This window comes from Mytilus californianus, unplaced genomic scaffold (genome assembly GCF_021869535.1).
Source record: "Mytilus californianus isolate M0D057914Y unplaced genomic scaffold, xbMytCali1.0.p SCAF_5, whole genome shotgun sequence".
NCBI lineage: Eukaryota > Metazoa > Mollusca > Bivalvia > Mytilida > Mytilidae > Mytilus > Mytilus californianus.
In genome coordinates, this window is record NW_026262701.1 from 43,208,432 (window position 1) to 43,496,789 (window position 288,358).

At 32.0% G+C, this 288,358-nt stretch overlaps 4 protein-coding genes and 2 long non-coding RNA genes across 8 annotated transcripts; 3 read left to right on the forward strand and 3 right to left on the reverse strand.

Annotated features, from left to right (window-relative positions):
* Window positions 1-16,984: 16,984 nt before the first annotated feature.
* On the reverse strand, window positions 16,985-44,840 carry LOC127702226 (uncharacterized). 2 transcript variants are annotated; one of them, XM_052206334.1, is made up of 10 exons: window positions 44,729-44,840; window positions 33,682-33,872; window positions 32,479-32,528; window positions 31,456-31,523; window positions 30,882-31,112; window positions 29,272-29,337; window positions 24,714-24,878; window positions 23,222-23,296; window positions 21,681-21,807; window positions 16,985-21,038 (listed from the first exon to the last, which is right to left on the reverse strand). In XM_052206334.1, the coding sequence occupies exons 2-10, from the start codon at window positions 33,852-33,854 to the stop codon at window positions 20,605-20,607; spliced, it is 1,389 nt and encodes a 462-aa protein (XP_052062294.1). In that variant the 5' UTR covers window positions 33,855-33,872; window positions 44,729-44,840; the 3' UTR covers window positions 16,985-20,604. The 2 variants fall into 2 exon arrangements, with proteins under 2 accessions (XP_052062294.1, XP_052062295.1); XM_052206335.1 differs by lacking the exon at window positions 29,272-29,337.
* On the forward strand, window positions 39,494-41,276 carry LOC127702238 (uncharacterized). Its single transcript, XR_007982336.1, has 3 exons — window positions 39,494-39,623; window positions 40,122-40,209; window positions 41,148-41,276. It is a non-coding gene; the product is annotated as an uncharacterized LOC127702238 (long non-coding RNA).
* A 106-nt stretch (window positions 44,841-44,946) lies between the features above and the next one.
* Window positions 44,947-60,220, forward strand: LOC127702231 (programmed cell death protein 6-like). 2 transcript variants are annotated; one of them, XM_052206342.1, is made up of 6 exons: window positions 44,947-45,125; window positions 50,002-50,063; window positions 52,043-52,087; window positions 52,498-52,656; window positions 53,841-53,950; window positions 58,103-60,220. In XM_052206342.1, the coding sequence occupies exons 1-6, from the start codon at window positions 45,019-45,021 to the stop codon at window positions 58,202-58,204; spliced, it is 585 nt and encodes a 194-aa protein (XP_052062302.1). In that variant the 5' UTR covers window positions 44,947-45,018; the 3' UTR covers window positions 58,205-60,220. The 2 variants fall into 2 exon arrangements, with proteins under 2 accessions (XP_052062302.1, XP_052062303.1); XM_052206343.1 differs by lacking the exon at window positions 50,002-50,063 and adding an exon at window positions 50,825-50,886.
* Window positions 60,221-64,383: 4,163 nt separating this feature from the next.
* Window positions 64,384-73,578, forward strand: LOC127702227 (uncharacterized). Its single transcript, XM_052206336.1, has 3 exons — window positions 64,384-64,472; window positions 70,384-71,331; window positions 72,902-73,578. The coding sequence occupies exons 2-3, from the start codon at window positions 70,419-70,421 to the stop codon at window positions 73,120-73,122; spliced, it is 1,134 nt and encodes a 377-aa protein (XP_052062296.1). The 5' UTR covers window positions 64,384-64,472; window positions 70,384-70,418; the 3' UTR covers window positions 73,123-73,578.
* Window positions 73,579-75,391: 1,813 nt separating this feature from the next.
* LOC127702243 (uncharacterized) lies at window positions 75,392-84,280 on the reverse strand. Its single transcript, XR_007982342.1, has 3 exons — window positions 83,950-84,280; window positions 83,009-83,185; window positions 75,392-77,116 (listed from the first exon to the last, which is right to left on the reverse strand). It is a non-coding gene; the product is annotated as an uncharacterized LOC127702243 (long non-coding RNA).
* Window positions 84,281-94,676: 10,396 nt separating this feature from the next.
* LOC127701985 (cell death protein 3-like) lies at window positions 94,677-144,516 on the reverse strand. Its single transcript, XM_052205957.1, has 14 exons — window positions 144,495-144,516; window positions 143,241-143,312; window positions 140,149-140,316; window positions 127,893-128,060; window positions 123,702-123,869; window positions 121,673-121,846; window positions 120,764-120,826; window positions 119,691-119,745; window positions 111,282-111,328; window positions 111,036-111,051; window positions 108,021-108,244; window positions 97,244-97,416; window positions 95,909-96,032; window positions 94,677-94,918 (listed from the first exon to the last, which is right to left on the reverse strand). Exons 2-14 carry the CDS (start codon window positions 143,302-143,304, stop codon window positions 94,677-94,679), a joined length of 1,686 nt encoding a protein of 561 aa, XP_052061917.1. The 5' UTR covers window positions 143,305-143,312; window positions 144,495-144,516.
* Window positions 144,517-288,358: the final 143,842 nt, after the last annotated feature.

Below are 288,358 nucleotides of genomic sequence, written 5' to 3' on the forward strand. Positions count from 1 at the left end.
CAATTCGCAAAATACCATGTGCGACTAAACTGTCACAAAAATAGCGCGTTCTACTATGATGATGAAATTGACATGAAATAACAAATTTATGAAACTCCAGTTCAAGCAGAGAGGCTCAGGAATCTTATTTTGAAATGCATTATGGTTTATGTTCAATGAAAATATTAGGAAAAAAACGATAGTTTCTTCGTCACACGTCGAAACCGAAATTGAAAACGAGACCGATATCAAAACCGAAATCATGAATAATTGAGTGTGTTGAAATCCCCCTCTGTCTGTGTCTGTAAATATCAGTGTTAACTCAATTCTTCTATTCATTAATAGTGTTCTAAATTCGAAAGTATTACATCGATGATAACTTGACACACCAATGCACATGGGTTTTTTAAATAGTAAAAATAAATTAAAACTACATGTATACTGAATACACTAGTATAAGTTATATACAATATAAGAAGTCTTTATGACTTTAGCTATTATATACATTAATCATTAAGCAATGTCGAAGTGTCTATGCGGAATATGGTAAGCTTTTCATTCTTCTAAAGGGATGGTCTACATAAACTCTTCTTGCTCGATTATTTTCGCTGACGTTGTTAAGCTGATCGTAGATTATCCAATTTCGATAGCTTTACCGTCTTGAAGTATATATGGTGTCACAATGGGGTGTACAGATAGATATAGGTTGAAAAGCAATTGTAAACCACGACAAAACGGTCATGTCACCTTTGGTCCAATGACGTCCATCAATTTGTTAGCCATCGCGTCATTTTTTGCATAAGAAGTTAGATTTTAGATAATTTACATTATTTTAGGTATATATTATTACCAAAGTATGAATGCAATTTATAGAAACGATGTCCACTTAAAATCTTTTCGCTACTTAAATGTTGAGTAAAAAAGAAGAAAATGGAATGGGAAGTTCTAAAGTTTTGATTTTAGGGACAAATAAATCCTTTCATGTGGTCTAGTTGGGTTTTTCCAACCTGATCAGATTGCTTACTCTTATCAAGGAAACATCTTAGCACATTACAAAAGAGGGACGAAAGATACCAGAGGGACAGTCAAACTCATAGATCGAAAATAAACTGACAACGCCATGGCCAAAAATAAAAAGACAAACAGACAAATAATAGTACAGATGACAAAACATAGAAAACTAAAGACTAAGCAACACGAACCCAATCAAAAACTGGGGATGATCTCAGATGCTCCGGAAGGGTAAGCAGATCCTGTTCCACATGTGGGACCCGTCGTGTTGCTTATGATATTACAAATCCGGTAAATAGTCTTATTCGGTTGGTCACATTCGTGAAAAGGGAAGGGTATTGTAGTAACGACATAAGGAACATATCCGATATCATCTGTGAAACGGTTATTCCATAACGGTCAAACAACTCGTGATGGCGTCCGTAAAATTTACAACGGGGTGATTTCAACTTCACCATTTGGAACTCTTGGTTTAATAGCTTCCTTGTGAGCAGCAATCCTCTATCAAGGAAATCATGATAGGAAATGCAAGCCCGGGAATATCGTATCAATTGGGAGAAATATATCATCTATATAGCGGAACGAAAAATTAAAGGATATTGCTAACTTCTTATCATCCTTCCTAAGAAGTTCCTGTATGAAGTCAGCCTCATAGTAATAAAGAAACAAGTCGGCAAGAAGACGGGCACAATTGGTTCCCATTGGAATTCCCACAGTCTGTTGAAAAACAAGTCCTCCAAACGTAACAAATATGTTGTCAATCAAGAAATCAAGCATCTTGATAATATCAGTTTCAGAGAATTTTTTGTTTGAATCAGAGTGATTCTTTACAAAGTAGGATGTATCCCTCCCCAGGAGAAGACACTTGTATCTACGTTCGCCATTCTTTTTATGTGTTGTGTTCTTACGCTTTTCTTTTTATGTGTTGTGTTCAAACGCTTTTCTTAATCTGCCTTTATCAGGAATGCTCACACTTAAACAGGGGGAAGCAAAAGATATATACGTACATGAATACGAGAGAAGTTGAAGGGATATACATGTATCAACAAAAGGGACATGAAAGAAACGGTTAAACAACCATCTGTGATGTTTAATGGTTAACAGCACTTTAGTGCATAAAGCATGTAAAGCTATCCATCAAATTTGGCCAATTCTTCATATGGCTTTAAACAGATTATTACATCGTACATTGCTCTCAACCGACGAAAGATAAAGCAAAACAGTTGATTGGTAGGAATTAGAAGTAACATTTAAATATATTAATTGCAATAAAAATACACAAATCCAGGCTTTATGTTATAGTGGACATCATAATATACATCATTCATACTCAAGTTATGATAGATACATGTACCTAAATAAAAATAAAGATACTGCTATCTGAAATCTGGCTTCCTAGGTTACAACAATGACGCGATAACTTACATGACATCACAATTTCCTCGTAATTGTCATTTGCTTGGCGACATATAGCTATCTGAACACCCCATTGTTACACAATATACACATATACTTCAAAAAGATTACGCTATCAAGATGTGATAATCACATTCAATGCAAACCTGTCAACGAAAAGATTCGAGACAGAAGAGTCAACGTAGAAACCTTATTAGACAAACGAAAATTTATAAAAGCATAGGTTCTCTTTCTAGACACAGTCGAATCGATATTGCACCAAATATTTAACTATGTGCACTACTGTCCCTGTACAAAATCTTCATTATTTATGTGCAACATAAAGAAAGTTGTACCGAAAAAAACTGAATAAAATATTACTTGATTAGTGTATCAAGTAAATTAGTAATCTTCACCAATTAATTATATTCATGTGAATTGATTTTTCATGTAATAATCGATGTGATATGTGTAGCTTTAGAACAATATAAATGAATATACGGACTGAGTTTACTTTAACTTGAAAACATTAAAGTTTAAACACGAAATTTTAACTTACTCATCTGTAATGATTTATTTAGAAGTTCACAATGTGTTTTCATTGTATCGAGTTCTGTTTTTAATTTAGCCCACATTTGTGGTACCTTCCCTTTTATCCGTTCTGTAATCACCATATTAAATTTAACTGTTAATTTACGTTCAAATGTATTTTCAATATCACTTTTACTTATCATATTTATCAAGATATTGTCTTTACGTAACAAAAATACCGAGCTCCTACATGTGTCCTAGGAAAGTTCAAAACGGAAAGTCCCTTATCAAATGGCAAAATCAAAAGCAAAAACACATTAAACGGATGGAAAACAACTGTCACATTCCTGACTTGGTACAGGTATTTCCTTATGTATAAAATGGTGGATTAAACCTGGTTGTACAGCTAGCTAAACCTCTCACTTGTATGACAGTTGCATAGAATTCCATTAAATTGACAACAATGTGTAAGCAAAACAAACAGTCATAAAAATGTCAAAAATTGGGGTACAGCAGTCAACATTGTGTTATAATCGTATTCATAATAAAAACAAACAACTATGTCAACAAAGACAAACAAAATGGCATGAAAACACTCTATAGACAAAGCACACAAACAAAAATAAAAGACAAGAATACAAAAATTGACCATAGTACAACAACACAACGGCGAGATGTATAAATATCGAGCGATACCAAAAGGATATAACCATAAATGGACTAAAACGTAAAGATTAAAAATATACAAAGACAAATAGAAAGAACACTATAACATGTAATTAAGATGATAAACAACGTCAGTACCTTGAATCTATACTTCAACACCATCATGTATTATTTGTGAAGTTGATATAGAATATTTATCAACAAGGTCTTGGTATCTTCGATTCCGATGAATCTTTTTAGAAAAAGGACGAGACGTAAAGAGGTGTTCAATTTCGCCTTTACTATTTAGGCTTGTGAGGCTCATTCGTCATCGGATTTAGAAAACTAACGTTTCTTGGATTTCTAAGAGGTGTACTGTGTTGCTTTATGATAGCATCAGTTCTTACCAAATGTTTAGAGTTCCACCTTTCATCGACAGGTAACAGGGTTTACCACAGATCATATATTGTTGATCATGCTTTCGACTCTAATAATAAATCGTCTGGTAGTTTCGGTCATATTGGCATCTTTGTATCGGACTTGAACTAAAGGATACAACATATACAGTTAAGTCTGCCTCATATCTCGAATTACATCTAAAAATTGACAATGATGGTAGGTTGAAAACAAAATTTTAGGACAAAAGAGATGATTTCAATTTCCCAATAGTAAACTTTTCATTTCTATGTAGCAACATTCCAGATACACGGAGTATATATCTCCCAGTTGATATATTCCAGGGCTTGTATTTCCTATCATGATTTCCTTGATAGAAGGTTGCTGCTCACAAGGAAGCTATTAAACCAAGAGTTCCAAGTGTGAAGTTGAAATCATCCCTTCGTAGATTTTACGGACGACATCACGAGTTGGTTGACCGTTATGGAATATCTGTTTCACAGATGACGACGAATATGATCCAATTGTCTCAACTACAATCCCGTCCCCTTTCCCCCGAATGTGACAAACCGAATTAGACTTATCACCGGGTTCGTACTAGCATGGGCAACACGACGGGTGCCACATGAAGAGCAGAATATGCTTACCCTTCCGGAGGACCTGAGATCATACCCCATTTTTTGTTGGGGTTCGTGTTGTTCAGTCATTATTTTTTCTATTAAATGTTCAATGTACCGTTGTTTGTCTGTTTGCCTTTTTCTTATATCTTATCTGTTTGTTTTGCTCACACATTGTTGTCAATATAATGGAATTCTATGCGACTGTCATACAAGTGAGAGGTTTAGCTAGCTGTAAAACCAGGTTTAATCCACCATATACATAAGGAAATTCCTGTACCAAGTCAGGAATGTGACAGTTGTTTTCCATTCGTTTAATGTGTTTTTGCTTTTGATTTTGCCATTTGATAAGGGACTTTCCGTTTTGAACTTTCCTAGGAGTTCGGTATTTTTGTTACGCAAAGACAATATCTTGATAAATATGATAAGTAAACTGTCTTAAAATCTTTATACTATGGCGGACAATCTAGAAGCAAGGACAAGTGATATTGAAAGTACATTCGGACGTAAATTAACAGTTAAATTTAATATGGTGATTACAGTACGGATAAAAGGGAAGGTACCACAAATGTGAGCTGAATTAAAAACAAAATTCGATACAATGAAAACAAATTGTGAACTTCTTAATAAATCATTACAGATGAGTAAGTTAAAATTCTCGTGTTTAAACTTTAATGTTATCAAGTTAAAGTGAACTCAACCCGTATATTTATTTATATTGTTCTAAAGCTACACATGTCACATCGATTATTACATGAAACATCAATTCACAAGAGTCTAATTAAATGGTGAAGATTTTTAATTTGCTAAATACAAATGTACACTAATCAAGTAATACATTTTTCAGTTTTCTCGGTACAACTTTTTTTTTGTTGCACATACATAATGAACATTTTGTCGAAGGACAGTAGTGCACATAGTTAAACATTTGGTGCAATATCGATTCGACTGTGTCTAGAAAGAGAACCTATGATTTTATAAATTTTCGTTCGTCTAATTAGGTTTCTACTTTGATTCTTCTGTCTCCAATCTTTTCGTTGACAGGTTTGCATAGAATGTGATTATCACATGTTGATAACGTTATCTTTTTGAAGTATATTTGAATATTGTGTAACAATGGGGTGTTCAGATAGTTATATGATTTCGCCAAGCAAATGACAATTACGAGGAAATAGTTATGTCATGTACGTTATCCCTTCATTTTTGTAACCTATAGCTAGGAAGCCAGATTTCAGATAGCAGTATCTTTGTTTTTATTTAGGTACATGTATTTATCATAACTTAAGTATGAATAATGTATATGATAATGTCCACTGTAACATAAACCTGGATTTATGTATTTTCTATGGCAATAAATAAATTTAAATGTTTCTTCCAATTCCTGCCACTCAACTTTTTTTGCTTTATCTTTCGTCAGTTGAGAGCAATGTAATAATCTATTTTAAAGTCATATGAAAAATTGGACAAATTCGATGGATAGCTTTATGCACTAAAGTTCTGTTAACCATCAAACATTCAAGATGGTTTTTTAACCGTTTCTTTTATCTCCCTTTTGTCGATACATGTATATACTCTCAACTTCTCTCGTATTCGGGGTCTTATATATCACTGGCTTCCCCCTGTTTAAGTGTGAACGTTTCTGATAAAGGCAGATCAAGAAAAGAGTTTCGAACACAACACATTTGTAAAGTGCTATTTACCTGATAGAGTAAGCAATCTGACCAGGTTGGAAAAACCCCACTAAACCACATGACATGACATATTTTCCCCTAAAATCAAAACTTTAGAACGTGCCTTTCCATTTTCCTCTCTTTTACTCAACATTTAAAGAAGCAAACAGATTTTAAGTGGACATCGTTTCTATGAATTGCGTGCATACTTAGGTTAAACCTATAATAATGTAAAACATCTAAAATCTAGCTTTGTATGCAAAAAATGACGCGATGGCTTACAAATTGATGGACGTCATTGGATCAGAGGTGACATGACTGTTTCGTCGTGGTTTACAATTGCTTTTCACCCTATATATCTATCTGAACACCCCATTGTGACACCATATATACTTCAAGACGGTAAAGCTATCGAAATTGGATAATCTGCAATCAAAACAAACTTAACAACGTAAGCGAAAATAATCAAGCAAGAAGAGTTTATGTTGACCATCCCATTATAAGAATGAAAAGCTTACTATATTCCGCATATTAGTCACTTCGACATTGCTTAATAGCTAATGTAACTAATAGCTAACGTCATAAAGACTTCTTATATTGTATATAACTTATACTATAAATATAGTTTGAATTAAATTTTACTATTCAAAAATTCATTGGTGTGTCAAGTTATCATCGATGTATAACTTTCGAATTTAGAACACTATTAATGACTAGACGGATTGAGTTTACACTGATATTTACAGACACTGACAGAGGGTGATTCAACACACTCATCTATTCATGATTCGGTTTTGATATCGGTCTCGTTTTCAATTTCGGTTTCGACTTGTGACGAAGAAACTATTTTTTTTTTCCTAAAGTTTTCATTGAACATACACCATATTACATATCAAAATAAGATTCCTGAGCCTCTCTGCTTGAACTAGAATTTAATAAATTTGTTGTTTCATGTCAATTTCATTATCATAGTAGAACCCGCTATTTTTGTGACAATTAAGAAATTTTTCTATTTTAGAAATTAAAGCTTCATCTTTTTAAAATCATTTTAAATTCTAGACTGCATCTATCGGAATGTAAAATACTGAGAGAACAAATTTACCGGATTTTCAGAAAACTCGAGGATCAAACTGAAAGAGATATAGCTTAGATCTTGCTAGTTGTTCTCGAACTAGCATATAAATTATTACGAGCATAAACCTTTTTTGCGTTTATTTACAAATGCATTTTGTGTGCACATTTGAAACTAAATTCTCCCAAAACTAGAATATTCAATAAAATCCGTCTGATGCCACAAATATTCCTACTAGATACTTAGTTGAATAGATGTATCTAGGTAAGTGTTACCATTGTTAAGTCTTTAAACTAGACCCATCCAGATCTATGCTTAGTAAATCACTACTGGCGATTAACAAAGTCTGGTGTTTTCAGATACAAAATTCCAGTAATATAATTTATCAATGGTCTTTGATAAACGCTAAAGATGGTTGCTTGAATCATAAAAGTATTTTATATACTGGCGTATGCATTTCAACTAAAACTTAAAACAAATAAGGAATGACACGGCTGTAATTATCAATATATATATTTAAAGTGTCTTTTGCTTGTTACTTCTAGTGTTCAATAATAATAGAAAAAAGAATCTTTTATTTATGGCTATTCCCCTTTGTACAGTAGATTTATTTCAGGATTGTATTTCAGTTTTGCGAGACGAACATTTGAAATATATAGGCGGAAACTTTGGACATCATGTAGATTGCCGGATTTGATTGACCAGCTACTTTTTATTTGCTGCATTTAATAAGTACTTTACACACTTGATACATGTCAATTCTCTGACTGTTTGAAAGTTTATCATACATATACCAGGAGTATAAGATTTTTTCCAAAGTCAACATTCTGCAAAACTCATTCTGTATCATATATAAAGCTCCATTATTTAGTGGCATTATCTTTTATAATTTCTATTGTGTCTGAATGTTGCAGAGGTCGGGTATCAGATAGTAATATAACTAAAGAATCTGATATGTTAAAATCATTTGGTAAGACTTATATCTGATAGAAAATTGTACAAAGCTGCAAAAACCCATAGAATAATTATGTTGATTAAAACTGTCCTTCCTCGTCAATACTTTGATAAATACTCCGAATTTGCTTTATACTGTCTATCAAATTATAGTTCTTGGTCATCTTTTGGTATTTATATTTTGATCACAACATCGGAAAAACACGCCAAATTTTTTTCAAAACCTTTTCACCAATTTTAATGAAGCATGAAGTGCATGCCAATACTGTGCCGTTCGAAATAAATTCAGGAGAAACGGTCCTTACCTGTTGTTGGTTGATCACCGATCTCTCCTTTCCTTTTTTTTAAAAGATATTCTAAAATTTACCTCTGCAAAAGAACACAAAAAAATTATTAGATTATATCAAATAAAACATAAATGTTAAGAAGGGGGCAGACCAATCGAACATCCTTTTTCGAAAGTTAATGGAGTAGATTCACTAAGGTTTCAATATTTGCCATAAAATTTAATGAAATTTAACTGCAATGAAATCCAAGAATTACTTCTGACAATATTTAATGTCAAAATGTTAGTTTTAAAAATGGTGCAAACGTGGAACAAAAAAATTACCTTGAACTCAACTCTTCCAGACCTGGAGAGAATATAATAAAACTTTTGTTAATTTTCAAAAGACATTATTTTTCCAGACGTATTTTCTATTATAATTACTGATAAACTGCAGGAGAGTAGCTACATGTTTAACAGTATTCCACAATTCATTACTATATTATGTACTTAACGTTGCGCCCCATCCTTTTTTAATCATATTTAAAAAAAATCATTTATAGATTTTACGCATGTATATAAAACAACCTTAACATTGACGGAAATTGCAGATACCATATCGATATAAGTATTATATAAAGTCCATGAGTCACTGTACTTTTATACTTTACTGAACATAAACGTCAAGGATCATTATTGAATATTTTTCATTTGCAACAAATTTTTAACACGGAATGTTCTTTACAAATCAAACGCTTAAAAATCTGAGCTGCAAGAAAAAATGGATGAAATGCATTAACCTTTTTTCTGACAACTGGGCTTTTCACAACACAGCAATCGGAACACATATGAAAAAAAGGCCGTAAAATTCATACTAGATTATATGATAGATTCTTTAATATTCAATTTTCAGCATTATTTCAATACTTTAAGATTTATACCCTGTGGTTAAAAAAGGAAAGGGTAAGTTGTCCCTACCTCTTTGCAAAGAAATACTGTAAATAACAGGATGTACCAAACACACTCGAATTAATAAACTGGGGATTCTTCGGTAATTTTTGTCGTTGTGTTGCTGTCTTATTGATGTATACCCACATTTTTTTTTCCACATTAATCATAACTTATTTTGAACATATCAACAACTTAACAGCTAGTGTCAATATCTTCTTTAAAATTGTAATTGATTGCTTCATGTGTTTTTTTTTTAGATTAGGGGTTTGGCGAATTAGCACTCTAGACATTAGGCAAACAACAGCCAAGTTGATTTACTAACAGTAACAACGATAACGGATCAAGTAGATAGGTTTTACAAAATTGGGATCCATGGTGTAGGGAGGACACTTGAAAATTCAACAGTATGTTGGAGTGGAGCAGAAACTTTGCCTTGCAACAGGTCCTCTGCAGATCCATCGAAGAGTTGTTGCAAATGTTCTTTAACATTTACTGTTCCTACAAGGGGATACGGATCTAAAGTCTCAATTCCGGCTGGGTGTTGTTGTGTATTGTTTTGTTTTCGGATATTGATCATTTAATTTGTTCACTTATTTTTTTTAACGCAAACTGTATATGCGGAACCCTCCTCACACGAAAAAAAAATCTATTCTCTGCACTGCAACTGCATGTACACATTCAGTATATTCAGTTTCTTAATGTATATAACAAATCTTAAACTAATTAAGCAAATACTTCGTTTGTGATGAGAATATTATAAAAACACCTGCTTCACGTTTTGACGTTGTATTGTACAGATGGAACTGGTGTATAATTATCCTTTCAGAAACAAACGAAGAATTCTATTCGGTTTTTGATTAAGCGCATAGAAAGAAATTACATTGCTGCTGTGAATTGAAATCGTTACAGATCGACAAATCCTAGTTCCAAAATAAGATTATTTCATCAAATTTTGGTGTCGTTCAGTGTATTTGATAAATTTTAAAGTAATTTCAACCATACATGTTTGGTAATTATTTAGATCACTATAGGGAGAGAGTGATGCTTATATATTTTCAAAATGATATAACTTTTTATCAAAACGGCAATATGTACTTTTTTGAGAAAAGGGCCTTTTTATAATATGTTATATATGTATCAGGCGAAAGAAACAGAGTAACTCAGGTAATTCGTGATCTTGGAAAGGACTGTTGAAACAGAAGCTTATATCATTATATCTGATTAAATTCATTAATCCGAGATAAAAATAAATAGCTTTACAAATTAAAGCTGTCTTTAAACTGAAAACAGCACTTTTAAATTTGGTGTGTCCCAAGCTCTTTTCCTAATTTATCTTCATCAGAAACGTTAAAACCCTAAATTGTTAACAGTTTAAAAGACAAATTAAATTCTGAATATACTTTAGAAAATGTCGAGAAGTACTATATGTTACTGTTATCTACGATCATTGTTCAGTTACTCTGCATGCATTTAACAGAGATAATAAAAAAAAGAGAACTGGTATGATTATTAATGAAACCATCAAGAACATAGGACAAAAGGTGAACAATTAAAGATCTCCGCACGCCCTTCAACGATGAGCAAAAGTTATACTGTATTATAAGCTATAAAAGTCCAGGAAGGACGAAATTTGAAACAATTCAAAACAGGTATCTGTACCTAAAAAAAATACAAGACAAACATCTGTCCACAAAACTCATCACATAAGACTACAGATTGCGCAGTAAAATTCTGATCAAAAGTAATAACCCTTTGGTATCTTTCGCCTCTCTTTTTCAGGAGGACTGTTTTCCATTCATTGGTGTTACTTAACAAAACACTCAACATCAACATGATCAAGATCTACTCCCAACGTCATTACAAGTACACATGCCAATGCATACAATATATAATTTTACTACTCCAACTAAATATCTTGTCGCAAGAAATAGGGTTATAAAAGTACTATTTTTCTTTGTTGATATTTATATAGGCCAACTTTCAGGTATTAACAAAAAAATATATATATATACACAAATAATAAGCTATTTCTGTGAGACTTAATCGTTTATGGTCGCTTCTTTCTTGTGATGTCTCAACAATATAATCAGAGGAGGACAAGAAAATTGGAATTCATTATTGAATTCATCAAAAATTTTTGAAAAAATATATGAAATCCCGTAAACAATTACAATGATTAAGATTGATAAAAAATCGTATTTAAAGTAAAAAATGGAACGGAGAATTTGTTTTCAACTGCTTGTCATCGGTTTTCATGACTTTTTGTAATCTTGTTAAATTTGATGTCAAGGGTAAAGATAATTTATTTTTTATGTTATCTTTAATGAAATAATGAATGTATTAAGGAGATAAACAATTGCTCTTGTTTGCATCGTGGGTCTTATCTTCTACGTTTCAAAACGTCAACTGAAAATTAGACACGAAATTCCGATGTCAACAACGTTTTCAGCGGAAAACACAATTAATCTTAAATATTCTAGTATAAGTGAGAGATGTTTTTCAATTTGCATAGCTTGTTTTTTTTTTATCATTTTAGCAAACATTTATTTGAACAAGTTTTGGGATCTTCACAACAACAAAAGAACCTAAATTCAATTAAGATAAACATTTCAAATATTTTAAACAAACAGGAAATTCCGTCTGGACTTCGTTACTTTTTTTTAGTAATTGTGGACTTCTCCAGTTCTTAGATGCGTACATATAACCGAACTCTCTTATCTTTCTTTGTTGAACTATTCATCACAGTCGAACAGTACAATATGGTCATTAAGAAAAAGCTAGCACTATTAGAATTGCAAACACTATTATCTCATTTCATTTCAGTCCGCTTGCTCCTACAGTTCAAACACCTGTATCCACAACCAAATAAAATATACAAAGACAACTGATCTAATGCCATTAATCGCCTGCAGAAGAGTACATTCCTTTGATCATCTTCTTTCAATAAGCAAAATGTAAGAAAATTAAACAATTAAAAATCATCATTTACCTCCTGGTCGTTCAAAAAGTTCCCGAAATGACATCAACGCTTATTGTGACGTAACACATTTCGCACGATTACCAGTCACATTTTTTCCACCGGAAGTAGATCTACCTGAATCTATATAACGTGGCACGGTTTATACAGATTCGATAAATAAGCAGAAAACAAAACCAACCTATTTACAATGTAATTGAGCACCAAAATTTGCAAAGAAAGATAATGGTAGCACGTCTACTATGCATGGTCGTGTTGTGGCACCTGTCATGTGCGGTTACACAACAGTGAAAAGACAATCAGGGATACCAGGATTGAAATATTGACGCTCGAATCAACAAAATTAAAAAGGTCAAATAAAGTACGAAGTTGAAGAACATTGAGGACCCAAAATTCCTAAAAGTTTTGCCAAATACAGCTAAGGTAAACTGTTCCTGGGGTAAACAATCCTTAGTATTTCGAAAAATTCAAAATTTGGTAAACATTTAATTTATAATCATGACCATATCGATGACAATGTGTGTCAACACAGTAGTGCTAACTATTAAGCTAGTTATTTCCTCGAGAGACCAACTCCACCAGCAGTGGCATATAGAACATATATAAAAGTAACCCTACTGTGACTAAACTAGTGTTTTTGATGTTGTTGTTTAAATCAGCTATTCACCTATACATAAACTTGCACTCAATAGTATTTAAATGAAGACTATTAGTAACCCAACATGCTATTTTTAGTGATAGGGGACTTCCCAAACATCAAGTGTCATTATAAGACTTTTAACATTCAGTTTGGATGAAAATAAGCATTTAGAGGGTTGATACATGTATAATCTGGATATTCATGGTTTTTATTAAGTTACTTAAGGTAAGCTATTTAGAAGCTGTGGAAATTTGGTTGAATGGAATGTATAGGGATTTTGAATTGGTGTTCTGAATGGAAAATAAGCAATTGTCATTTTAGAAATGTAATTACGTTTTTTTACTTAGACATGTTAAGTTTTAGGATTAAATCTTGTGTTACAGGTATATTGTATTATCTGGCAAATTGAAGTTTGCTTTGGCACAATATGGTGATAATAAAATATTCTACCAAGCAGATGAAAGGCTTATTTTTGATGTTAAAATTTACCATACACAACTTTGGTTAAGAATTCATGATTATGAGGATGTGAATAAATATATTTATTCCAAAATGAAAATACACTTGTATTTATTACTTGGAGTGTTAATATGTTTGGAATTCTTGCACGTTCCAAGAATTTGCAACGATCATAAAGTGTGTATTTTTTTAATTTTTAACGTCGGTTGATTGCATTCGTAAATTCAAAGGGTAAAATTATATTTGATTGTTCAAATTCAATTAATAATTGATAAATATTCATTTTTTAATAGATCATCTCGAGGAATCTCCACATGTAGTTGAGTATTGCTATGATGTATTAATGGTCTGTATGAAAAAAAAAGTTGCGTTATTTTCTTTCTCAGCAATTACAAATAATTCTTAATATTTTCTTTTAAGCTTCATTTAGAAAGCAACATGTAAACTGTGGATCTCCATTTCCGATTTGTCACTTATCTTCTTCAGTTGTTCTTTCCGTTTTCTGCATACATGTATTTGTGTTTCTCCTTTGATGCACGTTTAAGAAATGCTCTTTATATTTTTTAAAGATTCTTCATATTAGGTTGCAATCTTCATATTTTTAAGCTATACCATGTGATACATTTTCAGATCCATGACACATCCTGCTTATGATTCCTGATATGTTTACTGGATACGTGCATTTTCTATACATTGATGCATGTAGAAATTTTTGTTATATTATATTTTCTGCTGCCTGGTTTAACATTGTTTTTAAATCAATCCTTTCACTCAACAGAAATATAAGGTTCATAAATCAGAGAGCAGTAGCTAAAACTGTATTTTGTTATTAATGGTTATAGCAAGATTAAAATGTAAACAATAGTTAAAATAAATGTGGTATGCCCAACCACATCTACCCAAGACTTGAACAAGCCACTAGGTTTTCGGGCTACAAAAGCCACACAACATAATAGATTATTCTGATGAAGTAACTAACCATACATATAACTTAATATATGTATGTGACAAACCCTTTATTGATTTGTAATACACAACTAAAAATCTAAACCTTTAGTAGGGTATTAGCTGTCAAATTCATGTTCGCGGATTCCATTCAAATGCTCATATTTGATCTATAACATACTAAAACGTTTATCCAACTTACAAAACTTCCAAAAGAAACAATAAACAGTTCATGAACTGGTTACCGGTATAATGTTTCAGAATTTTATGTGTATTTTAGACTAGACACAATCAAAATGACAAATTAACCATCAAGATGACCTCTGAAGTATGTAAATGGTATACGACCCAGCATAAACAAAAATATAAATAACAAGAATGTGTCCATAGTACACGGATGCCCCACTCGCACTATCATTTTCTATGTTCAGTGGACCTTGAAATTGGGGTCAAAACTCTAATTCGGCATTAAGATTAGAAAGATCATATCATAGGGAACATATGTACTAAGTTTCAAGTTGATTGGACTTCAACTTCATTAATAACTACCTTACCAAAAACTTTAACCTGAAGCGGGACAGATGGACGATCGGACGGACGAACGAACGAACGTATGCACATACCGAAAAACATAATGCCCCTCTATTATCGTAGGTGGGGCATAAAAATAAACAGACAATCACGTGTAATTGTTTAATGACAATTTTTTGAGACTGTTTGATTTCATGTCATAGATTTTTAAAAATATAAATCATTTTACCTGTATAAGAATGATTTTTGTGCGCAGATTCAGTCAATAAAATGATTTTCCTGGTGGCTCCCTTGATTTACTTTTCATTGTTGACATTCTTTTCTTTTTTAATATTAACATTCTAAGCAAATGCATAACCCATCTCCAGCTAGAGTCAAATAAAAGGTCACATGAATAAGAATTCAAATTACGCTGAATTATTGACTTGCAAGCCAATAATAAATCAGAAATGTTTTGGGCTTATTTTGACCAAATTGAACCAAACTGACTAATAATAGCGAAAAATGTTTCAATATTCCGCCTTTATAAATGTTTGAATAAAAAAAATACACATTTAAAGTTTTTTTGTGTCTAAACCTTTAAAGGTACTGCTGTTACCAGAAAAACAAGAATGTGTCCATAGTACACGGATGCCCCACTCGCACTATCATTTTCTATGCTCAGTGGACCGTGAAATTGGGGTCAAAACTCTAATTTGGCATTAAAATAAGAAAGATCATATCATAGGGAACATGAGTACTAAGTTTCAAGTTGATTGGACTTCAACTTCATCAATAACTACCTTGACCAAAAACATTAACCAAAAACTTTAACTGGAAGCGGGACTGATGGACGAACGAACGAATGGACGCACAGACCGAAAAACATAATGCCACTAAGTTGGGCATAAAAACCTGTTTTCATGCTAACTATGTTGTTTTGGAATTCACTAATGAAACAATGTTAAAAACAATACTATAAATAATATATACAGACAAATATTTATTGAATTTTATTTTTAACTTTTTAACCCATTATTTTTCAACAAAGTCAAATCTTTCACTCAGTCACTGTAAACATAAACATTTTAACCCTGATAACCACTTACATTCAAAAACAAACAAAGCTAGAAGTTTCTATTTTAAATTTGTCATTCCAAAATAATCACATTTTCACATAACTGTTCAAAATACTTATCTAATTATTAGTACTATATTACAATTATTAATAACCATAAGCAATTTAATCTTTTCTAAACCTAAAATATAAATGCTCAATAAATGTTGAAGGTCTTACTGCGACCTATACTTACCTACATCTTCTTCATTTAGATTGATTTGATTGATTTTTGGTGTTTTAACGCCACTTTAAAGCACCGCTTTTAGGCTATTTCGTGGCGGCCAGGTTTTATTGATGGAGGAACCCAGAGTGGCTGGAGAAAACCACAGACCTTCGATAGGAAAACTGACAATCCTAGTCAATTAAGATTGGAGTCAAGTGCACCCGCACGAGCGGGCTTCGAACACACAACCTCAGTGTTGACTGGCTAGTGATTACAGTAGTAACTACTTAGACCACTCGGCCACTGAGGCCCCTCTTCTTCATTTAGTCTCTGGTGGCTAGTTGTCTCATTGACAACCATACCATATCTTCTTTATTCTTGTATTTACTAGGTTGACATGTGTTGCCACTTGTGTATGATTATCAGGACAATTTTACGTATGTGTATTCAGTTAACGAATGACTAAAACAAGATGTAAACAATGATTTTTCAACCCAAGCCATATCATGAAAAAAAATGTGTTTCTAATAATCCTTGTATCTATTGGATTTGAGTACTATGGTTAGTTTTATTAAATTACAAAACGTTACTGTTGCCTGTAGTTCAAGTTGATGTATTATAAATGAGAATAATGTTGTTTCTAGCATTGAATACGCAAAATAATAACTTCTGTTAAAGACAAAGTACCTTAAAATTCTTTTATTCATGAGAAAACCACATTATATCACTTTATCCCAACAAATTAACTATTTATCAACTACAGATAACTACATTTTCTGGTTTTGAAGTTGTTATTACATTGAATATCCAATGGTCTGAAAACAATACAGTTAAAGCAAACTTTGTATGATTGACCATATCATATATACTTTTTTACATAAAAAAATATGCTGCAAATCAGAAATGCAAAATGGCATAATGTGACATAAAGCAAATTTGAGGTACATCCACTTCTTTTTTGCAAATACAATGTTGTACATTGCAATCAAGCAAGAATGTTGTACCATGCCATCAACCACTTTTGCATTATGTCATGAGAAAAACAATTTGGCAAGTTTTTGTTTATGTTTGAGATTCTGATTGATAATCTATGTGTGTGTATTCTATGTAAAAAAAATTAACAGCTTGATAGTATAAACTATAAATGTTGTGTCAATTGCATATAAATTATCAGGTCCATTTACTCAATATTGAAACTATTAATTATTTTTTTAGCGAAAACGAAATAAACTTTCAAAATTATGATAAAAATCATTATCTGTCAAAATAAATCCTCAAAATGAAGTTTGAAAATATTCAAATATTTACATGATATTTTATTGAGGCAAAATTGAGTTTGTTTGGAATGTTGTAAAATACACTAATTTTCCCTCAAAAAGTTCCAAAACTCTACAATGTACTTCTTGTTGAATGGTACTAGGGAAAGATAATATTAACTGATTTCTACCAATTAGAAAATCTAAGCAAAACATCCAAAATTGCTACAAAGTATGTGTACTTTCATTGAGAATGATGCTTAAAATTACTTAAATTGTATCATCATTATGAAATCAAATTGAGGAGCCCATATTCAATGAATATGAATATTTAAATTGCTTTATAAAAATAAGGAGATGTGGTATGAGACAACTACCCACCAAAGTTCAAATGAAGTGGATTTAAGCAATTATAGGCAACTGTACGGCCTTCAACAATGAGAAAAAACCATACCATATAGTCGGCTATATAAAATTTGTAAGGGTTCCGCGGAACCCAGTGTCTCGCCTACTTTGTTGTTAATCACAGGCTCAACAAAAATGAGAAAAAAATTAATAAAAATATTCCTCTTTATACTATCTTTTGATTGTAAGTAGCTTCTGTCCAAGTATGGTAAAAATCCAGGATAGTTTATGAATCTAATAAATGTTTTAAAAACTTAAACTGCAGACTGTATGTAATGTTAACTGGAAGAAAAACTAGGTCCATTTATAAGTAAAATACGGAAAAAATGGAACAAAATTTTAACAAAATTTCTTTCTAGATACTAGCTTTTAATCATAAACAAGCTTCAAGTTTGGTACAAATACAGGATAGTTTAAGAAAGTTGTTAGAATTTTAAAAACATTAACCACAGAGTGAATGTAATGTTAACTGGCAGAAAAACTAAGTCCATTTATAAGTAAAATACGGAAAAAATGGAATATTTTTTTTACAAAATTTACTTCTGGATACTATCTTATGATCATAAACAAGCTTCTTTCCAAGTTTGGTAGAAATCCAGGATAGTTTGAGAAAGTTATTAAAATTTCAAAAACTTTAACCACAGAGTAAATGTAATGTTTCTTGGCAGAAAAACTAAGTCCATTTATAAGTAAAATACGGAAAAAATGGAATATTTTTTTTACAAAATTTACTTTTGAATATTATCTTATGATCATGTATGATCATAAACAAGCTTCTGTCCAAGTTTGGTAGAAATCCAGTATAGTTTAAGAAAGTTATTAAAATTTCAAAAACTTTAACTGCCGCCGACGGAATGTAGGATCGCTATGTATCGCTTTTTCGACAAAAGTCGAAGGCTCGACAAAAAGGCCCCAACATGTTTAAATTGGTATCCTTTATCGAAAATATAGCAGAATTGACTTAATTACACCATTAAGAAAATTTGCAATTTCTCTCCTAATGTGTACACAAAGTGACGAGCATATCTTCAATGTACCAACATGCATTCTCCTAGATTTAAAGGCTTAAAATTTATTAAAGGATGAGTTAATTATGGAAAATTGTAGCCTTCATTGAGAATGCTGCTGACAATTTTACTGAGCTTGAAATGTGAAAACATTCACCATATATTCAAAATAAAAGTGCATATCTTCTTTGTTTTTTCAACATTCTACAAAGTTTGAAAGCTCTTGATCATGTTTCATGTAACTGTAGGCTTTGATTACATGAAACAGGCGGGTACCCTTCTCTCTCATGTTTCCACCTTTACTGCTTGTCCACCCACCTACCAAACATTCATCATACTAGAAACTGTATTGCATTTTGTTCACATCAGCAAATTATTTGTCAAAACCATAATGTAGCTTACTCTTATCTAACTTAAGCTTTAATGATAACTGTATGAGTTTCTAATCTATCAAATACAAATTTCAGTTATCATAGGAAATATGCAGATGGGCAGTTGAACAGATTGATAAACAATGATAATTATAACCTTTGTTGCAAGGAGTATACAAATAAAATGCAAGATATCAACATTTATGATTTAATTATGCAATACAAAATATGTGTAAAGCTCCCTTTTGAATAAGCTATTACAATATTTACAAAATGACTATCATCTAATAGGACTAGCACTAAAAACATAAAATTACATAATCATTTAACAAAAAAAAAAAAAAAAAAACCTTCTTGAAGAAAAGAAAACATTTACAAATTTTCATTGTAAAATATGTAACAGATGAAGTATCTGAATTTCATTGAATTTCATTGTTGTCCTATGCTAAAAAGAAATACTGGAAAAGCTACAAAAAGAATCTAATAGATAATTCACCATAAGTCTCCAAATCTAAAGGATACCACAGAACTAACTGTATTTTGGGTTTTGACTTAAAAAATTGTACATAGCTTAATTTACTAAGAATAACATGTAGATCATATCAATCCAACTGTTGCAAAAGTGTATTTATTGACAGACTAAGTTAAATCTATATGCCAAATTATAGTCATACCTGTGTTCAAAAAGAATTTTGTTATTTTGTCATTATTCATATAATTATATATAAAGAGATGTCAGATATACATAATTAAGACAGCAACCCAACAAAGCTAGCTGAAAGGCAAATAGAGAACAACATAGTTTTCAACAATGGACAGTTGGTTATAAAATATACATAGCAATGAAATATTTGCCATGAATTCTCAACGGATCACCAACCGGTTAGGCAGTTATAATGTTCAGTTTCCAATTTCTTAATCTAACATGGTGATTTCAAAGAAAAGGATGTTCAAATAGATTATAGATAACAATGATAATAGGTCAGACTTTGAAAATATGTCCAGACTACCTGCATAAGATGAGTGATACCCATGACATGTTATCAGATACTGAATAGGTTTAATTTCATTTAAGATATTTGAATAAAACAACCTCAAATAGTAAACATTACACTACTGTAAACAAATTTTCAGGCTAATTTTGTAAAATGCTAATACAACATGTGGACAGTTTCCTTGGAAATTGCAGAAAATAGTACAATATATATATGTATACAATTGTTCATCTATTTTCTAACGTACAGATATATGTATGATATTGTACATTATGACACCAAACCATTTGAATCTATGCCCAACTTCTTTTGAAGGTGTATTGCATTTTTCTTAAAATCTCGTTCCATTTCTTCCATAGTTTGAAGTTCTTTAACAAATTTATCAACATGTGCTGGTCTCTTTGCTGGTGCAGACTCAACCCTAACTTTTATTGGTGGATTTCTGTATTCTTCAATATCAAAATCAGATGAATCATCATCAGAATTTTCACAAGCATTGTCATTTATATCAATGTGTTTCTCATCTTCAATATCTTGATTACTGGTATTGACTTGGAATGTGGGAAATGGTTCTAAAGTCTTTCTGCCCATATTTGGTTCACTAGCAGATTTTAAGGTTGAACTTTTCTTTCCTGGAGTCTTTGCTGACACTGGTCTTGTCGTTTCAAATTTCATTGGCCTTTCTGACTTCTGGGTCATAAATGCTGCAATAAATAAAGAAAAAACAATTATCAATTGTTATCTGATAAAAGAATGTATTATATTCAATATGTCAATTGCAGCATTGATACTATAGAAAAATTCCTAAAGTAGTTCAATAATAGCAAGTACATTACTTCAATCCTATGTGAAATATTCTGAACAATTTTTTAAGGATCTAGGTAGATTTCTGTTGGAGGAGATAATTACACAAAATAAGTACCATTAACCATTCGTAAAATTTTCTGAAAAAAAATTCCAAAATCCAGAAAAAATGAAAAAACAATTACATTATAAAAAGTGTAAACGTCAATGTGTGATCAATCTTTCCGTGATATATTTAGGACCTACAGGCAGGCTGAAAATAATAGAAGCTGATTACGTAAAATACTAAATAGGTATGACATCACCATATGTTTTTATTTCAGTCCTGATTGACGATAAACAGAATAAGATAATATATATGTTCAGCTTTTAAACTTTTAAAATCAAATTCGTTTTGGCTGTTACAACTTACTGCATATTGAAAATTTAAAGAATATAAAGTTACACATGTTTCTCAACTCTCTTTGTTGGAGTCTCCAAACAAATTTTTACAAAGCAGAATGCTTTCACGGAATTATGAGAATACAATGACAGAAACTTACTTCCATGTCCACTTTGTGGTCTGGACTTTGATTGCTGACCTCTAGGTATAAATGCACTAGCTGGTCTCTGAGGTTTTCTGTTTTCATTATCTGGTCCAAACACAGCATCAAGGTCAAATAAACTTTTCTGTAAAATTGAAAGCATATATAGTCAATTTTATACACATTCAGAATGGCATAGTCAAATATGGAAGACAGTGAAAGCTATCTTTGATGTACTATAGTCTTAGTTTGGTGGTCATGCAATGAAATTAATATGATTACTCTTCCATTGCAAGTGATAAAGTGGAGAAGACGTTGAAAAACTTGTGTCTAATCTGTTTGTCCTTTTTGAACAATAAAATATGTTTAAACTAAGTGATAACAATTATATCTTTTACAAGTGCTCAAATCATCTTTACTTTATAGTAATTTCATCTTTATGTATCAGACTTTCATTTTAATCATTTAATCACATGATAATCACATTTTTTATTTGGATTTGATATACATCACAAGTAGATATCCAATATGATAGAATGATTATGTGCTGGGCAAACACAATCTCACCAGATTAATAAGTTCAAAGAATCATAACAAAAGTAAACTGATAACAATTTCTTGTGGATATGCACATCTACATATTATGTCCTTATTAACTACAAAGTTTCATGAAATTCTGTTGTGTGTTTAAAGAGGAGTTTCACTGACAAACTGTTGCAGTAGTATATTCAGGTCAAAATTCTAAGTTCAAAGGGGCATAATTCCTAGGAAGAAAACATTGAATCATAATTTCCTGTCAATATGCACATCTACATAGTATGTCCTTATTACCTTCAAAGTTTCATAAAATTCTGTAGTGTGGCTTCAGAGAAGTTGCTATGACAAGAACAGGACTGACGAATAGACTGACAGAAGGTCAGGTCAAAAACATTATTCCCCGAAGCAATTTTGTTGCATGGGGTTAGTATTTCTTGAGATTGAATCAATTTAAGAAAAGAGATATCTTATGATGTCTGACATATGGACAGACATTAATGGTAGAACATTATACATTTATTTCCCATGCCTGAGGGAGATATGAAGATTTGTTCACCCAAGAAAATTCATATTTCAAGAGGGCATCAGTACCGATCAAAATTTAATTATTTATTCTTTTTGTTTTATTTTTTAATCTGAAATAATTTTAAAAATGAAATTACTATACTATCTCTAAAATAAACCGATTCAAAAAGTTATAAACATTAACCGCACATAACACCGCACACTGAAGTCCCGACATTCAGAGGGGAATATGAAGTTTTGTTCTACGTCACATGGAATAGTCTCAACCAATCAAATGTTGATTTCGATATCAATATAAACATGCAGTGGAATAAAATACATCATACCTAAGAAGGAAATATAAAAAGGAACCGATATATGATTAATCTACAACAGTTAATGTATACTTTTTTATTTTCAATAGTGTAAATCAATGTAAACTTTCTAATAATATTGTTGGTTTAACAGTGTAAAAAGAATTGAATTTCTTCCACAATATTACAAGTTTATTTACCAACCTGACCATATCTTTGTGGATCATCATAATCTAATCTATTCTTTCCATAAGGTGTTCCACTATTTTGAACATTCATCTACAAGTATATAACAGTCAGATTTTTGAAAAGTTCAATCGTAATATCCTACATCCAAGCTAACTTTACATTTTTATTCTAAAAACAAATCCATAGAGGATCAACTTTCAATTTCTTTTATTTTGTTGATGGTGCATTCACAAAATATGGCAATATCAGACAATAACTGAGTGAAATTAAGCTGCACATAATTATACAGTCAATCATTCCAAAATACAAGGATCTGATTTGTCCATAACCTACTGCTTTCAATATGTCCTAAGTTTGTATGATCTCCAAGAATTCTTATTTTCACTTCCCATATTCATTTTGGTTTGGTTTCCTGTACCTGTTTCATTTTTAATCATTTTTTATTCAAATTCTGTGATCATTTAATTTACATCAAGTTTTTTTAAAATCATCTTTTATCTAATTATTCTGTTAACCAAGGGCTAGCATAGCTTACTATACAGTATGAATTTGGTTCATTATTCAAGGCCTTACAGAACCTTATAGATGATTCATCCTCATACTTAAGTCTCTGGTTGACAGTGGTCTCATTGGCAATCACACCACATCTCCTTAATTATATTCATATGAATGTGTTTAAAATCATACAAAATACATTGAGATAAAAGAACAGAGTTCCGATGTCCCCATATTGCACAGATCTTATCTATCCAAGGGCAATAACTAAAAAAAAAAACGTTTTTTGTTGTTCTTAAAAACTTTATAAATATCTTAAGAGAAATAAAGGCTTGAGAGCAAATACAATGCAATTTCAAATAGAATTAATATTTCAAAGGGGCAAAACTCTTTCAAAAATATTTGATCTGCACTGATTTTCGAACTCATCTGAGACATTGCTTATATAAACCTTTGATTTAAATTTGATAAAATTCTGGCAAAAATAGTGTGAGAGCGCTTACAATGCAATTTTCCATATAATTAATATTTCAAAGAGGCATAACTCTTTTAAAAATATTTAATCGTCACTAATTTTCGAACTTGTCCCCAAGACATTGCTAATACTAACCTTTGATATAAGTTTTATAAAAATTATGACAAGAACTGTACACGTGAGAGCACTATAAGAAGACCTGACAGACAGAAGGACAGATGGACACCCGATATTTCTATGTCGCCCGCAACACGTCATGCTGGGAGAAAAACATTAATACTAGTCCTAGATTAATTATTAAATCATATTTTTATGAATTTTCTTTAACATAAACTATTGAAGTGTACACCTTCATTGAACATCTAAGTACATCAAATTCACAACTTTTTCACAATTTGTTTGATAATAGAAAGTGACTACCACAGTTGAAAATAGGTCATAACAGGTCAATTCCTTTCTTAGTATAACATTGTAATGATCATTAATCTTAAGAGGTTATTTTAAACAAATGTCTGAGATATTGAAAAGAACACTCACAGATTTTGTATTTGTATCTGTAAAAGGAATCTGTGGCTCTCCACTTCTATTTGACACAAACAGGTCTTTCATTTTGACATTTGCCCCATTTACCATATCTTTGGCAGTTCTAGGTCTTGCTGGTGCAGATTTGACCCTCTGTTTTAAGCCTCCTGTCTGTTTAGTCTACAAACGGTAGAGAATATCAAAATAATAATCTTTAAACTTCTTGTAAGGTTGCACTCTTCTCCAAGTGTAGGAGTTTTTAAAAAATGCTTTCCTCGTTCATTTTTTATATCAAACACAGTGTATCCATTAATTTTCTTTGGTACCAATTTTTGTGGATTAAGGAAAAATTATAATTTCATGAATATTTGATTTCATAGTTTTAACAAAGTCAGCATACACTCCTTAAGAAAAATTACTGGGTTGAACATTCAAATTAAATTTTTTGGTTGACCTATATCAATGGAAATTGATTACTTACGAAAAATAACGAATCCACAGTACAATGATAACAAATGATGCCACCCTTACTCATCTCTTTAAAAAAATATGACCTGAGAAACGAACAATACATTTTGTGCCGTTTTAGGTTTGAACAGTCAGGGGCATTACTTAAACAAGTAATATTTTTTAGTTACTTATATAGGTAATATTTGTTTTTGAAAATTATTAAATTACTCAATACAGTTATTTTATATTTCAATAAAAGCATGGACTAAATGTAGTTTTCATAAATTTTTAAAAATAATGACAAAAATATTACTTGAATAAGTTATTTTATACATCTTTGAAAGAATTAGTAATTATAATTATTCAAGGAACATATTATGTAATTGTTTTGGGTTACAAATTATAAATAATTTTAAGTCTTAATTAAAGCACAAGTTTCTTTCTATTTATATCTGTCTACCTTCAAGATATTCAAGGAAAATGGTATTTTAATAGTCCCATGAGACCAATCTTTGACCAAGAAGCGTGTAAGTGCGTTGGAAAGGCAATTAGTGTTTCAGGAGGATTTATTTTTATATTTCATGGGAAAAATAACCAGATGACTGTGAAAATTTGTTTAAGCTAGTATAATCTGTATTAATGGACTCCTATGAAAATAATATTTAGAAAAGTTACTTATATAAGTAATATTTAATATAGCCTCGTTTTCAACATTACTTGTATAGGTTATTTTAAAGTTACTTGTTTAGGTAATGCCCCTAACTGTTGAAGCTAATGTTAATGACATTTGATAATAAGTATATTTGAAGCAGAAAGGTGAACATATAAAGTTCCCAAAATTAAGCTAAACATTTTAATTAGATGCAAAAAAATTCAAGCAATTCTTAAATATTTAAGATACATAGTGTTGATATATAATTGATTCAGTTTTAAACCCCTTGAATCTTCAATGTTTTAAATCAGTATAATTGTAATGGAATTTAAATTACTTACTTCAAAAACAGGATTCAAGATTAAAAAATTAGTTTTTGGAATGGTCTAGTGTAATAATTGCTGCAAACATCGACAGATTTTCTTAAAGACTATTCCATTTATACAAAAATTATATCAAATAATGACACAATAAAATAGGTTTCAACATCAAACATGCATGCCCAATCTACATGATCTAATAGTAGTAAATCTTTTAAAAGATTTATCCAATATTCCTAATAATATCCTTGGATGCCATGTATGTTTAAATTGAACAGTACTATCTATCACTTTTATTAAAGATACAATTTCAAAAGAACAAGTAAAAAAAAACAATCTGTGATTTTCTTGTTGGCATTCTAAATATATTTACATAAAATAAGTTGACAAAAATCAGCAAATCATTATTCAATATTGCAAAGAAACATAAAAATTGAAGTATCTTTTTTTATAATAAGTGATCCTTGACTAACAATGCATGTGGGAAGTGCTTCCTGTTTAACTCTATCGTGTTTATATCTTTTTCAGTCTTTCAGTGCTCATACCCTTTAAATGTTATCAAATATATCATATCATGCAAAATGTTTATATTTTTATCTCTTTTCATGTGAAAAAGCAAAAATACTTATATCATAGTGAGAGAATAAAATTGAGAATGGAAATGGGGAATGTGTCAAAGAGACAACAACCAGACCATAGAACAGACAACAGCAGAAGGTCACTAACAGGTCTTCAATGTAGCGAGAAATTCCCGCACCCGGAGGCGTCCTTCAGCTGGCCCCTAAACAAATATATATACTAGTTCAGTGATAATGAACGCCATACTAAACTCCAAATTGTACACAAGAAACTAAAATTAAAAATAATACAAGACTAACAAAGGCTAGAGGCTCCTGACTTGGGACAGGCGCAAAAATGCGGCGGGGTTAAACATGTTTATGAGATCTCAACCCTCCCCTATACCTCTAGCCAATGTAGAAAAGTAAACGCATAACAATATGCACATTAAAATTCAGTTCAAGAGAAGTCCAAGTCTGATGTCAGAAGATGTAACCAAAGAAAATAAACAAAATGACAATAATACATAAATAACAACAGACTACTAGCAGTTAACTGACATGCCAGCTCCAGACTTCAATTAAACTGATTGAAAGGTTATGTCTTCATCATATGAATATCAGGTACAATCCTTCCCGTTAGGGGTTTAGTATCATACCATCATAACATATATGAGAAGAACATAACCCTTGTCATGCCAACAACTGGTTTTTAAATAAATGTGTTTAGTGCCGATGCAAAGACCCATTAAGTGAATCAATATTAACGCCAAAATATGCAATCTTTAATGACCTGACAACAGTATCATAACTATATCCCTTCTTAATAAGTCTATTTAAAGGTTTTGTTAGCTTCAGAGGTGAATACTGACATTTTTGTGCTTTATAAAGAATATTTCCATAAAAAATTGGATGTGAACTACCTGAACGTGTAAGAAGTCTGCATGTTGAGCTATATTTACGAATGATGTCCTTATACCGATAATAAAATTTAGTAAATGTTATCTTTTACTTTGGCCTTGTTGTGAACCGAACATGTTGCAACTACAAATTCTGCTCACCTGGACACAAAGGTGCATTTAGGAGCAAATTGATAAATTGGAGAAATATATTTTTCTTGTTTGTTTTGAACATTTAAAGCATAATAAGGGATTTATTCATTGTTTTGCATTACTTGTAGTATGTTTAATTACAATACATGTTAAGAAATAACTTAGGAACAATTACTTATGATTGTTTATTTTTTTGTAGCTTTTTACCTTCTCCTGGGAAGTTTGTAGTGAAATAAAGAATTACAAGAAACATTTTGTTAGTCATTAGGCATTACAGTAAAAAGTACATATAAAAAAAAAGTTTTTGTAAAAAAAAATAACAATACCACTATAAAATGTCGACTCTACTCTTTAGGCTGAAAATTATACCAATATAATAAGGGATAAAATTTAATCAAAATGCTAGTGAGCACTTAGGGTAAAGATTGCATTCATTTTACAGTGTAATCTAAAAGTTAAACATTGCATTGTATTAGCTATGGAAAGTTATATTTTTAATCGGAGATTTCTTCCTTTATTCATAGCTAGGTTCAACTACATTTATGAACAAAAGTTCATATTACCTTTAATGGCTTTTTTTTGAACAGATAGATTCCTTTTTGAAATTTTCAATCAAATAGTTTTCTTGATATGTAAAGTTGTACTCATGCATATCATTTTGTAACTTAAATATCTGAGTATATATTTCATTGATAAATTGCTTGAAATGTACTCAGATAATTTAAAAGGTAAAAAATGTTCACCTCAATGTTTTTGTACTCTCAAACGTAGTGATGAGGTCTTGAAAATATAGTTATCAAGCCAGTTCAGAATGCAATCTTTACCCCAAAAACAAAAATATAAATCTATTAGCACTATATATACTAATATTACATTTGTATTAAAAAAAGGGTTTACATGTAGTTTGGAAGGAGTGCTTCAAACTTCCTACAAAGCTGTACAATACCATAACTTTATGCAAAACCTCTAGACGACCTTTTATGAAATATCTAAAATTAAGTCAGGCCAAGAAAAATGTCTACGTCTTACAGCTTAAGCGATGTCAACCTGCCCACAATAGGCCATATACTCCTGCCCACTCAAATTTAGCCTCAGTTTTTGAAAAAAAATTTTAGCACAGAAGCTTTGGTCATCGTTTAAGGCATTGAACATTTAAGTCTGCAGATGAAAGAAAAAAATTACATGTCCATTCATTGAGTTTGGCACTGCAGACCATCTATAAATTTTGTTCATCCTGTACCCATTCCCATTGTGGACTGTTGGAACTGATAAAGTCCAAATAAGCTGTATTGTATCTGTTTAAGGTTTTTCTGTCAAGCCTAATTTTAAGGCCTTCTTTTTTAATCCATTTAATTGAACATTTTGGCCAACACTGTACATCCATTCTTTACATAAAACATTTTAGAATATTTTTTTTTATTAAATTCTAACCTTTACTCTTTTTTGAATTTATAAAACCTTAAACAGATATGTGTATTTTTCTTTGGCCTTTTAATATTATATATCAATAATCTACCTAACCTCAGTGTACAAAAGACTTACTCGAGGTGTTGATCTATTGCCTCTATTATCTTTTTTACTCCTGTCTGTCGTTACAACTTTTGGAAACTAAATAACATGTTAGGAAATCTAAAGTCAAAAGTTTTTTGTTTCCTTGTACGTAAATTTGTTCATTTGTTTTTAGTTTAGTATACAAATTTACAAATATCGCATTTCAAACTGAATTATTAACATATCAGACTTTCTACAAATCTTAACTTTTTCATATACTCAGGAGAGGACCAAAGATTTAAAGTTAAGGAGGGCATAGTCCTATCAATTTGACAGAGCAGAGCAAAATGCATGAGTAAATTATTTTAACATTTCTATGCCAGAAAATTATATTTAACCCTTTTTAGGGGGTGCACTCCCAGCACAACCCTGCCCCTGATACTGCGTATTTTCACTTTAAATTAATTGCATTTAAATATTTAAACACTATCCTTTGCAAAAGACCTCATATATACAATTAAAGTTGAGTATAATACAGTTATTGAAATAAGTTTCAATAATTATAGTTCAATAATCAAATAAATTAGAATATTACAACTATAAACCTCCTTTAATAAGGATTCAGTTTTGATATATATCATAAACAATTCAATATTCAGAGATAAACTTTGTATCTGCAAAACATTTACAGAACTAAATTTTCTCAAAGGCTAGATAAGGGAGATAATTCATTGTATTCATCTTTATGTGTAAAAGCACTGTCGAACAGAAATGATTCTATATCCCTATTTGCAATTGATTAATTCATTCACTAGCATTTAAAACTTAAAACAATTTTTTCTTCAACATTATATTTTTTTGTAACTTTAGGACATTAATATGCAAATAGTATACTCAACTTTTTGCCCAGTTTTATTTAAGATTTTTTATACATGCTCCTTGTCTGAGGGTTGCATTTCACCAAAATGTCCTTATATTCCATAGAATTCCATGCAAAGTGCAAATTAATTTGTTAAAATAAAATGCTCTTTATCTTAGATTGTTTTGTGTGTTTAGCTCCTGTCTCCTCATTATGACAATCTAATACTTACAACAAAGCCAAATCATTTACAAATACAAAAACCCCTAAGACCTATTTAAAAAAGTGCACCTCATTTTCAATAGACTGACACTAAATTAAGTATATTAGAAACTTGCACAAGTCATTGAATTGTTATTGACAACCTAAACTTACAAACTGTAGGAAATTCATTCGTTTACCAGAAATTATATATATATATAAGGTTTAATTAACATCAGTTACGATAAAAGCTTTATACAATATTCATGTAACAGCAGCCTATAAACACTTATGCATATAAGCTATGAGCCTCCTAATGGGGTTTTTGATTATGTGATTACTTGACCATTTTTATAGTGATTATTTGATTACCAGACCAAATATTTCATGATTATTTGATTATTTGAAAATCTCGGACTGTATTTTTGATTATTTGATTATCTTGTTTAAAAAAATAATTAATGATTATGTGATTATATTGGCAAAAAATTTGTGATTATGTGATTACTTGGACACCCCAATAAGGGGCCTCAGCTATTGACAGATTACAATCTCATTGATTAATATTTAGCAAAAAGATTATAATAATCAATTCCCATACCTTGCTGTATGCATTAATAAACCTTCTGTCAACTTCTTCATAAGTTTTTGAATTTTTTCTGACCGGTGTTTTCCCCATATCTATTTGATGATGATGTAATATTTCATCCATGTACAGTTGACGATTCTGCATATACAGCATCTGTCTTTGTCTGATTTCTTCCTGGATCTCAGCATAGTTTCTGTCCAATAACTTTATACTTAATCTTTCCCAAAGCATTGCCGCTCTTGCCTGCAACCATAAAAGTATCCATACATAGAAACATGTCTAATCTTTTTTTATGTACAACCTACCTTTTCTCCGCCTCAATATACATGAAATATTTGTCACTGGACATTAGACAAATAACAATAAATCTATATATTTTTCAAAATTCTTTTTGCTAAACATTAAAATAATTACTGTTCTATGTGAGAAAATAACCAACAGTGTAAACTGATGGTTCAATATAAGATGATCTATCCCTGTGCATATTTTTTTTCATTAGTACATGTACCATTCATGCCATTATAACTAGCTATATGATATCTTACATTTATTTTGCTTTTTTTATATATACAATAAATAAACATACAGATTTGTCAGGAACTGGTGTATTTGTTAGATGAGTGGCTCTATAATCAAACTCTGGAGGAGGTAGTCCTACAATTGTAAGATATAAATGATAAATTATTGAATAATTTTGGAAGTGAGGACCACTTCATCCACACACAAAAAAGAGGAATATTGTAAAATTAATAACTTCCATAGTGTACTAATATTTCAATTTTTAATAAAAAAATACCCTCAAAATGCATTATATATGTTAAATGTAAAACAAATGCAGAATATTATCCTTATTAAATTAAACCACAAAAATTAATACACATCAACACCATGCAACAAAATAATCTGGGTCCACAAAAACTATTATCATTATACATAATAGTTTTATGAATATCATCTTTTATATCTTTATATATTATACAATGTATAACTTGATCTTTAGACTTTATCAAATCTTGTTTTCATAGTTATCTCCCTTATAGCTTAACTGGTGCTAAATATTTGTATATTTTGAAACTTCTGAATAACAAGTACAGTCATATGATTCACATGGTTATATTTTATGAGTTGATTAACAAATGAACGTCAGCAAAGTTCGTGGTTAAACGTAAACTTCTAATTTAAATGTTCAACATAGTCATAGAAATTTTTTATAAGCTAAATGTATACAAATTTCAGCAAAACATGAAATCAAATATCCACAAAAATACAAATTTCACTCAATCCAAAACAAAATGGTACCCAAGAAAAATAAACATGATAAATGAATCCACAGCTGTATATCATGTACATGTGGCAGAAATTTAATAAAATCTATAAATGTCAAATTATTTGTTTAAATTTTCAAAACTAAATGGAGAATGTGTCCATGGGACACAGATGATGCCCCTACTGACAAAATGGTCATATAATGTTATAAGGGACATAACTCAAGAACGGTAGAAGTCATGCCACCAAAATTCGAACTTGATCTGAGTTTTGTGGTAATAAAAATGAATGATATTTTTTAAGATGATAGCATAATTTAGGATGTAATATATAATAAACTCACCCACTATATTGGCTAAGTGTAAGGATGCATTGTAATCTCCAGTCCATGACCTTTAAAAGCAGAATCATAAATATATTATAATCTTTTATAACAGACTTAAAATCATGATACAATTTTTTAGAAGGCATTCAATTTCTTAGATTATATTCACCAGATAATAATTATAATTAGAAATCACTGTATAACTTTTACTGTCACAATTAATGAAGAAGTGTCAGTTCAGTCTATAAATTTCAATGAAACCAAATAAAAATTAAAAAAAGAGATAAGCATATGATAAGGGGACAATCAAGAATATTAAGTTCAATAAAAACAACAAAAGACAAATAACATAATCAGACAATTGAAAGAACATCATGAAAAATTTTATGTCATAATTTAACTATTGATCAATGGAAAGTCGCTTAAAACAAATGGACCTTTAATGACTCCAATTGCAAAAAAACAGGTCTGAAATAAAATAAAAAAGTGGATATTGGATAAAAAATGGCACTCAAAGGCATGGCAGTTTAAAGAGATATAAAATACAAATTTTGGTATACCGGTAAGTGAATTATTCGGGAGCCTGTTGTTTAGTGGTTGTCCTTTGTTGGTGTGGTTCATAGATGTTTCTCATTTCTCGTTTTTTATATAGATTAGACTGCTTGTTTTTCTGTTTGAATTGTTTTACACTATCATTTTGGAGCCCTTTATAGATTGCTGTTCGGTGTGAGCCAATTGCAAGGCTCTGTGTTGAAGGCCGTACTTTGACCTATAATTGTTAACTTTCTATACATTGTGACTTGGATGGAGAGTTGTCTCATTGGCACTCATACCACATCTTCTTATTTATATATACATTGTATTTAGCAAGCTGTTATTTTTTCCCTATTTCAATGCATAAGCTCAGGATGAAAATAGCATTTACTTATAACCATTTTCACATCAGCATGAGCATTGTTTTGCTTTCTACTGTTTATTCCCTTCTTGGGATATTACTGCGCATTTCACGTGATTGTGATATAAGCCTAAACGACCCCTGCACAAACATTTTCATATTCACTATGTACCTAATTATATTGGTGGAAATGTCTACAATTTTAAGGGTCACTAAATAAATATTATGTGTCTTCCCTTGATAAGTCTAAATAGACAGGTTCAACATATTGACACTAATATGTCTTTTCTTGATAACTCTTTATAGGCAGGACAAACAGTAATTACCTCTTTATTAGTGATATCAAACAATTCAGCTGCTCTATGGCTGCATTCTTTTCGTGTTGACAAAGTTTTACATCCTGTTTGAGTTTAGTAATGGTATCAAGCAATGCTGTTGTATTGTGTGGATTTCCAGGAGAACTAAAAAGAGGCTCCACATGGATTCCTTTGGCTTGCATTATTTTCTTTTTAAAATCCTATAATTAAAAAAAGATTGCATTACAATGAAAGCATTTTTTTCATTTGCAGTATAAATCATTTATGCATGTGAACCAACTTACTTCAAAGTAGTCAAATATATTTAGAGCTATACTTAAAAGGTCATCCATGATTCATTGAAACAAAGACAGCTCTTAAGTATAACAAAGGTTGATCTTTGGGAAAAATACATGATTCAGGTAGTATCTACTGAGTAATAGTGGGATTATTTCCTTATTTTTTTGGGGTGTTTACAGAAACAGAACATTTACTTAATACCCATTTTAATTGACAAGACACAATTCTTTACATCTTCTTACATGGTAATTACATCATTGAAATTACTACAGTACTGTAATATTGTTTATTTGAAATTTTTTTATTGTGAAAAAAAAGAAAATTATTTTGTATATTAACATTCAAGTAATAATTACATTGTATGTGATTATAATCCAAAACATTTACAAAACCACAATCAAAATGTTTTAAATATTTAGGAATTTATAAAATTTGACCATTTTTTTTGGTGATATTTCTTTAAGGTTATAATTTGTCACATATATGGTTACTGATCATATAAGTTAAGACCTGTACAAAATATACACGTAATTTTCTTGTTGGGAAGTAAAAAATAATGCTGAAGTTTTCATCTTGTTAATATTGGTTCAGATAGGGATAACAAAGATCATGATCAAATGCCATTTATCAATAAGCACACATACATGTGTATTATAAGGATCATACATTTGTAGATATTTGATCCTACAAAGGACACCTTGGATGAATTGTTGAAGAAAGAGTCAGGTTAATGGTAAAAACTATTCTTGCTTTGCTTTTAGTACATGTTATTTTTTTTCTATGATTTTGCTCAGTATCATATTCATCAATTTTTTTATTAGAAAATTTATTAAATCAAATTATTACATATTAAACTGTAGACAAAGAGATATGTCTCGCCTATAGGCGTAAAATTCAGAAAAAGACAATCTGATGGACAGCAACATTGCTTGTTAATTCAGTCACTGGACCATGATCTATAGTGGGCATGCAGGGTCTGAAAATGGTTGACAAACTGAAATGTACAGACAGCAGGGATGGGGTAATCGTAATCTGTAATCGTAATCGATTGTAATTGATTACATTTTTTCCAGTAATCGACAGTAATCTGTAATCGAAGATATTTTCGATTACATGTAATCGTAATTTAATCGATTACAGCAAATATTATGATGTAATCATCGATTACTTTTCGATTACATTTCGATTACTTTGGTTAAATAATCTATTTTATATGAAAGTATGTATGTATTCATCACTTTATAGTACAGATAAAAATAAAATGTATTGATATGACTTAAGAGTTTATCAAATGCCTTGTATCTATCTATTGGCTCCAGCTGCTTCAACCAGATCTATCAAATTATACTGTATATCTAGCTTTTGAAACAAATGACTTTTCTTGCTGGTCAATAATTTAAGACCTTTTATATAAAAATAAGAAAATAGATTTAAATAAGAAATAAGTCTTCAGTTAAAATCTGTACTATATTGCAGTAGTAAGCTTATTTGTATTAAAATTCCTTAAAGCATAATTTTCAATAATAGTTGGAATTTTAGCTTAGAATAGATAAACATTTGATTCATTATAATGTTATGACATAAAAATTACAAAGTACACGAAATCCTTTTGACAATGAACAAATGGCTATGCATTAAAATTCTTGTTCAGAAATAGAGATACATGTATCCAATTTTTGCACAAAAAATATAAATTGTTTATAATTTTGAAATGAGAATACAAAATTCTCAACAAACTTCTTGTCTTTACTAATCAGATGAACAAAGACTTCTAATCAATAAGATGAAGACTTTGTTTTGATTTCAATTATGTCTAATTAAGAGGAGATTTACATTATATTGCCCCAGGTTATAATTGTACTCCATTGGCAGTATTATAGCCTGTAATTAGGGAGGTTGTCAAAACAAAAGGATTTATTCATGCATGTAATTACAAATCATAAATTTTCATCTCTAAAATTAGCTGAACTAATTAATTATTCTACTTTTTTATAGTTTTTTTTTAGAGTAAACTTTCAACATTGTAATGAACTATATTCAAATATAGCTGTTAATAATGAGTAAAAACAAAAAACTTAACTTTAGTCAGTATGACAGCAAAAATTTGCAAAAATATGGAGATAATAACCTAAAATATAAAGAAGTGATTGATGCATTGTGATGCCATTGCAAGAACTTTATCACCAATCATTCATATTGAAAACCAAAATTTCTAGAATTTTTGAATATTTCGGATCCTTAGACAGTAAAAGCTTCCATCTAGAAAACAACTGTCAACATAAAATTTGGAAACATTGCTTTAAATGCTATTTTTGTAAAGTTCAAAATTTCCACTATACATACATTGAACAACATAATTGACTTTGGGTTTAACTTACTTTATTTAATTTGTAATTTTGTAGCATGTAATTGACAGTAATCGAAAAGTAATGTAATTACTTTTGCTAAAGTAATCGATTGCAATCGATTACATACAAAAATCAGAGTAATCGATTATTAATCGATTACACAAAAATCCTTCAAGTAATCGATTATTAATCGATTACATTTGTCAGTAATCATGCCCATCCCTGTCAGACAGTAATGTAACTTTATAGAAAATATCGTTGTTTATTGAAAGTAGTTCCTACCAATATAACTAAAGCAGAAAAACTTAACATTGAAAATTGCTAATTAATCTAAAGTCATTGGACCATGTCCCATGGGCAAAAATGATGTGGCAGGGCCTCAAAAATAGTCGTCAAACTTCAAACTGATATTTACTGATAGTAATGCAACTTCCTACAAAATATTATTGATCTATCACAAGTAGATCCTATCAAACTAACTTAAGCAGAAAACTTAACATTGAAAATTGCTAACTATTAATTCAAAGTCACTGGACCATGTCCTAGGGGGCAGGGCCTCAAAATAATCGTCAAACTGATATGTACTGATAGTAATGTGACTTCATACAAAATATCATTGATCTATCACAAGTAGTTCTTATCAAATTGACTTCAGCAAAAAACTTTACATTGAAAATTGATAACTGATTCAAAGTCACTGGACCATGTCCTAAGGGGCAGGGCCTCAAAATAGTCGTCAAACTGATATGTACTGATAGTAATGCAACTTCCTACAAAATATAATTGATCTATCACAAGTAGATCCTATCAAACTATCTTAAGCAGAAAACTTAACAATGAAAATTGCTAATTAACTCAAAGTCACTGGACCATGTCCAAGGGGGCAGGGCCTCAAAATAATTTTCAAACTGATATGTACTGTTAGTAATGCAGCTTCATATTAAATATCAATGATCTATCACAAGTAGTTCCTATCAAACTTACTTAACCAGAAAACTAAACAATTGTTGACGCCGTTGCCACAGCCGTCGCTGGAAAAGCAATCCCTATGTCTCGCTTTCCACGACTTTCGTCGCAGGCAAGACAAAAAGCTTTCTTTGACTGTATGCAGCTAGAGTTAAAATTGTGGAAATGTGAAACATATCAAAAGAATATCAAGGTACATGTATTCCATTAATCATGTTCAATCATATACAGTACATTGTACCAATTCATAACTAGAGGCTCTCAAGAGCCTGTGTCGCTCACCTGTATTTACTGATGCTTTGGAAATCATGTAAAATAAGGTTAAAATCATCATTAATAGTATTAGATATAAGATATTATAATGATATCTAAGATAATAACAAAAAACTGCAAAATTTTTGTAAAATCACTAACTCAGGGGCAACACCCAACATCGGGTTGTCAGATTCGTCTGAAAATTTCAGGGCAGATAAATCTAAATCTGATGAACATTTTTGCCACCTGTCAGATTGCTCTAAATGCTTTAGTTTCAGAGATATAAACCAAAAACTGCATTTTACCCCTATGTTCTATTTTTAACCAAGTTGGCCATGATGGTTGGAAGGTGGGGTCATCAGACAAATTTTTTAAACTAGATACCCTAATAATGATTATGGCCAAGTATGGTTAAATTTGTCTCAGTAGTTTCAGAGAAGACGATTTTTGTAAAAGATTACAAAAATTTGTTAAAAATTGACTATTAAGGGCAATAACTCCTAAAGGGGTCGACTGACAATTTTGGTCATGACAACTTATTTGTAGATCTTACTTTGCTGAACATTATTGCTGTTTACAGTTTATCTCTATCTATAATAATATTCAAGATAATAACCAAAAACTGCAAAATTTCCTTAAAATTACCAATTCAGGGGCAACAACCCAACAACAGGTTGTCAGATTTGTCTGAAAATTTCAAGGCAGATAGATCTTGACCTGATAATCAGTTTTACCCTATGTCAGATTTACTCTAAATGCTTTGGTTTCAGAGATATAAGCCAAATCGTACATTTTACCCCTATGTTCTATTTTTAGCCATTGCGGCCATCTTGGTTGGTTGGCGGGGTCATCGGACATATTTTTTAAACTAGATACCCTAATGATGATTGTGGCCAAGTTTGGTTAAATTTGGCCCAGTGGTTTCAGAGAAGATTTTTGTAAATAGCTAACGACGACGACAACGACGGACGCCAAGTTTTGAGAAAAGCTCACTTGGCCCTTCGGGACAGGTGAGCTAAAAAAGTCATTAATGTAGTACACAAATCCCTGTTGCAGAAAAATTCTGTGACAAAACAAGAAAATGTATTCCATTATAGTTGACCAAAAGTTGGTGGGGTTTCTAAGGATCTAAGGATCATGAATGACTTCTGTGCTACCTGATCATGAGTAACAAACCCTTGGTTCAATATCTTTCTTCTACGTGTTGTACGCAGCAACCCTCTATCAAAGAATTCATAATAGGAAACACAAGCACTGGAATATAATATAATCTGGGAGATACATACTGTAGTGTAGATGTGGCAATTTGATGTGATACATTTTGTACTTCATGGATCTTTAAAGGACCAGTTACCATCTCTTATTACATTTTACTAACCATCCCACCCGGCACGCAACGTCATTTCAACGTTGAAATGTGGTTGATATTTCGTCATGACGTTGCTTCAACGTTGTTTCAACGTTGTAACAGCAACGTCAAAGTTATGTTGCAGAAAGTAAGTTGATTCAACGTTGAATTTTAGTTGAATTTTAAATGTTGAAGTTAGGTTGAAATAAATATGTTGTTTCAACGTTAAATGTTGGTTGACATGTCGACGATGGAGGTTCGTCCAGAAAAAAAATTGTATGCATCGGTATAAAAAATTATCCACCATCAGCGTTAAAGGCGAATCATTATAGTTGTACATCCTTTGTTATTGTATCAACAAAAGTTCATAAATAAGGATTTTGTTATGAAAAATTGTAATCAATGTTTCCTTTCATTTTTTTGTACAATATCTAGTAAAATTAGGAATATTCAAAACCGGGACGTTTATCAAAATCATAAAAGTGTACAAATTCGAAATATGCTACTAACTAATTTGTTATTATCCGGAAATATTTTAATCAAAGATAAGACACAGCATGTGAAAGTGCGGCATCTACACAACTGATACACGTAGATTAGCACTCCCAATAATCAATTGATAAAATTATCACGTGACATGATGCTGATTAATGTATGACCACACGTGTGTGACCGCCTTTTTCAAACGCGGAAATTGTATAATTTTCCTGGACAATATTTAGGACCATTTTCAGCAAAGAAGAATTCATAGAAATGTAAGTGTTTCTTTAAATTATTATCCGTTGCTGTATTAATTGTCTTTTAATGATTGTGTGATGTTAACATTGCATGGGAGATTATAAATGCACAAACGTACGTGTATATTTTGAAAATCTCGCCATAGTGTATGTTGTAAAGATAACATTACTGACTTCAGTGTGTACATCATTTTTTTGTTGTACGTTCAAATTTATGACTGCACTTCTATATAAATATGTACTACAATCTGGAAACACCATACTCAGCCTACACACAGCTCATTTTAGTTATTTACTGCTGATTTGTTAAAGAAAAGGAACTTTTGCGAAGTAAGATTATCATCTCCCCCTTTTTTATCTAAAATTTTAACCCGTCATCCATAATCACACTATTTTAATTATTGTCAACTATGCTCTGAAATTTTTAATAATTTCTTTTTACTCTTCAATCGAATTTTACAAATTTAAAATATTGCTTGGCGATGATGATCGATGTTATTCTTATTTTTTGCACAGGTATTAGAGACAGAACAGTAACGTAAGAAAGGGACAGATCAGTAACTTAGGAAAGAAAGATTTAAGGATAAAAGTAATAGCTGTCAAGGTATGTATTTTTTTTTAAATTTTAACAATTTTGATTATCAATAATCAGTATGTATGTTGGATTGCCTGTGTTGTTTGTGTGAACTTTGTGATTTGAATTGATTTATATGCTCTATATGGGACCTTTAATTAGGAATACTAGTAAAGACATTTGATTTGATTTGATTTGATTTGGATTAATATTTTTTTAATGCATATCAAATTTAAAACATAACCTCTGCAATCAATAAGACAGGTGGTATTGTTACAATAGATCCTGGTGTTCGAGATGGGTGGCATTGTTACAATAGATCTTGGTAATCAAGATGGGTGGCATTGTTACAATAGATCCTGGTGCTCGAAATAGGTGGCATTTTAACAGTAGATCCTAGCGCTTGAGATGGGTGGCATTGTTACAATAGATCCTGGTGCTCGAGATGGGTGGCATTGTTACAATAGATCCTGGTACTTGAGATGGGTGGCATTTTAACAATAGATCCTGGTGCTCGAGATGGGTGGCATTGTTACAATAGATCCTGGTGCTCGAGATGGGTGGCATTGTTACAATAGATCCTGGTGCTCGAGATAGGTGGCATTTTAACAATAGATCCTGGTGCTCGAGATGGGTGACATTGTTACAATGGATCCTGGTGCTCGAGATGGGTGGCATTGTTACAACAGGTCCTGATGCTTGAGATGGGTGGCATTGTTACAATAGATCGTGGTGGCCAAAATAGGTGGCATTTGAACAATAGATCGTGGTGCTCGAGATAGGCGGCATTGCTACATTGTACATGTACAGGAGCGAAAAAAATGGTAAAAACGGATCCGCTATTATATAAACCAGTAAATGTTTTAAAATAAAACCTGGCCTATATAACATTTTATTCCCTGCCATTGACGTTCTACGTAATTGCTTAAGTCGTGTTTACAAAATAGTATTTGTGTTTGTTTTTTCAGGAAGAGTAATGGAGGCCTACACAAAGATAACAGAAGCTGAATTAAAGAAGGATTGTGCACCAGAAATGGTTGGATGAGTTTAGAGACTACAATTCATTTGCACGAAAATAATAAAAATTGATTAAGAGATTATTTGTATTCATTTACCAGATCACCTTTTGGCTATATTTAATTTAGCTTTTGTCATAACTTGACATCTGTTGTACTGGTTTTTTTTCAAATCTTGCTGATGTCCTCTGTAGAGTCATGTGGCTTCAATATCTTGTGTGGTTACTAACTATTATAGATATAAGAAGATGTGGTATGATTTCCAATGAGACAAATATCCACCAGAGTCCAATTGACGTGGAGGTCACTAAACGGACTTCAACAATAAGCACACACCACACCGTATAGACCGCAATAGAAGACCCGGACACAATACACCCTTCAACAATCAATTCAAACGAGAAAAACAAACTTCCTAAATTTGTAACGACAAACACATGTGACAGATGAACCAACAACACGCAACGCATTGCTTATTTCAACATGAAAGAATGTTGTTGCAATATTAGGGTGACGTTGTTTCAATGTTAAGTTTCAACCTATATTCAATCAAAAATCAACGTTGATACAATGTTGAAAATATAACGTTGTTTCAACGTCAGACATTCAACGTTGTGTCAACTTTCAAAACCAACCGTTATTTCAACGTCTTTTCAACGTTACATATCAACGTTGATTCAACGTTGTTTCAACGTTGAAATGCCTGCTGGGATATCAATATTAACTCTGTTACATATTTCTGTTCTGTTACTTGCATAGAAAAGAAATGTGCTTGCATATATATGTAACTTCAAACAAAACATTAAAAAAAAATCTGTCATTTCAATGTACTTAATTAAAACAATCAATACTTCTATAGATAACAACATGGCATTTTCAATATCAGCCCTGGTATTATTCCATATTTCCACTATATAAATGATTTAGTCAAATATTATGTGCTGAGAAATGCCATCAACCATGGGAAGATTAAGAAAATGACATGTAACATGTGTAATGATCTATTCATCTGACACCAAGGCTTTCAAAACGGTCATATATTCCGGACATTGGTATAATGTCCAGTAAATTGTGGCTGGGCAAAGCATGAAACGGTCATCTTCTTTTTAGTTTTCAAGGCTTTCTTAAGAGACGGTAATTTTAACATAATTCACGATCTTTTTGACCCAACCTTTTGCCTTTAACAGCCACACATTTCCGGTCATAAAAGTGACATGATCATTAAGTACTATCAAAACAACCCCTACTTTAATACCTTCTCATTTTAATCAAGGCTAATTAGTTGTCAAACAGCTGAAATTTACCTGTTCAGGTGACAGGTAAACTATTTTGAACCGGACATTGATTGGTCTACTCAAAGTTATTTTCTTACATTTCAGCGGTTTGCATCTAATTAATTTAGTCAAAAAGATTTAAATTATCAGAAATACGTTTACAAATATGATTTGATGAAAAAATTAAAAAGGTGAAAATGAACAGTCGTCATAACCACGTTGTTTGAACCAGAGACATGTCTCTGTTTGAACTAGTACACGTGTGCGCATGTGCGCAGGTGTGAAATTTAATTATGCATCCTAATTTCTTCAAAAAATGCTTAAATTGTCATTGATACCTTTATCTCACGTTTATTTCGAATATTTTCTTGAAGAAATAACGTAGAAAGAGCTACTTACACTCATTCATGCTTTGCAAACGTACACGGAATTTACGTATCCGTCTCTGGTCCATGTTTTACCATTGTCAAGATAACATCCGGTATTAGATTTAAAAACAAAAGTAAAGTTTTTGACAACGTTATTTTGCACAAATAAAGAGTCTAAGGCAGATATAAGTATGCTGATGTTGCACACTTTGAATGATGCACTGCCAATTTCACAGTTTACGTCAGAACTTCGAATTTGAATCAAAGAAAGTTTAATATAGTTGGTTTTTTTAATGTCAATCATTGGGATTGCCGACTCGGCAACTGATTACCATAATTGCCTTTTGTTTATCTAGTCTTAAGGGATTAAAATTGGTATAATATATAAAATGTCCGGCTGGCTAAAAATAATTTTGGAAGCCCTGTCTGACACATACATATATTTAGCCTATGAAATTGGAAAGAGAAATTAATATAAACGATTGCAGTCAATTTATTTCCTCAAATTGTTCGTTTATGGGGAATTTTTGTTTTGCATTGATAAATGTTTCCCAAATGATTGCTGCATCCACAACTGGTCTTCTCCGACTTTTAAGAAAGCATTGCTTCTAGTAATGAAGTCACAATGTCCATGATGTCGGAAGTAGTCTTAAACTAGATGTGTCAGAACAACATGAATGGCCCCACTCACAAAAAAGCTAGTAGCCATTTTTAGGAGTTGAAATCTGAGATTGAATGTCCATATAACTTTTATTTTCACGAAATTATTAAAGTCCAAAGCCTGTAATTTCGGAACAAATCAGTGGAGAAGAATCAAACATGAACTCGATCTCTAACTCACCATAGTAGACTCACATTCTATAAATCAGCTCAATATGTGAAGTTGTTTAGAAAAAGGTCTGTATAACTTATTTTCAAAAAAATTTCAAAGTCCAAAGCCTTTATTTTTTGCAAAAAATCTGTTAGAATTGCTAAAACCTGGAACAAACTACCAGATAAATCACTAAAGCCCCATCCATAAATACCTTTAAAAACCGATTAGATAAATGCTGGTCTGACAAAGAGCTATATTACAATGACTACAGAGCAGAAATATCGGGAAGTCACGGATAAAACAATATTAGAAATAACTTAAATTATGAGTCTGGTTCCTGTACTGGAAATCAACTATAAGTAACTTTAAGTAAGATTCGATTTAAAAATTGTAATTTCCCATACAGTTGGAGGTAAAACCTGAGAATCTCTCCTCCTTAAAATTTGATATATTCATGAATATGTATTATTTACAGAAACATGAGAAATAGAGTACCACCAGTTAAGATGCAACAAGACAAGTTTTGACCTTAGCCTTAGGATAAAGATCAAGTTACATATACAAATTCGTATTTCTTTTTTTGTAAAAATTTCTTCAAAACTTTATTTTTTTGTTTCACTTTGCTTGTTTTTTCTCGGCAAGTATAAGCCAGTATGGAGTCTATGGACCCACTCCTTCATTTGGCAACACTGAAGATACATCATATCAAGGAAATATGGTACTGTTAAAGTGTTAGGAATGGTACATTCGTAAAATAAGAGGGGTAGGGTTATTTAATTTTTGTCCCTTGCAAAGATGCCAAAGTGCACATGTATTTTTGAAAACTGTCTAATTAAAATTTTACATGTTGTGTATACCCTTAAAAACACTGTTCTTGATGAACCAAATATACACAGTCCAGACATTTTCGAGCGGGTTAAATTCTAGTACAGATAGTTCACAGTAAGAATCACATGATTCCAAGCACATGTAAAAAGTGCACTGCACGAATCAGAAGGAAATTTGTACCTTTTTCAAAATTTCAAGGCATATGAATTACCCTTATACATTTGTCCAATAAAATAAATGCTTTATTACACTCTCTGATTCTTCGACTTTATCTGTTTAAGTGGTATGTTGCTAGTCCAGACAGTTCACATATTTCTACATAGATTAGACGCCATGTTGTTTACATCAGCGCTATGCATTCGGTTTTCTCCAGGTTTTTAATAACATATAAAAAAGATCTCCAAAAAGCTCGAAGTTTTATTATTAGCGTCAATGATGTGTTTATCAAAATAAAATATTAGTTAACTTTTAGGAAAAATATTTCGACACTGACCAAAATCACAATACGGAACAAGAAAAAATTGTAAAATATTTTGGGAATGGCTTATTACGGTCAACAACAGCAGCCTCCTGCAGGATATTATAATCAACCGGGTGCTCAACCTTCACAGAATGATCCTAATTTTCTATGGGGCGTCTTTCAAAGGTTATTTTAAATCTAACTGATAGTAATAACTTACAAATCACACTGCACTGTCACATAATTTTACGTGACTCAACCTTATTATTTCGAAATCCCTTTACCCTCCATTAACTCATACTTATTCATTATTCTGGTATGCGTTGAAGTCTTTGTTAAAACCACTTCATATTGCTAGTCCTTACTATTTTTTTGGACTTTGAGTCCAGAGTGTTTTCTGTCAATCTGATATCATGGATATGGCTCTCTACTCTAGGTGTGGGTCTCATTGGGGTCTAAGCGTGACGCGGGATTGCCGATTTATTGTAAGCGTGACGCAGGATTGCTGATTTTTTGTAAGCGTGACACGTGAAAGTCAAATTATTGTGCCGTGAAAACAGGGAATGAAGTGTAGCGGGACACGGGAGATTACAAAAAAATGAGAACTGCTTACGTACATAGCAGGGAAGCAAGTTAACTCGTACCATTGTAAACTCGTACCACGTAAACTCGTACCAAAAAAGTTAACTTGTACCAACGTGAACTCGTACCACTGGGAAGTCGTACAAATCAGAACTCGTACCATTAAAAATATATTCAAAAATACGAATGTTTTATGATTTTTTTTTTTGGTAAACTTAATAAAAAAAGTTGAATTACTTGAATTTTATACTAGATTTTATTTTATGATTATTTTTTTTTAAGCTTTATACAAAAAATTAAAATATCTTTGAATTTTATACCAGATTTTAATGAAAACTTAGACAAAAATCAACTTGTTTAATCATATTATTAAATTTTGATTGTTGTTATATTATTTAACAGCTTGGAATTAAATGTATAATGTTTATTATTAAATGAAATTCCTGATTATCAAAACATAAGCTGACATGAGTTGTCTCAAAGCTCACTTTCCTCATAAAATGGGGCATGTTTGTGAGGTTTCTCATAACCACAATGGAAGACGACAATTGTATATGGTGCCACTCTCTGGTTAGACCCCGACAAGAAGCAATAGAGTGTGATGTATGTTCTAAATGGCAACAAATTGGTCATTGTAATTTCAAATTATATACATTTTACAGACTTAAGAGGTATCGAGTGAAATTAAAGTATATATTCATCATTAAACACCATTTGAATGCATTTAAATAAGTTGGTACGAGTTTACAATGGTATGAATTTACCGTGGTACGAGTTTGCATTGGTACGAGTTCTTTTTTAGTGGTACGAGTTGACATTGGTACGAGTTTACAATGGTACGAGATAACTATAATTCCATAGCAGTTAACTGCCAAGTTTTCATGAAGCAAATGCGTGAGATTTGGCCAAAATTGTAAAGATTAAAGAGAAAAAACAATAGATCAAAGGAAAATGCCGCCAAATATGCACGAAAATGCGTGAGTCTCATGCTAATTGCGTGAGACTTGGCAGCCCTGACATACATGACATATCGTAAGCAGGATACAGGAATCTGACAAAACAGGAAGTGGGATCCGGGATCAGTACCCCCCAATGAAACCCTCCTACATGTCCTAGGTTTGGGTACAAACAAGCCAAATTGGTACCTGGTCAATTCAGCACGGTGAAAGGCTAATTAAAGTCATTTCTGCATTTGGTTAGTCAATTTTGCACCAAATATTTTATTTTACATTGGGAGATATTTATTTGAGATATCCTCGATGATTTGAAGTTCGTTACCCTAAGAAGATAAAATCACAACCTTGGAGCAAATATTATCCACTGTGAATGTAAATATCAAAATGTCACTGTTCTGGGGTGTTGAAATTAGTGGGGGTAATTAAAATAATAATACTTAAAGAAGTGATTTTTTGGAAGAAAAAAGAGGTAATTTGATACTCAGAGAAGTGATTTTTTGGAAGAAAATAGAAGTATGATACTTAAACAAGTGATTTTCATGTCATTATCCCAGATTCAGTACAAGGTAATCACCTGACATGACCAGTCATCCTATAAACACAGATGTTGATTCTGATAATTTTTGCACCATAATTAGTCCCTGGATCATTAGTAATGTATATTAAAAGCTACAATAAAATTAAATCACTTAGTCTAGTGATTTATTTGTACTACTTAAATAGGTGATTATTAAAGAAAGACAACTCTTACTTCTAACATTTGTGAACAAATATTACTTGAATCAGTGATTTAGAAATCATTCATTTAATTATATATAAGTAATTCGCCTGACTGATGAATATCTCGATACAAAGAGAAATTGGGACATACTAACTTTTTTATTCTCCCTACAACAATTATTCTAATTTTTACACGTGACTTTCAATGGTCAATTGGAAAATCCAGAATTAAACACCTTAAACACGTTTAAGATAACTGTAACGATGTCATAATGTCATTAATGCTTTAAAGTATTTTTTCATTCAATTTGCATTCATTGGCTCAGGATTAAATCACTTTTACGAGCCAATAATCGGCATGTCTTGTTGTTGTCTCATTGGCACTCATACCACATCTTCTTATATCAATTATCATTGATTCATGTGATTATCAAAACACATCAAATCATTTTCTGATCTTAAAAAATCTGCTCACATACAGAATTTAAAAAATAACACTCTTGGCCTTAAAAAAAGGAAAATGAGTGCCACATAACCTAAAGATAGATGGTGACTCATTGTTTATTGAGATGTCAACAACATTGCTGAAAGGATTTTCCCAAGAATTCAACGAAATTCTAGACATGCTAGGAGAGGAATAAAACAGTAATATTGTAGTTTTCATGGTTTTAATCAAAAACAACAAATTTGCGGGAAACAATATGATGCTCCTCCCTATATTTTACTCAATGTCCTGTGACAAACGAGACCGGAAGAGAGAACAATACAGAAAAGATTTCTGAGCAAATGTGGGAAACTGAAAAAGTTAGAAAAAGTTAACGATTTTGAGAACTTTCATAAGTTTTTTTTTTTTTTCTTATTTGATTGTTTTTCTTAGTCCCCATATAATGCTATCATTTCAGGAGGCAATATTGTTTTCTCTCTCACCTGTGATATTTCTCAACCTACTGAAAGTTTGATAAGGAAACCTGAATTTGCCTGATGGTGCTTCCAATTGTATATGGCACTGTAAAATCAGAATAGAACCCTAAAAAATGTGTTTTTCTGGTTACCAAACTGACCCCAATTTTTGTCGAGCCTGCGACTTCTGTCGCAGAAACCTTGACATAGGGATAGTTATCCGGCAGCGGAGTTATAGGATAACTATATTTGGTATGTGTGTACCTTGCAAGGTCCTCATGCCAGTCAGACAGTTTTCTCTTGACCTTTATAACCTCATTTCTTGGATCAATGAAAAAGGTTAAGTTTTCATGGAAAAGTCCATATCTCAGATACTATAGGCAATAGGTCTACTATATTTGGTGTATGGAATGATTGTAAGGTGTATATGTCCAACTGGCAGGTGTCATCTGACCTTGACCTCATTTTCATGGTTTAGTGCACATGGTTAAAGTTAAGTTTTTGTGTTTTGGTCTGTTTTTCTAATACTGTATGCAATAGGTCAACTTTATTTGGTATATGAATATATTTTATGATGTACATGTCTGTCTGGCATGTTTTATTTGACCTTGACCTCATTTTTACGGTTCATTGCTCAATGTTAATTTTTTGTTTTTTGGTCTGTTTTTCTAATACTATAAGCAATAGGTCAACTACATTTGGTGTATGGAATGATTGTAAGGTGTATATGCCTGTCTGGCAATTATCATCCTACCTTGACCTCATTTTCATGGTTCATTGGTCAATCTTTAGTTTTCCTGGTTTAGTTTGTTTCTTAGATACTACATGCAATAGGTCGACTATATTTAAAGCATGTTATGATTGTAAGGTGTACATGTCTGTCTGCCATGGTTCATCTGACCTTGACCTCATTTTCTTGGATCATGTTAAGTTTATGTGATAGTTTTAGTAAAGCTTTAAATTTAGGACTATCAACATAAAATCAATGATCAGTAAAGAAGGCGATATATTTCAGCGTGTGCACTCTTGTTTAGAATTATACGTTAAATGTACAGTGCATATGTATTTTAATAAAACAATGCTGTTTTGGGTTAAGATATACCCTTTTCATGAGTTAAGCATGTTATAGGTTGCACTTCTGTAAATATAGTGAATGCAATTTCCCATAGGAACACCTATTATGGCTAAAACTGTGCCAATTTTACCATGAAGTTTCGTAAAAAATTATATCTTAGAATGGAAAGGTCACATGCACTACTAATTTTTGCAAAGGTCAAAACTTAGGTCTGTGCATGTGGCATATTTTCCACATTTCTATGCCTCAAACTTCTAAGAGTTTAAACTTAAATCGAAATTCTGTACTACCCCTCGCTTTACTTTGAGTCTTCCTGAGAACTCAATTTGACCGCTATTTAACATGGAGATCATATCTGAGAAACAGTCATGACACTATTTTAATATAACTGCCTGCCGGTAAATAAAACAAAATATATGAATATTAAGTGTCTCCCCAAAAGAGGCTTGGTTTGTGAAACAGCTGTATTTACAAAGTACAACCTACATTTATATAGTATGTAATACAGATGAAATGACAGTAAATTCAGGAAACATAGTCATGATAGTAAAATGGCAAAATTATTCAAAATCTTGACTGACTAGTGAACATGTTTAAAAACAATATAGAACACAACTGGTGCCCAAGAAAGTAATTACACAGTAAATGTGTTTTGTGTTTATCTTCTATCAACATTAAATCTCAGGTGATAGAACGATGAAATTATTATGTATGAAAAAAATGATTACAGAATACAAAGGTAAGAAAACTATTAAAATGCATGTTATGGCCAGTGCAGATTGTGATATTAGCATTTTAAAATGTTAAATGAATATTTTATTTGTTTTAGAGTCGATAAAGACAAAAGTGGTCAAATAAGTGCTAATGAACTAAGCTCTGCTCTGTCCAATGGTAAGTGGTTGGTATTTCCAACCTTGTGATTGCACTAGCTGCCCTAATGTAGCCCAGTGAAGTCTTTTTCATAATTTACAGTTTAACAGGTCATAGAAAAGTTGTCAGAAGTCATTCTCATATACTAGTCAATTATCTCCCCTGTCAAAATATATTTAAATCTATTAAATGAATGAATAAGTCAATAAAAATCCTTTGAATAGGAGCAGTTGTAAAATAATTTCTGATGTTTTTTTTTCCAGTTCCTGAATTAAATATTCAAGATATTGTACAGAAACGTAAAGCTAGTTACTTTGCTCCAAATTGTTTACTGAGAATTAATCCACTGACAGCTTTAGATATATGCATGTAGTAAACTGGAAGTTATGAATTTTTGCATGTAAAATGTACATGTAGCTTTCTTATGTCTGTGGACAGGTTTTTCATGGAAGTTAGATTTCATCTTTCAAATTGCTGTGTTTAATCTATAAATATTTTTGTTACACATTTTTATTTTTATTTTATTTACTGGTATCATGTCTACCAAAAATTTATCTTGTTTTTTGTTGAATTTTTGGAATAAGAAATATTGGCTTTTTTTCGAAATATTGTGCATGATTTTCACAGATCCGTTTGAACATTTGATTATTTCCAAATGAATTTTACTTGTAATGCAAAAACTGTCCACCTCGTGTAATATGTATAAACATGATAAACCTGGGCGTAATTCAGTTTCTGAATAGGAAGATATTAAATAGGATTTTTTTTTATCCTTTTATTAGGATAGATAAAGACAGAAGTGGCTCAATATCAGGAAATGAGCTTCAACAAGCTCTCTCTAATGGTAAGATCTGTGTGACAGGAAATATAGGAAAATATTATAAATTCATAATTATAGTTTTTAAAAATTAATCATAAATTCTTTAAATGATTATTTAGAACTTTTTATTATTGACAAGGATTCAAAATTAATATATAAATCTAGGCACATTGAATACATCTTGCATGAGTACACAACCACTACACTTGTGCCTCTGTTTTTATTTTCTATTCAGTTTTTATTGGCTTGTGTCTATGCCTTTAAGCTTATTTTAGTGCTATGGTCATGATGGTACTTCAAACTTATTTAAGTTTAGCTTTTTTCCAATTTCTTTCAAAATTAAATTTTAATCAGATTGGCTCCTTTCTAATAGACGATTGATACATATGTACTTTTTTATTATGAATCTTATAATTTTCTAAATGAACTTCATCAGCTTATATATTTTTTTATTATATAAAAATATCACAGGTAAGCACAGCTACAAAATGTAGATAGTGAACATGGTGAACAAAACTAGAAACACATCAACTAACCAACACATTTTTCTTTCCATTTTAGGACACGATTGTTTTAACTTAATTTGTATTTAAGATTGAGATGGAAAAAAGTCCAGAAATAATTCTTTCAATCATGCTCTATGCTCAATTGAACATGGGTTGGCATAATATTTGTCAATTTCTTTATATGAAGAACATTTGTGAGGTGTTAAGAGTTGACATATATAATGCCTGCCAATGTTAAAATGAGCATAGAGCATGACACAAGAGAATTATTTCGTCTTGTCAGAAAAGTCAGTACTTTTTTTACGTTAAAGCGAAGATACAAGACACATTTAGAAAGGCAGCCATTTTTATTTGTTGAAGCAAAATCATTATATCAAAAACCAACAGTTTATAAATTATAAAGTGTACAAATACTTGAAACTTACTTTTAAAATTATTTTAGTTAATTCTCTAGCGAGCAAGGCCAACAGAAATCATATTGTGCCTTTCTTTTGTTGTTCACTATGTATACCAGATCATTGTTGATATTAAAATGTAACAAGAAAAATTTACAGTAATACAAACATGACAAATCAATCTGTTTATTGTGTAAAACATTGACTTTTGGTGCATTACTCAATGACAATTTTAATGTTAAATATACATGTATCATATTATTAACATTTATTTTTTAGGAACATGGACACCATTTAATCCAGAAACAGTTCGTCTAATGATAGGTAAAAGACTGTTTACAACCATGAAAGCCAGAAACCAAATTTAACCTGCTTAAACAAGGAACTGTTTTAAAATTGTTTTTTATTTATTCAAAATGTGTCTACCCATGCTAAATCCTGGATCTGCACCTGAGTATATAGAATTTAATGTTGTATAATTGAAGAATACAATGTAAACAAAAAGCATCATTTAACTCAAAAAATCTATCTACCTTCTAATGTTCTCAGGGAAATATGTGGCATTGGGCTTCTATGTATGAACATGATGAAACTTAAAATAGTTGAGATTCTTCATTTTTTGTGACTTCAATATTTTCTGAGGGAAAAACTGATATAGGATCGAATAAGAAACAAAACACTTAGTTATTGAGATACGTGCTCTTTGTAGTCATAACTCTGTTAATTTTTTCTAGGAATGTTTGACAGAGATCGTTCTGGAACCATAAGCTTCCAGGAGTTCCAACAATTATGGAAGTTTGTAACAGATTGGCAGAATTGCTTCCGTACTTATGACAGGGATAACTCTGGAACTATTGATAAAAATGAATTAAAAACAGCTCTTACTGGATTTGGTAAGACTTCAGATATTGATTTAGTTCTTAAATTAAACATAAATCTATTTATACATGTTTATGAACATCGACAATTCACATTGCTCCTGTTACTGTTAACCAAGTGGTAAATCTCACCATCTTTCCATCAAAAATGAATTTATAAGCATAGTAGAATGGGCAAAACTATGGGTGTTGGTACCACATATAGATAATTAGATTACTGTTAACAGGAGGAATGATAATGCAACTTTTTGGCCACTACAAAATCTATGAAACACATGCATCAGATGTTCACAAGACATTAGTCTGTCCTGTATTAGTACAAAAGACTCCACCTAATCAGATATTGGCTAAACAAATATTTAGGCTATAGTAATAAATTATTTCAAAACAGTGAGACCTTTCCTACATCATGTACATGTTTAATGTACATTTTTTGTGTATATGAATATTGGATACAAGAATATACCGGCAAATCAGATAGGAATATTCATGAAAATTTTGTCAAAACCATGCACAATTAGATATTTTCAATGTTCTTCTGACAGGAAATGAATCTGGAAGTACAGGCACTTGTCTCTGAAAAAAACCCTACATACCTTAATATAACACAAGGTACCCAACTTGCTTTCGTTATATTTCAATTCCCGTTTGTTTATCCCACTGAAACTTATTATAATGGTAAATCTACATTAAATTATCTACAAAATAATAGATAACTGATTATTTCAATTTATCAATCATCTTATTTATATGTAGAACAAACAAAGTTTTTGAAGGATTTGAAATTTTTGCAATTTCAGAGACAAAATAATGGCTTTTATCTTATTTATTTGTCTTAAGAAACTACTCTGTATACATGTTAAGGGGGAAATACATTTTTATAATATAATGCGAGGAAAGCATATAGATGAGGAAGTATAATATCAAATCCAAACCTGGAGTTAGCTGCCATAATGAAATCAAACATGTTCAACATTCCAGTTTTGGAAATGCTGCCAGCATCAATTGGAGATTTAATGGTAGAAGACATCTGTTTACCTTCTCCAGTCCCCATCTGGTCAAAATTTATTCACAAGTCCTGCAAATGACTTTATCATGTTTATGAATTTCCAGTCCAAAGTATAAATGTCATCAAAGTTCATAGACAGTCTTGTGATAACACTTGTAACATGTTATCATTGCTTTATATATTTTTGTAGGGTATAGATTATCAGACAGATTTTTTGATATATTGGTAGTGAAGTTTGACAGACAGGGTAGAGGAACAATAGCATTTGATGATTTTGTACAATGCTGTGTAGTCATGCAGGTAAGGGTTTTAAATTAAAAAGTGGCAAAACCTGGAAAGACATTGATCAGTAAAGCAGATTTTTTTCATAACATCCAATGTATACCAAATTTCAACCAGGATGTAGCAATCATATTATGTACTGTTAACTCAGAAATTATTGTCAGGTTTTATTAATGCGAAATTGCAACTGGGTGGGTATCGCAATAATAAGAACTAGCATTCTGATATTTGATACATTTATCTGTATGCAGATTTTCCTGACATCGCAATAATTAATTTCTCATTTTTGTCCATTCTTCAATAAATGCAAGCAATAATAAGGGAATTTACAGTACTCATCAATTACTGTATATAAATTTTTTAAAAAGTAAATTTTTTAATTTATTCTGTAGTTAAACCCCATGTAAACAAAAAAATTTGAGAGGTTTATAGCGATCTCCCAGTATGTTGGTATATCCATCCATCTGTCCATGTGCCTTGTAAGTGCAACTCCTCCTAATCGGCTTAACAGATATTGATAAAGGAATATAATCCTGGTCCTATATTTTTAAGGGGAGGTAAAACTATTACATACTTCAATATTGCAATATGGAGTAATAGACTCTCTTAAGCGAATCATCTCAACAGCTGGTAAGATATTGATGAAACTTTACACAATTGTAAAACACCACTTGGGGATGTGCATAAAGGAACACCATCACAGTACTACTTGTGTAAAGGGAGGTGACATGTTGTAGGTTAATTCACAGTTCTGTTTTAACTTACATATTTTTCTCTTTATATGCAACTTTAAGTTATTTGGAAAGCAACAATGTTAAGGTTTAAGGTTATGATGGTTATAATAAGAAAATTGAAAAATTTACAGAATTTGGTTTTGCCCTTTGATAACTACCCTTAAAAGTTATGTTTTAGTATAACATTTTAATATTTGTTATGATGTTTTATGTATCAGTTTGGGTACTAGATTCATTAATATGATTTAGGTCTACATCCTTGAAATAATTTTCTTAATCTTTACAAATACCATATACAACAAAATGTATTGAAATGTTTTATGTAAACATTTTTTCTATGATTGTTACTTCACAACTGTATCATTATATATTGTATTTTTATACGACCGCAAAAAAATTTTTGTATATTGGTAAGACGTTGGCGTTGTCGTCGTCGTCGTCCGGCGTCGTCGTCCGAAGACACATTAGTTTTCGCACTCTAACTTTAGTTTAAGTGAATGGATCTCAATGAAATTTTACCATAAGGTTCAATACCACAAAAGGAAGGTGGGGATTGATTTTGGAGGTTATGGTACTAACAGTTAAGGAATAAGGGGCCAAAAGGGGCCAAAAATAAGCATTTTTGTAACTTCCAGACATAACTTGTGTGTAAGTGTATGGATCTCTCTGACATTGTACCACAAGGTTCCATATCACAAAGGGAATGCTGGGATTGATTTTGGGGGTAATTGCCTCCAAATTTTAGGAATTAGGGGCCAAAAAGGGGCAAAAAACAAGCATTTTTCTAGTTTCATGACAATAACTTGTTTGTAAGTTTATGGATCTTTATGAAATTGTACTACAAGGTTCCATATCACAAAGGGAAAGCTGGAATTGAGTTTGGGGGTAATTGCCCAAAAAGTTTAGGAATAAGGGGCCAAAAAGGGGCAAAAAATAAGCATTTTTCTAGTTTCCAGACAATAACTTGTGTTCAAGTGTATGGATCTCTCTGAAATTGTACTGCAAGGTACCATACCACAAAGGGAAGGCTGGGATTGATTTTGAGGGTTTTTCCCTCAAAATTTTAGTAATTAGGGGCCATAAAAGGGCAAAAAAAACATTCATTTTTCTAGTTTCAGGACAATAACTTGTGTGTAAGTGTATGGATCTTTATGAAATTATACTGCAAGGTTCCATATCACAAAGGGAAAGCTGGAATTGAGTTTGGGGGTAATTGCCGTAAACGGTTAGGAATTTGGGGCCAAAAAGGGGCCAAAAAACAAGCATTTTTCTAGTTTCCAGACAATAACTTGTGTTCAAGTGTATGAATCTCTCTGAAATTGTACTGCAAGGTACCATACCACAAAGGGAAAGCTGGGATTGAGTTTGGGGGTGATGAATCATAAGGGGGTTCAAAAAATTGGGGGGGGGGGATTTTTTTTTTCCTTTTTTTTCTTTAACATTTTCCATTTTAAATTGGTTATTTCTGATTTATATATAAACAGTCAGGGGTGCTACTTAAACAAGTGATTTCATCATCACTTATTTCAGTGATTTGATAAATTCAGTTATCACCTATTTAAGTGATTTTAGTGTTTTCTTTGATCTTCAAATGCTAATTTCATTGATTTTCCATATTTTCACAATCTTTTCTATAATTTTCCTACATAAATCAATTATCCCCTTTTCTTTGTATATTAATTTCACCAGTGCGCTTGGGCAGTAAGTTAGTGCGCTAAAGCTTTTACAAGTACCCTTGGGAATTTTTCTATAATCAAAAATTCATTAACTACTCTTACTATCAGACAAAGATCAACAATATTAGGTAACCTGATTGGTTTTCTTTAGAGTTAGAATGATCTACTTCAAGGTTATGACCTGATCTACAAACTATTCCAGTTTTTGCATATTTAAAAAAAACTGTAAAAGTGTCAGGCTTATCAAGCAAACAACAATTTCTGCATATACATAGTTGTTTTTTCAATGAAATTGTTGTCTTTTTACCAATAAAAAAATCAAGCTTGTGGGAAAAATATCAAGAAAATGTTATAAACACTTAGTAAAGTGATTACATTTTAACTTCTAAAATTACTAGTTTCAGTGATTTTAAAAAGTCTGTGTGAAAATTTTTAATATTTCACAGCCAAAATCACTCGAGGGAGTGATTCTGAAATCACTTGTTTAAGTAGTACCCCTGACTGATAAAAGCAAATAATAATGATATGGTTTGAATAGGCATACATGTGAACCTCCCGACGGGAGAACAATAATCCCGTTTTCAGGGGTCTCCTCCCGACCTCCCGTTGAAGAGGAAAAAACCCCGTGTATCAGTATGAAATTTTTCATGAATGAAAAATTTCTGCCCAACATATCATCTCAGGCATCTGGTGTAACTGACATTACCTGAAGTTATATTTTACCTGTAAATCAATTAACATGCATAATTATATGGCTTCACTTGTCAGCTTGGGTGTCAAACATACTGGTAATCAACGATTTTTACCTCAGGCTAACTGCCGTTGTGTAACAAAAACTGTGTATTTATTGGGTTACTTCCCTTGATTTATCCTGTTTTAAGTTACTTTCCTTTTAATAATGAAAATTTTTAAAAGAATATAAATAAAATATAAATTGAACAAATAATCATAAAAGGATGGTAATTAAATGATTTTAAATGTCTTAGGACAAATAAAAAAATAATAATTTGAAAATTATTTGAGGATTCTATACTTCCTTTCAAGGCTTAAATTGAAATTTATATAATAACTATGACCCTTATTTTACAGACAGAATGAATTTCTGAGTTTGCAAATGAAAACTATTTGCAAGAGAAAAAAAAAACAAAAAAAAAAACTATTTGCAGATAGTTAAACAAATGTTCTGGTTGCAATGATTGTTTTATAGAATATGAAGTAAAAAATTTAAAGAACATACTGAAAAAAAACAATGTTAGATTGAACATGTAGAATATAAAGATGGAGAAACTTTATAAGTACAAGGGTACTATAAACATAATAAATTGGATGGAAAGTTGAAGAAAACACACTTTAAAAGACCATTTTTACAGCACAAGGTTACATTTACAACAAAATTAATGTCGATTAAAAACCTCCTGATCTGAGTCCTAATCTCCTGACCAAAATTTCCCAATCTCCTGATCTGAGTTTCACAGTCCATCACATGTATGAATAGGTAAATTGAAAATTTTTAAGTTCTTAGACCACTTTCATTCTGTGTCAGAAACCTATGCTGTGTCAAATATTTAATTACAATCCAAATTCAGTGCTGTATCAAGCTTGAATGTTGTGTCCATACTTGCCCCAACTGTTCAGGGTTCGACCTCTGCGGTCGTATCAAGCTGCGCCCCAGCGGAGCATTTTATTCTGTATACCTTTATATTGTTATTAGAGTCAGCATGGTCAGTTGTTTTTAATAATGTATTGCTTGTCTATTTCAGACTTTAACAAGTGCTTTCCGTGCCTATGATACAGACCAAGATGGCTGGATCCAGATTGGCTACGAACAATTTCTTACACTTGTGTTCAACCTCAAATCATAGTTATAACCTATGTCTGAAACATATACAAAGACATTGTCTTGTGTAATACTGCGGTATATAAGCACATTTTTTTTAGGAAACTGTTTAATTTTTATATATTTCTGTGTAATTGTGTCTTTAACTGACTGTCATCATTGGTGCAGTTGTGTAGTTTTGTGTAATTTGTTTACTTGCAAGTTATTTAATTTTTATTGACACTACACAATTATTTAGTGTAATCCTTCTAGTTTAAAGGACTGCTTTCATTTACAATATTTATTATTTCATATGAGTAACAAAATATTATTCTAAGATTAATTATTTTATTAATTTTTCAAATATCTTGTAAGAGATGAAATTCAAGAAATGTTTGTCTATTTGATAAAAAGGACACTTTTCTATGACATGTATCAATATCTAAAACATGAAAAATGTATTTTAAAATAGAGATCTAACTTTGTTTGAAGAATAAATATGTATGCTATAAATTATTCATTTGATGTCATAAAAGACGTAATTTTCAACCTTTGTCCTTATAGATAAAAGCATTAAAATGAAAATGTGATTGATTATACTTACTAATTATATTAATATTTTTATACAAACTCAATATGAATTTAATGAAGACTATTGTAGCAATAATTTTCTTATATATTTTTTTTTGATAGTCATTACAAATCAATTAGGATGCTGGTGTAAAGAAATTAATGTTCAAAGCTATAGCTAACAGTGTTTGATGTAGAAAATAACATTATTGGAAACTCTTCAAATCCCACAATTGGAAACCTGAACACATATCCCTAGTGTCTGTAGTACTGTATAGTATATATCTTCCACCCCTCTTTGTCAAATCCACTTCCTTCCTTGGAAAATAAATGTAGATTATTCATGACCAAATTTGGTAGTTCTTTTATTTCACTACAGCAAGGCAATAATTACTGCAGAATCAAAAATAAATTAGAGTTAATTTTCAAATACACCAAAATTGATTTCTTATTTATACTCGGACAACTTTTTTTTCATAAAGTTTCTAAAACCTTGTGCCCTAAAAAGATTAATGATGAAATGTACACATGGTTTTTAATTAATTGATTTCTCAGTTTTCAGAGTTATCATATGGAATATTGCATCCTCACTATTAAAGGGGCACCTTTTAGCCAAATTTCGTTGTTGTGTATACTGGTAGCTGGAGCAGATTGTAACTATTGGCTTTAATCGTGTGTGTAAATAATTGCAAATTTACAGCAATTATGTTTTATATTATTATGCCCATTTATACTGCTGTTCAAGAATATAAATTTTGTGGAGTAAAACATATTTTGATTATTATAAATATTTTAAAAAAGAATACGTGCTAGGGATCTTACCTTACTTTTAAGCCCTTCATATTGAAGATTATACCTAATTATTCTGCTAGAGGCACATAATAAGCAGTACTAGATGGTTAAATTTTGGAGACTAAATAGGGGTAGTAAAACTGTGTTTAACTAAACAATCTGTAAGGACCTTGATTTTGGAAATGTAGCTTGTTAAAAAGTTAGTAAGTTTTTTTGTTTTTTTAACATTGTAAACATAGACAAAACTGAGAATTCACTATTTCATGCTTAGAAATACACTTGCTTTAATGTTTTTTTCTTATTACTAAAAATATTTAAGTAGATCATAATGTTGGGGACCTGTGTTGTTTTTCAAAAGCAATATTTTCAAAATTGAGAGTTCATTTGAAAACGCAAAATAGTTTGTCACAATGGAAAATATCTTAAAGGACTTAACACTACAGAACCAAGTATATTAGAAAGATTTTCCCTAAGTATATTATTATATGAAATTAATAAATAAATCCATGCACTGAATGTTTGAAAATAATTGTGTAAAAGAGTGTCATTTAGTGCTAGAATTTAAATCAGAAAACTGTTTCTGATATGAGAACTGAGTGCTGTGTAATCAAGAATAAGAATAGTACTACTACTACGGTATATCCTTAAATTATTGCAAAACATTTTTGTATATCTAACTTAATAAATCATCTTACTGCTATGTGTATTTTTCTTATAAACAGAGGTAGAAGATATCAAAGGTGAAATCAAAAACCATTAGTCCAATAAAAACTAGACAAAATTGTGGCAAAAAATAAAACAAAAAACAAACAAAAATGGTTGTCTTAAAAAAATTGTACAAAATACTAAATATAGAGCAAAACAACCCCACTGTAAGGGAGCAACCATTTAACTTCAAGTGGGGGGGTTATGGTTTTATGTCTGAGTCAGATATTTTTTTTTTAGTTTTTCGACGCTATCAAATCAAATTATTATTTTTGTCATCTGCTTGACCACAATATTTTTATCATCAAATTGGGGATCAGAATATTTTTTTAGGAAAAAACTGAAACCCCTCCTTGAAGTTAAATGGTCGACTCGTTCCCTAAACTGATGATGAATTAAGGTGCTCTGGTAGGGTAAATAGTTCCTGCTCCAATGGTAGCACTGGTAGTGGTACTTATTGCAAGTTAAATTTTCTATGCTAAATTGTATTTGGTGATTTCACAATCATTGAAAAGAAGACAGAATTGTGAATATAACAAATGGAACATATCCTTGGTCATTTGTGAGACAGATATCCTATAAGGGTTAACCAGAGCATGATGGCATCTGTTAAAGTTAACTTTTGAAGAGATTACCTCTACTTTGCAATTGGTTCAATAGCTTCCTTGTAAATTGTAATCTGCTATCAAGGAAATCGTCATATATCCTAGGAGATATATACTCTATATGCTGAAATACTGTAACATTGAAATGGAAAGCTGAAATCACCTAGTCTTAAGTTCTAAGACCTTAATTGTCGTAATGTTTGTTATCAACCAGCCTTCAATGTTAATTTATAGATATGAGTCAAGATATGAAACAGATTTATCTGTATGCAGTATCCTTTATTTACATTTTAATGAACCAGTTGCAATCAACATAGTCACAAAACATTGAATTATTGAGTGGAAGGACCGGACCTCATCTAAATAGCGGGATGTAAAGTCAAGGTTGAATCATATTTTTCAAGGGAAGCTCCTGTATGAAGTACAACTCATTTGAATGAAAGAAGTTTGCAGAAGAGGAGCACAGTTGGTTCCCATTAGAATGTCAATTGTCTGCTGAAACATAATTTGTCCTGTATAAAAAAGCTATTTAATTGTATTATAATTCCAAATTAAAAAAAAAAAAAACTATTTAATGGATACAAGGATTTTTTTTCAAACCAGATTTTCAGTGCACACTATTTCATCAATTTCATATTTATTTCTAAACTGGTTGAAATGCTCTTTTGAGAGTTGAAAGTGCAATTGAGGAGATTCTTCAAGCTAGGAAATCAAGCTAGGCGTGTTACAAAACTTCACAGTATCTCGTCGTGACTAGACAGCATCTATGGCACAATTTTAAAAAATATAATTTTTACATCTTTCTGTATTTTACAGTAAACATATAGATACAATCTAGATTTAACCTTTTTTTTTTAGATATCCATATCTTTATTAAACCTTATTAGAATTTTACAAAACTTGGACAGAAGCTTCTTTAAAAACAATAGATGGCTCCATGTACAAAATTTGATGATTTTTCTTCTACGTTTTTCTGTAATGTACTGATCAAGGGATTACGTATTTTTACGTGTCAACATTACACTTTTAACACTGGTAGGCAAGACACTGGATTTCCGCCTTTGTGTAAACAGTTGCTTTAGGGTCTGAAGTATCTGCCTGGCATGTGTCTATTGTTCTTGTGTTTAATTTGATGGTCTTAGTCTATATATTAAGTAGCAGCAGAGACATATAATACATATATGTCTCTGGTAGCAGACATGACTGCATTTTGTCTATTAGATATCACTGTATAAGGTGTACATCTCTAGCTGTCTGACATGATTCGCCTGACCATGACTTCAATTACATTGTTAATTGATTAATGTAATTTAAATAAAACATGAAAACCAAAAGCTTTCATCATCAGTTAAACCGACATTTCAGTGTGGCTACTCCTATAATATTTTACTAAATCTTGAATTCACCAGAATTTGTGATTTTGCTTTTATGCATAACTCAACATAAACGCCATAGTAAAAATATGTTGATTGACTGACTCTTCAATTAAGGATCTTTTTGTGATCAGATTTAATTGAATAATTAAATCGTATATGCTATAAAACGTCCTTAACTATAAATAAAACCTTGTTATTTTCTTCGAATAAACTACCAAAGCAAACTTAGTTTTACATTCATCTAGAAACATGCATATAAGCAGGAAATTGACATCAGTTTTCAATATTGCTTGATTCTTTACCTCCAACGTGTAGTGGGTGGGTTTTTGTTTTCTTCAATAGGCAAGTTGTTCCTTCATTCGTACGTTTTAGAATCCCAGTTAATCAGTGACTTTTGAGAATAACGAAAAGAAGCTATATCTGTAGAAGTGAGACGGGATATATTAAAGGTATATTCACACTCATATAAGTCGAAAACGAACTGACAATACCATTACCGGAAAAAACGAAAAACGACCAAAAACCAATCAACAGGCTGCATAACACAACATAGACAACTAATGACTTACAATGTAGCAAAACGAACCCCATTAAAAAACCGGTCAGTTTTGGTTTCAGGTGCTCCAGAAGGGTTAAAATATCCTGCTCCACATATGACACCCGTCGTGTTACTTCTATAATATATGTTCATTGATAAGTTGTAGGTATATTCTTTCTAAAAAGGTGATGCTGTATCACTATCTCATTAAAATTTGGTGACTATGTTGATCATATCGATCCCAATTCAAACTCTATATATTATTTAATGATATTACAGACACACTAATGTCTGATTAATATCTTCATTTACATCAGTATAACGGTTACAGAATGAGTCGCTTTAGAACTTAACTTTATGACAATCAAGATATTTCAGTTTACCCATTTTGATTGTGAACATGCAATTTCTATCTTGCAACATTCCAGTCGCTGTTCTACTGGTCCAGGAATAAATCTCAAATAAAATGCCATGACTTCCGTTTCCTAGTATTATGCTGATTTCCTAGATGGATGGTTGATGCTTACTAGTCACAAGGACGCTTATGTTGAACGAAGGATTCTTGATTGTAAGTTACCGTTACCGAATATCCAGCCGGGTAAGCGGGTCTACAGCAGGTGTCAGACTGATCTAGACCCATCTCAGAATATCAGGCACCAGATGCCTGACAAAGGATCGGTATGTTCTTCTTGTCACTGTCACGAATCAATCCTCTTTTCCTCGTTAATAGCAAGCATGAGGTGTTTGTGACCTTTTGTTTTTGTTGTTGCATAAATTTCTGTACAGATTTATTATGAACTTGACAAGATCGTTTCTTTTTGTACTTTTCAATACGCTGCTTTGTAAAATGATCTACTCTATCAAAAAGTAAAATAACAAAAATACCGAAGTCAAAGGAAAAGTACAGCTACAGATATTAAAGTGCAGGTTGATTTTTTTTATCTGCAAGTTTGATATTATCTGATTTGTAAAATCAACACAGTTTCGTAAGAAAAGTTTGGGAATTCCAGCTGCTACTTGGCCATACCAATTCGGTGTTGAAACATGTGAAATTAGTTGGGTTTGTTTCCCAACTCTAAAGCCTTTTTTCAATCTTGGAATGGAACCGAATAAGCTTAATATTTAAAAAAAAAAAACCACTTAAGTTATAGTGCTGTTCATTTCAACATAAGTATATGCTTAATTTTATGGTACATGTATGCTTTTACATTTATTTGTGCTTTACATTCGTTTTGTTTAATTTATAGTTGTGCTTTAATCTTAGTTGTGCTTCAGTTTTAGCATGTATTGATCTTAAGTTGGGCTTAAAAAAAATAGTGCTTTGCGTATAATTCCATGTGCCTTGCTGTAGAGATGCCTTTTAATATAATTATAGTCCTTTAATTTTTATCTGTATGCTTTCTGTTTTTATGTTATGTAGCATAAAGCCCTCAAGAGCTTAATAATATGTTTGCATTATTTTATCAAACCAAATCAAAATAAAACTTTCTTATTCGTATAATAGAGTGAAATTTGTATATTATTACTTAATGATTGAATATTTAATTTAGTTTGCATTCTCATTTTGTTGCGGGACCAGTAAGACCTAAAGTAGATATAGTTTTAAATCGAAAGTACAACTGGTTTCTTGGGAGCAAAATGAAAGTAGAAGACTGACTGGTATGGTGGTGAAGGCCAAGTGTAAAACAGTTAAAACTTTTTGAATTTTAGCGATTTTTTCCATTACTGGTCAGTGAAACATTTTTATTCAGCTGGAAACATGTACAGTGAAATACATTTGTTGTCCTCGGTACGAGAATCGAGCCTATCTAATCTCAAAAATAGTCTTTAATTTATGTCCAAGGTTTTTATTGCTTTAATATACATTAAAATTTCCTCCCAAAGACAGTTTTTATCATAGATCGTGAGAATTTCCTGTCTTTGGTTTACTTGTCAATATATGTAATTGGACAGCATTTTGTAGATGGAATTTTAATATCAAAGGTTGAAGAATGTGGCAGTCCGACCTGCAATCTACTTATTTATATGATATGGAGTTTGGTGAAGAATATTGTGACCTGATGTCATTTAAAATGACCTATGACCTGTAAAAGTGTTTAAAATCGTTTCCTTTGGTAAAAAGTTACCTTGCGTCTGGAAACAATTTTTAAACGTGACCTTTTGACCTACATTAAAAAGGGGTACTGTACTGGTGAAAAGTAAACAGTTGTTCCTTTCAAATTCATATTTTGTCTCATGGAATAATACCCCTGTATCTCAACTGTTAACATTACTGGTAGAGAGGATTTGGCCTGTGCTTTCGCTCGAGGTCTTCGGAAAACATACTGACAATCCTCAGAACCAACATGATACATGTACCGGTAGTTACAAATGACAGGTGTCAGAAACCTAGAAATGGCAAGAGGGGACGATTGCGCTAAGCAATGTACATGTATTCACTCATATAACAAATAAGCAAATGCACATGGATATCCAAAAATATTTCAGTGCAATGCCAGAAAATGACAAACCTGATCTAGATTATCTTCTGATAATACTGTATCCCAAGTCAGGAGCCTGTAATTCAGTGGTTGTCGTTTGGTTATGTGTTACTTATTTGTTTTTCTTTCATTTTTTGTACATAAATTAGGCCGTTAGTTTTCTCGTTTGAATTGTTTTACATTGTCATTTCGCGGCCTTTTATAGCTGACTGTGCGGTATGGGCTTTGCTCATTGTTGAAGGCCATACGGTGACCTATAATTGTTAATTTCTGTGTCATTTGGTCTCTTGTGGAGAGCTGTCTCATTGGCAATCATACCACATCTTCTTTTTTTATAAGATCAATAAAACAGTTTCATATTTGATAGGCAAAGACAATAAAACACAAACATCGCAGTATCTCCTTCATTTTGTCCTTATGAAATGTAATCCTTTAATGTTTAATACATTTTCATACTCGAACTTAAAAAAAAAAACGTAATAAATTAACCAAGTTAAATGAAAGTGTTTGGCCTTCAAGTGCTATAAGGAGATAAGTTTTGTTAAAATACTAATTTCATTCATTACCAATTTAGATGTGATGCGCTATATACATGTAAATATCAAGAACTGTACACTAGTCATTCTAACTTCAATCAATCAAGCTCATGACGTTACACGATAAAAAAAAATATACCAACTGGTTCCAACCGACTTTGTTAGACTCGAACATGAACCTCTTAATTTGATGTACCAGGGACCTAAGTCAGTCCAGTAAAAAAAAATTGCATCAGATCAATTCCTATTTAAATCCTGGCCCAACCAGAGCAATGTCTGAAACTTGATCATCATTCTGTAGTATAGCATTGACTAGTTTAAGACCTTAAAGACCATGACATAATACAAAATTTACCAAAGTAAGGCTTGAACACTTCAGAAGATTGATGACCGTTACTCTAAAATATCCCTCTCAGATTAACCATCTTCTTTAATATCGCTATCAAAATGAACCTCTTCTCTTTTTTATACCCCTGCTTTAAAAAAGTGGGGGTATACTGTTTTACCTTTGTCTGTCCATCCATCCGTCCATCCGTCAGTTCGTCCGTCCATCCCATGAATATTTATCAATGCATTTTTCTCAGGAATTGCATTACGAGGATTTCTGAAATTTGGTTTCAGGGTTTATATAAGTCAGCTATACCGTGTGATGCTTTTTCAGATTCATCACTTAACAACTTCCTGTTTATCGTCAAGTATTTGGGCGGGGGTATCATTAGTGAGCAGTAGCTTGCAGTTTCACTTGTTTTTTTCTATTTTTCTAAAAAGGAAACGTAAACTATGAATATAGAAAAGTTCGACTCTTAAACCGAAACATAAACAATTGTCATGATTGTAAACATGGTAAAGAAAAAGATATTTAAGTCAAACATTGAAACTGAATAAAATAAACTAGATATCATTGAGATGGGAGCCATCTCTGTGGGCCACGCTGTGAATAATGTGTGGTAAAAAATTTGTATCTTTATCATTGGACATGGGGTTGTCAAATGAAACCAAAGTTTTAGACCTTGACCTTTGACCTAGGAAGTTGTACATAAATTATGACACACCCTCTGGTGTTGGTTTATATACATATCAAGTATAAACTTTGAAATAATAATGGTTCTCAAGATATAGAGCGGACACGATCTTTACCATAGGACATGGGGTTGTCAACTAAAACCAAAGTTTTTGACCTTGACCTTTGACCTAGGAAGTTGTACATACATTATGACACACCCTCTGGTGTTGGTTAATATACATATCAAGTATAAACTTTGAAATCATAACGGTTCTCAAGATATAGAGCGGACACGATCTTTACCATAGGACATGGGGTTGTCAACTAAAACCAAAGTTTTTGACCTTGACCTTTGATCTAGGAAGTTGAACATACATTATGACACACCCTCTGGTGTTGGTTAATATACATGTCAAGTATAAACTTTGAAATCATAACGGTTCTCTAGATATAGAGCGGACACGATTTGTTACGGACGGATGGACGGATGGACAAACAGACGGACAGACGGACAGACAGACTGATCACTATAGGGCGGCCGCCATTCGGCGGCGCCCTAATTAAAGTCCAACTTGCCTGTAAAAAAGTTTTCCCCAATCTAAAGAAATATTTTCCAGACCAGGTTTAAATATTGAAGACTGGACATTGAGTCTCAGCACAAGAAAAATCATCCCAGTGAAAACTCTAAGGACAAACCCAGGTTAAATATAACAACCAAAAATAGAAAAATGGGATTTACATGACTCATAAACATCACACTGGAGCCAAAGCATTTAAGTGAATCCAGCCGGTGCATCATATTAGTGTACTATATGACATTACATGTGAAGGTGGAGAATGGTGACATTCAATTTTTAAATTTCAGTGTACTATGTGTACTCAGTCATAGATATACCTCTATAGGGTTATTACAGAAAATATCTTGCATGTGTTATTACAGATACTTTGATGAGTTGTCTACTCTTTAATCCTTAAATTTTTGAAATCTGTAATAACACGTTTGTTATTTGTAAAATAAATCATAAATGTTTGAATTTTTAGCTGGCTCTATGGAACTCTTGAAACTTTGCGCAGAAACTAAATGCATAGCCTTGATAACTAATTTTTTAATTAGATTAATACATTTTTCATTTACCATGGTAAATCAATGAGACAAGGCTTTTAAGGGATAAACTCAGCTGTAATAACAAGGCTTAGTTATTAAAGGCATGTAACTTATTATATGAGACACTTATAGAATTACTAGGAAACTTGCACAGAACCTCATTACATGCTCTGATCATAATTTCTTACAATGAATTAAAATACATTGTAATTAAGCATGATGTATGTCTGAGCAAATGCTTTGGAGTGATGTAGAGAAGCTGTAATAACACCCTTTAGTTATTACAGGCATATTTTTTCTGTAATAACATAGGTTTACTATGCATGATTGACAAACTATGAACTGTTATATTTTTCTATAGTTTAGAATACATAAAGAGTTTTAAAGACAATAGTAATATCAATAGCACTTATACTACATTTTAACAAAACTAATGATGTATATTGTCCCTTTGAAACATGTAACATACATATGTTATCACAGTTCTTTGATTTTTTAGTCCTCAATAACAAATGTATGTTATTTTTCTCTAATAACCCTATAGAGTTATATCCTTGACGTACTAATTCATGGAAAAAATATATAACCTTAAACAAAAAGATTACATATATATACTGATATTTATAACCCTGGAAATAAACTAATCATGGATACCAGGATTAAAATTTTGTACGCCAGACGTGTGTTTCATCTTCAATAGACTCATCAGTGAAGCTCGAATAAAAAAAAGTTTAAAAAGCCAAATAAAGTCATGAAAGAAATAGGTTGAAGAGCATTGAGGACCTAAATTTCCGAAAGGTGTCCCAAATACAGCTAAGGTTATCTATTCCTGAGGTAGAAAATCCTTAGTATTTCAAAGTTTTATAAACAGTTAATTTATAACTATGACCATGATGACCATATCAATGATAATTCATGTCAACACAGAAGTGCTGACTACTGGGCTATTGATACCCATGATACCCTCGGGGAGGAAATCTCAAACAGAAGTGGTATCTACCCAGTGGTTGTAAATAAACTCATCATAGATTGAAAATTGAGAAGTTTAGTGATTCTATCATCACACACAATAACTCAAAACCTTTAGTATATCACAATTGTCAACAGCAGGGCATAATAACCCATTATAAACATAGTATCTAAAATACGATATAAAGGAGTAGGAACATTTTCAAATTTGCAAATAATGATTGGAAATGCATAAGCTCAAGACATGTAAATAGAGTACACAAGGTCTTTGATGTTATGACATCACAATTACATATGAAAACTTAGAGAATTTATATAGTTACTGACATTATCCCACCAAATAAAAATTATTTCTTGAGTGCGCACATACTTTTCCTATCTTAAATATACCTAAAATTTTATGTTAAACAAGGAAAATCAAGAAATATTACAAAATATACACATTTGATCATTTTGTGTTGCCATGGTACATCATTTAATGTGAAAAAGTTTTTAAAGCTGAAAACCCTGTTGTGTAATTTGTTTTGTTTTCAACGCAAGAAAATAATTATAATTTGCTACTTTCGTTTTATTGTAATGCTGCAAGGATAATAAACTATGCAACTTGTTTTTTGATTCCAGAAAACATTGACAATTTACTTCTTATAAAAATAAGGAGATGTGCTAAGATTGCCAATGATGCAACTTTCAACCAGAGATGTGCTAAGATTGCCAATGATGCAACTTTCAACCAGAGATGTGCTACGATTGCCAATGATGCAACTTTCAACCAGAGATGTGCTACGATTGCCAATGATGCAACTTTCAACCAGAGATGTGCTAAGATTGCCAATGATGCAACTTTCAACCAGAGATGTGCTACGATTGCCTATGAAGCAACTTTCAACCAGAGATGTGCTAAGATTGCCAATGATGCAACTTTCAACCAGAGATGTGCTACGATTGCCAATGATGCAACTTTCAACCAGAGATGTGCTACGATTGCCAATGATGCAACTTTCAACCAGAGATGTGCTACGATTGCCAATGATACAACTTTCAACCAGAGATGTGCTACGATTGCCAATGATGCAACTTTCAACCAGAGATGTGCTACGATTGCCAATGATGCCACTTTCAACCAGAGTCCAAATGATGTGGATATAAACAACTATAATGGTTCACTGTACAGCCTTCAACAGTGAACAAAACCCATACAGTATAATCAGCTATTATGAAAGGCCCTGACCTGACAAAACGAAAACAATTCAAACAGAAAATCCAAAATTCTGGTTTATGACAAAACCATTAATGAAAAAAAAAAAGAATGACAGACAACAACCAACAACAACCACTGAAATAATGACTCCTGACTTGGGACTGGAACATTGAGAATATGGCAGGTCAAACATGTTGATGCTCAACCCTCCCACTAACCTAGAACAGTGCTGTCACAGCACTGACTATATAATATATATTAGCAATGGGAGATAATTTTAGTTTATTAAAACATATATGCCCTTCAGTTTAATTTTGTGATGTGTAATTTTATTCTTTATATTTTTAGAATACCTTAAAAACAGCTCTGGAGATTTAAAAGCAATGCTTTTGGCACGAAGACTTCCAATGCAATATGTTGGCACTGCATCGTCTTGTGAAGGAAAAACTAAACAAATTTGCAGGTCAATTTTTATGGCTAGAAATGTTTCAAATTTTATCCAGAAACCATTAATACACTTAAATGCTTTAAAACCTAAATGCATGGGATGGAGAATTGAACATGGTCAATCATTCTCTAAAAATATGATTCATTTCAAAGAAGGGTCTCCAGGTAAAAAAAGAAAAACTATTGAACAGGAACTAACTGCTTTAATGGACAAATGGGAGATGAAAAAAGCTGTTAATTTATTCCGTGAGAGTGTTGAGAATGGTGTTTTCCCTGATTTGAGTATAGTTTTAAATTTGTTACAACAACTTGGTAACCTTGGTGATTATGAATGTTTGTTGTCACTCAGAGAATTACTTATGGACAACAAGTTGTGTTCCATAGACACTTTTTTCGGTTGTTTACAGGAAGCATATTACTATAGCGGTAGATTGGATGAGGCAGTTCTATTGCTGCGAATTCTTTATCATGATTTGAGAAATTACGATGATGTTGATATTTTTTTTACCTTGATTGGTGTTATGCTTCTACAACACTTCCCACACCGATTTGAACTTATTGAAAGTTTTGCCAAAGACTGTCGTGAAAAAGAATGGCCAGACCTTTTGCCAACAGCAGGCTTGTGGAAGTGTTTTGTTCTAACTGAAAATTTTGAAAAGGCTGAACAATTATTGACTACACACAGTGGAATTAAACAGAATATAGCACAAATGGCGAATCATATAGTGGAAAAGAAGAACAAAGTTGAGGTTGACAGACTTAGTGTGCTCAACTATTTGAAAGAGTCTTCCATAATTACAAAAGAAAATCTCAGAATCTCAATCTATCTCCATTTGCTAAGAGATTTAGGTAAGTATTTAATGTAGTTTTAAATAAAATAAATATAGTTCTTTAAGCTTGTATATAACATGTATAAAGATTGAAAGTATTGAACAAAACATGGTAAAGGGGGTATCTTTAAAATACATAAGCAAGACACAATCAAAAGCAATGACATGAATGAGGTAGATGTTTGGACAACCAAAAACTGACTAATATCAGGTGATTCAGAAAGATGAGCATAATGATTGCTTGATCCACTATAAATGTGATAAATACTTTTCAAATTGATCTCAAATATATATATTAGAAAACTGGTTATTTATTGTAGTTTAGGGATGTCAAACTATGGATGTTATGAGAAGGAAATTTTGAAAGGACTCTTTGTTGATAATATTGTTAAATCAATCTGTCAACAATTCAATGAAAAGTAAAATTAAAATCAACTTGTCAACAATTTGATGGATTGTAAATTTGTTTTAATTAGTGTGTCATATTAATCCAACACTGTTACGATTTTTCATATTCCTGGCTATGGTGTTGACACTTACATGTAGTATTCCCGTTGAAAAACAATTACCAACAATGCTTATCTTTTTCGGGGCATGTACCTATATATTTTATAAAGTTGTACATCTACATGAAAATGTACACATTATGCCTTTCACATACATGTACACTCTTTTGCCAATAAAAATTGTGAATGAGAGCCTTAAAAATTGGAGTCATTCGAAATGAACTTTTTTGATGCAATTATGTTTTTGACTTTGTGTACAATTAAAGTGTATTTGAATTGAGATCGACTTGCAGGTCTTTCACATGACCCTGACTTCACTGCTCATGTTTAGCAATTTGATATGTACTTTGTAGGATTTTTTTTTCTATATAAATGTATGCTGTTGATGTTGAAGTAAAATAAATGTCATTTTCATGCATAATGCAGACTGCTTATAAGTTGTTTATCCAGCATAGATTGAAATAAACTGATAAAACAAATGTTTGTCCATCTTTGTTTAACTCAAAGGCTTCTTAAAAATAACAAAGACCTGTACCATATGCATGTGTACTATACTGTATTTTAAAAAAAGTCCCCATGCATATAAACCAGTGAATTTTTTAGCGCACCTAAATATTGGTACACTTTTCATCTTTTTCTGAAAAAATATACTGTCACATGGGTGATACTATGGATAAAAGGAGATGGTTAGTATATGCTGTTGAGACAGCAACCCAACAAGCAACATATAAAATCAACAGGCATCACTCAGTCAACAATTGGCCTTGAATCATCAATACACCATAACACTTTTGTTCACCATTACTGGATATCAGAAAGGTTCCTGTCAAATTTTGACGTCACAAAAGAAAATGTCTGAATCCACAGAGGAAATTTGATTGTTTTATGACGTCAGTAGTTAAAATGCTGCAAATTCTCAGGTCAAGTGTCACAGATTCCCAAATAGCGACAAGTGCCTTTAAAATATGTAAAGCACAAAATCAAGGTTAGATTTTCTGTTTGCGGAACAATTTACAACTGTTTCATAAATTCATGGCATATAATTTAGAGATTATAGTTACATGTATCAATCTTTATTTTTAGTTCATGAGAGGAAGTGGAGTGCAGTTCTTGATTGCCTTAAAGAAGCAAAGGAAAGGCAGATGGTTTTACCTGTGGATGAGGTGAAAATGATAAGAGCTAAAGCAGAACAAGTCTTATTTAATGATGATTTTGATAATTTTACCCTTATGCAGTGCATAGACAAACTAAAAAAGTACAATTATTCTATAAAATCAGGCAAAAAAAAACCTGATAAATACTGAATATGAAGGTATCAGTCATTGTCAGTATCCAGATGGACTGACAAGTGAGTGCTTAGAAAAAAGTGACATATTTTTCTACATTCACAACTTTGTCTATTGTTAAGTGATTTAAAGCTATATAATTTATTCAGCATAAATGAAAATAATCTAGTTACTTCTGTCCAGCAATGTCTTTCTTAGTGTATTCTTAAAGTAGAAGATGCTTTTTGTAATATTCCCGACTTTTTCTGTTCACTTTATTTTTTCTACTTGTGGAAATCATGAAAATAAATGGCTTGTGAATTCGAACATTAATATGCATGTCAGTATGACATTGTTTTCATTTTTATAATTCCAACTTAACACAAAGTTTAGAATAACTATTCAGGTATACAATATGAAATCAAAATAGCACTTTATGAATTTGATGGTTCATAAGGGTTTTTCTGGATACGTAGTAATATAATACTATAAGACTTTAAGGTAGATGGGGTGTCTAAATTATAATCCATAGAATTTTTTAATAATTTGCCAAAATGTAGTTTATATCAAGCTTTTTTAAAAAAAATGATTAAAAGAATGGGTCACGGGGCTTATTTTCACGCTACAGGTTGTTCAAAATTAACAGATTTTGTATGGATTATGCATGGAAAACCCAATTTTCTGCCATAAAACGAAAACTACACCATAGAATTTTGAGATAAAATATGAGAAGATAGCTTTAATAGTATGCTTTCAGATAAGAAAAAGAAAAAATGGGGTCACCGGACCCGTTTTCTTGCTACATAATAAAATAGGTAAATTCCTAACACATTCTATTGTAAAAGTACCTTTATCTGAATTATCTGCCCTTACATTTGAGTTGCCTCCCCTTATGTGGCAAAGTTGGAAAAAATTGAATCAAACAAAAAGTTTTCTGTTTTTTGTAAAATACAACCATAAATATGATAAAACATGTCATTTTCTATATTGAAATGAAAATTCTTACACTTGAATTACCTACTACTCTCAAAATTTGCACATTCTATTAAAGATCTAGACCGATTGTTTTCAGGTATTACAAAATCCAAGATGGAGGAAGACACCCTATCTACCTTAAATAGACTTAAAATTGTCTTAAAGGACATGCTTAACGTACTTCAAAGTTTTAATTAGTACAATGAAAGTATATTTCACATGATGCTAAAAGTTTAATCTGTCAGAATGAAATACAGACCTAGTGTCAATGCTTTGCTTACAACAATATGTCAGCATTCTGCTTTTCTTTTTGTGTTATAATTATCACATCAACCAACAAATTCGTGACTTCATATTTTAATAGCAAAAATAGTGTATGTATCATTTTAGCCTATCTTGTAAAGGTCATTAGAAGAGAAAGTAAAAGAGAGAATGTGAGATCCTTGTATGTGATGAGAGGGGGTTGGAGGGGTCCTGATCCCGAAATCCTGGGCTTAAAAACATGAAATCCCGAGGTCCCGAATTTAAAGAAATTTAAATCCTGACATCCCGAAATTCGAAAAAAGAATTCCCGGATCCCGAAAGGATCAATCCCAAAATCCCGAGCTAAAAAACACCCAATCCCGGAGTCCCGATAAAGGTCCTAATCCCACCCTGTGATGTGTGAGCACAGGATCTGTATTTGAATCATTTCTTTGCAACATCATAAACTAAACAGAAGACTAAATGCAATAGACAACTTTCGAGTTGCATTTCCGTCAAAAACTTTGGTTTTAGTGAACATCGTTCATGTGTTTAGGGGCATCGTCACTTCCGTTACTATGCTGAGCGAGTGGTTGAAAAAATATGATACTATATTGCACGAATTATTCTGCAAATTAAATTCTTATAATTGCTCATCAGCACTGCTGTCATTAGGGAATTGTGATTAAGTACCTACGGAATATACATTATTTCTAGTTTATCCTGCATAATGACGATCACGAAGACGCTTGATGAACTTTAATAGTGCAGGGATACAGGCGATCCCCTCTATCTTGTAAATGACGTCATAAAGGCGTGCAAAATTGATGAAATTTTCCGTTGAAGGACATAACTCGAAAGTGGTCTATTTAGTTTTTATTATGATTTGTTTATAATTGTAAGTCATTTTGTGATGGTTTTATATCTATTCGTAATTGTCAGCACTTTTTTGGGAATTCTTTATTAGCTACAGTGTAGTAAGATATTTATACTGATAATGTTTGAAACATACCTGTGGGTTGGCATGTTAAAAAGAGCAGCATTGAATATATTATACATACATTTGTAATAAAGATTTAGTAATAAAAACTATTTATTTACTTATTTTATTGTGTGTTGAAATGCGAGTGCAGTTGTATTGAACAACATGAATTTGCATATACATATGTAACTTTACAAATACAAAAGGAATTCGGATTTATATAGATATATGTAGTATGATATTTTATGCCATAAAATTCCAAATTTACCTGTTTATTTTGAACAGGCAGATAAAATACAATGCAGCTGTACTTTAACCTTGAAATTTAAATTCCCTTGTTACTTTGTTTCTGGAAATAAACTCTATTAAATTCCAGAAAAGACTTCACTGTTTTCATTCAGAGTTGTTTTTATTTGACAACAAATGGCTATTTTTTTTAAAAGATGCTTGGCATAAATTTGAATAAATCTAAGGCTATATTCATGAAAAAATGTGTTAAGCACATGTTCTTGTAATTTCTGGGGATAGTTCCAAAATCAGTGCCAATTTACTATTTTTTAAAAAGTTATTCCCTTGAAAATATAAATTATACAGAAAATTTCATTGTACAATGTAAGTGCTCTCTAGCTAGAATTTCTTGTAGGTTTTTATGCAATTTATATCAAAGGTTAATATACCAACAATGTCTTGGACAAGTTTGAAACGCCAGTGCTAATCAACTGTTTTTAAAAGAGTTTATCTCTTGGAAAAGTAAATTCTATTTGGAAATAGCATTATGAATACTCTTTAACTAAGTAAACAATATTACGTGTCAGATTTTTATGAAAATTAAATCAAAGCTTTACATCAGGAATGTCTTGGATGAGTTCAAAAATCAGTTCAGAGCAACTATTTTTACATGAATTACATAGATATTAGAAGATGTGGTATGAGTGCCAATGAGACAACTCTCCATCCAAGTCACAATTAGTAAAAGTAAACCATTATAGGTCAAAGTATGGCCTTGAACACAGAGCCTTGGCTCACACCGAACAGCAAGCTATAAAGGGCTCCAAAAATGACTAGTGTAAAACCATTCAAACAGGAAAACCAATGGTCTAATCTATATAAACAATGAGAAACGAGAAACACTTATGAACCACATCAACAAACGACCACCACTGAACATCAGGTTCCTGACTTGGGACAGGTGCAAGCAAGCGGGTTGAAATGTTCTTTGAAATATAAATATAATTTATATAGAAAATTTCATTGTAAACACTATCACACCTACATTTCTTGAAATTTATATGAATGGTTTATATTATCAAGGTCTTGGACGTATTCGATATTCAGCGCTATTCAACTATTTTTACAGGAATAATGCCCCTTGGAAATAACAATTATATTGAAAATTGCATTGAGAGTGTTCTCATACCTACGTTTTTTGTAAGATATTTATCAAAAAATTAAGAACCTACAAAGATAATATTAGATTTATTGCTTTTCGACAATTAAAATATATGCTTCAACAAGGGGCATAAGAATACTTTTCTAGTATGATGTTATTCTTTTTAGTCACTTATTTTTCTAAACAAAATATTAGCTCTGTCACAAGTATGTACACAAATTAATATTCACACACAAATGAACAACTCTTTGAATATGCACATGAGGCATCCATCCACATGTCACCAAGTGATGTAGCTTTGATGACAATACACCCCTGATTTCCTGATTCTGGTTGTCCAGGGTACCAGTTGAAATATGACATAGTGGTGCCATCTTCTAATGCCCAACTCCCATCTTGTTGCTCTTCTCCTGCTATACAAACCCTTATGTGGGGTCTTTCATCTGAAAGTGCATTATTGTGAAAAAAAATGAAATATGATAATATTTTATAGCTCAATTTGAGAAAACAGGAAATTTCCACCTGATTAAAATGAAAAAATTACTATATATGTAACGTCACGGTACCCAAATTGCACTGAGTACCCAAATTGCACCTATTCAGCAAAAATAGCAGCGGAAATCTTACAAGTTTTCTTCGAAACTAAACAATTTGTATTTATATGATTTGACATTATACACGTCTTTCAACATAGGTAAATATATCTAAGTATACACGAATCGTTCACAGTATATATCAACAGATGAAGTATTCAATGGAAAATGTAAAATCTACGGAAATGTCGCCATGCGACGTCCACAAAAAGTCATCTTTTAAAAATGAGCAAATAAAATATGTTACAAGCATCTATTTCTTAAAAAAATGAATAGTAAGCATGGACTTGTGTCAAATTGTTCTAAATATTTAAAGAAATAAAACAAAACATCTGTTATTCGATTTTTAAGGATGTGAATTTAGCATGGATGCAATTTGGGTACTCCTCATTACAGAATCATGAGTCGTTTTGAGATCGGTTCAAACCCATTTTTGTATGATACAATATGGATTCAAAATTGTATTGGTGTAACTTTATAATAAATAAGGATACATCTACAAAATCAACACGGAATGGAAACTTTTGTCTGGATCAGGAAACTTTTGCCTGGATCATAAAAAACGTAGGTGAAAAAACTGTCAAAATTGGTGCAATTTGGGTACCCTCACGTTAGTCATTTAGAAAAATAGATTCAATGACATAATTTATCTTCATTTTAAAATGTTTAATTTGAATATATAATGTTATTTTGCTGTCCTGATAAGACCATTTTGGTTTCATTGGTTTTGCAAGACAGGTGCCACATGTGGAGCAGGATCTGCTTACCCTGCCGGAGCACATGAGATCACCTTGGTGTTTGGTGGGGTTCATATTGTCTAGTCTTTAGTTTTCTATGTTGTGTTTTGTGTACACTTGTTAATTTGTATTTTCGTCATTTTTCGTATTTTGCCATGGCATTGTCAGTTTGTTTTCGACTTATGAGTTTGAGTATCCCTGTTGTATCTTTCGCCTCTTTTTTATACGACCGCAAATTTTTTTGCGGTCATATATTGGTATCACGTCGTCGGCGGCGTCAGCGTTAGCCGAAGACATTTGGTTTCCGGACAATAACTTTAGTTTAAGTGTATGGATCTCTATGAAATTTAACCAAAAGGTTCAATACCACAAAAGGAAGGTTGGGATTGTTTTTTGGGGTGATGGTCCCAACCGTTTAGGAATAAAGGGCCAAAAAGGGGACAAAACAAGCATTTTTATACGACCGCAAAAAAATTTTTGTGGTCGTATATTGGTATGACGTTGGCGTCGTCGTCGTTGTCGTCGTCGTCGTCGTCTGGCGTCGTCCGGCGTCGTCCGAAGACACATTGGTTTTCGCACTTTAACTTTAGTTTAAGTGAATGGATCTCTATGAAATTTTACCACAAGGTTCAATACCACAAAAGGAAGGTTGGGATTGATTTTAAGGGGTTATGGTACCAACAGTAAAGGAATAAGGGGCCAAAAAGGGGCCAAAAATAAGCATTTTTGTATCTTCCAGATATAACTTGTGTGTTAGTGTATGGATCTCTCTGACATTGTACCACAAGGTTCCATATCACATTAGGAAAGCTGGGATTGATTTTGGGGGTAATTGCCTCAAAATTTTAGGAATTAGGGGCCAAAAAAGGGGCAATAAACAAGCATTTTTTTAGTTTCATGACAATAACTTGTGTGTAAGTGTATGGATCTTTCTGAAATTGTACTAGAAGGTTCCATATCACAAAGGGAAAACTGGAATTGAGTTTGGGGGTAATTGCCGAAACGTTTAGGAATTGGGGGCCGAAAAGGGGCCAAAAATAAGCATTTTTCTAGTTTCCAGACAATAACTTGTGTTCAAGTGTATGGATCTCTCTGAAATTGTACTGCAAGGTACCATACCACAAAGGGAAGGCTGGGATTGATGATGGGGGCAATTGCCTCAATATTTTAGGAATAAGGGGCCAAAAAAGGAGCAAAAAACAAGCATTTTTCTAGTGTCAGGACAATAACTTGTGTGTACGTGTATGGATCTTTCTGAAATTGTACTACAAGGTTCCATATCACAAAGGGAAAGCTGGGTTTGAGTTTGGGGGTAATTGCCTTAAACGTTTAGGAATTTGGGACCAAAAAGGGGCCAAAAAACACATTTTTCTAGTTTCCAGACAATAACTTGTGTTCAAGTGTATGGATCTCTCTGAAATTGTACTGCAAGGTACCATACCACAAAGGGAAGGCTGGGATTGAGTTTGGGGGTGATGAATCATAAGGGGGTTCAAAAAATTTGGGGGGGGGGATTTTTTTTTTTTTCCTTTTTTTTCTTTTTTTCCTTTTTTTTTTCTTTTAAAATTTTCCATTTTAAGTTGGTTATTTCTGATTTATATTTAAAAGCAAATAATAATGATATGGTAGGAGATACACACCAAACAGGATGTGTAAATTATTATATAATAAGTATTGTGCAATAGCAAGAAATTTTCAATTGCACAGTATTGCACAATAGCAAGAAATCTTCAATTGCACAGTATTGCGCAATAGCAAGAAATCTTCAATTGCACAGTATTGCGCAATAGCAAGACATATCCAATAGCACAATATTGCGCAATAGCAAGAAATTGTCAATTGTACAGTATTGCGCAATAGCAAGAAATATTTAATTGCACAGTATTGTGCAAAAGAAGATACTTCGTATAAATTGCTTATTTCTTGACCAATTTCAATGGGGTTTTATTCTTGAATTCTTGGGGTTCTTTAATATGCTGAATCTAACCGTGTATTTAGTTTTTGGATTTTGGGCCCCGTTTTTAAATTGGTCCACATTGAGATCCAAAGGGTCCAAAATTAAACTTTGTTTGATTTCATCAAAAATTGAATTATTGGGGTTCTTTGATATGCCGAATCTAACCGTGTATTTAGATTCTTAATTTTTGGTTCCGTTTTCAAATTGGTCTACATTAAGGTCCAAAGGGTCCAAAATTAAATTTAGTTTGATTTTAACAAAAAATGAATTCTTAGGGTTCTTTGATATGCTGAATCTAAACATGTATTTAGATTTTTTTCAAGTTGGTCCAAATCGGGGTCCAAAATTAAACTTTGTTTGATTTCAACAAAAATTGAATATATGGGGTTCTTTGATATGCTGAATCTTACCATGTATTTAGATTTTTGATTTTTGGGCCCCGTTATCAACTTTGTCCACATTGAGGTCAAAAGGGTCCAAAATTAAACTTTGTTTGATTTCATCAAAAATTGAATTCTTGGGGTTCTTTGATATGCTGAATCTAACCATGTATTTAGATTTTGGATATTAGACCATAATAGGTGAATGTCCAATTTAAAATTTTTAAGTTCTTAGACCACATTCATTCTGTGTCAGAAACCTATGCTGTGTCAAATATTTAATCACAATCCAAATGCAAAGCTGTATCAAGCTTGAATGTTGTGTCCATACTTGCCCCAACTGTTCAGGGTTCGACCTCTGCGGTCGTATCAAGCTGCGCCCTGCGGAGCATTTTATTCTAGTTTCAGACAATAACTTGTGTATAAGTATTTTGATTGCTCTGAAATTGTACCACAAGGGTCAATACCACAAGTAGAAGGCTGGGATTCATTTTGGGGGTAATTGCCTAAACCGTTCATGAATTAGGGGCCAATAAGGGTTTAAAACCAGCATTTTTCTAGTTTACAGACAATAACTTGTGTTTAAGTGTATGGATGTCTTATAATTTGTACCACATTTTACAAAAAGAAAATTTCTTCAAAATTAATTTTTTTGGAAGGGTGAAAGGGGGGGGGGGTGGGGTGGGGGGGGGGGGTAAAAAAAATTTGGTGGGGGGGGGGGGGGGCAATTTCTTTCCTGAAAAGAAAATTCTCTTCAAATATTATTTTTTTTGGGGGGGGGGGGTAAATTTTTTTCCCCTGAAGATTTAAGAAATTGTCAATTTTCCAAAGATAAATTTCTAATTGGGGGTCACAATTTATTTTGCTAATTCTTTGTATATAGTCTAATAACAGATTTACTAACTAGTATTGCACAACAGCACAGTGTATTGCACAACAGCACAGTGTATTGCACAACAGCAAGAAATCTTCAATTGAATATAATTAAATTCAAATCATACATTTGGATTCCGAACAATAACTTTAGTTTAAGTGTATGGATCTCTATGAAAATTTATCAAAAGGTTCAATACCACAAAAGGAAGGTTGGGATTATTTTTGGGGGTGATGGTCCCAACCGTTTAGGAATTAGGGGCCAAAAAGGGGCCAAAACAAGCATTTATTTTTACTTTCAGGACAATAACTTGTGTATAAGTATTTTGATTGCTCCTCTGAAATTGTACCACAATGTTCAATACCACAAGTAGAAGGGATGGGATTCATTTTGGGGGTAATTGCTCAAAAACGTTCAGGAATTAGGGGCCAAAAAGGGCCTAAAACAAGAATTTTTTAGATTTCAGATAATAACTTGTGTTTAAGTGTATGGATGTCTCTTAATTTGTACCATATTTTACAAAAAGAAAATTTCTTCAAAATTAATTTTTTTTGGAAAAAAGGGGGGGGGGGGAAGGGGATTAAATTTTTTTTTGGGGGGGGGGGGGTAATTTTTTTTTCTCAAAAGAAATTTCTCTTCAAATATTCTTTTTTGTTAAGGGGGGGTAAAAAAAAAATTTTTTCCCCAAGATTTAAGAAATTGTCAATTTTCCAAAGAAAAAAATTGGGGGTCACAATTTATTTTGCTAATTCTGAAAACAGATTTACTAAGTTTTGCGCAATAGCACAGTGTATTGCACAACAGCAAGAAATCTTCAATTGAATATAAATTCAAATCATACAACCAATTTCAAGTTCTTTGACTACATTTCTTCTGTGTCAGAAACCTATAATGTGTCAATTATTTAATTACAATCCAAATTCAGACCTGTATCAAGCTTGAATAGTGTGTCCATACTTGCCCCAACTGTTCAGGGTTGGACCTCTGCGGTCGTATCCAGCTGCGCTCGGCGAAGCAGTTTATTTATAAGTTCTATGCATATATCTTTCCATACTATTTTGCATAGCATAACAGTTTCTATGAATGTTATTTTGTAAATGTGTTGTGTATTTATATTAACCAGGGACATAGTTGCAATAATATTTTTAATTAACCAATACAAGTAAGACTATCAAGTCACATTTACTTTCAGTTACCACGTTAGAAAGTTTCCAATAGGCTTGATAGACACAACGGTCTTGCCTTAGTTTTAGGGGTTATTTAAAAAGATTGCATTGATGCAATCAAAGCACTCAGGGACTGGCTTGATAGATATATTTCCCATGCAGACCTCATCCTACCGTTGAGAGAACAAAAACATACTGCACTCTTTACGTCATATACATGTACATGTCAAGCAATTTATTAATGAAATATTCAAGTTAAAAATGATGTGAAGATGTATAAGCATTCTTTCCAAGAATTCTTTTTTTATTGAAAATTCCAGAAAGTTTGCATGGTGCATCTAAATGTTTTAAAAATAGCAATGAAATGTAATGTAATTTTAGAATGGTAGATATTTTCCTTGTCCATAATTGTGGTTGATTCAACTACAATTATTGAAAAAGGAAGATTTTCCAATTCAGAATATGCCCTTTATTTTTAAATACAATGCAATGTTTAATCTTAAGTTCCTACTGCAAAATAAATGCAATGTTACCCTACAGTGCTCACAAGCACTTTGATTACTAAATTATGCTGAGCAATAATGTTAGCTGGGAGATTTCTTGACACATGCATTGCACTTATGCTCACCTAGAAATTCTTTGAAGTAGCTGTTCATTTCATCTGAGGAAACCGCAGCAAGTTCTCCACCTCTTGATGAGCAGAATGCTTTGATCTGTGTAAAATCTATTGGATCACTTTCATGTATGCTGTAGCAAAATTGAAGTTGCCTATAGTAAATATGTTCTGCATAACAGGTGACTGTAGCTGCAAATATCATGACAAAACTGATTAAATGCTGCGATGGTTAATTGAGTACAATGTAAAACATATGTTTCTATTGTCTTGAATTTCACACAACTCTGAGACAAACCCCCATTTTACTATCCACACTTTGTTTCTTAGTGTGGATAGTAAAATGGGGGTTTGTCTCAGAGTTGGTAAAATCACTCGAAACTAGGTGAGACATGCGCAGTAGTGATAGATATGTAGTTTAAATATAGAAAATTGAATATTTTAATAAAAAAAAAATAAAAAAATATCTGTATCATATACCCAAGCGCCTGTGGAATTTCGTTTTGATAAAATATCGAAAAGGCCAAAGATTGGTTCTTAAATGAAACTATGTCAATGGCCTTAATTTTAAGTAAAACAAATATCTTCATAAGAGTACATTATAGGCGCCAAAGTCAATACATGTTCGAGCTGTTTTAAACAAAATGCGCCAAGGTGTATACTACATGTAAATCCTTAGACCATAAAAGAACAGAAAGTAAAGCCAAATCTGGATATCGGTCCATGTGTAGATATGTATAGAAATTCAAAAGGTGACTAAACAAATAAATGTCTGCTTTAAAAGGATAAATACTAGCTACTATAAGATATACTGCTATTAAGTGGAAGACAGTCCCCCAAGACGTCAATGACCACCCCAGACGATACAATTTATGACAACTGATGTTAAGTATACAGGAGATACTGTTACTGTTAATTATGTTATATTTTTTCAGAATGAATATAAAAAAGCCTACCACCAGTTGCCACAAAATATTTCCAATACACGCCAGTTCCACTCGGAGGTTCATTCGAATAAAAACGCTTAGAATGCAAAACACACTCGCCTGTATCCGATCGCGAGTTGTAAAAGAAAGAAACACAGCGATCGTTATTATTGCAATTCATTGTACATTCATTAAGTGAAAGTGCAGGTGTATTTTCCAATGAAGCTGAATATTCAAAAAATCCATTTAAGTCTGATACCAGTACTGCTTTTAATATATTTGTTCTTAGCATTGCCAAAGAAACACTTTTTAACGCAGTTAATAAAAGAAATTGACGAATGATTTTAGTTTCCATATCAGATTTATCTATCCGGCTGCAACAATTATTAAAAAAGTAGTTGGGTATGAGGGTCTGGATGGGAATTACAGAATAGAGAATAATCAAAACAAAAACAAATAGAAATAAATGAGCCCCCTCCCCCCCCCTACCCCCCCCCTACCCCCCCCCCCCCTACCCCCCCCCCCCCCCCCCCAAAAAAAAAAAATATGGAATAGATAATAATGGGGTTCTATAGTTGTGAAAAATTAAAGAATAAGGTAACAAAATACTGATTACAGAAATAAAGGATGCACAGAATAAAGAAACAAATCAATGGCCCCCATCCAGACCCTCTGGTATCGGAATTCTAACAGAAATACGATACTTACTATTGAAATATATGTTTTGACTCCGTGATGTATACAATAGAGAAAAGAATAGTTAACTAACATCAATCATTTTGCCTTTGTCACATATTTGTTAAAAAAAATAGTTGCTATGTTACTTTAATTGAAAAAAAAAAGAAAAACAATGCCAAAGTTAAATGATAAACATTTATTAGGTGCATTTCAATTTTATTTGCAACTGTTTACAGTGACTGCTTGTGTTTAGTATGCATAGTTTTTGTTATGTTTTAGTTACACTGCAAATAAACTTATCTCTTAACAATACAAATGAAGTGGTTATTTTTGCTGCATAAATCTGTTTGACACCTGTTATAGACTATCATAGAATGACGTAAAATGCGTTGAACTCTTATTTGATTGTATTGTTAGGCCCTTCTCATTCACTTTTTCTCCAAATTTCCGTATTTTTTTAATATAAACGTCAAAACCAACCCTATAGAATAGTGCTGTATATTGCTGTTGAACACAGCCATTTTGATACACTGGGCGTTAAGCAACCAACATTAATCAATCAACCACTTGGTTCCAATTGCATATTGTATATATTTTCGTAACATTTTGCTTCGAAGGAAGTTTATAATCAAGATGAAATATTGTGTATCCGAAAAAAAAGCTGTCTTAACTATGGATTTCAGAGAATTCAATTGGTTGTGGGATGTCACGTGCTGACCATGTATATTTTATAAACAGTATGGACAAGACTTCAGTATCGTTATTGGCATTGTCATATATTATAAAAATCAAATGTATCAATAGCTTCTCATGGTTTTTGTCTCGCCTGTGACGAAAGTCGCGGAAAGCGAGACATAGGGCTTGCTTTCCCGGCGACGGCGACAGCTGCGATGACGGCGTCAACAATTGTTAAGTTTTCTGCTTAATAGTAATTAGTTCTTTGTGATAGATCATTGATATTTTGTATGAAGATGCATTGCTATCAGTACAGTTTGACGACAATTTTGAGGCCTTGTCCCCTTGGCCATGGTCTAGTGACTGAATTAATTAGCAATTTTAAATGTTAAGTTTTCTGCTTTAAAAGTTAGACTGATATGAACTACTTGTGATAGATCAATGATATTTTGTATGACGTTGCATTACTATCAGTACATATCAGTTTGACAACTATTTTGAGGCCCTGCCCCCTGGGCCATGGTCCACTGACTTTGAATAAATTAGCCATTTTAAATAAGTTTTCTGCTTACGTTAGTTTGATATGAACTACTTCCTATAGATAAATGATATTTTCTATAAAGCTACATTACTATCTGTACACATCAGTTGGACGACTATTTTAAGGCCCTGTCCCCTAGGTCATGGTCCACTGACTTTCAATCAATTAACAATTTTCAATGTTAAGTTTTATGATTAAGTTAGTTTGATATGAACTACTTACAATAGACAATATTTTCTATAAAGTTACATTGCTGTCTGTACATCTCAGTTTGTCAACCATTTCGAAGCCCTACCAACTAGTTGGTCCAGCGACTTTGAATAAATTAGCAATGTTGCTGTCAATCAGATTTTCTATTTTCTGAATTTTATGCCGACAGGCGAGACTTATCTCTGTGTCAACAGTTTATTTTTCCAAAGTATTATTATATAGTCTAGAGGATATACTATATTCCACAGTCTATCAATGACCTAATATGGTATATACACGATCGGTTTATGATATGTAGGGACTCAAGTACGCATCACCCCATATACAATTTACTGACCGGATATATACTATATTAGGTCACTGACAGCCTGTGCACTATATATTACCTCCAATAGAACTTTTGTAAAAAGAAAATCCTGTTATGCATTTTTTTTAATTAAATCTTCTTAAGTGTGGTTTTAATTGATCTATCTTTGGGGGTTTAAATATAATTAGAAATACTATGTCAGAATGATTTTATGCGTATACATGTACACAGATGGAACTATGACACTATGTTTTGTGAAGATTGAAATATTTCTTGAAAATAACCTTAATTGTTTGAAATAAATTTATTCTAATATTTTTATATATATAGATAAGTCGAAATCCGGATATGGTGAACCAATTTTTGCACCTCATGTTTGCGGTATACGATCTTTTCCGCAAGTTTATTGTTTTCTGTTTGGTATTAAATTAATAATTAAGATCCATTTTGTTACATCTGATGATCCGTTTATTTGGCAATCGCCATGGCAGTCAGCAGGTTTTAAGAACATCCGTTATTCGACCTGCTAGTCAAATCCGTTTGTTAAACTATACTTTTTCACTTTTTTGGTCTTTTGGACAATGTTGTTTGTGTTGTATTTAGACCCCTCTACCAAGAAATTTGTTTTGCATGCATACGAAGAAAAATTGCGGTTTTTATCAAACGCAATCATAGGTTTGAACGTTGTTTTCAATTTATACTTGTTTATTTATATATATATACACACAATTCAGCTAATGTGGAAAACCTAAGTGCATATTAAGTAGTTGACTTGCCCTAACGTTCAAGTAACTTCTTAAAAGAACCGACTTCATTCATTAGATGGCTGATTCTCATCCTTGCAACTTTTATGCCTTTGTGTGTGTTTTTTTAAATCTGTTGTCGCATAGACATAAATCCAACTTCTCTTTCAATCTATATGCAATATTCATCAATTAAAGTTAAGCAGGTGGATTGTTATGTATTTGTTTCATAAAATATCCTTCGTGTATATTACATATATCAAAAAGAGAAGTGGAAGATACCAAAGTGATATTCAAACTCACAAGTCGAAAACGAACTGACAATACCATGGCAAGAAAGAAGTAACGAACAAAAGACAAACGGCAGAATACAAAACACAACATAGAAAACTAAAGAATGAGCAATACGATACGCACCAAAAAACGGGGATGATCTCGGGTGCTTCGGAAGGGTAACCAGATCCTGATCAACAAGTGGCACCCATCGTGTTGCTCATGTGAATACAAACCCGGTGAAAAGTCTATAAATAGGTATAAAACGTTCAAACCCGCTGCATTTGTTTGCACCTGTCCTAAGTCAGGGACCTGATGTTCAGTGGTTGTCGTTTGTTGATGTGGTTCGTAAGTGTTTCTCGTTTCTTGTTTTTTTTATATAGATTAGACCATTGGTTTTCCTGTTAGACAATGTTTGAATGGTTTTACACTAGTCATTTTTAGGGCCCTTGATAGCTTGCTGTTCTGTCTGAAGCAAGGCTCCGTGTTGAAGTCAGTACTTTGACCTATAATGGTTTACTTTTACAAATTGTGACATGGTTGGAGAGTTGTCTCATTGGCACTCATACCACATCTTCTTATATCTATGTCATGTTCGAGGGAAAAAAGGGCGCGATTGTAGTAACGATAATTGGAACAAATCCGTCGTCATCTGTGAAACAGATATTCCATAACGGTAAACCAACGCAACAATTATTAAAAGCATTTATTGAAAGTTCTGTAACGTTAACGGAGTTTCAACAGAAATACGATAATATTAAAGTATCTAACAAGAATGTTGATGTTGTGATATATATCATAGAAAAACGATAAATTAATGTCCATTCATTATTTTGCTTTTGTAAAATTTAAAGAAACTAATTTCTAGTTTACTTCGTATTTGATTTGACCCTCCAACTGTCTTGAATCTATCGCCACTCAGCTGATGAGTTTTTTTTTCGTAGACGAAAGGCTCGTCTGGCGTAACAAAGTTATAAGACAGGGCCCGTATGCATAAAGCTACTTAAGTTAAGATTTGTTCCGAACGGACGGATTTTTCTACATGTCCTACGATACATTAGTACGATTGGATATCTTTGATGAGTTTTTACCAAGCACATAATTCGAAATAAATTATTTAGAAAAAGAAAACATTCAGGTGGTCATACGACGCTTCAAACGAATATGCGATGCATTTTTAACTTTAGCAATCACCTTATCAGTATCTGTATTTACCAATTTCCTGTTTGGTACTTCAGTGCTGTTTGGTATGAATGTAAAACTACATGTAGTACTTACAGTTATAGTTTTTGCAAGATTACAAATAAAACTGAGGTATAAACACTTAAACTACTGATTTTGCCTAAAAATGTATAAATATTTGTATGGCATCTGTTGTATCCCTTTGAATATAATGGACGACCGTAATATTGTTGACTTCTTGTTGTCTGATTGTGTTGTTGGGTCACTGTCTATTAAATAAAATTAACATATACTTCATATCTTCTTTTATTTGATGTAATGATAAACATAGTCAAATTTTAATTACAAAATTGCAATTTTACAGAATCAAAACTTAGCAAAAATGATAATTATGAAAATTGCTGAGACAGCAAAAAAAAAAAAAAAATAATAATTATAACACGTGCACAAACAGGTGATAAAAATATATTCCAAAGAATTTAAAAGATTATAGGTTATAAGTCGATGAGACAGAGGCCCGACACTATCAAAGTCATAATAAACCAGGATGACAACCAGTCATATAGTATATTAAAGAAGATTCTGAAAGTCGTTGGGATAAGGGGATAGTGAATGATTTTTGTAAGATAATGACATTCAGCAGGGGCAGACCCAGCATTTTTGAAAGGAGGCGTAATTCCCGATAATTGAATTTATATATATCGTGCAAATGATATTTGTTTTAATTTTTAGCGATCAAAAGGGGGATACGCCCTCAACGCCCCCTGGATCCGCCACTATCCTAGATAGGTTATATACATTTTTGCTTGCAGAGAGAGTCCCTATAAAGTTCAAAGTTAATATGAAAAAAGTATTTTTGTAATAATTTATCATGTTTATTGCTATATATTTTCTTTATAAAAAACACATATAAAACTATTGATAATTTAACTGAATATAGACGTTTAACTCAAAGTTTCAAACTGTGACTTTTCGTGTTAATTGACAAAGTTTAATGAATATCTTTGAGTAAATAAAACGACATGGTTTGAATGTGTGGTAATATCTTAACATTTAACACAAGAAATCCATTTCTCTAATGGCAAATTGTATACGACAACTATGTATTGCAATCTCTCAATGGTAATTGATTTTATTTTATTTTTTCCCACTCTTAACAGACTACACTTTCGTTATTTGCTAAATTGAATAATTGCTATATATATTTGTTATATATTAATTATATTATGGTAATTAAATACTATATTATGAAGCTATTATATACAACGATATATGCATGGTTATACATAGAGAATAATATAAAATAAGGAGTATGAGATTGCTAATGAGACAACTATCCAACAGAGTCCAAACGACGTGGATTTAAGCATATGTAGGTAACAGTTCGACCTTCAACAACGAGCAACGCCAATATCGTATAGAAATAAACTGTTGACACGCAGATGCGTGACGCATGTACTCAATTTTGATAGTAAAATTCAAATTTTGATATTGAAATTGCAATACTTTAACATGTAAAATATGCAAATTTTCAAAGTCAATGAACAATGACCGAATCCCAAATATTTCTGTGGAAATAAGACATGCCACACCCGCACAACTGTACACCATATATCATTGGCCAATCATAAGTGGTCTCCCTCAAACTGTCGTTATCACAAACTTTATCATGAAACCATTCAAAAGTTTCATACAATGGACTACGTAATCAATTATTCTCTGGACTTATAGTGAAACCGTATTGAATTTGAATAACAGTGAAAAGTTAAATTTATTATTGTCTGAATATCCTCGAAAAACAGCTCGATACTTAGAAAGTCATTAACAAAACGCAGACAACACTTATATTTAAATAATTAACATGTATATAAAATCCCTGATGTCAATCTGAATTAATACAGTGACTATAGTATCTATTTAGAGTGACTTATAGGTCCATTGGGCCGGGTGTAATCTAATTGAAATATTTCAATATTGTACATATTTTGTTATACACAACGTCACTATAATAAACATATTTGTATTGTATTGTATTGTATCATAGTGAATATACATGACTGAAGAAGCAGTGCCAACTAATTTCAAATGAGATGTGCTCATGCTTTTACAACGCATACCAAATATCACTGACTAACCATAAGTGGTTCTACTGAAAATTACCTTATCACAAACTTTAACATTTAAACTAAGCAATTGTGTTAAAGTCAACAGATCTTGACTGAGGAGGCGGGCTAAAATAATCTCCATGGAAATGAGATGAGGCAAAACTCATACAGCTGTATACCATATATCATTGATTTTCGTGGTTCTACTTAAATTGAACTAATTATAAATCAGAAACAGCATATCTAGGTGATGCGTTTTGACTCTGTCAAGGCGAGAAAAAAACCGACGGCCTTAATTATAATAAGTTGATCTATAATAATTACTAATTAATGAGACAACTATGCAATGATAGTTAAAAAAAATAAATAAAACAATAAAAGAATGACAAATATGAAAGACAGGAACAAACGACAACCAGTGAGTTACACGGACTTGAGACATATAGAATGTGTCGGGGTGAAACATTTGTGTAAGCGCCAAACCCTCCCCAACATGGGACAGTGGTGAAACAGCACAACTTAAGAAAAAAAATGTAAAAATCAGTCTGAAATGGCTTGAATAATCAGAATAGCACGAATATCAAATCTGTTTTGTTGAAAAACGACCATTTTTTTCCACGTGAAAAATCAAATATCAACTCTTTACACTGCATTCGTTTACATATAGATTCTTACATTGGTACCAGTGGATTATCGGATTTATCCAATCGAGATAATTAAATTGTCGAATTTTAAAGTCTGAGCCTCGGCGAGGACTTTAAAATTGATAATTTAACTATCGAGATTGGATAAATCCGATATTCCAAGAGAAACTATGTAAGAATCTGTTTCTCTAATAATTATCAAACAAATTTTCATTTTTGATATAAAAAAAATCCCCGTTGACTGCCTTCCACATTCCACAATGTTGTCAATTTCATTAACACCTGTTAGCACATTTTGTTTCATCCAGTGAGGTGACAAAGGTTAATTTATGACCCTTAAACTCATCCAATCATCTTCTGAGATCATCGGCAAGCACACTTTGATTAATTTTTTTTATACAATGGATCCGGAAATGGTTAAATTACCAAAAACATAGAGAACTGAAATACTCGTTTTTGGAGTCCTTTTAAACAATTCTACATGTATATAGAATTACGAGTACAATTTAGCTAAATAATATCAAGTTCTTTGCTTGAATCAGTTTACATTTTGTCTATTGACAGCATCGCTGCAATCATCATAGATGATGTTGGACCTATCAAATTTTAAAAATAAAATAACTGACGTCATTCAGCTTTCCTGGTTTGCACGTTTCATTCACATTTTTAGTTGTTGATTTTAGATTTTTAATAACTAGATATTGATTGAAATTTCGTCATTAAACAAGCAAAGACGAGCACTTAACTGTTTTTTTTTCTATAATCTAAACATGCTAATTTTATATACAACTGGTGGTAACGAAATTCCCGACTTTTTTTTACAGACACGTACATAGCCAACGAGTTGGGAACAAAGGAACATTTCCGTCCAAAAAAAAATGAAAATTAACAATAAGGAACGGAAAATAGTCTCGTTTGTCGTAAAATCTTTGATAGCATTTCCCTTGTTAAACTGAAATATCTAAATGTAGGAAAGGACATTTTTTTGCTGTTTATATTCCTTATTTAATGTTATTTCCCTTTTGGTAAATTTCGAAAGTATATAAGCGAATTCCTGATTATTTAACACTAACATATCATCGTAGTAACCATAAGACTTAGTGTTTTTGAATTTATCAATTAAATTTATTTTAGACGGATATTTAATGAGTTTGGTATAAGTGTATACATTGCACATTGTGATCACAGGCGGTGGTATTTGAGCATTTGAAAATATAAAAAAAGAACTACAATCAGATGTACAATTAATAAACAATAGAAAACACCAAAAACGAGACAGTTAACAACATTAAAGACAGGCAACATATTGTACGAAGAATAGCAAACACACATAGAACATAACATTGGATTAAAAGTAACATGTGGAAGAACAAAATGTCTAAGCGACTTTGTTTCCATTGTTTTCAAAACACAAAGATAATTCATTGTAATATTATATATCTAATGAATGGAAAACAATGCCATAACCAAAGATGTCAATTCCATTGGATATACATTTTAACTAGAATGAATGAAAGAGAAAGACAGAGGGAAAAAAGAGAAGAAAATCCGCTTACAAATGTGGATTAAGGTACACTGTACTACCAAAATCTCTTTTTTGGACCTACAAAACTGATACTTGGTCCAATAACTTTTCTAAATAATATGTTATCATTACAGGAATCTTATATTTTACCAATTGTTCATGAATAACCGAATAAAATAACGTTCTACCCGCAAGAATATAAATAAAAGCAAATAAAGATTATTTTTTGATCATACACCTGTAAACCTGTAAACAACTGATATTTTTCCTCATTTAACATGTATAAAGTATGCAAAGCCTGTGTGTAGTTTATCTCACACGTATTCTGAGCCACTTGAATCACAATTGGTTGAAGTCTCAACGTTGTTCTCTGTACATGAGTTCACAACATTAACAACTCGACGACTTCCATCGTTATAGTAATATTTCTTCTTCACAATCTAAAAAATAATAAATATTAATTAAAGAAGTGTTTCAGAAGAATCCATTAGAAACTATAGAAAAAAAGGCCTGCCACGTGTATTATATAGTAGATTGGTGTATTTAATTCTTTATTTGAGAACAAAATCAATATATGCCATAGGAAACCAGTAATAGTATGTTTTCATAAATATTATGGTTCATGAGTTAGAAAGATATCAAAATTAATTAAAAAGATAATTATAGTTCTCTAGTTCTTATCCGGTTTATACTTTTTCCCGACGGGTTAATAATCAACGTCTGATTCGTTTAAACTCAGTTCTTCATTGGTTAAAATATTCAATTATGACGTCAAATTTTCGCCTTCAACCGACTTTGGAATTGTGAATTCTCGGAAAAAAAATCCAAACATACATGATAACGTCGCGCATGAAAAATAAAACATCTTTTTGCAGATCATTGACAGAAAAACAAAGTGCGTCTAAAAATGATAAGATATTTATCCATGTTCGACAGTTAAATTTTGCAGATATTGAAATTGCTCGGCAAGCCTCTGGTGTTAAATTTGAAAATGTAACTGTCTCTAGAGTGTTAATAGTGTATTACACTTGATAAAGTTATAAAATCTTTATTAGAGCAACAAGTGTGGACACAGATCAGTGTGGATAGTAATTGTTAAATTTGTGTAAGTATATTTGACAGTGTTGTCATCACCGAGTTTATATATTGGTTGTGCCCCCTCCAGATGTTGTTTGAGATATTTCTTTGTCTTTCACGTAGGGTTCCATGTCAGACTGTGTTCAACTGGGACGGTCAACTTGCCTTTTTAGATAAGAAGCAAAAGCTCAAAATTGGCGTTGTGTGCAGGGTTCGACATAGATTTGTTTTTAAACAACTTGCCTTTTTTGCAAGTGACCATCCTATAATACTTGTCTGAAAGACACAACAACTTTCTAAAATTTTGCACTTGCTTATGGAATTTCTCAGTATACTGCCATTTACAGACGTAAAATGATGTAAAATTAGCTTTCTGTTTTTCTACCGAAAAACTTCCCTAGAGTAAGCTGCCGTGTCATCTTATAACAGATCAGCTCAGGATTGTTATTTAAGAACATTAAATGATCTCTCTATATATATCCGAAGACAATGCTGGGAATAAAACTATTTCCCAAGGCCCATGTGCTTTACCTGGTATATACAATGTATACTGATGTGTCGCTTGTATATTTTCACCCACATAAACACTTTCCTTAAATAAAGAGTGCTGAACTTTGAGAAAGCTCATAAATTAAATTGTGTTCAGTGGTGGTGGCTACCTTGAATTCTAATAGGCAACAAAAACTCAAAATTGGTTAAAGGCTATCTATGGATCATTTTTACAATATTTTAAATAAATATTTAAACAACAACAAAAAAATCAAATGATTAAATATGAATTCATATAAAACAACTGGTTATTTAAATGTAGAACGTGCCTTCTTTTCTTGCTTTTGCTTAAATAACACAGACTTTCGAAGTGTTGATGTAAAACTAGGAACCTGGCATACGGATGAGTCACCAAAAGCATCTAATGTCATTCTATTCACTTTCTTTAATATATCTGTCAGCTTTGTGGTAAAGCCCTCTTTGTCTAGTAGATAGCATAAAATCTTTATGTAAATAGACCCGTCCTTGCCATTCCTGTATGCAACAAAGTCTGCAACATATGTGTGTATTTTATGCATTCAGATATGAAACATGTGTGACATGTCTTTTTTGTGTGTAAAGAAAACAAGGTTAAAGGTTACATTCATACACACAGTTGCTTCTATCCCGACTATCCAACTAGTTATAGTAATAAACATGCTATATGTAAAGCTATAATGAACACGTGACTTTGACTACAGGTAGAAGAACAGTTGCACCATGTCTGTATTTATAAAAAAATGTCTGCTTTAATTTTTCAACTTTAGAAAGCACATGCTCTGTTCAGGTCTTAACTGGTCGACATGTAGCTCCTCAAGAATTTATACGTTCTTTCCCGTTGCGAGTTCTTTACGAATGTGAACACAGAAAAGCACTGCAGTCATTCAAAATGTACAAATCGTTATTCTTATTTCCATCGCGAGGTCGATATATCTACGGTTGGACTGTTAGTTCCTAGGGTTTCATAAGCCTAGTTGATAATGCGTCTGCACTGGCGTGAGTTTTTACATTTCATAAATTTTCCGCCGATAAGTTATGAAAACACAAACAAACTTATGTCTAACTCTCTTAGCAAAAATTAACATTACTAATAGACGGTTTTGGGTTTTTAGTTTGTCCCTTTTTTGTAATGTAGCCTTTGAATTGTTAAGGATGTATATCTTACGTGTACAATCAATTCAGTAATGTATTGGTAATAGGAGATGAACAGTCTTGAATGAATTTTAGCATTTAAGTTTGGTTCTATATGCGATAATATTGTGACATGCTTTTAGTACTGTGTGAATATCAAAACAAGCTATTAGGACAAGTTTGATAGGAGTTATGTAGTCTTGCATGAAAATCAATAAACCGAATTCAGATAAGGCTTAAAAGAGACATTGTTTTTGTATGTATTACTATGTATGTATTTATGTTTTATTGGTAAAGAGAACACGAATACCAAAGTTGTGCAAATTAATATTTATCCTAGTGAGTTGTAACATTAATGATAAATATTTACCTTCGATTGTAGCATAAGATACAAGTAAATTCGAGTGTAACGATAGTTTCCTTAAATTGTCATCACTTATATCTTCTGCAGCATCGGTCCAAACTCCGTTGTCAGTTTTTGATCCACGACAAGCCTAAATGAAAAGATGTCTTGTCATATTATAAGTCTGCTCATACAACACGCTAGTGGAGTAAAATACAGTCTTACAGATAAATTGCCATTCTGTCTGAAATTTGCAAATTAATCAAAGAACTAGAGTGATTGTGTACTGGTATTTTACAATCAAAGATGGCGATAAACAGTAAATCTACTGCAAGTTAAATGTATAATAATTATGATTGTTGTATTTTTGACAAGAAAAACATTACAAATAAAGATTAAAAGACTTAATGATTATTAACATCTAAGTCAGGAGCTTATAATTCGTGTGGTTGCCGTTTGTTGCTGTATATCATATTTGCTTGAGCTTGTTGTTGTGTATCATTTTTGTTTGAGCTTGTTGCTGTAGATCATATTTGTTTGAGCTTGTTGTTGTTTATCATATTTGTTTGCGTTTGTTACTGTAAATCATATTTGTTTGAGTTTGTTGCTGTATATCATATTTGTTTGAGCTTGTTGCTGTAAATCGTATTTGTTTGAGTTTGTTGCTGTAAATCATATTTGGTTGAGCTTGTTGCTGTAAATCGTTTTTGTTTGAGTTTGTTGCTGGAAATCATATTTGTTTGAGCTTGTTGCTGTAAATCATATTTGCTTGAGCTTGTTGTTGTGTATCATTTTTGTTTGAGCTTGTTGCTGTAGATCATATTTGTTTGAGTTTGTTGCTGTGTATCATATTTGTTTGAGCTTGTTGCTGTAGATTATATTTGTTTGAGCTTGTTGCTGTGTATCATATTTGTTTGAGCTTGTTGCTGTTTATCATATTTGTTTGAGCTTGTTGCTGTAAATCATATTTGTTCGAGCTTGTTGCTGTAAATCATATTTGCTTGAGCTTGTTGTTGTGTATCATTTTTGTTTGAGCTTGTTGCTGTAGATCATATTTGTTTGAGTTTGTTGCTGTGTATCATATTTGTTTGAGCTTGTTGCTTTTGATTATATTTGTTTGAGCTTGTTGCTGTGTATCATATTTGTTTGAGCTTGTTGCTGTTTATCATATTTGTTTGAGCTTGTTGCTGTAAATCATATTTGTTCGAGCTTGTTGCTGTAAATCATATTTGTTTGAGCTTGTTGTTGTTTATCATATTTGTTTGACTCATTCAAAATCCTACAATATCTCCTAATGGTATACTGAGTTGAAGTTACTTCAGGGGATAACTTACCGTTCCTCTTTGGTATAAGTATATTTACCTGAACAAAGAAAAGCTTCGGTTTTCCAATTAAAGATTCACATGACTTTACAGGTTCTATTATTTCAAGTAAGGGAACGTCTTCATTGTCAGAGGAACGGATATGACCGTCGCGTCCATGACTAAGTATCACGCATACAAAACTGTCTTTTCTATGGTGAGATAATGATTTCACTGAAATAAAAATGTATATAAACACCATTTGTAGTTTAATACAAGCCATACAAACTATTTTTTATCAATTATTCAATACATACGTTTTCGTGTTAATTATCAAGTTTCGTGTTGCGGGTTTGTTTAATAAAAAATTTAAAAAAAGGCATGGTTATCTAGAAACCAAAATTGTTAACATAATTTCTCCACAGCCCTATTATATATACAGCAAAAACCTTTTGAAACACATCTAAAAATGTTTGTCAGGGTTTCACTGACCCTGGCTTAACGACCAGACCTAGGGGCTTTTGCCCAAAGGCATTGCTGAAAATATAAGTTTAAAGAGGTTTCGTGAGCTTGTTAAAGGGCCTTGCAATATAGAAAACCCTTTCAGAGGCCTTAAAATGGACAAGAGTTCACGCCAACCTTACAGATCCGCCGAATCGATCATTTGTATTAATTTGATCAAAATACAACCACTGTTCTTAAAGTAATCAACTATTAAGGAAATTAAGCACCAGAACAACGTCACAATAATACATATAAAAACAAACGAAACATTTGATATAACTCGTACATGTAATTACGTGGTTGAATCATAACACGTTATTATAAGAATTGAATCTGCTTCTTTCTGTAATTTTATAGGGTTGTAAACGCGTTGATCGTGCGCACATTTAGATTTCCACGATTCGGTCAACGCTTTTACACCCGAAAAAAACTACCACAAAAGAGCATTCAATTCTTATTTTTTTTCCGGGATCATTAAACAGACATTGTTTTGGAATATTTGGCTAAAATGGAGTTTATTGGAAGTACAGCAGGCTATAGAACGCGCGAAAACATTGCTTAATCATGAATGAAGTTGTTTTTCTTGATTGAATTATTTTATATTTTGTCATTTACGGGCTTTTTATATTTATCTTTATATAGTTATATTCTTCAGCTCCATTTGGCTCTGGTCCATAGCTTTTTTTCATTGGCAAACATACCCCATCGTCTTCTGTTTTTATTTGTATAAAAACAGATATAAACAAGAATGTGTTCATAGTACACGGATGCCCCACTCGCACTATCATTTTCTATGTTCAGTGGACCGTGCAATTGGGGACAAAACTCTAATTTGGCATTAACATTAGAACGATCATATCATAGGGAACATTTGTATTAAGTTTCAAGTTGATTGGACTTCAACTTCATCAAAAACTACTTGACCAAAAACTTTAACCTGAAGCGGGAAAGACGGACGAACGGACGGACGAACGAACGAACGAACGAACGAACGAACGAACGAACGAACGAAAGGAAGGACGCACAGACCGAAAAAACATAATGCCCCTCTACTATCGTAGATGGGGCATACAAATCCGAGTCCTTTCTCACCAAACACAAACTATTTTAGAAACTATTGTAGAAATGTTTCTGCAAACATTTTATAAACGTAAAAAAAAAACATTTTTTCAAAACGTTTTAAATTTGGTTTTTAATAACGTTCCAAAAATGTTTTTTAATAAATATAAAAAAAACTTCATAAATCATGTTTCCCATATCGCCACAACAAATTTTTTTTTTAATTATTTCCAATTTTTAATTTACAAAATGTTATCTTCGATCTTCAACATGTTCAACATACCATATGTCCAGAAAAAATTCTTGTATACTAATAACTGGTTTCTTTTCTGTACAACAGGGAACCAATTATTACTTATTAGTTAGTTTCGTATTTTATTTCTATATTTTCCATTATTGCATCTCTAAAATATTATCATATTCAAAGACTTTTACAATCAACAGTGGCATACGCGACACGACCACGAGAGAGAGCTGCTAATTGTGAGTTTGAAAATCAAGATGACAAAATTTTAGAATATATCATTCAAACTACAGATAATGAATCGCTAATCAAAAAAACGATTACCAGAAAGTGAACACTTGATCAAATGTTACAAGAAGTACACCAGCTAGAAGATACGACATTACAGATACATGACATGAGAGATTTACATGCAACAACAAGAGCCGGAGAAATTGCAAAAGTGTCGAACTATGGAGGAAAACAAAGAAATTACGGCATGCAAAATAGAGACACACACAATGAGACATGTAAGGAGGTATAATTGTAATCATTGTGGGAAAACACATTCGTTTGAACGACGTGAAGATTGTGGAGCTTATGGAAGACAGTGTAACAAATGTCAGAAATGGAATCATTTTGCTGTAGATTGCAAATCGAAAATGACATCCGTAAACCAGAGTAATGACCGAGTTAGGAATAAACGACTCATTAAAAGAAATAAAGGTAGGAATGTAAGAAAAACAGAATGGAAGGCACAAGTGAAGAAGAATATTCAGAAGATGAGTTTTTGGGAAGTACCGTGAATAAGCGTTTTCCCCGAGAGTATTACTAGCCCAGTAGCCAGTACTTTGGTACTGGCATGAAAATACGGATTTTATGTTATTAAAATTTGCTGTTACAAAATTTTGGAAATTATTTAAAATTAAAGAATGTATCTCCCTCATGCAAAGCTCTGATTCCTTGCCCGGCTTTGGCTATATTTTTGGTCCTTTTTTGTTTATAGCTCTTCATATTTTTAATAAGCTTTAAATTTTCAAATATTGTGGCCTCGATCATCACTGAAGAGACATTGATTGTTGAAATGCGCATCTGATGCAGAAAAATTGGTACCGTTTATGTTATTACTACCGCTGGGTCGATGCCTCTGCTGGTGGACTGATAGTCCTTGAGGGTATCACCAGCCCAGTAGCAAGTACTTTGGTACTGGCATGAAAATACGGATTTTATAATATTAAAATATGCTGTTACAAAATTTTGGAAATTATTTAAAATTAAGGAATGTATCTCCCTCATGCAAAGCTCTGATTCCTTGCCCGGCTTTGGCTATACTTTTTGGTCCTTTTTTGTTTATAGCTCTTCATATTTTTAATAAGCTTTGGATTTTCAAATATTTTGGCCTCGAGCATCACTGAAGAGACATTGATTGTCGAAATGCGCATCTGGTGCAGAAAAATTGGTACCGTTTATGTTATTACTACCACTGGGTCGATGCCTCTGCTGGTGGACTGATAGTCCCCAAGGGTATCACCATCCCAGTACCCAGTACTTTGGTACTGGCATGAAAATACGGATTTTATGTAATTAAAATTTGCTGTTACAAAATTTTGGAAATTATTTAAAATTAAAGAATGTATCTCCCTCATGCAAAGATCTGATTCCTTGCCCGGCTTAGCTATACTTTTTGGTCCTTTTTTGTTTATAGCTCTTCATATTTTTAATAAGCTTTAAATTTTCAAATATTTTGGCCTCGAGCATCACTGAAGAGACATTGACTGTTGAAATGCGCATCTGATGCAGAAAAATTGGTACCGTTTATGTTATTACTACCGCTGGGTCGATGCCTCTGCTGGTGGACTGATAGTCCTTGAGGGTATCACCAGCCCAGTAGCAAGTACTTTGGTACTGGCATGAAAATACGGATTTAATGTTATTAAAATATGCTGTTACAAAATTTTGGAAATTATTTAAAATTAAGGAATGTATCTCCCTCATGCAAAGCTCTGATTCCTTGCCCGGCTTTGGCTATACTTTTTGGTCCTTTTTTGTTTATAGCTCTTCATATTTTTAATAAGCTTTGGATTTTCAAATATTTTGGCCTCGAGCATCACTGAAGAGACATTGATTGTCGAAATGCACATCTGATGCAGAAAAATTGGTACCGTTTATGTTATTACTACCGCTGGGTCGATGCCTCTGCTGGTGGACTGATAGTCCTTGAGGGTATCACCAGCCCAGTAGCAAGTACTTTGGTACTGGCATGAAAATACGGATTTTATGTTTTTAAAATATGCTGTTACAAAATTTTGGAAATTATTTAAAATTAAGGAATGTATCTCCCCCATGCAAAGCTCTGATTCCTTGCCCTGCTTTGGCTATACTTTTTGGTCCTTTTTTGTTTATAGCTCTTCATATTTTTAATAAGCTTTGGATTTTCGAATATTTTGGCCTCGAGCATCACTGAAGAGACATTGATTGTCAAAATGCGCATCTGGTGCAGAAAAATTGGTACCGTTTATGTTATTACTACCGCTGGGTCGATGCCTCTGCTGGTGGACTGATAGTCCCCGAGGGTATCACCTTCCCAGTAGCCAGTACTTTGGTACTGGAATGAAAATACGAATTTTATGTTATTAAAATTTGCTGTTACAAAATTTAGGAAATTATCTAAAATTAAGGAATGTATCTCCCTCATGCATAGCTCTGATTCCTTGCCCTGCTTTGGCTATAATTTTCGTCCTTTTTTTGTTTATAGCTCTTCATATTTTTAATAAGCTTTGGATTTTCAAATATTTTGGCCTCGAGCATCACTGAAGATACATTGATTGTCGAAATGCGCATCTGGTGCAGAAAAATTGGTACCGTTTATGTTATTACTACCACTGGGTCGATGCCTCTGCTGGTGGACTGATAGTCCCCGAGGGTATCACCAGCCCAGTAGAATACGGATTTTATGTTATTAAAATTTGCTGTTACAAAATTTTGGAAATTATTTAAAATTAAGGAATGTATCTCCCTCATGCAAAGGTCTGATTCTTTGCCCGGCTTTGGCTATACATTTTGGTCCTTTTTTGTTTTTAGCTCTTCATATTTTTAATAAGCTTTGGATTTTCAATTATTTTGGCCTCGAGAATCACTGAAGAGACATTGATTGTCGAAATGCGCCAATGGTGCAGAAAAATTGGTACCGTTTATGTTATTAATTCGATCCAAAAAGACCAATTACTGTACGAACGGAAGCTACTTATTACGAAGGATTATCCGCAGGATTATTTCAGCTTACAGCGAAAGGATTGCAATCTGTACATTTCATAAGTAGATCTATGACAGACACTGAGAAGAGATAAAGTCAGACAGAGAAAGATGTTTTGGCAGTTAAATGGGCAAAAACCAGGTTTAGTATATATTTGTTAGGAGCGCCAAAGAAGATAATAACTTCACACAAACCGCTCATCCCTATGTTTAACAACAGTAAGGCAAAACTACCATCAAGAATTAAAAAATAGGTATTGGACATGCAGGATGTGGATTATGAATTAGTATACGAGCCAGGAAAAGACGAGCAAGATCCGTTGGATTATTTATCTAGACATGCATTACCACAAACCGAAAACGATGAGACAGAACAAATAGTAAAACAAATAATAGAATCGAAACATGCATTAGTATTGAGTAAAATACGTGAAGAAACTACAAAAGATGCACGTTTGCAAGATGCAATGCAAAGATTGAGGAGAAACGGCTGGGAGAAACACAAATCAAGATCGGAGATAGCTACATATTACATGGTAAGAAATGAATTGTTCACATTGGACGAAGTATTATTTAGATTAAACCAAATTGTAATACCGGAATCGTTACAAAGAAAAGTGATAAAAGCAGCACATATTATGGGACATCTAGGATTAACAAAGACAAAAAAGATGTTAAGAGCAAGATACTGGTTCCCTGCATAGAACAGTATGATAGAAGAAATCATAGGGCGATGCTATGAATGCAAGGTAACGACAAAAGAACACAGGCAGGAACCTATCAAACCAACTAAAATACAAGAAACAGCATGGCATACTTTAGCAGCAGATTATGGAACCAGATGGACACTACAGTTTAGTGGTCATAGACAAAAGAACGAGATACCCAGTTGTTGAACAAACAAAAGCCACAACAACCCGAGCAACAATTGGAAAACTGAGAAAATTGTTTTCAACCCATGGAATTCCGGACAGATTGGAAACAGACAATAGACCATCATTTAGCTCAAATGAATTTTCCAACTTTGCAACTGAAATGGGATTTGATCATCATAAGATAACACCAGCACATCTGAGAGCAAATGACGTGGCAGAGAACTTCATGAAGTTACTAAACAAAACGGAACAAATTGCTCATGTGAAACGTAATGATCACAGTAACGATGCGATACAGGATATGTTAATGGGATTTAGATCAACACAACACCCAGCAACAGGATTCACACCGTATGAAGCATTAATGAACAAAAAAGTGAGGACTAAATTAGACCACGTACGGAACAACGATGAAACTGAAAACATGGACAAGGAGATCACACAAAGAGGAGGAATACAAACAACGTTTTTTAAATAAACATTCACAGAAAAGGAAGTACAGAGAACATTCACTTAAAATCAGTGACCGTGTCTTTTTCAAGCAAGAGAAAAGGAATAAATGGTCAACTGCATATGAACTTGAAACGTATATCATATACACAATATCCGGATCAAGCATTGGAGCTCAGCGGAAGACAGACGGAAGAAAAGTGTTTCGTGACTCTGTATACTTCAAACTCGCTCGCAAAAACATTGACATTCCAAACTCAAATGATAAGTGGCGAGGTAGAATTATGATCCACACTAAACTGAACGGAGACAAACACATGGTTGCACCAGGACGAAGAGAGATGCCGATCCGAACCAAGAGAACACCTGCTAGATTTAGAGACTGTGTTGTGTGATTTTAAATATGGACTGTAATTATCGAATATGATATCATAAGTGAAATATGGACTGTAATTATTAAAAATAGATATCATAAGTGAAATATGGACTGTAATTATTAAAAATAGATATCATAAGTGAAATATGGACTGTAAAATTAAAACTTTTATTTTGAACATTAATTTATTCAACAGCACTTTATTTGAAATGAATGATCAGAACTTTTGAAGAAATGGAGAAATGTAATGGCTTTAATTGCGCGTAACGTAACTGTTCTATTTGTTGTCTTATACATGCCTAAGTTATTTCAGGGGTAACAAAAAATATGCACTTCATGCCAAGACTATTGTAGAATTTAAGATTTTCATTATAAAAATTGACTAGCCGATAATTTTTTTCTAGCAGAATTCTCTTAAAGATTTTTAATGTGTTTCAAAAATTTTAAACAATTTATTTTGTTGACTGTCAAACTGTTATAGTCCAAAAACTAAAAACCTTAGAGGATGGAGTTAAAGATATTAAAACTGCCAAATCACAGTTAGCTGCAAGAGGAAGTGGTGGTGTTGTGTATTGTAGAAGATGTTATTCAACACCCATATAACTTCATTCATGAAATGAAGGCCCTCACTGAAAACATGATGGAAGAACTTTTCAAGAAGAAACTTGTAAGTTGTTTCCTCTTATTATTCCAATATTGTTACTGTTCCCTTTGACAACACTCTATAACGACTTTCTTTGTATTATAATCAAACTTAAGTAATATAATTTCACTAATGTTTGTACTTTTAAAGTCATAGGTAAAATGCATTTCAAACGGAATAGCACATCCTTAATTTGACGGTGATGTTATAAACCGAGCCCGGAAATTTAGATACGATCCGGGTACACTTAACAATCCTTAAAATGCACTTATTCTAAAAGGTTACCTTTTCAACACTGTAATTACATCTTTGAACATTGTTTTTATTGCTGTACATATTGATTTTTTTATCAGTAAATTAATACCATACTAAATATTACACATATGTACTTTCACGGTACTACAATCTGTCAATACCTATAGTTTGGCATTGCACAAGGTCATGCTTTTCTCTGACTGTTAATGACGTCTTTACACTAAATCCATTGGATGTTGGATGTGTACTGATTAATATTTTTGTCTTAGATACATGATTTTTTTATTAGTTGTTATTGGCTTTGAACTAGCTGCCTGTAACTGCGAGTACTCTCAGATACGTACTTAGTGTCTTTTTGTTGTGTGGATGAATAAGTACCCGTCCACGTCCACTCTTTGTTTTTTGTTAGATGTATTTCTATTTGTATCCATCTGATGAGTTAAGCCTTTTTCAACTGATTTTTATAGTTTGTTCTTATGTTGTACTGTTACACCACTGTCCCAGGTTAGAGGGCGGGTTGAGCGCTCACAAACATGTTTTACCCTGCCACATTCTCTATGTGCCTGTCCAAAGTCAGGAGCCTGTAGTTTAGTGGTTGTCGTTGGTTCATGTCTGTCATATTTGTTTTTCGTAAATTGTTTTGTTATAAATTAGGCCGTTAGTTTTCTCACTTGAATTGTTTCATATTTTTCATGTCGGGGACATTCATAGCCGACCATACGGTATGGTTTTTTTCATTGTTGAAGGCCGTACGGTTGCCTATAATTGCTTACATCCACTTCATTAAAACTTTGGTGGATAGTTGTCTCATTGGCAATCATACCACATCTCCTTGTTTTTATATAGGGCATAATTGGGGATAGAAATTGTAAGTGTATGTTTATGTAGCTAGGGTATTTAAGTTGTGTAAGTTATCTTAGATAATCCAATGAGTCACAAATATTTGATTTCACGAAAAATACCTAATGCATTGAATAACAACAGGACTAAATTGTAGTTTGGTGTCACAAGGTGGTCACAACCCTTCAGACTGTATGAGAAGAATGATGAAAAAATGTGGCACCAATCAGTTATGGGCCAAATGCAGTTTTAAGGGGCAACAGGGAAAATAGGCATTCACAGGTCACCCTTTGTGCAGAATGATCATGAGTAAGTTGACTAGTGCAATTAATATAGAATGGATTTTGCATCTGACTTTAATCTCAAAAAGAATACATATGATGAATATGAATATGATGTTTCTCGTTTACTCTTTTACATGTTTTAGATAGAAACATAGAATGCAAAGTTATATAAAGTTACTATATATATATACAAAAGTTAAAAGTAGATAAAATAATAATGAAATATGTCTTTTTAATTATGTTTTACTTTTTCAAAATGTTGTGCAATAGTGTTTCCAAAAGCCAAGGTGGCAGATAAGAAGGAAGTCTGAATTCGCTACCTCAAACAGGTCCCACACAAGCCAGGAAGACCACAATACAAGGTATTTTTCGTTTGAATAAAATATCTTATGCATTTTAGTGGAAGGTGCTATATATCTAAAAGTTTGTTTTTGCAATTTGAATATCAAGTAACAAAAAATGTATGAGCCACTTACAGCAATATAACATTTATCAACCATGCTTCCTATTTATTAAGTGACATTAACATAATACATTGTCATGTTCTTGACGATGGAATTATTTTTTGCAAGCTTAAAAAAGCAAACTCAATTTATATATTTTGTACGGAGCCTTAGTAAATTCTATTTTCTGTATAATGACCTTGCATATATTGTCTTTATCCTGCAAGCAAAACATTGAGATTTACATATGTAACAATTGCCATTGATATGTAAAATATCATTTATGTTTTTTTTTGACTATCTTGATAATTACATGGATTGCATAAAATAGCATAAGTTTTCCTTGATGGATTAGATGAAATTTGCATACATGAAAGCTTCATTAAAAGGGAGTACAACAACTGACTGGGGTTATAGTTATATGCTAAACAGGGTACTTGGAGTACTGCTCTTATTAACAAATTTCTTTTGTTCATTTCAGAAACCTGTAAGAAAAGGACAGACGATATCTCAAGGAGAATTGGAGTGTGAAAAAATAAATATGTTTAAAAGTACCTTGATTCTTCTGATTTTAGTCCTGTCAGTACTGGTTTTTTTTTTTTGCTTTTTGTTGCATACTTTAGTAATTAAAGAAGTTTATAAAAGTATATTCCAATTTCTGCAACAATTGAAGCTTTGGATATAAACTAGATCATTGATGGTAGTTATTATGATAATATGTCAAAGGTCACGGTTTAAGAGTTATGTTTTCTCCTTATCAAAACAAGAACCTTATTGACTTTCAAGGTCACAGGACCAACTTTAAACAGTGAAAGGATGAAAGCTTTGCTTTGGCATAGCTTTTTGATGATAAAGAATATCTTCCTTCAGAGCTTATGGTGTAATGGTGAGTGTGCTCGCCTCAAGTGCGGGAGGTCGTGTGTTGGAACCTAGGCCTGGTCAAACTTATGACAATAAATTATTGTTTGCTGATTCTCCCTCAAGTACATTGATTTAAGGAGTCAGAGCAAAGACGTGTTGGCCCGTAGTCAAAATAATGTGTCCGGATAAGGTAACATGTCTTCCTGCAAACGTATCTTGTGTGCTAGAACGTTAAAAATCTGACACAGCATGTCGGTCTATTACAAAGCAGGGTTAGTATTAATTTCTAATTATTTTCTCGTCTTGAATATGCATCTGACATGCCACTGGACGTTAAATAACCATCCATCCATCCAAGCTTATGGTGATATTGCTTTTTTCTTCTATCAAACACGTGCATTACAAATAAAGAAATGGATGAAATACAAAACACTATACAATCAATATTATATGATATCATATTTCTACACAAAATTTCTATTTTTTATATTCCTCTATTCATTTATAAATTAAACTAACATGCTTGAAAGCAGTCATTTTTTCAATTTGCGATGTGGATTTTGCTCATTGTTGAAGACCGTACGGTGACCTATAATTGACCACTTCTTCGTCATTTTGGTACTGTATCTGGTAGATATTTGTCTCATTAGCAGTTTCACTAAATCTGTAACATGTCTTCTCAGTGTCGTTTTAATCTGATATTCTAGCTAGAATACTAGTAATTCGTTTTCGACTATTTTAATAACAGGATTTTATTCGCAATGTTTACGTACCACTATTCATGTAATCCTTGATAGCTCTCCTTGTTGGATTTTGTATTACTTCCAAGTCAAATCCTAAATTTCCGAAAGATTTTTTCAGTCCATTCACATCAATCTCTGTTCCAAATCTTGACGTAGTTCCAACTGTTTCCATATTAAAAATGACACACAAACCACTTCTGTCACCATCCATTACATAAAGTTCTTCTGTTGGAACATACAGATTTTCGATATTCCTAAATAATCAAATCCGAAAATAAGTAGCAAGCGTAAATAGAATATATCCTCTATCTTATGTAAGTTGTTTAACTAGATTTATGTTTCTTAAGGGGATTATTGTTTGTTATAGCAACCAATGCCTAGTATAGGTTGCCTTCATATTTGTTTGATACAGATAAGGGTATACGTCTACCGAGCAACTATCAAGCCGAATAAATGTTCACAGACTCACAGAAGTTTATGACTGTATTCTTGACATTTCAATTAATGATTATATCTTATATATCCCAGTGAACTTCGAAACGGAAACTACAGAGGCAAGAAGGTCTGCTTGATCTTTTCCTTGACAATGACAGAGATGGACGAATTTAATATAGAATCTTTGACAAACGTGATGATTTCAACGATCTAATTGTCAAAATCCTTCTAATTTCCATCAAATCTAAAGGGGCATTAGCTGTCAAATTCATGTTCACCGATTAGACTCAAATTCTCATATTTGATTTATAACACACTAAAACGTATATCCAAATTAAAAAAAGTCTAAAATAAACAATTCACGATGCAAGTAATCGATAATACGTATCAGCATTTCGTGTATATGTTAGTCTAGAAGATCTAATTAACCATCGAGGTGACCCCCGAAGACTGCCGACGGTCATATAACCAGATAATAACATGATTATAGGTATAAATAGATGGCGAACACGTTCAATTGGATTTTTATATGTCTTTGATTTCATATTTCAGGTTTAAAAACATATGTTAATCGTCGTTTTTACCTGTATAAGAATGAGTTTTTATGGATCAACACACAGTCAACCAAATAGTGTAGCCTTGGTTCACTTGCAATGTTGACATTTTTTTCCTTTTAATAACTGAACACGCCTTGTTTATGCGCTACACTACTCTAGTCAAGGGGTTAGATTGAAGGTCACATGAATACGGATTCAATGAGGTCGAATTATTCACTTTCACGTGAAAAATTCATCAGCAATGTTTTTTAGCTTATTTTGACAAAATTGAACCGAACTAGCTGCTAAAAGCGAATTGTTATTTCACTATTTCACTTTCATTAATGATTGAAAAAAAAAACAAAAAAAACATATTTTTCTTGTATTTCATAGAAAATGCCCCTTTAAGAAATAACTTAGATATATTTACCAACTAATGTATGGATACGATATAACAATGGAAATCAGCAAAATGCTATGTGATCAAATGATCCATTAGTTGATTATTATAATAACTATTCCAAAAAGTGGCACTGTTTTAACAATTGGTATAGATTTAAATTTGATGTGAAATGCGTGTTAACCATTTTCTTATATGAGGACTAAATTCGACCTCTGGAAGCCTCATTGTTTTCTAGGTGTCAATTTGTGCTCAGTGTCTGCGTTATGTTTATATATATGGCTTGTCCTTTTGGTAATTTTGGGAATCCTTTCTGGTTTTGGCGGGGTTCGTGTTGATCAGTCTTTTATTTATCAAGGTTGTGTTTTTTTTCGACTGGTTTTGCCTCCTGGCCATTTTTCATTTCCTGCCATTGCTTTGTCAGTTTGCTTTCGACTAATGAGTTTGGATATCCCTTTGATATCTTCTGTCACGGTTGCGAAGGAGTAGCAATAACAAGAAAAACACTGTTTGGGGAGATAACTCTTACAAAGAAAAAAATGTTACGGTTCATGAGTTAAATACAACTTCTAATACAGAAAGGGAAATAACTCTCATATGGAGTCTAAAATAAACAATTCACGATGCAAGTAATCGATAATATGTATCAGCTTTTCGTGTATATGTTAGTCTAGACGTCATCTAATTAACAATCGAGGTGACATCCGAAGACTGCCGACGGTCATATAACCAGATATAAACATGATTATAGGTATAAATAGATGGCGAACACGTTCAATTGGATTTTTCTATGTCTTTGATTTCATATTTCAGGTTTAAAAACATATGTTAATCGTCGTTTTTACCTGTATAAGAATGAGTTTTTGTGGATCAACGCACAGTCAACCAAATAGTGTAGCCTTGGTTCACTTGCAATGTTGACATTCTTTTCCTTTTAATAATTGAACACGCCTTGTTTATGCGCTACACACCTCTAGTCAAGAGTTAAATTAGAGGTCACATGAATACGGATTCCATGAGGTCGAATTATTCACTTGCAAGTGAATAAATCATCAGCAATGTTTTTAGCTTATTTTGACAAAACTGAACCGAACTGGCTGCTAAAAGCGCGGTTCATGAGTTAAACACAACTTCTAATACAGAAAGGGAAATAACTCTCATATGGAGTCTCCGTTTCTCTTTTAATCAAAATAAAACAGAACATATCAGGATATAATGAACAATTTTGAAAAAAAATAAATTTGTCGATCTCTTTTAAATAAGAAGAACATCAGTGTTCGGGAAATTAACTATTCGATAAGGCTGTGCCAGTTTAAAAAACGTATTAACTGTTCAATATCATTTACCAAACAACTAAGCGATCTCTAGCAAACAAACAAGCAAGCAGCGCAAGAAACAAATTTTGCAGAAGAAAAAACATATTAATCTGAACAAATTCAAAAGGACTTTCCAAGGAAAAGTTGAAATACCTTATAATGAGGACTAAATCAAAAGGTGCTTCCACGGGAAATTGGAAACAGCTAATAATAGTCAACACAAAATCACAAGGTCTTTCCATGGAAATGTTGAAAGACCTTACTATCAATTTTTCTAATGCTTGCTATCATTAGTATATATTATTCAATATTTCCTGTAATATCACATCTAGGTGATATGATTAAATTAAAAACTTACCACATTTCTGTTCTTCCTGAAATGACAGATCGTTTGTAATTATTCAAATAGATAAAACGTAGTATAAACTCATGTTTATATAAGCATAATCCATAAACATGTATTTTTTAGCTTTTCAATTAGCGGTATCAGATTGCTCCAAAAATCAACAAATCTTGAAAATATAATATTTTCACTTATATGAAATAAACTTTTGATTGGAAAGGAGAAAACTAAAAATGTAAATATTCATATTTGAAACCTTACCTGTTTCTAATCCAGCATCACGCTCGAATTGGTCAATGTATTCTCTCCTAGGTAAACATTAATTTTACAGTTAGAAAAGCTCTTAACTTAACCGCAGGTGTACACATAAATCATGGTTATTCATATTAAAAGTGTAATACACTCAACAACTGACATAGATACGTTTTGATTATTGTATCGGTAATCGACTCGGTCAAGGTAAGTTGACACCGTTTTATTCAACATGTTCAACTAAATAAAAATCCGCAAAAAACCGAATTAGCTAATCACACTTCATTCTACTCTGCTTACTTTTCTTCGTCAGTTGATAATTTAAAATGTTGTCGTTCTCCGGTTTTTTTGGAAACACCTCCAGTCCGTCTAAAAACTTACGTCTCCAATTTCCCTTCACACACCATCATCGCAATCCTTGAATTCCTTGGACATTGTCAACGAAATAAAAAAATCAATAATGCATAATGTTCTTAAAAATATTTTAAAATTGAGATCGCAATAATCATATATGATACAGTTGGTAATCTATCTATTAAAGGTTAACATTCGATCTTATATCTTCTTGAATGCTTATTGAATATTTTTTCAAGTTTTACAAATTACTTCTTGACATAGTAATATAATCGAACTGCCAAATCTTAAAAAAAAGGGCTTGATACATTTAAGCTGAAAATAGAAATTTAACGAGCAAATGCGAGACTCACCCAGATAGGCTATTTTAAATAGAAAAACATGTTTTGCATCTGGAGATGCCCTTATTGAAAGGATAACTATTGCAATGGGCACTAATTGGGTACTTCTAATGACAGACTTATTTTTGTACTGTTATGAAACAGAACCATCAATAGACAAAAGAAAAAAAAAACATTTGTAATTACAGTTTCAGATACATTGATGATGTCCTGTTACTCATGGATCAATAACCTGCATTTCAGTGACAGATCTTATTTCATGCATCCCTGTCAACTTGAAATTTTGGATACTATTAATAGGTATACTTCATATCTTTATCTTTTCATAGAAATTGGCAAAGATGGACTTTGAAGATGGATAAAAATCGTGATGATTTTAGCTTTCCAATTGTTAACTTCCCATGTATCAGCTGTAACATATCTATCGTATGGCCTTACCATATATCGATTAAAAATGTGTGAAAAGTCATTTATACATCTATACCCTTCACTAACTAAGACATAGAGGGAGAAATCAAAATGTCCAAATGTTCTGAATAGAGGTGCTGTAAAAATTGTGAAATGGTTTCACTACAAACTGCTCAGAGTCTGAAAAGACCAGTTTTTGTGCTCGACCAGTAAAGTCGAGCACAGATTTTACTCGACTTGTCTCGACAGTACTTAACTGTACTCGACTTTGGTCTCCACTTTACTTAATAAGTTTGATTCAGTAATTGATGATCTTGGTGCAGTCTTAAATGGTCTCGACCTAGGCTCGACCTTTTTTGACAAGTCTCGACCAGTCTTGACCAGTCTTGACCTATCTCGACCAGTCTCGACTCAGTCTCGTCTAGTCTCGACCTGTCTCGACTAGTCTTGACCTTCAAATTTAGTCTCAACTTGTCTGAATCAGCCCATCTAACTAAATTAAATATTGATCTTACAAAATTTTAGGTTATTTGGTATTTGTTCATTGCTGGGAAATTAAAGAAGTAAATTAATAGATAAAAAAAAAGGCAAGAATTTTCAGTTTTGACTAAATTCAGATAGTCGTCTTTATTTATTTCTATAACTTTTTCAAATCAACTTGGATTTTCATAAAACTATAAAGCTATCTCAATTATACAATGTTTACTGAATCCCAGGTCGTTATGTAGTTTGGGTTAAACCTAGATTTCATGGTTACATACAATATTTATAATATTATGTTTTTAACGAGGTAACAACAGCCAACAAAATCACTGAAATTGTGTAATAAAATTGAGAATGGAAATGGGGAATATGTCAAAGAGACAGCAACCTGACCAAAGAGCAGACAACACATGAAGGCCATCAATGGGTCTTTAACGCAGCGAGAAAATCCCGCACCCGTAACCTTATACATGTTATATTAGAAATATATTTATTATTATAATTTGGGATATAGTATATATAATATATATCAAAAGCGGATAAAAAAATAAAGAAATTAATAAAATTGCTCTTCTGATTAGTGGTGAAGTATAAAGTAATACCTCCTGCTTGGGGCAAACTCATTAAAAAGATCACAACCTGGTCAGAGAGTATTAAATTCTAAATAACATTCATTCAAAATTGCAACATCCTGTTTAACTTAAATCGCAAGGCCTTTTGAATTCACTAGATAAGTAATACATGAGTTTAAGAAAAAAAGGGCTTTCTTTTTATCTTAATTATTTTAAAAGGCTATCAAGGATTCCTATGAAAGTTCTATTATCATGATTATATTAAATTCTTGTTTTAACAAAACAAAGGTGGCATTTTTAAAATTTTATTTATTTTTCAAATCAACTTGGATTTTCATCAAACTTTTCAGCTATCTTTATTATATATTTATCTTACAAAAATGCCAGGTTGTTTTGTATGTTGGTGTATTGCTGTCAAATGTACGGACTTAGGTGATAGGTTAAAAGGCCTAAATATTTTAATTTGACAGCAATAAACCAAATTAACAAATAACCTGGTATTTTGTTAGATACATATATAATGGAGATAGCTGTAGATTTTGATGAAAATCCAATTTTTTTTTTGAAATAGTTATAAAAATATTTAAAGGTAACTATCTGAATTTAGTCCAAACTGAAAATTCTAGCTTTTTTTACCTTGATTAATTAAATCCTTAAATATGACAGCAATATGCCAAACAACATAACAACGTGGAATTCAGTAAGATCAATTTACAACTGAGATAGGTGTATAGTTTTATGAAAATCCAAGTAAATTTGAAAAAGTAATAAACAAATTTAAAGTTGACTATCTGAATTCAGTCGACTGAAAATTATAGCTTTTTTTTACCTATCAATTACATCCTTAAATTTAACATCAATACACCAAACTACATAACGACCTGGGATTCAGTAAGATCAATGTAAAATTGAGAAAGATGTAGAGTTTGATGAAAATCCAAGTTGATTTGAAAAAGTTATAGAAACAATTAAAGTTGACTATCTGAATTTAACCAAAATGAAAAATCTCTTTACCTTTTAATTTAATCCTTAAATTTGACAGCAATACACCAAACTACATAATAACATGGGATTCAGTAAGATCAATTAACAACTGAGATAGCTGTATAATTATATGAAAATCCAAGTTAATTTGAAAAAAATAATAAACAAATTTAAAGTTGACTAGCTGAATTCAGTCCCACTGAAAATTCTAGCTTTTTTTACCTATTAATTGCATTATTAAGTTTGACAGCAATATACCAAACTACATAACGACCTGGAATTCAATAAGATCAATGTATAATTGAGATAGCTTTATAGTTTTATGAAAATCCAAGTTAATTTGAAAAAGTTATAGAAATTATTAAAGACGACTATCTGAATTTAGTCAAAACTGAAAATTCTTGCTTTTTTTACCTAATAATTTACTTCTTTATTTCCAAGCAATGAACCAACTACCAAATAACCTGGAATTTTGTAAGATCAATATTTAATTAAGTTAGATGGGCTGATTCAGACCAGTTGAGACTAAACTTGAAGGTCAAGACTAGTCGCGACAGGTCGAGACTGATTGAGACTGAGTCAAGACTGAGTCGAGACTGGTCGAGACAGGTCAAGACTGGTCAAGACTGGTCGAGACTGGTCGAGAAAGGTCGAGCCTTGGTCGAGACCATTTCAGACTACACCAAGATCATCAATTACTGAATCAGACTTATTAAGTAAAATCGAGACCAAAGTCGAGTACAGTTAAGTACTGTCGAGACAAGTCGAGTAAAATATGTGCTCGACTTTACTGGTCGAGCACAAAAACTGGTCTTTTCAGACTCTGAGCAGTTTGTAGTGTTTACTGCGTAAATAAAACTGTAAATACAATATCCCTTTTTCATTACTTTTAAAAGTGTCGTGAGGATGGCACCTCATAAGTTTGAAGGTCATTTATAGTACCCGAGGATATTAACAGCCCATTTAGCCGTACATAGGAACTGGCATGAAAATACTAATGTTGACTAAAAGGAATACAGGAATACACGTTACGTATGTCAGGGGATTGGAAAATACAAATGTAACAAATGTACATAGTTTCGCTCTGCAAAGCGTTTGTATGCATGTGGTTGGGGGTATTAAAATACTTTTCTTCTTTATTTGAAGTGATACGACAAATAAATGAAAACACGTAGAAACTTTTGACAATTGTCAGATTTTTCGAAGAATCATATCAAATAAATGGTCTCAATTTAACCCAATGCGAGTCGATTTCCAATAAAACAAAGGAAACGTTTCGTTGTGAAATGAAATCATAAAACCAATAGTTTTTCTAATAAATATTACCTGATTTTAAAATTCAAGTTCTAAAAGAGTGCGTTAGACGCTATTGGTACTTTATATGACTTTGCACGGCAATTATAAAGAACAACTTATCCATTGAAATAATTTTTCAGACAGGAATACACTAAACAACTATTTTCATGTTTTTTTGTTTATTTGCAACTTTCTGTCTTGTCATATTGTAGAGATTTTGATCTCTCAAACTCATATTTTAGTGCCACGAGATACCAAGCAAATCCGAAACAAAACAAGTTTTTAATATTCTGGTGGAGCAAGACATTGTCTGCCTTAATAAACCACATTCTTTGTCCCTTTCTGTTATACAATCTGGGAGTCCGTCCAGATAAGTAAGCTACAGTCTATTGTTCAGTGACTCAGAGGTGGTAAAAACTCATCAACTATACAAGGTTTATAGTTGTGTACACTGGATGCACGTTTTGTCTACACAATGTTCATCAGTGGCTGAGGTTTATCTTAAAAGTTTCTCCCCAGTTATTTACCTAAGCTAAATTTGAAAATTAATTTCAACCTGACAAAGTGGTTACCGATTTTGTTATAGCGATAGGCTGATGTTTAAATGAATCTCTCAATGGTGTATTCGATGTTGCTTCTCGACTGTTTTCTCAGATGCATCATTGGAATTGAGCAAATGATACTTATATTCCATACAAATTTTTGATATTCTTATGAAAAACATATTATAGATTTTTGGATTAGGAGCGACAAATTGTTGCAGTCGAACGTACATATGCATGTTCATTCTATCGTCCTTTTAGGAGCATCAACATCTTCTTGTCATCAAGTAAGTAGAGCTGATTTATCCTCTTTAAAAAAAAAAAACACCGTTATACAAATCAGTCAGTGATACCAGTGACAGAGTTTAACCCTGCAGTTAGATGCTGGAGCCCTCATCTCCATTATGCGACAAAAACAAATTTAGAAGCTTTGTTCCCATGTTCTAGTAGTTGAGCCGAATGTCATGAATTTATAATCCTGTATCAGTGGAAAATTAAAAAAAAAAGAATATGTCTGAGGACACGAATACCCCGCTCAAGCTTTGCTATTTTCCAAGCCAAAAAGGGGCATAACTCTGCATTTTGTGGTTTTTAGCATTGTGTATGAGTTTCATAAAATGTGGACGAGACAAACGTGTTAGAGTGCGGAAACTGAAACATTTGCAATTTTCCAGGATAAAAAGGGGAATAACTCTAGAACAGTAAATGACTCATGCCAAAATTCGAACTCTGTCTGTGTGTTGTGGTTCTAAGCATTGTTTATAAGTTTCATAAAATTTGAATGGATCAAACTTAAGAAAACGTGCGGAAACGAACAAAAAATGCAATTTTCCAAGTTATAAAGGGACATAATTCTAGAAAAGTAAGTGACTCACTACCCAAATTCAAACTCTGATTGCAAGTATTAGTTCACAGCATTATGTATGAGTTTCATAAAATTTGAATGAAGAAAACTCAAGTTAGAGTGCGGAAATGAAAATGAGAAGATGGAAGGACGTACGAAAAGACGTACGGAAGTACGGTCAAGGGTAACACTTCATGCCCCCATTGCTTACGGTGGGGTGGGGGCATACAAAACGGTAGTCCCTATTGTTTGTTGTTGTGGACCATTTGAAGATAAAAACAATATTTGAGCCTACTATTAGTCTGGTCCTGCAAACATGTTTCTTTATTTATACATATTTTTTTATTGATTGATAAATCAAAACCCAAAATATGCTCAACAGCAATGATGTCTGTAAATCGAATTACTGGTAACCATATGGATAAAACAATTGAAATTAATAAGCAACAGAAGAAATGAAATACTTCATTTGTGTGTATAAAATTTTATCTTTTGCGAAAAACAACAAAATTTCAGAAAAAACATTTTAAACAGAAAATCTTTCTCATCTTCATATATCGTGCTCTATTCAATAATAAAAAATGAAAAAGAAGAAATATTGCATCTACCAAAAAAAAACAAAAACAAATTTGAATTAGAAATCACAAATAGGCGAAGCTTAAGAAGACGTACAAGACAAACGCAAGAATTAAAGTTATTTCGTCGGTTTGTGGTATTACATGGTAAAACACTTTCAAGATCTATAAAAATATACCTCTGTCGCAGAAACTACTTCAAGTCGAAAGAAGAACCATTTTGTAACAAAACCTAAACAATCAGATGAAATGTCGAATTAGAACGTATTTAACTACAGTAAGTATCTTATCAAGCGTAAATGGGCAGTGCTAACAAAACTTATACCAGAAGGTTCTTAACAACAACTATCTCGAGGTTTTCAATGTATTTAATTGTTCGTCTAGTTAAATGCATTGAACGAACAAAGAATATGAGGGGCAAAACAGTCTCATTAACTTGTATTAAATATATTTAAAGGGCTCAGGTGGGACTTTTTCTAAAATAAATCATGCTATAATCCAAGATATTGAAATAGCCATAGGACATATAACTTTATAGAACTACGTGCTTTGACGTTAAGAAAGACTCAAACATGACAGATCACCAAGTCATGCAACATGTGCAAGTGTAGTGCGTTTATATCTAAATTTAGTAGCAAAGCAGCTTACAACATTTTTCAATAATTGCATAACAACAGAAAATGTACGTTACCATCTTATTAATTTCCACTACAAGCGAATAGATTCCACATAATTAAGTAAATATGAACAGCGTCTGTCAGAAACTTCAAATAACAGGAAAAAGAAATTCTGAACATAATGAAGACTTACAAAATTCATTTTAGAAGCAACATTTTGTGAAGTGATTTAACATGTTAACAAAACTAAACATATCAATAAAACATTATGAAGATCCTTATACATGTTATATTATAATTAACCATTTCATTAAATATCGGTTTTAACTGTCATTTTTGATTTGATATAGTGTTTGCGAAAAACGAAAAAGCTAAATGTTTGTATCAAATACTTCGTTTCAATACTCTAAACGTGAATGTATTTGCGATTTCAATGCATTAAATTTCAAATTCATTTTCAGTTAACCATTTTCTTCAGAAAACGTCTGTTCCAAATCATGAATCAATATATGACAGTTGTTTTCCATTAGTTCCGTTGGTTGATAAAGTCTAACGTTTGATTTCGTCAGTTTTTGTGGACTTCCCCCTTTTTGAACTTACCTTGAAGTTCGATGTATTTGCTATACTTTTTGAAATATTAATTTCTGATGTCGGAAGAGATACAGCGTGTCTTACGTTCATTCCAAATATACACAGTTCAAAGTAATTTAAGAACAAAGTGGACAACAATCGACTTTCGGACATGTATCGTAAATCTCGTGTGATGACCAGGAATCCTATGAGTCGCTTAACAAAAGAAATCAGTGTACATCGGTTCATTAATGTAAATGTACATTTTTAATTATTTGTAATGTTTGCTTGTTAAACACTTACACAATAGTCATAGGTGGATGAACTTACAGAGAGCAAATTAAATACTGACAGGATTACTGCTAATTAATCAATCTTTTGATCTGATTGATCTGCATAGCAGATACAATGTGGTAATCATTTTTAAAACTGATTGACTGGTGTCCATTACCTTACTGCAACGAGTGTTGTTGATATGACAATATCCGTAATGTCCAATTGCTGGTTAAGATATTGGTTGGGGTATAGACGTGTTTCTTAACCCAATGTTATAGATTTATCTCCATTTCATTCTAGTGGAAAAAGCACATAAAACTAAAAAATCATATATCTTGGTCGATCATTTCTGGTTGATGAAATACCATTACATTTCACTATGTCACAAAGGAAATAACTCTCATACGGAGTCTCCTTATCACCTCGGCCAACATTATCTTTGACATCCTGATGTTACAAACAATTTTGGAAAATAACTTTTCATAATAATCTTTGACGGTTGCAAAGGAGAAATGGGAAGACCTAATTACTTTTTAAATTTATTTCAAAATATTACCTTTGACTATTTTCCCTCTTAAATGATCTATGTTGTTGAGATGGAGCTGAATATTCTAAAAAAGAAAACAGTCTGATTGAGCTGTGAATTTTGAAGCATAGATTATGTCGTTGAAAATCATAAAGAAATTTTCTTATTAGACAATATTAACATATTGAAAAATAGCATTGATTAAAATATCTGTACGAGCTTCTTTTACAGTATTCGATGCCCCTAAATGACATTGTGACACAATTCAAAAGCCAAACCACACGTCCTCATTTGGCTGTGACACGAATTAGTTTAAACTTAAAAATCAATCATAAATGCATTCTTTATATAATTTGTTAACGTATATCTAATTGAATTTGAAACTTAAACATATTTTTGTTTGAAAATCACGGTAGTTCTGGTGTATAAATTACAGTGACAAAACAATTTTATAGTTGTCCAAAAAGTAGTTCATTTCACACAAATCCCCAAACATTTCATGACATCTAGCTTATTTTCAAGTTGAAGTAGGTGCAACATTTTCTTACTTTTAAAGACTTGTAGGAGAGAAACAAATGTATAGAAAGAAAACTATATGATATGATTTTAAAGTTTGAGGAGATGATTTTATTTAAATCTTCAGAAACCAACAACAACAGTACGTTTACTTGCTACAAACCAAATGGCATATAGAATAGTACAATTCATTATAGATTGAAAGAATAATGAGATTTTTCCATTTATATAAATATTTGAACTAAGAATTTATAGTTATTCCTTATTAATCCGTTGTATCAGTTTTGAGCAAGTACCACACTCCTCCGAATGAAGTCCGTAAGGTGTGAATATGCGTTACAGCATTTTGTTTACTTTTTACACATTGTGACTTGGATGCTGAGTTGTCTCATTGACACTCATACCGCATCTTCTTATTTCTTTTGACAAAAAATAACTATAATAAGATGCACGAGTAAAAAATTAGAGAATCAAATATGAACATTTTCATCGCTTTCGTGTTTCACAATTTTAGGAGAAAATACAAAGGCTTTCATTGTTTATCTCATACATGTCATACTATTTTAATGAAATAATGTAGTACATACTTCTGTTTTGCGTTTCTTGCCTGAAACTTTGGCTCATTCTAAATGTTGTCACACTGCTATTTGCTGAAAAATAGTAATGTTTATATATTTTTTATACAATTTTTATTGTCATTCTGTTGTTATCTTACTTATTTAATCAAAACGACAGTAACTAGATGAAAAAAATACCAATCTGTATATGTTGACGTATTGCATTAAAAAATACGGAGACGTGATATAATTGCCAATGAGACGTCTTTCCACCAGAGAACAAATGACGTAATTGTAGGACCCTTTGATTGTTTGAACCGGATTTGGACCGCCACTAAATAGTATTTATATTAGAGGTATACGTCATATAATATTATTAATTACCTAATGTATTATCCATACAATAGTAAAAATGAGAAAAGGAAAACGTGTGCTGATATGAATACATAATTTTATTAACTACCATAGATTTTACAATAATTGGACTACATTTACTTGTATGGAAATAATAAGATATTACAGAAAGATAATCTTATAACGGTGACACCTTCCAATCTCACATGTACAATATGTTAGCAATTGCCTTACAATAGAACACCTGGAAAAGTCGACATTTGATTATTTCAAAGAAGGCTACACTGTTAGCTTAACGCTGAGATAAACGAAAAAGTGTAAATAATATGCAACTTATTGTTTTCGATTAATGAGTAAGGTATCTTTCGCATACAATTTAAAAACAAAAGAACTTACCAACTTATATTTCTATTGTAGAACAATCAATACCTTATATCGAAAAGCCGACAATCAGATTTTCATTTTTAATTTAGCATCTCTTTTACCATATAGTTACGATTTGATATCAATGATAGATAATTCTAAACTACTAATTCGCTTGCTCTGTAGTTAATATCAATGTTGATCACATGACTGCATACTCACAATGTCCTTCCTTGCTTTGTTTATGGTCAGCTTGTAAGGGATGCTTGGTTCTGATACCTCTTGATGTGTCTATGAAACTGTTCATCGACACAGATCTATGCATCTTCGAATTATCAAAGCCTTCTGATTTCACAGTTTGCATATCTGACATCTTTTGTTTAGTCATAACCATTTCTGATTAAAGGGACAGAAGTGGTATATTATACAAAAACATGTCTTTCATTATAATCTCATACTCATGATTGATGAGTTCTTCAATATTACACATTATTCAGAAAGAAATGTTTACATATTATGAAATGAAAAATCTTTTCCAGGCAATTATCTAAAAAATTGTAGTAACTGCTTACTAAAGTCTATAACTGTTTTGATTCATATAAATCGATAGAACGGTTGATCAGATCAATGTTAACTTAAGAGATTTAATTGATAATTTCATATGCAAATCGCAAGCATCTGGTCACTTCTATGGTTTTTAATAAAATTAAAACGAAAGACACGGTTTTAATTTTTAATTATAATTCATTGTCATTCATTCTTAAATGATAGACAAACAATTGATAAGTTTATTTCCAATACATGTTATAACAATATACAATTATGGCCCGTTGAAAAGGTGAATATTCAAAATTGTCAACACAAGAAGGTTATTTCACTGAGGGCGCAGCCCGAAGTGAAATAACTTTTAAGGGTTGACAATTTTGGATATTCATCGCTTCTAAGGGGCCACAATTGTTTTATTATACCGAACTAACAGTGGAAGGGCATTTTGAATCATTGTAAAAGCACTTACCCTTACTTGAGTCAGTAACAAACACAAGTTGACGTTCAAAAATACATGTAATTTGTGTCTTAGAATTCTCGTATGTACAACAAAGGTATATTCTTTTTGTAAAATATTGATGGCCCTGAAAAGGACCGTTATTAGAGATATCATCGGCACAAGATGCACGTCAAAAGCCTTATTTCCGCTTCTCTCGATCAATGGGCTTCCTGTAACTTGAACGTTGCCATTTTGTTTATTCACGTTTGTGACGTCATTTTCATGAGTACAAATCAACAAACTAGGTTATTTGCCGGTGAATAATAGGGTTATTCAACGCTGGTGTAAATTTTTAGGGTTATTCGTTCTTCCTTGCAATTGAATGAAAATTAACTGAATTATTCCATGTCACGTGATAACGTTTTACCCAATAGAATTGTTTGAAATATATGTAAGGTATAATAATATGATTTATAGCATAGTATACATAATAAGAGGTAAAATATAAAAGACTAACTTCTATAAAACAAATCTAATACGGTTAGGAATGGATGAAAATTCATGCAAGTTATTCATCTATCTTTATGTATGGAAGTAAAATTTTATTTATTGAATATGACATGAAGTAAAAAATATTTGTCGGTAAACAGTTTTAGGTATTTTTCCTTCTTACTTATTGTGCTAAAGCTTAAGGCTCACAATTTTGTGAATAATACTATCAACTTTGTTGCCAAATTGATAAAACAACTATAAATCACATGAATGTTTTATTTTCAAATGTTCCTTTTTTGATGAAGGTTATGAAATAAATATATCAAATGTCAAAACAATCGTTATTATTATTCTGATACATGTATGTAAATGTAAAAGGATTTAATTGTTATTACATCTTTTACATTGTTTTAAGAAAAACAATTAAATATCATAAGACAATCGACAATGTATAGAAATAAAAACAATGTTTAAACCTATTTCCTACGTACCCATTACATTATTTTTTACTATGATTCTTTTTCCCTCATCTTAAAATACTTTTTTATGAAAGCAAGATAAAAAAAACCTGACAATTTAAAAACGCGATTTAAAAAAATATGTGTGTAACAGATTTTTTTATCTTTTTAACCTTATTTTTTTACTTGTCAACTAAACAGCAAAGTAAAAGTCATTGAGTCAATGTAATCGTAAAGAAAAAGGAGGACAACTATATTATACGATAAGGAATAGATATTCCTAGCCTTCAAATATGCTTTGTATTGATTTCCCTACCTTGTTTACCAGTTGATCTTTGACTATTATGGTGAATTAAGGGTCCTTGTCTAGCTTGTCGAATATCCATGTAATGATATGAATTATGACGTCTTAACTGAGGATCCTTATAGATGATTTTTGCCGCATGTTTATTTGCCTGTAAATGACCATTCACACTGAGACTTCCTGAAACATTTAACATATCAACTGAAAGTTTAAGTAAAAGTGATCAATTTGTTTTATCAAAATCAAATGTAACACGATTCATTTCCAATAAATTTATGTCAAATGTATAAGGTCTGATGTAAAACAAATTGCATTAACGTCTTGCATCGTGTTGCAAGATGCTATGTTTATCATTTGATGTTTAGCAAATACGCTTTCCGTACCTTCAAATCTAACATAGTTCATGTCAGAATGTGATGTACATATACATGTTACCTCCCATTACGGTTTCAATTAGATTCAATGACACATTTTCCATGGGGTGGGGGAGGGGGGTTCTTCCATGGCAGTAAATTAGAATTTTATAATTTCAAAATATATCACAGAATTGACTGGAAAGATTGAGTATGGTGCACCAATTCTAAATACAGAATTCTAATACTTCAGCAAAGCACATACCACGAATGAGCGCTTTTATTGGTTTTCGTCTCATCAAAGTCAACGTGACGACTTCAACATTAAGCATCATTTTGCATCTCACTGGCTTGTGTGTATATATGATATATGCTTACTTTTGCACACTATGAGGCGTGACTTGAAATGTTTTCTTTTACTTGATGTTCTTTACCTTATATATCAAATTTATTTGGTAAATTCATGGTATTGAACCAATTATCTAATACAAAAGAAAATAACATGCAATTCCATTTCCTATAACCGAAGCGCCTTTCCTCTACAAGAACGCTCAAACACAAACATTTGAAAGCCAGAGATAAATAAACACGTAGTAATAATGAAAAGTATGTTATAAATCATGTCAGTATAACCACTGACTGCAATGATGATGATGTCCGCGGGGAGACTAAACTGATTAACTGTAACACGGGATAAACTGTAGGTTATTATGGCAACATTAGCCTGTACCAATGTAATATTCTACGTAAATCCAGAAAAGCGCTTCGGACGCATGATATTATCAAACGTGTTGTTTTCATTTTTTTTTTTTGCACTGTCGATATAACAGTAGAACTGTTATATTTGCCACTGGACATAAAACAACCGTGAATGAGTTTGATTATGTTACGCGTTTCTGTTGAAAAGTGAAAAAAAACCGCCCAATATTTAACACAAGCCTTAAGCTTATTCAAATGTTATTCATACCCCTTCAAATTCTATTCATTAGTACTATATTCAAATTACAACATCGAACAATCAAATTAAATACCGAATACGCCATTTTGGCCATTTAACTTTTTTAAAATATAATTTATTCTATTAAACCACAATATTATTAGAGAAACTATCCGAGTTATTGTTCTGGTTTTAATAAAATTGAGAATGGAAATGGGGAATGTGTCAAAGAGACAACAACCCGACCATAGAACAGACAACAGCAGAAGGTAATGTATATATCAAACTGCAACAAACGATTTTGCTGTACAAAATCAAAATACAACATTTTAATTTAAAATTAAATAGTAAAATTAAAAGCAAATGTTTAAGTGAAATATGTTGTTCACGAATTTTCATTATTGAAAAATGTAAATGTGTTCAATATTACAAAAGAATTAAAATGAGTTAACGCATTTAATAGTTTGTAGTTGCACAGAAGATGAATGGCACTCAATGGAAAATTTTCGTTTTTACCCGCTTGGATACTATCCGTGATAGAATTTCAGACAAGATTTGCAACGGAAAACAAATTGTGGATAATGTTGTTGATTTTAAGTGAATATGATACTATATATTATACGATAGAATTACGACTCACAAATAAAAACTATTTGTTAATAATGAGATATTTGGTGTTCATTGTATTACTATGATCCAAAATTTTAAAAAAAATCCAGTATCAGCCGTTTTAGTAAGATTTCATCTTCATGCAATATCGCGTTACTTCCCTTGGAATTATTTTCATGGGTGAGCACTTTTTAAGAAAGTGCCCATGAAAATATCCGAAGGGCAAACCGTCCGGATGAATAAAGATGAACAATATAAATATCTCTCCTTTCCTAAAAAAAAATAATGGAGAGTTTGAACAAAAGATTGACGTCACAGGTGTATTTTATTTACAAATAATGCATTTTTAACTGGGATATTGACCAATCCACTGAATAAGTTGCATTTATTGATGGAATACTTTGTGTTTACAAATTTACACATGTTTATTACTGACATACAACACAATGTTTCACAGATTGCCGGAAACCGAATGTAAGTTTCGTTTCTAAGAAAACAAGTGTATTAAATACTCGAATCGTAGCAATTATTAACATGGATAAATAAACAAAATGAATTAAGACATTCGATCACGAGAAAACGACTTGAAACTCCCAAAAGCAAAAGTTGATACTTAAAGTCTTGTTTGAATAAACGGCAGTTCTTGAACTTTTGTAAAATTGGAAAAATTAGTGACAATATCCTTAAAATGTGCCCAAAATATTGTTTTGGTGCACAATAGATTTTTTGATATTTTACCTAGTACTTCTTTCATTAAAAACATCATTGAGGCGAATACAAAGGGTAATTTGTTAAAAAGCTAAAATCAGCCTCTTTATGCCCTCCAGTGTTATACGCTTATAACTGTGTATTTTACGATAAACAACAATAAAAAAAACGCAGTTTCGTTTCTATTTTTATATTGTTTTCGTTTCGTTTACTTTTGCTATACACACATTTACAAGAATCCCTATAGCATACAATATTATGAAATAATTCCATTAAACATTTTAATAAAAATGATTAAAACTCAAAGGATTTTTATACTGTACAATGGTCACTTGTTAATTTGTTCATAGTGTCAACTTATCATGAGCATGTTTACATTTTGTATTTTTCAAATTACTATGCAGATGTGATCTGACGTCATAATTCTAGTTGTCTTAACAACTGGTTTAAAGCAAAATGTTTTCAACTTGATTACTTTCACATTGCATTTTCGGTATATTTTATGTCATGAATTTATGATTAGATGTCTATGACACTGTTTGTCACTGGGATGTCTAATTGACATATATCCGACATCTCCTATAAAAATATTCTACATCAATCAATAGCTTAGTTACTTTCCGTAAGCAGTTATTACTTAAACGAAGTTCATTAACGAAAATTTTGCACATAAACAACCAGATCCATATGTATCTTGAAGGATTTTCTGATAAGTAAAATTTTGTAAACATGCCAATCAAATGACTAAGAAAATCTGATCGTTGAAGTGTTCAGTGTAACTGAATATCCGGAGGACTTAAAGGATTTTTATGAACATGATGAAGTCCGGGGTTATTATTACAAAAAAAAAAAAAAAAAAAAAAAAAAATCTTAGGTTTTGTGCAAAGAAAAAAATAAAAACAAATCTCTCGATTTCTTGATAATACTGCCTCTGAATATACATATTCTTTCAAAAGAAACTTTTTGATGTCATTATATACGATAATAGTACGATATACTAGTAATGGGCCATGATAGTAGCGCACAACCTAAATTTAAATCTTGAATAAATTGTTATAAAAAGTTGCACTATGCTATGAAATGTAGTTTCTTCTCTACAATTTCACTGATATTTTTAGCACATGAGTTCAATGAAAAAACCTCCAAAATCCGATTACAAATAGAAAAGTCCGAAAAACTGTGCCATATACGGCTGAGGTACTCTATGCCTGGCGGTAGACAACCATTAGTGTTTTGAATAATTACACATTTTATAAAAAAGTTATTTACAGAAATTAAAGATCGCCATGATATTCCATGTCAACACAAAAATGCTGGTTATTGAGCTGGTGATACCCTCTAGGGCGAAGCGTTCCTCAGCAGGGAAATCAATCTAGTGGTTGCTCAAACGCAATAGAGATACCGGGCTTATGATTTTGTACGTTAGACGTCGTGCGCTTCGTCTGGAGAAACCTCAACATGGCGCTTGAATCCAAACATTTGGAATGCTAATTCAAATACGCCATTTAAGAGCATTTACAACCAAATATATCTTTTAATTGCGATATTTTTTTTTTACTTTTATCTATCATGTCTATATTTGAGAAATAAACATACCAGGATTCGATGTAAACATCTCCTCGTTAAATTGGAAAGTGCTCGTCGGAGTTTCTCTGTATATTTCTTCTTTTTTATCATATGGAATGTTGTACACCCCTGATTTTGAAGTTACATTACTATCAGACCTTTGCGTTGTCGCTTGTGGCATCATATAACCATAACCGTCTGTACAAAAAGGAAAAAACTAAATGTACAATATGTATGAGCACACAAATGTTGACGAATAAGTCAATCAATAGACAAAAACTCGAATGTACCTAAAAAAAGTCTGCAATTGAATGAATATACCTTTTTCAATAAGATATTTAATTTGCTTCTAAACAAGTTTTGATTTTACCTTTTTCGTGTTTTTTTTTTCTAGCGTTTTAGATTTACATTTTCCTTAAAAAAAGGCATTTTTATCAGAAAGCCATTATTTGCAAGTGTTTTATTAATTGTATCCCTGACCCTTTCGAGTATTTTCTAGAAATCCGATAAATGAGAAATGAAAATGTTTCTTTCGTCTTAGTTTTGATACAACTATAGATGGTGTCGATATTAAAGCGGTACTGTTGGCGTTAAACTTTACCAACAACTGTTGTAATTGAGTGTACTATTTTGGTTCTTGTCTTTTCGTTTTTTGTATTGGCCATGATTACATTTCCCTTTGTCTAATGGATTTGATGCATCATGGTATCTTTCGAAAGAAATCGATACAAATATGATATTGGTATAATTCAATCCAGTTTTAATTATGTTAATATGTATTTAGAAATCATTATCGTCATGCATATGAGAGAAGAAAACTTTCTAACCTTTTTTCATCTTCAAGGATTATATCAGCATGCACTTGTTTGCTATATTACGTATATCATTATTTTCGATTTTTTCAATTGAAACTGAGTTCATTTGAACATCTGTTAAATTTAAAGAGTGGGTTTGTAAAAATGGTTTCCATTGGTACCCGTTCTGCAGTATACGATTGGTAGAATTTTGATTCAGTCCAACGTGTTCATAATGTTATAACCAAAACTTTCATGTAAGCTTCAATTTAAAACTGCCAAACGAAATAAGTGTTTATGTTCTTTGTTCGCGCCAGGGTATACATAATATACTCTCTAATGCTTTAGCCAAAAACACAGCTTTGATTAATATGCAAATTACAATAAACTATGAATTTGTGTTATCACGAATCTTGTATAAAACCCATACCTGAAAAATAAAACATATTGACATGCCACAGAGGACATCGGACTTTAATCAGTATCATTATGTTTATCAATGAAAGGACCTGAATTATAGCTTTTATCATTACTTTTAAGATGGGCTGATTAGTAATTCGATTCGACTTTAACTAATATTGACATTACCTACTGACGTTATATTTCAATAATTAATGAATTTTAAATCAGAAACTGTCATTGTCAAGGTTCTGCTACACAATTAACGCAGGGTAATTGTAAATCTTTGGTATGTTTATCTATTTGAAATTTACAAAATGGAACTTGTTTTTTATATATTGTTCTTTAACCATTAGTTTGCAAGTTTAATGATATTCACTGTAGTATTTACTATTTAGGGTATACTAAATATGATCAAAATCGAAATCCAATAATACGAGTCTAAAAAGACAAGACGTGTTTTTGTTTATTGATAATGCAAATATATTTGATAAAAAACTATCATATGTTTACACCTGAAATAAACACATCTTTAAAAAAATCTCTTGCATATTACAATGAATGCAGCGGTCGTATTTAATAGATAGAAAATGTAGAAAAACTAAATATGGTCTCAGATCATTCTTTTAATAATCGCACACAAATTACAATTTAATGTTAAAAAATAATAGATCTTCAGAACTAATGAAGTTTTTAATATCATCGCTTTATACCCTCCCACCTTATGTCGGTTTTAATTTGAAAATAACAAGTAACAACTGTTTTATCTGAACAATAAGTTAAGCTAGGTTTTAACGATGTCTAAATATGGGATAATTGAAAACAGATCGATCAACAATATCAAAATGTTCCTAAAACTATAATATATTCCTCAGTATGCAGGAAAATGTTCACTCTTTGTCAATCTCTAAATTCTTTTTATGTTAATGTACAGCCGACATATAGAAAAAGTTGGAATTATTGTAGCAAACGATTTATTGTTGAGTCCCCATTAAGCATATCTAGGACATAATTGGTCGTCGTATACGCGAAAGAGTACCGCCAGTTCAGAATCTTGTCTCATGGCACATACTAACATAACGCCAAATTCAACGTTTGATCCAAGGAATGAGAAGACGGTTAGCGTAGGTGATTCGTGAGATCGTTGGTTATACTCGATATTGATATTGAATATTATCATGTTTATTGTAGCCGCTGACACATACGTTCACTTTCAAAACAAAATTAATTGTTTTTTTGAACTTTTTTTTCTTAGATGTATCCAAAGTTAAACATTGTCATTTCTGTACCAATGACAGCCTTTTGTTTGACGAAGATTTTAGTGAATAAAATGCATTATTTTTAATTAACCTTTTTATTTAATTAATGCCAATGGTCTTGACAGCAACAAAATGGTTAAGATATATAATTTTTGGGCCAAAGATAATAATATATGTGAATATATTTTTGTTTGATAGAATAATCAAGGTGATATAATATTTTTTAGAAGTGTAAATATAGGCCTGTTACTGAATGGTAAGACGAATAAAGGAGGTACTTAGTGACAAAATGAACAATCAATGTAGGTCGTATTCCTATTTGTATGATCCAATTATCAATTTATCTACAGTATTATAGAAGAATCAATCTATGAAACATTCAACGTTTAAAACGTTCGAATGGATGCATAATTTTTTGCACCTTTGATTAAATTGTCTTAAAAGCAGCAACCATAAATCATGTAAATGTAATCATAAGACTATAGTAACAACTGCAAAGTGTAATTCGATAGAAAAAATAAATACATATATCAGCAAAGCCTTGTCTAAATTTTGTTCATTTTCAATTTTTGGCGGCCAATTGCATTTTTCCTTCATTTTGAAAAAAATTGAAAAGTCTAATATAACGGCATGACTTATTAAAAACTTTGATTACATTTTATATGATTTTAAACGATTTGGTTTGAATATAATTTGCTTATTTTATATATGATTGTGCAATTTAGACTGATTGGTAGACATCTTGAGAATGGCCACCTTACTGTATTTTTAGAGTCGTCTTTTACTTAAATTGACTACCAAACATATAACTAAAATTGTGCAAAATTTCATGCTTTTGTCACCAAACCCACAATTCTTCTGAAAATATGCACAAATCAGCTGGACTATAATGGCATTATGATTTTGTATTGACCTAATATTTCATTTCCTGAAAATTGCAATAATGTGGACATGATATAAAACACAACTACACATATGTTGAAATAAAAAAAAAAAAAAAACGAAACATGCCGGTGATCTAAGGTATATGAACAAGTACTTATATATTCATGTTATTCGATTTTTTTGTAATTAACATGATAAAGTACCACATGTTTCTTGTTAACGAATGCAGGGAATTTGAAAACGTAAAATCGTTTTTTTGTTTGTCTTTTGTTAAATGTAGTTTGAAGCAGCTTAGATTCTGTGTTTGATTTATTCTTGTAATCCATCTTAGATTTTACAATATAATGCGATATTTGTGAAGGTTGTGGTAATAACCAGAACACAGAATTGTGAATTATCCACACTTGCATTCTTTGACTTCTACATTTTATAGTTGCAATCTGTTTTTGGCTGGAAAAAGAATTTTGTAAAAATATTTGAACTACAAAGGCCTATTTGTTTCTCATGTTAAAGATATTAGAATACTAAAGGATGCTTTAATCTTTACAATGAGTAACGAAATATAAGAAACGTTTACCTGTTAGATTTGAGATTTTAATTCTCAACATCATATACACATTTATCTATTTAATCATCTATAAGTTTTCCCATGCTGTGATGTACATGGTTTAAAAAGAGAAGTACTTCAAACAAATCTTATTTTGAAGTCAACTTTTGATAGAAAGATAGAAAGGCTGTTGGCTTTCTCATTTTAATTGTTTTACATTTTTCCTCATGTTGGGACCTTTTATTGCATGTTATGCGGTATGTGTTTTGTGCATTGTTAAACGCCGAACGGCGACCTGTTGTTGCTGACTTTTGCATCCTTTGATCTCGTGTGGGTAGGTGTATCATTTGCAATTATACAACATCTTCGTAAGTTGTATAGCTATATATTTGAGATCTAGATGCAATGAGCTTAAATACTAAATAACAAAAATACTGAACTCCAAGGAAAATTCAAAACGGAAAGTCCCTTATCAAATGCCAAAATCAAAAGGTCAAACACATCAAACGAATGGAAAACAACTGTCATATTCCTGACTTGGTACATACATTTCCTTATGCAGACAATGGTCGATTAAACCTGGTTTTATAGCTAGCTAAACATCTCACTTGTATGACAGTTGCAAAAAATTCCATGATATTGACAACAATGTGTGAACAAAACATACAGACATAAAAGGTAAAAATGTCAAAAATAGGGGTACAGCAGTCACCATTGTTTTATAATTTAATCACTATAAAAAAATCAAATATTTGAACAAAGAAAAACAAAATGGCATAAAAGCAAAAAATGAAAGACAAGAATACAAAAAAAAGACCATATCACAATAACACAATGCCGGGATGTATAAGTACCGAGGAACAACAAAAGGATATTCCCAAAAATGGACTAAACAGTAAAGGTTAATCATTTACAAACACAAATAAAAAAAAAAATATAACAAGTAATTAAGATGATAAACAACGTCAGTACCTAGAATCTATGCGCCAAGACCATTATGTATAATATGTGAAGTTGATACGGAATATTTATCAACTAGGTCTTGGTATCTTTCGATGAACCTTTTAAGAAAAAGGACGAGACGTTCTTTGACATAACCCTGGTTCATCAACATTCTGCACAGACACTGGTGACGTTTTATAAAGTCTGTGTAGTAGCTGCAAGCTCTTGAATACCGAATGAGTTGGGAAATATATATCTCATATGCAGGTGAAGTTGGTATATTGCTACTGAGGTGGGGGAAAATTTATAATTTCAAAATTAAAATCATCTCGTTTGTCATAGATTCTGGTACTGAGATGACAGCTTATATCAAATTCGAAGTATAAGTCTAAAAAAAAGGGGGAGGAAGCCGTGTCTGTTGTTTCTTTAATTTCTAGTTCTGGAGAATATATCAATGGAACCCAATCAGAAAAGTTTGGATTGTTAATGGAAAGAACATCATCAATATATATGAATGTGAAATTCAATGATCTGGCTTCTTTGATCTTCAATTTTTGACAAGTGTCTGAAGGAACTCCGACTCATATGACAAAAAGAAGATGTCGACAAGAAGAGGGCACAGTTCTTTCCCATGGGAATGTCGACTATTTGTGAAAAAAGTCTACCTCCAAATTCAACAAATATGTTGTCAATAAGAAACTCCAGCATACTGATCACTTGTTCCTCTGTTTAGCAAATTTTACCTTTTTGTTCACTGTTAACAAAATATGCTGTATGGTATCCCAAAATAATAAATTTAAAGCGTATGCTACCATTTTTATATTGAAAAGCATTGTGGATTTTTTCTTTTATACGATTTTTCATTTCACATGGGGAATGGATGTATACAGGGTTGAAAAATCAAAAGTTTTGATAGAATTAATTTCAGAGAAAGATCGAGATTTAAAGTTATCCAGAAGTTCTTTAGAGTTTTTTTAGAATCCACATATGGGTAATACCTCTACTCGAGTAAACAGTTTCACAGTATTTCTGAAGACCCTCTTTCAATGCGGACAGATTTTTTGTAGAACATGCAAATGAGCCGGAAATGTACCGTTGTTTGTACGGAACTTTGTGAAGCTAAGGTATTCAATACAAACAAGGTAAGTCCTCAGATTTGCTGTGCAATGTAATGTTCATTGAAGCCATGAAGGACTTATGATTCGCCAAAATCTCATTTTTGTCAAATGATATGTTTTTGTATGTTGAATTCCCTGAGTGCTCATTTATTCCTAATTCTATTACAAGACACTCGTAGTAGTACGATTTACATACAATGACAATATTATTTAAAGCTTTGTCCGCAGGAACAACATTATATTTATCGTGAGAGATGATAAACATTTCACAGCTTCTTTGTTTCTGACTTTGGTCGATCATTCACACACTTTTTCAACTTCGACGTTTTATCAGATACCTGATTGTTTTGACCCATTCTGACAAAGTGTCCAGTTCAACTTCTTCTCGTTTAGCCCATGCTCTAAAAGTGGGACGAAAGATACCAGAGGGAGAGTCAAACTCATAGATCGAAAACAAACTGACAACGCCATGGCCAAAAATAAAAAGACAAACAGACAAATAATAGTACAGATGACACAACATAGAAAACCAAAGATTAAGCAACACGAACCCCACCAAAAACTGGGGGTGATCTCAGGTGCTCCGGAAGGGTTAGCAGATCCTGCTCCACATGTGGCACCCGTCGTGTTGCTTATGTTATTACAAATCCGGTAAATAGTCTAATTCGGTAAGTCACATTCGTGAAAAGGGAGGGTATTGTAGTTACGACGTAAGGAACATATCCGATATCATCCGTGAAACGGTTATTCCATAACGGTCAACCAACTCGTGATGGCGTCCGTAAAATTTACGAAGGGATGACTTCAACTTCACCATTTGGAACTCTTGGTTTAATAGCTTCTTTGTGAGCAGCAATCCTCTATCAAGGAAATCATGATAGGAAACACAAGCCCGGGAATATCGTATCAATTGGGAGATATATACTCCGTATGCAGGCGCGGCTGGAATGTTGCTACATAGAAATGGAAAGTTCACAATTGAGAAGCCGAAATCATCTCTTTTGTCGTAAAGTTTTGTTTTCAACCGACCCTCATTGTCAATTTCTAGATGTAAGTCAAGATATGAGGCAAACTCAACTGTATCTGTAGTATCCTATAGGTTGCACTTTGTAAATACAGCTGTTTCTCAAACCACGCCTCTTTTGGGGAGATATATAATATTCACAGATATGTTAATTTGTTAACGTACTGGTTCCCATTTATGATCTATGTGTTTCATCTCATAGAGACATCACTTGGGAATGTAACCAGTATAGAAAAACATGGTAGCGCCTAAATTTTAATTTTTAGGAGGTCCAAAAATGGAGGTAAGGGTTGTATAGAATTTTAGTATAAGTTTAAACTCTTAGAAGTTCAGGGCATATAAATGTTGAAAATATGCCGCACAGCCCTATATTTTGACCTTTGAATAAAATAGTAGTGCATATAAACTTTCCGTTCTAGGATATTATTTTTCACGAAACTTCATAGTAAAAGTGTCACAGTTTTAGCCGCAGTTTTAGCCGCAAAGGGAGTTCCTATGGGAAATTGCATTGTCTATATTTACAGAATTGCAACCTATATCTCTAGTTCGATAGTCCTCAATTGAATCAATAATTGTTTTAAAGTTATGGTTACAATTGATGTCTTGGGGTTCTCTAAACTTAAGACCATAAGATATCACCTTTCGGCATTGTTCATGTTGAATAATGTTTAGATCCCCACTAATAACATGGGCAGAGGGGCTGTAAATATTAGGCGAGTGGGAACGGTCACATTTCAGAGTTTTTTTTAGGTATTCTTCTAAAAAAATATCTTAGAAATAATAGGTTTGCATGATTTTAACTCAATCTTTGAGTAATTATAAGCTATTCGTACGTTTTTTGAATTCGAATTTTGAAATGTCACAGAATTTTAAAATTAATGATCTAGCTTCAAAAGAAACAAACAAAATATTTAATTTTTTTGTGTTTTGTCTTGTATGGTTACTAGTTTTTAGTATCTTAAAAAATGGGTGCTTTATCTATATCGTATGCTTATTATTCAAAATAGATTTGCTTAAATTGTATATGAATGCCTAGATACCTTGTTATAAATATTGATTAAATTAATGGTCAACGTGATGTGCGCAATAGTTTCGACTCATTTATTTAGCCTTTAAATTTGTTTTTATTCGAGCGTCACTGATGAGTCTTGTGAAGACGAATTAAGGCAACAGTAGTATACCGCTGTGCAATAGTCATAATTTCATAATTCTATTAAGCAAAAAAAAAAATAAAAAAAATCCGGGTTACAAACTTAATCCGAGGGAAACACATCAACTTTAAGAGGAAAACAACGGAACAACAGAAAAACTGAACTACAACAAAAGCAAACGCCGACTTACATAGAAACGGACTGTAGATAATAACTGCTATATTCCTGACTTGGTACAGGACATTTTAAGGAAAAATGGTGGTTCGAAACGCGAATCTGGCGTTTAAAATTATTAGCCTGGTACTAGTATTTTTGATGAGTTTTTTCTTCAAAAACTGATATTGTCTATACAAATCCCTTCTTGTAGGCATGCTTAACCTTTCTATTTTAAAAACCACATTGATTCCAAAAACAAATAAAGCAAAATAATAATAGTCACAATGCTGGATCTTTTGATCGACAACATGTTTGTTTGATGGACAGACGATATTCCAATGGGTACTACTTGTGCACCTCTACTTGCCGACCTGTATTCATACTCATATGAAGCAGAATACAAACAAAGACCGCTCTGTCTGTCTACTGTAAAAATTGGTGTAAACGTGAAAAATCTGATAAAAAATAAAATTATGAATAGTGTTATTATTCGTATATCTCATTTTGAAAACAATTCTGAAATTAATAATAGGGTCCATGATATTCCTATTTCTAGAATAAAAAATAAACTCCAAGTACTCTCAAAAGTTCTCCAAAACGAAATTACAAATTCATCTGCATTCAGTCCCGTACGCTTCACAGAGAGTCAAATTGAAAACAAGCATATCACTGCCACTACCCAGCTTAAAGCCTCTTCCGAACATTTGAAAACCCTACTATGTACTGGTTACCTAAATTGCACAAAATTCATTTAAATTCCGTTTTATCTCCGCATCTAGTAAGTGTTCTACTACCAATCTATCAGTGCTTATAACTACCTTCCTTACTAAAATCAAAGAACTTGTTATTAACTTTTGTAATAAAGCTTATGAAAATAATGGTATTAATTATTTTTGGAGTGATAAAAATTCTTTAGAGGTTTTAGATAAAATACATGCTTTTGATAGTCCTTTTAATTCTGTTGACAGTAATGATTTTTCTACTCTCTATACTGCACTTCCACACAATCTAAATAAATGGTCGTTTGAAAAATCTCATCAAAAATTTATTTGCTGTAACTCGTTTAAAGTCGAAAAAGGAAAGTATGCTAGACACACTTACTGGAAATGTGAAGATATGATTGAAGCTTTAAATTTTCTCCTGGACAACATATATGTACGTTTCGGCAATAAAGTGTATCGACAGGTAGTAGGTATTCCTATGGGCACTAACTGTGCATCTTTAATAGCAGATTTATTCCTGTATTGCTATGAATCTCAGTTTATGACCTAACTCAGTAAAGACACGTCATTGTTACATTTGGTTGATACATTCAACAATACCTTCCGTTATCGAGATGATATTTTTTCGTTAAATAATCCAGAGTTCTCTAAATATACTACCAAAATTTACCCAAAAGAACTTACTTTAACTAAATCTAACATAAACAGCAGTAGTTGTCTTTTTCTAGATTTAGACATTTCAATCTCTAAAGGAAAACTCCACACTAAAATTTACGACAAAAGAGACGACTTTACATTCCCTATTGTTAATTTCCCTTTTTTAGACGGCGATGTTCCTTTGCTCCATCATACGGTGTTTATATATCCCAACTCGTTCGTTATACCCGTGTGTGTAGTGATGTCATAGATTTTAACGAACGTAATCAATGCATCACTGGTAAATTATTAAGTCAGGGATTTCGTTACCATAAATTACGTAAAACTTTAACTAAATTCTTTCATAGATACAAAGATTTGATTAGTAAATTTGGCTGTACCTGTAGAAAACAGATTAAAAACGGTATTTCACATCCTAAATTTTACGGTAATATTGTACTTAAAGCGCGGAAATCACTATGTGATCTGTGTAAACTCATCGAACCTTTAAACAAACTTATTAGTAAAGGTTATCTTACCAATGTTGTAATTAGATCTTTGAATATAGTTTACATTGGCACTAATATTGATTTTGTCATCAGCAAATTAAAACGTAACTAAATTTGTATTCTTTTCAAACGGGATGTATAAAGACACATCCACGTTCATTTTGATCTATAAAGAGGTGAACTCCTAACTATCCTACTGCCTGTCGATACATTTATTTTTGGCATTGCACAAGTCATGTCTTCTTTGACTGTCCATGAAGTTCAAATACTAAATCCCTGGGATGTGTTTTAGTTGATTTTAGTCTCTGATGCATGATGCATGATTTTTAATAATTAATTGTTTTTGGCTTTTAACTAGCTGTCAGTAACTGTGAGTACTCTCAAATCGTACTTTCTTGTTTATTTGACCTGTTGATACTAATTGTAATGCTTTTATGTTATTAAATGTTATTCAGGGTTATAAGTGTTTGGTATTACTATAAATTTTCACTTCTTCGTACTATGAACATTTAAATTTTTTATTTTGTAAAAATATTTCCTTTCTCCATTTGAACAGTACACGTATACCTAACAATAAAATTATTTGTATTTACCTGTGTTTAAAGTAATTGCAAATGGCTTATATTTTTGTTCAAGCATACTGTTTTTCTTATATTGTTTCACAGCGGTATACCATGTTACTTTAATTATTCTTCCCTTAGTTTATTTATTTTGTATTTACATTGTATCATAGATTAAATTTATTTGTTCAGTGTATGTTCACTGGTGTTAATATGTCTTTTGATTGAGTTAAGCCATTTCAATTGATATTTTATAGTGTGTTTTTCTATGTTGTGATGGTACACTATTGTTTCAGATAAGGGTGAAAGTTTGGTACTATTAAAACGTTTAAACCCGCTGCAATTGTTTGCACCTGTCCTAAGTCATGAATCTTATGTTCAGTAGTTGTCGTTTGTTGATGTCGTTCAAAAGTGTTTCTCGTTTCTCGTTTTTTACATAGATCAGATCGTTGGTTTTCCCGTTTGAATGGTTTTACACTAGTAATTTTTGGGGCCCTTTATAGCTTGCTGTTCGGTGTGAGCTAAGGCTCCATTTTGAAGACCGTACTTTGACCTATAATGATTTACTTTTATAAATTTTGACTTGGATGGAGAGTTGTCTCATTGGCACTCATACCACATCTTCTTATATCTACAAATCTCATTAAAGAGAAAGGGAAAAGAATCTTGCAAACTGCTTATGGATACTATCGAAACTAAAAGGTCTTTGTCATACCTTGGTCTTTTCCTTGATATTGACACCAATAATATATTCAAGAGACTAATTTTGTGTGCGTTCTTCTCGTGGATAACTTTCCGTATTGTAAACTGCATATTTTGAAAGATTTTACGAAAATGTATTATGTTGGGGTAACATTTTTTCCTACGATTACTATTAAAAACAGGTATCTTCATGAAAATGTTACAATAGTTGCATATGCAATGAAAAGATCTTGTATATGCAGATGTACAATTACTTTCTTAATTTCTTAAACAGCTATTTATAACTAAGGAAACGTTTAAATACGATTTTCAGCAAATTAGGACATGACTTACTTCACGATTCATTGTGATTACTGTTCCCTTCATTATTTGATCATTATTTTTTTTAGTTTGAAAGTCGCTTTATATGTTATACACATGTGTATATAATATGTGACAATAAAAAATTTTGCAATTATTATTTCAGGAAATCATTGCAACCCCTGCAATTTGCATTATACCTAAATAAACATTCGATTTGGAAGAATTTGGTTCTTTTTGTAACATTAACAGTGTATATGAAATACGGACCTGTTGGTACTTTTTTGCAACATTAAAACATATATGTGTTTTAATGGACATGTTCATTCGTATCCCTTTTTCTCTCAATATATACACCATATGTGTAACATATCAACATACAAAAATAAGAGAACATTTACCAATATATACATTTCACATATACATGTATAGCCCGATTATTTGCAAGGCTATTGTATTCTAATAGAATAAGATAGCTTTCGTCCTTCTCTTAGCTTATTGTCTCCATTTACTCTTTTTTAGTTATTGTTATGATTAGGTAAGAAATTTCAGCAATATTTTCACATTAAAGACATAACATACCCGGATTCAACAACCACCTATCCTTGTTAACTTGAAATTTATCCGTTGTATGTTTCCTGTCTACGTCTTCCCTGATATCACATGGACGGATGTATACATCTGAATCTGAGGTAATATTACTATCTGATCTAGATATATTCTTTTTTGGCGTGGGATAGCCGTAAACATCTATAAAAAAACCAGCAAAACGGAATCTAGTGTCATCACTAATGCCAATCAATAAGTCAACCAATAGTTTAAGAAGTAAATGTGTATGAAAAAATATACTATAAATCATATCATAGTATTTATCGTCTTATTTGTACTTTATAATAAAAATTATATGCCGGGAATATAAATCAGTAAATATGGTGACTGATTAGGATCACTAGTACCACGATTGCGGTCCGAAACTAATCTTTGTCTCATCAAGTCTAAATCGACTGCATTTATCGCAAGACAAATACGTTAAAAAAAATTTCAGATTTTTAGTCGCCGTTCCGATCGATAGTAACTGTTGGTATTTTAGACCTGTTAAGTCATGTGGATTCTTCAGATTTATCCAGAAACTGAAATAGTGTTGAAAGCGCCGTTAAGATACCTTCAAATGCAATTGTAGTTTGAGAAAGTCCACAGTAAAATCTTGTATCGGTATAGTTATTTAACATCAGGGCAGTTTTTAATTTCCTTTCCTTACACCTCTATTACAAATTAATTCAGAAGATTTCAATGTTGCGGCATATGAAAATTGGAGGAAATGTGGTAAAAGTTTTTATCTAAAAACATTATCATATGCCAGAATTTCAACAATTTATATTGAGATATCATATGGAATTCCAAATTGATTTCCAGTTTTTAGTTTCTAATTAACAATATTATAAGACACATCTTTCTGTTCTAGGATTTGAACGAAATCAAATCAGATATATTATTCTATTGTAAGTTGATTGTCGGTATGGAATTTGCAGTAAAAAATAAACTTTAAAAATAAAGACTGAGAAAATTAATCACAAAATTTGAGATTCGTCATTGTGTTCTAAGATCGTTTTACGAACATTGTAAAAACTAAAATCACAAAAATACTGAACTCCGAGGAAAATTCAATCGGAAAGTCCCTAATCACATGGCAAAATCAAATGACAAAACACATCAAACGAATGGACAACAACTGTCATATTCCTGACTTGGTACAGGCATTTTCAAATGTAGAAAATGGTGGATTGAACCTGGTTTTATAGCGCTAAACCTCTCACTTGTACGACAGTCGCATCAATTCCCATTATATTGACAATGGTGCATAAACAAAATGTCACAAATAGGGGTACAAAAACAACACGGACCCCACCAAAAACTAGGGACGATTTCAGGTGCTACGGAAGGGGAAGCAGATCCTGTTCCAAATGTGGCACCCGTCGTGTTGCTCATGTTGTTACAAAGTAACATATGTATATTCCCAAGTCAACCAATTATCCGTGGGATGCCATTTTTTAAATGACAGTCAAAATGCTTAGAGGAATATGTGTAATATACATGGAACAAATCCCGATTTAAATTGATTTCGTTAAAACTTCAAAATATCTGCATTTGAAACAATGAATGATAAGATTCGAAGGGAGTCCTGTCTTATGAAACTACAAGCTGAACAATGTGTTAATAGTTCGCAGGATCACTATATACAGACATTCGACATTTTGAGTCAAAGTTAAACATTGTTACCTGTATTTATTAGTTCTGTTCTAAGAGCTTAGCGTAACACGATTGACTATCCTTTTGATTAAAGCCATATTTTTGAGGATTCAAAGCATGAGAAAAAAAAAAACTTATGGCAAATAAGTATCCCCAATCTGAAAGAGACCGGATATGTCCAGACAGATAATCGTGCTCTGCTTATGTCTGTATTACACTGAAAGCAATTCCAGACTTGTTACGATCTGCAATAGAACCCAATCGATATAAAGTTACAGACCATGCTAGTGAATCGATGCCACCACACTCGAGGTACAAACATTGGTATTTTCCCCCCTAGTTGGGTAATATGATCTATATCAATGAACGTACGAACAAAACTATCTGCAACAGATTCTAAGGTATGTAACCAGGAGCGTAAAACCCTCACACAAAAAACGAAGCTGCGTATAAATCTAAAGGAATTTCCAGGGAAGACCCAAGACCCTCTATCGCTTCGAACAAAAGAAATGTAATTGATTAGAATATAATATTAACATTATTCACTGTTGGCTTAAAACTGTAAATCCTACTATATGAAAGAAATGTTAAACTTAACGTCACTGCATTTAAAAAAAATAAAGAAACACATATTTTAATGATTGACATGCATATGAGAGAAGACACCAATTTTGACAGGCTTTTATCAACTTATAGGATATTAATATGCTTTAAATTTACAACATGTGTGTTACATGACGCATAGCAATGTGTGTAAGTGAACTCTATTACTGTTTATAAGTTGAAACACATATCGGCGAATTAAATTCACAAAGTTTATATGAAAATAAGTGAAAATTAAAATACTGCATTTGTCGGAAATTGGTGAAGGCGGCATGGTGACCTATAGCGCACTTTTTTGTCTCTGGTGGTTTCTTGTAAAACACATCTACTGTTAATGTTAAAACAATGTGTGTTCGTTGGTTCATGAAATGTAATTTATTGAACTTGTATTAAAGCTATCACGATTTAAATGTGAGATCGAAGTATATATGATCTACGTTTGAAACAGATGATAAAGGATCTTTTCATTTTGGAGTAGCAACAATCCAACACTGATGTTATTCATATAACCAGTGGCGAGCTATATATGAATTTTACTTCAGACGAGCAGTACAAACAACACGATGGCCTTGACTGCTAGACTTTGCTGGGCACTTTTGTTACCACGGTTTTCGATATTTTCAATCTTTGGTTTTATGTGTAGTGTATTGTGGTGTTTTTACATGTTTAATGTCAGCATATTGTTGTTGGTCAGTGTTCAATAACAACCAGAATGTACAATTCTATAATTGGTAGAGCTTTTGATTGCTAATTTACTTCGTAAAAATTAAAGGATCAAAGCTCTCTCGTTTTGACTGTGACAAATTGCAGATATGTACTCTTACCTTGAGACAGCTCTTGCTTAACGTGTCCTCTGTCATCACTTCTTTGAGAAATATACATTCCCATACAAGGTGCTAAAATTACATTTATTTGAAAACATTTTATCTTGTTATTTAACCATATATTTTAAATATTTGTTGATATTTGTAAAAGTGAAAATCTTTGAATTGACATATAAGTTTATACAATATGTTCCCTAAATAGAATATTACCTATATTTTTCTTGATGCAGTTTAATCTCTATGCTCTACAAGCACCCTTTATAAGGTGTTGTCTTTCGGATGTTCAGCAATACATTTTTTAAACATTATAACTAACATACTTTCAAAATGTGGCCTTCAAAAATACTGCATTTCATATAAGCTGGAATTTGTATAGTGACGTAGTCTTATACATTTTACAACGTGTTTGGTTTTCTATTTCGACAATTAACGCAACTTAAATAATTCCTTTTCTTCCAAGTAACAATTTTGATGACCTTAAACATGTTAAACTTACATGTACAATAGCCATATTGATGAGAAGAGTCGATCTTTATATGGGCATTGATATAGTTATTTTTCGAAGTAAAGTGTAAGAAAAGGTCAAAACAGTTATTAATATAGCAAATATTATTAATGACCAATTTGGTGATGATCTATATAGATGTTTTTTTCTTCAGAATTCTGATTGACACCTGTCCGGTGGTTGAATATTGATAACTTATTTTCATGAGGTACAACAATATCTAGTAGCAACAACTTTCTTTTGTGCAAAATTGAAATCGTCTCTTCAGCCCCTTCGGTTTTTTGTGTATTTCGTGTTGTCCAGTCTAACGTTGTCTATGTTATGTTTCTAAGACAGTTATTTTTGTCGTTTTACGTTTATTTTGATGGCATTATTATCAGTTCGTTTTAGAGTTTTGAGTTTGAAGATTCCTTTGGTATCTTCTATCTCTCTTTAAATGTGAATAATGGACACCCCCCTGTTATACGTCATGCAGTTATGATTTAAAATGCAGAATATTGACAGGTGTATTGTCTTCGTGATTTAATGAGGGATAAATCTTTAACAAAATGTATTAGCAATTTTCTTATTATGCAAGACAAATATTAGTAAACGTATCAGGAAATCCAAAAGACGATATATTCGTTCTTTTCATCGACTATGTTAAGACGTTATATATTATATATTTCTCTTTTGATCTATTCATTTCACGGATGTGCAAATGCGTAAGTAATGTATACTAGTATATGCTAGGTAAAATATTTTTTTACCGGGTTTTATATCTTCATTAACGTTATACACGTTATATCTGTAGTCCCATCTAGATTGGTTATTCTCATGTCCATCACATATTTCCGTATGTTTAAACGGTCTTTGATTCTGCATACCTATGTCTGAAATAAAACGACATTTTTAACAATTCTTATAGTTACATTTGAATGCTTCAACCATGAAATTAAGAGTTATTTCAAGCGTTTTGTTGGTTTTTCATTGATATATATCTATTCCTTCATTTGAGCGATAGGGTTTTCAACATACTCATAATTAAGCACTAAAGAAACAAAGTTTTGTTACTACTATTCCAACTCCGCTAGCAATTTTTGGGACATTATAGATTTTTTTTTATCTCTTTTGCCCCCAAAAAAAAACTGACACGAAGAAACACGAGTTTCTATTGCGTTTTGAGTTTCTCATAATGCTGATACGCTCAGAATAAAATATTTTACGTATGTACAGGTTTTTATTATAGTTTTCATCGTTTGTTTGTAAGCAAAAAAAAAAAAGGCACAATTAACAAAAAGAGTTATATATTTCTTCAAATCAATGATATACGTTACAATATTCTATGAAACTTTGTCATTCATAATTTTCAATAAAAACAATTAGAAGCAAATTGACGTAACACATGCATATAAGTAGTGTCAGGCATATGAAATCATGTTGCTGGGTATTCCGAGTATTGATTTGAGCCATTTACCACATCTGTACGTCAAAAAATGTCAAAGATACAAGACTTCATGTAAACTAATCGTCCAAAACTAGCCTATCGATCAAATTGACCTTTAAGAATATCAAAGGGTTAATGGCCCATACAGTTCTGAATAATCATCAGTACAGAGTTAAATGTTTTTTCTAAAAATATCAAATATAGTCTAACTTTTGTTATAAAAAGTGAGGCGGCATATTCCAAGGGTAAATTCAAACTCATAAATCGAAAACAAACTGACCATGCTATGGTAAAAAAACGAAAAACGACGAAAAGACAAACAACAGCTACTTACTTTCCAGAATACCTTATAAATACCTGGTAATATATTTTAAGATTGATCTGTTAGTAAACACTAACTGTGTTCTTCAATTGGATGTGGATGAATTATAACTGGACTTGAAACCCGTTATGTCCTTAAAGTTATATTGGACAATTTTATTGTTTATTTTTATATACAATCTCATTGGCGAGAAAAAAATGATCAAACTGACACAAAAAAAAAAAAAAAAAATTAAGAAAAAATGCATTGTTCATAGTTACAATTATTCCTAAAACAGCGTTTTCAATTTTGAGAACAAATTTGGTTGATCAGAATCCCCATGATTATTCTTTCTGTCAAGATAATGGCATGACATTTAGTATACCGATTAGAAAGGTATTATGATGAGGATTTGGTCGGTGTATGATTCACAGAATAATGATTTGCATAAACAGCAACAGTTTACATGTTTTCTTACGAATAAGCGTTTCTGAAAGCTTTAAATTGTGCCTATCGAAATATATTGCTTAACACAGATTAAGATTTAAAAAGTGAGAGAGGACACCAAAGACAGGAATCTGTTGTGTAATTCAGCCATTAAATTTAAATGTAAGCAAAACAGTTCACATTGTTGAAAACGATTTTTAAGGCACACATCGGGTAAGTATCGTACTTAATTAAATTTGAGTTTTTCTTAGCAGTATTATCATTTTTTTTCTAAATTTGTTTTCAAATTGTAAAAAAACACCATTAAGTAAACTTTAAAATGAAAGAACAGATAATGTTATTTTGAAAAGTCGGTAGGCAAGGCGCTTTTAAGACAGGCTTTGAAAAAAATTATAGAACTAGCGACTTTTATTTATCTTGACAAGGTTAGAAAGGAAGTTCAACAGGCGGAGACAATAGACAATATTTTCCAAAAGACCAAATGCGTGAAAAGGTATATTTTAACAAAACGCATTTGACTAGCAGGTCGTTGTTTGTGCTTTATTCAGACCCCTCTACCAAGAAATTTGGTTTGCATGCACACGTATAAAAATTGCGGTTTTTATCCAACTCAATCATAGGTTCTAACGTTGTTTTCAATTTAGACTTGTTTATATTTTTTCGTTTCGGCTTGTATTATATTTGCCTTCGGGTTTATATGATCCGTTCATCCTATTTTGACTCTTTCAAAATTAAAGAGTCTATCCTAAATTGAGGTAAATTGTATAGCCTTCCAAATACCTTTTCGATTCCTAACATCACTGAAGTGACATTAATTGTCGAAGTCCGGATTTTTTGCACCTCATGCATGTTTTCGGTATACCATCTTTTCCGCAAGTTTATTCTTTTCTGTTTGGTAATAAATTAATAATAAGATCTATTTCCTTACATCTTGTGATCCGTTTATTTGGCAATCGCTAATGACAGTCAGCAGGGTTTAAGAACATCAGTTGTTCGACCTGCTTGTCAAATGCGTTTTGTTAAAATATACTTTTTCACTCATGTGGTCTTTTGGAAAATGTTGTTTGTGCTGTATTCAGACCCCTCTACCAAGAAATTCGGTGTGCATGCACACGTATAAAAATTGCGGTTTTTATCCAATGCAATCATAGGTTAGAACGTTGTTTTCAATTTAGACTTGTTTATATTTTTTCGATTCCTAACATCACTGAAGAGACATTAATTGTCGAAGTCCGGATATGGTGTACAAATTTTTGCACCTCATGCATGTTTGCGGTATACCATCTTTTCCGCAAGTTTATTGTTTTCTGTTTGGTAATTTTTTAATAAGATCTGTTTTGTTACATCTTGTGATCCGTTTATTTGGCAATCGCCAATGGCAGTCAGCAGGGTTTAAGAACATCAGTTGTTCGACCTGCTAGTCAAATGCGTTTTGTTAAAATATACTTTTTCACTCATTTGGTCTTTTGGAAAATGTTGTTTGTGCTGTATTTAGACCCCTCTACCAAGAAATTTGGTTTGCATGCACACGTATAAAAATTGCGGTTTTTATCCAACGCAATCATAGGTTTGAACGTTGTTTTCAATTTAAACTTGTTTATATTTTTTCGTTTGGGCTTTTATTATATTTGCCTTCGGGTTTATATGATCCGTTCATCCTATTTTGACTCTTTCAAAATTCAAGAGTCTATCCTAAATTGAGGTAAATTATATGGCCTTCCAAATACCTTTTCGATTCTTAACATCACTGAAGAGACATTACTTGTCAAAATCCGGATATGGTGTACAAATTTTTGCACCTCATGCATGTTTCCGCTATACCATCTTTTCCGCAAGTTTATTGTTTTCTGTTTGGTAATAATTTAATAAGATCTGTTTTGTTACATCTTGTGATCCGTTTATTTTGGCAATCGCCAATGGCAGTCAGCAGGGTTTAAGAACATCAGTTGTTCGACCTGCTAGTCAAATGCGTTTTGTTAAAATATACTTTTTCACTCATTTGGTCTCTTGGAAAATGTTGTTTGTGCTGTATTTAGACCCCTCTACCAAGACATTTGGTTTGCATGCACACGTATAAAAATTGCGGTTTTTATCCATCGCAATTATAGGTTTGAACGTTGTTTTCAATTTAGACTTGTTTATATTTTTTCGTTTGGGCTTGTATTATATTTGCCTTCGGGTTTATATGATCCGTTCATCCTATTTTGACTTTTTCAAAATTCAAGAGTCTATCCTAAATTGAGGTAAATTATATAGCCTTCCAAATACCTTTTCGATTCCTAACATCACTGAAGAGACATAAATTGTCGAAATCCGGATATGGTGTACAAATTTTTGCACCTCATGCATGTTTGCGATATACAATCTTTTCCGCAAGTTTATTGTTTTCTGTTTGGTAATTATTTAATAAGATCTGTTTTGTTACATCTTGTGATCCGTTTATTTGGCAATCGCCAATTGCAGTCAGCAGGGTTTAAGAACATCAGTTGTTCGACCTGCTAGTCAAATGCGTTTTGTTAAAATATACTTTTTCACTCATTTGGTCTTTTGGAAAATGTTGTTTGTGCCGTATTTAGACCCCTCTACCAAGAAATTTGGTTTGCACGCACACGTATAAAAATTGCGGTTTTTATGCAATGCAATCATAGGTTTGAACGTTGTTTTCAATTTAGACTTGTTTATATTTTTTCGTTTGGGCTTGTATTATATTTGCCTTCGGGTTTATATGATCCGTTCATCCTATTTTGACTCTTTTAAAATTAAAGAGTCTATCCTAAATTGAGGTAAATTATATAGCCTTCCAAATACCTTTTCGATTCCTAACATCACTGAAGAGACATAAATTGTCGAAATCCGGATATGGTGTACAAATTTTTGCACCTCATGCATGTTTGCGATATACAATCTTTTCCGCAAGTTTATTGTTTTCTGTTTGGTAATAATTTAATAAGATCTGTTTTGTTACATCTTGTGATCCGTTTATTTGGCAATCGCCAATGGCAGTCAGCAGGGTTTAAGAACATCAGTTGTTCGACCTGCTAGTCAAATGCGTTTTGTTAAAATATACTTGTTCACTCATTTGGTCTTTTGGAAAATGTTGTTTAAGCTGTATTTAGACCCCTCTACCAAGAAATTTGGTTTGCATGCACACTTATAAAAATTGCGGTTTTTATCCAACGCAATCATAGGTTTGAACGTTGTTTTCAATTTAGACTTGTTTATATTTTTTCGTTTGGGCTTGTATTATATTTGCCTTCGGGTTTATATGATCCGTTCATCCTATTTTGACTCTTTCAAAATTAAAGAGTCTATCCTAAATTGAGGTAAATTATATGGCCTTCCAAATACCTTTTCGATTCCTAACATTACTGAAGAGACATTAATTGTCGAAATCCGGATATGCTGTACAAATTTTTGCACCTCATGCATGTTTGCGGTATACCATCTTTTCCGCAAGTTTATTGTTTTCTGTTTGGTAATAATTTAATAAGATCTGTTTTGTTACATCTTGTGATCCATTTATTTGGCAATCGCCAATGGCAGTCAGCAGGGTTTAAGAACACCAGTTGTTCGACCTCCTAGTCAAATGCGTTTTGTTAAAATATACTTTTTCACTCATTTGGTCTCTTGGAAAATGTTGTTTGTGCTGTATTCAGCTCCCTCTACCAAGAATTTTGGTTTGCATGCACACGTATAAAAATTGCGGTTTTTATCCAACGCAATCATAGGTTCGAACGTTGTTTTCATATTAAACTTGTTTATATTTTTTCGTTTGGGCTTGTATTATATTTGCCTTCGGGTTTATATGATCCGTTCATCCTATTTTGACTCTTTCAAAATTAAAGAGTGTATCCTAAATTGAGGTAAATTATATGGCCTTCCAAATACCTTTTCGATTCCTAACATCACTGAAGAGACATTAATTGTCGAAATCCGGATATGGTGTACAAATTTTTGCACCTCATGTTTGCGGTATACCATCTTTTCCGCAAGTTTATTGTTTTCTGTTTGGTAATAACTTAATAAGATCTATTGTGTTACATCTTGTGATCCGTTTATTTGGCAATCGCCAATGTCAGTCAGCAGTGTTTAAGAACATCAGTTGTTCGACCTGCTAGTCAAATGCGTTTTGTTATAATATACTTTTTCACTCATTTGGTCTTTTGGAAAATATTGTTTGTGCTGTATTTAGACCCCTCTACCAAGAAATTTGGTTTGCATGCACACGTATAAAAATTGCGGTTTTTATCCAACGCAATCATAGGTTTGAACGTTGTTTTCAATTTAGACTTGTTTATATTTTTTCGATTCATAACATCACTGAAGAGACATTAATTGTCGAAATCCGGATATGGTGTACAAATTTTTGCACCTCATGCATGTTTCCGCTATACCATCTTTTCCGCAAGTTTATTGTTTTCTGTTTGGTAATAACTTAATAAGATCTATTGTGTTACATCTTGTGATCCGTTTATTTGGCAATCGCCAATGGCAGTCAGCAGTGTTTAAGAACATCAGTTGTTCGACCTGCTAGTCAAATGCGTTTTGTTATAATATACTTTTTCACTCATTTGGTCTTTTGGAAAATGTTGTTTGTGCTGTATTTAGACCCCTCTACCAAGAAATTTGGTTTGCATGCACACGTATAAAAATTGCGGTTTTTATCCAACGGAATCATTGGTTCGAACGTTGTTTTCAATTTAGACTTGTTTATATTTTTTCGATTCATAACATCACTGAAGAGACATTAATTGTCGAAATCCGGATATGGTGTACAAATTTTTGCACCTCATGCATGTTTGCGGTATACCATCTTTTCCGCAAGTTTATTGTTTTCTGTTTGGTAATAACTTAATAAGATCTGTTTTGTTACATCTTGTGAACCGTTTATTTGGCAATCGCCAATGGCAGTCAGCAGGGTTTAAGAACATCAGTTGTTCGACCTGCTAGTCAAATGCGTTTTGTTAAAATATACTTTTTCACTCATTTGGTCTTTTGGAAAATGTTGTTTGTGCTGGATTTAGACCCCTCTACCAAGAAATTTGGTTTGCATGCACACGTATAAAAATTGCGGTTTTTATCCAACGCAATCATAGGTTTGAACGTTGTTTTCAATTTAGACTTGTTTATATTTTTTCGATTCATAACATCACTGAAGAGACATTAATTGTCGAAATCCGGATATGGTGTACAAATTTTTGCACCTCATGCATGTTTCCGCTATACCATCTTTTCCGCAAGTTTATTGTTTTCTGTTTGGTAATAACTTAATAAGATCTATTGTGTTACATCTTGTGATCCGTTTATTTGGCAATCGCCAATGGCAGTCAGCAGTGTTTAAGAACATCAGTTGTTCGACCTGCTAGTCAAATGCGTTTTGTTATAATATACTTTTTCACTCATTTGGTCTTTTGGAAAATGTTGTTTGTGCTGTATTTAGACCCCTCTACCAAGAAATTTGGTTTGCATGCACACGTATAAAAATTGCGGTTTTTATCCAACGCAATCATAGGTTTGAACGTTGTTTTCAATTAAGACTTGTTTATATTTTTTCGTTTAGGCTTGTATTATATTTGCCTTCGGGTTTATATGATCCGTTCATCCTATTTTGACTCTTTCAATATTCAAGAGTCTATCATAAATTGAGGTAAATTATATGGCCTTCCAAATACCTTTTCGATTCTTAACATCACTGAAGAGACATTACTTGTCAAAATCCGGATATGGTGTACAAATTTTTGCACCTCATGCATGTTTCCGCTATACCATCTTTTCCGCAAGTTTATTGTTTTCTGTTTGGTAATAATTTAATAAGATCTGTTTTGTTACATCTTGTGATCCGTTTATTTTGGCAATCGCCAATGGCAGTCAGCAGGGTTTAAGAACATCAGTTGTTCGACCTGCTAGTCAAATGCGTTTTGTTGAAATATACTTTTTCACTCATTTGGTCTCTTGGAAAATGTTGTTTGTGCTGTATTTAGACCCCTCTACCAAGACATTTGGTTTGCATGCACACGTATAAAAATTGCGGTTTTTATCCATCGCAATTATAGGTTTGAACGTTGTTTTCAATTTAGACTTGTTTATATTTTTTCGTTTGGGCTTGTATTATATTTGCCTTCGGGTTTATATGATCCGTTCATCCTATTTTGACTTTTTCAAAATTCAAGAGTCTATCCTAAATTGAGGTAAATTATATAGCCTTCCAAATACCTTTTCGATTCCTAACATCACTGAAGAGACATAAATTGTCGAAATCCGGATATGGTGTACAAATTTTTGCACCTCATGCATGTTTGCGATATACAATCTTTTCCGCAAGTTTATTGTTTTCTGTTTGGTAATTATTTAATAAGATCTGTTTTGTTACATCTTGTGATCCGTTTATTTGGCAATCGCCAATTGCAGTCAGCAGGGTTTAAGAACATCAGTTGTTCGACCTGCTAGTCAAATGCGTTTTGTTAAAATATACTTTTTCACTCATTTGGTCTTTTGGAAAATGTTGTTTGTGCCGTATTTAGACCCCTCTACCAAGAAATTTGGTTTGCACGCACACGTATAAAAATTGCGGTTTTTATGCAATGCAATCATAGGTTTGAACGTTGTTTTCAATTTAGACTTGTTTATATTTTTTCGTTTGGGCATGTATTATATTTGCCTTCGGGTTTATATGATCCGTTCATCCTATTTTGACTCTTTCAAAATTAAAGAGTCTATCCTAAATTGAGGTAAATTATATAGCCTTCCAAATACCTTTTCGATTCCTAACATCACTGAAGAGACATAAATTGTCGAAATCCGGATATGGTGTACAAATTTTTGCACCTCATGCATGTTTGCGATATACAATCTTTTCCGCAAGTTTATTGTTTTCTGTTTGGTAATAATTTAATAAGATCTGTTTTGTTACATCTTGTGATCCGTTTATTTGGCAATCGCCAATGGCAGTCAGCAGGGTTTAAGAACATCAGTTGTTCGACCTGCTAGTCAAATGCGTTTTGTTAAAATATACTTGTTCACTCATTTGGTCTTTTGGAAAATGTTGTTTAAGCTGTATTTAGACCCCTCTACCAAGAAATTTGGTTTGCATGCACACTTATAAAAATTGCGGTTTTTATCCAACGCAATCATAGGTTTGAACGTTGTTTTCAATTTAGACTTGTTTATATTTTTTCGTTTGGGCTTGTATTATATTTGCCTTCGGGTTTATATGATCCGTTCATCCTATTTTGACTCTTTCAAAATTAAAGAGTCTATCCTAAATTGAGGTAAATTATATGGCCTTCCAAATACCTTTTCGATTCCTAACATTACTGAAGAGACATTAATTGTCGAAATCCGGATATGCTGTACAAATTTTTGCACCTCATGCATGTTTGCGGTATACCATCTTTTCCGCAAGTTTATTGTTTTCTGTTTGGTAATAATTTAATAAGATCTGTTTTGTTACATCTTGTGATCCATTTATTTGGCAATCGCCAATGGCAGTCAGCAGGGTTTAAGAACACCAGTTGTTCGACCTCCTAGTCAAATGCGTTTTGTTAAAATATACTTTTTCACTCATTTGGTCTCTTGGAAAATGTTGTTTGTGCTGTATTCAGCTCCCTCTACCAAGAATTTTGGTTTGCATGCACACGTATAAAAATTGCGGTTTTTATCCAACGCAATCATAGGTTCGAACGTTGTTTTCATTTTAAACTTGTTTATATTTTTTCGTTTGGGCTTGTATTATATTTGCCTTCGGGTTTATATGATCCGTTCATCCTATTTTGACTCTTTCAAAATTAAAGAGTGTATCCTAAATTGAGGTAAATTATATGGCCTTCCAAATACCTTTTCGATTCCTAACATCACTGAAGAGACATTAATTGTCGAAATCCGGATATGGTGTACAAATTTTTGCACCTCATGTTTGCGGTATACCATCTTTTCCGCAAGTTTATTGTTTTCTGTTTGGTAATAACTTAATAAGATCTATTGTGTTACATCTTGTGATCCGTTTATTTGGCAATCGCCAATGGCAGTCAGCAGTGTTTAAGAACATCAGTTGTTCGACCTGCTAGTCAAATGCGTTTTGTTATAATATACTTTTTCACTCATTTGGTCTTTTGGAAAATGTTGTTTGTGCTGTATTTAGACCCCTCTACCAAGAAATTTGGTTTGCATGCACACGTATAAAAATTGCGGTTTTTATCCAACGCAATCATTGGTTCGAACGTTGTTTTCAATTTAGACTTGTTTATATTTTTTCGATTCATAACATCACTGAAGAGACATTAATTGTCGAAATCCGGATATGGTGTACAAATTTTTGCACCTCATGCATGTTTGCGGTATACCATCTTTTCCGCAAGTTTATTGTTTTCTGTTTGGTAATAACTTAATAAGATCTGTTTTGTTACATCTTGTGAACCGTTTATTTGGCAATCGCCAATGGCAGTCAGCAGGGTTTAAGAACATCAGTTGTTCGACCTGCTAGTCAAATGCGTTTTGTTAAAATATACTTTTTCACTCATTTGGTCTTTTGGAAAATGTTGTTTGTGCTGGATTTAGACCCCTCTACCAAGAAATTTGGTTTGCATGCACACGTATAAAAATTGCGGTTTTTATCCAACGCAATCATAGGTTTGAACGTTGTTTTCAATTTAGACTTGTTTATATTTTTTCGTTTAGGCTTGTATTATATTTGCCTTCGGGTTTATATGATCCGTTCATCCTATTTTGACTCTTTCAATATTCAAGAGTCTATCATAAATTGAGGTAAATTATATGGCCTTCCAAATACCTTTTCGATTCCTAACATCACTGAAGAGACATTACTTGTCGAAATCCGGATATGGTGTACAAATTTTTGCACCTCATGCATGTTTGCGGTATACCATCTTTTCCGCAAGTTTATTGTTTTCTGTTTGGTAATAATTTAATAAGATCTGTTTTGTTACATCTTGTGATCCGTTTATTTGGCAATCGCCAATGGCAGTCAGCAGTGTTTAAGAACATCAGTTGTTCGACCTGCTAGTCAAATGCGTTTTGTTAAAATATACCTTTTCACTCATTTGGTCTTTTGGAAAATGTTGTTTGTGCTGTATTCAGACCCCTCTACCAAGAAATTTGGTTTGCATGCACACGTATAAAAATTGCGGTTTTTATCCAACGCAATCATAGGTTCGAACGTTGTTTTCAATTTAGACTTGTTTATATTTTTTCGTTTCGGCTTGTAGTATATTTGCCTTCGGGTTTATATGATCCGTTCATCCTATTTTGACTCTTTCAAAATTCAAGAGTCTATCCTAAATTGAGGTAAATTGTATAGCCTTCCAAATACCTTTTCGATTCCTAACATCACTGAAGTGACATTAATTGTCGAAATCCGGATATGGTGTACAAATTTTTGCACCTCATGCATGTTTTCGGTATACCATCTTTTCCGCAAATTTATTGTTTTCTGTTTGGTAATAATTTAATAAGATCTGTTTTGTTACATCTTGTGATCCCTTTATTTGGCAATCGCCAATGGCAGTCAGCAGGGTTTAAGAACATCAGTTGTTCGACCTGCTAGTCAAATGCGTTTTGTTAAAATATCTTTTTTCACTCATTTGGTCTTTTGGAAAATGTTGTTTGTGCTGTATTCAGACCCCTCTACCAAGAAATTTGGTTTGCATGCACACGTATAAAAATTGCGGTTTTTATCCAACGCAATCATAGGTTCGAACGTTGTTTTCAATTAAGACTTGTTAATAATTTTTCGTTTGGGCTTGTATTATATTTGCCTTCGGGTTTATATGATCCGTTCATCCTATTTTGACTCTTTCAAAATTAAAGAGTGTATCCTAAATTGAGGTAAATTATATGGCCTTCCAAATACCTTTTCGATTCCTAACATCACTGAAGAGACATTAATTGTCGAAATCCGGATATGGTGTACAAATTTTTGCACCTCATGCATGTTTGCGGTATACCATCTTTTCCGCAAGTTTATTGTTTTCTGTTTGGTAATAATTTAATAAGATCTGTTTTGTTACATCTTGTGATCCGTTTATTTGGCAATCGCCAATGGCAGTCAGCAGGGTTTAAGAACATCAGTTGTTCGACCTGCTAGTCAAATGCGTTTTGTTAAAATATACCTTTTCACGCATTTGGTCTTTTGGAAAATGTTGTTTGTGCTTTATTCAGACCCCTCTACCAAGAAATTTGGTTTGCATGCACACGTATAAAAATTGCGGTTTTTATCCAACGCAATCATAGGTTCTAACGTTGTTTTCAATTTAGACTTGTTTATATTTTTTCGTTTCGGCTTGTATTATATTTGCCTTCGGGTTTATATGATCCGTTCATCCTATTTTGACTCTTTCAAAATTAAAGAGTCTATCCTAAATTGAGGTAAATTGTATAGCCTTCCAAATACCTTTTCGATTCCTAACATCACTGAAGTGACATTAATTGTCGAAGTCCGGATATGGTGTACAAATTTTTGCACCTCATGCATGTTTTCGGTATACCATCTTTTCCGCAAGTTTATTCTTTTCTGTTTGGTAATAAATTAATAATAAGATCTATTTCCTTACATCTTGTGATCCGTTTATTTGGCAATCGCTAATGGCAGTCAGCAGGGTTTAAGAACATCAGTTGTTCGACCTGCTTGTCAAATGCGTTTTGTTAAAATATACTTTTTCACTCATGTGGTCTTTTAGAAAATGTTGTTTGTGCTTTATTCAGACCCCTCTACCAAGAAATTTGGTTTGCATGCACACGTATAAAAATTGCGGTTTTTATCCAACGCAATCATAGGTTCTAACGTTGTTTTCAATTTAGACTTGTTTATATTTTTTCGTTTCGGCTTGTATTATATTTGCCTTCGGGTTTATATGATCCGTTCATCCTATTTTGACTCTTTCAAAATTAAAGAGTCTATCCTAAATTGAGGTAAATTGTATAGCCTTCCAAATACCTTTTCGATTCCTAACATCACTGAAGTGACATTAATTGTCGAAGTCCGGATATGGTGTACAAATTTTTGCACCTCATGCATGTTTTCGGTATACCATCTTTTCCGCAAGTTTATTCTTTTCTGTTTGGTAATAAATTAATAATAAGATCTATTTCCTTACATCTTGTGATCCGTTTATTTGGCAATCGCTAATGGCAGTCAGCAGGGTTTAAGAACATCAGTTGTTCGACCTGCTTGTCAAATGCGTTTTGTTAAAATATACTTTTTCACTCATGTGGTCTTTTGGAAAATGTTGTTTGTGCTGTATTCAGACCCCTCTACCAAGAAATTCGGTGTGCATGCACACGTATAAAAATTGCGGTTTTTATCCAAGGCAATCATAGGTTAGAACGTTGTTTTCAATTTAGACTTGTTTATATTTTTTCGATTCCTAACATCACTGAAGAGACATTAATTGTCGAAGTCCGGATATGGTGTACAAATTTTTGCACCTCATGCATGTTTGCGGTATACCATCTTTTCCGCAAGTTTATTGTTTTCTGTTTGGTAATAATTTAATAAGATCTGTTTTGTTACATCTTGTGATCCGTTTATTTGGCAATCGCCAATGGCAGTCAGCAGGGTTTAAGAACATCAGTTGTTCGACCTGCTAGTCAAATGCGTTTTGTTAAAATATACTTTTTCACTCATTTGGTCTTTTGGAAAATGTTGTTTGTGCTGTATTTAGACCCCTCTACCAAGAAATTTGGTTTGCATGCACACGTAAAAAAAATTGCGGTTTTTATCCAACGCAATCATAGGTTTGAACGTTGTTTTCAATTTAAACTTGTTTATATTTTTTCGTTTGGGCTTGTATTATATTTGCCTTCGGGTTTATATGATCCGTTCATCCTATTTTGACTCTTTCAAAATTAAAGAGTCTATCCTAAATTGAGGTAAATTGTATGGACTTCCAAATACCTTTTCTATTCCTAACATCACTGAAGAGACATTAATTGTCGAAATCCGGATATGGTGTACAAATGTTTGCACCTCATGCATGTTTGCGGTATACCATCTTTTCCGCAAGTTTATTGATTCTGTTTGGTAATGATTTAATAAGATCTGTTTTGTTACATCTTGTGATCCGTTTTTATTTGGCAATCGCCAATGGCAGTCAGCAGGGTTAAAGAACATCAGTTGTTCGACCTGCTAGTCAAATGCGTTTTGTTAAAATATACTTGTTCACTCATTTGGTCTTTTGGAAAATGTTGTTTGTGCTGTATTTAGACCCCTCTACCAAGAAATTTGGTGTGCATGCACACGTATAAAAATTGCGGTTTTTATCCAACGCAATCATAGGTTCGAACGTTGTTTTCAATTTAGACTTGTTTATATTTTTTCGTTTTGGCTTGTACTATATTTGCCTTTGGGTTTATATGATCCGTTCATCCTATTTTGACTCTTTCAAAATTCAAGAGTCTATCCTAAATTGAGGTAAATTATATGGCCTTTCAAATACCTTTTCGATTCCTAACATCACTGAAGAGACATTAATTGTCAAAATCCGGATATGGTGTACAAATATTTGCACCTCATGCATGTTTTCGGTATACAATCTTTTCTGCAAGTTTATTGTTTTCTGTTTGGTAATAATTTAATAAGATATGTTTTGTTACATCTTGTGATCCGTTTATTTGGCAATCGCCAATGGCAGTCAGCAGGGTTTAAGAACATCAGTTGTTCGACCTGCTAGTCAAATGCGTTTTGTTAAAATATACTTTTTCACTCATTTGGTCTTTTTTAAAATGTTGTTTGTGTTGTATTTAGACCCCTCTACCAAGACATTTGGTTTGCATGCACACGTATAAAAATTGCGGTTTTTATCCAACGCAATCATAGGCTTAAACGTTGTTTTCAATTTAAACTTGTTTATATTTTTTCGATTCCTAACATCACTGAAGAGACATTAATTGTCGAAATCCGGATATGGTGTACAAATTTTTGCACCTCATGCATGTTTGCGGTATACCATCTTTTCCGCAAGTTTATTGTTTTCTGTTTGGTAATAATTTAATAAGATCTGTTTTGTTACATCTTGTGATCCGTTTATTTGGCAATCGCCAATGGCAGTCAGCAGGGTTTAAGAACATCAGTTGTTCAACCTGCTAGTCAAATGCGTTTTGTTAAAATATACTTTTTCACTCATTTGGTCTCCTGGAAAATGTTGTTTGTGCTGTATTTAGACCCCTCTACCAAGAAATTTGGTTTGCATGCACAGGTATAAAAATTGCGGTTTTTATCCAACGCAATCATAGGTTTGAACGTTGTTTTAAATTTAGACTTGAATATATATATAAACCTTGTATTTTTTGAATCAGTATAAATAAAGCTATCATATAAGACCGGAAGTGACCTTTTCCTTCCCCTCCCCTAAATTGTTCCTATAGCCTTAAGGATGCTTTGGTTAAGTTAAACTAAAGTGATCTAATGACTTCTTATGGGAGTTGTTGCCCTTTTCAAATTTAACATAGGTGATATGTAGAATTAATTCATACACCATAAGTCATAGAGACCTAAAGTCTTTTGGTCCATTAGGAGGAAATTGAGGTCAAGGTCATGTTTTTAATTTTGAACTATTAATTGTTATCTTTATTCTCATAAAACCGTTACAGTTACTGATAAGAATTTTTGCCAAATAATTGTTTACGACAGGGAGCAACTTCAAGCCATTTAATCGCGCCACATTCTGTAGGTGCCTGTCCAAAGTCAGGAGCCTGTAGTTCAGTCGATATCGTTTGTTGTTGTATATCATATTTGTTTTTCGTTCATTATTTTGTACATAAATCAGACCGTTAGTTTTCTCGTTTGAATTGTTTTACATTTGTCATTTCGCGGCCTTTTTTAGCTGACTACGCGGTATGGGTTTTACTCATTGTTAAAGGCCGTACGGTGACCTATAGTTGTTAAATTCTGTGCCATTTAGTCTCTTGTGGAGAGTTGTCTCATTGGCAATCATACCACATCTTCTTATTTTTTGTATAATAATGGTTAAATGTTTGATGTACAATTGATTTTGGTAAATAATTGTTATCAAATACGATATTTCTTCTATCTCGGAACATGGCATACATTTATTACTGTCGTTGGTTTCGTTAAAAACGTTGACGTTGGACTCAATGAATGTCATTCCTTTTAAAGTCAATGAAACCACATATTTACCTCATGAAAAGTCAGTATTTGAATAATATTTAAATTACTGCGTTTGCAGTGTACCGATGCCAGTACTTCGTTACTGGCATGAAAATACGGATATTGTTTTTTTAAATTTTGCTAGAATAACAAAATTTTGGAAATCATTTTAATAAAGGAATATAGCTTCCCCATGAGGAGCTCTGATTCCATGCCCGGTTCCGGCTATATTCTTGTACTTGTTTTTTATATAAAGATTTGGATTTTCAAATATTTCAACCTTTAACATCAATCAAGAGATATTTATTGTCAAAATGCAAATCTGGTGCAGCACAATTAGTACTGTAAATGCTATAAAGTGTACTAGGTCGATTCCTCTGCTGGTGGACTGCTCGTCTCCGAGGTTTTCATCAGACCTGTATCCAATACTTTGGTACCTGTAGGAAAATACGAATATTGTGTTATTAAAATTTGTGGTTACAAAATATGGAAATTATTTTACGATAAGGAACATATCTCCCTTATACAAGAAAATGTCTATACTTTTTGTTCTTTTGGTCTATAAGCTCTGCATTTGTTTGAATATTTTTGGATTTTCAAATATTTTGGCCAAGAGCATCACTAAAAGACATTTGTTGTAAAAATGCGCATCTCGTGCAGTAACAATGATGTCGTTAATATTATTTAATATGTGCGAACTCTGCCATTTAGAAGTTGAGATCATTTTATAAAATATATATATTCAAATTTGCTTTCCCTCAAACACGTAACAGTGTGTGTTATTTTGAATGGTGCAAATCGTGAAATTTAAATGGGAATGGTAAAATGGGAATTTATTCTGCATGGTGTATTGATAATGGTGTATGGTGTAATAGTCTATAATGTAATGTGTAATGCCGTAATGTGAAAGTGGGGAGGTTAAACAATTCAGGGATATACAAGAACTCGTTATCGAAAAGAAAATTTCTGTGAAACAATTTGTTATCGGCTACTCAAACTGCATATGCCACTTTAAATTTGTATGGTATAAAAATAAATGTAAAGGCATTTTGTTATTAAGTTTTTAGTTTACGTTTTACATTTTCTCTTGTCTGAAATAGTTATTTACTGTTCGATTTGATCCAACTGAGATTTGTCCTGTTTCTTGATATCCCTGGTCTTGCCAGTACATTGGTTCATGATTTTATCTACTTTTAATTATTTCTTACATACGTATCGGCCGCGTAGAAATAATTCTCGTACGTTTTTGTTTTGTGTTAAGATATGATTGTAATTTATATGAAGGTTGGTGCACCCCTATTACAACATGTTTATCATGTGAAATTAATAGATTTAATTTTATCTCAACTACTTGTGGACTCGAATGTTGTTATATTCAAATTTGTCCTTTGTACTTAGAATCTCGCTTATTAGTTTTTACATTAATAAAGTTGAAGTAGTTTACTTATCTTCAAATCTCGTAAATCGCATCGCATAGGAAAACCCCATGCAAACAAGGTAACAAACAGAAGCAAGAGACAAGCACGATCACCAAAAACACCGAGACCAGGTGCGTCGACCGGGTAAGCGTCTACTGCTAAATCAGGCTTTCTCTGTTCAATCGAATATTTTTTTATATTACCGACTTTTGACTCCGGATTATATAATTATTCGACAGGTTACTTTTTCTGTGGTTAGACATCCTGGTACTCGGTCAAGTTAGAGCAACCAAAAAAAGAAAAAAACAAACACATACATGTAATCTGTGCAATTTGAGGGGAACGTTTTTCTGTTTTCTGATGATTTTATCGTGTTAAAAATATATAAAGCAGTTAATTTCCCCCATAAATTGTATCGATTAAAAGCATAATTTTACTTTTTTACGTTGCTCTTACTTTACCGAGTACCAGGATGTCTTACCACAGAGTAGGTAACCTGTCGAAAAAATATAAACTCCGGAGTCAAAAGTCGGTAATATGAAAAAGGTCTATTGTTTCACATTCTTTCATGTCTGTGCATTTTAAAGCTTAGTATATATTAAAGGTCTTGCTCATGGTTGAAGGCTGTAGTTGAAATAATAGATATATTACATCTTCGCTTTTTTATCACTTTTGGATCATTGAATCGATGGCAATAATGCAGGTTCTTCTTTTTATATCACGGGAAATAAACCTGATGTAATGTTGTACTAGTAATCTGATTTGAAATACATTGAAATGCAAATAAAAGTTGACATATATCACAGCGAGGCATATTATATTAGTATTTTTATAATTCCTTTTATCTAAAAACATAAGGGTTATATGTAATTAACTGACTAATCTATTAGAAACAATGAAAGATGTAGAAAATCTGACGAAAGTTTCAGAATGTCAATATCATCCTACCTATACTTATAGATGTTATTACAACCCCTAATTGATGTTTGAAACAGACAACCCAGGAAACCAACATACACGTGGTATAGGCAGAAAATCGGTTGTCTCTATTTCTGAAGACTAAACGAAGAAGCAGGTTATATTCTGTATGTAGGCCATTCTCCAGTAAATAATTTCAGATTTCTAGATACGTAGAACCGCATGGTAATCAGTTTTTTACATTTCAGGGAGACACACTAATGACAAGTACTCACTCATAGTTCTACTATCAATTGGCATTGGGTGTTGAGTTCTCGTTCTACTTGTAGTAATCATTGTAGTGTTTTTTTTTCAACAGACGAAATAGAGGAAACGTTAGTGGTATGTAACTTAAATATTAAAAGATGTGATGTACATTTCCATCAAACTACAACCAAAACACACAGAAAATAACAATAATGAAGATTTCAATATTTTAAACTATATTTTGGTGAATGGTTGAAGTCTAGAGAATGTAACAGAGATAAACAAATATCCGTGAAGGAAAACATATGTCACTTTGACAGTCATTAAACACAACAGAAAAAACAAAAACAGCTATTGCCTTAAACAATTAATGGATATGAGTCCGTTAAAAACTATATCTATTGGGGAATAGCAATAACTTGAATTACTAGAAAATAATTATCTACTATCAGCAGCAATTCTTTGCATTACAAGAATTTAAAAATGAAGAGATGTGGTATGATTGCCAATAAGACAACTATACACAAAATACCTAAGGACAAAGATGTGATCAATGACAGGTCATCGTACTACTACCAACAATGAACAAACCCATACCGTATGGAAGGCTGTAATAGACTTCTGGATGACAAAAGTTTGAAATAATTCACAAGAAAGAAACAACTGATTTTTAATTTTACTTATTGTGAAATTTTGATTGAACGTGAGTTTGCATGACAGGTAATGCATACATAGCAAGAGACTCTTACATTGTCGACTTTCCCGATCTCTCACCTTTTTTTTGTCCGTTTATTACATATACCTTGATTCGTCTATTCTTTATAGATTTACGAGATCGAGCATCGCTAAACTACTGTTTTTTTACATTATAGTACCAATAAACGAGAAAATGTACAACACACAGCAACAAGTTAGGGCATTTAATGTAGTAGTTGGCGTTATTTGGCCGTCTGTCATATTTGTGTTTCGTTTATTGTTTTTTCACAAAATGAGGCTGTTAGTTTTTTTAGTTTCAAATTTGTCTTGTCAATGCCTTTTAAGGCAGACTATATGGTATAAATTTTTCTCATTGTTTAAGGCCTACCTTGACCTATATTTGATTAAATCAGCGTCAGTTTGAGACGTTGTGGAACATTGTGTCAATTGCAATCATACTACATCTCTTTATTTGATATTGTGATCTTTCAATCCTCCCTAATATCGGATATTTATGTAGATTTAAAATTTCGTCAATGTGTAATGTTTATTTACGTGTAGATACATAAATGAATATATATATATATATATATATATATAAATGCGACTTTTTTGGATACATATTCAAAAGTTTATAAAAAAAAAAACCCTTTAGCATTGCTATTTGCTAATAAGACATTTGGAATAATGAATTTAAGGCCTTTCTATGTTCTGTGGTCATGTTGATCATGACCTATTCTTTATTTTAAAATATATTTTTTTAAATAGGCATTTGATAAAAGACGTATGTTGCATACAATTATTATACACAAATAACTTGATTTTCTTACCCCTAAACTGTATTTTTATTTGTTATCCGTCATTCACATCGTTGCGATTGACCAATGACCTTATTTTGTTTCCATGAAACACGCCGGGTAACAGTAGTGGAATAGAAAGTGGTTGAAATTCCTAAGCACATGAGTTCAATCTCAGCCCAAAGTTTTATGTTTGGTAATCTGAAGATTGTGGTTTTTTTTTCTCGTTATTCTCTCTTTTTACCGTGTTTTCTGTCTTTTTTTGACATGTTTCTTGATTGGTAGTTTCTACCATCTGCCTGTTTCTGTTTTATAAAATGGATCGCGCTCGTTTTCAACTGTTTACACATACATTTTAGGCAGGTTTTCACACAAATTTTAAGCGTATTCTTTTTGTTTCAACTGGATAAGTTTAAGCGTGTATTAAATTTTATGTTTATTCATTTGTTCTTTCAATTATTTCAGATAGGAAAGGGACAAATAGATCAGCTCCGTATGTATGAAATCTATATCTCTATAACATATGCTTAGTAGATAACTTATTACCAAATATACAAATTTTCATTGGTATTTCAGAAGTAAGTACTTTAAATTCATTTGAAAAATGATGATGATGATGATGATGATGATGATGATGATGATGATGATGATGATGATGATGATGATGATGATTGCTTTGTACTAGACCGACTCCCTGACCCGGTTTGATTGTGTTTGTTTGTATTTGGTTGGTTTTATCTGATCGATCCCTAAATCTTCTGTAAGTGTGCCTCGAGGAGAGCATGCTACCTCTAGTTCACTGAGGCGTTTCTTGTGTGTTAAGATATACTTTTCCACAAAAGAAATTGTTGTTTCAGCTTCCTGCAATATTTTATCCAAAGTATAAATTGCTCTGTTAAATCTATCTGTGACGCTTTACATGGTTGCGTTTGTTGCATTGTCTTACTTAATAAGGACCGAATAATTGCATACTTATATGTAAGTTTTTAAATATACCACAAATGATTATGCTTTAGGGTAAAACCTGTGGACTTTGGATTTTCTTCCGTATGCTCTGTGGCTTTCTTCCTTATGTACTATAATTAAGTATTATGAACTTTTTATCTGTACTTTCAATCTCTTTTTTCAATATAAACAGGGGATCGTGGTTATCGCGTAACTTCTTTTCATAGAATGTTTTTTCGTTATCGTGAATCACACTGATACCAAAAAATTAATCAATCAAAAGATTGAGAATTTTCGTCATTGACATTTAACCTAGTTTAACTGCAAGTCCACTGTTTGGCTATTTAAAGCCTGAGCAATACAGATAGGGTAGGCAATATGATACCAAATGCTTGGAAATCTCGTCGCATGTTAGGATAATCTTAAGTTAGAGACATTGTAACAGATGTCACACGAATATTACATATGAAGCTGTTTTTATCTAATTATTGATAAAACATTTGATATGCATACAACAGCAATCATATTTAGCTGGCATTATCAAATGTATTTTCTTATGTGTATACTATCTAAACTTAAAATTTCACAGTTCTTTTTTTAAAAGATCAAATGGAAAAATCACCTTTTTAAAGCGTTCATTAACAACTATGGAAAATAATAAAACATTTTTTATAAACATTTAAAGACCAAATGTGTATCGGATTTGTTTTATAGATCTGGTGAGTTTACAGGTTTACAGAGAGGCAATTCGGCGTTTACGAATGGATACTTTGACTTGCGGTCTTCAAACGGATACGCTGATATGCAGTCTTCTACTTGTAAGCAAATATAATTAAAAATGTATTGAGTTTAAGATTATCATCTTATTTCGTTCGTGACAAAAAATGAGAAGTTCATCAAAATATACTTACAGGCATGATCAATGGCTTAAAACTATTGTATTTTGGTTATGGTATACGTCTGTCATATCAATGTTTGTTATGTTTTGGTATGTTTTTATTTCTTGGTGCTTCATTTTCCTTTTTTGCAATACAAATTAAAGTATGAGTGAAATATTCGGGTCGTGCTGTTACATGGGTAATTTTGATATATATAAACACACTAATTTATTTTTAAGGATAGAAATTTACGATCTGTCAGTTGGAAATTCAATCCATTTCCGTTAAATCAAGAAATATTTTACATTCACATCGAAACAAAAGCCTTCAAAACTAAATAATTTTTAGAATCATGCAGAGGTCATTCGATATATTTTTTTAACAATAGAACTGCACTGTTAAAACCCAATTTTACATCAGGTATACATATAAACAAAGGCAACAAATCAAAAGAAAATAAATACAAACTAAAGTGGCCTTGGGCTGTTTTCTGCTCTTTGGCCGGGCTGTTGTCTCTTTGACACATTCCCCATTTCCACTCTTCAATTTTAAACTTATGATATATATAATCAGCTAATTGAAGACAATGAAAAGTTATTCTCTGTTTAATGAACGTTGTCTATATTCATATTCACAGCGTATTTTATGATAAACAAGTTTAAAATAGATTATAAAACGTGAATGGACTGGTGAACATTGAAACAGTTACGTGCCTTCAAAAGAACTATGTCGATGTGTTCTTAATGTGCTGTTGGCCTAAACTGTTCATACACACACAGGATATGAAATTATGTTTCCAATCCCACATACCTTTCTGCATAGTCCAACTTCGCTTCTCAACAAAGGCTGTACAGTCAGCAAAGAAAGATCTAGCTAGCCAGCAACTATTTATTATAATTGCAAACAGAAAACAATACATATATAACATACACAAACAATTTTCGTTTATACACGTTTCTTTATTTGCAGTATCAAGACCTGTTCAGGACCACAGGTATATATATGAAAATACTATGATATTCATATGCATGTGTTTACTCTTGATGAGAGAGTCGTTTGGTACGTTGCTGCATAGAAGTTAAATATATAAATAAATAATAGGTATTTAAATGAAAACATGAATTAATCATTTAATTATAGTTTTTTTATATCAAATAGTGAATACCGATCTTGTTATTTCTTATTTACTACAAGCATTATAATTTTCTCTATAAAATAAAGGTTATCAGCTTGCAAGAATAGTAAATTAAACGCCATCGGGTATAAAAATAGAATGTTTGCAGTTATGGGCACGCAAACAATTCAAATTATAGGACCAATTTCAAGATACTACTAACCTCCATTAAGAACGCTACAGACTTAAGTTTATGATGCCAAAAATAAATAAACATCTATAAACATTTTATTATCATGGTTTTTAACAAATGGAAATTATGCATGCAAGTTAGCTTGTTGTATTATGTCTTATTTATTTAGATAATTGATTGACCTTGACTGGTGGAAGGGTTTATCATCATCCTTTAACAAATACAGTGCATTGCAATAATTGTTGGTCACAACATAATTTATCGGTCAATGTTGCGATTTGCTTCTTAGATTTCAAACTCTCATTTATCATAGCCAATATGGTCACTTCATTACATGTGATATATCGTAGACCATCATTTCAAGATTGATAGATCGTGGATAAACATTATAGACTAGACATCAAGATCTTCCACCAAACTTTAAGATTACCGCCCAGTTGATAAAAATTATCGGAAACGATAATTATTACCACTGATTATTTTCATTCCAGTAAAGATAACCTAACACCATACAACTGTTGTTTTATTTACTTACATGCTACTACCGTCCAACAAATCGTCGTTCGTATCGGAACGAATATTTGTGGAGTTTAGTGGTTTGATATTTCAACAGAAAATCTGTATTCCAACGTATACTAATTATGCTCCCATACTGGGAGACTTGTTTAAGTATTCATATGAAGCAAATTCATACAGAACATTTTGAAAGACAACAAAATTTATGATAGCCTTTTGGTGTCGTCTGATACTTCTTTCCTGGGGTTCGCGATTTTTATCATTTGCAAAAATAGCTAAACTCGATAAAGATTTTGGTATAAAAATTTGAATTTAAAACGAAAAGTTCTAGTGTTCCCCCATTTGAACATGCATATTTTCATGCTTTTAAATCATACAATATATTTCATGACGATCTCAAAACCTGAAAATGAAAATGTAAAGCCAATACAATTAAAAGGTTAATTCAAATAGAGCACTATTTATGATTTAAAATAATTACATGTGTTATCAGTGTTCCATACTGGGATACTTGTTTAAGTATTCATATGAAGCAAATTCATAAAGAGCATTTTGAAAGACCACATGAAAACAAATCTTGCAAAGTTCTTTAATTTTACTTTCAGATATATATCTCTCAATAACCCATGTTTCAGTGAATGTTTGCATTTCCTATATTTAAGTGAACTTAAGATTACGAATACTATCGTAACCAGTAGGGCTGCTTCAAATCTTGATATTTTCTTGATATTGGAACATATGGATAACTTCAAACAAAAACATATGACAAATGTAGTGATCCCATCTTTCCAAATGTGAAATGCATTATGCTGAGCACTAATATACCCTATGGTCCATCGCATGGCTTTTACATATCTCAAATAATAAGTTACGCTCATCATGATGCATCTTTACACTTCGTTAACTATAGTGCGCTTCTGACATTAAAACTGCTATAAAAGAGTTATACAAAGAATGATTGAAATGAACACTACTACAATTTTACGGTCTCCGTCACAAATAGTTTGAACGATATAACGTGTCCATGGCTCAACTTGTTACAGACATGTTTTCGTGATCTAAGATCTTTATATACAAGAAAAGAAGTCTGATCTGTAAATTTACCTAAAATGTCTAATTCACGATTGTGGCATTGTAAATTTACTTTGGATTTTAATTGTGGGTGATGCACTCATAGCAAAATACGCTACCTTGTCGACGCATCCGCACGAGATTTAACAACCGTAAAGTACTGTTGTCTCTTATGTATCATAATGCATGCAAAATTCGTTGGGCAGTTAGTTTTAATACTTTTGAAGGTTAACAAACAATTTTGTTCATCTAAACTCCTTCAAGGTAGAATGACCAGCTGTTTTAACAATTCTTGACAGAATGTTTTCGACTTTAATTGTTACTACATATCTATCCTCATTAAAAAAAGACTTGTAATTTCTGAGTTATTAATAAAAATATTTAGTTTTTTGTATAACAACTTGATAGATTAACACTCTCAATTAAAACGTTTGCTAAACTCAATAACGATTCCCGCATAAAAATTCGAATTTGAAACAAAAAGTTCTTGTAACTCTCCTTTTAACAAGCATTTTTTCGTGTTTTTAAATTATACAGAAAATATAACTCTCAAAGCATTAAAATTAAAAACCAATGCCTATAAAATGTTAACTTAATTATGGCATTATTGATTATTTTAACTAACTCTACGTGGTATCTGTGTAACATTATATGGACATGTTACAAATAGAATTATACTCATTATCGTACTCAACTTTTTGTTACAAGATTGATTTTCAAATCGCCAAGATAATATCTTGTTTTTAACAATACTCTGATAATTTATTGTACAGTGTGAGAAAGCAATCTTTTGACATATTTTTACATTTCTAAAGTTCTGTATTTAGGATTACTTTCAATTGATTATTGATATTTGGTGTTCAGATCTATCGTTAACAATAACAGATCTGCAAGGCAGTAACCTCCTACATGTATACAGGGTTTTGCATTTTTATTTCACACACTGAACATGCCATTTTTCTATTATATCAAACTAAAAGAGAGTTAAACTTTGCACGATATCGGATATAAGTTTAGCTTTATTTTGTTTTCTTGACACAAATTTTCTCTTGTCTTTTTTTGTTTTGTCTTTATTTAAACGCTGTTAAAATATCTGTTTAACAGTACATTTAGTCATTCATCTGACGACTGTGGAACAACAGCTGGTGATGCGGGATACATAGAAACGATAGACACGAAAGAAAATGGTGAGACATTACATATAATAGTTCTTAAAAAGGGGATCGTTATATTAGACACGACTAGATAAGCGATATAAATAAAGTATACTTTATTTAAATATCTGACCTATTTAACATGCATGTGTGTAAACAAAATGAATGTGTTACGTTTGAGTTAAGTTGATATTGTTATCTGGTATAATTGATATTACCAAATTTGACTAGGTTTGACCACCCTTTGCATCAGTATAGAACAGAGTCCGAAAGTTCTTGTCTAAAACATATTCTGATAGTTCTACCCTTGGAGAGAATCTGTCAGTCCACTAGAAAAGATTTTGAATTCTAGGTCTTGAACAGTTTTAGAAAGCTCTTTTTTCGTGTTTTTTATTTGTTAACTTATATATTTAGTACATTACATTGTAGTAATTTTTTTTTGTCTTTAATATTTCAAACAAAAATTGATAGGATGACGTTGTAATTTGTTTTACTTTTTTTTTCGCTTTTGTTTTTAAAAATATAACCATAATTTTCGTATTGAAATACTTTCTTTCTCTTTATTAGTTTTATGAGCAGATGTTATTTGAATATTCCTAAATTAACTACCTTATTTATGTTATTCTTAACCACTTACGTATCAGTACATAAGATTATGTTAAGTTATAAATAACGTTAAGTTTTGTAACTAATAAATATTTTGGATATTAACTGAAACGTGTTACGCGTTATCTTATCGGCAAAAAAAAAAGTTTCATAGAAAATATTAAACTGAATGAAACATATTTCTTCTATCGTTTGAACATTTATTTCATACATATTTATAGGGACGATTGATAGCTAAAAACTGTTGTATTTTGGTTATGCTACACATCTGTCATATCAGTTTCGTTTCATTTTGCTATGTTTTTATTCTTGGTGCTTCATTTTCCATTTTGACAGACATAGCACAAGTGAAATAATTGGTTCTTGCTGTTTCATGTACATGAACACAAATGCAGAGTAAATTCGTTAATTAGTGGTTTTCTACATAAATATTCAGGGCGTTAACATATTTTATGATACATTATTAAATAGACTTTAAAAAGTTAAAGGAGCGTTGAGCATTAGGCAAATAACGGGGCCTCAAAATAAACTATTTTGATATGTCTTTAATGTGTTCTTAGCCTAAACAATCTATACACACACAGGATATAAAATTATCTTCGCGATTGTACAGGGCCGCTTAACTATATATCGTCTTGCCTAGACCAGCTTAGGTTCTCAACAAAGGATGTAAAGTCAGCAAAGGAAGATCCATATCAAGTAAGCCAACAACAATTGATTACAATTGCAAATATTTTTTTTTTAATTTGTATTTATAAACAATTTCGGTAATACAGTTTTCTTAATTTGCAGCTTCAAATTCTCATCAGGACCACAGGTATTTATAAAAATATTAAGATATTCAATATTAATTAATAGTGCATATTCATCCTTTTATTTCAAATTTTCTACAAACATTATAATTTTCTATTCATAATACAGATTAGTAGCTTGCAAGAATAGTATGTTCAAAGCCGTCGAGTGTTTAAAATAAAGAATGTCTGCATTTATGTTTAAGGAAGTAAAGCAAATTATGGACCAATTTAACAATACGAATAACCTTAGTCAGAAACGCTACAGAATTAAAGTTAAGAGGCAAAAAATATATAAAAGTGTAAATACTTTTTTCAAGTATGGAGATCATGCAGGCAAGTTAGCGTGTTGCATTTAATTTTGCGTCTTCAATTATTCGATAGTCCTTGGCTAAACAGTGTTTATTATCATGTTAAAACGAAAATAGGTTATAATATGGCTGACTTATTTTGTACTGTTATAGAGCAAAATCTGTACATAATTCATCTAATTTTATGGTCACCATCACTAATTGTTTCACCGATACGATGTGTCAGTATCTCAACTCTACAGAATCTTTTTGTGGTTAAAGACCTTATATACAAGAATTGTCGTCTTATTTGGAAATTTACCTTTTGCTTCATATTCACGATTGCAATATTTCAAATTAACTGTGGATTTGCATGGCGGGTGATGCACTCATGGCAGGAGTCGCTGACCTTATCGACGCACCCGCACTTCTAATGTTTTCTAATGCATGCAATTTTCGTTGGACCTTTAGTTTTGATGCTTTTGCAGGTTTACAAGAGTTAATTGTATTGGTAATGCCTTGCACGGTAGAGAGACCAGGCGTTTTGACAATTATTGAAAGCTTGATTCCATCATTTTGTTTTAACCACGTATCGGCGAATCCTTTTAAAGCCTAGAAATATCGGAGTAATTGCTTATCATACGTTTTTCTAATATTATTGCTCGATTAGCAGTATAAACCAAAATTTATGATAGCCTTTTGGTGTCGTCTGATACTTTTTTCCCGGGGTTCGCGATTTTTATCATTTGCAAAAATAGCTAAACTCGATAAAGATTTTGGTATAAAAATTTGAATTTAAAACGAAAAGTTCGAGTGTTCCCCCATTTGAACATGCATATTTTCATGCTTTTAAATCATACAATATATTTCATGACGATCTCAAAACCTGAAAATGAAAATGTAAAGCCAATGCAATTAATGGGTTAATTCAAATATGCACTATTTATGAACAATATCAGAATTATTTTTTTTTACAAATTTATTTTCTTTAATTTTATTTCGTGTATATATTTGTTGTTTCTTTGTTGAAACGCTTCAAACTATTTCTTTAGCAGAACATTTAGTCATGCATATGATGAGTGTGCTTCAGCAGCTGTTGGTGATGAATACACAGATTTGACAGACACCAAAGGAAATGGTTAGAAATTAAATGTACCATATTATTATAAAGGAATTTATATAAATCAAATATTTGCATTTATTATGTTTTTGATAAATTGGTATTTTAATCTTGAACAAGTGAGATAATCTAATTAAGTACGTGATCTCAGTCATTGCGTTAGATAGGACTGTTACGTAAAGTTCTACTCTAGAACAGATTCACATAGACCCATCCTAGAACATATTCTGAAAGTTCTACCCTGGAATAATTTTGAACAGTTTGACGTCAAAAATAGTTGTAGAAAGGTCTTTTGATATTTTCTTTTGATTTGTTTATTTGATTACTATTACTTCATTCATTTAATAGATTAGAAACTTGTTTTCTCTAATAATTAAAAAAAAAAATTCTATGATAACTTTGCAATTTGTTTTATTGTTTAGTTTTGTTTATTTTGTAAACATTATTATTATTTTCGTAATGAAGTACTTGATTTCTTTATTCCTTACTTCCTTAAAGAACACACCTGTTCTAAATCATAATCAGATATTATGTCATTTAGGACAGCGGTATACCACTGTTGCCTTTATCTACCATAAAATAGATGCTGACAATACTTTACTACAAAAAGTTTAGACAATTCTTCCCTAGAACAGTTTTTAACATGTCTACCAAAGAATAGTTCAGACAGTTTTATCTGAGAACAGTTGGTTGTGGGGTTGAACTGTACTTGAACAGTTAAGAACGATTTAATGACAGATTAGTCTTACAGTTCTAAAGAGGTGTAAGAACTGAGCCAAACTCTATGTGTTTTTTAAAACGATTCTGTTTATTCTTGTATGGATTGAACCAACTTCATATTCTTTGACTGACATCGTAACACTACCAAAATGACCGAACATTTTATTGTGCACACAAGATCATATAAAAAACATTTTGAATAAACTGAATTATCGGTATTCAACTGAAAAAAAATATGTAGACATAAATTATGACTAATTTTTAAGAATTGATAATTATATTGTCTTGGTTGGACGTCATAATGTGAGTGAAACACTATTTTCAGGTCATGAATATACCATGATGAACCAGAAGATGTACAGTAATATGTTGATTTAGCCGTTAGTAAGAATATGAGATTTCGGAATTATATATATTTCTCTTTTATCTGTCAAAAAATATCTATATTCAATATTAGTTTGTCATCCCATTTGAATGGTTATATTGTCTTTTATTCTTTTATTCTTTTTTAATGTATACAGTATTGTCTTAATTAAAGTTCAATGTATGAAAGGTGTTCATTTTGGAGCTGATGTTTCTAGTTTGCATGGCATAAAAAAAAAAGAAAAAAAAAATCTTTTTTATGTTTCTGGAGAAAATATACTATACTGTATTGTAAACTAAGACGATATTTAAAAAACAAACATGAATGCATCGGATGCTCGGTCGATTTCTAGCGCATGATTCATGATAAATGTCCCTCAATGTAAAAATGTTTATACCAACTATTTAAAAAAAATAGCAACTATATTGTACAGTTAAACAAATTCAGCAGGATATCTGAAGTTCATGTCACACAAACAAAATGTCTGGAATCTAAGAAAAACAACAGTTTAAATTGTCAATACTATAACCCAGAAAAGCTCAACAATTTTATTTAAAATTTTACTAGATGTTCATTTACCACATGAAGATAAGTGCAATCCATGATTTTGTTTATAATGCTTATATAATCCTAAATGTATATAGGACAGAGATTGTCATACTTAATTTAATTTTTTTTACTAACCAATTCTAGGAAAGGTTACGTATTTAATGACCTTTCCTTAAGTAAATAAATATATACTGTTTTATACCTGACATTATAAAAATAGCTTTCTGTTATCCTATCAGGCGTTCAAAGAAGCGCCATAACTAAACCATAATGTGTACTTGCGTTAGTATTGGACCTTTAATGTAATTTTATCAATATATAAAGGGCCAAGCTGGATAATCACCCGTTCAACCAGAATTATATATTGTCCATGGTCCATCTAACTGCATCATACATGTAATATGTATGTAGGATATGTCACGATACTTAAGTAAAGTACACACACAGTGCAAGGTCAAAAATGTTTTACCACTCAGAAATTCCAAGAATAATTTCATACTTATTACAAGAAGATGCAGACATTATGTATAGAATTGAACAAATTTCATTCAATTCGAAAAAAGAAACAACAAAGAATTTTTTGTAACGAAAAATGTGTTTTTATGAAATACATAAGAAAATTTTCAAATGGGGAAACACCTTTGACCTCTCAACGTATAACAATTGATATGCCGCTTGTTCGAATGTACTTATGTGTCGGAAGATCATGAAAAATAACAGTTGAACAGTTAAAATATTTGATAAGGGACTTTCCGTTTTGAATTTTCCTTGAAGTTCGGTATTTTTGTATCTGACTATTTTCTTAAACCGTTTGTATATAAAAACATCATTGAAATCACAATTAGATGACTTTGCGTAAACCAATAATCTTCAGAAACCAGGTAGCATGCATAACCTATAATTTTATGTATAAAAGGACCCGTTGTTTAAATGCTGTCTACTTCTATGATCACTGTTTGGATTTTACACTTGTATATCTATGATTGGATCTATCCAACATGTCAGCAAAGATATTAACAGTCTTTTCATGTGCATGTTGGACCGATCCAAACATACGTAGAGACCGGCATGTATTCCAAACAGTGAGTATGTTGATTTGTAAATATTTAAGTAATCGATATCATTTAAAAGTAAACTGAAAAAAAGATTTACTTAATTCCCTGCACTGGATGAAATGTACAATGAATTTGAAAACTCAATGTATGTTGATAGACACGAACCAAATTGTTGAAATGTCGAAATATCTGGTTTGAGATAGGTGATATTATACTTGAAACTGTTATTAAAGCTGAACTCCTGGGTGTATATATTGACTGTTCTTTGACATGGTCATACCATATCGATATTTAACAAAGAAGATTTCAAAGAAAATTGGTTTATTGAAAAGATAGAAGAGTTTTATGTCTAATTTGTGCCTTACTTGAAATATAGAACTGTATTTTTTCCACAAGTGAGTTATCGGTGTACCATTTGGTCAGGTGCAAATAATGATGCTGATATTGTTAAAATTTTCAAGCTTCATAAAAAATAAGACTGTCAATCATCAGTATTTTATTTTTGATTTTTTTTTTTTTTTTTTAACTTTTATGCATTTGGAATTCAAACTTCTTGCATTTTGTACAAAACTGCAAACGCTTCAAAATTCTCCTGTTGATATTTCTCATTAATCATGTTAATATTTAGAAGTCAGCAAAGGTTTTACCTAAAAGTATTTTGCAACAAGACTTGAGTTTCAAAAATACTAATATTTGTAAATCATATTACGCGTAAGGCATTTGCTGATGTCTATTTTGTCCCCCCGTGTTAAATGGCCAATCTAGATGAACGATAACTATTTTGACACGTTAAAGACGTAAAATTCACATCAGAAGTGACCTTTATTAAGTACTCATTTTATTTCAACATATTAGCTTTTCAATGAACGGACCACAATTAACAAATAGATTTAAATAACTTTACTGTGTTTGCAATTCCATAGGCCAAATAACCATGATAACGGCTTCTATTGTATCACCTCCTTCAACCCGAAATTAAAATAGGAATTTTTGAATTAAAATTTCAACCTTAGTTCTAACTTTATTTTAAGCTTAAATTAAATTTTAGTTTGAAATTAAAAGTAATCCAACCTATAGCTTGAACAATTGCCTTTCTTATTAAAGTATACACTACTTGATTGTGAATTGAGTTAAGTTATGTTTTTTAAATTTTAGATGAATGTACCCTCACATTTAAATATTCAATTCATTTAGATGCTATTACCACATTTCAAAATTAAGAGGTCCAAAATTCCATATACAGTGTTATTGTTTTTTGTATGTAATGTATTTAGTCTTGTTTATGTATGCACTTAAGGTATTTTGATTGATTGATGATTGATGTGCGCTTAGATATTTTGTATTATTGCTTCAAATGTTCTGATTAATAAAGAGATTTTGCTTAAACATATTGTTATTTAAGTTAAAATGAGGCGTACAATACCAAATCAAAAGTAAAAGAGACACCAACAATGCCTTGCAAACAATGAAAAACAATTAAAGACTTAACACCATGGACCACACCAAAACCCGGGGGTGATAATAGGTGAACACGGAGGATATACAGATCCTTCTCAACATGTGACACGAGGTGCCGTGTGTCTAAACTCATTAGCGATATATTTTCGCAGTTTCATATTCAAGATACCAGTACAGTCCACGATCAATATATTCACCGATTGTGTCTTGAACTTCGCTAAACTACTGTCGCCTAAATATTACAAAACTATCATAATGGCGTCTTTAAGGATGTAGTCAGGTCAGATTTAGGAATTTTTGTCAGATGTTCGGACTCCTTGGGTTTTTTCCTACGATATAAGGTAAAGTATTTTGCTACATTCTTAAATCTTTCGAAAGGACTTCCACTTTACCACTTGGAACCCCTGTTTCAATAGCTTCTTATTAAGGTGTTAATGAAATCAAGATAGGAAACGCAAACTTTGGAGTATAGTGTCAACTGGGAGATATACACTCCACATGCAGGATCTGCTTTAATAATGCTGGATAGACATCATGGACATAGAATGTTTACAATTTGAACGCTGAATTCATTCCACTTGTCACAAAAAATACGAAATATAATTAATAATGCCGATATAACGATGCATATAAATTTTTTAAAATTAAAAAAAAAAACTCATTAAAGATACCAGACTTATACATGTGAACGCCATACGAGCGTTTCGTCTACAAAAAAAACTTCCCAGTGACCTCGAATAAAAAAAGTTAAAAGACCCAAAAAAAGTACAAGGTTAGGTTGAAGAGCATTGAGGACCAAAGATTCCGAAAATGTTTGCCAATCACAGATAAAGTCATCTATTCACGGGGTAGAACATCTTTATTATTTCGAAGATTTAAGGTAAACCGTTAGTTTATTACCACTACCATATCAATGATAATTCCTGTCAACAAACACATATAATTGTGTGTCATATAAAAATAAGGGTCTGTGGTATGATTGCAAATGAGACAACTATCCACTAAAGTTAAAATGAAGTGTATGGAAGCAATTATAGGCAACCTCACGGCCATACATGTTTAGATTATAAAAGGGACATATTGCACGAAGGCCAATCCCTTAAAAACATTAACAACAATGTAAACAAATGCTTGTCATGGTACGGCCTTAAACCACGAGTAAAACTTTTACCAAATAGTATTCTATAAAAAGCACCGAATGTTCATCTTCACGCTTCCGCTTTGCATAAAGTACATTTTCTAGTGTCGTAAAATGTAATGTTGAAATCTCTTGATCTTCAAATGATGAACATTAGATATTCTAAAGTATTTGAAACATTTTCTCACTATTACATTCTTGTTAATAGCTAAATATCTATTTAAGACATACACTTTTGAAAAACACCAAGGTACGTAATTTTCAACCCGGCTTTCAATTAGCAAATTTTTGTATACACGACTCCCACTTTGACAACATGTCTATATGAACATTGTTTTCGTTCGGCCTATGTCATCGGATAATTGTTAAAAAAGAATATAACTTGACAGACAAATCTACATGTTTTATGGAGAAGCGTTAAATACCTTTTAAAAAGTTTTTGGTATTGACCAATTCGAGGATTTAGTCGCTAAGACTCACAGTCTAACACACATAGTTCTAGCTGAAAGGTTTTATACTCGATGATATAATAAACAAACATTATATACTTTGTGCGTGGTTCAGTAAAGACTTGGACTTTATTTTACACCATCTAGTACGCCAGTAAAATTACCGCTGGTAGTGAAGGCCATCTATAACTTCTATCTTACTATTTTAACAACATATGTTATTTGAAAAGGGAAGCATCAAAGGAATTTTCTTATTAAGATTCTCAAATTCTAAATTTCAAACAACTAAATGTATAAATACGATGCCTTGTCCGGTAAAACTGTGGAATTGTGTCAAATGTAGCATACATTGTACCTTCATCGTATTCATTTACCAGTGGCATTCCATGCTTCCTGCTCTTCCTACTCTCCAGACCCTACCTATTGTATTATTAATGTATATGCTTGATATATTTCCCATTTGATATTCAGCAAGCAGCAATCAATCAACCAACCTTTTATTCTGTTCAATATGTAAAACAGAACGTTCCTTCATCTCTCGGACCTTTGTAAATGAAAGTAAACTTTCCAGTTTGTGTTTCTGTAACTTGTTTTTCTGCTTTGTATCAATCTGATGAGTTAAGACCTTTTCAAATTAATTTTTTAGTTCGTTCATATGTGGTGCTGTTATACTACTGCTCCAGGCTAGCGGGAGGATTGGGGGCTCGCAAACATGTTTAACCTCTATGTCAATTGGTCTCCGGTTGAGTGTTGTCTCATAAGCAATTATACCAGATATTCTTTCGTCTACAAAATACTCATCAGTGACGCTCGAATCAACACGTTAAAAAGGCCCAAAAAAAGCACAAAATTTAACAGCATTTGGGACCCACAATTCCGTAAGGTTTTGCCGAATTCGGCTAGGGTGATCTATATACATTTCTGGGGTAGAAATCTTTAATATTTGGAAAATTAAAAAGTTTTGTAAACAGTTAATTTACAACTATAACCATATTAACGATTTTTCATGCCAAAACAGAAAAACTGACTACTGCGCTGGGGATAACCCCAGGGATGAAACCTCTACCAGCACTGGCATCAACCCAGCGGTTGTAAATAAACGTATCATATATACCAGGCTTAATTTGAACGTCAGAAGCGCGTTTCGTCTACAAGAGACTCATCAGTGACTGGCGAATAAAAAAGTTAAAAAGTCCAAATAATGTACGAAGTTGTAGAGCAATGTTGACCTGAAATTCCAAAATTTTTGCCAAAAATTATCAAAATTTTTTATTGATGTTATGATGAGTATCACCTAGGACCTTGAATATCAAAAATTGGTTATCTCTGTACGACTAAAGCCGTGTTTATATGGAGCCGAACTATAATAAGGTGTGATGTTGGTGTCATCAAGACGTTTACTAATGTCTTCTATGTTCCTATAATGATAAAAATTAATCTTAAAAATTGAAGTAAGTAGATAAACGTATCATATATACTTGGATGAAATTAAGTACGCCAGACACGCGTTTCGTCTACCCAAAAATTGTTCCAATGGAACTCCAGTTTAAATCCGGGTCTTCTTAAATGCAGTTGTTGGTCAACGCAGTCTTCTTGCGGGTTAAGTGAACAAAAATCAAGGTTTTTCCACTCCAAAGTATATTTAAAATGCTTTATGAGATTAAATATAATATAGAATACTTTGAATTATATACTCCAACATTTAAGTAGTAGGTGAAATTCATTATTCAGGGGGAAATAACTCCTTTTTAGTATATATATATATATATATATATATAGAGTCTATAAGAATCTACCAACCAGTAAACTTAATAGGTATTGGATCATCAAAATTGACAATACTACACAAACAGGGAAAATTATATGAGTCTAAAAGATTGTGTAACAATACCGATAAATAGATGGAAAACAAAACACTAAAAAGTGTTGAATATCATCGCACAAAGATGAAAAAACTGAACAGATGATATAAATTATACAATAATTGCAAATATTTCGGCTCAACAAATGGTTTACACCTTATACATTATATATCAGTATTGTTAAAACTTTTAACACTGAGGAAGGCCATTTGTTGAGCCGAAATATTTGCAATTATTGTATAATTTATATCATCTGTGCAGTTTTTCCATCTTTGTGCGATGATATTCAACACTTTTTAGTGTTTTGTTTTCCATCTATTTATCGGTATTGTTACACAATCTTTTAGACTCATATATATATATATATATATATAGTTTATTGGTAACGTCGTATCCACAATCCTCTCTTCTTTTCCCCGAATGTGGCATACCGAAATAGACTAATCACCTGCTTTGTTCTTACAGGATCTGCTTACCCTCCTGGAGCACATGAGATCATCCCCGGTTTTTGGTGGAGTGAGTGTTGCTCAGTCCTTAGTTTACTATGTTGTGTTTTGTATACTGTTGTTTATCCTTTGGTATCTTTCGTCTGTCTCATTTACAAAAATACTTATTTTTCTATTAAATTTTATTATGTATATGTGTTTCAATATCTCATTTATCTTATTTGTTTATGTTTTAGCCAGAGGGATCTTTGTCATTCTACTGAATATGATTTTTCCTCCTCATATATTTAGTCAGTTTGGTAAACCAAAAAAAATATCCAGAATAAACAATATCTATATACCGTTGAGGTTTACAACGGAAATGCCTTCACGACGATATGGCTTAACCGTTCACTGTGACGTTATTTTGCACCAAATACAAAAATGGTATCAACATAAGTGAAAGTAAGTTAGGACTTCTGCTTCTCGATAGTGCATATCAAATTTGACTTTATATAAACATTATAATGACAAATCACCGATAGATCTCTTTTGTATCGTATTCCCCTAATACTAATAGGTAGATACAGTCCAGTCGCATCATATCGGATTATATCTACAATAAAGAGTTGCGCCATGAGCGCATGATACGCCCTTCGCTTTTTCAAAGAATAAAGTTCCATAACTCCTCAATGTCTTATAAAAATTTTATCAAAAACTAAAGGGAGGTTATTTTAATAGATATAAAATAGTCACCAAAGTTTTATCAAAACTGCTCAAAGCACTTTTAAGTTATTGTCCGAAAACTGGAAAATTCCATAACTCGGAACGTAGAATCTAAAATTCATAAAAATCGAAAGGGAGCTTACGACAATAGACAAAAACAATTCACCAAAGTGTCACTGCATTATTGAGTTATTGTCCGAAAACTGGAAAATCCCCCGTTTTTAATTAATAAAATCCCATAACTCGGAAACGTAAAATCGAAAGGGAGCTCTCGTCAATAGATATAAACAATTCACCAAAGTCTCATGCGAATTGATTAAAGCGATTTTGAGTTATTAGCCGACATGTTGACGACTGATGGACGGACGGACAACGGTTTACCATAGTACGTCCCGTAAACGGGCGTATACAAATACTGGGTACTAAACATTAACTGCAATATACGACTTCTCTGTATTATCTTAGCATGGTCGATGTGTCAAATACTACTACACTCATATACTTGAAACTTGTAATATACCGATTCTAATGATACAAATTTACAAACATTATATATATGTTGATCAATTAGTTAATACATTTTTAACTTTTATCAAATTCTTCCTTCATGTGTAAACAATTTTAATCGTTAAAAAAAGCAACGCCATAAAGGATACACATATACATTTTTTTAATCCTATTTTATATTAAAACAGTAACTCGAATACAAACCAAACAAAGAAATATTGTAAAAGAGAAATGTAATAGCGACTGACAAAAAAAAAAAAAATCAATACATAAACAAAATACAATTAACATGAAATGAGAATACAATACAAAACCGACTAATAATGTAAACCTGTTGACATAGTAAGTTTTTGGGAAAACAAAAGTGAGTATTGTTGATTAAATTTGATCAAGTCTTTTTTTCCTTGATACGTCGATAGGATGCAAACAATCACATCTTCTTTCTGACACTAAGATTTCCCTCATTTTCTTTGAAGTACCCAGAACTTCAACTGGATTACCAAATACATTGATCATAGATAATGTTTTTTGTACCGATGTATTTTCGAAAAACATAAATCCATACACAAGACAAAATGTGTATCAAACGGCTGTATACTAAAGTAAAAATTGATCAATCCAAAAGAAAAAGCAATTAATTACGAAATTTGATTTTAGAACAAAAAGGTAATACTATGTTTATTTTTTTACAACAACTCTTGATTTTTCAAAAATGTCTTGCATTAGGCGTTGTCCGTCTGCCCGATGTTTTTGTCCTTGCATGTTGCACACGGGATGCCGTGTATGAGATTTGATCATTTACAAGTTATATCTGCATATACACTACATGTATGTGAAAATTTAAAATTGTGTTTACTTTCTGCTACAAAGCTGTTTTATGGTAAACAGAAGAAAAAACTATAATGACAAAGTACAGTCTATGGAAAGTGCGAATCGAGAAATCCGTTTCTTATGAGGGTTAGCGATATTTTCTTTTGTAAATGAGATGCATTGTGGGGAAATTCAGACGAATATTGACAATTGTAGGAATAAAAGAAAATTCATCAGAAAGTACTTGTTAATTCGTTTAAAACATAGACGTATTTAACCGGACAAAGGAATATACAACTCATCATGTATTTTGAATATTATATCCCAAGTATGTTGTATGTATACGAGTAAATATGCATTGCATTAAAAAAAACCTATTTGCACGATCTATAATTTTGAGGTGTCCAATTACTTTGAAAATGATGTGCCAAAGACAGTGGAATGGCAATTGAACTTATTCAATTGCATTCTACGCAATAATTATTTGTAAAAGGATAATATTGCTATTTTTTCTTATATGAGTGCGACATTTTTCTAATAGAAAAGCGATATGCTTTTATTATGAAAAACTTTTCCAATGCGATATTTTTCTAACAGAAATACGATACTTTTTTACATATGAAAAAATTACGATAATAGGGCACAATACATTTAAACAGTAAACACATTGACAATTATTCATGATAGGTTCAATGGTACAGGCAAAGTATCACTGAAATTTCGTATAGATTATTTTTGTACATAATAAACCAATTATACGCTTATAAATATCAGAGGTGTTTTTGAGGTTAGATGGACTGTTGTTTGTCTGTTATGGATGGACTAAACCAACAGCACACCTTGTGGACTTAGGGGGATGAGCAAGGGCCTTAAAACAGTTATAACATACACAGTGAAGTAGGTTTTAGAACTTGTATCTTCAAAAGCGCATGAGAAAGTCATATATAATTAATAACAATATAATAGTATATAATGCAAATAATAGAAACATATAATTCATATAATTTTACAATATAATTGATCAATTAATATCTTTAGTATACAAACTTTACGTTAATGCATGAGCATGTGCATTTTAACTGACGAACACGTATGCTTATAATATTTCTTATAAATAAAAGCTTATTTAGCATTCAAATATATGAGCAAGATGCGGACTAAATCTTAAATGTATGAGCATAATGCAAGACCTAATATTTGAACCTAACGAAGCATAAAGCATGTGCTGAACAGCATAAAGTATTGAATACATAAAATCTTAACAATGAACATTTATACACATGTTGAATTCTTTTATCTTTTGAATTATAATCATGGTAGAGCATTTATTGCGCATGTAAAAACTTAAACTATATAAAAACCTATTAACCCAAAAAATAATCAATTCCGACAATGAGCATTGGTTGAGAAATATTCGAAATCGGTAAATATTCAAATATTATGAATATGAAACAGTATAATGTGAAATGGGGAAACTAGCTTTTTAAAAGATACATGCTTGCTTTTATCAAAATTCATGACTCGTAATAATATAGGGCTAAACGACAAGAATAGTTTACGATAAATAATTACTAAATTAACCTTCACGTGTGGAAATTACGCATAAAGCGTTTATTAACATAATCAACATCTTATCCTTGCGGAACTGACCTTAATTCTTATTAAGTATGAACAAGCGATAAGTTAAAATTATCATTTCCAACATGCGAGCGTAAACTAAATTCTATAACGCGTTTAAAAATACCCTTGAGTACAGAAAGATTGTGAAGAATAAACCAACCTTTTTTTGAACATATATACATCTATTTACACTGATCGAGAAACAACAATTTGATCTTAACTTCTTTACTTGCAGAACTCATAGATATTTAACTTCAACTTACTAAATGAAATGGAAACGAAACTTTACGAAGTTTCATGATTCAATTGAATAAAATAATGAAAGAAACATATTAACTTTTAATAATTAAAATACTTGACTCACCTGAAAACAGTTATAACAAACACAGTGAAGTAGGTTTTAGAACTTGTATCTTCAAAAGCGCATGAGAAAGTGCCACTTTTGAGACCGAAATTCACTTGTTCGATTTTGCGTTACTGTTTCAGGTTCGACCAATCAGATTCGTTAAACACCCGAGCCAACTTAGTTATCCTGATATTTTGGGGTAAAAAGGGGCGTGGAAAGATCTTTGCTGGACAGGACAAAGAACTCTAATTGACCAGGTTACCTAAACATATGTTGTTTACACAACAACTTGTTTGTATTTAAGGGACAATAGACTTAGTAAAAAACATGTCTAATTGTGTCCACTTAGCTTGTCGCTAAACATCTTAAATTGATAAATATAATGCCTAACAAAGAGAAAATCTAAAGTGACAAATGCCAAAGTAAATATCTGTTAAATTTGAACTTCTTATCTTAAATATATCGAGAATATAAAAATGAATTCCTTCAACAATAATGAACGAATATAAAACAAAAATACTTTAAATCAATACTGCAGCTTCGAAATAGACTTTAAATAAATAAAATATCTTAAACTTATTCCTTTTTGCTGAAAAAATATAAAATGAGGTCTAAAATGACTTTATGACAACTCCCCTCTAATTCAGCTGATTTCGTCCCGAAATCTTGAACTAAATTTTTTGTTTCTGGAAAAATAGTAATAATACATTTTAGAAATCAATAAACATATGTAAGTAAAAACAATACAAAAAAAATTATATAATCAAATTAGTCCTGAGTAATAAGGTCATATAAAAATTATTGTCCATAGCATCACCTATACAAGAATTACTTTGAGTTGTTTTTCAACAAAACTTGTTCAAACTTCTAAGAAAATAAATAAACACGCATATCGTGGTTTTAGAAAACCATTTTATTTTAAAGTGTAATAAACATGAATACAAAACAAATAGTTCTAGAATTGAATTTGTTAAACTATGTACCAAAGCTGGCTGGGTTTAATACAGTAGCAAAACGTTGATGCGTAACTAGAACATACGCATTAAAAGATTGCATTCTTCGAGTGAAATATCCTATGCTGACAGAATCTGGAATCTGCACAGTTTTCATAGTTAATCTATTGGTTATGACAAATGAAGAACATAGAAAAAATAATTTACAATGAGGTAAAGCTGAAACTGTAATGTTTTCCACTGAAGGTGTTGAAAAATCGTAGTATGATAGACACAATGATAAACTTATTATGGGTATCGTAACACAATCACCACCGGGAGTTATTTCTAAGTAAACCCGAGTGCATTTAGAATTTCTTTGACGATACAGGAAGTAAACAAGTACTGATAAAAGCACAAGTACTGAACAACTTAGTATAACAGAAGCATGTAGCCATGTAAATTCTGATGTTATAAACTTTTCAATAACTGAAATATCATTTGGTGCAGGTGTTTCAGTAACATTATGGTAAATAAATGATAGGATGCTGTCTGATTTTGATTTCACAACTTGTTGCAGTACTAAAATGGCAGTTGCCATTCGAAGAAATTTCAAAAACTTGAATATAAAAAATAGAAATGTAACTAATGGTATTCCTAGAGCTACAAAAATCAAAATGGCGTTTAAATCAGGCCACTCAGATTGTAATTTAATTTGACCATATAAAAGTGGTTCTGTTAACGATTTAAATATTAGGGAATCATTTCTTACTGCAGCAGACATTTTCCTTAAACTTAAATGTACTTCGTGGTCTGCAGCTAAAACATTAGACATATTATGAGAATAAAATTTAAAATCTGGTATTGTCATACTGATTTGATTTGAAAATAAAGAATCTCCTAAGATAGTTCTTAGCTTATTTTTATTGAAAATTTCTTGAAAAACTGCTAAATTAATTGGATGAAACACTGACAATTCTGAGGTCTTGTTGTAACAATTGACCAGTCTGGGAGGCAGATATAAAGATATTGTAGACAGTGAACACTTGCACGGTAACTGAATAACACAGAACTTGCAACCAGGTAAAGTGGTTTGTTTACCTGGGCAATTAAGTGCAAGTGAATCACTTTGATACACCAATACTGACGTGGAACTCAATTCAATGATATCATTAGTCAAATGGTTTTTCAAAAAACGGAAATCACAGAATTGTGAAACATGGTTGATGTCGTTATTGAACAATCCAATGGTGCATTGTGGAACATGCGTTGGTATGAGTGCCTTGTTAAAATTGCACGTGATTATTGATTCATGCTTGCAGTTACTTAGTTCGTTAGCTGAGATATATATATAATAGTCATGCTGGTGGGTTAAAGCAAAGAAATTAGGTAGATCTAGTAACTTAGTTGCATGCTTAAGAGAATTATTTACAGGAACAGGAAGTGACAATATCATGTAAAGACGAAGAGGGTGAGTGTGTGAAGATATAGGAAAACGAAGGGTAATGAAAGTTTAGAGTGGTTACGCAAAAACATGAAATTTGAATTAGTATGGTAATAGGATGGGTGAGGTTGTGTTAAAGACCAAACAGCCTATTGTTTATGCGCATCAACTAACGCAACTTGGTAGTGACATAAAAGCTCTATGACGTTGTTTCTAGCTATGAAAAAAACGTCAAAGTATAACGTCATATTTCGCGTTTTTCACGGATTCCAACATGGTGTACGCTTAAAAATACGTCTTCCAAGAAAAGTGGAATTAAGCGTCGCGCTGATATCTAGTGGGAATTAAACACAAATGGACACAAAAGATACTACACTATCTGTAACATCCGTTCCAATAAAAAATAATAAAATATAACTTTTGAACTAGGCTTTTTGCATTTGCGCCTATCTGCTTTTCACTTTTTATCTTTCACTTTTGCCGATTTTGTCTTTCATTTGCGCCGATTGTGTGTACAGGGAAATTATAGGTAAAAGTTTTTGTTATTTATCATATACACCTCTTCCGTTTGCCAGTTGTAGATATGTTATGAGTTGTCCATTATAACATGTATATAACTGTTGTCCCCTGCTCACAAAGGAGAGGTGGGAGTAGAATTTCGAACAGGATAAGTCAATTTAAAAGATATCTGTACACTCTGTTTATATCCACTAAAATCACGGAGTAAAATTCTATTTACAGCATTTTAAAGCACCACAATAAAATCTACAAATACGCAATACAATGACTTATTATCTATTCTTGCCGAGTATTTATATGCCACACATCTGATATACTAGTATTCCTTTCATCTCTTCTATACCTGTTCAACGAAGTCCATCTTTTCTTTTTCGTGTCAAAACGAAGTTCTCAAACAATATGACCAAAATTATCTTAAACATAAGGGAACACTGTTATATTAATATATAGTACCAATATATATTCAAGGTTTACTACATGTACATGTATTTACTCGTTTAGCAAATATAGTATCGGGCTAGTGATAAAAAAATAAAATAGGCGCTTATGAAAGAATCAAATCGGCGCAAATTAATTAAAAGATTGGAATTATTATCAAAACATGTGATACAAGTGGAAAATAGCAATGAATTTAATAAATATCATAATCAAACTGAACTCTGTGAAAAAATTATGTATTTACAATAAGTAGTTTTTGAGTAATAAATTTTTCAAATGTTATTACCAATCAAGTCAGTCTTTTTAGCCTTAATTTTGAGAAAATGGTTGAGGGGTACAAGAAATGATTTTACCAGAAACATGTACATTCCATATCACTTTTTGCTTTTCAAATTTCTTAGATATATATTTTTTTTAATCATTTATAACAAAGACGTTGAAATAATATGCATTTTGTTCATAAAACAGAGAAAAATCACAAATTTACAAAATTGACAGTATGGTAAATTTGACACAAAAAAGCATCAAAATATGACAAAACTTTCTTATATTAACACCTAGCTATAGTTTTTTTAAGTTAAATTTATTCAAATTGGTCCACTTCATCATTATTGAAAGTATGAAAAAAAAGTTTAATTGTGGAACTGTGAATTTTTTCACGATAATAGCCCAAAAATTGGTAAAAATTGATGAAGAATGGGAAAATCATCAAAATTGGGTACTTTCAAAGGGCCGTAGCAAAAAAAGAAGTGCACCACCATATGATGTTTTCTTCACAAATTATTTTTTTAGTCATATAAACCCAAAAATCAGGTTAAGAAAAAAAGTTTAATTCTAGAAAGTTTTGGCTCCTCAGAGGTGTACATCCTTAAGGAGAAATGATAAAGATTTCGCCTGGTCTCACTGAAGCTTAAGGCAAAAAATGAAAGAAATTAATATTCAGTGAATGTGAATTAAAATAAAAATTTACAGTGTTTAAAACTAAACTTGTTGTAAATTTAACTTATGACAAAAACAATTGCTTCAAGAATAAGATCCAACATAAAATGTCTCACTTTTAAAAAGCTACAGTGACCGGAAACATTGATGTTCAATGCCGGCAATCTATACATACAACCTTGTCTTTGTTTTAATTTCCAAAAATGAGCAATTTAGATTCATAATATTTCATCCTGTTTTAACAAATACTTTATTGTTTTCAACTGAAAATAATTTCTTAGATTCTAAATTAGTTTTTGAATTAAAAACTTATTTGTATTTTATATTCACTGTCTCGTTAATTCAAAGCACATGGGGTAGTATTAACGGGGATCGTATTTTATAACGTTTTAGAATCAAAAACTTTACTTCACATATTATACCTATAATTTTAATTTGCTTATATTTTAAATATTCGGAAATAATGAATCCACAAACTAGATGGAATAATTTATATAATCTCGTCTTAGGCGAGAAACATAATGGTATAAAGAAGTCCGTCCGTGCTTATGTCTGTCCGTCTGTCAACAGTGGCGAAGGAGTCGCTAACACAAACTTCTGAAATTGACGCGACAAAAAACCCCACACATCTAGTATAATATAATAGTCAAATAGTCTGTAAGTTAGCCAGTGTCATACATCATTTCTCTTTTTATTTTCAATGATTTTGCTAATGAGAGGGAAAGGACAAAAACAGACTTTCGTTTCTAAAGCGGCGTAAAAGGTTATTTCGAACAATTTTTCATTCCGACGGATGGTGTTTCTGAAGGTTTGCGTGGCAACAACATCATGAGATCTGATACTGATAAATGCATGTGATCTCTTGTATTACCGGATAATAAAGTAGGTGAATATATATTTAAATGTGGGTTTCAAACGACCAATTTGCAATTTTTTCAAATAGTGCGCCAGCAAGCTTAGGAAAACTTGTACTATGACGTCAGATTCAATGTTCTGAGGAAAGACAACTCTTTTCTTCAAAACGAACGAGAAAAAAACCTGAAAATTACTCATAACTTTTTTGAAAGGTCGGTGACATATACTTTTTTTTGCTTTATTTTGAAGAGTACACATGACACTTTCCTTCTTGAAATTTTTATGAAGAAATCACTGGTAAATATTTTTCAATTATGGAAACGTTTTTCATTCTTACGTTTTATTTTTGGCGGGAATGAAATAAATCATATTTTTTAAGATCAAAACAGTAAGTCTCAAACTCTTGAACCTGTATTTGATAGACACAAATCTACTGTTTAACGTGAAACAAGAATTATGCTTGTAAGTTTGATATAATGGGATTTTTGGGGAGTTTAAATAACAAGCACATATCATGTTAATATTAGGGAAAACACGAAACTGAGGTTGCTATAGTGACAAAACTAAGTCGGTGACCCCCATTTTTTTCATCATATTTTGTTCCTCAAATCATGAAATACCTTCACACAAAATTTTAAGGAAAAATCACTGGTAGAACGGAATAGGCTGTTTGGTCTTTAAGTAGAATCCAGAATATGAATTTGTTAAGATAGTTTGGATTTTGTGCAGAGCTTGTGTTAAAGTATGTTTTGGCAATAAGAATGGTGAGATCCGCCCTTCGACCAAACTTTGGACTGCTGCCTGAAACTGGTCCACTTTGCTTCTGAGCATTTTGCCATTGTTAGTGAGCTCTGTTAGTAATGTGGTCATGTTAAGGAAAAAACTTTGGGTGTTCTCTAATGACATCTGAAATTTGTTTGCAATGGCAAGAATTTCTACTGAGTTTTTTTGAATTCTATCTATCAGATTGGTTGTTCTTTTGTCAACCAGTGACATAAATGAAGACAAGTGGTCTCCATGTTGCTCTAAAGCCCTAGCCATTTATCTTGTTCTTTTATTTATTTCATTTATATGGCTAGCCAGTAAATTTACATCTCCCATGGTTGCAGTATCAAATAAACCTTTAGCTAATGAGCCTATAAATGGTAAAATGAGCGTGCATTGCGCTTTTTTAATAATATATCATTTTGGGGAATTAATGTTTTAATATTCCTAATTGACTCTATTAAATGAATTTTTGTAGTGTCCTGTAAATGGTGAACAAAACTGATAATAGAATTGAAATAATTACATTGAGTAGAGTTTTCACTACAAAAACTAATGTTTGGTAAACTGAAATGTTCAGGTAATGACACCTTGAATGTGTGTAACCATGACCCCTTAGCTAAATACATTTTGGCTTCTTCTTTAAAAATCACACCATAATTAATTCTTTGTATTATGTCTGTTTCTTTAGTTGTCATGGCACCAACTGATACACCACAAAAAATGACCATCATAAGAGTGTATATCAAAACTTGCTGACCAAGCCCAAAATTGCCTACAAAATATCGAAAAATCTTTTTTTTTAAGAAAGTAAAACAATACAGATGTGATGAAAGTCATTTGAATGCATGTCGCGATCATACATTTCTAGCACTAAATACAACAGACAAGCTGTTGAGGATTGACTTTAACACATCAGAATTTTCCAAATAATGAAAACAAAATATAACTATGGTCAGCACTGTTTTATTATGTTACACAAATATGAAGTTTGTTAAACCTTGTGGATTATTTTGTCATTGCATGTGTGTACAGGTATATGGTGCGACACCTATTCTATATTTGGCTGTGATTTGATCAAAATAAATGAGTGCATACTTAAAATATGGGCACGTGTTCAAAAATATTTAGTTTAATGCTTATGAGTCCTTACTTGAAACATTTAAAATGTATGATTCTTAAGGATGTTCGCTCCTCTTGTTTTTGAGTTTTTGTCAGATATTCGGAATCCTCTGGTTTTATCCATCTAGTACCCATTAAAAATTTTGCCCATTTAGCCCTACTTTTCTTTTCATAATTTTATTACATATAGTTTTAAAAGTCATATTTGAAAATCTTATAAAAACCTTGTTTTTTTTTCATAGCTTTTGAAAGAAAACAAGAGCCAATGTTAAATGTATGAAAAGTCTAAAGAGAATTATTTCCCGCCAAATTTTCAATGGCTTATATCTCGAAAAAAAGCACACGGACCCTTTATTTTTTTTTCTGCTTTTTTAGTTCCTTTATTAATATACTATCAATTAATAACAGTCTTTTAAAAAGCTTGTTATTTTGAAACAGAGTAGCAAACATCCTTAAGGAAAAATTAAAGATTGTCATTCTTAACCTTTAAATGTAGCTGTAAATTTTGATCTTTTTTACTGTTAATATATATTTAACTACACTTAAAGGTACTCAGATTCTTCTTTTCATAATTTACTGACGTTTTTTTCCTCTTTGTGTATATTTAAGATTTATTTCATGTAATAAATCTTGATCGAAACTTGAGTTAGGTTCCCAAGTTCGAGTTCCATCTTGCCATTTGACTCTCATAAGTCTTTGAACATTTCGAAAAACTCCTCTTTTAATTTGTTGAAAACCAAATTTATCATTTCTATTTTGGTTACTATGATTATCTACTTCAGGTGGGTCATTGTTTGGTTCAATAGCTATTTGTTTAGTATCTTCATTTTCAACTTGATTGTCAATTTGAGGTGGTTGCAAATCATGCTCATTTTGATTTAAACCTTCATCATTTTTAATTTGATCTTGGGGATTGGTATATCTTTCACGGTGAATATTTGGGTCATAATAACGCCTCATATTTGTTGCATTAATCAAAGATTTGTGTACAGTATTATTTTCAATGTGTTTAATCTTGTACGTATAGTTTGGATCAAGTTCAATGATGCGATAAGGACCGTTTGCTTTGTCGTGCAATTTGCGGGATAGACCTTTTGGGACTTTGTTATTTGTCAACAAAACTTGGTCACCAACAGAAAAATTTGGAATATTGAATTTAAGGTCATGCTTTTCCTTATATTTTGCTTTTTGTTGTTGGTCTCTTTCTTTAGCAATTGAATGAGCAATTTTTAAATTTGCCAAAAATCCTGCTATATAGTCTTTGAGATCACGACTTAAATTGTCTTTTGGTTCTAAAGCTACATCAAAAGGAAGTCGCATTTCTTCCCCAAACATCATGTAAAAGGGTGAGTATCCTATTGTGTTAAGGGATGGTGATTTTCTGTAATCCATCATTACAAAAGGGATGAGAGAAGGCCAATTCGATTGGTCCTTATTGCAATACGTTCTGAGACAAGCTGCTAAAGTACTATTTTGGCGTTCTACTGTACCGTTAGTATTTGCGTGATAGGAACTTGAGTGGTGTTGTTTAACTTGAAACATTTCGTAAATTGCCTTTATGATCTTAGCCATAAACGACTGAGCATGGTCACTAAATAAAATCTTTGGGCTTCCAAACCTGGAGAAAACTTCAGAACAAAGAATATTTGCAACTTCCTTAGCAGTTTGGGTTTTCATGGGGAAACCTTTAGTCCATCGAGTAAAAGAATCGACTACTAAGAGGATATGTTCATAGCCATCTTTAGTTTTAGACAAAGGCGCAAGAATATCAATGTGCCAACGATGAAATCTACCAACATGTGGCATTGGTGACAAAGGTGAATTGTTTGGATTGTAACTCCTTTTTGCACGTTGACACCTATCACAAGTTTTGATGTATTGTAACACGTCTGAATGCATTTTTGGCCAGTAATATTTTTCCAATAAAGAAGAATAAACTTTGTCTTCACCTAAGTGTCCTCCGCCTAAAAGAGAATCGTGGTAACTATGTAAAGCCTCCTCCTTAAACAAGTAGGTAAAGCAATTTGTTTTATATGTCTAAGCTCATTAGGTAATCTTCTACACCTTCTTTGATACAAATGGTACAAAATACCGTTTGAAATGGAATAAAATTTAATTTCAGCAACTATAGCACGATGTAACTTTTCATCTTGTGGAAGAGTGTTGTTTTGTAAATATGTGATAATGTTTGCTAAACCTGGACAAATTTGTTGTTTTTTAAAAAGCGAATCTGGATTATATAAAGCTTGTGGTAGTTCTTCAATGTCTATGGCAGAAATTATTGGACAAAAATCAGTAGTCTCATCGTCATAAATAAACTCCGTGACGGTTCTCCAACCATCGGGTAGTTTATCAGATCCAAAAATAGAGGCACGATCTGTGTCAAGATCAGTATCGGACTCTAATCTGGAATCTGTTGTAGGATGTGCTGTTGATACAGATTGTATAATTGGTGCCTCAATATATGGCCGACGACTTAAACAGTCTGCAACAACATTGCTTTTACCTGGACGATGGATTATATCATAATTCAAGTCTTGTAACTTCAGAGCCCATCTTTCAAGCCTACTAGATAACTTTGCAGATTTCAACCAAGTGAGTGCACTGTGATCTGTTACCACTGCGAAGTGAGAGTAAGTTAGATAAGGACGGTATGCTTCAACGCCTCTTAATATAGCCAAACACTCCTTCTCTGATGTATGGTAACTTTTCTCAGGGCCACTCAAAGCTTTACCACCATAAGCTACTACATATTCTCTACCTTCATCATCCTTTTGCCCTAACACATAACCAATGGCCTTATCAGAAGCATCACAGGTTGAAATGAAAGACCTATTTGGATCTGGATAGAATAGAACAGGGGCAGTAAGCAGAGCATTTTTCATAGTTTCAAAAGATTGTTGACACTGCGGTGTCCATTGGAATTGTGCTTCTTTACGCAACAAAGCTGTTAATGGTGAAACAATGTCAGAATGACCTTTGATGAAACGACGATAGTAGTTAGCCATGCCAAGAAAACTCCTAACCTGTTTGACTGTTTTCGGAACCGGAAATTGACTAACATCATTAGTTTTTTTCTGGATCAACTTCAATACCACGCCGAGACATTACGTAACCTAGAAACTTCACTTCTTTTAAAGCAAAATTGGTTTTTGCAGGTTGCAATTTTAAGTTGGCTTCTTTTAACCTGGTAAAAACTTGACTCAAATGTTCTAAATGTTCCTCAAAAGAATTACTGAAGATAAGGATATCATCAATGTATATCAGTAAGAATTTCCAATTTAGACCTCTAAAAACTTGAGTCATAAGACATTGAAAGGTGATAACTGCATTCATCAGCCCGTAACTCATACGATTCCATTTGTAAACACCTGATTGGGAAATGAAAGCACTCTTATGTTTAGTTTCTTCGTCAAGAGGGATTTGCCAAAACGAACTTTTTAAATCTAAATTTGTAAAATATTTCGCTTTAGCTTCACCGAGAGCATCAAAAACACTTTCAATATGAGGGAGAGGATAGCTCATAGGAACCGTTAATTTATTAAAAGAACGATAATCAATTGCCATCATCCAACCTCCTGTTTTCTTAGGAATCATGATTAATGGGGAACACCAATCAGAATTTGATTCTTCAATAATTCCATTTTCTAATAATTCCTGAATTTGATGTTCAGTTTCACGCCTTACTTGAGGTGACTGCCTATGCGGATTACGCCTTACAGGCCGTGCACCTGGTACAGTTACAATTTTGTGTTTATACAAGGGAGTTTCTCCTAATTCTGTCATATCCGTAGCAAAACTTTGTTTATTTTCATTTAAAAACTTCTGCATCTTTTGTTTTTCAATATCTGTTAAATCAGATTCTGATAAATCAAACTTAAGATCTGAGCATGATTTGCTGTTAGGTGTTTTAATTGATGATACTGATGGGTCAGTTTCATTAAAATTTTGAATAGTTTCTGTATTGACATGAGCTACTTCAGCCAGTTTAGTACGTGCCTTAATCCTTACTTTTCTATCAGTCGGGTTTAGCAAGCTCAAATAAGCTTTACCGTGCTTGATTTTAACTAATGTTTTTGCTGCCAAAATTCTGTGCTTGTGAGCTAATGAATTTAGCGGTTCTAATAGCACTGTTTGATCATGTGTTTGGTGTGACACAGCAACACTAATTAAAGTTTGTGATCGTTTTGGAATCGTGATGGCTTTTCTTATTTTTGCTTAACCCTTTTTTAATGTTAACCGACTCAGCGTGACAACATCGTTATTCTCTAAAATTTCAAATGTGTCGTTTTCAAAATTTAACTTAGCTTTTGTTTGTTTCAAAAAATCTACGCCTAAAATTTAAGAATGGTGTAACTGTGCTATCATTTCTATATGTAATTTTAAAAGTTAAATGCTATTTTTAAAATTAAATTGAAAATACTTTATCATTCATGTATTATGCAAAACATTCAATGAAATATGACTGAAGTTAGAGGACCAAATAATCTCCCTGGAAATGAGATATAATAATGCTATTACAACTGCATACCAAATATCATTGGCATATTGGTAATGGTTTTAATTAAATTGACCTCATTACAAACTTTAATTGTAAGCGATACAAAAAGTTTGCGATCAATGAACTATCGTTCAGAGGACGAGGCCGTATAATCTACAACATTATGCCAATGCTAATACAAATTTATACAAAATATCCATTGAAAAGTCGTCAGCGGTCCCCCTTTAAAAAAGACTTACCTTATCACAAATTAAAAAAAATGCTAACACCGCCGACGCCACCGAAAACAGCACGCCTCCATAACTACGTAGAGGCAAGGATTTGAATAGTCAGATCCATGGTAGAGGCGAGACAAACATTATCTATACTGACATTTTTTCGCCCTCTCATATTTTTTAAACTCTATATTTGGTGTAATATTATTGCAATTTTATCGAAATATGCATGAACATTAAAAAGGCCTAGGTAAAAATGTGAAAAGTGAGAACAGAATTTGTAGTTGTTAACTAGGAATCGTTTTTATTCAATTACTTAAAGTAAGTTCTATTTTCCAGCAATCATCTATTTGACATGCCTAAAAACTCGTGTTTAGAATTATGATATTATCTAAACACATTTCTAAGAAAACACATTACACGAACACATGTCTTGAATACAAACACTTTTTAGTGTGTTTTAGAATTAGAAGTTTGTAGGACTTTGAAACACTAAACTCTACACAATCCTACACACTTTCTTCAATCTAAACTACGAATAAACATGTTAAAAAAAGTGCGCAACCAATGTGTAAAAATGTATTTAGAATTGTGTTTAGGATTTAAACGTCATTTATACAATGTACATATAGTAAGGATATCGATAATGCATTGTTGGACGTGGTCATATAGAAATGTAATAGATGTTATTTCGATGCCACCATTATTAACGAAAATTCGGGTCAGTCTATACAATATGGCTTTATTTTATTCTTCACATATAAAAAAATTTAACAAAAATTCCGAATTCCAAGGCAAATTCAATAAAAAACAGAATCCCGCGTTGCACATATTTTATCTATCCAAGGTACAAGGGCAATAACTATAAAAAAAAAAACACTTTTTTTTTGTCCTTTAAAACTTTTTATTAATATCTTAAAGAAATGAAGGCTTCAGAGTAAATGCAATATAATTTACATTATAATTAATGTTTCCAAGGGGCATAACTCGTTAAAAATATTTGATCAGCACTTATTTTCGAAAGTGTCAAAGACGTTGCTGATATAAACCTATGCTATAAGTTTCAAAAAATTCTAGCAATACTTGTACACATGAAAACGATGACCAGACTTGGGGTCAATTACATTGGAATGTAATTAATTGAATTACACATTACATTGCAAAAATGATCAATTACACTAATTACCGGTACACAGTTTTGGCAATGTAATTAATTAAATTACAATTACTTTACCAAAGTAATTAATTAAATTACACATTACATTTTATCAGAATTGTATAAACCAATATGTTATGTACAATGTAAATATATATAACTTGTCTCAAATTTAGCCCAACAATGTTAAATCTTCTTCCCTCAGCTGAATTTGTTCTCTTGATTCTTTATATATATATATATCGCATGAGCCAAGGCTCCGTGTTGAAGACCGTACTTTGACCTATAATGGTTTACTTTTATAAATTGTGACTTGAATGGAAAGTTGTCTCATTGGCACTCATATCACATCTTATATCTATTGTAAGTTTATGTGACAATTTGGATGTAAAGTGTTTTCATTTACTTGATAACTGGTATTTTTTGTCAGCTATTGCCTATTGTCATTAAATTTTTAAACTTTTCAATTTTAACTATTGTCAACTAAATATATGTCAAAGGCAACAAACATCACTATGGCATCCGTTTTTTTTTTTTTTGCATTTGGTCAAATACCATTGAATTTCTTTAATTAAGGTAGCCAACTTAGTTTGTTAACTTAATTTTATTCTCATTTTTAAAAAGAAGGATTTCTTTGTAATTTAATTAAAAAGTTTTATATAGATAACAAATTTATTGTGTTCTTTAAAACTTTCAAAAGAAATATAGTTGTCATAACATTGAAAATGACTGAAGTATAATGCTTCATATATTTGTATACATCTGCTAATTAGATAAAATACATGTACTGTAAATTCAGAAAATATTGCGAGGCTTTTATTAATGCGAATAATGCGACTGTTTGAGTATCGCAATAATAAGAACTCGCATTTTGATTTTTGATACATATATCTGTATGCAAATTTTCCTGAAATCGCAATAATTAATCTCGCATTTTTTGTCCATTCTCGAAAAATCGCAATAATAAATGCACTCAATAATTTCTGAATTTACAGTAATATAAATAGTTTACATTGTCCCTAGGCTGTTTTACACACATATTAATCAGGCTTATTGCCATTTGTTTTTACAGCTGATAATTTTATTTCTATAAACTTATTGTGTATACTAATTTGACAAAATAAGTGTGTGCAAGGATTTAAAACATTTTTACCTTCATGTAAGTCACAAAGTCAAACTTCCATATATTTTAGAAGTACATTGATGGCAATTTGCTCTAAAAGTTTCATAAGGATTTGTTGGTTTCTCATTAATATATGTGAATTAAATATTATTTTACAATTAATATTAACATAATCTCTTATGATTAACATCAAGAATTACATGCACATGTAATTGAAATGTAATTGAAAAGTAATTTAGCATTACATGCTTTTTTCAATGTAATTAATTAAATTACCATTACATGTAATTTAAAAAATGCTCAATTACACATTACATCCAATTACATGGAAAATTGTAATGCATTACACTTAATTACAATTACATTAAATTACCCCATCCCTGACGATGACTATGCAATTTCCATATAATCAATAATTAAAAATAATTGATTGGCACTTATTTTTGTACTCGTCAAAGACATTCATTTGATGATATAAACCTGTAATATAAATTTCATAAAAATCTGGCAAGAATTGTACACATTAGAGCGCTCATAAGGCAATTGTCTATATAATCTATATTTCCAAGGGGCATAACTCATTTAGGAATTATTGATCGTCACTGATTTTCGAACTTGTCTAAGATATTGCTGATATAAACCTATGATATAAGGTTCATAAAATTCTGGCAAGAATTGTACACATGAGAGAGCTAATAATGCAATTTTCCATATATTTAATGTTCCAAGGGACATAACTCTTATAAAAAAAATTGATCAGCACTGATTGTCGAGCTCGTCAAAGACATTGCTGATATAAACCTAAAACATAAGTTTCACAACAATCTGGCAATAATTGTACAAATGAGAGCGCTAACAATGCAATTTTCCATATAGTTAATGTTTCCAAGGGGCATTACTCTTTGAGAAATTAATGATTGGCACTGATTTTTTAACTTGTCCAAAACATTGCTGATATAAACCTATGATATAAGTTTCAATAAAATCTGGCAAGAATTGTACAAATGAGAGCGCTTACAATGCAATTTTCCATATAGCTAATGTTCCAAAGGGGCATAACTCTTTAAAAAATAAATGATCGGCACTGGTTTTTAAACTTGTCCAAGACATTGCTGATATAAACCTATGATATAATTTTTTTTTAAATCTCGCATGAATTGTAAACGTAAGAGCGCTAACATGACCGGACGGACGGACGCACAGACGGACGGACTGACGCCCGGTGTTTCTATGTCCCCCGCAACGCGTTGCGAGGGGGACAAAAGGGGAATTCCATGAAAACTTACAAAATCAAACGCTATCAATCAACTGAATAAATGAAAAACATATTCCATATAATTTTTATATAATACAAATATGTTTGAAGAATTTCTAAAGATGTTTCAAAAGTTTTTACAGTAAGTAAAGTGGGCTAAAACTACTACTTCATATAACACGAAACGTATAGTTACAATAAAAACATACCGCATCTACATTAAAAAAATATCGCATCTATAATAAAATAGATACCATTTAATTATTGATTTACAAAAGAAAATACGTAATAGTATAATTTTTACAAGGACATAAACTTTTGCTATTACTTTGATATGGAGCATATTTCAAGACTTAAATTTCGTTTATATATAGATAATAGGTTAACATTTGTTCAGTGTATGTTCAATGGTGTTAATACGTCCTTTGATTGAGTTAAGCTATTTCAGTTGATATTTTATAGTGTGTCTTTCTATGTTGTGATGTTACACTATTGTTTCAGAAAAAGGGTGAAGGTTTGGTACCATTAAAACGTTTAAACCCGCTGCATTTGTTTGCACCTGTCCTAAGTCAGGAATCTGATGTTCAGTAGTTGTCGTTTGTTGATGTGGTTCATAAGTGTTTCTCGTTTCTCGTTTTTTATATAGATTAGACCGTTGGTTTTTCCCGTTTGAATGGTTTTACACTAGTAATTTTTGGGGCCCTTTATAGCTTACTGTTCGGTGTGAGCCAAGGCTCCGTGTTGAAGACCGTACTGTGACCTATAATGGTTTACTTTTATAAAATTTGACTTGGATGGATAGTTGTCTCATTGGCACTCATACCACATCTTCTTATATCTATTAACAGTTCATATGTCTATAAAGAAATTTTACATTGTTGCTCGTTAAACTGGTCTATTTCACATTTTCCCCTTTTAAAATAACCTTGAAAGGCTGATAATAATCGATTTCACTCTCTTTTGATTAATGGTAATACAGAAAACTCTTCTGTTTGTCGCGTGAATTAATTTCGGACTGACCTTATTTATATATTTTAATATTATTTCTTTTTTTATTGCAAAAACTTTTTTTCCTCGTGGACTGTCTGCATAGTTACAATTTCATATTAGAAAACATCGCGACTTCCACATAAGAAACTGTTTTCTCGATTCGCACTTTCCATAGACTGAGGTATGTCTTTTTCATTCTAGTTATAATATACTCAAGTTATCATTAAGAAAAACATAAATTTTTGATATCTCATAATTTATATAAATGATATTCCAAAAACGTTTGTTGAATTGAGGATCTTTTTAACATATGTTATTATTTGTAGGAAGGGTTATGGGGTTTGTATGTTTCATACATTTTTATCATCCGATTATAAGGGGGAAATAAACTTACTTGCTGACTGGTTGATTTTTTAATCTCTTCTTGAAACCCGCTAATTTTAAGTGATTTATACTTCTTTTCTAATGTTAAAAAGTCGCTTCCTCATAGCTCATATCAAAAATTAGTAAGAATATTATATTTATATAGTTGATTTTTGCTCTAAACCTAAATGATATTCCACAACATTTTTTTTCAAGAATACCTGAATATTAAACTTTTGTATGTCCTCATAATATAAAATATGGTATTTAATTTGATTTAATGTTGATGAAAATCTTAAAATTTTGGACAAGGTTGTCGCATACACTATACAAATAAGGAGATGTGATATTATTGAAATTGAGGCAACTATTCACCAGAAGGAACAGGACGAGGATGTAGAGTACTATAGATCAATGTTTGGCTTTCAAAAATCAGCACACCTCATACCGTTTCGAAATCAATAAAAGGTCCAAGCTTCCTTAAATGTAAAACAATTCAAAAGATAAAGCAAACGAGGAAATTTAAGCATAAAGTTATACATAAATTATGTTCATTGAAATCTAAAACGCGACTTCTGACTTGGGCATAGCGAACAAATTGTAAAATTTAAACACCGTATGAAGAGGCCAAAGGAATATCACTATCCAAAAAGATAAAAATTAACAATAGGGAACAACAAAGCATCTATGTTGTCGTTATTTCTTGTATATAGTTTCCCGTGTGAAACTGAAATAACTTAATCTATAAAAGAACAATTATTGCTGTCTGCATCAGATATATTTAAAGAATGTAACCGTGGGTAAATTTCTGCAATAAAATTAGAACATTCTAGATTATTTAAAGCAAATATATCATTAAGGTAACTGTAAGTATTTTTAAAATGTAATTAAGACAGATCTTTACTCAGTTTGGTCATAAACTGTGATCTATAACAATACAGAGGCAAGTTTGCTATTACAGGAGTGTAATTGGTATCCATAGGAATTTCTGCGACCTCAATAAACTTCATTGCCAAAATGAACATAAATGTTGTCGAGGGGAAATTTACAGCTTAAATCATCGTATCACAGTTCCTGTAAGTTTATCTAATTCATGAAATTATGTCCAATAGGCCATGTTTATCAAGACTTAAGTCCTTAAGTAAGTCATAATATCGGTATTGAAACAAAATGTAAAATAAAACATCACCTTCGTTTATTTCAGTACTTCGAAATAGATACACACATTAAACAATATTTTATTGGGTGTAATATCTTGCCATTGATTTTCTTGTTTGATTGTTAAAAGAATCAACTGAACAATTTAAAGATTGTTTTTCAAATATACACCAACAGAGTTCATACTGCTTACAAATTGAACATTTTCAAGAGAAGTTGAAACGATTTGTTATTTCACAACGCCTCCTCCTTATAAGCGAAATGAAGAAGGATGTAATCAAAACCAGGAAATTATTCGGTATTTTTTTAAAACCAGATATAGAATTCACGAATGAGGGGGAATAGAGATCAACCTGAATACTATTCCAGTTGTCAAAACAGATGATTCACTGTTACTGCATATATCCGTGTAATCCAAAGACAATAGTTAGTGTTTATCAAATACAAAATGGTGTTCATTTACATTTTCATAATTCTTAGTGTTGATTTTGTTCATGTGATACTTGCAATTGGTGAGTAAATTTTCAAGTATACATAATGTTTATTGACGTCGAATAAGCAAATTGATGACTATACATACATGTAAGACTTCAGAATATAATTGTCTGGAGAATTTCAAAACATATCTTCAAAAAAGAGGAACCAACCAGACTCAAGCTGGCAGCCACTTTTAGCAGCCAATCAAGATAGCAGCCACTTTTTTCCAGCAGCCAATTTTGATGATATGTCTAAAAATTAAAAAACTGTATAAGACTCAAACGTTCCAAAAATCTCAAAATATTAGTTAAATATAATTTGACAGCGGAGTCCAACATTTTTACGGCTTGTCGTGATTCTAAAAAGATGACAGTCCGATTTAAATACCAATGGTGACTGCAGGAACTTTTTTTCGGAGGACACTGTTTGTTTAATATAAAAAAAATGTACAATTTAAAATCGTGTTTTTCTTTCTTTTTCTCGTTTTTTTTATTCCTTATGACTAGGAGGTACAGAAACAATGTATGAATAGAAAATGAAAAAAAAACCAAAGTACAACTGCCATTGTTAACAATGGATTTAAGTAAGTTGTGAGGAATCTTGTTATATATATATTTCCTTGAACTGAATAAAAAAGATGCAATGTACGACAGAAAAATTACATACATAATTTCCATACACTCGGCATCCTCAAAAATCGAGTATTTCAGTTGAAACCATTTTCAATATCTATTGCTGTATATATGAAATGAAAACATTTCGATATACATGTAATGTTAATCTTTTTTTTAATGTGAACAAGTATTTTCTATAAAAATACTACATGGACTAATTTGTACGGCATGCGAAATTACTGATAACTGAAATTTTACTTGTCAAATGTGCCAGTACAAATAATTGATATATAACTAAATCTGTGGTAGCCAGACGGGACCGGATCCCAGAAAAATATTTAAGTGGCGAATAGTCTGAGTCAACACCTTTAAAATGAGCTAGGTCTGGTTTGGAACTTTGCAGTAGGGCCTTACCGAGGAGTACCGAAAGAATGTGTAGTTGATATAAAAAGTATGTTAAGGGGCAACTTTTAACCCCTGTGGTGGCCAGACGGGCCTGGATCCCAGAAAAATATTTAAGTGGTGAAAAGCCTTGGTCAATACCTTTGAAATGAGCTAGATCTGGTTCGGAACTTTGCCGTAGGGACTTGCCGAGGAGTACCGAATGAATGTGTAGTTGATGTGAAAAGTACGTTAAGGGGCAACTTTGAACCCCCGTGGTGGCCAGACGGGCCTGGATACCAGAAAAATATCTAAGAGAAGAATAGCCTGGGTCAACACCTTTTTCTGGGATCTGGGCCCGTCTGGGCACCACAGGGGTTCACAGTTGCCCCTTAACGTACTTTTCATATCAACTACACATTCTTTCGGTACTCCTCGGCAAGTCCCAACGGCAAAGTTCCCAACCAGACCTAGCTCATTTCAAAGGTGTTGACCGAGGCTATTCGCCACTGAAATATTTTTTTGGGATCCGGGCACGTTTGGACATTGCAGGGGTTCAAAGTTGGCCCTTAACGTATTTTCCATACCAACCACACATTCGGTACTCTTCGGCATATCCCTACGGCAAAGTTCCGAACTAGACCTAGCTCATTCCAAAGGTGTTGACTGAGACTATTCGCCACTTAAATATTGTTCTGGGATCATGGCCCGTCTGAACACCACAGATTTAGTTATATGTCAATTATTTGTACTGGCACATTTTACAAGGAAAATTTCAGTTAAATTAACATATTGGTAATTTCGCATGCCATACAAAATAGTCCACGTAGGATTTTTATAGAAAATACTTGTTCACATTAAAAGACAGATTCACATTACATGTATATCGAAATGTTTCTATTTCATATATACAGAAATAGATATTAAAAATGGTTTGAACTGAAATACTGGATATTTGAGGATGCTGAGTGTATGGAAAGCCTGTATGTAGTTTTTTCTGTCGTACAGTGCATCTTTTTTTATTCAGTTCAATGGAAATATATATAACACGATTCCTCACAACTTACCTAAATCAATTATTAACCATGATGGTAGTTGCACTTTGATTTTTTTTATTTTCTATTCCTACATTGTTTCTGTACCTCCTAATCAAAAGGAATTAAAAAACGAGAAAAAGAACGAAAAACGATTTTAAATAGTCCTCCAAAAATAAAAGGGCTGCTAGCATCATTGGTATATAAAACGGATTGTCATCTTTTGAGAATCACGACAAGACGTGAAATGTCGAATTCCGCTGTCAAAGGAGGTGCGTTTATATTTAACTAAGATTTTGAGATTTTTGGAACGTTTGAGTCTTATACAGTTTTTGGTTTTTAGAAATATCATTAAAATTGGTTGCTGGAAAAAAGTGGCTGCTATCTTGATTGGCTGCTAAAAGTGGCTGCCAGCTTGAGTCTGGTCAATATAATACATGGTATAGTTAGTTGTCTTTATGATTAAAACTCAATACAACGGATTTTTCCGTCAGGTCTGCTGTCAGACATATGATGCATTAATTTTGATCAACAACGGCTAATGCAAATTAAGTATTTGCTATAACTAAAATTTAAGAAGAAGCATGCATGGATACATGACAAGTGTATTTCATTCAAAATTTAACTAAACCTATTGCAAATCTAAAACTAGTTTGTAAGGTCTCAATCATGATACCAACGATATACGGCTTCTGTTTTTTTTCTTGGTAAGAATGAGTTTAAGTTTCAACACATTCGTGATTCAAATTAATACAATTTACATAACTTTCTACACACGCTTCTTAATACAACGCAAAGTAAACAGAATAGTAAATACACAATTACGTATTTAATATAGATATAAAAATACCGTAATAGTTTGATACGTTTGGAGGAAATGTTTTTAAACAATCACTAGGCATTCACATGGGAACCAACTGTGCTCCTCTTCTTGCCGACTTGTTCCTTTATTCATATGAGGCTGACTTCACACAGGAACTTCTTAGGAAGAAAGAAAGATTTGGTCTCATAGTCAATGAAATGTTTGCCACTGGACGTTAAGAAACTAACACTCAATCAATCAATATGATTGTCAAAGAGACAAATTTCCACTTAGGATCACATCACATAGGATTTAGCAACTCTAGGTCACAGTACACCCTTCAACAAACATCATAACACAGCAAATTATAAGGGCCAATCAAATTTCAAACGTCTATTTACCTTAGCAAAACTTTTCGGAATTTTTTTTATCCTTAGTGCTCTTCAACTTTGTACTTTATTTGGCTTTCTATCTATTTTTTATGTGTCGAGCGTGACTGATGAGTCTTTTGTAGATGAAACGGGTGTATGGTGTGCAAAGTTTTAGCCTGATGTTCTTTATGATTATTTTGCAATTAAATAGAAAAAAAAATTCTATAACATTGTGTGATCATGCGGAAAATTTACATTATCAAAAATTGATATTAGAGTCAATTAGTGTAGGAAACCGGTATATTTAATTCTTTGAACAGATAAGAGACTGATTTATTATTAAAAAACAGCAAACCTTATACATGATTTCACGTTTCAGAATAGCGTAAATGGGGATCATCGCAAGACTATTTATTTCAAAGCGCATATCAATAGACATTAAAACAATATATTTTCAAATTTCTCGAGTGTCTCATCTGGATAAATAAACAGACTGTTTCAGAATCTTTCATTCATTTTCAGATAAATCAGATCCACCGAAAGATGTCCGAGTAGACGTAATTGGTAATACAACTAACATTTCATGGATAATTCCTACTAACCAAGGGATAACTTGGTCTCGGATTTATCTCTACAATTCAAAGGAAGGCGGTGTGGATTTAGATTTAGAAAACGAACGTTATCATACAGATTTAAGATATCCAACTTCTAGTTTTGAGATTGCCTATTTAAAGATGTGTCATGAATATAATGTCAAAATTTATTTCTTACATAAATTTCAAAATTCAGAAGTCACCACACGAACGTTTCGGATAATACGTGAGTTGATTTTTTTCTTAAGAATTTCATAACTTGGCATTGCACAAGGTCATGTATTGAGATGATGCATTATTTTTATTTTAAATTATCAGATTTTTGCCAACAATTCTTTGATAGTTTCTGCGTGTATTAATAATACTTGGAATATTTATAATCTACAGTGGAATCGTACAATATATGGTTGTAAGACTAAATTGTGATCCTATTGAAATGTTTAGATTCGTACTAAATCATACTATAAAAATAAGAAGATGTGGTATGATTGTCAATGAAACAAATGACATAGAATAAAACAACTATAGGTCACCGTAAGGCCTTCAACAATGAGCAAAAGCCCATACCGCATAGTCAGCTATAAATCGCACTGAAATGACAAATGTAAAACAATTCAAAAGAGAAAACTAACGCCTGATTTATGTAAAAAACAATGAACGAAAAACAAATCTTATATGCAGCAACAAAACGACAACCAGTGAATTACAGGCTCCTGACTTGGAACGGGCACATACAGAATGTGGCGGTGGTAAAACGAGTTTGCTGGCGCCAAACCCTTCCCTTACCAGGGACAGTTGTGTAAAAGTACAAAATAAGAACAAACTATATAAATCGGCGGAAAAGAACTTAGTCCATCAGATTGATACAAAGATGAAAAACAAGTAACAAAAACATAGACCGGACGTGGCAGGGTATTTATACATCCCAATAACAATAAAGATACTAAGAACAGATCTGAGAGTACTCGCAGTTACTGACAACTAGTTCAAAGCCAATAACAACTTATAAAAACATAATTCATCTAAGACTAAAATACCAATCATTTAACATCCAACATCAGGTGAATTTAGTGTAAAGCCGTCATAAACAGTCAGAGAAAACATGACCTTGTGCAATGCCAAGATACAGATTTCGACAGGTTGTAGAACCGTGAATGTGCATATGTATATTACAATAATTTTTAGCTTGGTTTTAATTTACTAATATAAAAAAATCAATATTAAATCCAATAAAAACAATATTGAAAGATCTATTACACTGTTGAATTGGTAACCTTTTTGAATAAGTTTTTTAAAGGATCGATAAGTTTACCCGAATCGTATCTTAATTTCCGGGATTGGTAAACACATCTCCGTAAAATAAGGATGTGTTATCCCGTTTGTTAGAAATTTCTACAGGTACAGCCAAACTGTCAAACCAAATATGTGTATCTATAAAAGAACTTAGTAAAAGTTTTAGGTAATTTGTGTTAACGAAATCCCCGACTTAATAATTCACCAGTTATACATAGATAAAGTTAATTGAAATCGAAAACATCACTACAGACACGGACATAGCGAACGAGTTGTGATATATAAATACCGTAAGATGGTGCCATAGGAACATCACCGCCCAAAAAAGGAAAATTAACAATAGGGAACTAAAAATCTTACCTTTTGTCGTAACTTTTTGTGAAGAGTTTCACGTGTAAAACTGAAATGTCTAGGAAAGGACATTTGTTACCGTTTATATTTGATTTATTCAATGTAAGTTCCTTCGGGTAAATTTCGATATTAAATTCAGAAAATACGTGATTATTTAACGAAAAAATATCATCAAGTAAACGGTATGTGGTGTTGGATTTATCAATTAAATGCAATTAAGACGGGTCTTTACTGAGTTTGGCCAGAAACAAGTCTGCTATTAAAGGAGCGCCATTGGTGCCCATAGGAATACCAACAACCTATCGATAAACTGTATTGCCGAAACGTACATTAATGTTGTCAAAGCGAAAATTTAACAGCTTCAATCATTTCATCACACCTCCAGTATTTACCTTTCTCATATATAGAAGAAGGCTTTAAATGAGTTGAGCAAATATATCTGTAATCAGATTGTTCAAACGAAAATTTAATTAAAAACTAATGTTTGATAAGATGGTGCTACATTTGTAAAGTGGAGCATTAAGAATTGAAAGGTAAAAACTGTCATTAGAAGCAAATAACCACCCAATGCACGTAATTTATTTATTTAATTTAATGTTCAGAAAAGGCCGTAAGCTGTGATGTGGTTATTCTATGATTGTTTACTATATGACTCTTTGTTGAGCGCACGGACCTGAACGTAGAAGAATTGATAATGCTATTCCTAAAAACGTCCGTGTAGTATTTACGTCATAGTACCACCACATTGTTGGCTGTTTTGTCAGTCGGTATAAGCATAAACTGCATTGCACATGTTTCCAGTACTTAAAGTGTGTTTCTCATTCTAGTAGGCGTATTATGGTCTCTTTAATTTATTTCTAAATTATTTTCAAAATGTAATATTCGAATATCCACAACATTCAAACATTTATTTAAATAAGAATCAAGAGATTTTTGTATCAGATTTTTCTTATTTACACCAATTTTTACAATACGATGAAAGAGCCTCTTTTATGATTTGACAACACTGTTTCCAATCTATTTTAGATGATGAACGATATTTTGGTCCTTTTTTCAACAGTTTTTGACCCCTTGGTCTTGAACGATATTGAGGTCCCCTGTAATAACATGCATGGCCATAGGGATCATGTCTAAAATTCGACGATTCGTAGTCTCAAATTATTTTCTACACTGACGTCTGATGTTACTGACATAGAATTAAAGATTAAACGTCTGCCGATGTTTTTTGTATGTATACGAATGAATAGGTGGTTCTGTGTAATCAATACAGGGAGGTATATTTTTATCAGATTTTTCCCGTTTATATCAATTTTTACAATACGATGAAAAGGCGTCCTTTATAGAATAAAAGAATAACAAAAATATTATATACTGTAATCTTGAAATAATACAATATGAATGGACATGTCAAGGTAAACATAACCACTGTTTGTCAAAAACTTGCTTGAGAGCTAATGAAATACTTCTTAGTCTTTAACTTTAATACAAGGATACAGATCAAACATTCTTATACATAGATTTGATACCTCAAATTAACATTAAAAGAAGCAGTTTTAATGAAAATAATACGTTCCTTTATCAAACATCGTTCCCAATATCCCAGTTGCGTATAGTGCAGTCGAAGTCTTACAGAATGTTATCCGACTGTACCTAATCAGAAATATGACAGTTGGTTTGTTTATATAGTCGAACTTTTGGTTTTTTGCGGTTTTATTAATGCCCCCTTTTTTTAATTAACCGTTGCGATTCGTAGTTTTTTTTAACACTTTCTAGTACAGTGAGCATGATTCAAGTTTGTATGGTATAGGACTTCTTGGATGACATGTAGTTTAGAGCACATGACTGCGAATGCTATTTTATCAATCAAAGAGGGTAATTTGTATTTGATTTCTATGTATAAGATATCTACTTGGACATTTATTTCAAGCATATTTGTCTAATTCCGCGCCATTTTTATTTATCAATTTCATATCTACATGATATCTTGATAATAATCAACGTGTTTATGCTCTTGTCCATCCAGCTAATTACCTCTTTGTTTAACATGTATTTCGATATCAAGTTTTCTATCTTGCAACAAACCTTCTTAGCATATTTAGTCTACATAACTGGTATAAGAACTAATTTTACAAGTCATGTTCTCTCAAACTGATCTTGTTTTATGTTGGGTTATAACATTACGGACCAAGGTTAGGCAAGGATTAATCGTTTATCAACCCTTTAATCCTGTTACATTTTGTGTATGCATATCCAACCCAGGACCCGGCTAAAAACTGGTTGTCGTTGATTATATTTACTGTCTGTAATATTTGGTTTCGTCTACGGTATGGTTTTTGCCAATTGTATTGTCCGTATTGTTAGCAGTTTGTTTTCCACATCACCACTCCTTATTATAAACACGTGCTTCATTGGCTTTCATAGCGTATATAAGAATTGAGAAATTTGTGTAAAGTTATATAGTCGGCCATTTTATTGCCTTGCAGAAATGATAAATATGAATGTTTGATATACCTTTGGTATATGCAACTAATCTGAGTTAATTTACAGTGTTGCTTAGTCTTTAGTTCTATGTTGTGTCATCTGTACTATTGTTTGTCTGTTTGTCTTTTTATTTTTGGCCATGGCGTTGTCAGTTTGTTTTCGATCTATGAGTTTGACTGTCCCTCTGGTATCTTTCGTCCCTCTTTTACAGATGTATATGGACTAAATAATGATGAGTATGAATAATAACAATGAAATTTCCTTTAACCATCTTTCATAGGTAATGTTTTTAGATACCAATCATATAAATTTGAATAAAGTAAGAAGAAAAACACCTTACTTAAAGGAAGTCTCTTAAGATATTTTTATTATAGGAAAGAATGGAGATTTACATATAACAATGGTTTACCTTTCTTATGAACAGTTTATTCGTACGAAACCTTGTATCTTAAACGATAACATATTTTAAACAAATTTCGATAGGATGGACACAACTTACTGCCTTTATAATTATTTAGACCAGACTTTATATTCATTCATATAAAAAATATTAGGTACCTTTTGCATAATGATACGTCCTTTATTCCTCGAGTTATACAAGGAAATATGTTTAACAATGTACAACAGTTAAAGGACCTACTTTGTTAACATGTATAAAAGGTTATACAACTTACTTGTTTCTAGAAAATTATAAGAATTGTTCTGACATTGCAATTTTATAAATGGATATGCAAAATTAAAAAACGTTTAATTTTTGCAAAGAATTAAGATAAATATCTCAACTTCATAGCATGAATAGTAGAGTTATGACTGACAGTCTATTTTACTGCAACATTTCAATAATATTTCATTCTAAATTGAGGTACTTTAATGCGTATTCCTAAAATTGATGAATAAACATAACTTCTGAATGTTTATGATAGTTTAAACTTCTGGTAATTTCTACAAAACTGTACTGTTTAATATGAAAAAATATAGAGAGCAAGTTTATTGCTTATAAGAAACGTCTTTGAAATTTTTGTTTCTATTATGTTATTTTATTGAGACTGAACACTTTATAATAGCCTGAGTCCTTCATTTCAGGTATAGGTGAAAATTTAACTAAATATAACACACATGTCATTATTTTCTTTATATCAGCTATAAAACTTATCAAAATTAAGAAAAAATCTACCCTTAATGACATTTTTTGTTAGTGGGGCAGGATACTATTACTGATCAAGAAAACCAGAGATACCCAATGAATTTTTGTAAGGCTAATGTTGGTCATTCCTTGATTTTTTGTAGAGATTTGGGGACTGTTGTTTGTATTTTTGTTAGTTTTCAATTTTATTATTTTTTCTCTTTTTTTCTTCAACTCAATATCCCACATGGTTTCATTTTGTCACACTGGAATCTCCTGCAATATTCTTTATTTACGTTTTTGCACTGTGATCATCATTATTCATTGGCAATTTCTCATCGAAAATCCACAAAACTCTCTTATTGTAGATAACAGTATTGAGGGTAATTTTATGATATACCATGATACGCTATGAGCTTCCAATGTTTTCAAAAATCACTTTATTATTCAGAAGATAGAACATGTAATATTGATGACATCTTGAAAAATGAGAAGTTGTCTGTAGCTGATATCTGTCCCTTCAATTGACTGATATTGTACAACACAAATATAAGACAACCGGTTACAGCAGACAGATGACATATTTTAAAATGATATATCATATAGCATGTATGTTAATTTCAAGGATAAGGACATTGTGTGCCTTATTTACTGCACGCAAGGAAAAGAAAAACAAAGGAATATCAAAAATCATAAATGCAATACAAATAAAGACAAAACAATTTTCAAAAATAAAACAATACACTGAAAACTGAAGATTTAGCAAAACCAACCATAACCAACACAGGAGGTACTCGAAATAAAAATGTCTTCATATTTTGGTCTTAGATATGTCGCTTTGGCCGACAACATCTCTTTTAACAAGTAAAACTGATAAAAAACACACAATTCAACTCTTCAACCCGCCTCACCGTATATTTACGAATAGAAACCATGTGAATATACAATAAAGCATTCAATATGAAAAATGCTTTTATAGTGAGCAAGATAGGATCTCCAAAAATTTACAGCGATCATTTGCACATCAATAAGAGAGTGGTACAGCTCGATTTGTCTTCAACAACTGAAGAAAAAAATCGCATAATATTTACATGATTGTTTTTATTTTGTTATATTATTTTCATAACTTAACCCGAGATAAAAGAAGTGCTCTATAATAGAACGTCTTAAAGAATAATGTACATCCATGCATTTCTGGATATACATTTTAATGTGCATTGTGTCAGTTCATTTAAACAAAACATTGTTAAGGCACGTATGAGGAACACATATACTCTTCAACTTCGACAACACATATTTCACAAAGAATGGTTAACCAATGAGCACGAGACTCTGAAATGTCGATTATTTCATGTTAAATGCAAATAATACGATGAAGTTCAATAGTGATTTTCCCGTTTTATTTTATCAATATACTTGTTATTACTGTATTACCAATGACGAAAAAATGCAAACCTATTTCACATGTGTTACTGAATAAACATTATTTTTTCATTTAATGAAAATGGTAAAAAGCAACTACTTAAAGGATAATGCTACATAAGTTCTAACCTTATTAGTTTAAAAATGATTCTGAATGCATGTTTAAAAACAAAATAAAACATAATGCAACAATTACACGGACAACGACAAAGGACTTGGTAGAGGTTTCCTCATAGTAACCTATTTTGCCCGAAATTCCATAATGAATGAAAATTTATTTGTTCATTGATGTTTTAGCTACACCGAGTTTAACATTTCGTCCTGAGCATCCGTTTGTCGGCAATGATATCACCTTCACCTGTAATCCAGTGGTACATTGGTGTCCAGGCGACACACTTACAGATATGTCATATAAGTTTTTGGGGTACCAAAGAGGCGATACTGACAATAATACGTTAACGATACATGCACTTGCTAAGTCGGATAAAGGAATAAACATATCCTGTCAGGCGACTGATGACCTTGGAAAAGTCTTTTACCTGAGTAATACGGTAACATTAGATCCGTACTGTAAGTTTTTTTAGTTTTAAGTAAAACAAAATCAATATAAACATGACATGATTAAAGCTATTATTATCCCTTATTTAAAGAATATGTCGTTTTCCTTCAATCATAAATGTTGCAAGTATTGAAACGCGCATGTGTAAATAATATATATCGATAAAGTTTTTTTGGTAACAAATATAATTCTTAACAAAATACATGATGATATTGATTAATTGTTGCGTGATTGACGTCCAGGAACAGTTACTGTAAACCAACTATTTTTCGCAGGCGATTTATTTTCGCGACCTTCGCGAGAAGAAAAATAACGCGAATATAAATCTTTGCGAAAATTTAAAACCTTGATCTTTCCTTGTCCTACTACATCAAGTAAATTTGAAAATCGCAAAATTAAATCGCCACGAATTGGGATAGAAAATAAGTTGGTTTACAGTATTTCATGTAGATCAAGTATACATACTTGCAAAATATATCATTATATTAAAGTGTAAATGAGATTGCAATATTAATATTATTGTATAAGTGTTCATTGTACACATTTTCCATCGTTGCAATTTTGAAAAAAACAAATAAAGAATAATGCATTACAATAACCATTAAATTCACAAAACATTGTTTTGAGGGTTCAAAAACCTTAATCAATCGCTTACACCAGGCTCATCCTAAAAAACAGATGCACAAACAAAACAAACAACAACAAAATCACATTGTCCAGATAGCCTTACTTGGTACAGTCACAAAGTGGGTATTGATGAGGTGTAGTACCTTGCTTATTGTCGCAAACTTCACAAAATAACGATAGAATGGCATTTAATATGCCTCTTAATTTCATTTTAAAATTTACATCAGAGTTATCGAATTGTACATTATTTATTTTAGTGTAATTGGGATATGTAAAATTCCTTCTTTTCCAATTATAAAGCACAATAATTGAATCATATATTAATAAAAATGTAAACCGTTCCTCCCGAAACCAAAGTTTTAGGATTGGGTATACTCTGAAAAAACTATTTGATTCAGAATGTCTTGAAATAATAATACAGAAAGGAATAGTGATCATTTGAAATGCGTATACACAATACTGTTTAAAAAGTACTTCTTGTTCCTATAAAAACAAGAAGATTTGGTATGATTGCCAATGAGACAACTCTCAGAAAGAGACTGTATGTTATAGAAACAAATAGAAAACCCATGCCCCTAACCAAATATGAATAGTCGTTGCCACTTAGGTCCGAATCATCTCTCGTCTACACTGTTTGATTATATAGATATAAGAAGATGCGGTATGAGTGCCAATTAGACAACTCTCCATCCAAGTCACAATTAGTAAAAGGTAAACCATAATAGGTCAAAATACGGCCTTCAACACGGAGCCTTGGCTTAAACCGAACAGCAAGCTTTAAAGGGACCCAAAAAATGACTAGTGTAAAACCATTCAAACCTAACTAACGGTGTAATCTATATAAAAAATGAGAAACAAGAAACACTTATGAGCCACATCAACAAACGACAACCACTGACCATCAGGTTCCTGAGTTAGGACAGGTGCAAACACATGCAGCGGGTTTAAACGTTTCAACAGGGGCCTACCTTCATACTAACCTGGAGTTGTGGTGTAACAATACAATATAGAAAGACACAAAATAAAATATCAATTGAAATGGCTTAACTCAATCAAAAACGCATATTAACAAAAACAAGTAAACATACACTGAACGAATAAATTTGATCTAATACACAATATAAATACAATATTAATAAAAAAAAGGGGGGAGATGTATGCTTGTTTAGGCAATCTGTACTCGTCATTGTTACGATTAGTAATCATTTGTTCATGGTCATGGTTTTGTCTATTCGTTGATTTGTACATTTTTATTCTATCCAAATAGTTAACTAAAAAAAGTTTTGATTGTTTGTTTATTTATGTCTGTACTACTTTCGATGTTGTATTTCAATTTGTTTAGATGGTCCTGACAAAGTTGTCCTGGATCCTGGTAGCACATCTATCAATGTAACAGAAAACAGTACATTAGGACCTATACATTGCACTGCAGCCTGCAATCCAATATGTACATACCAATGGAAACACAAGGGGACAAGTCACTTTGAACTAGTCCAAAACAATTTACTATCAAACCAAAACCAAACTCTTACTGTGCATCACATAAAGCGAAGCCAGAACGGGACCTACCGTTGTCAAGTGGATTACTATCATTATCACACTTATGAGATATCAGATGTATCAATCAATGTACAGTGTATGTATAAATCAATTTGGAAACGTTAATTACTTGGAGCTCAGTATGTTACACAAAAATCAAATAAATATTGAATCTCGTTTATTTTATAAAAGACATTAAAATGTAAAGTTAAGTGTGAACTCTATTTATGTTAATCTTTACAGTAACTTTATCGCGTAATAATATATACATATACAGGTTACATTTCTGTTAGTAATGATAGGTTAAAGTTATTGGTACATCCAGATATTAAGCATAAACATGTAAATTTCAGAGTTTGAACGTCTTAGTTTGTTTAGTACTTGTGTTTTTTTGTTGTAAACAAGTTAAAAGCTAAATATAAAGTTTTAGTTATAAATCCAATAGATCGCAATTCAAGCATATCTGTAATTGTCTAGTGAGTTGAGACACACACATATCTTATCGGTCAACAAAATATTCGTGATTGTGACCGTAAAATATATGTAGTGTCGAATTCCGTCGTTCTTCCTCATTACTCTTTAAGATGAAATTTTATGTAAGCAGAACACCCCGTTTAATAAAGTCCAAAAAGTTTAGACATACACGAGTGTAACGTGTCAATGGAGATATATAAACGTCATACGATGGAACTTTAGAGTATGTAACTGCAGAGAAATATAGAATTATGGCATTTTTGTTTTTGATACTGACCTCATCAGCAAGAATATCAAGCGAGCACGCTAGGGCAACATGTCCTTATTCTTTTAATCCGTAATTTGTCTTAACTTCATTATTTTTTTTTTCTTGAGAACATAAAATAAAATTATATAGTGAGTAAAACTATGTGTACGCGTACAAAGCGTTGTGATATTTGTTCGTTTCTACAGTTGAACGGCAAACGCCTGAATCTGACAAATAAAGGTCAATCTGTCGACACAAAAAGTACCCGTATGTGAAATGTTCACGCCAATAAACAGCGCCACCTATATTTTTTTCTTCGTCGTCTTTCAGAACGATGTTCCGTTCTGTAGGAAATTAAAACATTTAATTAACTAAAACAATGGATAGTAAGTGTAGAAAACAAATTAAAAGATATATTTTCACATGACTGATTATGCATGATATGCTGGCAATGTGCGCAATGTCCCTTTGATTGAAAATTAGTTTGGTTCCTACGTCAAAATGGCGGATTCCAATGTTTACATTTTTCCATCAACACAAAAGCTGACCCAATTTCGTGTCCGGCCGTGCATATGCAAATTATTTATTGTTTCGGGTAGCTTATCCAATGGCATTCACATCATATAAGTGGCTGTACGTTACCATCCATCGTTGCAAAAGTAGGATGTGTTTGGTGTGTACATCTCTGGAATGTTGTGTATTCAATTTTTTACAGTAAAAATCAATGTTATCTTCATTATATTTCCATGCATACACAAGTCATAATAACAAATACATTTTTTATAAAACTTATAATGTAAACAGACATGTTTAACCGTCTGTCTAAGCAAACAAGCGTGTTAATAAAGCTGATGGGTCGTTTTATAATTCAAGCACAGCAGACAAACACGTGGTCGTTGATTGATGTTTGTTTGCTAAAAATGCACGCTGTTGTTACTGCATACTTAGAAATAGCCACTTTGTTGTTACTCTTGTTTAATAGCAGATATAATTAGTATTTACAAATAGATTGTATTGCTTTTAAGAGTTATACAATACAACTTGCATAAGAAATACTAGTAGGTCTAGCTAAGTCCGTATAAAAAATTGAGGCAATGATGTAAATTACCATATTATGATTAACATTACAGCGGCATTTTTTGCATTTTTTGCATTTTATTTATTTCATATATGTACATCGAGAACAATAGATTAAATGTACAGGGGTTTAATTCCCACCCTAGGCATTAATTGTAATAGGTGGGAGCAAATAAGGCAGATTGGCCTATATATATAGTGACCCCGCATCTACTCTGTTGTTCCCAAGTCTCAAAATTCTGCCCGCTCATGATAAGTCCCAACATCTTTCTTTTCTAAGTATAAAGCAGCTCCTTTCAGGATTAGTAAGGGAGCACTTTATATATAGCCCAATGGCTAAGTCCTGTCTTTTTTGTCTCTCTTATTTTCTTATTTATATTTTTGTTATTTATATATTTCTTATATCTCTGATATTTTCTTATTAGCCACCAAGCCACAACTCCTCTTTTTCCTATGCTGCCTAAAAACAATGAACCGGTTCTGTTCATTGTCGATGTCTGTAAAGTGACTTATAACTGCTAACAGCCACATTTTTTGGACTCTGGTGGATAGTTATGACTGTTATCTCATTGGCAATCATACCACATCTCCTTATTTTAGTACGTGTTAATTATTTCAAAAACTAAATTCAAAAATAATTAATGTTTTTTTTATTAATTGAATAATGTCCTATTGCAATAATGCTGATATGTGATACATATATAACTTTATATAACTTTTTCTGAAAAAGTAATAATCTAGATATGTCACAAAAAAGAGATTTTTGGTAAAAGTTAGCAAAAATGTCAGTATTTTAACCACATTTCGGCATAGGAAATGTAGAGCGCATCGTCTGACAAGCTAAATACTGTAAATTCAGAAAGTATTGTGAGGTTTTAATAAATGTTAATAATGCGATTGAGTGATTATTGCAAAAATAAGAATTCGCATTCTGATTTGATACTGTGAAGATTTTTTCCAAAATCGGAATAATGAATCTCTCATGTTTGTTCATTCTTCAAAAAATTCTGAATTTACTGTGTTTAAGTCAGCTTTGTTTTCTTTTGTTTTTTAATTGCCTATGCATTTTAGAGCAGTGAAATATGAATTTGGATTAAATTTGAAGTTGATTCAGTAAATTCTATGACATAATAACACTCTATTATTTATAAAAAGCATATTCAGACTCTATTTACTGATCACCTTAACTAATCATTCATTATTCAATGAATAATTTAATTATAGGACTCAACAGTTATATGTAGGAATTTTTAATTCAAATTTAAGAAAAAATTTCATAAACTTGTAATGACAGAAATAATGTGAACTGCATGATATCATATTGCATTTCAGCCTTTTGTTCAGTTTTCTTTGTGTTGATTGTATTGTTTTAATCCCTTTCTGGCTTTTTGGATATTCAGATTTTTCTCTTAATTTAGAGCCAGCAGCAGAACTTGTACATCTTATATAGTTTTCTAATCTTAAAGGCTAAAGCAGGTATAATAAAAATGTTTTAAACTCTGTCCACTGCAAATTATCTTTTTTTCCATTCAATATCAATGTTCACAATTTTGAAGCACATATTGTCTATATTTTCTTTTTTTCCATATTGTATTTTTTCTGTTATATGGAATAATCCCCCCCTTTCAAAAGACCTGGATCCGCTGAAAGGTTCTTACTGTCCTCAGTATTTGCTACTGTTACATCAGGACAAAAGGCTACCAAAAACCATGCCTAACGATCATTGATGTCACATAGAAAGAACCCATCTCTTTGCAGATCATAGAAAAACAAAGATAGTTTGGTAACATACATGTATTGTTTAAAAATATCAAGAGAAACATTCCCATACAGAGTCTCGGTAATAAATATAGGCAACAGTAGTATACCGCTGTTCGAAACTCATAAATCGGTAGAGATAAAAACAAATCCGGGTTACAAACTAAAACTGAGGGAAACGCATCAAATTTAAGAGGAGAACAACGACACAACAAAATCACAACATTAAAATGTAACACACACACAGAAACGAATAAATTGTTTCTCCACTCTTAACAGTGAAATCTTAAATATGTTAATGATCGGCAAGCCTCTCATCTTGAAAATTAAAATGTCTAGAGGAGAGAACTATTGTTTCACAATTGATGCTGTGTTATAATGTATGATATCACTTTTTTTCCCATATGATCAGCATACAAAGTGACAAAGAATCTATGAGTTCTTCAGTCTAAATACTTTTGTTAAATCTCATAATTGATGCAACGTTTTCAGTGCACCAGAGTAAACACTTTCTATTTTAGGTACTTTTTTTAATATAAATTACTTTAATTGAAGTCTAAATTTTACAGTGAAATTAATATTTAAAAACTGTTCAAACAAACTACATGTACACACACTGAGTTTATTTTCATATGCTTTCAAAGAATATTGATACAAAGAAAGTGAAACAAAGATTTGTATCATTCCATCTATCAAAAGGGTGTTTGAGAATAGAAAGCAATTTATGTTCCAAGTTTCAGAGGAAAATAAGTTTTCTATAATTTTCTTCTTTGGAAGGTTTCAAAAACCTGTAATTAAATTACTTGAAAAAATGCCATATTCAACCATTTCATGTCTATTTTTATGTTACAAAAGGGGAGGAACATGAAGTTATTTAAGAAAGTGTCGAAATATATCTACAATCATTATTTTTACTCGAATTTACTGTTGTAAACGTGCAATTTCCTACGATGCGTGTACGGAGTTATCTCCCTTTGATCTCCACTTCGCCACAAATAAGCTGACGCCATTGCGTGTCCGGTAAATTTAGGGTAGATTATAACTAAAATCTAAGCTAAAAAATGGGTTTACTTCATATTTTATACCCCTCCATAAGTTACCATACCTATTTAAGGAATAATTAGGGGGTTTCCGTGTACCTACGCAAATTTTCAGAAAAAAAGTTTCACTTTACTCGTCAATTTAGAATACTTTAACAACACTTTTTAGTAATAAATATAAAGAATAATGAAGCTTATTCACTCAAGATTTGAACACTTTGAGTTTTATTAATGTACTTGTAAAAATTAGACGATACGAGTAAAAAAACTACGAGGCATGCACGTCTACCAAAAAACCGTAAACTCTGACCTTTTGTCACGTGACCAATGTCTTGACCTTAGAAGCCATTAAATCGTTTGACGTCCAACTGTCTATGAATGAAGTCGTGTGCATTTCATTGACAAATTGACGCGGATAGACGTAATCACGTGACGTTGCTGAACTGTTACGTGACGTAATTGGCTAATATTTTTGAGTATTAGGTCCTGTCCATGATATAGAAAAATATTAGGTAGTACGATCAAAGACAAAACGTACAAATTGCAGATAACAGTAATCATTGGTATTATCGTAAATAATTTACGAAATAAAAGTATTGATTATTCCCTTATTTGGTAACTTCCTCAGTACATGAATAATAGATTTTTTTTATTTTCTTATATCTAAGATGGTCCTGACAGAATTATCCTTGAACCTGCAAGCACAGATATCAACGCAATAGAAGGAACTACCTTAGGCCCTATACATTGTACTGTAACCTGTAATCCGGAATGTAAATACCAATGGGAATACAATGCGACAGGACATTTTGAAATCGTTCCAGTCAAATTGGTATCAAACCATGGCAGGACTCTTACTGTGCCACAAATTAAAAGAAGTCAGACAGGAACCTTTCGTTGTCATGTGGATAATTATTGTTCTCAAATAAACAAGACAGTAGATGTAACAATCAATGTATTTGTATTACTTCTGCAAAATCATAACTGTGACTTAAAAGAGCTTTACACGTTTAAAGTATTAACATATTTTAACTCTACCCCATGATAAGCCTTCAGTTAGTTGTCACTTGTAAGGTAGATTGTTACGCCAATAAAGAATGTTTTCAAATACATGATGGTTTCGGAATTTCGGAGTTTAGAACCGGAATAAAAGATTCAATTATATTTGTATACTCTCTGACCTATTTTATGCTAAAAGTAATATTGAATATCAATGTACATATTATACAGCGCAAAATCAATTATAAATTAGATAGCAAAATGCAAAGACAAAAAAAATGATAAAATATCAAAAGTGAACTGAGCTAAGGTAAGTATATTAAACACATACTAATCATTGAGTTTAATTTATATAACTTCCAATAAGTACCACTTATTGGGGTCTCTGCTGTTTATAAAAATGGCCAAACTCTTTCTACGAGTCATCGGTTCGGGCGAGACAACAAAAAAACGTGCACCTCCTTACATAGCAATTGGCAAGAATAGACAAAATAATAAAAGTTTAGTTTTGAACTATGGACTCTTCTTCACACGTAACTCATTCTTTACACTATCATTTCATATTATGTAAATGTATTCTTCTTATATTTAAAGGGATTTGGATAGTTTGCACTATGAAATAATTCCAAGAATATTGGAAACATATGCAACTTTTAAGAATAACTCTACTAATATAATGCAGCGTCATTATTTCGAAGTTGGCAATCTCTAGGACAATGTCATCGGTCTTGAAAGCAAGAACGCAAAAGTAATAACTAAGTTGAATCTAAATAAAAGATAATATATTCCTCAACACAACTTTATCAAATTTCGTTATGATCATCTAGTTTTTATTTGAAATTATAAGCAGAACTAAATCCCAAACAAAATAATAAATACTGAAGAATGAACAGAGTTATGTATATTTTAAATTATCAATCAAATATTCTATGAACGAATTCCTACAATGTACATGTAAAATAATGTTATACTCATTACATTTGTGTTATGCTCATCACTTTAAAACGCATATGATAGCCTTTTCTTTTAACATAATCATTGTAATATTTTATTTTTCCAATAGTGTTCGAGTGTCCAACAAAAGGTTTTCAAGTAGTCACATCAGGCATGTTTGATGTAGGAATAGCAACATTAGTTGTTGGTTTGGTAGCTCTAATTTCAGCAACAACTCTCTTTATTCTTAAACGTGAGTTGTAGTTTACATAACTGCACAGTTTTGTAAATCGTTTTACTTATAACATTTTTTAAAGATAATTTAATATTAAGTAGTTGTGTCGTGCTTTAAATATTTGTTTTTGTTAAGAAAATATTATGCATGTGTATGCAATTATGTGGAAAATACATGTAATTATATTTTATTCTTTGTATAATCCCTTGTTTTCCCGAATAGAAGTATAGTATAAAATAAGAAATATGAAACGAATATGAAACAAAACAGCCCATTCTCCTTACAAACAGTAATGTAGTAGATGAGGGTCTGGAAAAGGAGATTCTTCATTCCCATATTCTTAAATGTATAAGTGTATGTATGCAATCTTAATTTATTTTGACCATTATTTCCTTCTCGTTATGTTAAAGCACATCTTTATTCGCTATTCTCTTGAACAATTTTTAAAACCAAGGTCGAATTGTTGTTAGATAATGAACTTCACGCCAGTCTGTATGTCCGTCCGACATTCCATCCGTCATATTTTTAGTTTCCAATTGATATATGGAGACCCAATTTTTTAAAGTAATTGAAATTTTTATGAAATGTTTAGAAACGCTAAAGACAGGTTTAGATTGTTTTTCGTCGTTTTTATTTTTCCATTTTACAGTTTTGGTATTGGATTGTTGCAATAATTCAAAATGTTGTGGTTACCGCAAAATAAACGCAGAACCCCTGTATGATATTGATTGACATTCTAAAGGAAATATTAAGACCACCACACACAATTTATGTTTGATTTTCTAATTTTTCAAGTTATTGTTCTTGATCATTTGGAAAATTATAAAATGTTTCTTGTTGATAAATAGCGAACGACTTTTGAAAATGGTTGAAATTTTATTGGAGTGTTTTGGACAACTAAACAGAAGCATATTTTTCAAAAAAAAATAAATTTGTTCTGAATTATATCCCTTTATCAAATGATATTACCTTTTCATTTCATTTTAAAATCGAAATTAATACGTGCGGTTTAGTTTGTCACAGCATCCCTAATTTCTAGAGGTGTTTGCATCATACTGTACGTGAATGTAATATAAGAAAACAGCTATATAGTATTATCAAGTTCTACATTCTAAATAACATTTTCTATGCCTTTAAACTCAGATATAAATATTACAACATCTATAAAGTATCATCGTTTTATTAGTTGTATCATGAAGGGGGTTCTTCAATAACAATTTCGATCTCTTAAACTGAGGCTCTTTCACAAAGGTTGATTCCAATTAAAACAGTTCAAAGGTTTCGTTTACTTTTTGAAAAATCTAGTGCATGCATTTACATTTCAAAATATATTATATGGTTTTTTTTTTGAATCTCCAAGGGTTACTGGGGAATAGAAATATGGTCACTACAGGTCTTCTTCCGACCGGTTGAAAAACCCTTGCCAAATTGGGTCGTCCGGTGGGCTTTGCGGGATGTATAAAGTACGCAGCCACGTCCGGTCAGAATGGGGACGTTAAATCCGATGCCTCGTGTAGAGAGAGTGTTACCCTCTCTGCATGTTAAGAACCCAGGCAACAACTCTTTGAGGGTTCCGTAGGTGGACTGATGCAAGGTTATATTTCTATCCCTATCCAATATACCCTGATTTTGCCGTGGCGGTCCAAATTTTTCCGACCTGCAACCCAGTTGACCTCTATTACCGGACCTACCTATTGGATTTATTTGGTAATTTGTTCACCAGCCAATTTTTCCTGTTTACACAGATCTTATTTTGTATGTTGAATTTTATGTTCAAAATTATGTGTTTTTTTTCAGTAAAAGCGACATTACTATCAGAGTGATAGTTTTCTCGATCGATTTGAATTATCTAAAGTCACAAAAAGTTTAAAAGTTAAAGAGTCTTTTGCAAACACGTGTTTTCGTATTCGATTGCTTTCCGTTATATACATCATCGCATGGAATCACAAGTCATGAGCAAAATGATGGTTGTCGTTAGTGAAAAAGGAAATCCTTAAATAATCGTTAGTAGCACCTGAGTTCACTAGAGGTTATGATGGGACTCGTTTTACTTAAACTTTAAGGTGTGTGGTATTTTTTTTTTTTTACTTTTGTTTATTTGTTGTTTACGATTTTTGTTTTGATATGGTGTTTGTTTTTGGTCTTCATTCAACGTACGTTATTTGAATAACCCCTGGTATCTGTTCCCACTTTTGTCCAATTAATAACAGAATCTGAAATTGTTTACAGTTTGTTTACACGAATATCTTAAATGTACTACTTGGTGCTTTAACCTGATGAGGGTTGTCAGATAATTTACTGTACCAGTAAATTGTACTTTGAATTCATTCATCCATTCATTTTTTGCAGGTGTGAAAACCAAGAATGTAAGACCAAATGAGTACGTATTATACCAAATGTTTAAATTCTGTTCATTGCAATCTGCGAAATATATCATAGTTAAACTAATTAACATGTGTCAATATCAGGTTGAGGGCGATTAGGTCAGTTTACTAGCAAAATTGTTCATAAAATCATACTCTGAGATAAAACAAGCATGATAACTTTGTAACATATTATAATATGTATATAAAGAACACAAGTACATCAAATGTCAAATGCAATGTACCCTTTTTCAATGAATCAAGTAAAATGCAAACATTTACTGAAAGCCAAAATATTTGTTTGTAATTAAGGTGTAAACAAATAGTGTTATTTGCAAATAGACAGCTTTATCTCTGTTCTATTTTTAATATAAAACATTTATTTATCTATTCAAAATTTGGTAGATTAAAAGTAAAAAAAAAATCTTTAAGGTAAAAAAGTTTAGATAGATAAATAAAATAGGCAAGATTTATGTGTTTTGTTGGCGTTAAAGGGAGTATGATATTGCAATATGTATCCTAGGGCAAAGATGAAAAATGCTTACATTTGTACGACTTTAAACACATTTATTAACATTTGGTGAAATTGAATGAGGATTGTATTCTTTTTAACAAATAATGTAGGTAAATATATAGTACACAATGTATTACTTTATCTAATTCTTTGGCCATTTAACCTTTTCTGGGCCCATTATTCCAAAAAAATAATGTGTGCTTGTCGTTGAAATCAGTAGATGATTGGCTACTCTCTGGATGAATCGAAATATGCTAACAATTGTTCGAGAATTTGAGAATTTTGTGGAATGTGGAAGGCATTCGAAGGGGATTTTAGTTTTTCAAAAATGAAAAATAATTTGACAATCTTTAGAGAAACAGATTCTTACATAGTTACTCGTGGATTTATCCAATCTCGATAGTTTAATTATCGATATGTAAAGTCCTCGCCGAGGCTCGTACTTTAAAATTCGATGACTTTACTATCTCGATTGGAAAAATCGGACAATCCACTGGTTATAATGCAAAAACCTATATGCATATACCCATGTGCAGTACAATATAATGTCGAAGCATCTATGCTCACTCCGTTTAGAAATCATGGAATTCCTGCTGGATTTTTTCTTGGTTTGTAAATTCAAAATTGATTAATAAGACATCAACTACTGATGTCTTTTAGATATCGCACTTCCTGAAAATAGCAATCAGGGCATTTTCAGATGGTGACGTTCCCTTGTCACCATCTTATGGTGTTTATATATCTCAACTTGTACGATTCGCTAGTGTATGTAACAACGTATTAGATTTTAGCGAGAGAAATTTATGTATTACTGAAAAATTATTACACCAGGGTTTTCGATATCATAAACTAGTCAAAACATTTACTAAATTTTATCATCGGTATAAGGACATCATTCATAAATGTAACTCAACATGCAGACATCTTATACGTTCGGGTATTTCACATCCAATCTTTTATGGTAATATTCTTTAAAAAGCACAAACATGTCAGTATTCACCTCAAAAGCTAACAAAACCTTTAAACAGACTTATTAAGAAGGGATATAGTTACGATACTGTTGTCAGGTCATTAAAGATTGTATATTTTGGCTTTAATATTGATTCACTTATAGGGTCTTTGCATCGGAATTAAACATATTTATTCTAAAACCAGTTGTTGGCATGACACTGGTTATGTTCTTCTCATATTTTTTATGATGGTATAATACTAAACCCCTAACAGGAGGGATTATGCCTGATATTCATATAATGAAGACATAATCTTTCAATCAGTTTAATTGAGGTCTGGAGCTGGCATGTCAGTAACTGCTAGTAGTCTGTTGTTATTCATGTATTATTGTCATTTTGTTTATTTTCTTTTGTTTTCTATTCTGACATCGGACTCGGACTTCTCTTAAACTAAGTTTTACTGTGCGTACTGTTGTGCGTTTGTTTTTTCTACATTGGCTAGAGGTATAGGGGGAGAGTTGAGATCTCAAAAAACATGTTTAACCCCGCCGCATTTTTGCGCCTGTCCCAAGTCAGGAGCCTCTGGCCTTTGTTAGTCTTGTATCATTTTTAATTTTAGTTTCTTGTGTATAATTTGGAGTTTAGTATGACGTCCATTATCACTAAACTAGTAAACATATTAGTTTAGGGGCCAGCTGAAGGACGCCTCTGGGTGTGGGAGTTTCTCGCTGCATTGAAGACCCATTGGTTGCCTTCGGCTGTTGTCTGCTCTATGGTCGGGTTGTTGTCTCTTTGACACATTCCCAATTTCCATTCTCAATTTTATGCATACGTAGATTTGTCATTTACACTTTTTTAAGAATGTTTTACATTGGTGAATGTGTTTATTTTTTAACTTACTGATGGAGCATAGGGGTATCAATACTGAAATTAATTTTAGATGTGAATCAACATAATATAAAATATACAATATGCATAAATACAAAGAAACTTTTGATAAGTTTGAAATACATTTAAATTTTGAAAGTTCAGTTCATTGACTGATTTCCTTCACAGGCACTTTAAACAAGTTTTTGCATATTTTAACAATAAGTTTCCGTCTCTGTTTATATACAAAAGGTCTTTGTTTATATATAAGAGGTCATTGTTTATATATAAACAAAAGGAGGAAATAGCTTTAAATTTCCAGCTAAAACAAACTAGTTTTCCTTTTCGTTAAAATGTTAAAATTATACTCAAAATAGTATTATTAAACAGATTAAAAATTTCAGCTCATGTACGTCTTCCAACATATCAAAGTGCTGTTTATGTTTATTGAAATACAGTATACTGAATAATAAACAGAGCTTAAACAGTTGGATACATAATGGAGTAACACGTGGCATACGCCTAACACTCAGTATTTTAAACGTTTATGTTACTAAACGGATAGACAATGAAAATAGGGAATATGTTAAAGAGACAAACATCGACCAAAAAACAGAAAACAGCCCAAGGCCACAAATGGTCATCAACGCAATGATAAAGTTCTGCACCTGGATGCGGGCTTCAGCAAGTCACTTAACAATAATGTGTAATAGTTCAGCGAAATGGACGCCACACTAAACTCCAAAACAACCATATGTACAAAAATTTAAAAAAAAAAAAAACACACAGGACTAACAAAGACTAGAGGTTCCTGATTTAGGAGAGTCGAGAAAATGCAGCGGAGTTAAACATGTGTTGTGATACACTGCCCCTATACAAATGCACCTCTAGCCAATGTGGAATTAACAAACACACAACAATATGCACTGTAAAACTCTGTTAAAAGAAGTCCGAGTCCGGCGTTAGATAAGGTAACTGAAGAACCTAAACAAACTGACAATGATTAACACAAATTAACAAAGGACTACTAGCAGTTACTGACATGATAACTGCAAACCTAAATTAAACTAATCGAAAGGTTGTCTTAATAATAAGAAAATCAACCACATTCCGCCCATTAGAGGTTTAGTATCATGCCATCATAAATTACTGTAAACCAAGTAATTTTCGCAAGCGATTTATTTTTGCGACTTTCGCGAGTAGAAAAATAACGCTAATATAGATCGCCGCGAACATGTAAAACTTGGATCTTTCCTCATTTAACTACATCAGGTAAATTTGAAACTCGCGATATTAAATCGTCGCGAAATGGGCATGAAAGGACTTAACGCGAAATAAAGTATCCGCGAAAATAAGTTGGTTTGCAGTATACGAGAACATTACCCGTATCATGCCAACAACTGGTTCTAGAATAAATGTGTTTATTTCCGATGCAATACCCTATGCCTAAATCAATATTAATTCCAAAACTGCCATGATATTCAATAACTTGCCGAATGTATTGTTATTATATCCCTAGTGATTAAGTCTGTTTAAAGGTTTGGTTAGCATTTGAGATGAAGGACGACATTTTTGTAGTTTTGTAAGAATATTAACATAAATGATGGGATGTGAAATACCTAAACGTATGAGACATGCGATATGTCTGCATGTTGATCTATATTTACGAATGAATTCCTTATACTCATGATAGCATTCAGTAAACGTTTTGAAAAGTTTGTGATAACAGACACCCTGATATCATTGCTACAATGTAGTAAAATATATGCCTTTTTAATTCAACTTAATTTTGTTAATTCTGAATAATATCTCTGCATATTCACCTCCATATTATGTATTCAAATGATGAATTTTCATTCTAAGCGGTTATCTCGATGCTTAATTAGATGACGTCTTGTCTAAAAAGCCACGAAATGTTGAAATATTAAAAATATTTCATTTATTGTGAATTGTTTCTTTTTGACTTTTTTGTATACGTTTCAGGCTTCAATGCAAAAAAGAGAATTTAATTGAACACGGTTGAAAACAAATTTGACAGCTAGTCCCCCCCCCCCCCCCCCCCCCCCCCCCCCCCCCCGTTATCATAATTATCATACTTATAGTCTGCCAAACATCTCATACGACAATATTAAGCAGAAATTATTTTTGACGTAAATTATTTTATTTGCGATTGTGACCAAAAAATTAACGACTTGTTTTGTTCATAATTTGTGAAACATCGACATTCACAGATATTACTTTTCTACCTTAATGATTAATTCAGTAAAACATTCTGCAATATGTCTAAAATAAATATTATAGACCACATTTATATATAATGCGCAAGTAGCATGTAATGACAATATTTTCTACCGCACATTGGCGATTCTTTTATTTATCATGCATAATCCAGCATTCACTTGCAAGAGCTTTGGTTGAATTTAAATCAAAGTGGTTTAACTGCTCCGTCGAATGGCCTTTACATATTAAGGTCCGTGCATGGCCACAAAAAGTTGTCCTAAACATGTTTTGAGGAAAAAACGACGATGTACTGGTGTCTGAATTCACAAGAGACATGTTTTTGCGGTCTGAGATTTCTCAAAACCAGTATAGTCTGATTTGTAATTTTACCGATTGTGACATTTTGTTTGAGTCTAGATTCGCATGGCGACTGAAGCATGCATACATGTAGCAATAAAGTCTTTACCTATCAACCCATCCTGTCTCGCTACTTTTGGAGTTTGCAATTACCTCATGTTTTGGTTGCTACCTTGATTTGTCTTAATCAATTTACGAAATTTGAACATCTGTAAACTTCCTGTTATCCATCACCAGTTTAAAGGGTTGTGTTATTAATTTCAAATGCAATTAGAAATAATTTAGATAAGCAAAATATAGTAACATTAGGGTAATACTCTGTTGTCTAATTACAGAATCAACACCTATACAAGACCCCAGGTAATTATAAAAATATTTATATTTTACAGCACTCTAATTTCTTATGATAATTTTGTTTATTTAAAATAGGATAATTTTCTAATATTCATGCAGAAATTTAGAACCCGCTTCAAAAATAAGTTTTTATCTGAATAAAACATGTTGATTGCTTTGACGTAAAACTTGCAAACTTTGAGTTGAATAAAGTATCTTACATTTAATTGCAGACGAACTCAATCAACTTATGATACAAGTGTCACGAGTCTAAAAAAAATCTACAATATAAACGTTAAAAACCAAAACAAAAAGAAAAAAAATGGTTAAGAAAATTTGAAAAGGGTTTTCTAACATTTAGAATTTTAAGATTTTGTATTTAGTGTTTCATACATAGGTTTTTTTTCATAGTTTGGAGTGAAAAATGAATATATATGTGTAGATATATATAACGATGTTCTTCTCTGCCCGTCAATCTTTTTGATACCTTTGAGTGTTTATTTTTGAATAAGGTACTTAATTTGCTCAGCTTATGTTATTTGATATTCAGTCGTGAATTTTTTTGTTTTCATTGCACTGTTTTCATGCTAATAGTTTCAGATCTGTTTCGCACCAACTTGTTGTTTAACAAAACCTTTAATTCGTATTAATTAACAGGAAATGCTAATAACATACTCCTATATGACCAAAACCGATCTTAAAACAAAAGCCAAATTCATCTTAATAGGTCAACTTTGCCTGAGGGAGTTGAAAACTTAGTTTCTTAATAATTTCTAAATTCATAAACAGACAATTTACGGAAAGTTTGTTATAAATCATGCCAGTAAAGCGGTCATCAGATCTGCTTTGCAGTCATGTACACACATGTACTGGTAGACGATAATTTTAATTTTAGTCATATGAAATAAGGATATGTGGTGTGATTGTTAATGAGACAAATATTCAAGAGTCTAAAAGACATCTATTGAAGCAAATATAGGGGACCATACGGACTTTTAACAATATGCAATGAGCAAAAACCATTAAGTCAGCTACATGTATAAAAATGTGAAACTATTCAAACGAAAAATCCAACAGCCTGATCATGAAAAACAAATCAAAGAAAAACAAATGCAACCAATGACAACCACTGTAAAACGGGCTCCTGATATGTTTGTGAGCGCTCAAACCTCCCCTCACTTAAACAGAGATGTAACAACAGACCCCAATAGGATTGTAAAAAGTAAAATAACAAAAATATCAAACTCCAAGGAAAATTCAAAACGGAAAGTCCCTCATCAAATGGCAAAATCAAAAGTTCAAAAAAATCAAACGAATGGAAAACAACTGTCAACATGTTTTAAATACCCAAAAACTAATTTGCACGATATCTATTTTTTTGATTCAGGAAATTATTCTCTTTGAGTTTTACTTTTCATAACTTTTTGTCAATAATGAAACGCATTGATAATATCTAAATATTAATAGTTCTGATATATATGAAGAATGTGGAATAGCACCTGGTGAGAATACTTACGAAAACATTGAAGACGGGTAAGTACTTATTTGCTTCGAAAACATTTATATAAGAGACATTCGGAGTGCAACTTGACTAACACTTTGCTTTGGTATCTACTAAATACATGTACATTAAATGCATTTGTAACATTTTCATTTGTGTCTTTGTTTAAATGAAATGTTATCTGGTATTCGGGAGGTGACTTAATTTTAGTTACGTCATCATATTGGACAATGAAAAGGCTTAAACATCACATACATGTATATATATTAAGTTAAATTTTGTACAAATTATGTGCTTTTCTGAACGTCTCTGTAAATACGTAGTGCCTAATCCATGTTTTTTTTCAAATTATGTAGAACAAACAAAAATATTTTCTCGTGAAAATCTAAACTTTTAATCACGCATATACGATTCATCCGATAATTTGACTTTTCATATAATTATCAATATCCATTTTCCGAGTAGTTGTATATTCGTTACCATGGTTACAGGACATTAAATCAAAGACACGGATTCGTAATGAAATTTACACACCAACTAAATAACCGTCCAATAAAAATAGATATACGAACAAAGAGATTCAACGAACAATACATGGGCCAGTTAGCCCGACTTGGTAAGAGCAAAACATGTATTGTGGTTAGGCCAGATTTAGGTGCGAACCACCACCATTTTGTCTAGCAAGACCATCTTTCGTTTAACACGCAATAACAAAACGTGTACAGTCCAACTACCGACAGGACGACAATACAGTAAACAAACAAATAGAGTAATGCATATAATTTTAAAAGCAGGATTAAAAAAATACTAAGGACCAAGTAGCTAGCTTAGGTATCCATAGCTGTTGATTGAATAATATGTGAGTGTTCATTGGAGTATTCTACCTCCTGGATATAACATTGAAATGTTCATTGGAGTATTCTACCTCCTGGATATAACATTGAAATGTTCATTGGAGTATTCTACCTCCTGGATATAACATTGAAATGTTCATTGGAGTATTCTACCTCCTGGATATAACATTGAAATCCTACAATGGCCTAACATTTTTATCATGACTTCATTCATTTTCGATTTATGTTATTCACGCTTTTTTTTTTCATTCTTTTATAATGATCATGTATATACATCATCTTCTTATAAAAAATGCCATACTAAATCCAATATATTTTTAGAGATTACATGTACATACTTTCTAAGAATCTATCAAGCTAGTATTTTGGACTGACGTAATATATAAAAATATATTTTTTAGGTCATAAAAAGAAGAGCCAGTGGATGTATGCTAATTTGAAGATTAAGTCGTTTGCTAGAACTTTTTATTTCTAATTTTAGCATGTGTCATATTGTTCATGCTGTTAACTGGTAAACCTTCATGTGAATAATGTATTTCCTTGTGATATTTCCAAGTGTACAACATTTCCCCTAAAACATACATATTTTTGAAAGGTGCTGCTAATATTGTTCTTGAAAACAATAACTAGAAAACATACTTAAATCAAAATTGATATGCTAGTCTTGGGCCTGCAATCTTTTAGAGACCAAGTACAATATGCACATATTTGTATAAAAGACCTTTTTCTCATTGCTGAAGGTCATACGGTTGCCTATAATTGCTGAAATCCACTTTAGTTGAACTTTGGTCGATAGTTGTCTCATTGGCAATCATAGCACATCTCCTTATTCTTATATCGTTGGGTTAATATGAACGATTGCTATTAGAGAATTGTAGAATTTTGACGTACTTTAAAGTAATTTACCTTAACATTTCACATAACTTTTTACCGTTATCTTCCTTTGGCTATTAAACTTGTAAATCAAACATATTTTGACGTACGTAATATGTAAAGCAAAATATTGTCCTATAAAATATTGCCCTCCAAGACAATATTTCATGACTATGTATCGTGAAATATTGTCCTCATCTATGAAAAAATGTCCAGAGTAAGACAAATTTCCATAGTGAAATTTTGTCTGTATATAGACAATATTTCACAGATGAATACTATGAAATTTTGTCCTGTTAAAAGGAGGTTATATTTTGTGTGTATTGAGACAATATTTCATAGACTGAGGTTATCAACAGATAGCATGTTGGATAATAATATCATTAAAGTGTTTTATTTGACTGATAATAACAAATAAACACAAATTAATATTCCAGTTACATTGTACTACTGTCATGACTGTACCTCCAAAACGCTGTCGCAAAAAGATTCGTCAATCTAGTATTTACGAATACTATTAGTACACTCAATTTTGAACAGAAATAAGTGATTGTCAGTACATTACTTATATTTATACAGTATAATGTAGTACATTTGTACAATGGAACATGCGTTAGACAATTCTTTAATCTATAATTAACCATTTATAAAGTATCTACGCAAATTTTAAACTAGCTTATGCTAAAATAAATATTAGTTTGCTATATATAAAATACTTTACGAAATAATTTCAGTTATAAATCTAAAAATGTGCATGCTGCATGCTTGTGTACTATTTTTAATTTTGTAATAGTTTGATTAAGAAACATTTTCATGGACAGTATTTTACAGTGAAATATTGTCATGGACAGAATTTCACAAGGAAATAATGTCATAAAAGACAGTATTTCATAGTGAAATATTGTCATGGACAGAATTTCATAGAGAAATATTGTCCAGAAGGAAGTGACGAAATTTCATGGACAAGGACACTATATCAAAATGAAATATTGTCCTGAACAGTATTTCATTATGAAATACTGTTCGCAGACAATATTTTATATGAAATTTTGTCCGACAGACAATATTTCATGGGGGACAATATTTTATGTTACAAATACGCCTAAACTTGGTCATTGTAAAATTGTGTTTGTCTCCCTTTCTCAATCTAGTTCAAATCTATTTTAAAATAGCGTATTCCACGATAGAGAAAGTTTTCACTTATATCTGAACATACGAAAAGGCAAACTTTGTTCGCAGGGGACATATATTTTAAATGATATACAGCTAACAAGTTTTCCTATCTTCGTAGAAAAAGAGTTTCTTTTCAACTAATTTGTCAATACAGCGTGCCGCGTTCAAAGAGTATACGGGAATATGAGTTTTCTAAACGTATTTCTTACCCAGAATAAATTGTCGAGGTGTTTGCGAAAACGACATAGCCTTGCACGTGTTGCCAAAGGAAAGAGTATGAGAGTATGTTTTGTGAATTTCGTGGTCCATATATTTGCTTTTTCAGATTATCTATTTTTCTGTAAAACTATTGTTTTCAATTTATGCCTTTTCTCATCACTTGGCGTCCGTCGTCCGTCGCACGTCGTCGTCGTCGTCGTCCGTCGTCGTCGTCCGTTAACTTTTACAAAAATCTTCTCCTCTGAAACTACTAGGCCAAATATAACCAAACTTGGCCTTAATCATCCTTAGGGTATTTAGTTTAATAAATGTATCCGATGATCCCGCCCATCAACCAAGATGGTCGCCGTGGATAAAAATAGAACATGGGGGGTAAAATGCAGTTTTTGGCTTATATCTCTGAAACTAAAGGTCAAAATGTTTATCAGGTCAAGATCTATCTGCCCTGAAATTTTCAGACGCATCAGACAACCTGTTGTTGGGTTGTTGCCTCTGAATTGGTAATTTTAAGGAAATTTTGCAGTTTTTGGTTATTATCTTGAATTTTATAATAGATAGAGATAAACTGTAATCAGCAAAATTGTTCAGCAAAGTAAGATCTACAAATAAGTCAACATGACCAAAATTGTCATTTGACCCCATCAAGAGTTATTGCCCATTAAAGTTATTTTTTTTGCAATTTTTGTTATCTTTTTTTACAAAAATCTTATCCTCTAAAACTACTGGGCCAAATTAAACCAAACTTGGCTTAAATCATCCTTAGGCTATCTAGTTTTACAAATGTATCCGATGACCCCGTCCATCATTCACGACGGCCGTCGTGGCTAAAAATAGAACATGGGGTAAAATGCAGTTTTTGGCTTATATCTCTGAAACTGAAGCATTTAGAGCAAATCTGACATGGGGGTAAAAATGTTCATCAGGTCAAGATCTATCTGCCTTAAACTTTTCAGACAACCTGTTGTTGGGTTGCTGCCTCTGAATTGGTAATTTTAAGGAAATTTTGCAGTTTTTGGTTATTATCTTGAATATTATAATAAAAATGTTCAGCAAAGTAAGATCTACAAATAAGTCAACATGACCAAAATTGTCAATTGACCCCTTCAGGAGTTATTGCCCTTTAAAGTCAATTTTTTCGCAATTTTTCGTCAATTTCTTAATCTTTTACAAAAATATTTTCTTCTGAAACTACTGGGCCAAGTTCATTTTAGATAGATATAACTGTAAACAGCAAGAATGTTCAGTAAAGTAAGATCTACAAACAAGTCACCATTACCAAAACAGAGAATTTTTTCATGAATTCTATTCTTGTCTTTAATGTTGTAGTGTCCTTTGTTTAATATGTACTGCAGCACATAACCAAGGTGAGCGACACAGGCTCTTTATAGCCTCTAGTTTTTTTAGGAAAGAATATATTTTGAGCAAGGAGGTGTAAAAAAGAAAACTGAGAGCGGAATTTTACCATATGGCATAATGGCGGTTAAAAACTAGAAAAATAAAATCGCAAAAACATCATTCTTACTCCAAAAAAATATGGCCCCTTCAAGTTATATGGTCTGTCCCTAACTGATTTAAATCGAATGCGCCTAGAGCACGAATATAAGATTACATCCTTTGAGGCGGACACTAATCCAGTCTTAAAGTAGTTTTATATTGAAATTTATACGAGAATATACTACGGTAACAAAGTAACTATGCAAAATCATAATAATTGTGGGTCACCTGTTGAGTAAGCTCCCTATAGAAATGCTCCTGTTTGGTTCGATAGAACCCGACCGTCGTGCAGGGACGGGGATTCCTGCGCGGGTGTTGTTAATCTGCGTGCAACACCCGGTGCGCCAGCACATTAAAATACAACTACGGTGGTCTGGTACAAAGCAACAAAATTTTACATACACCATTTGGCTATAATTATTTCGGCTCCAAAATGCATACACATTCGGCACATCAAATATCACTTTTTTGGTTTATCTAAATTACACATAGCAGCGTTCCTCAATTTGGCTTTAAATTTTTCTTTCTTAATTCAGAGGACTCACACTTTTGCTTTATTTTTTTGCTTACCAAGTCCTTTCCGCATATCAACATTTGGCATTAATGTCCTCTTTCCAAAACGACGCCATCCTCTCAACTTTTGGCATTAAATTTTTAATTTCCAAATCCAGCAGGGGTTACGCAGTCCTCCTTTACCATTGCGTCCTACACTGTTTTTTTTTCGTTTTTTTTTTGTGTATTTTTTTTTTTATATAACGTATTTAACTTTCAACATTATTATTTTTCTTTTGATTTACTTTTGGCTTATTATGTTTCATTATTTATTATTTTGATTTATTTTTCTTTTGTTTATGTTTGGTTAATAAATTTGTATTTTTTAATTTTTTTTTAAATATGAATTATATGTATAATTATATATAAATATTAATATACCAAAGCCCGGCAAAGGACCGACCAGGGATTTTGATGCTGAACGATTTTTCTTTGGCAAGCTTCGCTGGCCAGATTATATTATAATAAGAAAATTTTGTTTTGAAAATTATCTAATGGGCAAAATATGGGCCATTTTTTTCTAACTCATGGTGCTGCCCAACTGTGAAATTAATTTCATTTCAATCAAAATCAGGGCCAGAAATATTTTCATCTTAAAATCTCCAGCAACACCCCCCATCCCGAAAATCGAATGGTCCTTGCCTGATACATGAATGTTATTTAAGAATTAAAATACTTTTACAAATTTCCGACTTAAATGCTGAAACTGGCAAAGGGAGACAACCACAATTCATATTATGTCTTTTAATTGTACGTTAAGGTACGTAAGTTTCGTTTGAAACTTAAAATTCTCTAATATTATCACGTTATGGAATCCACACGGGTACTGGTATATTTAGAGCTAACCAACATGTTTTCTCACGATCATAAACGGTAATGTCATCGAAAAACTGGAATGATGTGAACAGTCTTCACCTATAGCGCAGAATAATTGGATCAATCCGCAGATACGCTTACTGTTGTCGATTCCGAAGTGTAAACTAACGTGATGTAAACACTCTGTATCCTCAGACCTGGCGCAGGCTATTGAGTGAAATTGATGAAACCGCTTAAGTAGTCTCGTGGTAGTATACAAGAATCAATTGTGGGTATTTGTAACTTTGACAAATTATAAATTATAGGTTTCTCGAAGCTACGACATTAAAAGTGAGTTCACCAGCTCTATACAGCAAGTACGCGACATATAAGGGAAGAATTAAGACTGGTGCTTTTCAGAAGTAATAATAAGTGTAACAAGTGTATAGTGCCTTCCTAGCTAGTCTTTATCCGATTTATTGTTTGAATGGCAATTTGTATATTCTCCCTCTTTTAACTAAAAGCAACACTAGCTAGCATGTCAAAATTCTGACGCGTACCGGTCATTTACGGTCTAGGAGTTACTCACCGAATATGCCTGCAATAAATGCTGCTGAAAATTATGCAACAGGAAAATCAATTTCAAACATGCGTAATTATATGTTTTACCCATCGTTTTTGTTTTGACTCCACAATTAGCATAGGTCTTCATTTTTCTACCAATTTCAATGAAGACATGAACATTCCAATAGGTTGTTGGGACCAGGAACATATACCGCATGCATCGAAATAAATTTATTTTAATGATGTGTGTTACTACACATGAACTGAATATTTGGGGTCAGAAAGAGCACATTACCAGCGTACTCCTATCTATTACTTCTATAATGAAGTCAATATATGGCTCAAAAGGAGCTTTTGTCATTTCTGTTATTCATTTACAGACGGAAATGTGTCAATGTCACTCATATTGAATATTTTTGATCAGTTTATGTCAAAATCAAATTTTAGTAAAAAACAAAAACATGCCCTCTTTGTAACAATATTTATAGAATTAATACCTTGCTGTTAACATGTAGATAGTGTACATTTTGAACGGTTCCTTGTAGCATTTTGCACAATGCATGAATGACGTCCATTTATATCATAAACCCGGTATCAAACTTTTTTCATGCAACGATTTCTTATCTCTGTTTCTGGCGTGTGTACCGCATGTTTGTCTATATTTACAAACACAGTTGTTTTCAAATTTCTTTTTTTTTAATTTACAAATCGCAATTACAACAAATACAAGATACAAGAATTATTTTGCCATGTTACCTTGTCTAACTTTAGTTTTAAATTCGTTTATTTTTAAAATAATGAAAGGCCGAAATATATCTATAAAATAGGTTTGACTTAATTCTACATTGAGTTTATCCTGACTGTTTTCATTTGTCTGTTAATTCGTGTGAAGAATGTCCGAGTTTAATAGTATGCATTACGCAGACACCAGAGTTTACAGTTTTGATGTTTTGTTTGTTATTTAATCTTTTTGTTTTGTTTCATGATATTACTGATGTTTATTTTGGCTTCTATCGTCATTTACTCATAAATCCCCATGCTTGGTTGAAAATATACTAAATAGTACAAAAATGTTAGTATCATTTACATTTTGCTATTTTACTTTTTACATTCGTTTGCTGTCATTCATTAAGATTTATTCTATTTACTTTAAATAATGTATGTATATTTTTGTAAGTTAGGTTATACATATAAAGGTGAAAGTGACAACTCAAATATTTGAAATACTTCAAGTTTGTAAACGATAATTTTGATAAAAGTACGTTGAAGCTGCGATTACAAGAATAATGTAAATATTATCCGAATGCACAAATGAAAAATCTCCTAAAGCAGTAAGGAACAGATATTTTAAAGAAGAATTAGAATTTCAAGTATATTTAGAGATCTAGTTGAAAATAGTATTGTATATACATATGGAACAATAAAGAACAAACTTTAAATAGAACAATAGAGGTAAAATTACGTTGATAGAAATGATAGAATCGGTTTAGAGACGAATTGCCATATTTGCTATATTTTTAAGCAACTGCAGGATATTACACTCGGATGAATACTTATTGGCATGTACAAATATATCATCGCTAAGAATTAATGTGGCAGTGAAGAAAAAATTGCAAAACTCTGATGTAAAAAGATTATACAAGTTTATAAAATACGCGTTGATTATTCTAGTTAAAACGCAACTTGTATTGTAATCACTGTATTGTATATAAATGTTGTAAAATTATCCATATTTCTATTAATATGTTGCACCTTCTATATACCTTTGTATTGTCAATGGTATAGCTAAATAATGCTTCTACAAATTAAAATTCTTTATTTGACAAAAGCTGTTTTTGTTCCTATAGTGTTTTTGTTTTGCTAGTGACTCGAAGCTGCCAATAAACAAACGCCTACTGGTCACCAGAACTATTTAACAAAGTAGCCAAATCTCCCATTGAGCCAACACGTACGACTGCTGAATCACATTCTCGATGATATTAATCTCATAAAACTTCGTGCGTTTATATATATTCAATTTGATTTAAGAAAAATGTTTGATAGGAACTTTATATTCTTCATCTAGACAGCATTACAAAGAAATAGCTGTTATATTTCGGAATGTTTTCTTCGTTGTTTGTAAATTTATCAAACATTTAGGGATGTTTAAATAAATATGGAAAAAAAGAGTCCGAAGATACTAAAGGGATAGTCAAACTCAAAGTTGACAACAAACTGACAACACCATTGTAAAATACAAAAGCAAACGACTAAAAGACAAAGAATAGTCTACAAAAACACAGCATAGAGCAACATGAACCCCATTTAAAACCGGGGGGGGGGGGGGGGGGGGGAGGTTACAGGTGCTCCGGAAGGGTTACCAGATCCTGCTCCAAACATGGCACCCTTCGTGTTGTTCATGTATGTACACAACCGGTGAGATAAGTGTAACTCCATAGGTCGCATTCGAAGAACAGTTGACGGTATTGTGGTAACAGATATTGTAACATATCTGTCGTGACCGGTAAATGATAGATACCTAATCTATGTATCCATATTGCCACAAATAATCATTATTTCTAATGTATGTACCTTGTCCGTTGTATATTACAAATTAGAAATAAGAAGATGTGGTATGATTGCCAATGAGACAACTCTCTACCAGAGACCAAATTACGTAGAAGTTAACAACTATAGGTCACCATACGGCCTTCAACAATGAGTAAAACACATACCGCATAGTATGCTATAGACAATGACAAATGTAAAACAATTCAAAAGAAAAAGAACTTTCGGCCTGATTTATGTTTCAACACGACACAAATAAAACAGAAGACATCTACAGGTCGATTTATGTATAACACTATGGAATATCATATCAACTGAGATATAAATACTCTATATGCTGGCGATGCTGGAATGTTGCTCATTAGAAATGAAAAGTTCACTATTGGACAGCTGAAATAAGTTTTTCTTTCGTAAAGTATTGTATCGATCCGTCTCTCAATGTCAATTTCTAGTTGTAAGTGGATACAAGACAGACTTATCTGTATCTGCTGTACCTATATTTCAATTCCGTTGGGATAAAATGTTTTGAAAATTCATATATATGTTCGTAGCTTATTTTGTGTGAAATTTGTCAGGTTTCGTTTTAAACAGTTTTCATTTTATATCCATCCAATTGAGGAACGCGATTGGGCCATTTGTTAATTGTGAATTGTAAATCAACAACGAAAATTTATTTGAAAAAAATAGAAGCGTTGACTGTGCATTGCGTCTAATATCGATGTGTTTTTTATGTTATAGATTGTTTGGCATAAACATAATGAAATGTGAGAACCAGTTTAGATTCAACACAACAACAAAAAATAAAAAAAAATAAAAAGGAATTACAAACAGGCTGAGTTAATTTCAGAGTTATGTAAGCACACATTTCAATTATTAGAGGTTAGAGCCATAGTGTCATGGTTCTAGTGTTACCTGATTTAAGGTATTTTCTTCTATATTTATTTCAATCGGACCTGATAATAATCGTTGGTCACGTCTTGCGATTGTATTCTGTTTTCGGTGACTTTACTATTCATAAACTGACATACAATTATCAAAATGTAAACACTTAAACCGATAGACGATTTTCTCAATGTGCTGTCTTCATGAAAAAAGGAATTGGATAGGCAATGAGAGGATTTGTAAGAATATTTTCTAAAGTAACATCTCCAGCAACCTAAACCGATGGACGTTTGAATACATGTATAAGTTATATATTTAAATTATGTGACCTGAAATTACTTCTCCCGATTTAATTTTTTTTGGGGGGGGGGGGGATTATTGGTTTAAATCGCTTTAATTTGGATTTTGATAGAGGACTGTTTAAATTCCTGGACTGACGTTCGGATTCTCTACAGCTCTACGCACAGAATATATTACATCTCGCATACGGTTAGTTTAAAACAATAAAATACAAATGTAGCATTTGATAATTAAAGATAGACTATGAAATGTTTTATTAATCTAAATATTTTGATATTTAATTAGCCATTAATCGTGAAATTCAATTGAAATTAAATTGAAACCATAATTGTGTAATTTAAGTGAAATAAAAGAAGCCCTTTGAAACGGGCGCACGAGGGGTCTCTTCCTATATAAAGATATACACGCAAGCCGCTGGTATGGGCCATCAGTTTGGTGCAATTTCACGGAGGATGATATATTTTAATGGGTCATAAATGTTCATATTCTATTAAGATGTCTGTAACAACTGTGTTCTGATCTTATTATTATCTAATAATATTAATGATTCCATGTGATTAACGACTAAATAAGATGTCATGATAGCTGTGAAATATAAACATATAAATGGGTTGTGATTTTCCAATGAAATATATTATTGGGTAGGGATTTTCCCATAACTTAATATATGAATGGGCGTGTATATTTTTAACACCAGCCGGACGTCTGTACCCAAATTTGTACGTTGAGCCCATTCCCTCCCCCCACCTCCCGTGAACGGGTTGTATGTACATGTAGTGAAAGGTGCGGAGTGTCAGTCTTTTCATCCATTCTCCCTCCCGTATTGCGCCTTGGTACCCTCTACTGCTCCCTAACTACTTGGCAGAATTTTGTATAACTTTCACCTTATCTTACTATCAGGTGGTTTTTGTACCTCATATTTTCATACTAAAACCAAGTGATTTTTTTGTTTTGTTTACTTTTGCTTACATGAGCTTTGTTATACACGCACAATACATTAAACGTTTCCATCCGCTTTTTCCAAACCCTAAAAACTATTGTTCAATGAAACTTTCTCAAATCTCCAACATAAATATATATTCTTTCTTTAAAATAGTTAAAGTTTTTCCTTAGAAAACTTTGGACTTGAATGGCAGTATCGCCAAAAAAAAAAGAGCAGACGAATCATCTATGCTTTTCCATAGTTAGAAATTATTATAGATAATCTATAATCGAAAAGAGACTCCATGAAAATGTTGTTATTTATATAGAACACCACCACCTTAAGCTCTTTTTGAGATACTGCCATCAAGAAAGCTGAGATTGCGTACTTGGAATATGCCATTCAATTTTTGTCATGATCCACGATTATGACAAAATATTGTTTAAGTTTTTAAAAATCAATTTATTTAGAAATCTAAAAAAAAAATCAAAATAATTTACAAGAAAAACTGTGTAAATACACTTTTGATTAACAGAAAGAAAAACATTGAGAACTATAGAATATATAGGCCATAAAATGCAATACACGCAAAAGAAAAGGCCGGAAAATGTTAAAAACATAACGGGCGCTTACAGTTTGTTTGTTATACATGCTAGAACCCTGTTTGTTTGGAAAAAATGATACTATTGCATGAAAGTCTTTAATACTACAGTGACTGTTACATTGTAACTGTCGTAAGTCAATAACAGTTATTTGATCAAGTAATACGTATATGTGTCTTAGAGATCATTTGAATTGAACGATACAAAATATATCTAAAAATAATTCGAACTCAATTGATTGTCGTCTGCTCAACGTCCAGTTGCAAATAGTTCATGCATGTTAGGGACGACATAAAATTAACACTGCATGCAATAGGTAAGTCCTGTAATAGGGGACTTCCGGGATGAAGGGCGGGAAATTTCTGACGGTCACTAGAGTGTATATTGGAGAGACATTTAGCCTTAATTGCAACAGGCCTATTTGCCTCACAAAGGAGTTGTTGTAAGAGCTCATAACATGCAGAGAGAGTGGCACATTTTCTATACGAGGCATTAGATTGAACGTCCCCATTTTGACCCGACGTGGCTATGTACAGTAACTTATACATCCCACACAGACAAAAAGGAATCCCCATTTGGGAAGGGTTTTACTGCCGGTCGGAAGAAAACCAAAAGGTACCACTTATTCCCCAGTCACCCATTTATTTATAAACATGCATTTGTATTCTTTATTCAAATGAACTGAACAATCAGGAATTTCATCGGTAGAAACTACTGACTCAACACGAACCCCACTAAAACAGAGGGTGATCTCTGTTTCTCTTGAAGGGTAAGAAGATCCAGCTCCACGTGTGGCACCCGTCGTGTTGCTCATGTAAGTACACACCCAGTGATAAGTCTAATTCGGTAGGTCACATTCGGGGAAAAGGATGATTTCATAAGAAAACGTCAATTTTGGCGACAAATTTACATAGATATATAGTGAAAATGTCGTGTTTTTTACTTATTTTTTAAGATTTTTTGATTGGATGGCTATGTTCTTATATACGGAGAAAGACTAAAAACTAACACAATATTCAGGATTGTACAAATGTATATTAAATCCATGCATGTATAGAAACATATATATCACCATCCTTGTTTTTTAGATACATTGCTTCAAAGTTGACCGATACGCTTAGAATTTGACAGAAAACGTGTGACGTTACTGAATACAGAATAACGTTTTTTTTTTACTCAGAGGTATTGAAACAAATATGAAACAGGATCTGAATGGTGTTTGTTATTTTATTTTCATTTCTCCTGTCATGTTTCTTAAATTTCCTATGTATTCAATATAACATCCTACTGATTTAATTTTATTTCGTCCTAACCGGTTGCACATTTAGCTCTTCAAAACTCTAATTTGCAACTTAACCCTACCAAATCAGACAAAGTTGATGCCACCATTGCGTCCATGCATTAATAAAATGCTTCAAAAATTTGATTAAGTCCACGGTGATGTTGAAATACAATTTAAATTGATTGATTGATGGTTGGTTAACGTCCAGTGGCAAATATTTCATGCATGTTCAGGACGATACTATACAATTTGAAATATTTGTGTCTAAAAAACACATTTGATGCACCCGTCAAAAAAATTTAAACATTCTGTTAGTTGTGAAAATTATAAAGAAAATCAATATCCTGATAAAAAACACATTTTCAATATAGTATTCTCTGTATGGTGCAAACGTGTGAGTTGTGTGCGAAGTTTGTCGGACAAACCTTGCAAACCCTATGCAAAATTTCCCTTCGTTGAAAATTATGCAAAAATAATCCAGAGAATGTATGTGCACCCTCAATATAAGTAAATCACTCGACCCAATATAAAAGCTCAAGCATAAAAATGTACATGTAGGAGGAGTAAACCGGACTCTGTACTTGCGTGCTTTTATATTTTATCAAAAATGTTAAATTCAGCAACCTGTCATTTAAAAAAAAACTGACCATATGCACACCTTTAGTATATGTACTAACATCAGGCACATAATTTAAAAGTTGAGGTGAGGTCCTAAGATTAGCATATAAACCCTATATACTAAGTGCGGGACGGACGGTCGAAGAGACACGGGTAAAACAATATGCTCCCGGCATTTTGTCGAGGGAGCAAAATATGTGTAAGTGTTTATATATGATGATGTTCTATTTCATAAGGTATTTGGTGACACAATATCTTTTTGAATAAGTAGTTCATAGTGGAATGGTAATTTGGAGATCTCAAATGTAGCAACGTAAGCAAGCTAACATCTTCGTCATTTGGTCTTTGATGGAAAGTTGTCTCATTGGCAATCATACCACATCTCCTTATTTTGAAATACAAGAAGTTTAAAGACTTTAACAAATATGTACTAGGAGACTGAAGTATGTTACTGTTATAACTAAAAATCTGACTATTGTTGTGAACATGCATGTGATGTTTTAATTTGATAGATTTAATACTTGCTATACGAAATGTACTTATTAACTTCCCAATTCAAGGGAATCTTTACTAAAACTACAAATTAGCAGTAAAAAAGTACTTGGCCATCCTGCATTAGTCACGTGTTATCTAGATGTCTTTAGTTTTGTGTGTAGTTAATTGGCCCGTTGCTGTCTTATTGTATATCCCACATCTTCATTTATTCTCACTAAGAAATACCAACACTTTTTTTACATAGATATAAGAAGATGTGGTATAAGTGCCAATGAGACAACTCTCCATTCAAGTTAAAATTTATGAAAGTAAACCATTATAGGTCAAAGTACGGTCTTCAACACGGAGCCTTGGCTCACACCGAACAGCAAGCTATAAAGGGCCCCACAAATTACTAGTGTAAAACCATTCAAACAGGTATACTCTTTATAAGACTGTGAATACCCTCGGGCTTTTCCCGACGTCAGCAATGTTCCGTTCCCTCAAATTTGTTAATCGTGTGTGAGTCGTTTTATCCCCCCACTATGTGAAATGGTGGATTTTTCATCATCAATACTTGTACATCATACATACGATGTTTATATATCCCAACTCGTTCGTTATGCCCGTGTGTGTATTGATGTCATAGATTTCAACGTAATCAATGAATCACTGGTAAATTATTAAGTCAGGGATTTCGTTACCATAAATTACTTAAAACGTTTACTAAATTCTTTCATAGATACAAAGATTTGACTTAACCTGTAGAAATATTATTACACATCCTAAATTTTACGGTAATATTGTACTAGTATTTTGTTTCAGGGAGGGGTTGTCTTTTCACACTGTTCCTTCATCTGTTTTTTTATTAATATTGTATTTATATTGTGTCATAGATCAAACTTATTCGTTCAGTGTATGTTTACTTGTTTTTGTTTAAATGTCTTTTTGATCGAGTTAAACCATTTCAACTGATATTTTATAGTGTGTCTTTTTATGTTGTAATGTTACACTACTGTCTCACGTTAGGGTGACGGTTGGCGCCTGTTAAAACGTTTAAACCCGCTGCATTTGTATGCACCTGTCCTAAGTCTGGAGCCTGCTGTTCAGTGGTTGTCGTTTGTTGGTGTGGTTTAAAAGATGTGAGTGTTTCTCGTTTCTAGTTTTTATAAAGATTAGACCGTTGGTTTCCCTGTTTGAATTGTTTCATACTAGTCATTTTTGGGCCCTTTATAGCTTGCTGTTCGGTGTGAGCCAAGATTCCGTGTTGAAGGCCGTACTTTGACCTATAATTGTTTAGTTTTTATACATTGTGACTTGGATGGATAGTTGTCTCATTGGCACTCATACCACATCTTCTTATTTATATTATTTGTACATCATGTCCAACTAAAAACACCAAAAACACACCAATCACCGAAGACTTAAGCGTAGATTAACAAGAATCTAAAGTCAAAAAGATTTTAAGATCTTGTTGGTTTTTTCAGTTTGTTTTTGCCATTTGAATAATATAGGCCAATGAAAATATTTCTTTATAATTTGGTAACGTTCAAAGCGCTTTTGTGGATTTACCTTCATCAAAGCACCGATTTTTCATTTATTGTGTGGCCACGTTTTTTTTTAATGAATCGTTTGATTGTAAATTTCGAGAAAATAATTTATTGAAGAATGGAATTTAAAAAAAATTGTAACGAGATCTGAATGATTTAATTTTATTTCGTCCTAATCGAATGCACATTTAGCGTTAACATCCCATATGTTTTAGCCTTTGTTAACTTTCTCCTTTTTCCGATGTTGCGGTCCTGCGTAGACTGTACTTATACGATTACAATGCTGGCACTTTATTTTTTAACAAGCTTCCGAAACCATATCGGACTTCTTCTGCACAGTCCAATAAATTTCAGAAACTGTTTACACTTGGAACATAAGGAAAATGTTGTTCGTGTTCGGCCAAATAACGAAGTTCAACTATTCTCTTTTTTTCATTCCATGCCTGACAAAATGAAAAACGGCGTTTTTTCGGCGACCATTATAAATAAAGGGGCTTCTTAACGGAATTGCATTGATAGTGATACAATTCTCCGTATTAATTCACACATTATCCTAGCTTTCTTTAATTTGGATTTTTACTTTCAAAACAAAATCTCATCGGGAAACGGTGTGCATCATAGTTAAGAATGTATTGAGAAAAAAACCCAACCCAGATTAAAAAATCTCAGTCTCAGGCTGTTATACATAATAACAGATATAGATAAATCGTACAAATGCTTATTTACTTTTAATAGACTAGAACATTTAAAAAGTATATATTTAAATGTAAAGAATGAGCAGAACTGCAGAAAGACGACGAAGCAATCAATGTCAAATAACGTATTGCATCAAATCTCTTGGCAATCTGCATCTATGCAAAATTACAATAACAATGTTGAACAAAAATATAAGGTTATTTCATTATTATTTCAGTTCGCGATAAAAGTGCAACATATGGCCTACATGTTTTTGTCGTCAACCTCCAGAAACACAACGGAACTTGCTGCATTGACTGGTATCTAGGAACGTTACTCAATATCGCCAAGAACGATAACTCATAATTAAGGGCATACGATACAGTTACAGGGGAGGTAATGACGTTGCTAATGTAATAAGTTATTTTTCGCGACGTCAAACTGCGACATATCGGGAAAAGATGCATTTTACGAGCGTTTTTAATACAATGTAATAAGCTTGAAAACGAGCACATGGGCCCCTCTTTTTCAAAATGACATTTGACTTGAAACTGTATGTAGATTATTTGTTCCATTTTTTATGAAAATAATCACCGATGATTTTTTTTAAAATTGGGTAAATATGCAGCAAAAAATCCCGTTTTTTTTTCTAAAATCTGGAAAATTTGATTAATATGAATTATTTATAAAGAATTGTTACACAAATTAAGAGCATAACTTTGTAAAGAAGATAGTCCTAATCTTTTAACAAAAATTCGTATGTGTTTATCTTTTGAAACAAAACAAGTTATGTGTGTCTGTCCAAAGGATAGAAATGTCCAAGAAACCGAAATTTTAAGTAAAATGTCTAAAATTTCAATCCCATTTATTTCTAAATTTAGCACATGAAGGTATATTTTTTATTACATATTTAAATTGACTAAGTGAAAAATAGCTTGTTTGCAAATTTTCTGCTACGAAAATGTTTTGTCATAACTTCAAGAAAAAAAAAAACAAAACTGGTATTATATATGTATTTATTTAGGTATCGTCTGCTTTGAAACTTTGCTATTTTAACGGCAAAGTATTGAAATGTGAAAATATATTTTCATTTTACCTACAAGTGTGGACACAGATCAGTGTGGATAGTATGTTTGGATGTTTGACAGTGTTTTATATGACAAAAGAAGTTCTATTTTTTTCCCATAGGGTTCTATATTATTAACTGTGTTGCACAATGACAACCAACCTGAGCATTAGGAGTGTTGTTTATTTAAAATTTAGTTTTTTATGTTCAAGACGGGCATGGACGAGACAATAATTGCATTAATTACCAAAGGATTATGATAGAATATGTTCCACATCTTTGATTTTGGATACATTTTGTAGCTAGGAGAGGAACACATAATAGGTTCATTTTTTCATGATGTGATTTTTTTTATATGGGAGATGGTATCTGAGAACATGTATTTGCTTACTATTTGTATGGTTCTATTTATATTACTTTGTGGTGGATCATCAGTATCATAAGTAAAAGATTCAGTTTAAATGTAGAAATTGTTTCTCAGATTAGAAGACATTTAATGGTTTTTAGTAATGACAATGCCTGACATGATGCTTGGGGCTAGATGAGCTAATAAACTGCTTTTCTGAGCGCAGCTGGATACGCCCTCAGAGGTCCAACCCTGAACAGTTGGGGCAAAAATGGACACAATATTCAAGCTTGGTACAGGTCTGAATTTGGATTGTAATTAAATATTTGATATATTATAGGTTTCTGAATGAATGTAGTCAAAGAACTTGAAATTGGTTATATGAAAGATTTCTTGCTGTTGTGCAATACACTGTGCTGTAGCGTAACACTTAAAAATCTGTTGTCAGATTATAAACAAATAAAATCTTATAACTCGAAAACATAAAATCGAAAATTTATAAAAATCAAAAGGGAGCTTACAAAAATAGATATAAACAATTTACCAAAGTTTCATAAAAAATGCTGAAAGCATTTTTGAGTTATTGTTCGAAAACTGGAAAATCCCCCTTTTCGTAATGAATAAAACCCCATAAATCGGAAACGATAAATCTGAAATTTATAAAAAATGGAAGGGAGCTCACGTCAATAGATTTGAACAATAAATTCACAAAAGTTTCTTGCAAATTGGTAAAATATTTTTTGAGTTATTGACCGAAACCCCAAAACTTGGAAACGGTATTTTGAACTAATATCCGACATGTTGACGACGGACGGACAGACGGTCAACAGTATACCATAATACGTCCCGTAAACAGGCGTATAAAAAGTAAACTTCTACGTTATTTTTTAATAATTCTTTGAAAATATCTCCTCCAAAGATGGTCAAAGCAAAAAAAAGTTTTGACCAGTATGAAAATAATATCAACAAAAGAACCTTTGAGAGTATGCTTCAAAGGCTCATAACTGCTACAGAAGTCATCTCATAAAATTTTAAGTGGACATGAACATCTACTTAATATGTCTAAAGATCTAATAAGTTATAATATTCAATATGAAAAAGGTATTGCAAAAATATTCATGGTATTCTCTTTTCAATTTTATTTTGTTATATGGATACAAATATAAGTGAAACCAATACAGTAAGGCAGTTTTGTTGTGGTATGAAAAAGTGTACTGTAGTAATTAACATTTACTGTTAATCCACATAAATTAAGAAATAAACAAATGAATGATAAATGTTGAACATGTACAATGAAATATAGATTTAGAAATCAATTAGGCAAGATAGGCCTTATGAATTTTGGTCTTTTTTTAACATACTGAATGACCCTTTACACTCAGGACTGAGTCGTCAGTAGGCAGTACAGATGTATAAAAATAAAGTGTAACAAACAACCTAGCATCATACTGCTAGTAGCACGAGTAGCATTGTTTGGTTCAAATCTAAATAAAATGCTTTTACTTCCATATTACTTACATTGTACATAGAATGGATACTACTTTTGACAATTCCTTGTACATGAGAGTTGTCTGTCAAATCTTTATTTCAGTTTTAACAAAGAATGAATTGCATAACAATGAACTGAGCTCAAAGCAAAGCACTTTCATAATACACTTAGTCAAAGAGCTCAATCCAGTGATATACTTTGTACTACAGGTGCTTCATGAACATCCATCGACCAAAACCATACATGTATCTCAATAACATGCCATACTACATGTACATGGTTGGATCAGAAGTCCTGAAAAAGACATTAATTTTATTATCGTATTTACAGTTTAAAACTTTCACAAATTTGTGGTAAAAGCATTCAGTATCTAGCAACTACAATGTATCAATCGCTTCATGCACAAATTGATATAGGTTGAGCGCCCCTCTGTCGGAAATAAGAACATACCTCCACCTAATTTTAGGTAACTGATCAAGAAACATTCAAAACTATGAAATGTTATCCAAGACTTGTCAGTGTCTATTTAATTACCATCACCACTGAATCAATAATATATGTATACATACATGTATATAAGAGTAAAATTGACATACATATATAACACTAAAACTGACATTCCATCTTTACTCCACCTTCATTCCTCAAGTGGATATTCAAATCTGACTTCATGATAAAATAAGATTCCATATCTACAACCAATAAAATACCCCTCTAATAGACTATCCGCAATGAAATCCCAGTTTTCTAAAATGGTAGGTGGAACCTAAAACTCAAAATATTTTAAACGATATATCTTAAATATTGCTAATACATTTCATAATAATAATTCTAAAAAATTCACTATATTTTTCCTTATTTTGTCTTTTGTTTGAGACTATATATTGACCTCTAGATGTCTCAATTACATCCAGATTGGCGTGGGTTGATGTCTGATTGTTGTACATGTAATACATACCTTTTGTTGGAAAAATATGGTTGATTATATAGGGAATCACTGAAGCATTGACTGGAGCGGCCCCCCTCCCCTTAGGTCAGTCAGCGGGCCCTCTTTATGAAAAAGTTCTGGATCCGCCACTGTAATATATCTACGGGGGATTTGTTTATATAAATAACAACTATTCTCTAAAATTCAAATAAAATGGATGTTAGAAATTATAGTCAACCATATGCATACCACCTTCAATAAACAGCTGCGCCATAAGCGCATGATACTCTCAGTCACATTTACAAAGAATAAAGTTCAATTACTTCTCAATGCCATATTAGAAATTTATGAAAATCAAAAAGGGAGCTTACATCAATAGATATAAACAATTCACCAAGGTTTAATGAGAATTGCTGAAAACATTATCCGAAACTGGGAAATCCCCGCTTTTTAATATATGAAACCCCATAACTTGGAAATGTAAAATTTATAAAATTCTAAAGGCAGCAGCTTTCATCACTAGATATAAACAGTTCACCAATGTTTCATGAGAACTGCTGAAAGATTTTTGAGTTATAGTCTGAAAACTGGAAAATCCCCCTTTTTTAAGTATAAACTCGGAAACGTAAAATCTAAAATTTATAAAAAAAGAAAGGGAGCTTACGTCAATAGATATAAACAATTCACCAAAGTTTATGCAATTTTATTAAAGCGTTTTTAAGTTAATGTCTGACATGTTGACAACGGACGGACAGACAGGCGGACAAAGGTATACCATTATACGTCCCGTAAAAAGGCGTATAAAAATGAGAAAACCCCATACTGTATATTCTGCTGTAAAAGAGCCCAACATGTTTATATTGGGATTCAAGATTATTAAAAAAACTTTCATGACAACATAATTATTTGCATTTGTTCTGTTGATTGATTGTGGTACATGTATGAGGACTGGGATGAAATCAATTATATATAGTTCTGATCAACAGTTTCATGGTAAATAAGTTGTAGTAGCTTGTTTGAAGTTTGCAACATATTCAACTTTGAACATCTTTTTCAGGTCTGCAATCCATATAAAAATCTGTACATGTTATATGCCAGATCATGCCAATGAGACTAACTATCCACAGAGATTCAAATAACAAAGTAATTAATTGCAACCATACAGCCTTCAAAAATTAAAAAAAAAAACAGTCCAGACACGTTAAATATGCAACAATTAAATTGAGAAAAGTAATGGCCTGATTTATAAACTTATAAAACTTATAAACAGGTTGGGAACATCCCCCCCCCCCCCCCCCCCCCCAAAAAAAAAAAGTTCTAAAGAAGATGTAGCCTTTTCAACTTATAAAGCGGGATCTAGAGGGGATTCATGACATTCGAAACAACTTTTCTAAAGGATGGATACATATATAAATTACAATACATGTATGTAATATATATGATTGCCAATGTCAGAGCATGATGAGACAACTATCCACAGAGGTTCAAATGACATAGCAATTATAGGCAACCATGCATACAGCCTGCAAAAATGAGGAAAACTGTCCTGACATGAAAAGTATGCATCAATACAATTGAGGAGTAATGGCCGGATTCACAATTCTACTAATAATACTAATAAACAGGTTGGGAACCCCCCCCCCCCCCCCCAAAAAAAAAAAATGAGGGATATTTTGCAGTTTAAAAAAAGGAAAAATAGATCCTATCACATTACATTTAAAGATAACAATAATCCAAAGTAAATTATATTACAATGTCAATGGAAGAAATTCCCGCGCAAATGTCATGACTGGGATAGACCAAAAAGAATTTTAGGTCTATACATCATTCACATTCTGATCAATTTAGTCACTGATATATATGTCAACTATATTTATATTGGTTTTGAATTTAGTTAATCTATCAGAAAAATGATTTATTTCTCGCAGACAACCCTTAATAATATACACCAACTCAACACTGAAGCTAAAAACCCCAAAAACATAATGGTATATGGAATCGTCCATACGGATATCCCCTAATATTGATAAAGGTGAAATATGTCGATTTAGAATTGTGTACAGAGAAATAAAGCCCTATGTAAGGTGAAAAAAAAAAAACCCAACTGTATAAAATTATTATTTATTAAATTTGCTTGCATAAGAACCGTGAAGTTAAAATTTATAACGATTACGTGTATCCTGTCAACCCCTGAAAAAATAATAATGTCTTCTTGACCTTTTCCGCACCTGCTGGACAGAAAAATTAATATTTCGTTATATAGTATGTTAATAATTCTATTTCTCTTTCTACAATATAGGTTTCATATCTTATTTTCTAATAACAAAAAAAATAATATATATTTACATATAAACCAGAGGCGGGACCTGGTAGGACCTTACCCCCTCCCCCTCCCCCCTTAGAAATTTCTGGATCCCCAATGTATACTGTAGTTCATATTTAGGTCATTTAGACACACCAAAGTGTAAAGCACATTTAAAAGAGGGATCCACTTATTTTTAATAAATAATAATAATTGAAGCCCATCTGGCCATCTGAAGATTTGTTTGAAGCCCATCTGAAGATTTTACATCTGTATCATGTATAGTTGTATATTCCAAGTTCGGCCCCATTTTGCTTTAAATCCAGTCTTAATAAAAATACCCCTCTATAGAGGGATAATTTTATTATAGAAAGATTATTCCTCTATGCAGATATAAACACCATACACTGATACAGAGGGTTTGTTCCCAACCTGATGAAGGTAAATCCGGAAAAGCGCTTTGGACGCATGAAATTATTAAAGGTGTTATTTTTCAATTTTTTAAGGTCTTTTAGACACACCAAAGTGTAAAGCACATGTCAACTATATATATTGTTTCTTTTTTAAACTTTTTATAATAAAATACATCATATAATTGAGGAGGTTTCGTGGAAAAAAACTCTATATTTGTATGATAATATCATGTATATTTCAAATTGTTAGCAAATTCAACGTTGGCAGTATTTCTGGAATTCCCGCGTAAATGCCGTGTGTAAATCGGGATATACCATTTTCAGGGCTGTAATGTCATTCATATTTACAAAATGTAGGTCATTTAGACACACCAAAGTGTAAAAAATATGTCACCTATCATGACTATGTGTCATGTTTCTGTATAATAAGTGTATCATGAAATTGAGCTGTTTTCGTGAAGAAACACATACAAACATACGTTTATTATAATAACGTCTCAAAATGTAAACAACCCATAAAATACAATGGTATATGACGTATATGGAATCGTCCATAGCAGGTGAAAAACATAGAATTCGCAAATACACTGTTTCCGTTGATTTTGTCAGGTGGTATCTATGACTGACATGAGATGAAATAAATATAGATATGTACTTAAACAGCTGATAAAGGTCTATTCAATAGTTGAAATCAGTTGTTTGTTGGTTGAAATGTGATGGGATATGCAGTATCCTGATACATGTACATCTACTTCAGTTTTGATTGTAATTTAAATGTGTACAAACCTGACGTTAAATTATGTTGAAGAAAATAGCATCACATACAATCCTATCGATTCATCAAAAATATTACACAAAGAACAATAGATTTCACATTACATGTATGTGCATTAATCCAAATTTACGAACATTAAATAGCGATCTCTATGGAAGATTTCCCGCGGAAATGTCATGTGTTAAACGGGATATACCAAAAAGAATTTTAAGTGTATGTTGTCATTAGCATCCTGATTAATATACACAGTTAGATAAAATATATATGTTAACTATATTTATATTGGTTTTTAGAATAGTGACTTTATCAGAAAAAAAACATTTATTTGTCGCAGACAACGGTAAATAGTATACATTATCTTGAAATAACATATGAAAATCCCTTAAGCATAATGGTGTATGGAATCGTCCACGGAATTGTAAACAGACACAGGAAAAATACGTACAATCATAATTGTGGACACAGAAAAAAGATCAGAGATAAGACCCTTATAAGCCCACTATAAAGAGCTGCACCATGAGCGCATGATACGCCCGTCGCTTTTTCAAAGAATAAAGTCCAATAACTCCTCAATGTTATATCAAAAATTTATAAAAAAAAAGTAAAGGGAGGTTATTTTAATAAATATAAAACAGTCATCAAAGATATTGTTCCTAAAACTGGAAAATCCCCCCTTTTTTATGAATAAAGTCCCATAAATCGGAAACGTAAAATCGAAAATTTATAAAAATCGAAAGGGATATTACGTCAATAAATATAAATAATTCACCAAAGTTTCACGAAAACTGCTCAAAGCATTTTTAAGTTATTGTCCCAAAACTGGAAAATACCCCTTTGTAATGAATAAAACCCCGAAACATACTTAGATGTTGTCAAGAGGAAAATGTTCAGCTGAAATTATCGTATCATAGTTCCAGTATGTATATCTAGCTAATAAAATCATTTTCAATAGGCCCTGTTTATCTAGATTAAAGTAATCAAGATATCGGTATTGAAATAAAATCTCACAAATGCCTGAAATTAATACACAAAACAACAGTTTATTTTGTGTAAAAACTTGCCATATTGCATGAATCTATTGTTTGATTATTAAAGAAACAGGAATTAATCTCGTAAAACAACCAACTGAACAATTAACAGATTTTTTTCTCAAATACACACGCAACAAGGTACGAAGGATTAACCCTTAATAAAATTTTGTAGGAAACACAAAGTTAATACCGCCTACAAATTGAATATTTTCCCAGACAACTTTAACACGATTCTATATTTCACAACGCCTTCTTCTTAAAAGCGATATGAAGAAGGATGTAATCAAAACAAGGAAATTATTCGGTATTTGTTTAAAACCAGACAGAGTATTCATGAATGGGAGGTAAAAACATCAACCTGAATACATTTCCAGTTGTCAAAATAGATCATTCACAGTTATTACATATATCCATGTAATCCAAAGACAATAGTTAGTGTATATCAAATACAAAATGATGTTCATTTACATTTTCATAATTCTTAGCGTTGATTTTGTTCGTGTGATACTTGCAACTGGTGAGTAAATTTTTAATATAAAAATAAGAAGATGTGGTATGATTGCCAATGAGACAACTCTCCACATGAGACCAAATGACACAGAAATTAACAACTATAGGTCACCGTACGGCCTTCAACCATGCCTATACTGCATAGCGGATTGCACACTTCTTCTAGTAATGGACTTTTTTTATTTTTTGGTATTTGTTATAACTAAAATATAAGATGAACCATGCTTGGATACATGACAAGTTTATTTCATTCAACATGTAACTAAACCCATTGCAAATCTTAAACTAGTCACTAGTGTTTGCAAGGACCCATTATTATTTTATACACAATGTATTTTTTATTTGTCAGCAATCTAACTCAACAATTTTTATATACCGTATGGGAGGGATAATGATTTAATTCATTATACAGTCACTAGAAATAAGTATATCATACAAACAAGTCTAAGCAAGTGACAACCATACAATATATATACCCACTGGATCTCAGTGTGTTTGAGATGCGGAGTTAATATAAATATTTATATAAGTCTGAAAATTACACCCAACAGTGTTAGAATTAGATTTTTATGCTGGCAAATGTTTTGTCCGTCCCTCAGCGGGATTAGAACTCACATCTTTGATACACTACAGCACCAATCGCTTAGCCTCATGTCCAGCGCCCTAGACCACTCGACCACATCCGCTATATAAAAATATAACTTCAATAGTCGTAGTGTTACCTTGTCACGGAAGGCGAATCTAGAGATAGACATAAGACATGTGTTTTTAAGAGTGCGAAGATGTTATATTATTATTCTATACACAGCATATTTTTAAAATTTAGAATAACTGTAAATATCAGCACAACAATGTTAAAGCTGCAAATTTGCGGAAGCAAATTTTTGTTCTTCTCTCCCCGGGATTCGAACTTATGCTATTGGGATATCGTGACAATACCACCTGCACTGTGTCCAGCGCTCTAGACCACTCGGTCGCCTAGACTGAACTAAAATTTCAGCTTTCGGTCGCCTAGTGTTACCTTTCCTCGTCAGTAGAATCTAGAGTTGTAACACAGTACATGATATATTAGGCATGAAGATGGAATTGATTGCAGATTAGCTAAATTATCTATATATATATAACAACAATGTTAGATCTGCAAATTTGCGTTTTTGCGCTGAGGGAAGAACTTAATTACCATGTTGCCACAAATCCCGCTGAGGGAAGAACAAAAATTTGCTAACGCAAATTTGAAGTTCTAACATTGTTGGACTAAATTTGAGACGAATGATATATATATTATGATGTTAGCCCTGTATGTTAGACCTGGTGGTCGAGTGGTATAGGGCGCTGGACACGGTGGAGGCGGTGTTGCCACGACGTCACAGAAGCTAGGGTTTGAATCCCGCTGAGGGAAGAACAAAAATTTTCTAACGCAAATTTGACGTTCTAACATTGTTGAGCTAAATTTGAGACGAATTATATATATATAATGGTGTTAGCCCTGTATAACCACGTGTTATCCGATGGAGAATGTCTGTCATAAAGTTGTCACATGTTTAGACGTGTATAATAAAATTCAATATTAACATTATCATCCTTTACGGCAGACAAAATATCTGATCTGGAAGGTACACAATATACTTCCCACTATACACCATACCCTAGATAAAGCCGACAAGGAAAGGCATTACATCGACCACCGAAAGCTATATCTTTATGTAGCCTAGGTGGTCGACTGGTATAGGGCGCTGGACACGGTTCAGGCGGTGTTGCCACGATGTCACAGAAGCTAGGGTTCGAATCCCGCTGAGGGAAGAACAAAAACCCTAAAGCGAATTTAAAGTTCTAATATTGTTGAGCTAAATTTGAGACGAATTATAGACATATAAGGTGTTAGCCCTGTATAACCACGTGTTATCTGATGGAGAATGTCTGTCATAAAGTTGTCACATGTTTAGACGTGTATAATAAAATTAAAATTTGATGTGGCGGCATGGTAATTAATATTATCATCCTTTACGACAGACAAAATAGCTGATCTGAAATGTACACGATCTACTTCCCACTATACAGCATATACTGTGTTACAACCCTAGATAAAGCAGACGAGGAAAGGCATTACATCGACAACCGAAAGCTATGTTTTTATGTAGCCTAGGTGGTCGAGTGGTATAGTGCGCTGGACACGGTGCAGGCGGTGTTGCCACGGTATCACAGAAGGTAGGGTTCGAATCCCGCTGAGGGAAGAACAAAATTTGCTAACGCAAATTTGAAGTTCTAACATTGTTGAGCTAAATTTGAGACGAATTATATACATATTATGGTGTTAGCCCTGTATAACCACGTGCTATCCGATGGAGAATGTCTGTCATAAAGTTGTCACATGTTTAGACGTGTATAATAAAATTAAAATTTGATGTGGCGGCATGATAATTAACATTTTCATCCTTTACGACACACAAAATAGCAGATCTGAAAGTTACACCATCTATTTCCCACGATACATCATGTACTGTGTTACAACCCTAGATAAAGCAAATGAGGAAAGGCATTACATCGACAACCGAAAGCTATATTTTTATGTAGCCTAGGTGGTCGAGTGGTATAGTGCGCTGGACACGGTGCAGGCGGTGTTGCCACGGTATCACAGAAGCTAGGGTTCGAATCCCGCTGAGGGAAGAACAAAAATTTGATAACGCAAATTTGAAGTTCTAACATTGTTGAGCTAAACTTGAGACAAATTATATACATATTATGGTGTTAGCACTGTATAACCACGTGCTATCCGATGGAGAATGTCTGTCATAAAGTTGTCACATGTTTAGACGTGTATAATAAAATTAAAATTTGATGTGGCGGCATGATAATTAACATTTTCATCCTTTACGACACACAAAATAGCTGATCTGAAAGTTACACCATCTACTTCCCACGATACATCATGTACTGTGTTACAACCCTAGATAAAGCCGACGAGGAAAGGCATTTCATCGACCACCGACAGCTATATTTTTATGTACATTAGGTGGTCGAGTGGTCTGGGGCGTTGGACACGGTACGGGCGGTGTTGCCACGATGTCACAGAAGCAAGGGTTCGAATCCCGCTGAGGGAATAACAAAAACGCTAAAACAAATTTGAAGATATAACCTTGTTGGGTTAAATTTGAGACGAATTATATATATATTATAGTGTTAGCCCTATATAACCACGTGTTATCCGATGGAGAATGTCTGTCATAATTCGCAAAATTTGCAGATTTAACATTGTTGTGCTGATATATAGGGTAATTATGAATATAATATGTGTTTTCAGCTGTGTATCAACTTCAGTGATAGTGCAATGGATGGATCTGCCGTAGAGTTGTCACTTGTTTAGACGTACTTATATATACAAATAAGAAGATTTGGTCTGATAGTCAATGAAATATTTGCCACTCGATGTTAAAAAACTAACAATCCATCAATCATCTGATTGCCAATGACACAAATTTCCAACTAAGACCACATCACGTAGGATTGAGAAAAAAAATAGGTCACAATACGCCCTTCAACAATGAGCAAACCTCATAACGCACAGCAAATTATGAAGGTCAATCAAATTTTCAATCGACTATTTACCCTAGCAAAACCTTTTGGAATTTTTTATCCTCAATGCTCTTCAACTTTGCACTTTATTTTATTTTTTTTTAACTTTTTTAGTCGAGCGTGACTGCTAAGTCTTATGTAATTGATACAGATATCAGGGTCCGCGGTCATAAAACTGTACTCAGTACTCGGAGTACAAAATTTGTGCTCGAAACACTAAATACAGTATTCTGATTGGTTGATTTCTGAGTCTTGAGTACAATAATCGTGCTCGAAACTTTTATGACCGCAAGGCATGGTGTGCAAAATTATAGCCTTGTGTCCTTTATGTTTATTTTTCAATTAAATAGGAAAACTGTTTTTATTTATAACATTGTGTGATCATGCTGTAAATTTGCATTATCAAAAATTAATATTGCACGTAAGGAACGCGATTAAAAATATATTCAATTGTTGTAGGAAACCGAAAAAATGGTTAATACTCAAATAAATATTAAGTTTTGGGACAGAAAAGAGATTATTATTAAAAGCAGCAACCTTATACATTCTTACGTGATTTTATGTATCAGAATAGCGTCTATGTGGATCAACTAAAAAATATTTATTTCAAAGCACATTTCCGATAGACATCAGCAGAATATATGTTAGAATTTCTCAAATGTCTCATCTGCATTAATTAGCGGACTGTTTCAGAATTTGTCATTCTTTTTCAGGTAAACCAGATCCACCAAAAAATGTCCGAGTATATGTTATTGGTAATACAACTAAAATTTCATGGAACATTCCAAGTGACCAAGGGGTAACTTGGTCACGAATTTATCTTTACAAATCAAAAGAAGGCTATATGCATTCAGATTTAGGAAAAATACCTAAACATAAAGATATACAGTTTCCTACTTCTAGCTTTGAGATAGCCAATCTAGAGATTTGTTCTGAATATAATGTCAGAATACGATTTTTACATAAATCCCAATTTTCAGAATCTACCACACAAACGTTTCGGATAACAAGTGAGTTTATTTTGCTTAGTTATAACATAATTATTGTTGTCTCTTAAAAAGTCATATCCTGCATTTTGTTTTGTTTTTTTACAGAGACTGTGGCCAATTATTCTCTGACCGTTCTTTACGTGTATTTATATTATTTGTGTTATTTATACTCTACAGTTGAATTGTACCATAGGTGGTTTAAAGACTAAACTGTGAACTGATTGAAATATTTGAAATCGTAATAAATCATACTGTACAGAATAAAACAAATAAAGATTGTAATCGTGAAAAGATGCAATGTGTATGGCCATGTCAATGTAAAATAAAACGGCGTTTTTCAAAAATTTGCATGCAATCTGGTGTAGTACTTTTTACCTCGGTCTATAAGTTATATACAACTAGAACACACCCGCGAAATCGCGGGCATTTAGAGCGTGGTTGAAAGTATGTAAACTGTTGTAAAGGATTTTATGACTGGAGAATTTCAGGAAAGGTATTAAAAGGCATAGGTACTTGGGGACAGGACACATTTTTTTTAGCTCTCCTCCTAATTTTCAAATTCTGTTATTTTTTGTTTTCTATTAATTTCAAATATTTTCGTGTTTTTCTGTATACTATGAACATACATATACTACATGTATTATAAATAAAGTGTATTTGCTATTGACTATCAATTCCAAGTTTACTATCCACGGCGGTCACTGATATATATTTTTATTTTAGTATAGAGACTCTCTATATAAAACATCAGTGACCGCCGTGGATAGTAAAATTGGAATTGATAGTACATAGCAAATACACTAACATTTATTTATAGTATATGTATCAAAGTATACAGAAAAACATTAAAAAAATTGTCCTGTCCCAAAGTACCTATGAAAATAAATAACGATAGACAAAAAACTTTCAGCCAATCAGAAGACGTGTTACACCCAAAATCAAATTATTATTCAGAAGACAGAACATATCTAGTAATGATGACGTCTTCATACATGATAAATTGTCTGTAGTTGATATCTGTCCATTTAATTGACTGATATACATGATATAGTACAACACAAAAATAAGGTGACCGTTTACAACAGAATAATAACTATTTTGAAATGTTATCTCATATAGCAATTTAGTGGGTTGATTTCAAGGATAATGACATTGTGTGTCTTTTTTGTTGCACTTAAGGAAAAGAAAAACATAGGAATATAAAAACTATAAATGCAATAACAAAAAATTGACAATACGATGTTCAATAAGAAAACAATACACATAAAACTGAAGATTTAGCAAAACCAAACCATACCAACACCGGAGTCACTTGATGTACTCCGAATTGGTACGTGATTTAGGGTTTCAGAATCTACTAGTGGCACCCTTAGCGTTATTCATTGCAAGTAAAATACGGTCATAACCCGCATTTTGAAATGTCCAAATCCAGGAATAGATATCGACATTGCGGTAACGACGATCATTGAAACAGTTTCTTGGTAATCTGTGACACAGATATGCCATAATAGACAGTTTTTGTTTGAATCAAAGTTTTGTTATGCTCGTTGTCACCGGAGGGGGTATTAAGTGTTACACTTATCCGTCCTCCCGTAAATACGTCGGTACGTACGTCCCAAAATTGGTTTCCGTTTTCTAACTTTAGTTTGCCTCAACCAAATGTTATGAAACTTATACACAATGCTTATTAATACAAAATACAGATCACATTCGAAATCTCGTACATTTGTTAAGCAGAGACAAATCAAGGTAACAAAAACTGAAGGTCTAGATATATCTTTATTATGTAGAAAAAGTTAAATGGAAGACTTGTCAGACCTAGCAATACAACGTTCATTGTAAGGCCACTTATATAATTTGTGTATCCAATTAAAATGGACGAAAATGTTGCTCCTCATCTTAAGTTGAAATTCTAACTGAACATTAAACTGACCTTTGACTGTTCAGGATTATATCTGTAATAAGTGTCGTTGGTGTATATGTTTCAGTTGGAATTTATATAGGTACATATATATAACAATTCAATTGGCCGAGTTGAACACATTATACCCACTTTCTCTAAATATCACAGGTGATACAAAAGTAATTAAAAAAAAGCCAAACTGTTAAAAAGGTAAACCCTGGTTGTCAATTGGTACACACCGTTATTGTTTTCATTTGACTAATTGGTTTTTTTAAATGTTTACTTGATTTTCTATTTTGATGGGCTTATATGGCTTATGATATAGAGTTTGGCACATATGGTGGATATTTTAGATCAACATTACTTGCCTGATTGAAAGATAGGCGAAAGATACCAAAGGGACATTCAAACGCATAAGTAAAAAATAAACTTAAAATATCATTGCACATGTGACATCCGTTATGTTGCTAATGTAAGTACAAAACAGGTGTTTGAATGTCTGAATCGGTAGGCTACAATGGTAAAAAGAGAATGGGATTGTGGTAATGACAATTAGAACATATCCCTCGTTATCTGTGAAACAGATATTTCATAACGGTCAACTATCTCGCGATGGCGTCCGTAAAATATTTAAAGGATGATTTCAACTTGGATTATGCATACGAAATAATAATTTGAATCAAAACACGAAACGATTAGCCAAAGCCTTTCATCTTTTGAATAACATCGATTTGTCATTTGTGTTTCAATATTTTATACTGGTTACCAGTAATAGAGAGCTTAACAATCATAGTAGTAAAACAAATAATGTTTCACCTATTCAAGTCTTAGATATGCCGCTTTGTCTGACGACAAAAATAAAGTGTGATAAAAACTACGACTGATTGGTGAAACAGAACTTATTTGTTTTTTTCGTATTTTTTAAATTAACATGGCATGTCTCCTTTAAACAGTAATCATTCCAATTGCATTTTCAAACGTTCCAAATGGAATAGACAAAGGTTGATTATAAATAGCGGTTTGCGTGAAAATATTAAATGACTATTAAAACCTTATTATTGACTTCTTAAACGAATATTTTAAATATTATTGAAGCATCCACTTTTCATTTACGTTTCCGGTAAGAAACAACTAAATAATCATATGGTAGAAAACTACTCAGTTTTTCCCCTTCATATTTTGGTCTTATATAAGCCGCTTTGTCTGATAGAATCTCTTTCATCAAATAAAACTAATGAAAAACACATAATTCGACGCTTCAATACTTCCTCAATGTACATTTTCAAACAGAAAACCCTGTGTGTATATGATAAAGCATTTGATATGAAAAATGGTTTTATTGTGAACAATTCAACATAGGATGTCTCCCAAATTTAAACCGATAATTTGCATATCAATAAGAAAGTGTGACAGCTCCATTGTCTACAACAACCGAATACATGTTTTATTTTTTAAATGAAACATACTTCAACAATTACACTGAGAACGACAAAGTCATTGTTAGAGGTTCGTCATGGTTCGTCATGGTATCCTATTTTGCTAAAAAATCCTTAATTAACGAAAATTTATTTGTTCATTGATATTTTAGCTACACCAAGTTTAACATTTCGTCCTGATCATCCATTTGTCGGCAATGATATCATCTTTACCTGTCATTCAGTGGTGCATCGGTGCCCAGGGTACATACCTTCAGATCTGTCATATAAGTTTGTGGGGAACGAAAGAGGAGATACTGACAACAACACGTTAACATTACATACACTTACTAAGTCGGATAAAGGAATAAACGTATCATGTCAGGCTGCTGATGACCTTGGAAAAGTATTTTACCTGAGTGATACGGTAACATTAGATCCGTACTGTAAGTTTTATAGTTAAATAAGAAATTGATAAAACTCAAAGATTTGTCTACTTGTTGTCGTCATGTCGGACTTTCTTGTGTTGCGTTTTTGTTTGTTTGTTTAATTAGAGGGTCATTCGCTATAAATAAATGAAAAAAATATAATTCTAACATGATAAAGCCTACTACCATAGCTTATTTAAAGTATATATAGTCTTAAAACCATCATATATTGCAAATATTGAAAAGTGCGTGTGGGAATAATATATATCAATAAAGCCTGATAAAGTACCAAATATAATTGTTGGCATAATTCATGATAGTATGCTTGATTAACGTCCAGGAACAGTTATGGCATGTTTATCTAGAACGATATTGCAATGCTTACAATAATAAAAATAGAAATAATGATTATAATACATACTTGCAAAGCATATGATCATATTGTGGACATGCGATTTGTATGATTAGTATTATTGTATAACTGTTAATTGAACATATTTTCCACCGTGCTTAATTATCGTCGCGGATCAGATGAGTACATAGTCGGGTTTATGTCGCCTTAATTTTTGACTGGTTTATTGTTGCTTACTCCTTAGTATTCTCTGTGATGTGTCGTGGAATATCGATGTTTTTCCGCTTTTGTCATGTTCTTGTCTTTTTCGATTATATTTTTATTGCATCCTTGTTATCCTAATCTATATTTTTATTATATCTGTAAAGTTGGTTGATACATTAATAAAGACAGCTTTCAAATATATGTTAGTTTCAGAGAGTTTCAACATTCGAACCGTAGTGTTAAGTAACAACTGTATTTTATACTCTGTCAACGATTTAATGTTAAAAGTCACTGTATTGCAATGTGGAATAGGATCCCAGTTACAGGACACCAGTCCAGTAACCACGAATTAAGTCCCTTAATAAATCTACCATTTTTTAAATGGGATATTGTACCTCGATGACAATTATGTGAAGATGCTTAAATTTGTAGTATATCTAAAGGGTATTCATTAAACTTTCAACTTCTGTTAAATTCTAAGTGATTCTGAAATGTATAGGATGGATGATTGTCTGAGTAAATGGTCCGAATTTATTTTTGATTTAAGCCAGGAAGTTGATAAAATGACCCTATTAGTACTCAAAACAGTATTGCTCTCTTAAATGTTATGACTCTTGAAGAATTCTCCAAAAAAACCATGAAGGGGGCTACTAGTATGAAAAAGCAATTGCAATTTTGCAGTCTAATATAGGGAATAAAAAATCTATTCCTCATTTATGACAAAATTGAAGTAATGGGGGACATAATTGGGTTCCCGTTCCGTGTAAATATAATATACATGTATAACACGTGCCCGGAGAGACCCACCGACCTTCGGTAGAAAAAACTCACAGTCCTAGTCAATTAAGATTGGAGTCGAGTGCACCTGCCCCGTGCGGGATTCGAACTCACAACCTCAGTGTTGACTGGCTAGTGTCTACAGTTCAATAAAAACAAAAAAGATGTTTCTAATAAAGCTTAAAATCATTGTCCATTTCATGTTGTTATATGCATGCCAACAACCACAACTTTTGTAAGTTTAAGGGCCCGCAGATAAGCTATAAATTTATTATATGTCAATTGCATTTTATTAATGCAATTTGACAAAAAATGATAAAATGTCCATAAAGATGCCTCTTTATTTCATTTTAGAATTTTCGTCAGAGTTATCGAATTGATTTTATTGCTTGATTTAACTATGAAGTGTACAATATTTATTTTAGTGTTATTGTGAAATGTAGCATTCCTTCTTTTGCAATTATAAAGCACAATACTTGAATCATTTATTGATAAAAATGTAAACCGTTCCTGCCGAAACCAAAGTTTTAGGAGTGGGTATATTCTGAAAAAACTATTTGATTCAGCATGTTTTGAAATGATAATACAGAAAGGAATAGTGATCCTTTGAAATGAGTATACAAAATATTGTTTAAAAAGTACTTCTTGTTCCTATAAAAACAAGAAGATTTTGGTATGATTGCCAATGAGACAACTCTCCACAAGACTATGTTACTATGTTATAGTAACAAATAGAAAAACCCATGCCCTAACCAAATATAAATAGTCGTTAGAACATATGTCGGAATCATTTCTCATCTACGCTGTTTGATTATGTTTTTTAGGCAATCTTTTCTTGTCATTGTTACGATTAGTAATCGTTTGTTCATTTACTTGTTTTGGTCATGGTTTTGTCTATTTTTTTATTTGTAAATTTTATTTTGCACCCAAATAGTTTACCAAGAAAAGTGTTGATTGTTTATTTGTGTCTGTACTACTCCCGATTCATAAAATGTTGTATTTCAATTTCTTTAGATGGTCCTGACAAAGTTGTCCTGAATCCTGATGTCACATCTATCAATGTAACAGAAAACAGTACATTAGGCCCTATACATTGCACTGCAGCCTGCAATCCGATATGTACATACCAATGGAAACACAACGGGACAGGACGCTTTGAACTAGTCCAAAACAGTTTACTTTCAAACCAAAACCAATCTCTTACTGTGCCTCACATTAAGCGAAGCCAGAAAGGGACCTTCCGTTGTCACGTTGATTACTATCATCATCAAACTTATGAGATATCAGATGTTTCAATCAATGTTCAGTGTATGTATTGATCAATTTGGAAACATTAATTACTTGGGGCTTAATTATGTTACAAACAAATTAAATAAATATTGAATTTTGTTTATTTAGAAAAAAAACCCATTGAAATGTAAAATTCAATGTGAGATATATTTATGTTCATTTGTACAAGCAACTGTATCGTTAAATAATGTTTTCATATAACGGTAACAATTCAGTTAGTAATGAAGGATAAAAGTGGTTGGTACATCCAGTTATTAATCTAAAAACATGTAAATTTCAGAGTTTAAACGTCTTAGTTAGGCAAAAATTGTCAAAAAGTATTGTTTTGTACTTTTATTTTTTGTAAAAGAGTTTCAAGCTAATATGACGTTTTAGTTATAAATTGAATAGATCGTGATTATGACCGTAAAACGTACGTAGTGTCGAATTTTGTCGTTCTTCCTCATTACTCTTTTTGATCAAATTTTATGTAAGCCGAACACCCCGTTTAATACAGTCCTGATAGTGTGAACATAGACGAGTGTAATGTATCAATGGAGATAAGTAAACGCCATACAATGGAGCTTTAGAGTATCTAACTGCTGAGAACAGTAATCATCAGTATTATCGTATATAATTAAGCTCAACATAGATACCAGGATTAAAAGTATGTACGCCAGACGCGAGTTTCGTCTACAAAAGACTCATCAGTGAAGCTCGAAACAAAAACATTAAAAAGGGCAAAATTTACCAAATAAATGTATTGATTGTTTCCTAATTTATTGACTTGCTCAGCACATGAATAATGGATCCTTTTTAAATTTGTTAAGATGGTCCTGACAGAATTATCCTTGAACCTGCAAGCACAGATATCAACGTAATAGAAGGAACTACTTTAGGCCCTATACATTGTACTGCAACCTGTAATCCGGAATGTAAATACCAATGGGAATACAATGTGACAGGACATTTTGAGTTCGTTCCAGTCGAATTGGTATCAAACCAAGGCAGGACTCTTACTGTGCCACAAATAAAAAGAAGTCAGACAGGAACCTACCGGTGTCATGCGGTTTATCATTTGTCAGAAATTAACAAGACAGAGGATGTTGCAATCAATGTACAATGTATGTATTACCTCTGTGAAAAAATCATAACTGTGTTTGAAAAAGTAAAAGAACAAAAATACCGAACTCCAAGGAAAACTCAAAACTGATAGTACCTTAACAAATGACAAAATCAAAAACTCAACCCAACCCATCAAATGAACGGAAAACAACTGTCATATTCCTGACTTAGTACAGCCATTTCCTTATGTAATAAATGGTGAATTTAACCTGGTTTTTATATTTAGCGAAACCTCGAACTTGTATGACAGTCGAAAAAATTTCTATTGTATTGACAACAATGTGTGAGCATTACAAACATACATAATGGGTTAAAATGTCAAAAATTGGGGTACAGCAGTCAATATTGTGTTATAATCTTAATCACTATAAAAACAAAAAACTTTGTCAACAAAGAAAACAAAATGGCATGTAGACACTCTGTAGACAAAGCAAAGAAGCAAAAATGAAAGACAAGAATACAAAACATGACCATAGCACAATAAGGTTTGCACGTTTAAGAATTAACATATTTTTAACTCTATCCCATGGTTAGCATTCAGTTGTCATTTGTAAGGTTGGTTGATACGCTCATAAAGAATGATTTCAAATATATGTTAGTCTCTAAGTTCGAACCGGAGTGTAAGTTACAATTATATTTGTATACTCTCTTAACAATTTTATGATAAAAGTAATATTGAATGTCAATGTACATATACTTTACAACGCAAAATCGGTTTTATGGCAAATTATTTTGACATTTGACAATCTGAAGAGAGATTAGGTTAACACTAACCCCAACTGTTTGTACTATGGATCAAGTGGTGTTATTTCAGTGCAGAGTAATACGTCACGATAAACACCCATTAGCTGATAATAATAAATATTTATCAAACTAAATATTATGCGAATTCAAACGAAAATTTTAAAAACTCTCTTAAAAATAATGTTTACGTGATGTTGTCATAAAAGCTTAGTATGAAAAACTTTTTTTAATAATTCAATAAACTTTATTTGATAGAAATTACACTACTTAACCTTTACTAAATTATTAATGCGAACAGTCTTAAACTTGGACATTAAAATTGGAAAGGCATCATCCAAAATTGCATTGAATGAAATATGAAACAGAATGGACACAACGAGGCAAATTTCATCAATCTTCAGCATAAATACTGCACATAAAATTCTAACACCAAATAATAATAACGAACGCAACCACTAAATATTACCAATAATATAATACAAGCGTTTAGAAATAATAGAATGTTAACACATGCAGTTTAGTTCGACAGTATAAAGTAAATGTTAAGACTTTAAAATATACGCTATGCAAGTCCGTTCAACATGACTGAGGGGCATGGAGCGGGGCAAATAAAATGAGATGAACCAATGCTTATACAATTGTATGTATTAACAATAGTTGTTATACTTTCATGTGTAAACTGACATGATCACATACTTAAACATTAACATGTAAACATGTAAAACATGTATGTAAATTATATAGCGTAATGCAAAGACAAATTAACTGATAAAACAACAATTTAAAAATCAAACGAGCTAAAGTTAGTATTTTAAATACATATTAATCATTGAATTAACTTCAAATAAGTACCATTTATCCTCACCTAATCACAAACTTAACCAATTATCATGATTATTTAGTCCGCTTTTGTCGGTAAATATTGTTAAACTCTCTCCTCTGAGTCATCGGTGCGGGCGAGACAAAACCACCGTGCACCTCCTTACTAAACAATCACTATGAGAAGCAAAAATACTAAAAGATCAGTTTTTAACTATGGTCTCTTCTTCACAATCATGTAAATCCGTCCTCACACTATCATTTCCTGGTATTTAAATGTATTCTACTTATATTTTAAATGATATTTGAAAAATGTTGAGAAATATACAACTTTTACGGAACAACCTTACGAATATAATGCAGCGTCATTATTTGGATTTGGCAATCTCTAGGAAAATGTCATTAGTCTTGAAAGCACGAAGGCAAAAGTAATAACTAAGTGGTATTTAAATAACAGAGGAAATATTCCTAAACAAAAGTTATTTGAAACTATAAGCAAAAACAAAACCTAAAAAAAATAATGAAACAAAAGTATGAACAGTGTTAATCTATATTTTAAATTTATCAATCATATCCTATGAACAAATACCTACAATGTACCTGCAAAATAATGATATACTCATTACATGTGTGTTATACTTATCACTATATAAAGCAGCTGAAAGCCTTTTTTTTTAATTTTAAATATAATCATTCTTATATTTTATTTTTCACATAGTGTGCGAGTGTCCAACACAAGGTTTTCAAGCAGTCACAACAGTCATGTTTGTTGTAGGAATAGCAACATTAGTTGTTGGTTTGGGAGCTGTAATTTCAGCAACAACTCTCTTTATTCTTAAACGTGAGTTGTAGTTTACATAACTGCACAGTTTTGTAAATCGTTTTACTAACAACATTTTTTAAAGATAATTTAATAAGTAGTTGTGTCGTGCTTTAAATAATTGTTTTGTTAAGAAAACATAATGCATGTGTATGCAATTATGTGGAAAATACATGTAATCATATTTTATTCTTTGTCGTTGTTTGTATAATCCCTTGTTTTCCCGAATAGAAGTATAGTATAAGATAAGAAATATGAAACAAAACAGCCCATTCTCCTTACAAACAGTAATGTAGTAGATGAGGGCCTGGAAAAGGAGATACTTCATTCCCATATTCTTAAATGTATAAGTGTATATATGCATTCTGTATTTATTTTTACCATTATTTCCTTCTCGTTATGTTAAAGCACATCTTTATTTGCTATTCTCTTGAACAATTTTTTAAAACCACGGTAGAATCGTTGATAGATAATGAACTTCACGCCAGTCTGTACGTCCGTCCGACATTCCATCTGTCATACTTTTAGTTTCCGATTGATATATGGAGACCCAATTTTTTAATGTAATTGAAATTTTAATGAAATGTTTAGTACTACTAAAGACATGTTTAGATTGTTTTTCGTCGTTTTTATTTTTCCATTTTACAGTTTTGGTATACGATTGTTGCAATAATTCAAAATGTTGTGGTTACCGCAAAATAAACGCAGAATCCCTCTATGAAATTGATTGACATTCTAAAGGAAATATTTAGACCACCATACGCAAATTATGTTTGATTTTCTATATTTTCACTATTACGATTCCAAAGTTATTGTTCTTGATCATTTGGAAAATTATAAAATGTTGATAAATAGCGAACGACTTTTGAAAATGGTTGAAATTTTAATGGAGTGTTTTGGACAACTAAACAGAAGCACTTTGTTCTAAAAAAAAAATGTGTTCTGAATTATATCCTTTATCAAATGATATTACCTTTTAATTTCATTCAAAATCGAAATTACTACTTGCGGTTTGGTTTGTCACAGCATTCCTTAATTTCTAGAGGTGTTTGCATCATACTGTACGTGAATGTAAAATAAGAAAACAGTTATATAGTATTTTCAAGTTCTACATTCTAAATAACATTTTGTATGCCTTTAAACTCGGATATAAATATTACAACATCTATAAAGTATCATAGTTTTTGCTACAAAAACAAACGTTTTATTAGTTGTATCTTGAAGGGGGTTCTTCAATAACAATTTCGATCTCTTAAACTGAGGCTCTTTCACAAAGGTTGATTCCAACTAAAAACAGTTCAAAGGTTTCGTTTACTTTTTGAAAAATCTAGTGCATGCATTTATATTTCAAAATATATTATATGGTTTTTATTTTTGGAATCCCCAAGGGTGACTGGGGAATAGAAATATGGTCACTACAGGTCTTCTTCCGACCGGTTGTAAAACCCTTTCCAAAGTGGGGCGTCCGGTGGGCTGTGCGGGATGTATTAAGTACGTAGCCACGTCCGGTCAGAATGGGGACGTTAAATCCGATGCCTCGTGTAGAGAGAGTGTTACACTCTCTGCACGTTAAGAACCCACGCAACAACTCTTTGAGGGGTCCGTAGGTGGACTGTTGCAAGGTTAAATTTCTATCCCTATCCAATATACCCTGATTTTCCCGTGGCCGTCCAAATTTTTCCGACCTGCAACCCGGTTGACCTCTATTACCGGACCTACCTATTGGATTTATTTGGTAATTTGTGGTCGTCCTAAACATGCATTAAGCAACCAAAAATCAATCAATTTATGTTTGGACATCTTTTAACCGTCAATTTAACACAGTTTTTGAAATTTGAATTGTACACAAAATTAAAAAATCTTTCAATTGATAAGCATTACATGAACCAGCCAATTTTTCCTGTTTACACAGATTTTATTTTGAATGTTGAATTTTATGTTCAAAATTATGTTTTTTTCTGTAAAAGCGACATTACTATCAGAGTGATAGTTTTCTCGATCGATTTGAATTACCTAAAGTCACAAAAAGTTTAAAAGTTAAAGAGTCTTTTGCAAACACTTGTTTTCGAAAATTACCTCTAACATGTATTCGATTGCTTTCCGTTATATACATCATACCATGGAATCACTAGTCATGGGCAAAATGATAATTGTCGTTAGTGAAAAAGGAAATCCTTAATTAATCTTTAGTATTACCTGAGTTCACTAGAGGTTATGATGGGATTCGTTTTAATTAAACTTTAAGGTGTGTTGTATTTTTTTTTACTTTTGTTTATTTGTTTGTTTACGATTTTCGTTTTGATATGGTGTATGTTTTTGGTCTTAATTCAACGTACGTTATTTGATTTACCCCTGGTATCTGTTCCCACTTTTTTCCAATTAATAACAAAATCTGAAATTAATTTACAGTTTTTTTTACACGAATATTTTAAATGTACTACTTGCTGCTTTAACCTGATGAGGGTTGTCAGATAATTTACTGTAAATTGTACTTTGAATTCATTCATCAATTCATTTTTTGCAGGTGTGAAAACCAAGAATGTAAGACCAAATGAGTACGTATTATACCAAATGTTTAAATTCTGTTCATTGCAATTTGCGAAATATATCATAGTTAAACTAATTTACATGTGTTCAAATCAACATCAGGTTGAGGGCGATTAGGTCAGTTTACTAGCAAAATTGTTCACTATGAGATAAAACAAGCATGAAAACTTTGTAACAACCATTATGTTATATAGATACAATGAATAAGCGTTGATTCTTGAAAAAGAAACCATGAGCCCGGAGGGCGAATAGTTTGTTTTTCATGAATCAACGCTTATCCATTGTATCTATAACTTAAACTATTGTGTTAATGTCTTTTCAAAATTAAAGCCTTTTCTTAATTAGAAGGTATTGTAAGTGAGTTTAAATTACCCTGTTATTATGTTCAACGATGCATTAATAAATCTAAGTTCACAATTAATTGGTTAGAGAAATACAAATATAACACAACACGTCTGCCTTTAAATTATCAGGCATCTGAATATTATCTGTGTTTACAAAATAAGACATATTCGAACTTATTTCTAATAAAATTGAGAATGGAAATGAGGAATGTGTCAAAGAGACAACAACCTGACCAAAGAGCATATATAAAGTATAAGTATGTTTCCGAAATTTCTAGCAAGAAGCTTAATTCTAGGCATATCACGATTTACTCGCATAGGAATTTGCGAATAAACAGTTGTAAAATTATGTAGTAAAACAGATGAAATCTTATTATATTTATAAAGCAAAAATGGACAAATTGAATGTAATCATTTTCGTTTCAAATATGTGAAATAGCCAATAATAATCCATAATCGCTATTATTACAAAAATATCCACAATTACATACAAAATAAGAAAAAAAACAGAAAAACTAAAAATTAGGGACAACACAGAGAATACAGGGATTCGAATCGAAACCGACAAGTCCCTACCTTTAACTTGACTCTTTAACTCATTGATCTTAACCATGCTAACATCGAGGCTACCAACTTATACTATACGATTGCCTATTATGTATATATAAAGGTACAAGCCCTGTGTGTCCGTTGTATTTCATATGTTCATTTATATATATAAAATAGACATTTAAATTGTTTAACCAATTGGTAGCCGAGAGGTTTCGTCGATATGTTGATGTTAGTCACACATAACATATTTCAAGGACGGGTTCGATTCCCAGTGGAAGCATGTAAAAATTACAAAAATTAAAGGTAAGGTTTTAAATTGATTCCATTAGTAAACAGAAATCAGTAAATAAGCTAATTCAAACGTAATGAAATTAGGCACACAAAGGAAATAATTGAATATAATTTGGTGAATCCATTTTGGCGACAGATTAAGAAAGCGTTGATTCTAGAAAAAGAATTCACGGTAAATAAATAGGCTGACGTCACGACAATGGTTTAAATGTATATAAAGAACACAAGTACATCAAATGCAATGTACCCTTTTTCAATGAATCAAGTAAAATGGAAAAATTTACTGAAAGCCAAAATATTTGTTTGTATTTTTCAGTAATAAAAAGAGTCAATAATTAAGGTCCTTCATGTGTAAAAATTCCGATAATCCACTGGTTACAATGCAAAAATCTATATGCATATACCCTTGTGCAGTACAATATAATGTCAAAGCATCTATGCTCACTCCGTTTAGAAATCATGGAATTCCTGCTGGGTTTTTCTTGGTTTGTAAATTCAAAATTGATTAATAAGAAATCAATTACTGATGTCTTTTAGATAGCGAACTTCCTCACAATAGCAATCAGGGCATGCATACGTAAACTTGACATTTACACTTTTTGATAAGAATGTTTCACATTGGTGAATGTGTTTATTTTATATCTTACTGATGGAGCATAGGGGTATCAATACTGAAAGTAGTGTCAGATGTGAATCAACATAATATAAAATATACAGTATGCATAAATACAAAGAAACTTTTGATAAGTTTGAAATACATTTAATTTTGAAAGCTCAGTTCATTGACTGATTTCCTTCACATGCACTTTAAACAAGTATTTGCATATTTTAACAACAAATTTCCGTCTCTTTGTTTATATATAAAAGGTCTTTGTTTATATATATGAGGTCTGTGTATATATATAAACAAAAGGAGGAAATAGCTTTAAACTTCCAGCTAAAACAAACTAGTTTTCCTTTTCGTTAAAAATGTTAAAATTATACTAAAAATATCATTATTAAACAGATTAAAAATTTCAGCTCATGTACGTCTTCCAACATATCAAAGTGCTGTTTATGTTTTATTGAAATACATTATACTGAATAATAAACAGTACTTCATAATGGAGTAACACGTGCCATGCGCCTAACACTCGGTATTTTAATCGTTTATGTTACTAAACGGATAGACAATGAAAACAGGGAATATTTTAAAGAGACAAACACCGACCAAAAAGCAGAAAACATCCCAAGGCCACAAATGGTCAACAACGCAATGATAAAAGTCTGCACCTGGATGCGGGTTTCAGCAAGTCACTTAACAATAATGTGTAATAGTTCAGCGAAATGGACGCCACGCTAAACTCCAAAACATACATATGTACAAAAAATTAAAAAAAAGCCCACAAGACTAACAAAGACTACAGGTTCCTGATTTAGGACAAGCGAGAAAATGCAGCGGAGTTAAACATGTGTTGTGATATCTCAACCCCGCCCCTATATAAATGTACCTCTAGCCAATGTGAAATTAACAAACACACAACAATATGCACTGTAAAACTCAGTTAAAAGAAGTCCGATTCCGGCGTTAGATAAGGTAACTGAACATGTAAAACTTGGATTTTTCCTTATTTAACTACATCAAGTTAATTTGAAACTCGCGATATTAAATTGTCGCGGAAATAGGCACGAAAGGACTTAACGCGAAATAAAGTATCCGCGAAAATAAGTTGGTTTGCAGTATACGAGAATATAACCCGTACCATGCCAATAACTGGTTCTGGAATAAATGTGTTTATTTCCGATGCAATACCCTATGCCTCAATCAATATTAATTCCAAAACTGCCATGATATTCAATAACTTGCCGTATGTATCGTAATTATATCCCTAGTGAATAAGTCTGTTTAAAGGTTTGGTTAGCATTGGAGATGAAGGACGACATTTTTGTAGTTTTGTAAGAATATTAACATAAATGATGGGATGTGAAATACCTAAACGTATGAGACATGCGATGTGTATGCATGTTGATCTATATTTACGAATGAATTTCTTGTACTCATGATAGCATTTAGTAAACGTTTTGACAAGTTTGTGATATCAGAAACCCTGATAGCATTGCTCCAATGTAGTAAAATATATGCCTTTTTAATTCAAATTAATTTTGTTAATCCTGAATAATATCTCTGCATATTCACCTCCATATAATGTATTCAAATGATGAATTTTCATTCTAAGCGGTTATCTCGATGCTTAATTTATAGATGACGTCTTGTCTAAAAAGCCACGAAATGTTGAAATATTAAAAATATTTCATGCGCTGTGAATTGTTTCTTTTAGATTTTTTGTATACGTTTCAGGTTTCAAAGCGAAAAAGAGAATTTAATTGAACACGGTTGAACACAAATTGGACAGCTAGTTCCCCCGTTATCATGCTTATCATACTTATAGGTCTGCCAAACATCTCATACGACAATATTAAGCAGAAATTATTTTTGACGTAAATTATTTCATTTGCGATTGTGACCAAAAAATTAACGACTTGTTTTTTTCATAATTTGTGAAACATTGACATTCACAGATATTAATTTTCAAAATGATCTCATCTACCTTAATGATTAATTCAGTAAAACATTCTGGTTTTAATAGATCCGATGGATATAATGAAGTGCAAAGGAGCAATCCGGTATTTACCAAACCATATTCTACGTTGCAGTCTCAGCCTGGTATGTGCGCATGTGTTTTAAAATACAAAATCATTGATGTATATTGAGTTCACGACATAAAAGATTAAATGGTCATTTCAATTGCTTAATTCAGTATAAATGAAATATACAGGCATGATTGTCATTAAGTTTATCACTACTGTATTTTAGCTAATGATATATTTCCGTCCTTTCGTGCTGGTTTCGATTGTTTCATCTTACATTTGACCTTGATGTTGCACTGCTGTTATTAATATGACTACACACAACTTTTCTGGTCATAGGGACTGATGACCTAGCAGTAGCAGTTGGATTATTATCCATGTTTTCGTTGATTAAAAATGTTTCACATTTATTCGGAAAAAAAGCACTTTAATCACAATAGTTTTTTTCAAAGGTCAATATTTAGTTTCATAACTGGCAATGCATCACTATAGAGCTATAATTACTAGCTTCGAATATATGCAAACGAACATAACACAATCAGTAAAATAAATAACTTATAAACTAGAACTGTGATATAGTAGCAGCTTATTACTTTGTTTCAAATACATCATATTAAAATAAACGATACATGAACATTCGAAAACATTTTTAAATATGTTTGATTTATAGTTTTCGAAACCCATATTCAGGACGTAAGCACATTTAACGACAAACAGTAAACCCCGCCACGTTTTTTATGTGCCTGTCCCAAGTCAGGAGCCTGTAGTTCAGTGGTTGTCGTTGGTTCATGTCTGTTATATTTGTTTTTCGTAAACTATTTTGTTATAAATTAGGCCGGTAGTTCAGTTGAATTGTTTAATATTTGTTTTATGTCGACTTTTATAGCCGAGTATACGGTAAAGGTTTTCTCATGCTGAAGGCCGTACGGTTGCCTATAATTGCTAAAATCCACTTCATTTAAACTTTGGTGAGTGTAGATTCGCATGGCGACTGACGCATGAATACATAAGCAATATAGTCTTAACCTATCAATCCATCCTGTCTCGCTCCTTTTGGAGTTTGCGATTCCCTAATGTTTGATTGCTACCTTGATTTGTCTTAATCAATTTACGAGATTTGAACATCTGTAAACTTCCTGTTATACATCAACCATATGCGCATTCGCAAGTTTAAAAGGTTGTGTTGTTAATTTTAAATGCAATTAAAGATAATTTAGATAAGCAACATATAGTACCATTAGGGTAATACACTGTTTTCTATTTACAGAATCAAGACCTATACAAGACCCCAGGTAATTATGAAAATATTTATATTTTACAGGACTCTAATTTCTTATGATAATTTGTTAATATACAATAGATAAATACTAGTAACTTTCTCATGTTTATGCTGAAATTTCGAACCCGCTTCAAAAATAAGTTTTTATCTGATTAAAATATCTTGATTGCTTAGACGTTAAACTTGCAAACTGTTGGAGATAGAATAAAGATATTTTATATTTAATCACAGACAAATTCAATCAATGTAGGATACAAGTGTCACGAGAAAAACTTAAATAGAAACGTTAAAAACTAAAACATAAAAAAAACGTTGAAAAGAGTTTTCTAACATTTAGAATTTTAAGAATTTGTATGTAGTGTTTCATACATAGGTTTATTTTTCATAGTTTGGAGTGAAAAACGAATATATATGTGTTGATGTTTTCAATCAAATCATAATCCCCACCTAAACGTTAAGTAGGTATATTAGACATTCATTGTTTGGTCACTTCCTCCCTATGTCCATCCGTCTGTGAGTTTTTCCCGTTTGTCCGACTATTGTTTTCATTACATAGTACTAAGCATCTGTATACAGGTACACATATAATATATCTATCTGGATTTTGCACGGTTAATGTTTAACGTATTAACTTAACGATTTTTTTTTCTAGCCGTCAATCACTTTGATACTTTTGAGTTTTTATTTTTGAAATGGGTTCGTAATTTGCTGTCGTTACATACTTCTGAGTTGATGTTTCATGGCCTTCTTAGATATTTAGTTTTAAAATTTTTATTGTACCGTTTTTGGTTGTACCATATACGTGGTTTCAGATCTGTTACATAGCAATTTGTTGTTCAACGAAACCTTGAATTTGTATTATAAACACAGGGCATACTGTTAACATATTCTTATATGACCAAAAGCGACCTTAAAGTAATAGCCATATCCATCTTAGGGCAACTTTGCCCGAAGGAGTTGAAAACTTAGTTTTGTAATAATTTCTAAATTCATAAACGGATAATTCATAGAAAGTTTTTTAAATATCATGTCAGTAAAGTGATCAACAGATCTGCTGGGCAGTCATGTATATACAAACCTGTACTGGTTGACGATAGTTTTAATTTTAATCATATGAAATAAGGATGCATGGTGTGATTGTTGATTAGACAAATATTCATAAGAGTCTAAAGGACATCTATTGAAGCATTTATAGGGGACCATACGGACTTTAACAATGAGCAATGAGCAATAACCACTTCGTCAGCTACGTATATAACAATTCACACGAACAATCCAACAGCCTGATTATAACTAACAAATCAAAGAACAACAAATGTGACAGACTGCAACCAACGACAACCACTGTAAAACAGGCTCCTGGTATGTTTGTGCGCGCTCAAACCACCCTTTACCTAAAACAGAGATGTAACACAACATCCCAACAGGATTTTAACATGTTTTCAATAGCTAAAAACTTATTGGTGTGTTTTGCACGATATCTTTTTTGTTAAAATTATTTTCTTTGTGTTTTTACTTTTCTTATTTTTTTGTCAATAATGAAACGCATTGATAATATCTAAATATTAATAGTTCTGATATATATGAAGAATGTGGAATAGCACCTGGTGAGAATACTTACGAAAACATTAAAGACGGGTAAGTACTTATTTGCTTCGAAAACATCCTTCGGAGTGCAGCATAACTTATACTTTGCTTTGGTATCTGACCTATCTCACATACATGTGCATACAATGCATTTGTAACATTTTCATTTTTGTGTTTGTTTAAATGAAATATTATCTGGTATTTGGGAGGTGACCCAATTTAAGTTATGTCGTCATATCGGACAATAAAAAAGCATAACACATCTGACATATATATTAAGTTAGATTGTGTACTAGTTATGTGCTTCTCTGAACGTCTCTGTAAATACTTAGTGCCTAATCCATGTTTTTTTTTTAAATTATGAAGAACAAACAAAAATATTTTATCGTGGAAATCTAAACTTTTAATCACGCATTTACGATTCATCCGATAATTTGACTTTTCATATAATTATTATATTCATTTTCTAAGTAGTTGTATATTCGTTACCATGGTTACAGTGTCTAATGTTTCAAAATACATGTAAATGACAAAAATTTAGTATATCAAGGATTCCAAATACTAAAGTAACCGTATTTGACTTGCAATCCAATAAAAATAACACATTATTTATTACTTGCATCCAACTGTTTGCTAAGAGTGCCATTGATGGGTCTAATATTGACAAACGGTGCATTAGAGTAATAAAATATAAGCCTCGTAACTTTGATTGTTTTTGCCATAATCGTGCAATCTAGCTGATTTTGTAACAATACATTACATAAAAAAAACCGGATCCGTAATGAAATTTACACACCAAATAGATAATCGTCCATTAAAAATAGATGTACGAAAAAAGAGATTCAACGAACAATACATGAGCCAGATAGCTTGACTTGGTACAAGCAAAACATGTAATGTGTTTAGGCCAGAATTAAGTGCGAACACCACCCTTTTGTCTAGCAGGACCATATTTCGTTTAACACGCAATAACAAAACGTGTACAGTCCAACTACCGACAGGACGACAATACAGTAAACAAATAAATAGAGTAATGCATATAATTTTAAAAGCAGGATTAAAAATATACTAAGGACCAAGTAACTAGCTTAGGTATCCATAGCTGTTGATTAAATAATATGTGAATGTTCACTGAACTAGTACACACTTTTATTTAGGGGCCAGCTGAGGACCACCTCCGGGTGCGGGATTTTCCCGCTGCATTGAAGACCCATTGGTGGCCTTCGGCTGTTGTCTGCTCTTTGGTCGGGTTGTTGTCTCTTTGACATATTCCCCATTTCCATTCTCAATTTTATCATTGGAGTATTCTACCTCCTGGATATAACATTGAAATGTTCATTGGAGTATTCTACCTCCTGGATATAACATTGAAATGTTCATTGGAGTACTCTACCTCCTGGATATGACATTGAAATGTTCATTGGAGTATTCTACCTCCTGGATATAACATTGAAATGTTCATTGGAGTACTCTACCTCCTGGATATGACATTGAAATGTTCATTGGAGTATTCTACCTCCTGGATATAACATTGAAATGTTCATTGGAGTATTCTACCTCCTGGATATAACATTGAAATCCTACAATGGCCTAACATTTTTATCATGACTTCATTCATTTTCGATTTATGTTATTCACGCTTTTTTTTTCGTTCTTTTATAATGATCATGTATATATTTCATCTTCTTATAAAAAATGCCATACTAAATCCAATATATTTTTAGAGATTACATGTACATACTTTCTAAGAATCTTTCAAGCTAGTATTTTGGACTGACGTAATATATAAAAATATATTTTTTAGGTCGTGAAAAGAAGAGCCAGTGGATGTATGCTAATTTGAAGATTGAGTCGTTTGCTAGAACTTTTTATTTCTAATTTTAGCATGTGTCATATTGTTCATGCTGTTAACTGGTAAACCTTCCATGTGAATAATGTATTTCCTTGTGATATTTCCAAGTGTACAACATTTCCCCTAAAACATACATATTTTTGAAAGGTGCTGCTAATATTGTTCTTGAAAACAATAACTAGAAAACATACTTAAATCAAAATTGATATGCTAGTCTTGGGCCTGCAATCTTTTAGAGACCAAGTACAATATGCACATATTTGTATAAAAGACCTTTTTTCTCATTGCTGAAGGTCGGACGGTTGCCTATAATTGCTAACATCCACTTTAGTTGAACTTTGGTGGATAGTTGTCTCATTGGCAATCATAGCACATCTCCTTATTTTTATATCGTTGGGTTAATATGAACGATTGCTATTAGAGAATTGTAGAATTTTTGCGTACTTTAAAGTAATTTTCCTTAACATTTCACATAACTGTTTACCGTTATCTTCCTTTGGCTATTAAACTTGTAAATCAAAAATATTTTGACGTACTTAATATGTAAAGCAAAATATTGTCCTATAAAATATTGTCCTCCAAGACAATATTTCATGACTATGTATCGTGAAATATTGTCCTCATCTATGAAAAAATGTCCAGAGTAAGACAAATTTCCATAGTGAAATTTTGTCTGTATATAGACAATATTTCACAGATGAATACTATGAAATTTTGTCCTGTTAAAAGGAGGTTATATTTTGTGTGTATTGAGACAATATTTCATAGACAGATTGTCATGAAATTTTGTCTCATGAAGGGGAGGTTATCAACAGATAGCATGTTGGATAATAATATCATTAAAGTGTTTTATTTGACTGATAATAACAAATAAACACAAATTAATATTCCAGTTACATTGTACTACTGTCATGACTGTACCTCCAAAACGCTGTCGCAAAAAGATTCGTCAATCTAGTATTTACGAATACTATTAGTACACTCAATTTTGAACAGAAATAAGTGATTGTCAGTACATTACTTATATTTATACAGTATAATGTAGTACATTTGTACAATGGAACATGCGTTAGACAATTCTTTAATCTATAATTAACCATTTATAAAGTATCTACGCAAATTTTAAACTAGCTTATGCTAAAATAAATATTAGTTTGCTATATATAAAATACTTTACAAAATAATTTCAGTTATAAATCTAAAAATGTGCATGCTGCATGCTTGTGTACTATTTTTAATTTTGTAATAGTTTGATTAAGAAATATTTTCATGGACAGTATTTTACAGTGAAATATTGTCATGGACAGAATTTCACAAGGAAATAATGTCATAAAAGACAGTATTTCATAGTGAAATATTGTCATGGACAGAATTTCATAGAGAAATATTGTCCAGAAGGAAGTGACGAAATTTCATGAAAAAGGACACTATATCAAAATGAAATATTGTCCTGAACAGTATTTCATGATGAAATACTGTTCGCAGACAATATTTTATATGAAATTTTGTCCGACAGACAATATTTCATGGGGGACAATATTTTATGTTACAAATACGCCTAAACTTGGTCATTATAAAATTGTGTTTGTCTCCCTTTCTCAATCTAGTTCAAATCTATTTTAAAATAGCGTATTCCACGATAGAGAAAGTTTTCACTTATATTTGAACATACGAAAAGGCAAACTTTGTTCGCAGGGGACATATATTTTAAATGATATACAGCTAACAAGTTTTCCTATCTTCGTAGAAAAAGAGTTTCTTTTCAACTAATTTGTCAATACAGCGTGCCGCGTTCAAAGAGTATACGGGAATATGAGTTTTCTAAACGTATTTCTTACCCAGAATAAATTGTCGAGGTGTTTGCAAAAACGACATAGCCTTGCACTTGTTGCCAAAGGAAAGAGTATGAGAGTATGTTTTGTGAATTTCGTGGTCCATATATTTGCTTTTTCTGATTATCTATTTTTCTGTAAAACTATTGTTTTCAATTTATGCCTTTTCTCATCACTTGGCGTCCGTCGTCCGTCGCACGTCGTCGTCGTCGTCGTCGTCCGTTAACTTTTACAAAAATCTTCTCCTCTGAAACTACTAGGCCAAATATAACCAAACTTGGCCTTAATCATCCTTAGGGTATCTAGTTTAAAAAATGTATCCGATGACCCCGCCCATCAACCAAGATAGGATAAAAATAGAACATGGGGGGTAAAATGCAGTTTTTGGCTTATATCTCTGAAACTAATGGTCAAAATGTTTATCAGGTCAAGATCTATCTGCCCTGAAATTGTCAGACGCATCAGACAACCTGTTGTTGGGTTGCTGCCTCTGAATTGGTAATTTTAAGGAAATTTTGCAGTTTTTGGTTATTATCTTAAATATTATAATAGATAGAGATAAACTGTAATCAGCAAAATTGTTCAGCAAAGGAAGATCTACAAATAAGTCAAACATGACCAAAATTGTCATTTGACCCCATAAAGAGTTATTGCCCTTTAAAGTCATTTTTTTCGCAATTTTTGTTATCTTTTTTTTCAAAAATCTTATCCTCTAAAACTACTGGGCCAAATTAAACCAAACTTGGCTTAAATCATCCTTAGGCTATCTAGTTTTACAAATGTATCCGATGACCCCGTCCATCATTCACGACGGCCGAAGTGGCTAAAAATAGAACATGGGGTAAAATGCAGTTTTTGGCTTATATCTCTGAAACTGAAGCATTTAGAACAAATCTGACATGGGGATAAAAATGTTCATCAGGTCAAGATCTATCTGCCTTAAACTTTTCAGACAACCTGTTGTTGGGTTGCTGCCTCTGAAATGGTAATTTTAAGGAAATTTTACAGTTTTTGGTTATTATCTTGAATATTATAATAAAAATGTTCAGCAAAGTAAGATCTACAAATAAGTCAACATGACCAAAATTGTCAATTGACCCCTTCAGGAGTTATTGCCCTTTAAAGTCAATTTTTTCGCAATTTTTCGTCAATTTCTTAATCTTTTACAAAAATATTTTCTTCTGAAACTACTGGGCCAAGTTCATTATAGATAGATATAACTGTAAACAGCAAGAATGTTCAGTAAAGTAAGATCTACAAACAAGTCACCATTACCAAAACAGAGAATTTTGTCATGAATTCTATTCTTGTCTTTAATGTTGTAGTGTCCTTTGTTTAATATGTACTGCATCACATAACCAAGGTGAGCGACACAGGCTCTTTAGAGCCTCTAGTTTTTTTAGGAAAGAATATATTTTGAGCAAGGAGGTGTAAAAAAGAAAACTGAGAGCGGAATTTTACCATATGGCATAATGGCGGTTAAAAACTAGAAAAATAAAATCGCAAAAACATCATTCTTACTCCAAAAAAATATGGCCCCTTCAAGTTATATGGTCTGTCCCTAACTGATTTAAATCGAATGCGCCTAGAGCACGAATATAAGATTACATCCTTTGAGGCGGACACTAATCCAGTCTTAAAGTAGTTTTATATTGAAATGTATACGAGAATATACTACGGTAACAAAGTAACTATGCAAAATCATAATAATTGTGGGTCACCTGTTGAGTAAGCTCCCTATAGAAATGCTCCTGTTTGGTTCGACGGGGATTCCTGCGCGGGTGTTGTTAATCTGCGTGCAACACCCGGTGCGCCAGCACATTAAAATACAACTACGGTGGTCTGGTACAAAGCAACAAAATTTTACATACACCATTTGGCTATAATTATTTCGGCTCCAAAATGCATACACATTCGGCACATCAAATATCACTTTTTTTGGTTTATCTAAATTACACATAGCAGCGTTCCTCAATTTGGCTTTAAATTTTTCTTTCTTAATTCAGAGGACTCACACTTTTGCTTTATTTTTTTGCTTTCCAAGTCCTTTCCGTATATCAACATTTGGCATTAATGTCCTCTTTCCAAAACGACGCCATCCTCTCAACTTTTGGCATTAAATTTTTAATTTCCAAATCCAGCAGGGGTAACGCAGTCCTCCTTTACCATTGCGTCCTACACTGTTTTTTTTTTGGTTTTTTTTGTGTATTTTTTTTTTTTATATAACGTATTTAACTTTCAACATTATTATTTTTCTTTTTGATTTACTTTTGGCTTATTATGTTTCATTATTTATTATTTTGATTTATTTTTCTTTTGTTTATGTTTGGTTAATAAATTTGTATTTTTTTATTTTTTTTTAAATATGAATTATATGTATAATTATATATAAATATTAATATACCAAAGCCCGGCAAAGGACTGACCAGGGATTTTGATGCTGAACGATTTTTCTTTGGCAAGCTTCGCTGGCCAGATTATATTATAATAAGAAAATTTTGTTTTGAAAATTATCTAATGGGCAAAATATGGGCCATTTTTTTCTAACTCAAGGTGCTGCCCAACTGTGAAATTAATTTCATTTCAATCAAAATCAGGGCCAGAAATATTTTCATCTTAAAATCTCCAGCAACACCCCCCATCCCGAAAATCGAATGGTCCTTGCCTGATACATGAATGTTATTTAAGAATTAAAATACTTTTACAAATTTCCGACTTAAATGCTGAAACTGGCAAAGGGAGACAACCACAATTCATAATATGTCTTTTAATTGTACGTTAAGGTACGTAAGTTTCGTTTGAAACTTAAAATTCTCTAATATTATCAGGTTATGGAATCCACACGGGTACTGGTATATTTAGAGCTAACCAACATGTTTTCTCACGATCATAAACGGTAATGTCATCGAAAAACTGGAATGATGTGAACAGTCTTCACCTATAGCGCAGAATAATTGGATCAATCCGCAGATACGCTTACTGTTGTCGATTCCGAAGCGTAAACTAACGTGATGTAAACACTCTGTATCCTCAGACCTGGCGCAGGCTATTGAGTGAAATTGATGAAACCGCTTAAGTAGTCTCGTGGTAGTATACAAGAATCAATTGTGGGTATTTGTAACTTTGACAAATTATTAATTATAGGTTTCTCGAAGCTACGACATTAAAAGTGAGTTTACCAGCTCTATACAGCAAGTACGCGACATATAAGGGAAGAATTAAGACTGGTGCTTTTCAGAAGTAATAATAAGTGTAACAAGTGTATAGTGCCTTCCTAGCTAGTCTTTATCCGATTTATTGTTTGAATGGCAATTTGAATATTCTCCCTCTTTTAACTAAAAGCAACACTAGCTAGCAGGTAAAAATTCTGACGCGTACCGGTCATTTACGGTCTAGGAGTTACTCACCGAATATGCCTGCAATAAATGCTGCTGAAAATTATGCAAAAGAAAAATCAATTTCAAACATGCGTTACTATATGTTTTACCCATCGTTTTTGTTTTAACTCCACAATTAGCATAGGTCTTCATTTTTCTACCAATTTCAATGAAGACATGAACATTCCAATAGGTTGTTGGGACCAGGAACATATACCGCATGCATCGAAATAAATTTATTTTAATGATGTGTGTTACTACACATGAACTGAATATTTGGGGTCAGAA

Bases quoted from the DNA above. Each gene is read 5' to 3' on its own strand.
- LOC127702226 (XM_052206334.1), bottom strand. From the start codon at position 33,854: ATGCAAGCCAAAGGAATCCATGTGGAGCCTCTTTTTAGTTCTCCTGGA. The intron at 24,879-29,271 runs GTAAGTCTTTTG...TACCGTTTGTAG, and splicing joins GCAATAGATCAACACCTCGA to ACTAAACAGACAGGAGGCTT. The intron at 23,297-24,713 runs GTGAGTGTTCTT...ATATACTTGTAG, and splicing joins CAGATACAAATACAAAATCT to ATGAATGTTCAAAATAGTGG.
- LOC127701985 (XM_052205957.1), bottom strand. From the start codon at position 143,304: ATGGGAATGTATATTTCTCAAAGAAGTGATGACAGAGGACACGTTAAG. The intron at 128,061-140,148 runs GTATGTTATGTC...CTTTTTGTACAG, and splicing joins TAGGTGGTTGTTGAATCCGG to ACGGTTATGGTTATATGATG. The intron at 120,827-121,672 runs GTGAGTATGCAG...ACTATTTTTCAG, and splicing joins ACAAAGCAAGGAAGGACATT to CAAATAGCAGTGTGACAACA.
- LOC127702231 (XM_052206342.1), top strand. From the start codon at position 45,019: ATGGCTTATTACGGTCAACAACAGCAGCCTCCTGCAGGATATTATAAT. The intron at 45,126-50,001 runs GTTATTTTAAAT...TATTTGTTTTAG, and splicing joins CTATGGGGCGTCTTTCAAAG to AGTCGATAAAGACAAAAGTG. The intron at 53,951-58,102 runs GTAAGGGTTTTA...TGTCTATTTCAG, and splicing joins AATGCTGTGTAGTCATGCAG to ACTTTAACAAGTGCTTTCCG.
- LOC127702227 (XM_052206336.1), top strand. From the start codon at position 70,419: ATGCTTTTGGCACGAAGACTTCCAATGCAATATGTTGGCACTGCATCG. The intron at 71,332-72,901 runs GTAAGTATTTAA...CTTTATTTTTAG, and splicing joins CCATTTGCTAAGAGATTTAG to TTCATGAGAGGAAGTGGAGT.